This window comes from Anastrepha obliqua, chromosome 2, assembly GCF_027943255.1.
Source record: "Anastrepha obliqua isolate idAnaObli1 chromosome 2, idAnaObli1_1.0, whole genome shotgun sequence".
Lineage (NCBI taxonomy): Eukaryota > Metazoa > Arthropoda > Insecta > Diptera > Tephritidae > Anastrepha > Anastrepha obliqua.
The window spans coordinates 104,148,563-104,436,920 of record NC_072893.1 but is presented as its reverse complement, the minus strand read 5'-3'; the positions used below and the strand labels follow the sequence as shown (position 1 = coordinate 104,436,920).

The following is a 288,358-nucleotide window of genomic DNA, read 5'->3' as shown; positions in this document are numbered from 1 at the left end:
TTATTGATTGCTTATCAGTTTCCAAAAATTTTGTTAAATGACAAAAATATTAAAGAAAATTAATGGAATTAATGGAACTTATGCGTTTTGATTACTAAACGTAGTCTAAATTTAATATGTGCTCAGAATAATCATTTGCCCGTGTACAATTTGTCTTAAAGTGCGTTCACATATGCAGTAATTAGCAATAAATCCACAAAACCTAATCTATCCGTTCACATATGGCACATTAGCTTCAAAATTGACAATCAGATGTCAAGGCTCTTTTGAGAGGTTTTTCTTCATAGAAATTAGGTTTGGTGGAATATTTTATTGTTTTTGGTTTGTTTAATTATTATTAACGATATGAAGAAAATACAAGAAGAAGGAGTAGCTAATTTAATTGCGCAATTGCCTGCTAATAATAAACAGTTGGAGGAAAGCCGTAGTCGACGTTTACTGAAATTGCAAAAAATTGTGGCAGCAATACGCATGCGAAATTCGATATTACGTTTTATAATAAGCAATAACAGGCCAAAGCGTCTACGCAGACATGCTTTTTCTGTGATATGAATGGATAATTAATAAAATCTAACGAAATTGTGTAGAATTATGTCTAATACCTCTTTTCTTTGCCGGCGTCTATTTTATTATTTAGTTTTTACTCCGACGTTTCTCCTTGAAATTGAAATTTGAAAAGGTCGAGCCAAGGAGCACCAGGAGATTTGGTGGCTCCTAAAACACTCAGACTAAAGAGCCCATTGTATTTAAAGCTCTGGAAAGGGGGTAGATAGTCAAGGAGGGAAGGAGAAAAGTATCAGAGAAAGAGATAGAAAAGAATAGAGACAGAGATAGAGATAGTTAGTCCTGCGAGAATTTTCCAGATTCTTTGGCAAGTCTGTAAATATCCTCCAGTTTTAGAGAACGAATATTACTCATTCTCATGACATGCGGCCGCCGTAGTCGAATGGGTTGGTGCGTGATTACCATTCGGAATTCACAGAGAGGTCGTTGGTTCGAATCTCGGTGAAAGCAAAATTAATAAAAAAAAAAAAAACATTTTTCTAATAGCGGTCGCCCCTCGGCAGGCAATGGCATCCCTCCGAGTGTATTTCTGCCATGAAAAAGCTTCTCATAAAAATATCTGCCGTTCGGAGTCGGCTTGAAACTGTAGGTCCCTCCATTTGTGGAACAACATCAAGACGCACACCACAAATAGGAGGAGGAGCTCGGCCAAACACCCAAAAAGGGTGTACGCGCCAATTATTTATTTTTTTTATGACAAAACAAGTTATTTTTCAAAATACGCAATTTTTATTATTAAATATACCGCTAAAATATCTTATGAATAGGTATATCTTATAATAGTTCACTTATTTTCTGGAGAATTAATGTAAAACTAAATAATTCTTCTTTAATTTAGAAGTGGAAGTAATTTTACAGATTGAATGTATCTGATTCGAATTAATTGTGATATTCTAGAAGAAAGTGAAAATAAATTATCCCATTAATCCGATATTTCCCAGAAATTCGTTTGCCTTACTTTTTATTGAAAAGATTTATATTTGCATATTTTGACCTCTTGAGCAGGAAAATGAAGTCCATTTTCAAATACACTATTACACATTTCCGGAAAATGCGAAAAACTAACCCATATGCTAACCTTGAGTCGCTTTGGGCATGCTTTAAAAAACTCTCAAAAAAAGATGTTTTGAAATATTTTTATTAAAATTGTAACCAATGAAAAAATGAATTTACGAAATTATAAGAGTTTTGGCATGCTACTTTACGCAAACTTTGCAAGCGCTCACCGGCACAATACCTACAATTGGATGTTACTACAAAATGTCCAGTCTGCTCATAATAGAGAGCATTGAGAGCATTGAACTCCACCTGGCCTTTGCGTATATCTGTGGGAGGGCATTGGATCAGATGAGCTAGTTTTTATACCTTCCAGTAGTTTACCGCTAATTGTCATTAAAACTTTGAGGCATAGTCGGTTGCACTTTTCGATGAAGCTGCCAAGCATTTTGAATACAAGCATCCATCAGCGAGGACAATATGCGGAACCACTATCTTTTTTTTTTGTTGAATCGGTCTACTCCACACATAGTATATGTCGAGCCATAACCGCCGAAAAAATGTATCCCACAAACTCGAAATTTAACAGGGGAAAGTTTTTTTTTTTAATTAAATCAGTTTGAATAAAGCCATTATTTTTAAATTTATAATGTAAATATTTTTTTGTGTAAAACATTTAATTTTAATAATTTTAAATAGATATTTACATCATAAGGGTTGTTTTTGTGGGATATATTTTTTTTGCTTTCCTTCTGGCAACCTATTATTAAAAAAGTGTGTGGGTTACACAAAAATTTATTTTAAGGAAGTGGCTTCCCGTTTTTTTTTTATTTAATTTTTTTACTTAATCCTTCAAATTAAATTACATTTGATTTAAAAAATAAATAAATGTATACATTTCTTAGTATATTCGATAAAACAAAAATAAAGTAATGTAATTCATATATTTAAAGTTTTCTGTTAACAAAGTAATGTTATTCATATTAAAATCTTGTAAACTTGAATAACGATAGATAAAAATATATAAAGAACGCTAAATACTATCTTCCTGGTCGGTTTCAGGTAGCAAATCTTTAACAGATCCATCCCATTTTAAATTTAAATACTCGTGTTGGAATTTTATGGGTAAAGTTTTTCTATCGCAAAGCGTTTTCAAATCCTTATATTTAGCAGAAGAAATGTTTAATATATCATCATATAATTGAGTAGGTCCCTCGCAAACTATTTCGGAGTTTCGCCTGGATCGTGGAATTGAATCTAGACCATAATTTATGGTTTCAGATTCATCAAAGTAGCCATATTTAAGAGTAATATTTGGAATATTTTTTTCCAATGTAACAGAGCGTAATTTTGTAAATTGAATTTTCACTGAATTTGGAAGTAACGCCTGTGAAAATGTCTTCCAGTCTTTAAAATCACTGTTAGTTAATTCAATACAATTATATTTCCTTGGGTTAGTTCTTGCATTTGATATTATGGTGTGCCACTCACTTGGAGCCCAAATAGTCCTATTCCGAATAAACGATTCAATTGTAAAGGGTGATCAATTAAGAGGAGTTTTTTTCATTTGCGTTTTTTTTACAGATCGCGCGCGAGTTGTGGCAAACTGTCATCGTGGATTTGTTGAACAGCGTTTGGCATTTCATCATGGAAAGACTCACACCGCAACAACGTCTATAAATTGTTCAACTGTATTATGAAAATCAGCGTTCTGTGACAAATGTTTTTCGTGCGCTTAGACCGCATTATGGTCAACATAATCGGCCTGCCTTAAACACTATTCGACATACCATCAACAAATTGGAATCCGAATATTCATTGGTGGATAATTCTCGACCGAATAGACCACGTCCAGCAAGAAGCATTGAGAATATAGCGGTTATAGTGTTATTCACGACATACCAGTCGAAATGCTCGAACGAGTGATTGAAAATTGGACCTTCAGAATGGACCACCTTAAGCGTAGTTGCGGCCAACATTTGAATGAAGTCATATTCAAAAAGTAAATGTAAAAGAATGTCCTTTCAAATGATAAATAAAGGTTTTGAACATAATTTACATTTTTTTTTTTTTTAACTATTGAAAAAAGCACCTCATGATTGATCACCCTAAGATTAATGTCGCAAGCATAGCTCTGTTTTTGTTCTGTCCTGCGCAGCTATCACAATAAAGATGGACTATCGACTGGATTTTTCTTTCATCGACTAATTTAAGGCATTGGAAACAGTTGTGCAAATTTCATTACACCCTCGTTTACCATCCTTTTCTCCCCATAAAAAACAAAACCTATCTCTTGTACCACTCTCATAAAAACTTTCATTGTAGAATGAATATTTTCTAGAATAGAACAAAGTAACACTTTTTCCATAGGGAGTATTTAAGACCTTTTGCAAGTCGAAACTTGTACATAAATAAGCCGGACTCTCTTTGCATAGCTTTTGGTCCTCCAAAAATATTTGTTTACATTTCTCTTTGTCCTTTAGATGAATTTGATACTCTTCTGATGAATGCAATTGCTTTTTGGATTCTGTGTCTAAATTATTGTAATTCTCGCATAAGATACATTTATCTTTTTTAGGTAAATGAAAGCCTAAATTGAAACTGTTTCTAAAAATATTACGGAATACTCTTAACGATAACTGACTATTTACTTTATTAATAGTTTTCAAATGTTCTACATAATGCTGATATATAGTTTTTATGTTTCGAAATTCTTGAGGTAGATATAATTTTTTACTTTTATTCCTGCAATAATGTGAATGAACCGCTGGTAATTGTTCTATAAAGGATTTTACTAGCGATATGCTTGCTTCCTCAGATTTGTTGTGTGCAGTTGGCTTTTTTATATTTTCAAGGCAAATTTTATACGAACTTCTATTTTTATTACCATATTATTTATATACAGGGTTGGCCATATTAAACTGACCCATTGAGTAACCCTATAACTTTTTACTGTAATTTGAAATCTAAGGTTTACGTCAACAAGCCAAAGACACTAGGCGCACTTAAGGCCAATATCCGACGGGAAATAGCCGCCATATCGGCCGAGACGCTGGCCAAAACTATGGAAAACGCCGAAAAACGGGCACATTACGCTATACGAGCTAAGGGCGACCACTTGCGCGATATCATATTCAAAAAGTGATGTAAACGAATCTCCTTGAACTATATTAAATGTTTTTCACAATGAAACACAAAAAAATGTTTCTTTTTCCATATTTTTTTAATAATCACATGGGTCAGTTTAAGATGGCCAACCCTGTACATATCCAAATACGTGCTAAGGGCGACCACTTGCGCGATATCATATTCAAAAAGTGATATAAACGAATCTCCTTGAACTAAATTAAATGTTTTTCACAATGAAACACAAAAAAATGTTTCTTTTTCCATATTTTTTTAATAATCACATGGGTCAGTTTAATATGGCCAACCCTGTATATATTACCATATCGCCTTTTAATATCGACTTGTTTAACACAAGAAGACAGCCAATCTTTCTGTCTAATTTTGTTGCCGATTCCCCAAAAATGTTCATTTATTCTTATTCTTTCATCTTCAGAAATTTTATCATGACACGAATTTGGACATTTTTTCTTTAAGGGGGTGGTAGGGTTTAGCGCTAAAAAACAACACTTTTTTTGAATTTTTTACAGAAATATGGCTTAAGATACTTTAATAAAATCAGTTGCATGTTATTGTACATCTTTTCAATAAGTTTTTAAAAAATATTAATAATAAAATATTGACAAATAAGCCCATGACAGAGTTTTTTTGGAGATATGTTTTTCGAGAGGTCCTCTGCGGTGCCAATCGCCATTCGTCGTAGAATCATCTGAAAATAAAACAGTCGAATTTTTCAGTTAAAGTATGACGTAATGCTCCCCCCCCCCCATTAATAAAATTTTTTTTTTTCATTTTTGTAATATAGTTTTGGTGGCAAAAAAACGTAAAACGAGCATTTTTGGCGAAAAATTTCGCCATATTTGTAAGTGAAAAATAACCTTAAAAAAAAAATTTAAAAAAAAACAGTGGGGGGGGGAGGTATTTTTGATTTAAAAAACGTGTGCCAAATTTGAAAAGAATCGGTTGAATAGTTTCGGAGTTGTGATTGGCACCGACTTTTAAGAAGTCGTTTCGGGAAAAACGCGTTTGAAAAAATGACTCTGAAAAATTATCGATGCTCCGCATTCGAGGTAGAGTGCCTATAAAGGCTATAACTTTGAGAGTTCTGCTCCGATCCACTTAAAATTTTGACACAGCATTCTTGAAATGATTTACTATAAGATGAGTGAAGAAAAAAAATTTCGATTTCGATGGGCTACAAAGAACCTGTCACTTTCTTGTATTATATACTCAACCATTCCGACTTTCAGTTCGGCCTCATTGTAATGAAAGATAAATGCAGTTTCAAGGTAGACTGGGCCTGGATCTTTCCGGCTCCCTCCATCCAATTCTTCTTCTCTTCTTAATTGGCGCGATAACCGCTTACGCGATTTTGGCCGAGCTTAACAAGGCGCGCCAGTCGTTTCTTTCCCGTGCTAACCGGCGCCAATTGGACACACCAAGTGAAGCCAAGTCCTTCTCCACCTGATCTTTCCAACGCAGAGGAGGCCTTCCTCTTATTCTGCTACCACCAGCTGGTACCGCATCGAATACTTTCAAAGCCGGAGCGTTTGTATCCATTCGGACGACATGACCCAGCCAACGAAGCCGCTGGATCTTTATTCGCCCTCCATCCAATTGCATCACACAAAAAAAACATCGCACACAATCACCGTGAGGAACAACGGAAGCTTTAAGGTAGACTGAGAACTAAGCCTTTCGAACTCCCAGCTACGAAAAATCGGAGATTGGAAACTCGCCCTTTCTGTCGCCCTCCATTTATTCTCTTCCATCACATTTATAGTACATCCGATTTAGTATAAATATGAACAAATAATTAGTTTCATAGCTCTAGTAGAGAAACATAATACTCTAGCACATACGACTTGGAAACTTATTGTTAGTTTCTCATACAGGAGAGATTAAATAAATAAAGGAAATGAGAAAAAAATATGTTATCGAACATTCTTAAGTAATTTTGTCGTTAAAAAGAAGCTCCGTAACTTGGCCTCCCTAAGTCTTTCGCGTCCAGCGGTCTGCGCGCTCAAATCAGGCTGATATGATGGTGTTTAGCGATAATCTAAAAAGAGAAGAGTATTTAGATTGAATAAGAATATGAGTTGATAAGTTATTTATTTATTCTCCCAATCATTATGTACCCAATCATTATTCTCGCCAAATTTGTGTACCACCGCAAGGCAGCTATAGAAGGAGTCGCATGCTATGAACCTATTTCGTACAACCATTTCCGGCGAGATTCCCAACTTCTAGACAATGCAAGTTTTAATGAATTTGAATAACATTTCTAACTTCACAACAATTCAGCTTTTAATTTTGTTGCCACAAGGAATCAACAAATTACCGTATTTCCATACGCCTGGGCGTACATGAAGAAAATGAAAAACTTGTTATTTACTTTTTTCTTTCTTATTTACTATACAACAATAGAAGTCTCATTGACCAGAGCCACTGACATTTAAGTAAATATTTGCTTAGTAAATTTTGTGAGGTAATGCACGTACTCGTACATATATTACATACTTGAATTTTGGTAATTCGTAATCGCAAAGGACCAGTAACATTTCAAGAATTAATGAGCGAGGTTTGAATTAGCGAAAGTTACAATTCATTGGCCTTTTTTCAATTGTTTACTACTCGAAGGTGCTTGCACTTCAAACTCTCCTTTTCTGGAATTGAAGTGAGTGTTGATGAAGCAATATAAAATTCTGCAGCCACTTCAGGTTTTTGCAGAAATGATGCATTGTTTTTCAAAGCACGATGAAGTTTACATATGTCTACGCTTCTTTGCCTTTTCACTACGGACCTAACTAGTGCTATGTATATTATGATTTATTTTTCTGAAATACAAAGGGATAGAGTTTTGTGGCCAAAAAAAAAAAACAAACGAATTAGCGATTAGCGACCGCCATTTTTTCAAGAGGCCAACGGATTGAGATTTTGAGATTAACGAATTATCGCAAGTCGGTATTTTTTTGTTGGCGATACCTGACTTTTTTTCAGTGACACTTCAGTGAAAAAAAATTGCCAAATCAACATTTTTTTGGTGTTTGAAATGGTTGAGTATTTCCATTGAAATAATCCTAATTAGAAACTAACGCCGTTTTACTAAAACTTTTGTCCTCCTGCGCCTGTCCTGTGGTTTTTTTGTTTGTTGCAGGGGATCATGTCTACTAGGCCGGGTCGATTTGTGGGGAGGCAAAAAAATCGCCCATTGTTCTGTGAAAATCATATTCTAGAGATCAAAATAAGAAACTTTGTCGCAGGAACCATACCTCTAAAACGAATTCTGATGTCCCCCAATTTGGGTCGAACTTTTTAGTTTCTTTTCTCATGTAAAGGCCAAAAATGGTGCTATTTTGAAATGATTGTATGGGGAACCCCCCAAGGGAGTTCCAGGGGGTGTGCCACTGGCATGGGTGGATCGGTCGTCCAAAGTTATTGGGGGTCGGTCATACATTTGGACTCGATTGGAGCACTCTAAATGGGTCAAAGTGAGATTTTTCGTTCGACCCAAGTTGGGGGACATCAGAATTCGTTTTAGAGGTATGGTTCCTTCGGCAAAGTTTCTTATTTTGATCCCTAGAATACGATTTTCACAGAGCAATGACCGATTTTTAAATCGACCCGCCCTAATGTCTACCTTTCTGTGCCCTCTAAATATTTCAGTGATATTTGGGATGCTTGGGCAAGCGCATCCTAACAGGTAATTCGTCCTCTGGATGTTGTACGATGACCTTGTTTTTCTTGTTGTAGTGCATGTAGTTAATTGCTTCCATCTTCTTTCGGCTAAAGTATGGTAGTGAGAAGCAATAGATGTTTTTGTTGTGTTGAATGGGTTAGCAACTGCCTCTGTTGTGTCTAATGCCGATCTTTTTCTTGGTAGCTCACCTGCTATCTCATTACCCTCTATATTCAAATGAGTGGAAACTGATGTTAGAATAATTTGAAGCCAATAACCAAGCAATTCTAGTTCCTCTCTGCACTGTAACTCTGGTTAAGAAGTTTAAAGTTTTGATGAAATTTTAAAAATTTGTTCACAAAGTTTGAAATTTTGCGTTATATAGTGTTTCTTTGTAGTATGAATTATATTTTTACAAAAAAAATACTGGTGTGCTTACGATTTTCCTACGGGGCGTATGTGAGAAGAAATCGTAAGCGTACGAATTAATAGTGGTTAGGGCAACTACATATATATTTTTTAACAGCATAGAAATTGTAAAAAATGAGTATTACTGTTGAAAATGTAAAATTTTAGACAAAGACCCAAAGCACAGCGCACATATTGCGGAAACTGAATAAAAAAGCAAAAAATTTTGTTAGTACTAACCTTAAAAAGACAGTCGTTAAAATTTCATAATATTTTATTCATTATTTCGTGAGTTATTGCGCGAAGAGTGACGCTACTTTTGTTATTCTCAAAAGAATGGATCAACAAGAATTTCGTGTTCTAATTTTACACTGATTCTTGAAGGAAAAAATACCGTTCAAGCAAAGTAATGCCTCGAAAAATGTTATGGAGAGTTCGCTCCATCAGAAAGAACAATAAAACGATGTTTTGCTGACTTTAAACGTGGTCGTACTGATATCGATGATGCACAACCCAACAACGCAGTGGGCGTCCAAATGAGGCGGTAACACCAGAAAACATCATAAAAATCAAAAAAATTGCTTCGAATAGTCGAAAAGAGAATTTGCGTGAGTTAACTGACATCAAAGGAACTTGTTGGCTTTATATTGCATGAGCATTTGACTATGAGAAAGATCTGTTCAAAGTGGATGCCGCGTTTGCTCATCATTTTGTTTCATCAAGACAACGCACTGTGTCACAAGTCAATCAAAACAATGGCAAAACTACATGAGTTGAACTTCGGATTCCCCAAATTTGGCTCCCAGCGACTACTGGCTGTTTGCAGACCTAAAAAAATGTTCGCCGGTAAGTAAATTAGTAAAATACGGTTTTGATGGTAAAAGTAAAGTAGAAAAGAAAAAAGTAGTTATTAGAGAGAATGAAGAGAAAAATATACTATAATGTCCTAATTTTATGCAATCAAGCACCCATAGTAATTATACGGCTTTTGCCTTGTAGTTAAATCTATTAAGTGCAGTCCTCAGTAATTTGGGTAATGAATTCTACACTAAATAGCTTTAATGAAAAATAATGCATGTGATGTTAGGGAATTAAGGAGGCCAATATGTCATGGAGAGAAGAAAATACGTGTGTGCTAATTTGACCGCAAATAGATAAGAAATGGTGAGGAGAATTGCTTAACCTCTCAAGAGAGAACTTCTCGAAGACCGTTGACACTCTTCCAAGCTAGGAGTATTTTCGCATGAACACTGCAGAAACAACCAAACACAAGGGATTATACGCACTCACATACGAGGGGTGCCTTTTATATTTCGGGATTAGAGAACAAACACAAACTTTAATCATCGAAAATCACTTTATTGTTTTTCAAAATATTCTCCATGAAGATCTATACACTTTTGCATGCGTTTGAACCAATTGTCGAAGCACTTTTGCCACTCTGAATGAGGTACCTCCAAAACATGCATTCTGAATGCCGCAACCGCTTTTTCAGGTGTCGAAAAACGTTGACCTCTCAGTTTGTTTTTTACGTACGGGAATAAGAAGAAATCATTCGGTGCCAAGTCACGACTATACGGGGGATGACCCATTAATTCGATGTTTTGGGTGCTCAAAAATGCAGTTGTTTGAGCCGATGTGTGAGAGCTCGAATTGTCCTGGTGAAAAGTGATCCGTCTTTGGCGATTGGTTTTCCTAATTTCTTGGAAGACAACTGGCAAACAAATGGTTGTGTACCACTCAGAATTTACGACAGTTGCGACATGTCCAGTTTTTCCGAAAAAACAGGCGATCATTTGCTTGGAAGTGCTTCGTGCGCCAACAACTTTTGTTGGATTTGGCTCATCTTGAAGCACCCATACAGTCGCCTTCTGTTTACTTTCGGGCTCATACGCATAAACCCATGATTCATCACCTGTCACGATGTCCGATGTCATAGACGTGTTTCGAAGCCCCGCGATCGTATTTTTTGAGCATTTCCTTCGACCAATCGACACGAGCCTTTTTTTGAGCGATTGACAAATTGTGTGGGATCCAACGCAAACAAATTTTTTTGACAGTCAAATGTTTATGCAATATAATATTGAATGTATGCTGGTCCCACTAATGCCTAAGATTGTCTCAATCTCACGATAGGTCACATGACGATCTTGCAATATCAGTTCGCGCACAGCATCAATGGTTTTCGGAACAACAACTGATTTTGGACGACCTTCACGAAACTCGTCTTGGAGTGAACTACGACCACGACTGAATTCACCATACCATCGATAAACACTGGTCCTTGATGGAGCTTCATCGCCAAAAAGTGAATTAAGTTCATCCATGCAATGTTTCTGAGTCCATCCACGTCGAAAGTTGTAAAAAATAATCGCACGAAAATGTTCACGATTTAATTCCATTTTTGGACCGAGATGAATCTTTTAAGTTACTGTAAACAACACAAATAGCGCTGGTATTTCAAAACGTTCTGAGTACGTAAAAGCCAAAAAATGTCAAACTTTGCGATACAGCTGTCTGTTGCCAGATTGCAACACCAGGGCTGCCAAATCCCGACGTATAAAAGGCACCCCTCGTATTCAACCACTCCAACAACAAGAACAGAACACTTCCTCTGTAATTGTGCAGTCTTAGCCAGGAGTAGAGCAAGTTTGTTAGGAAAATACCATTTTTACTCTCTTACGGAACTATTCAGTGTTAGGATAAAACCTTTGTTACGCCTCATAAGAGCATCTAAATGGTTCCATGATGAATAAACACTGAGGTTCCCGTGCTACCACAACGGGCCTACATAGTTTACCTGAATTGGCTACTCTAAGCCGACTGCCACAAACCAAACTAATGATATCACAAAAATCGATTCTTTTATGGCCACTTGTTAAACTTTACCTAAGTATAGCTAATGCTAAAATTCGTATTTTTATTCTATTCTTTAATCAAATACTCGTATCTATTTGTTTTCATATATATCTTACATATTTTCTAGACATATTCGATATACAATAAAAAAAGGGGGTAATATTTTTTCGAAAATCATTTTCTTATATATTTTTTAGAATATACCATTAATCGAAAATTTGTATACTTTTGTGAAAAAAAATTTTAAACTTTGCAAATACAGTGAAAACGTTTGATTTTAATGAAAAGGGAATCAGTAAATGAAACATAACAAATTTAATTGCTTTGATTAATTTTTCGAAATTGTCGCCAATTATAAATACTTTATAAAACCATTATTTGGCGATAACTCGAATTCCAAATGACAAAAAAAAAATTAACCTAGGAATTAGATTGCCCGATTCTTGGGTAAAAAATTCACAATTTCTAACCAGTGCAATCGGCCAGGACCAAGTGTGTTGTGTCCAACGAACCATTTTATTGACTTCGTGTTTCATGTTCACAATTTATATTAGTTTTTCAACATCATAAATGTGGACTCATTTTCCTACGTTCCCAACTCTTTTATTCTTATTAAGATATGGTAGTCTTTCAAACAGCATGTGGCAACACTGTTGTAAGCATTTCTTTTTATAGTTCAAATTAAAAACTCGCACTGACATTAAAAATTTGCAAAATAAATCATTTATTACGTTATTCACAAATAATATTATACTTTCTAAGCTTGTTATTCCGTCCGAAAATGATAAGGAAATACTTTGAAATCAAGTTCACTTAATTCGAATGGTATTGCGAATTAAACTATCAACGCATAATAATAAACATATTCCAAGATTATTTTTCGGAGGTTTAAAAACATGTATTTAACATGACTAAATAAAATACACGCGAGCTCAAAATATTATTAGGAAGTAGTTTTATTTTTAATAACTTTAACAAATCGGTCAATAAGTCCCGAGCCTGACCTCAAATGGCGCTACTAATAGCATATCGGTTTTGTTATTTAATAGTGCTAACCTCTAAAGGTGGACAAAAAGTAAGGTGAATTGGTGGTAAAATGAAAAATCTTTATTTATTCTTGTAAATCAATTTCATCCCCTTCAAAATAATCCCCTCTCGATGAAATACACTTATGCCAACGATTTTTCCAATCCCCGAAACATGCAAAATAGTCCATTTCCGGTATAGCCATCAGCACCTTCTTCGATTTAGCTTTTATCTCCTCAATCGACTCGAAACGCGTTCCCCGGAGTGGTCTCTTGAGTTTTGGGAATAGCCAGAAGTCACACGGAGCCAAATCAGGTGAATACGGTGGTTGCGGAACGATATGCGTGGAATTTTTGGCGAAATGGTCACGAAGAACGAGTGCAGTGTGAGACGGTGCATTATCGTGATGCAAAAACCAAGAGTTGTTGGCCCATAATTCTGGTCTTTTTAGACGAATTGCTTCACATAAACGACGCATAACGCTCAAATAATATTCCTTATTAACAGTTTGGCCAGGTGGAAGGAATTCATAGTGCACCACACCACGAAAATCGAAAAAAACTGTCATCATGACCTTTATTTTTGAACGACTTTGACGTGCTCTTTTCGGTCTGGCCTCGCCTTTAGCACGATATTCGCTTGATTGGTCGGTTGTTTCAGGGTCGTAAGCATAAATCCAAGTCTCATCTTCCGTAATGATGCATTTGAGCTTGTCCAGATAGTCTGAAAGCATCGTTTCACACACATCAACGCGACGACTTTTTTCGAAGAAATTGAGAGTTTTCGGTACCAAAAGAGATTTGACTTTTCGTAGGCCCAAATGGTCTTTCAAATTGGTTTTCACAGATCCTTCTGATATTCCGATCATATCAGTAAGGTCTTTAACAGTCAACCGACGATTTTTGGGCACTAACTCCTTCACTTTATTGACGTGTTGGTCATTTGTTGACGCCGATGGTCGTCCGGAGCGCTCCAAGTCATCAACACGTTCTCGACCCTCTTTGAAGTCTTTGTACCACTTATAAACATTTTTCTGCGACATGGTCGAATCACCAAATGCCTTCTGCAACATGCTTAACGTTTCCGCAGCCGAAATTTCATTCCGCAAACAAAATTTGATGGCAATTCTCTGCTCAATCAAATCAGACATTGTAAAAATCGAAAAATGCACTCTTGGTCGTTTGGTAAACACAAGCGTAAATATATTACTGATAATGACATTCACATGAAAGTTGGCCCAGATGTTATTAACAGTGCTGCCAACTCATGAAAAGAATAACTAGAGCGAAACTTTAATGCCGCGAAGTTTGACAAATAAATTCACCTTACTTTTTGCCCACAGTATATGCTGTCAAAATTTCACGACATTCGGTTTATTATTTACCAAGTTACAGTGCTCTAAGTGACGCTAGTTTTGCTATTTTTAAAAGCAATGAATTTAAAGCAATTTTGTGTGTTGATTCATCATTGGAAGTAGTACAAAGGTTTTAATTTTAAGAGCTTTATAATGTTGTTGCTGCTGTTTCAGATTCTTTATTTCATATTAAATTCAAATAATTACAACTATAATATGCTCGTAAGTTGTCAGTCGGGGTTATAAGAAATAAAAAGATTATTTTGGCACATAGTTATTGTTTTTTCTTGTTCTTCAACATTTCATTTGTTGCCCATAATCATTTTAACATAGGAGTTTAGAAAGTTATGATAAAATTAGATTGTTTAGCATTATCCTAACATACATTTGTATTTATCTAGGCGTTTAAAACTTATTTTTCTCTTGATTATACAATAGGTTATGATTATTATTTAAAAGCTAAGCCCAAAATGAAAATATAAATTAGTCATTACACAAAAAATAACAAGCAGATTATGAGAATTCATTAAGAGTAAGCTCCCTGTATTTGAGGCAGCTAGATAAGAATTTGTACAGAGCTTTATAATCAGCACCGTTTAAAATCATGTTTATACTCGTATTTGAGAGATCCAATGTCTTTTCACCAAAATGTTCTCAACGAAAATTTGTATAGAGAGGACAGGTACCAATGAGGGGCTGAATAGTTTCTGGGACATCCATGTTACATAACAAGCTGGTTCAGCGGTAGAAGTTACTTTTTTACAAGATTAAGATGCATTTAGATTAAGGAGGCCTCCCCTTACACGAACAATTGAACTTTGTGACAGACCAGGATGCAAATCGTGAGGCGTAGATTAAAGATACCGAGAATTCTTTGACATTTAGTTTTTCGCTAAACTGCGGAAAATATGCCCTCTGGGAAGCAGAAAAAAGACATTTAGAGGCTCCATATTCAAAGTTTGCGATAAAAGTTTCCATTTTTTAACCCAGTGTACACCAAGTTGCACTGTCTATTTAGCGAGGATATGCGAAAGTCTGTTATTTGGCAGAGAAACATAATACAATTTATATGAGCTCTGAGAGTATGAAAATATTGCGGAGGCAGATTGGTTTCAATGTGGATCATGCCGTTCGCCATGTTTGCCGGCAAAAATATCAGTTTTTCAATAAAGAAACGCAAAAGTCTCTCGTCTGGCGCATATTTTTCTACACCCCAAACCTGTGCACCATATAACATAATCGATCTTGAGCACTCATCAAAGATTTTTAAATTTTTAGAAATGGAAATTTGAAGGTTATTTATATATAAATTTAAGCCATACCGAGTTTATTGCTGCTTTAGAGTTGGCAAGCTTTAAATCCAAATGTTTGGTGTAGGACAGTTTGTAGTTAATCAAAATACATATATAATATATATATATAATTGGCGCGTACACCCTTTTTGGGTGTTTGGCCGAGCTCATCCTTCTATTTCCACAAATGGAGAGAACTACAGTTTCAAGCCGACTCCGAACGGCAGATATTTTCATGAGGAGCTTTTTCACGGCAGAAATACACTCGGAGGTTTGCCATTGCCTGCCGAGGGGCGACCGCTATTATATTAGAAAAATGTTTTTCTTAATTTTGGTGTTTTCACCAAATTTCCAATTGTATGAAGCAGAAATATAATAGCTTTATAGGTTTGAAATGAAGAAGAAGAAGTACAGTAGAAGCCCGATAAGTACAATTGGAAAATTTCAGCAATGATTGCACTTAGCGAAAAATTGCACTTTTGCGAATTTCTCCTGTGGATCGAGGAATACCTAGGGAAAAATATTTTAACTCTATTCAATGCAATTAATGAACTCAAAATATCGATATTCAAGAAAAATGAACACATATTTATTGAAATTAATACAAAGAGATCAATGCGGAAGGACATATGAGTGTGTGCTCCAAAATTAAATTATTTTTTTTGGAAAAACTTTGTTATTTTCGATTGCGTTTTCTCGTAACACTTTTCAAGTGCTTTTGATCGGATATCATGCAAACAAGCGATCTGATTGAATGACACTACATCGTTCCGTTCACCCCATTTCACAATTGTATTGACACAGCCAAAAATCGATGCATGCGGGACTTTACGCTTTTCCAGCATTTAGCGGACGTTTCAGGGAGCAATTTCCCCCATGCTTGGCTCAACATGATCACGCCGGTCTTCAAATCAACTTTCTTCAATAGTTCATGTAATGAAGAATCTTTTTCACTAATTATGGTTTTCATTAGCAATGTTTTGTATTGAATTTTTGTCAAGTTAATAACACCTTGATCCATTGGCTGTAAAATCGCTGTGCAATTGGCCGGAAAATACATCACTTCGATCTCACCACAAACTAATTCTTCTTCGGGCGGATGAGATGGGGCTTGATCCAGCAGGAGTAATGCTTTGGGTGGAACATCATTTTCTTTGGCGAATTTTTTCACTTCTTCGACAAAATTATCAAAGAACCACTTTTTGAAAATATCAAGCGTCATCCAAGCAGTCTTGTTGCTAGCATAATTCACCGGTAGACGAAAATTTTTAAAACTACGCGGATTCATAGATTTGCCGATCGTTAATGGTTTTATTTTGTGGCTGCCATCACCATTTGCACACAAAAGAACACTGATTCGATCTTTTGAAACTTTGTTGCCTGGAGCACTCTTTTCATCTTTCGAAACGTAGGTTACATTTGGCAAAAGTTTGCAAAAGAGCCCCGTTTCATCAGCATTATATATTTGTGATGTTACATATCCTTTTTCAGCGATTTTCGCCGTCAATTTTTCCTTAAATGGCTCAATGGCTTCTGGATCACAAGATAATGATTCACCAGTCACAGTCAAATAGCGAAGTCCGAAGCGCTTCTTGAATCGCGAAAACCATCCATCACTTGCATTGAATTGTTCTCCATCCTTTTTTATTTCATCAAATATTTTTAATGCTTTGCTTTTCAATATCAAGCTAGAAACAGGAGCATTTCGTCGCCGCTGATTCATGAAAAACTGGTACAAACGCTTCTCGAGCTCTGGATGATTGCCAAACCGCAAAGTTTTCCGTTTATTTCCAAGTGAAAATGATGTGTATGCATTTTCTTTTAATGAACGGGATTGTTTTTTTATTCGGCAAATCGTTGCGCAATCAACTTTGTATTCGAATGCAAGATCTCGTTCTTTAACGCCTTTTTCAATTTTGTGGAGAATCTCATCTCTTTCGTTCAATGTAACAAAATGTAGATTCTTTTTCACTTTTCCCATGATTTTATTTGATGAAAGCAAAAAAAAATGATTCAAACTCCGAACGATTGTTTTACTCTCAAGAACCAGCTTGAAACTAACGCGTGTTGAATGTCACAAACGATTCGATGCCATATTTTATGATATCAGCGCTACCATTTTACAGTTATTTGTAAAAATCAAAAATCACAAAGCGTGAGAACAGTGTTTTTGGTCGCAATAATTCCGAGAACCATAACTGTGCATAGCTATAAAGCTGTGTCTTCGCGCGTGATGAACGCAAATATAGTATATTGCCGTATTAAGCAAAAAATTTCTTCGAACAAGAATTCTTTTGCGCCCGAAAATTGCAATTTTTTATTGCTCTTTTCGAGTTTTCTATGGACTCAAAATTGAATTGTACTTTCCGCGAAATTGCAGTTATCGGTATTGCAGTTATCGGGCTTCTACTGTATTCATATTTACGAGCAAAATGTAGTTCATGGAAATTTTAAGAGAATTACAGAAATATTACAATAGAATGCTTTTTATTGCCATATGCCTAAATATATATTTTTTTGTATCTTGCTTACTATTCTAATATATCAGGGTTTCTGTACAAACTCCCTCTGTAGTAGCAGTAATAATATATATTTATTTTACAGAAATTGAAAAAAAAATGTACAACTCATTTTGTTTATAAAATAAATATATACAATGTACATAAGACATGACAATTTGTCATCTGTCGTTTTTCTTACATAAATATAAATAAAATAATCAATGATTTAAGCTCCGCTAGCGAATAATTTCTGTAGCATAAAGTGGAATACAAAAAACATAACATTTTTCCCCAATTCTCATCGTTCTCTCCATTTAATGCGCCTATAATTTCTTTTTCTGTTAATTCTGCTTTTTTTAAATAACTATTTTTAAACTCAGCGAGTACAGGACATTTTCCGATAAAATGCTTCACATTTTCTTTTTAATTCAGATTGCAATGGCTGCACATTTTTGACACTCTACCGAATGCGTTGGGATTTAACATAAATTCATAGAGACATCTTCACTCCTCATTCCTTCTTTTATGTAGGTTGAACCCTTTGTGTGGTCAAGTATTTGTATAATCGTATGCGTAATGCACTTGCAAGTACCTTTTCGCTATGTTCTCTGATGTGTTCAGCCTTTAATTCTGTCAGCAACTGCATGGAAAAGCTGTGCTACTGCGTACTACTGATTCGTCGAAAGTTAATCCGAATTCTGTGCCCATTTCATATACCTATGTAGATGTTTATACCAGAAAATGTTTTTTCGTATCACTTACTGCGACAATTCATGCGGAAGTCTGCTTTCATATAAAGTTTTAAAAATATTACCTATTGGATTTCTTCAGCTGCTGTTTCCAGCAAAATTGCATAGTTTGGCGTGAAGTCTGATATCCTTAGGATCACTATTATGAACTATCTTTACAGTTTGTCGAACTCATCTGATAATGTATAACCGCACACTTTGGCAGCATAAGATTGTGTGGATCTACAGACAGCTTGGAAAAAATTCCATTTATTTTTTAACGATACTGATCATTTATCAGGAAAGTCCTTCCAGGTGCAATTAATGCTTGCCTTGCCTGCGTTGTTTCTGGCTTCCAAATGTCTTTTTTGCCGTAAGTATGACACCCAAAAAAGTGAAAAAATTCCGCCACAACCCTTACATTTTTGCCATTGTACCACCACTTTTCTAACTGCGATGTCCGGCTGGCTTTTCTAAAAATCATAATTTCCAACTTCATTTCCATTCGGTGCAATATTTTTGCAGTCTATGTAGGTATAATAGCTTGCATGATCTTTGGATTATATCCATATGGACTCAGTCAACAATATACTTTAGGACTTAATCATTTTATTCTACTGTTTTATTTAAAGGGTCATAAATGCAGTGCATTTTACTTAGCATTTTTATAACGTGTTGTTTGATTGTTTTTGTTATTGTTAAAATCCGCATTACTGCTAATTAATAAACATATGTGCATATGAAATGTGCGTATAGCGAAATATTTCGGTTAGTTATACTTACATTAATGAGGTTTGTGTCTTCGGTAACCCTAATTGACAAATATTTTAGTCCTTAAATATTCACCTATACTCTAAAACCGAAGTACGCTACGTGTAAATTACTAAAAACCGGTAAACGACTGGTAAAAGGACCGTTAGTTGATTCATATAAAACATAATGCAGTATTCTATTTATATTTCTGGCCTTAGGAACTTCAATAGTCAAACTAATATGGATATACGGAGAATAGCTGGGTGATAACGACAGTTTGCAGCCAAAAATATCCCAAGAACCATCCAAAACAATGTAAAAACTAGTCTATGCCATATAAAAATGAAAGAAGCCCTAATTAATTATTTTAATTTAATTAATTAAAAACTGTTTTTTTTTTCAATTCATTAACACTAAGAAACGCAGTCAAAATTAATATTGGGTAGTCGAAAAAGTCTTTTCGTATTTCTAATCAAACTTCAACTTATTTTTTTTTATATTTATAATGAACTTTATTAAACCAAATATGTACCATTTTGGTCGACCACCTTTTGCCATTTTTCCTAGAGACATTATTCCATCAGTGTAAAACTTTTGTGGTTTCTCGGCGAAAAACTGCGACAAGTAATTTTCACAGGCTTCTCTTGAAGCCAACTTTACTCCATTAAGGGACCGAAACAAATGGTAGTCCGATGGTGCAAGGTCAGGGCTATATGGTGGATGCATCAAAACTTCCCAGCCAAGCTCTCCCAATTTTTGCCGAGTCATCAAAGATGTGTGTAGCCTAGCGTTGTCCTGATGGAAGACGACGCCCTTTCTGCTGATCAGTTCTGGCCGTTTTTTTTCGATTGCTTGCTTAAATCTTATCAGTTGTTGACAGTAAAGGATAGAATCAATCGTTCGAGCAGGCTGGAGCAGCTCATAGTGGATGATTCCTTTCCAATCCCACCAAACACAGAGCATAACCTTTCGAGGCGTCAATCCTGGCTTTGCGACCATTTGTTGAGCTTCACCACCCTTGCACCATGATCTTCTTTGCACATTATTGACGTATTTGATCCACTTTTCATCTCCTGTTACCATTCGCTTGAAAAATGGTTCGATTTCATTTCGTTTTGGCAAAGAATAGCAGATGTTAATTCGGTCAATTAAATTTTTCACAGACACTTCATGTGGTACCCAAACATCGAGCTTCTTTTTGTAACCAGCCTTTTTTAAATGGTTCAAAACCGTTTGATGATGAATGTGTAGTGCCTTGGCGATGTCATGCCAGCTTATATGACGGTTCTGGTCAATCTTTTCCATAATTTCATCGAGTTTTTCAACGATAGGTCGACCGGAGCGAGGTGCATCTTTCACATCGAAATTCCCAGAACGGAAGCGAGCGAACCATTGTTGTGCTACACGAACTGATACAGCATCGTCTCCGTAAACTTCACAGATTTCATTGGTGGCTTGCGGGGCATTCTTCCCTTTTTTATACAAAAATTTCAAAATATAGCGAATTTCTTCATTATTTTCACTCATTTTTGAACAGCTATAACTTTTTTTCAACTTCTCCGAATTTAATTTTTTTTGGTTAAATGAAGCTTAAAATGTCACCTTTCTAACACCATATGATGTGACACAATGTGATTGGTAGCAGTGGAGACAGACGACTCCAACGACATCTATTGACAAAATACGAAAAGACTTTTTCGACTACCCAATATTATTAAGAAATAATATAGAAATGTTCACACTTAAACACAAAACTACCCAGCCCCATTTTTGCAGTACTAATACAGTTCTAGTCACAGTACTAAAGCTTCTCATTATAGTAGGGGTATTCACTGTTTCTAGCAAGCGTTGCTAGATTAGCCAATATTTGCAACAAAGAGTGCGTTGCTCAGCTTAATACTTAGCAAATGGTTCTAGACGGAGGCCGTGAAAATAAACCGTGTTTATAAAGCCGTGTTAAAAATAAAAAATTAGTTTTTTGAATGGCCAGGTAAAGCTTTTATTCGGTCAAAGCGCAGATTGTATACGACTGTAGATTACGAATCCGTAACGCTGTAGTAGCGCGCCCTAATTTTTCGAAACTGTGCTCTGCAGAGGGAAAGAAAAATATTTCGCTGGTAACCAATGGATAGCGGCAGACTCGGCCTATCCATTAAGTCAACGAGGTATCACTCCATTTGAAAACAACTCACAGCAGATGAACAATTCAAGATGAAAAAAAATACGCGTCTAACGGTTAGACGCGATAGAAGTGAAACCTTCCGTAAAACAAACTGAGAGAGAATGAGACGAAAGCAGCATTAGGAGCGGGATAATTATAGGTTCATTATAATATTGCTATAAAGTTCATATTTTATTTTCTTCATTTTATTATTATTCATCCTCAATGTTTTCAATTTCAACAAATGATACGAGTGGCTTATGATAGATAAAATATGATACAAATGCTTTGGTTTCGATGCTGTCAAAAAAAATACCCAAACGGACCAAAGAAACAGACTTACAAATTTCTTCCATTTTCGTCTACTTGTATTCATATAAAAATTTATGTCTCTTCCCACCAAAGCTAAATGTATTTGTATATTTCTTCTTGTATTTATTCAAGGCCGAAATCCCGGCGGTACTGCAATACCGGGTCAACCCGTGGCAGAGGTGGAGCAAGCCCCTAAAACACTCCGCCCATTTCCAAAAATCAGTTTAACATTTGTTGTCCTCCGACGGAGGATCTATCAGATGTTAAGCTGATACGAACAAATACCACAACTACCTACTTCAATAGATTTTCTAATAAACCTTTTGAGAATTACACGCTCACAAAAATTAATGTACGAAATATTTATACCGATTCACTTAAACTGACTTTCAGTATCTAAACCAAAAAGTATTTTCAATAAATAATCAGAAATGTCCTACAATGCAAATTTAAAAAAAAAAAAAAAACAAATTCCATTTTCGTCTACATGTATTCATATAAAAATTTATGGCTCTTCCCGCCAAACCTAAATGTATTAGTATGTTTCTTCTTCTATTTATTCAAGGCCGAAATCCCGGCGGTACTGCAATACGTTTATATCAACATATATATTAATATAACGCTTCGTAGCCAAGAGGGTCGCTTTTTCGTTTCACTTTTCCTCAAATCACTCCCAACGATTCTAAAGAAGTTTTCACTTCAAAAAATTTAATTGCGGCTCAGTAGTTATAGAGCGAGGTTGAGCATTGTTTCGGCAGCTTAAAATACAAGTTTGGTAGCCTAAAGGATCTTAGATTGCGCTTTAAAAGCAAAAAAATCGAGCGTTCGCTTGTAATTAGTTCCTGGTTTGTTGCATACTTCACAACACCTTGACATATTTCAAACGAAAACTAAAAGTTTTCGTCAATTGCCCAAGACAGCAATAGGTAAGGTAAAATAAAGCGACCTGCAATATTTCCTTGATGTTTTCTAGAAACAAAATAAAGATACAAATATATTTGTGTATGTGTATGTATGTATATGCATACTTATGTACAATACAATTTTTGGATTTGTATTTCATTTCAATTTTAAACTGCATCCATTTTTTTCCTATTTCTAATCGGCGGCCGCCGTAGCCGAATGAGTTGGTGCGTGACTGCCATTCGCAATCCACAGAGAGAACGTCGCACAGTGGTTCCGCCATAGGACATTGGATGAAAATAGTCATGTTAAAATTATGCAACAATATTTAGCTAAATGTTAGTTCATTAGTCATAGTAACTTAGAGTACAGAAAAAATTTCAACTGCACAAACAATTCACTTATAATTGTGCCTCCAAAGTAAGAGAATTTGAAAAGTGATACTTAGCGTGGTCTCCGCTCCGTACTTACGCAGTTCCGGGAAGTGCTATTTTTCTAAGCATTACTGTGTTTATGACCTGTTGCACAATGAAAATTTAAGTTGAAGGTATGTACGACATGTTAAACGTTTTTTCTTTCTTAATTATTATTTAATAGGTTTTCAGACCGTACGAAATACGTACTTTAAAATTTGCCGTTAATTTTTTAATTTATAAGAAGTTTGTAAAGTTTTAACTAAGTTTGCCCGAATCTGCACAAATGAAACATACATTAAAATATTCTTACGTATGTCCTCTTTAAGGAAAAATATTTTTCAGCTGCGATGACCTGCGATTGCGCTTGATATAGGGTCTAATCTGTACCTATGTGTAGGATTTTGAAAAATGTGATTCTACCAAGATTGCTAAAAAAGATTTTTTTTGTTTTAGGTGTAAATTTGAAGTGTTCATTTACGCGCATGCATATTCTGGGCACGTGGTTATGTTACAATAGCATTAAAAATGATGTTGATAGATGTCGCCACGTACTGAAGAACATAATTCAAGCTTTACCAAACTCCGAGAATTTAACGTTAGAAGACGTTGAAAATCGTGTTTCTTGGATCTGTTCACGGATTTCTCGATACTGGAAAAAAGTGCAAAGATCAAAAACAAGGCTGATTGCCAAGTACAGTAATTGGAATAGGCAAACACGTTATAGACAGATGTAGTTATCTCCTACAATGTCTTTCATCTGGTTTTAAAATTAATTTGAATAAGTTCAAATTATACGCACTAGACACTGCTAAAATTCTAGTTAGTAAATATTCATGCTATAATTTATCTGCATCAGTTCATAAAGTGCTCATTCATGGGTCGGAGGTGATCGATCATTGTTTATTATCAATTGGAGAATTATCAGAGGAGGCAGCTGAATCATGTAATAAATTAGTAAACAATTCAGACGTGACAATACCAGAAAGCACTCAAGAACTGTAACTAACACGGATCTTTTGCACAGGCTTCTTCTTAATTCCGATCCATTTATATCTAGTCTACGAAAATTACCATGTAAAAAGAAATCTATGATGTCAAGAGAAGTGTTAGATTTATTGAGTTAAAAGTTTTGTATTTCTAATAGGACTATGAATAAGTTCGTGCGGTTTTTTTCGAAATTTGAAACTTTATTGACGTAAAATGGTTACAAATTTAATATTCAAAGTATTGTCCATCGCTTACTACTACTTTTTCCCATCTTTCTGGCAATTCACGGATTCCCTTTGTGAAAAATTCGGTCGGTTTTGCCGCAATCCACGAATCGATCCATTTTTTGACTTCATCGTAATTACGGAAGTGCTGGTCAGCCAGGCCATGTTGCATTGATCGGAAGAGATAGTAATCGGATGGCGCAAGGTCTGGACTATACGGCGGGTGGGGTAGGACATCCCATTTGAGCGTTTCTAAGTATGTTTTGACCACTTGTGCAACATGTGGCCGAGCATTGTCATGTTGCAAAATAACTTTGTCGTGTCTATCGGCGTATTGCGGCCGTTTTTCTCGCAGTGCTCGGCTCAAACGCATCAATTGTCGTCGGTAGACATCCCCCGTAATCGTTTCATTCGGTTTCAGTAGCTCATAATACACAACACCCAGCTGGTCCCACCAGATACACAGCATAACCTTCAGGCCATGAATATTCTGCGCCGACGTCGATGTTGAAGCATGGCCAGGGTATCCATACGTTGCCCGACGTTTTGGATTGTCGTAATGGACCCACTTTTCATCGCCAGTCACAATTCGATGCAAAAAACCCTTTCTTTTGTGCCGTTGAAGCAGTTGTTCGCATGCCATAAAACGGCGTTCAACGTCTCTTGGCTTCAATTCATACGGCACCCAATGGCCTACCTTTCGGATCATTCCCATGGCTTTTAAACGTTTGGAAATGGTTGATTGATCAACTCCCAAAGTTTTTGCAACCTCTTCTTGCGTTTGAGCCAGATCTTGATCGAGCAATTCCTCCAATTCGGTATCCATGAACTTTGGCGGCGCACCCTCGCGTTCTTCGTCTTCCAAGCCAAAATCACCACTTTTAAAGCGTGCAAACCACTTCTGGCACGTTCGCTCAGCTAGAGCATGCTCACCATAAACTTCCACCAAGATACGATGACTTTCGGCTGCTTTTTTCTTCATATTAAAATAATGAAGAAGAATTCCCCGCAAAAACACATTATTTGGCACGAAATTCGACATTTTCAAGTGTGGTAAAAATATTGTTGTTTACGCTTCAAATAAAAAACTTATACTGACGTTTGTGCCTTACGACAGTAGCTCTCCAATGAATGTTTGGAAATGTGGATCGATGGAATAATAATCAAGTTACGCCATCTGTTGTAAAACCGCACGAACTTATTCATAGTCCTATTAAGTACATTAACTTTTTTGGAAGTGAATATTTTATTGTTTTCATAAATAAGAATAAGTTAACTGGCATCAAAGTATACTTTATTCTCATTCATTTCGGAATTTAATGTTTTTTTTCTATTATTGCTTATAATTTAAGATTTATGCAAAACTTTAAACGAAACAAAAAAAGTTATAAAAAATGTGTGTACCTAATTTTCCTTTGACTTTTTATATTAATTATATATTACTTTACTATATATTATTATTATTATATCTTATATACATATATTCTTATTATATATATATTACTTTTTATATGTCTTAATGTTTTTTTAACAAATAAAAACATTTCTCAACTTAAAAACGTACTAAAAAGTCATTTATCACGCCAAAGATTCTTATGACCGCTCTTCCTACGCGGCGGGACCACTGTGCGTCGGTTCGAATCTCGGTGAAACAGCAAAATTAAGAAAGACATTTTTCTTCTTTTCCATTTGTGGAACATCAAGACCTACGCCACAAATAGGAGGAGGAGCTCGGCCAAACACCCAAAAAGGGTGTACGCGCCAATTATATATATATATATATAATCGTTTTAGCTCGATTTCCTGTTTCGCCATTCTTGCTCTTTTTTTTCCTGACGCTTTAGTTGTATTTCTTTGAATCCCTTTCGGCTCCAAATTTTTCCCTTTCGAAGTCGTACTGTAATTTTTGCATTGTAAAGCGCTCTAGCTGAATTTTAGTTAATTCAGAGATTGATGTTATAGCATTTCGTAATATAGTAATTTCATTTGCCGGTTAAAAGGAGCTATCGAAAAATAAAGAAACATCTTCGTCTGCCTCCTCTTATTTCGAGAAGCTTTCTTCCAAGGTGTCCACAACGTTTGCACCCTTTTCTGAGACAGCAACGCTAAGATTTTATCGACGTCGCTTCCCGTCCACTTTTTATTCCGGTTTTCTCGTTTAAGCTTTTTTTGGTCAGTTTTTCAGATTCCATGGCAATAATTTGTTTTTAGCGCCAAATCAAATGGCAATTCGATTTGACATTTGGTTTTTTACACCATCACTGAGCATGATTCAATTATACAATATAATTCATCATGATCACTGAGAATATTTACAATAGGGTTTCAGTGTAACAAATTTTGTCAAGATTTTAAAATATCTAACAGGCATTTTGTTGTTGGAAACACAGTTATATGCTACATAGCGGCTTTACACGTAAAAATCTACAAAGAGTGAGTACCCCTAGTATTTTATCCAATATCCTTTAGCTTTTTTTAGCGGCTTTATGCGATTGAACATTGAATAGCACAATTCAGATATGTACGGTGATGGTTTGCCATTCATCTTGCACTTCCTCTAAAAGTTGATTTTTTCCTTGAGGAAGTCGAGCATAGTTAGAGGCCCAACAATTTGCAATTGAATTTAAATCCGTACTCTCTGCTGGCCACTTCATAGTTTCAAATTCTTGATAGTGAATATATTCCTCTACAATTTTCGCCATATGCTCGTTGTGTTGTAATATGACCCCGCGATGATACTAACCCATTTTTTTCCAAATTTTCAACAAGAATATGCAAATAATTGTTTTACGCATCTATCTCCGTTTGACGTAATACACCCAAAAACTACAAAAGAACCGTCAACTTGCTTTACTGTAGGTTGTACGTGCGCTAGGTTTGAACGATCCTGTTCCTTTACTCAACACCATGACGGCCCAACGGATTGAATTACCTAAAAACCAGCAAATAGATCCCGATCTGTGTAAAAATAATTCAAGAAAAGTTTCAACTCGCCGAATTCTAATCGCAAGTAGTTGAAAACTCAGTATTTTTTAAAATTCACGCCGTTCTTTAAATTGGGTGAAATAAATTATTTTTTTTATTGCGAAGCTAAAAGCCTTTATTGTAACTAAATAATGTTGTAGAGCCTAACACATTTTCGAGCAATGGCTAAAATACAGGGTGGCTGATGAATTTTGCTACATTAAGAAACTCAAATAACTTTTTTTTTAGTGTATGGAATTCATTTATTTTTTTTTTCAAGTTGAAGGTCATTAAATTTTATTAAATGTAGCTTAACTAATAGTTTTAAAAATAATTGAATTTAAATGCCCCCATGCTCGTTGACACAAGTGCGGCATCTTAGTAAAAAGTTGTTCATTGCTGCTTTGAGAGTTGCGAGAGGAATAGCCGCAAGTGTTGCCCGAATGGATTGTTTTAGTTCATCCAAATTTGTTGGCTTGTTTACATAAACCCCTCAAGAAAAAGTCAGGTGCAGTAAGGTCAGGCGACCTGGGGGGCCAACGAAATTCGGAGTTTCTTGAAATCAGTTTATTGGGAAATTTTCGTCGCAACTCTGTCATAACAGTCTGGGCTATGTGAGACGTTGCCCCATCTTGTTGAAACCACACAGAGTTGAAAGGAATTCTCTTTCGGCGTAGTTCTGGATAGAAAAATTCTTTCAGCATTTTCAAATAACGGTCTCCAGTAACAATAACGGTGTGACCATTTTCTTCAAAAAAATAAGGCCCGACAATACAGCGTGAAGAAACCGCACACCACACTGTCACGCGAAGAGGATGCAATTCGAATTAGAAGTACTCCATATTCGACAATTTTGTTTGTTCACATTGCCGTTTAAATCGAAATGGGCCTCATCAGACATGAAAAGGCAGTTTAACATGTTTTGGTCTTCTTCCACCATTTGCAGGATCTTCTGGCAAAATTCCAAGCGAATCGGCAAGTCTGCTGCATTCAGTTTGTTAACCATTTGAATTTTGTAGGGAAATAAGTCTAAATCTGTGTGCATTATTGTTTGCAAAGACTGTCGGCTGACACCAAGTTGAGCAGATAAGCTTCTTGTTGAAACCCTTGGATTGCTTTGTATAGCTGCAGCTACAGCAGCGATCGTTTCCTCCGTCCAAACTGGTGGGTTTCGATGATAAGGCCTTCTTGCGACTGTTCCTTGCTCAGCAAAATTATTCACCAGTCTCATTATGGTCCATCTGCTCGGGGGATCGCCGCCAAACATCCGCCTGTACTCTCTCTGTACCAAAACTACGGACTCCAGTGCGTGATAGCGGCGGACTATCCAAATTGTTGTTTGCGTGTCCCAGTTATCCATTTTAATACATTTTAAAGATCAATCTGCAAATTAAAACAAAAATGGAACAGATAACTTAAAAAGAAAAAAAGTTATTCAAGTTTTTTTTGGTAGCGGCTTTCATCAGCCACCCTGTAGTTTATTCCCCATTACAGCAGAGACAGAAAAATAAAATAGTGTTATAAAACTGTTTTGGTATTGGTGCAAAATTGAGTCAATTCAGTACAGGTGCTCTCTTTATAAAAGAAGGTAATATAGAAGAAAGAAAGACCTAGGCTAGGTTGGGTTGGATTTGTTAGATCGCACATAAGAAACTGTATAGTAATACCTAGTGTTTGTATGGAAAGTTTAAGAACTTTATATTTTGTCTTTAATACACAGTTTAGAAATTTAAATAGGCTGGTAATTTTTGATCTGCCACACTTTCTATGGTTGAAAATTATGCAGAACCTAAGCGGTTTATTCGTGTTTGGTAAGTGCGGGCCAGTGGCAGAGTAGGTGTTTCAGAGTTCCTCTCGCGTTGACTTCATTACATATTGTGAATGTATCGTTCCGCACTAGCTGCAGTTGGCCGCGTGCTATGGAGTGAGGCAGTGTCCCGTCAGTATCCCCACTCAAGTTTGTTGTGCTAGTATATCCACTGTCTCGTTTAATTCAATTTCCTTGTGCTCTGGAACCCAGTAGATGGTGGCTTGTTTTTCAGTTCCTAGATCATCCATCCTGTGGGAGTTTGTCATTACAGCTATTATTGCTTCGATGGCTGCTACTTGTAAAAGGAAGAGGCTGAATTACTTGCACATTCCAGAACATGACAATAAATAATTTCTTTGGCTAACTTTAGGCTACAATGGGGCGATCTTAATATTATTAACCAGCATTGACTCGTGTTTGTACCATACTAATATATATAAGATGTAAAATGACAAAATATTTCAGGATAATGTACCAATTGTTCAATTATTAATTTTATTGATTCAACGGGTAAACTGATGGAAATTAATTACAATTTTTGCACGATTGCGTTTCAAAAAGTGTTAATATTCAATATCATATCATTGCGTGTCTGTACCAAGCTGGCGAAAGTGAGCTACACCCACTTTCAATTTAAGTTGTTTTAAATTGCTTAAGTTTTATAGTTTTTGGTAGTATTTAGTTATATATTTTGAACAAATTACACAGGTCTACATGGTTTTCTTTTTACATGAGAATAGTGCCCGTTGTGCTTTTGTGTGCTGGGCACGATCCTGGGACTCAAGTGTCAATCACGTCAGCGTTTTAACCCTTTCAATACTAACGGGACACATATGTCCCAATGAGTGTTTTCGTTTTACTAAATGCCAAATATTTCTTTGCATCGCTGTGTATTTTCTTCCCATCAGTTTTTTACGAGATATACCATCAATTATGCTTCGTATGACCCATTATACTTTGTATTTTTCTCTACACATGTTTTGCAGTCGTAGTTAAATCGTAGCACGTGCTAGGTCAGTAAGTGGAAAAACGACAATTATAGATCTACTGAGTGTTCATTACGGGTGGGACAATGTTTTCCCAGGACATTTTCTTAATTCCTAGAAATAATTTCTTTATTTATACAAGAGGACATACTATTTAGATCACTAGTAATAACTTTTCATGGTTGATGCTTTCCATTTAAATTCAACCGGGCTATTCGGGTCATGTTCTTCGATTTCGATGTAACTTAAATATGTTGCTCTCTGGTCAAAATAATGAGACACGTATTTTTTTGTTCGCCCGAAAAAATTTTTTTTCAAGAGTTATCGGCAATTTTGTTTTTCGCCTCAAACTCGATTTTTTTTAATTATATAAGAAATTTTTTTTTTTAAATGCCCATAACTTAGTCAAAAATGAACCGATTTTAATAATTTTGGGTTCAAAATGATCGTAATTACATACACAAGCGACTTCATGTAGAAACAATTGCACAAAAGTAGTTGAAATTTTTTTATTTAGCAAAAAAGAAAAAAAATTGAAATTTTTTCGAAATTCAATATTTCGAAAAGTGTATTTTTTTTTTTTTATAACTTTTTCCAAATCAAAAGGACATCTCAAACTTTAATTGAGCTGCATGCCTAGTAGCTAAAATTAGTTGTTTTTGAGTAATGAATTTTTGAGTAAACACCCTGTTTCGCACTTTTTGTTTTTCGCAAAATAAAAAATTTTCAACTACTTTTTTGCAACTATTTCTATATGAAATCGCTCGTGTAAGTAATGACGATCATTTTGAATCCAAAATTATTAAAATCGGTTCATTTTTGACTAAGTTATGAGCATTTAAAAAAAAAAATCTTATATTATTAAAAAAAATCGATTTTGAGCCGAAAAACAAAATTGCCGATAAAGCTAGAAAAAAATTTTTTTTGGGCGAAAAAAAAAATACGTGTCTCATTATTTTGACCAGAGAGCAACATATTTAAGTTACATCGAAATCGAAGAACATGACCCGAATAGCCCGGTTGAATTTAAATGGAAAGCATCGGTTAAATATTTTTCCCCCTTAAAAAACATTGAAGAGGATGACATGGGTTAAGAAAGTCCGTATTGAAAGGGTTAAGAAAGTCAGAGGTAAAAATCCATAAAAACATGTTTTTGGGCGTTTTTTTTTCTCACAATCTCACTTGCTAGAGACTTCAACCTGTACACAAACTATATCTTCCCCTTAAAATGTGTTTAATTTTAACTAAACGAAAAAACTCGCACTTGAAAGGCGCTGTATGCTTACACATATATAGGGTGGGCCACGCAAAATTTGCTTTTTGAATCGGCTATAAAAAAAACCTAATCAATACTTTTAAAAACTTTTTTTTTTTATTTTGAAGATTTATGAATGAAAAATAATATCGTTCAAATGACTGCCACGACTGGCTTTACAGTAGGCCATTCGATCAACCCAACTTTTAAGCACATTTTCGATTGTTTGGGCTCCAATTTCATGAATGGCAACTTCGATTTCGTGTTTTAAAGCATCAATCGTTTCTGGATGGTTCGCATAACATTTGTTCTTAACGGCTCAACACAAAAAATAGTACAACGGGCTTAAATCACAGCTCCGAGGCGGCCAATGTATATCGGAATTTCGGCTGATTGTTCGGTTTTCAAAAACGGTAGCCAAAAGTTCGAGTGCAACTTTGGCAGTGTGACAAGTTGCACCGTCCTGTTGAAACCAAATGTCGTCCATGTCATCCTCTTCAATGTTTAGAAACAACTCGTTGAGCATGTCACAGTAACGCTCGCCATTTACTGTAACCGCGACTCCTCGCTCATTTTCGAAAAAAAATGGCCCAATGATGCCGCCAGACCAAAAACCGCACCAAACAATGACTCGTTGTGGATGAATTTGCTTCTCTACAGTAACGTGTGGATTTTTTGAGCCCCAAATCCGAAAATTTTGCTTATTGACCTAGCCACCGATGTGAAAATCAAAAAAGAAGAAGAAGACTCACCACTTTGGAAATAGGTTTTCAATATTTCCCAATTTTGTTCAAGCGCATAGCGTCCCATTTCGTAAATGTCAAACCTTTAAGTAAATTATGAACACATTTGACATCTCATTTGTGTTACCATTCTCCAAAAAATAGGTGGTTCAAAAAGCAAACGCTATATGGCCCACCCTGTATATATAGATATATTTTGTTACAGATTTCAAAATAGCTAACATTTATGATATATAATATATATATAACTGCCGCGTATACCCTTCTTGGGTGTTTGGCCGAGCTCCTCCTCCTATTTGTGGCATGCGTCTTGACATCCTGGAAATATTACAGAAAAGGTTTTTTACTAGTATCGCTAAAAACATATCGCCGAAATTAACCAAGTAAACTCCCTTTACCTACACTCGTATACGAGGGGTGCCTTTTATTTGTCGGGATTAGAGAACAAACACAAATTTTAATCATCGAAAATCACTTTATTGTTTTTCAAAATATTCTCCATGAAGATCTATACACTTTTGCATGCGTTTGAACCAATTGTCGAAGCACTTTTGCCACTCTGAATGAGGTACCTCCAAAACATGCATTCTGAATGCCGCAACCGCTTCTTCAGGTGTCAAAAACGTTGACCTCTCAGTTTGTTTTTTACGTACGGGAATAAAAAGAAGTCATTCGGTGCCAAGTCAGGACTATACAGCGGATGACCCATTAATTCGATGTTTTGGGTGCTCAAAAATGCTGTTGTTTGAGCCGATGTGTGAGAGCTCGCATTGTCCTGGTGAAGAGTGATCCTTTTTTGGCGATTGGTTTTCCTAATTTCTTGGAAGACAACTGGCAAACAAATGGTTGAGTACCACTCAGAATTTACTGTTCTGCGTTGTTCTAGTGGTACTGTTGCGACATGTCCAGTTTTTCCGAAAAAACAAGAGACCATTTGCTTGGAAGTGCTTCATGCGCGAACAACTTTTGTTGGATTTGGCTCATCTTGAAAACCCATACAGTCGACTGCTGTTTACTTTCGGGCTCATACGCGTAAATCCATGATTCATCACCTGTCACGATGTCATAGACGTGTTTCGAAGCCGCGCGATCGTATTTTTGAGCATTTCCTTCGACCAATCAACACGAGCCGTTTTTGAGCGATTGACAAATTGTGTGGGATCCAACGCGAAAAAATTTTTTTGACAGTCAAACGTTTATGCAATATTGAATGTATGATTGTCTCAATCTCACGATAGGTCACATGACGATCTTGCAATATCAGTTCGCGCAGAGCATCAATGGTTTTCGGAACAACAACTGATTTTGGACGACCTTCACGAAATTCGTCTTGGAGTGAACTACGACCACGATTGAATTCACCATACCATCGATAAACACTGGTCCTTGATGGAGCTTCATCGCCAAAAAATGAATTAAGTTCATCCATGCAATGTTGCTGAGTTAATCCACGTCGAAAGTTGTAAAAAATAATCGCACGAAAATGTTCACGATTTAATTCCATTATTGGACCGAGATGAATCTTTTAAGTTACTGTAAACAACACAACTAGCGCTGGTATTTCAAAACGTTCTGAGTACGTAAAAGCCAAAAACTGTCAAACTTTGCGATACAGCTGTCAGTTGCCAGATTGCAACACCAGGGTTGCCAATCCCCCCTCGTATTCAAATGACATTCCAACATATCACAGATTAAGTGTGCGAAATTTCTTTAAATACTCGTAGTACTCGTAACTAAGTTCTTGTAAATCTTAGAGTTCGCTTTTTACTATAATGAAGATCAAAAGTATACTCATGATACAATAACATGAATGCTGCTTCGTACGAATGTCCACCAAAACTATTGCAGTATTTTATTCCACATAGTGACGAGATCCGCGAACCGCTATTTCGCTCTGGGTGAACTTCACAGAATCAGTTATTTAGCTGACGTACTCGTTGTGCATTTATTTTTAGAAGCATTGAACAAATTCACACAGAGATTGTTTAAGCCAGATATTAACGAATGAATACGCTCTCTATCTCTTATTTGTCCAATTGTTATGTCACAGCCAAAAATAGTCTTTTCATTTCCATCTTTTACTTGACTTATTTTGTTTAAATTGTAAATCATATTTCTGGTGCTAGCATCAGAGGAACGTCTTGAACGTCTCTTCACAGTCGACCACAAACGCAATCGTGTAACAACTTCACAGGAAGGTTTGGCGTTGTTTAATCGCAATATGGAGGAGTTTTTGCGCCGTTTTGTAACCGTGAATGAAACATGGATCCATCACCACACACCAGAGACCAAACAAAAGTCGAAACAGTGGGTTTCTAAGGGTGAATCGGCTTAATAAGCACACGAAATTCAGTTTTTTCCATTTTTTCCTCAAATTACTGGGTAGTCTGATAAAGGTAGCTGTAAAACACAAACTAACTGACGCAGCACGTTCAAATTTTGACAGGAGTCAACTGACAGATGCCTGTTGACAGGAGCAGTATTTCTTTTTCAGTAAAGAGGTCAGAAATATAAAAAGTCACGGACTTATTGACTCGCCCTCGTAATTAGCTTTTATTTTGAACAAAATTTAATAAAACTTCTCAAATTTTTTTCACAACATTAATTTATTGCATATCTATACAATATCCATATGATATATACATTAGCTGCAATAACTTCCTCGCTCTGGGTGCGGAAACGATTGCATGCCCTTATTAATTTTGAAGAGTCCTCGTCAATGATCGCTGGCACTTGTTAAAAAAATTCTGCAGTTCCTCAGAAAGTTCGTCGTGATTTTTGCGTTTTGCAACAGATTCTTCCAATTCATGGCGAACCTTATTAACGAATGAGCGGAAGCACTTAAGAAAATTAGAGATTTATAATTCGGTGAGATTTGTATATTTAGCGACAATAACAGCATATCCCTTCATTTCTTGAGTTAAGTTGTGGTTCTCCATGTCTTATCTGAAGAGCAAAACGAAAAATAATGCTTTCAGTTGAAGGCATCGTATCGCACCCTGCACTTCCCTTTATGACCTAATTCATATAAAGGCATTAATTGAAAAGTGTTGTGGCGCAAAGGTGATTTTTTAATACAATTTTTATTTCTACAATATTTTTTTATTCTCCCAAATCTGTTACGGGCTCTTCAAAGTAATCCCACAAAAACCACTTATACCAAACTTTCTTTAAGTTTTTGAAACTCTTGCTCAGCTCGAATACCGAAACGGCTCTCAGTTCCATTAGCAATTTATGTTGAATCTCTACTATGGCAACGGAGAGATATTCCCGAAATGGTATTTTCAAACGACGCATAACAAACAGATTATATTATATAAGGGCGTATTAAATTAGAATATCATCTTTCACGGTAAAGCGCGTAAAAACGTTAGTTACAGGTTTCGTGCTTATTCAGGGTGATTTACAAAGTCGTTTTTTTTTTCAAAAACTAAAGAAAATCAACTTTTCATTGAAAAGGGCAAAAACCAATCGCCTTAAGGGGTAACACCACTGTAGAAATTTCAAAAAATTGATTTTTTTTTTATAAGCTTAAAAAATTCTTTGAACCTTTTAAAATAGAGAACAAAAAGTTTTGTACGTTACCGAAGTTTATTTCATAAATATTTTAAGCTTTTAACCAAGCGTTAGTGACTGCTACCTAACGACTTCTCCAAATTTCCAAACTTTAAACGCGTTTTTCTCAAAACACGTTTTCTGAAACTGGCACGCAGCATAACTCAAACAATTTTAAATATTTTTAATCAGGTTTTTCACTACGTCTGTATAATAACCTTCTTAAGAGAAGAGCGTAGGGGATTTTCGATAGATTAATTTAAACGATTGTTATAATTATTTAAGTGCCGTTTTTTTAGTCCAAAATAGGGTTTTTTCCTTCAAATGCTTGCTAATTCCACAAAAATAAATATTTTTTAAATCCCCTACGTGTTTCTCTAGCTATTCTTATCTAGATTAAGAAAAAAAATGTTTCTTTGTTCCAGATTAAAATTTGCACCCTCTGTGCTGCGTGCCGCGGAGCTCTTTCAAGAGAAACCACATTACAAAAATGTCTCCTATGCCGCCATTTCGTAAAATTTTTCGATCAAACTTTGTAGTTTTGTATTTTAGTATATAAATAATAACTTCCCAAATCAGAGTGATTGTTTTCCCTTTCCTTCTATACAAAAAAATTCTTTAAAAATCGTGTTTATTTTACGCGTGTGCAGTGGTGTTACCCCTTAATTAAGGGAAGACGATTTCATTCATATGACTGCCTTGGCTAGCTTCGCAGTAGCTCGTTCTGTTAACAAAATTTTCCACGATCTTGGTGACGACTACTGGCTCTATCTCACCAATGATTTGTTCGATATTCGCCTTAAGGACCTACCTAAATCATTAATGGATTGTTCACATAATATCGTTCCTTTACGGCACCCCACAAAAACGTCTAACGGTGTCTAATCGCTCCTCCTAGGTGGCTTATTGACATCACCGAGATGGCTGTGTGGCATGGCGCGCCATCCTGCAGAGACCAAAGATCGTCCAGGTCCACGTCTACAATTTTGACCCACAATAAATTGTTTATCATTCCTTTGAAGCGCCATTGATCGAAATGGTGTAGCCAGCAGCATTTTGAAAGAAAAATTAGCCAATAATGTCGGCTCAAAAATCTGCACCAAACAATACCTCTCTTAGGTTGAATTGACTTCTCACTAATCACAAACGATTTTTCCGATCCCCTGATGTGGCAGTTTTGCTTGTTAACATAGCCGCCGAGATGAAATTGTGATTTGGACTTCATTTCAATAAACGCACCTTGTGGGCTACACCACATTCACTTTCGGAATAAGTTTGCAATATTTGGCGACTGACTTTCTGTCAAGAGCTATCAGTGTCAAAATATCATATGATTAGAAAAATCTCACTGCATGGACTAAGCGTTGAAACTGCCCAACTAACTCTAAATTTCTACCTTTGGTATGTGCTAAGCAAAATTAATCACGCTATTGTAAGATTTATAATTTTTGTAAATAACGTCGTACGTCAATAATATACTTGTGAACAAGTCAGTTAGGTTAGGCAAGGTTATGGTGGTAGTCGGTGCGCACGAATACGAGGGGTGCCTTTTATGTGTCGGGATTTGGCAACCCTGGTGTTGCAATCTGGCAACTGACAGCTGTATCGCAAAGTTTGACATTTTTTGGCTTTTACGTATTCAGAACGTCTTGAAATACCAGCGCTATTTGTGTTGTTTACAGTAACTTAAAAGATTCATCTCGGTCCAAAAATGGAATTAAATCGTGAACATTTTCGTGCGATTATTTTTTACAACTTTCGACGTGGATTAACTCAGCAACATTGCATGGATGAACTTAATTCATTTTTTGGCGATGAAGCTCCATCAAGGAGCAGTGTTTATCGATGGTATGGTGAATTCAATCGTGGTCGTAGTTCACTCCAAGACGAATTTCGTGAAGGTCGTCCAAAATCAGTTGTTGTTCCGAAAACCATTGATGCTGTGCGCGAATTGATATTGCAAGATCGTCATGTGACCTATCGTGAGATTGAGACAATCTTAGGCATTAGTGGGACCAGTATACATTCAATATTGCATAAACATTAGACTGTCAAAAAAATTTGTTCGCGTTGGATCCCACACAATTTGTCAATCGCTCAAAAAAAGGCTCGTGTCGATTGGTCGAAGGAAATGCTCAAAACATACGATCGCGGGGCTTCGAAACACGTCTATGACATCGTGACAGGTGATGAATCATGGATTTACGCGTATGAGCCCGAAAGTAAACAGCAGTCGACTGTATGGATGTTTCAAGATGAGCCAAATCCAACAAAAATTGTTGGCGCACGAAGCACTTCCAAGCAAATGGTCGCCTGTTTTTTCGGAAAAAATGGACATGTCGCAACCGTACCACTAGAACAACACAGAACAGTAAATTCTGAGTGGTACTCAACCATTTGTTTGCCAGTTGTCTTCCAAGAAATTAGGAAAACCAATCGCCAAAGACGGATCACTCTTCACCAGGACAATGCGAGCTCTCACACATCGGCTCAAACAACTGCAATTTTGAGCACCCAAAACATCGAATTAATGGGTCATCCGCCGTATAGTCCTGACTTGGCACCGAATGACTTCTTTTTATTCCCGTACGTAAAAAACAAACTGAGAGGTCAACGTTTTTCGACACCTGAAGAAGCGGTTGCGGCATTCAGAATGCATGTTTTGGAGGTACCTCATTCAGAGTAGCAAAAGTGCTTCGACAATTGGTTCAAACACATGCAAAAGTGTATAGAACCTCATTTATTTATCTTAATGAAACCATTTTATGGTTCTTATGAAGTGCAGGTTTGGTTCAATCTCCACGCCAGACAGTTCTGTAAGAGAATTGAAAAAGTGTTTACTTAGACAACCTCTTCTGATTTTAGCTAAGGCTGAACAATTGCAAGGCAAATGCTCAACTGGTCCTTCCTCTTCCTCATCTCTAAAACTTCTGCAATATTCATGAAAGAAAACTCCTAGTCTCAAGGAATGATTTCCAAATAGCCAATGACCGGTTATACAAGCCACGACCTTCGAGATATCCTCTCTTGAGAGGCTAAGCAGTTCCTTTGTCTTTTTCTTGTTTATTTGCGGTCATCCATCCATGCCCTATTGGCCTCTTAGGTAATGTTACTCTTAATTATTAATTTGCTCGTGCCCATAGGTAACTCAATGGTACTTGAACTTGAGCAGTTGAAGAGTAGTTCATTTCCTGGCTAACTCATCGGCCTTACAATATCCTTCAATATCTCTGTACCCCGGAACCCAATCAAGGCTTACCTTGAATATGACACTAATAGCCTGGCATTCCTGTGCAACCTGTGATCTTAGTATAGCCTGCGTATTTACTATAGATATGTAACCCCTTCGTTTATAGCTTTGTAGAACTTCTGCCTAATAGACGCTGCAGTAGTCTGGTAGTCGAACGAATGGTTCCAGTCCTAGTTCCTTCGAAAATACTCCATAGACAGCCTTATCGTCTAGCTTGGAACCATCTGTATAAACATTTAATTGCCCTCTTCTTCATGGCCTTGGTGTCTGCCACTCCCTTCTTGACGGTATGCTCGTCTTGAAGAGTTTGGCGAAGGTGAGTCTAGGAATAGAGTAGTCTATTTCTTATTTGTGACTATTCAAAGTGTGCAAAATAGAAGCGTGGCCAAGCCAACGGTCTTTTTATAGCGCCATACTTTTGAGTCTATGCGCCGAGGCGGATACCATGTGTTTCCCTACGAGATTTAATGCAGGCGAATTGATTAGCACTTCCAGCGTTTGGCGTAGTCCTTAGTGCACCAAAAAGTTGTTCTTTCGATCTTACTCATGATTTTAGCGTAACTCGCCTTTGGAGCAGATGGCCATCATACAAGTATTCCATATATTAAGACTATAGAGTTACAAATCAAACAAATGGATGATTAATTTTGCGCCACCTGTATATACATTAGACCGCCTCTCTTCAACACATTAGCTTTTAATGGTGATCTAATTCATCAACAATAACCCAACCCGCAAATAAGCAAAAGTGTTAATAATAGCAAACGCGATGCGCGTCACGCTTTTTTTGATCAGCCACCTAGCGTAGTGTAGCTGTGTGGGCCAGCGTGAACTTTATATTGTACACCTATTTAGAATAGATAGGCCGATAAAGAAAGCTGAAAGTATTTTTATTCCAGATAAGAGAATAGAATTGAGTATTTAATAATACGACTGCCACTAGAACACACTTTTCATTACATGGATGCATTCACGGCGATGTACATATACACATACATACTTATATTCATACCATATGTAAATATTTTCAATAGAAAACGACTAAAATTAGCGACGAAATCGCAGTAGAAAGTCAATTTAAACACAAATGTTATGGCTTGAAATGCACTTTATTACTCAGTGTAGTCTCCCGACGCGATTCCAATTTATGAACTCCATCCCTGCAGTGATGAGAATCTGGATGGGCTACAAAATGCGCTCTCACTACTGTTATTACCTCAACACGCTTGACCGCTTTCCACGAATGCATTTTTGGGAAGTCACTAGGGGCTAAATCTGGTAAAAACGGTGGATTTTCCAACAGTTCGAACTTGAATTCATGGATTTTAGCCAGTGTCAAAATGTTCTTGTGACAAGATGCATTGCTCTGATGAAAAAGCATTTTTTCTTTTACAAACTGAGTATTTTTCACGAATTTTTTCCTTCAGCTGATCTTAAAGATTACCAGTTTGCACGTAACCTACAAGCAAAATTTCTTTCGCTTCCCAAAAAAATTATGTTAACACTTGCTTGGCCAATTTCTGGGCACGAACTCGTTACGAAGCCGAAGAACCACACTGAAGCCGTGCTTATTAAAAACTTTTTCATTCATTTTCTTATCTGCGAAAACAATATTCCATGGCCGTTGAGCACATGCCACCGAAGAAGTTGCTTGCATCTGTTAAGTCTATTTTTTTTTTCAAGTGCGTTGTAAAAAGATGACCAGTTGAACGACGGAAAGCTTTAATGGGGAGATCATCTCTAATTAGTTTTGACATGGATCTGGTCGATACATACATACATTTCTCTGGGCATGATTTTCTGCTTTTTAAGTGCTCTGGTTCGAACCACGCGAGGACGACCACTTCTTTTTCTGTCTGGTACTTCAGACTTTTGGGAAAAACGATTTATTGTGCGGTAAATAAACATTCTCGAAATATTAAGATTTTTCAGCAATTCCTAAATCTCACTTGCACTTTTGCCCCACTTATATAATGCAATCCTTGCAATGCTTAGATCTCCACTCCAATTTTAACAAGCGAAATTTGCCACAAAACTAAGTGAATTTATGAGTAGACAATGTATACGAACAAAAGCAAAAATAATGGCAATTTTTTCTGCGAATTTGTTCTCCCCGTATGCATTGTAAAATTTGTCACAGTATTTATGGCAGGACTAAATAAGTTCATGAAGTTCACGAGCACTTCGTCCATTTTATGTGCGGATCACACGCAGGCCGCATCATCGGTTCGTATATTAGATTAGATTAGATTTGTGGGGGGGTTGGACAAGTCCAAGCACTCAGTCAGTAGACCATTGTACTACACCCGGATAAAAATCAGTAGAAAAAATAGAGATAGGAAAGATAGAAGGTGGATGGTAAAAACGGATAGATTAGTTTGAGGTCACTCTTCCACAAATCTCTTGGATTCATTGAAGAATTTTAAGAGATCCGGATGAGGAAGAGTATGATCTTTGTCCATACTCAGTGTATCGCAACTCAATATCCTAAGTCTGATTCTGGCAAATGCAGGACAGCTACAGAGAAAATGCTCTGCAGTGTCGTCATTCTCAAGGCAGGATAGGCACATTGGACTGTCCACGACCCCCATGGTAGCCATATGCTGACCACAGACGCTGTGCCCTGTGATTACACCCACCAGTACCCTCAGGTCCTTTCTGCTGAGTTTTAGGAGGAAGGTCGCTGCTTTCCTGTTTGGTTCTTTCACAAAGCACTTGGCTACTCTGCACGAGTTCAACTCAGAGCAACGACCTCTGTGAGTAGACCTCATGAAGTCGTCAATCCATAGTTGAATCGATGCGGAATTGACACCTAGAAAGGGTTCAGGGCCTAGTGACATACTTGCAGAGCCTTCATTAGCCAATTTATCAGCCAACTCGTTCCCTGCAATACCACAATGTCCAGGCACCCAAATAAGACTAACTTTGTTGTGTTTTGCAACATTGTTCAGTTTTGTCTTACATTCACCGACCAACTTCGAAGAGCAGCGTGGGTTAGCAAGGGCTTTCAGTGCAGCTTGACTGTCACTATAAATTCCAATACTGTTGCCCCGCCACTTTTTCTCAATTAGCCAGTACGCCACATTCAAGATGGCATAGACTTCCGTAAGGAATACCGTGGCCATCTGTCTTGTGGCATTGGAGTACTTAGTGTCTTCGTCTAAGTACTATCCAGATCCGTTCCATCGCTGGTTTTGGATCCGTCGGTGTAGAAAGTGTGCTGGTATCCCGTTAATAGGTTCTCTGGACTTAACCATTGTGTATGTCTAACCAGTATTTAGAAAAGAAAACCCATTACGATAGAATGATGGACTCGACTTCCGATTGAATTGGTTTACTGCACGCATTAAAATTTGCCAATTGATTATGTTGAGTGTATCTCGTTATTTCCCCTGTAAGTCATTATGTGCCTATAAATTATGCACAGAGCCAAAATCAACTAAGAAAATAGAACACAAATGATATAATATCTCTATGGATTTTCTTCAAGAAGAAGCTCTTCATATATTTGTAGAGAAAAACTTCTTAAATTCTTCAAAAAAATATCTTCGAAAAATTATCATAATTATAGATAATTATGTACTATTTTCTTGTTTAATATTTTCAATATTTTTAATTATATATTCTTCTTGAAAAAAACCGTTTTTCAATAAATAATTTGCGAAGCTCAGCGAAGATTTAATAGCCAGAGTTAGTGAAATGTTTGTTCTAGACGAAATGTTTCTGGCATATTATTTATGCAGTTGGTGTGCAGCCTCGAATCTAAATGATCATAAGTATTTCAAAGGCCCTAGCTTTTTAATTATAGATGGGTAATGCACCAGATTGTGGTATTTTGGCTTTAAATGTTGTTTAAATATGCTTTGATATGCGTCATTATGCTGTTTAATTAAGGACCGGAGGTCACTTAAAGAATTATCGTTGTAATTCGGTAAAAGTAATTTATCAATTAAAGTTACAAACAATATAAGGAATTTATAAACTAAAATATAAAACTAAACGATTGGAGAATTGTGTTTAAGTCCACCGAATTCATCATTAATTTTACTTTTGGTATGCAATTTTAAGATGTTTCTGAAATCTATACACATTATTAAAAATTTGATTGCATTTTTCTTCTTTACAAATAAATTCATAAATTGTTGGAGTGCCATGGCTCCATGTTTAATTAAGTCAATCGGTGCTCAATGACTTTTAGTGCAAATGAAGCAAGCGAATAGGGGAATTTTTCGTTAAAAAGATTGTATAGCACGTGAAAATACAAGGTGGCGCAAAAGTAACCTTGCGATGTTTTTTGGCTGTAACTAAAAAAAAAATGAAAAACTTTGATTCTTCCTGTGGATTATTTTTATTTGGTCTTTTAATTTTTTTTACATCAAGTCGAGAATATGATGTCATGTAAATGGCCGCCGCCACAGTTGATTGCCATTTGAGCCCTTTTTATGGCATTTTCCATCACATTGGCCAAAACTTCCGGCGATAGGTCTTCACATTCTTGACGGATATTGTCTTTAAGAGTTGCAAGAGTCTGAGGCTTGTTGACATAAACCCGCGACTTCAAAAAGCCCCACAAAAAGAAGTCTGGAGCGGTCAAATTAGGCGATCTTGCTGGTCAGTGCAAATCGCCAAAACGGGAGATTAGGCGCCCGGGAAATGCATCCTTCAGCATATCGGTTGTGGCACGTGCAGTGTGTTCCGTTGCACCGTCCTGTTGGAATCCTCATGTTTTCCAATCCCAATTCATCAAGTTGCGGCAAAAAGAACTCGTTGATCATTGCTTTGTAGCGCTCACCATTCACAGTAACCGTTTGGCCCGCGACGTCTTCGAAGAAAAAAGGTCCGATGACTCCTCCAGCGAAAACAGCACACCATACTGTGACTTTGAGCGGGTGTAATGGCTCGTCGTGGGTTACACGCGGACTTCCAGTGCCCCAGAAGCGTAAATTTTGCTTATTTACGTACCCGCTAAGATGGAAATGGGCCTCATCACTCATGATTATTTTTAATGAAAAATCATCTTCCTCTTGGTGGTGATTAAGGATGGCTTGAGCGTATGTTAGACGCGATTGGCAGTCAGCAACTAACAGATGATGCACCGTCTAGACTTTGTACGGAAACATCTTCAAATCCTGTACGAAAATTCGCTGTAAAGACCGTCGACTGATACCCATTTGCGTGGCACGTCGTCTGGTCGATGTCGACGGCGCTTCCATGACATCCTCGGCTACAGCAGCAATATTCCCGGCAGAACGGCTACTCCGGGGTCTGCCACGCCTGGCAGCATCTCGTGTTGTGCCAGTCTCTTCGAGGCGAGCGGCTAAACGTTGCAGTGTTTCACCAGTAGGCGTTAGACGGCGAGGAAATCTGCGACGAAATTCACGTTGTGCCAAAGTCACCGACCGATTATTGGTCAAATAAATAGTCAGCAATATTCCGCGTTCTGGAGCAGTGTAGCGTAACATAGTTTATTAACGTGTATTTCGCATGTGTTTACTACACAAGTGTCAAAACAGAACTGACATTAGGGGCCAATCGCAAAATTTATAGCATTTTCTGATAGGAGGATTACTTTAGCGCCACCTGTTATAAATATAAAAAAATACTTAGTAGCAGATACTTACAAGATCATAACCACTATAGTCACTATACCGTGGCCAATCCTTAAAGATGGCATCTAAGGAAACGCTTTTTCTAATTTCTGCAACTCTAGTCTTCGATGTGTCTTTCCAGTACGTTATCACCTGTTCCCAGGGACTGCAATTGTGATGTAGCCAACACTTTCGTTCATAATATTTTTCTTAATATTTTAAGTTAGTAAATTTTATGGTCTTAAAACTTGTTACACATACCGGACGAAACTGAAGCAATTAGCTTAGGGTCCTCTGGAAGAGTTTTTGGTAGCAAGTTTTTGTACATTTTTTTTCTAAAATAAGGAAAGTGGTAATCCCATGCACTTTTAAAAGTCAACACAAATCATCACTTAGGCCCCACATTTTAAATAATGAAAACCTTTCACCAAATGGCTCTACCAAGTGGGTTGCCTCGTCCATTATATGTATGTATATAGTTTTCCGATCTATAGTTTCCGAATTACACTGGAAAATTAGCACTTTGGTCCACACTCTTTGCTTGTTAAACTGAAACTGAAAATATAATAAACATTTTCTACTTTCATAGAAATAAAAAAGGAATGCCAGGAACCGTAATGTTGTGCTTCATAAGTAAGCATTTCACTGACATGAATATATGTATTTACATACGCACATATCGTCCCCTTAGTATAACAATAGCCTATGTGCTCATAGGCTATTATTTTTTTATTGAATTTTTGGATTCTCCATCGTCGATTTTATATGTGGTCAAAATTTTGTCAAATTCTAGTTCCACAAAGTGGGTCAAAACGTCAGTCAAAAAATAATAAATATTTACAGACATAACGAGATTTGAGTGAGAGCTACTTTCGACAAAAAGTTTGAAATTCATTTTCTCAAAACATCAAAAAATTTATAGGCTATTTTAATACTAAGGGGACGATATGTACATATGTACATGGATTCATGTATACGAATTACAAGAAATTACGAAACAAAACATGTTGAGTTTTGCAAACCGACAGTTAAGTTTTAAAAATCTTATTAATAAGTGATTTCTTATTAATATTTACAAAGAGATTTCTTGCAAAATTTGACGTCTCTGTTTGAAAAAAACGGAAAGAACCGTTATAATTTACTTCTCAAATACTTCACGCAGACACACAAACGTATGTATAGTATGTATGTAAGCATGTATAGTATTCCAATAATGAGTGAAAAAGAAACAAAATTTTTTGGTTTTCTGAATTGACAGTTTCGCTGTAAAATTCAAATTGATAAGTTTTCTTTATAAAAATATTCATAAAGATACCTTCAAAAATTAAGAAGTTTTCTCTCTTTTCATTTTTGTCACATTTTTTCTCAGAAATGTTGAAAGGAAATGAGAAGATTTCCATATAAATAACACGTTCAAAAAGAATTGCTACAAAATTAAGAATAAATTGCACTTAATAATATCAATAAGAATTTCTTAATCAAAGCAAAGAGAATTTCACATACAATGCACTCGCGATAATATGAACTAATTAAAACCAGGCCTGTTCAGTTTTGCGAGATTGTTCATATTTACGAAAGACAACTAAATTAAAAAATATTCTATTTAATTAGTTTTGGGAGACGTTTGTTTTATTTAAAACCGCAAAAGAAACGTTGTTTATTCATTTTTTCACATTTAACAAAGAAAAAATTAATTATTATTATTAATAATTATTCATGCTTTGTTTAATTTTTAAAAAAATTGAGTTCATGACGAAGAAAGTACCTGACTTACTTGACTTTTTTATCATGAAATCAATTAATCCAAACGTACTGACAATTGAATCTTGTCTTGAGCTCTCCTCTGATCACTCGCCAATTATACTAAGAACCCAACAACCACCGCAACAAAACTTAAATCCACCATTTTACAATCATCGTACAGACTGGATTGCGTTTACTGAGCTTTTGGAATCATATTTAGACGCAAAAGTATCTTTGAAAACAGGCGATGAAATTGAGACAGCTATAGCTTTTTTTAACGACAAAACTATTAAGGCAGTTAGTAAATCTACACCCTCTTCACCAGCTAAAGTAAAGAATGACTACATACCTGATACGATAAAAAAGAAACTAAAACAAAAAAGAAAGCTAAGGAAGAAATGGCAGACAACAAGATTTCCAGACGACAAGAAAAAGCTAAACAAATTGGGAAAAGAAATAAGAGACCTACTTCAAAAGGAAAAAGACAAAAAACTTAGCAATTATCTCAAAAATATTGACGCAACAAAATCCTCAAACTACACACTTTGGAAGGCGACGAAAAAAGTGGTGGGCGCCACAATACATTTACCACCAATAAAAACAACTAAAGGGAAATGGGCCCGAACCACTTCAGAAAAAGCAACGGTCTTAGCTCAACATTTTAAAGATACTTTTGAAAATAATAATAACGACATAAATCTCACTTATGCAGCAAACGAGAATAAGAAGCAAATTAAAAAATCACACTTACGGAGATAAAACAATTAATAAAAACTCTAAAGAACAATAAATCGCCTGGATACGATAAAATTTCGGGAACAATTATGAAGCATATGCCTGATAAGGCAATAATTTATCTAAGAAATATTTTCAACACTGCTATAAGTCTCAAATATTTCCCTAGTATCTGGAAAGTAGCTGAAGTTATAGCGATCCCGAAACCTAATAAAAACGCTACACTAGCGACATCATATCGACCAATCAGCCTACTACCTACAATATCAAAAATTTTCGAAAAAATATTATTTGACCAGATAAATCCGATTATAACAAGCATGAATCTGATACCCCAACACCAATTTGGATTTAGGAAAAACCATTCAACAATCCAAGAAATTCATAGAGTAGTTCACAAAATTAATGATGACCTGAATAAAAAAAGAGTGTGCATGTCCATATACCTCGACGTAGCTTTTGACAAAGTGTGGCACCCTGGGTTACTCCATAAATTAAAAACACAACTACCTAATGACTTTTACCTTATGCTTAAGAGTTACATCCAAGACAGGAAATTCTATGTTAAATATAATGAGGCATGTTCAGGCATTCAACCTATGAACGCAGGCATTCCCCAAGGCAGTGTCTTAGGACCAACATTGTATCTATTGTACACGGCTGATCTACCGGAACCGAAGTCAGAAAACAGCATGATTGCAACATTTGCGTATGACACAGCCCTCATGGTATCTCATAAAGATACAAAAGTCGCAAAACAAAAGTTACAAAACGAATTAAATGTGACATTAAACTGGTTCAAAAAATGGAACATCGAAATTAACGCTGACAAAACAATATAAGTAAACACAAACCGAAGGACAACCATTGAACCAGTTAGCGTTGGTAATTCTGACGTGCATATTGACACCAAAGCGAAATACCTGGGTATTACGATCGGCTCGAAATTAAACTGGCAGGAGCATATAAAGAAAAAGCGAAATGATGTTAAAAATCGTTTTAAGATTTTGTACTGGCTATTTGGACCTCAGTCCAATCTATCATTGCAAAATAAAGTACTTATTTATCGAACGATAATTGCTCCGATCTGGAAATATGGAATTGAGATTTGAGGCACTGCTGCAAAAGGTAATCTAAGTATACTTCAACGAGTCCAGTCTAAAATACTTAGGACCTTAACTAATGCACGTTGGTACATACCTAACGCAGATATTCATCGCGACCTTGATATTGATACTATTGATGAAACAATACAAAGCGCTAGCAGAAGACACATAAATAGATTATTAACGCACACAAATCCTATGATGAGAAGACTACCAAATAAAGAAAAATCTACCCAAATTCGGCTTAACCGTCAAACACCAACAGATCTTGGAAAATCCATGTAATCAATTGTCAACTAATCGTATATGTCATTATCATTGTTTGTTAACAACTTGTTTTTAAATAATATGTACATATATTTCTTCTATATGAGCTTGCGGGCATTGGCCCTTCAATATCACTCTCATTCCATCTTTTTGTAAATCAAATTTTATGGAAGACATAAAAAAAAAAAACAAAAAAAAGAGGTTGTTGGTAAGGTCGGTTTACTGACGATAGTTTAACGTGACAACGTCATAAGAAAATATTGATGGAATGGTTGCAATTTTCAAAACAAAATTTTAATTTTATTTGTTATTGATAGATATTTTGTATGGATATAGAGTAGGAGGTAAATAGAATTGCAATGGAATAGGTCAAGAAATTACATTTAAACAAACGTGAAAAATGACGAAACATTTATCAAATTCATGAAAGATATCTTCAATTTCGATTGTGCATCAGACGTTAATAAGTCAACAACACTAAGAGGCATCATCACCGATTTGGCTTTCTCAAGACACATTACACTTGAAACACTCCCTTTCATTTCCTATTTTTCCTATCATCGTTTATTCTCAACAGAGAAATGGTTCATTACCATGCACACAGGAAGAAGGCATATGCAAATACAAGTATGTGAATTTATATACAAATGCGCATATACATACATATACATACATATCTATGCTCACTCAAGTAGGACAGAGCCAGATGTCGAACGTTGCCGAATGCGGGGGCCGATTGTGCTCTTTGTCGTTCGTTCCGCGCTCTCGCTTGCAGTTCAAGCACATTAGCTTACATTTGCTTACGTACGGAATAGATTCGTATATTTGATATGTCCATATGACTTGTATGCATCTTTACATATAGATTTGTTCTTTTTGAAAATTGCGCGAAATTGTATATGTATATGTATGTTTATATACATATATTAGTATACAACATATCTTATAAGTTATGTGGTAAATATTACTATAAATTTTTTCCTTCATATATAATACAAAAATTAATAATAATAACATTAAAACAACAGGTATTATTAACAAACTTGGTTTTATTTTAAATTCTTCAAGTAAATCAAATTAATAATAATCAATAAGAAGGCATATGCAAATACAAATACGTGAATTTATATATGTACATATGCGCATATACATACATATATACTCTCACTTAAGTAGGAGAGAGCAAGATGTCGAACGTTGCCTTTCGTTTGCTTTGTTTGCTTTGTCGTTCGTTCCGCGCTTTCGCTTGCAGTTGATTCAAGGTAACGGCAATCAGCAAGGTAACGACAAATGAGCAAGGTAACGACAAATGAGCAAGGTAACGACAAAGGAGCAAGGTAACACTAATGAGCAAGGTAACGACACATTTTTTCGTGCGTGCAGCCGGCTAAATCGAATAATAAGACGTTATCACGTCAAAAAAATTCATGCTTTGTTTAATTTAAAAAAAAATTGAGTTCATGACGAAAAAAAATCAGTAATCCGCTTTTGTTGTTTCTTTTGTTCAAACGTCTTAAAAACTGTCTTTTCCCTTAGCTTCTTCAACACATTTAAATCCCATTTATCAACCATTTCAATCTCAGCCCATTTCAAAGTTTTAGTAAGTATGTCAATAGCTTCCTTTGATGTAATCGTCTTTTCGGCTTCGGTAACAGTCATCATCATCGTAGGAAATTTTCTGTATTTCATTGTCATTGCATTCAATAGCATCATCGTTCCATTCTCTAACGTTGAAAGCAGTGAATTCAACCTAAAGTGAAATTAAAAAAAATAAAAAACAAACTTCTCTGACTAACGGTTCTATATAAAACACAAACCTCAGGTCTCAAGTGTGACAAAAGATTGGCTGCACCTTCCTCCAAATCCCTTACATTCATAATTAAGTTGCTTCGAAGAACACTCAAAGGAACGTCATCTTCGGGATCTTCTTGATTTTCTACCACACTTAAGACATTGCTCCAGCATTTGGATAGCACAACAGCATCTACGTTACTCCATGCAGATTATAAGGTAACAATCGCTTCTTTAAACGTAAATTGCTATAGAGCCCCAAGCAAATCAAACCCCTGTGCAGGAACAGAAGCCAAAAGAGTGTTTCTGTAGTAAAGTTTCGTAATCCTGATGGCATTTTGAGCCATAGGTTGTATAAGAGGGGGGACATTTGGTGGCATAAACATTGTTAATAGCAGCCGTCTTCAGTTATTAGTTCATTATCGGGTGGATGCGATGGAGCGTTATCAATTGAAAGGAAAGCTTTTATTGGTAATCCCTTTTCCATCAAAAACTTTGTAACCCAAACAAGTCATCCATGCGGATTTCGAATGTTGATAATACAGTGGGCAGTCAGAACCTTTAAAACAACGGTGATTTTTGGCCTTCCGAACACAAGAAGCTTGAGTTGATGAGATCCTTACGCCTTTGAACAACACATATGTACATCTTTTGTGGCAAAAGTTTCCAGTATAAACCGGATTCATCGGCGTTGTATAGTTGCTCACGACTTAATCATGTACATATGTATGTACAGTGAAACCTCCCACAAGCGGACACTCACGGTTCCACAATTTTCGTCCGCTTATGGGGACTCTAACTCTAAGTCTAAACTCTAAGTTAAAATTACTATCCCACCTCTTTAAATAATTTTTTTATGTTCTTTTATGGTACGTTCAGTTTTTTTCATATTTATTGAAAAATATATATGTATGTATGTACATTTTTATATTGGGAACAATGAGTATATTTACACATTTGAATATACATATTTGATTGAACATATTTATATTTTAGGCTTCAAAAATTCATATACCGTAGTCTGTCGTAGATTTTCCTGTTTATGTTTCAGAAAAAGGTTTTCAAGATGACATTCTAAGGTCTTGGCGTATTGGAATCCAGTCGTCTCTTAAAAATTGTTTAATGCGACGCAGTTGTTCTAATGCTTCAGGATATGACTTGATCTGACATTCATCCTGGACACATACATGATTTGAGTCTTCGCTTTCTCCGTCAGATAATTCCTCAGTATTAATTTCGTCAATGACAACGTCAATATTATTGTCTTCTGTCGATTAACAAAAACTCTTCTGTATACTGACCTTGCTGATTTTCATTTAAAATCTTTATCAAAGCCGCTAGTGTCGATATGGGAATATCATCCTCTGCCTCGAAGTCAGAACATTCAAGCGCAGCTTTTTGAAACCCGGCTTTCGAAAAACAATTCTTAATTGTTTCTGCCGTTACGTTGTCCCATGAAGATTTAACAAAAAAAACAGCCTCCAAAATGTCAAGAGTTTTTGAAAGTCTGTCCATTGGAATGTCTCCTAATTTTGTCAAAATATGTTTGATTATATGGCATCTGTAATGACACTTAAAATTTTGTATTATACCCTGATCGAGGGGCTGACAAACGGATGTTGTATTAGGTGAGTTGTAGCATTGTCCAAAAATAATAAAATTTGTCTCTTCTGGCAGCCCATTTTTTTATCAAGCTTTTCTAGCCACTCAAGCTTTCCGGTTTGACTTCCATTCCACTGACAAACTTCCTGTATTGCCTCTTTTAAAGGCGCGTGGGTATGCTGCTTTTCCGATAACCAATGGCTTTTCTTTATCTCCAACCACATTGGCACACAATCCTCGCAATTAACCTCGGAAGATTCCCCACATATTCTATTGAAAGTCACATTATGACGCCTACGCCATTTCTCCAACTATCCATTTGACGCAGAAAAATTTTGAATACCTAATCGGCCAACGATTTCTTTTGCTTTTCCTTTATAATAATACCCGATATTGGTATATTTTGGCTTCTGGCCTTAACGAACCATTCGAAACTCAAATGGTCAATTTTTGAGCCATCCGCGTTTAAGAACTTTTTCTTTTTGTTGACGTTATCACCGCCCATCCATATCCTTTTAATATCTTTTATTTCAACTATTGTCTATCTATTATCTTTGTTGTCCGTGGATTAGAGTATCGCGTCTGCTTATGAGAGGTTTTTATTGTTTTCTTTACACATTTGTCCGTTACCGAGAGGTCCGCGTCCGCTTTCGAGAGGTGATTAGAACAAAAAAAATGAGAAAAAGTGTCCGCGTCCGGTTATTAGAGTGTCCGATTATTAGAGTGGAATTCGTTCTAAAAACACAACATAAAGCTTGGTTCCTCAGTTTTTGTCCGGTTATGGGGAGTGTCCGCTTATTGGAGGTGTCCGCAATGGGAGGTTTCACTGTATATGTAAGCATGTGCATGTGTATGCGAGTGTTTACGCCCAAACGCCCGAAAACACCCGCCCGAATCCACACGCCCGAATGTATATTTCCCCGAATTGACAGTTTCCCGAATTTTTTTGCCCGAACGTCTTCGCCCGAACCCATTTGCCCGAATCCTTTTACCCGAAAAGAAAAAAAAATTTAAAATAATTAAGAATTAGTATACACTTGAAGTACATGCAAGAAAAGAACAAAAGAGTGCTATTCCTTTATTTATTCATAACAAATGTTGTCAAAATTCTTGTGTCAAATTCATCAGTCAGTCATTCGTTCTTAATTATTCATAAAAATGGAAGAAATTGAGGAAGTGGGACAACTTGTCGGAAAAAAATTAATAATCGGAGGATACATTTATGTCAGATCCAAACCGTCGAAAAATAATCAATTCTATTGGGACTGTCAATTGGTTCGAAGAAAAGAATGCAAAGCGCGGGCAATTACATTGCAGACAGTTTCTGAGTTAATAGTTTTAAAAGGCCCTAAAAAATCTCCTCATGAACATCCGCCCAAGTTAGAGCGACACCACGTCAAACCTGGATATCACTCCAAAAACGATTACGCACAATAACGGAAGAATACCAAAGATATAAAGAAGAAAACAAAATTTTGGAATACTTAACTAATTTAGCATACAACATTCAAATATCCTAAATTCACACAATTCAATTTCTTTCACACCATGCCATATAATTAAAACTTGTTTACAAAATTTTGAATTTTAATTATTTATTAACATTTTTATATAAAATTTATTTTTATTTTTTCGGGCATTTTTCGGGCATTTTTCGGGAAAATTAATAAGATTCGGGTATTCGTATTCGGGCAAATTTATTCGGGTAAATTATTTTCGGGTGATTGGGTTTCGGGTGAATGTCCATTCGGGCATGTGTTTTCGGGATTTTGACCTGGAATCGTATGCGAGTGAAGGTAAGCATTTCTCAGCGACGGTTTTGTTCATTTTATATTTTATTAAATAGGGGATTCCCCGATTTATTAGGCTCATGAAATTCGATAGAAATTTGAAAATCAATAATGTTCATATTTTAGCCCTTTTTCCAAAAGTTCATATTTTAGAACCCTCAATGGAAGCGAAAAAGTGTTTATATTTTGTTCATTAATTAGGGTGTTAATATTATCGCCGGTTTATCGACGGTTTTGTTCATTTTATATTTTATTAAATAGGGGATTCCCCGATTTATTAGGCTCATGAAATTCGATAGAAATTTGAAAATCAATAATGTTCATATTTTAGCCCTTTTTCCAAAAGTTCATATTTTAGAACCCTCAATGGAAGCGAAAAAGTGTTTATATTTTGTTCATTAATTAGGGTGTTAATATTATCGCGAGTGCACTGTAATTTTTTTTTTCGTTTCACACGTTTTGACTACCCTTGAGTCCAAAAACTGCTCATGAAGACAATCTTATTAATTATATTAGGTACTTTTTGCTCTGTGTTAGTGTCTTAAGTTGATAACACTAGTTTAAAATTTTTCACTTTCAAAAATGGTCCTCGACCAAAAAGCGTTTTTTAAACTAATTTGAGGTCGCTGAAACCAAAAATGAATTTTATTTTTTTTTCAAAGAACGATTTCCGAGATATTCCCAAAAAACCTGTTTTTTGGGCAATCGTGCAGTTTTTACCTGCAATCTCGAAAACAGTGCGTGCCATTTCTTTGAAGTGCATAAATTTCGAAAGGCACACATATAACCTACATGGCAATATATAATTCGTGTCAATGGAAGTCGTAGTTTTCGCAAAACAGCTGTTGAAAGTTAAAAAAAGGCATTTTTGACGTTTTTTACTAAATTATTAAAGTTTATTAACTTTTTTCTGGAACAAAAATTTTTTTATATCGACATAAGATAGGTTTTCTGAAAGACAATTTTGTCACCTACATTTTAAGCCTAAGTTTGTCTGAATCGACGAAAAATTGTAGAAGTTATAACGTATTATATGAATGAAGACAATTTCATCGTATATACATATGTAGGTATGTATGTATGTAATATACTTTTGATGTATTCAATACGGTTTCGAACAAAAGTAAATCATGCCAGCCTGCGCATTGAGTCACGCAACATAACTGTTCTCAGGTTCACTATAATTAAAAACAATATTTATTTTATACAAAAAGACATATATACCTATTTATATATATATATATATATATATATATGTATATATTGCTACCAATTCCAGCTAAATAAGAGGTATGGCCTTGTAGGTATGACCATTGTACGTCTGTATATATTTTTCGGTGGCGCCATATTTCTGCAAGTATAAATTTGTGCACGACGACAGAGGAAAAGAGACGGACTCTGTTGTCGAGTAAGGTCTGGTGCTAAGGCGCGGAATACATAAGTGAAAGAAAGAGAGCAATAGAATAATGAGATGATGAAATTATACAGGCTCCCTTTCGTAAGTCCGTCACGCGGTCGGGCAGTTGAGATTTCCCCTTGCACTAGAGCAGAACTTACTTTGTTTTTCTGTGTTTATATCTGTGTTATAAGAAAATACCCTGAAATGTGCAAGCACGTACCAGATAAATTCTGTTTTATTTGTGGTTTATATATCTTCAAAGAAAGTGCTCGAAAAAAGCCGACCACGCATATATTAGCAGCTTACGAGCAATATTTTGGTTTACGAGCAAAAAACTCTGCCTGCACTACATATTCTGCACGTTTGAACGAATTTACCAAAGGCTCACGGTCATACTTATCTTTTGGTAAGCCATTTGAGTGGAGGAATCCTATTGATCATGTGAGTGATTGCTATTTTTGCCTGACTAAACTTCGAGGAGGAAAATATAGCAAAGCTACGTATCCCGACGTATCATCAGTGACAAAAACCGCACCACATTCTACCCAATATCCAAAACGTGAACCACCAACATCAAAAGCAGAGTCCCTCAGTTCTCAAGGAATGACAGCTTCGATTTCAAATGTCAGCAGTTCCCCAAGCACATCGAGTCAGAAGGCAGAGCCAATTAATCAGAGAGCATTAAACGATTTATGTCTACGAATGTCAAAGAAACTTATGAGACAATGAAAGAGCTACTTCAATTGATTGACTACAGTTCGTATAACTGGAAAATATGCTGTGACTTGAAAGTTGTCGCTCCACTGACTGGTCTGCAGGGTGGCTATACCAAATACAGTGGTTTTTTGTGTCTTTGGGATAGCAGGGCGGATGACAAACATTTCACTCAACAAGTTTGGCCGAAGCGTGTGGAGCATGTCGTGGGAAAAAACAACGTTACCAAAAAAGCACTTGTCGAGAAAAAAAAATTATTTCCCCCCCTTTGCATATAAAACTTGGTCTAATGAAGAATTTTGTGAAAGCTTTGGCAAAAAAACCGGAAAACACAGTCCTTAAATACTTGAAAACCAAGTTCCCATGATTGTCAACAGAAAAAATCAAAACGGGTATATTCGTCGGTCCACAGATAAAGAAATTGTTTACGGACACAGAATTTCAACAATGCCTTGACAGTTCCGAAGCTAAAGCTTGGAAAGCTTTCCAAAAAGTTGTTCATGGATTCTTGGGAAACAACAGGAGCAACAACGACCGTCAATTGATGCATACAATGATGAAATACTTTAAAACTATTGGTTAGTATTGTAAAACGTACATACTCCAAAATATATTTATCATATAAATTGATTGGAAAATTATTGGAAAATTTACAATTAACTTTGTTTTTCTTAAGAGGTGCTCGCATGTCGTTAAAAATGCACCTACTTCACAGTCATTTGGATTTTTTTCTTCCGAATTTGGGGGCTGAAAGTGATGAACAAGGCGAGCGATTTCATCAAGATATTGCTACGATTGAAAAGCGTTATGAGGGCTTTTGGGATCAAGGAATGATGAGCGACTACTGCTGGATGCAACTTCGTGAAGATTCCGTGCACATAAAAGAAGAAGTTTGAGAGTAAAAGCGTATTTTTGACCTCAAACATAGCCAAGACAAAAGCTGCAAAATCACACGTGTTGACTTTATGAGTCATAACTTCTACAATTTTTCGTCGATTCAGACAAACTTAGGCTCAAAATGTAGGGGAGAAAATTGTCTTTCAGAAAACCTATCTTATGTCGATATAAAAAAATTTTTTGTTCCAGAAAAAAGTTAATAAACTTTGATAATTTAGTAAAAAGCGTCAAAAATGCCTTTTTTTACTTTCAACAGCTGTTTTGCGAAAACTACGACTTTCATTGACACGACTAATATATTGCCATGTAGGTTATATTAATATATTAATAATTTATGCACTTCAAAGAAATGGCGCGCACTGTTTTCAAGATTGCAGGTAAAAACTGCACTATTGCCCAAAAAACAGGTTTTTCGGGAATATCTCGGAAACCGTTCTTTGAAAAAAAAAAATTCATTTTTGGTTTCAGCGACCTCAAATTAGTTTAAAAAGCGCCTTTTCGCCGAGGACCATTTTTGGTGTAAACTAGTGTAATTCGCCTTATCTAAGAATATTAAACCAATTTACGCCAATTGGTATTTTGCCGGCGTATAGACCGTACAAAATTGAATACAATATTGAGTCTTAAATTAGCAGAATCCTTCTTCCGAATTCCGAATTGTACTCATTACAACACAGCACTTTTCAGATACTTCATTATAATATTTAATTGGAAAATTAGCAGCTGAGCGTTAGATAAGAAGAAGCATTACCATTGCGCTCGGGTGAGGATTTCATTACATAATTTCAATTAACGAATGGAAATATTAAAAGAAAAGCACAACCGCAACTTTTAACACACCAGAAAGACCACATTTGAGTTTCTACCAATTTAAAATTTTTGGTTTTCCAACAAATACATGAAAGAAATCAATTTTGGATATAACTCACACTAATCCTAATATTGTAGTTTTACCACCAGGAATTCTTAATGCCTTTTTTGAAAGATGATCGCCGTCCTTATATGACGCTAATTATATAAATTGGCTCAAGAATTCCAGTTGATTGCAGAAAAATTCTTGTTATTGCAAAATATTTAATGATTTCAAGTCATTGTGGAAAAACTTTTTTTATTGTAAAATTTTTGAAGATTTTAAATTCTTTTTTTGTTATTCGTCTTTCAGCGACCAGAAAAATTGATTGCAGAAAATAAATGTTCTTGGGAACTGCCTTTGTTAATTGGTTTTTAAAATATCTTTGGAAATTTTTAAATATAAATGTTTTGCAAGAATTTTATAATTAGTTTATTTTATGATTATGTTTTGATCGTTTTAGAGAAAATTTTGTTCTGGAAAATAAAATTATTTTCATTTCAAAGACCCATAAAAATTCCATTTTTATTCTTTTATAAGAGAGTAATTCTGTAACATCGCCATGAGGCTAACATTAATCATCTACTCATATATTAGACACAACATAGGAGCCAAAACCAAGCTTTGCCATATCCCCGTGGGCACTTCAAATACATCTGATATTGCTGCGTTTATTACTGTTCGCTGCCTGCTCTGCTTCAATTAGCTGCGATACGACTTCAGTTGTATGAATTACACCTAAAATCTAGGTTAGTTTTCTAGACTTGATGTACATGTTAACCGACTTGCCTTAAGGTCTCAATTGTGATTCACAACTCGGTTGTTAGTTGAGTTGTAGTTGTCAAATCCGTGTAAAGGTTCGTAACTCGCCTCAACCTTTCATTACGATCCACAACTTAGTGCAGTTCAGTTGTGCCACGTGAGCCAAGTAGCCAAAACAAAATATATAAACATGTATATTTCACTATTCGTTTAAATGTATAGGTTGAACATTTTCATTAAGTGTCCTTAGTTTTAATCCGAACGAAATTAAATGGAAAAAATATATTTTGTGCAATATAAAGCAAAAAATAAAAAAAATTGGTAATTTCGTGAGCTGGCACTGATTGCATTAAGTGAGCTGATGACTCGATTTTTTTATTATTATTATTAGTGTTGAAAACTTAGTATTGGCCGATCTCACATTTCGAACGAGATTGGATGGTCATTAGGCCGGGTCGATTTGTGGGGAGGCAAAAAAATCGCCCGTTGCTCTGTGAAAATCATATTCTAGGGATCAAAATAAGAAACTTTGCCGAAGGAACCATACCTCTAAAACGAATTCTGATGTCCCCCAATTTGGGTCGAACTTTTTAGTTTCTTTTCTCATGTAAAGGCCAAAAATGGTGCTATTTTGAAACGATTGTATGGGGAACCCCCCAGGGGAGTTCCAGGGGGTGTGCCACTGGCATGGGTGGATCGGCCGTCCAAAGTTAGTGGGGGTCGGTCATACATTTGGACTCGATTGGAGCACTCTAAATGGGTCAAAGTGGGATTTTTCGTTCGACCCAAATTGGGGGACATCAGAATTCGTTTTAGAGGTATGGTTCCTTCGGCAAAGTTTCTTATTTTGATCCCTAAAATACGATTTTCACAGAGCAATGAGCGATTTTTAAATCGACCCGCCCTAATGGTCATGGATAGACAAAAAGAGGACAATTTTTAGAAATGAACGGAAATAGCATTACCAGTAAAAATATGTATGTGATGTATCATATTATTGGAAAAATGCAGCAATATCGCAATTGTAATAGGTTGTTTTTCAAAAGCAGGATTCATTTCAAACATTTAAACATAGTTTTGAAGCAATACAAAAAACGGTTACTATAAACCGATTACTATAAATAAAAAACTTTATAAAATAGATACGTAAGCTTGTGAGTTTTATTTAAACGTATTTTTATATTATTTCAGAAAATTTTGTTTGAAATATCGTATGAAATTCGTAGGCACTTTTACCTAATTCGCTTCCTATGGGGTAATGAAGGTCAAGTCACCAAGGCACCAAAGGTATTTGGGACCGATTCGCCATTGTATTTGAACAGTCTTGAGCCGCCATTAAGAACAGGATCAGAATGGCACGGTTAAGTCGTTAGCAAAACGAAAGTAAAAGTAAAAGTACGAGGGCGGTTTAATAAGTACCCGTGTTTGATGACATAGGGCGTTGCTGAGGGAAATTGGTGTGTTAGCATCGTGTATTGCCATCTATCAAACGACGGAAAAACAAATTTCAGTCTGATTTATAAGTTAGTTTGGATTTGGCAACTATTCGAGTAAGACGTGTTTCGTGATTTTCGCTAAGATGGAAAAAGAGCAGTATCGTTCGATAATTCGCTTTTTGTTTTTGGATAAAGCAAAGTTGTATGCTGTCTGTGGGGACGCTACGCCATCTATGTTACAGTTAGATATTGGTTCAACGAATTTAAATGTCAAATACAATCAAAACAATGGAGTTCTCCCGGTGAATCTGCTCCAAAGAAAGGTCATACCGACGATTTTTTGGGGCGCGAACGGCGTCATCCTCATGGATTCTTTAGAAAAAGGAACAACGATCACTGGACAATACTGCAGTGAGTTATTGGACCACTTTCACAAAAAATTGAAGGAGACACGATCGCATTTGGCGAAAAAGAAGGTACTGTTTGACCACGATAACGCACCAGCACATTCATCCGGAGTTGTCACCGCCAAACTGCATGAATTGCGTTGTGAACAGCTGCCGCACCATCCGTATTCACCCGATTTGGCTTCCAGGGACTTTTTTGTTCCCTAACATGAAGAAATGTCTCGCGGGGAAAAAATTTAGTTCAAACGATGAAGTTTTCGCCAAGACAAGGGCGTATTTTCGAGAGTTCGACAAATAGTATTTTTTTGAAGGGTTTAAAAATGGAGGACAATTAGGAAACAGAAAATTTTTAATAAATTGTGTATTCATTTCTAATACGGGTACTCGTAAATCACTTTAAGCATGCACGTCTCCATTTGAACTTTGGATTTCTTCATTGGTAATCGCTGCTTTTATCCACCATGCACAGAAATACTGCCCGCAAATATTCAAAACTTCTTCGTGAACATACAGTAAAATTAATACCGTCATATTTTTGACAACTGCCATCAGCGAAAAAACGTAAAGCGCCACACAACCTAATGGTAGGAGGCATAGCAGAAGTTAGCTTTGACTGCCTAGATAAGCCCTCAATCTCATTGAGCAAAAATTTTACTGCTTATTTATTGAGCCTAAAATAACTAATGAATCTGTAAAAAAATACTCTTAATGACCAAATTTGATTTAATTAGTAAAATTACGTACTTGGCGCTTTATAGTTGTAAGTTATTTACCTCGTTTCTTTTGTTTCGATGAAATATTTCGACGTATATATCGATTATAAATATATATGTAAATCCATTTTAAAATACTAAAATATGTAAATTTTTAGACAAATATTTGAATATTTTTAACTATTAATTAATTTCGCGCTTGTAAAAACAGCTGATCCGAACTACTATAAGGTTGGCAGCAACTCATCCAAGATTGGTGGAATAAAAAGATGCGTGCGTCTTGATGTCGTTCGACAAATGGAGGAACCTACAGTTTTAAGCCGCCTCCGAACGGCAGATATTTGTTTTTTGTTTATGAGGAGCTTTATCATGGCAGAAATACACTCGGAGGTTTGCCATTGCCTGGTGTTTCACGGAGATTCGAACCTACGTGCTCCGAATGGTAGTCACGCAGAAACCCGTTCGTCTACGGCGGCCGGGAAAAAATAGAAACTACCAAATAGAATATCTTGCCACGGTGACATCCCCAGCAAAGAAAAAAAAATGCTTTTCGAGATATTTTTATAATTCGTGCTTTCACAATTTAACTCGGGGCACTTCGTTTTCGTTAGTTTTTTAGTTTAAATATCAAACATCAGAATATTTCCAAGTCATTCATTGAATTTTCACAAACATGTAATTTCTCCTCTGTTTGTTTGTTTTGTTCGTTTGTTTTGTATAATTTTGTAACCTTTATAATGGTTTACAACTTGGTTCAACCCGTCACTCATAGGCCTGTCATAACGGGTCCGTTCCGTCCTTTGCTGCAAAAAATTTGACTGACCTCAAAATAGGTTACGTGCATTTGAGTCGAAGGCACCACCTAAGCGCCGTACGCCGTGCCAGAAATAAAAAACTGGCAACTTTCTAATTTTGCCGTACGGCGAGTGTGGCGAAATTGACAACTGAGACAACAAAGAAGAACAATTTTGTATCGCACAAATTTTTATCGATGGTGTTTTTTATTATATCAAATTAAATGTAGAAAATAAATGGAGTTTAAATGAATTGAGTCAATTCAAATACACCCTTATATTTTCGATAAAATTTTGAAAATAGAGGAAAGGCTAGGCTTAACCAAGCTGTCCTGCAAAATGAATGTGTGTCCCGATCACGAAGTTATGATCGCACCTCCCGCCTACAACTACCATAAATTCTATTAAAACCTTCTTTTGCTTCAATAAGCATTAATTTTATAATATAACTCACAACTCACAACAATTTCCACGAAAAGAGCATATGTTGCTTTTTTGTTTATGTGCGGCAATACTTTCATTGTGGCACCACTGTATGTTTTACACGTCACGTCAGTCAAATGCGTTGCCGCAACGGGCAAAAGGACCCATTGTGGCAGCCCTATATAATGCATTGTGTTTCATAACGCAAAAAATATGTTGAGTTGAGGTGTCACAATTACAACTCAACTTAGCCTGGTCTCAGTTTGGTTTTGAATCCTAATAGGGACGTAAATAATGATGTGTAGTTCGAATACTGATTAGCTTCAATAATTCATTCTAATATATATTCGAGTTTATAAAATTACACAAAAATAGTACCGAAAAATGAATTCGTCTCACTTCGAGGCTCTGCAGACTATAAATAGCCCAGCGCAACTTATACAAAGCATACTTCTTATAGACTTTTTGGACTTATCAAAGGGGGTACACTTTTTTTGGGTCTAATTCATTCAAAAAACAACATAATTTAGTGCAATATCTTTAGTTGCAATGTTAAGATTCTAAGGGTATCGACGGGATGTTGTTGCTGTTATGAAAAAGCACGGCTTTAAGACTTGTTTTTGACGAGCCTATAACCCGGTCCGTTTCGGTAACAAAACTCAGCTAAGAAATTCACAATTCACCGAATGTATTTCTGCCATGTAAAAGCTTCTCATAAAATATCTGCCATTCGGAGTCGGCTTGAAACTGTAGGTCCCCCCATTTGTGGAACAACATCAAGACGCACACCACAAATAGGAGGAGGAGTTCGGCCAAACACCCAAAATGGGTGTACGCGCCAATTATATATGTATATATACAGGGCCCGCCATCTATCGTTACGGATTTGAACTAGGTATTATTTGAAGAATGGTAACACTTAGCTGTCATCTGATTTGATAGAAAATTAGTTTTATTCTTCCGCTGAACGAAAATGGTTGTGTATACGCTCAAAGAACGCTGGGAAATATTGCGACATTACTTTGAAAATCATGGTAATGTTGCAGAATGTGTACGAATGTGTACTTGAAGAAGATGAAGACTTTTACCGAAAAATCATCTTTTCGGATGAAGCTCATTTCCATCTCGGCGGGTATGTTAACAAGCAAAATTCCCGCATTTGGGGCTCAGAAAACCCGCACGCACTCGAAGAAAAGCCAATGCGTTCACAACGAGTCACTGTTTGGTGCGGATTTTGGTCGAGAGTCATCATTGATCCATTTTTCTTCGAAAATGAGCGAGGAGTGGCCGTAACCGTCAATGGAGAGCGTTGAACGAATTTTTGTTCCGAGAAATTGAAGAGGAGGATATTGGTGGCATTTGGTTCCAACAAGATGGCGCTACTTGCCACACAGCGAAGCTACGACCAATCTTTTGCGCACTGTCTTCGAAGATCACATTATCAGCCGAAATTCTGATATCGTTTGGCCGCCTCGGAGCTGCGATTTGACGCCGTTGCATTATTATCTTTGGGGTGCCGTTAAAGACCAGTGTTATGCCAACAAACCAGCAACAATTGATGCACTGAAGACCAACATACGCGATGTCATAGCTGAAATACAGCCGCATACAATCATTGAGAAATCGTTGTGTTGAAAAATTGGACCGATCGTATGGGATGGTGTATGGCTAGCCGAGGCAGCCATATGAATGAAGTTGTGTTCCATCATTAACCGGAAGGATTGTACTTCAAAACGAAAAAAACAGTTTGGAAAAATATTGAGTAGTTTCTTTTTTATAGCATTTTTAATTCCGTACAGTTATATGGCGGACCCAGTATATATACCTATATCTGAAATTACCGTTACTGGAAATATCAGTTTTCGGTACGAAATTACCTTGGCTAAAAAGTACGAGTATATGTAAAGGGTGATCAATTTGGAGGTATCGAATTTTAAATTGAAATAGAAAAATTCAAATTGGATGGGTAATCTTAATTATTTTTGCGTAGAACCGTTCATGACAATTGTTTGTTAAAGATGTTACCTTTCAAATGTTGGGCGCAACTGCACCGTAATTCTACCATCCGTAAACACTAATTTTGAATGACTCGCTGGACGACTTCGGTCGGTGTCTCGTGAATAAGTTAAGTAATGTTGGCTTTCACTGCCTCAATAGAAGCTGGTTAATCCACAAACCATTTGGACTTCACATAACCCCACAAATAAAAGTCCAAAAGTGTGATATCACACGATCTTGGTGTCCAATCCACTCGTCCGAAACGAGATATAAATTGGTCACCGAAACGACGATGCAGTAAATCCATTGTTTCACGGGCTGTATGGCAAATAGCGTCGTCTTGTTGGAACCAAATGTTGTGGAGATCATGGGCTTCAATTTGCGGCATCAAAAAGTCGTTTATCATAGCGCGATAGCGTTTGCTATTAACCGTTACGTTGCCGCCATACTCGTCTTTGATTGATTCCTCCAACCTATAAACTGCACCAAAGGGTTGTTTTCAAAGGATGTAATGGCTTCGGGTTACTCTTCAGCCCAAATACGGCAATTATGCTTACTGGCATAACCATTAAGTCAAAAATGGGTCTATCGCTGAACACCCTAAGCAAATATTGAAAAAGTAGCTATAAAGTACGGTTATTCGAAAATTTCAGTTGATAAATCGTCGCTCTTATTACATACAAACTTACTCGTACATGTGATAATTCATAAGAATCTGTATGAAAATAAAAAGCGAACCGGTCGCCCAAAGAAGCTGTCCACCAGAGATGTGAGCTCCATTTTAAGGGAAATCGACCACAATTAGTGCTCCGAAATTGGCCCAACATATCGCCGAGACATCCGAAAAAAGTTTTCATTCTAGAACTATTAAGAGATATCTTAATAAGAGCGGGTATTTCAGCAAGACACCACGTAAAAAGCCTCTGATTTCGCCTTCGGCTTCGGTTAGCGCAAGCACATGTTGGCAAGGGAATGGATTTCTGGTCTAAAGGAGTATTTACGGACGAATAGCAGTTCAATATACAGTATGTCAATTAATTGTTTGCAACATAATAAAAACTTCTTAAATACATTTTCGAATGAATAAGGTTGTTCAAGTCGTAAATCTCTGGTATTTTGTACCATTCATTCAGGCTATTTTTGCCCACTTTCTTCTTTAAAAAAGTCCATAAATTCTCTATTGGGTTTAATTCAGCATTCTGGGCAGGCGTATCAATGATTTTACTGCAATTATAAAGTAGCCAGATCCTGCAAAGCAACGACTTGTGTTTGGAGTCGTTATCCTGATATAAAGGGTGATTTTTTAAGAGCTATAGAAAAGTGTTTCAAAAAAACACACGTAAAATTCAGAAAAATGCATGCAATTTTTATTTAAATCGATAGTACAGTCCATATAATTTAATGTTTGAAGATTATTTCATGAAAATGTTGACCGCGACTGCGCTTCAAATGGTCCATCCGCTTAGTCCAATGTTGGCGTACTCTTTTCAATATTTCGGCCGGTATCTCACATATAAATGCTTTAATGTTGTCTTCCAATGCGTTAATTGAAGCAGGCTTGTCTGAATAGACATGAGCTTTAACATAGCCCCACAAAAAATAATCTAAAGACGTTATATCGCCCGATCTGGGTGGCCAATTGACAGGTCCCAAACGTGAAATAAAACGTTCACCGAACTCGTCTCTCAACAAGTCCATTGTTACGCGTGCTGTGTGGCATGTGGCACCATCTTGCTGAAACCACATGTCATGCAAGTCAAGCTCTTGCAGTTGGATATCATTTCATGGTAGCGCTCACCATTCACAGTTACGTTACGATTCGCAGCATTTTTGAAGAAGTACGGTCCAATGATACCTCCAGCCCATAAACCGCACCAAACTGTGACCTTTTCTGGATACATTGGTAGCTCTTGCAGTTCTTCTGGCTGATCTTCACTCCAAGATCGACAATTCTGCTTATTTACGTACCCATTGATTCGACTTTAAACTTTCTTAACAGAACACACATTTTTATAATAAAATTCAATGATTTGCAAGCGTTGTTCGTTTGTAAGACGATTCATGGTTAAATTATAGACCAAACTGAAGATGTTTGACAGTGAAACAAAACACGAAACGTGCTTAATGTCAAGGTAGTACTCCTTTGTCATTGTATCATTAAAAAATCACAACTCACCCACACCATTGGACGAGACGCAATCCCATAGAATCACTGAAATTTGGCAAATTTTACTGTTGATATTCTATTTTTTTTGTTGCAGAGCTGTGCGGGGCTTTCTCCAAACTTCACTGGGTCCATCATGGCTATACAGCATAATTTTTGTCTCGTCACAAAAAATTACGTCATCCCAATATTCCACTAGCCTATTAAAATTGGCAATAGAAAAACTAAGCCGTTTTTCCATATTAACTGCAGACAGTAATGACCTTTTTCTGGCTATTTGCGAAGAATATTTGTGCAGTCTTAAAACTTTCCGGACAGTCTCATGACTTACTGGTTTTCCGCAATCATTTTTTATATCAGCTGTTAACTGCCACGTAGTGGGGATCGGCTGATCCTTTTTAAAATTTTTGAATGATCGCGTCTAGAGAGCTTTGGCGGTCTGCCTCCTGAGCGGTTTAATTAAAGCCTGTTTTCTCTTTCTGCGCGTTGCATAATATTTTAAATAGTTCTAAACTTAATTGAAAACATTTCCGCCAACTCGTTAGCCGACTTACCCTTGTGATAATTAAAATAAAATAACTGAATCAAAATTTCATTAATTTGTTTGCCCGGCATTGCTAAACTGATTAAAATGTTCACTCTTAAAAGCATCAGCCATACTGAATGTGTGCCAGAAACGTACGATCATAACACGCGTTTATTTGCGTTCAAATTTGCGGACCTTCAGTTTTACTTCAAGTTGTGTTTGCATTTTGCAAAGCATTAATTGACAACGCAATATATGTCGAATTGTAGTGTTGCTTGTTTGTATGTATGTGGAAGCGATCTCCGGGCTAAAATATGAAGGTGAAGAAATGCGGATATGCAAAGGAAAAATTTGATACCTACTGTCAAGCAAGGCGGTGGTAGCGTAATGGTTTGGAAAGACGTTGGAAAAATGCAAGGTTGGGTTTTCCAACAAGAGAACTGCACTAATTGCCAAAGAATGGCTCTTATATTACGTATCCAGACAACTAAATACACCGCCGCAGAAGCAGAAAAAGAAGAAGAGAAAAATTCGACGAAGTATGGTAACTAATGCAAACTCGATAAAGAAAGATTTGATGGAGGCATGGAACCAAATAACGCAGGAAGAGCTTACTCTACTAGTTGGATCAATGCCACGACGCCTTCAAGCAGCGGACCTATTAAATACTAAAAGTAGATGCTTTCCATTTCAATTCAACCGGGCTATTCGGGTCATGTTCTTCGATTTCGATGAAACTTAAATATGTTGCTCTCTGGTCAAAATAATGAGACACGTATTTTTTTGTTCGCCCGAAAAAAAATTTTTTCAAGAGTTATCGGCAATTTTGTTGTTCGGCTCAAACTCGAATTTTTTTAATTGTATAAGAAAAAATTTTTTTTATACGCCCATAACTTAGTCAAATATGAACCGATTTTAATAATTTTGGGTTCAAAATGATCGTAATTACTTACACGAGCGACTTCATGTAGAAACAATTGCAAAACAGTAGTTGAAAATTTTTTATTTAGCAAAAAAGAAAAAAAAATGAAAATTTTTTCGAAATTCAATATTTCAAAAAGTGTATTTTTTTTTTTATAACTTTTTCCAAATCAAGAGGACACCTCAAACTTCAATTAAGCTGAATGCCCAGTAGCTAAAATGAGTTGTTATTGAGTAATGAATTTTTGAGTAAAAACCCTGTTTTGCACTTTTTGTTTTTTGCAAAATAAAAAATTTTCAACTACTTTTTTGCAATTGTTTCTGCATAAAGTCGCTCGTGTTAGTAATTACAATTATTTTGAACCCAGAACCATTCAAATCGGCTTATTTTTGACTAAGTTATGAGTAATTAAAAAAAAATTTCTTATATAGATTCTTTCCATTTCAATTCAAAAGGGCTATTCGGGACATGTTCTTCGATTTCGATGTAACTCAAATATGTTGCTCTCTGGTCAAAATAATGAGACCCGTATTTTTTTGTTCGCCCGAAAAAAAAATTTTTCAAGCTTTATCGGCAATTTTGTTTTTCGGCTCAAAATCGATTTTTTTTTAATAATATAAGAATTTTTTTTTAAATGCTAAAAACTTAGTCAAAAATAAACCGATTTTAATAATTTTGGGTTCAAAATGATTGTCATTACTTACACGAGCGATTTCATGTAGAAAAAATTGCAAAAAAGTAGCTGAAAATTTTTTAGTTTGCAAAAAACAAAAAGTGCGAAACAGGTTTTTTACTCAAAAATTCATTACTCAATAACAACCCATTTTAGCTACTGGGCATTCAGCTTAATTGAAGTTTGAGGTGTCCTCTTGATTTGGAAAACGTTATAAAAAAAAAAAATACACTTTTTGAAATATTGAATTTCGAAAAAATTTCAATTTTTTTTCTTTTTTGCTAAATAAAAAATTTTCAACTACTTTTTTGCAATTGTTTCTACATGAAGTCGCTCGTGTAAGTAATGACAATCATTTTGAACCCAAAATTATTAAAATCGGTTTATATTTGACTAAGTTATTGGCGTTTAAAAAAAATTTTTTCTTATACAATTAAAAAAAATCGAGTTTGAGCCGAACAACAAAATTGCCGATAACTCTTGAAAAAATTTTTTTTCGGGCGAACAAAAAAATACGTATCTCATTATTTTGACCAGAGAGCAACATATTTAAGTTTCATCGAAATCGAAGAACATGACCCGAATAGCCCGGTTGAATTGAAATGGAAAGCATCAGTATTCAGTTTCAAATTAATATATAACTTTTTTTTGTTATAAAGCAATTGAAATAATATATTTTTGGTAAATTTATGAATATTTATGAATTCATAAAAACCTACATCAACAGTTTTTTCAATTATTGTATACCTTCTGGGAAACAAGAAAAATGCTGCTGCTTGTAGACTCAAGTCCTTCACTGTATATAAAATTTTATTGAAAAATATTAAATTTTGCTCGATTAATCGCGTGCACGGACGGATGATATTATATTACAAGCTATAACTCTCTTGTACTAAGAGTGACACTACTTTTGTTATTTTAAAAACAAAGGATCAAAAAGACTTTCGTGTTTTAATTTTGCACTGCTTCTTGATGGGGGAAAATACCGTTCCAGCAAAGTGCTATGGAGAATCTGCTCCATCAGAAACAACAATAAAACGATGGTTTGCTGACTTCAAACGTGCTCGTAGAGACACCGATGATGCACAACGTAGTGGACGTCCAAATGGGTCAGTAACACCAGAAAACATCAAAATAATTCACAAAATCTGGAATTTATCTATAAGTACTTTTTGCTTGAACATCCCTAAAATTAGATTTCAGAGGTCCAGACAGGCTTTAAAATTTGTTCGTAAATAAGTAATTTGTTGATATGTTGATAATTTAGAGCGCTGTCCAATTAGATAATGTGGTTTTTCGATTTCAAATCGGGTTCGTCACATTTCTTTTTTACGTGCGCTTTCCAGCGTATCTTTGCATCGAATGTAATATTTTAGTATTTGGCGACATTGACGTATAGGATTGTCGATTCATCCGAAGATTGGTTTGGTTGCTGTATTTTTCAGAGAAAAAACTATGTAGGTTGATTTGCTCTTGTTTAGTTTAATCCTCCAATTTTTGGTCCAGCCCAAAATCTTGAAGCTTAGTAGCAGCACCTTCAATTGGTATGTCTTGTGTGTAGAGGAGATACAGCAGAGGCCCCAAGATGACCGCTTGCGGTACTCCAGCGTTTTTGTTTTTTAAGCACAATAGGCATTTTTGTACTTAACGCAAAAGTACCTGTGACGGAAGCAACCCGCGGAAATGGGCTGGTAGCATAGAATTAAACTTTCGGAGAAGCCCTAGAAGTTTGGAGTAGCTCAAGAAAAACGGCGGAACATACCTTAGCGTGTTTGATGGTGCTTACAACGCAATGAATTTGGTCGATTGTTGAGTGGTGGAATCAAGTGATTCGATAAGTGGCGGTAGTCGCGCCAATAGCATTTTTTTTTCAAATAATTTTCACATTACTGGAAGCAACGACATTGGCTTTTATGAGAAGACATCGTTAGGAGATTTTCCACGCTTGGGTATCATTATAATTTATGAAACTACGGCGAAGTGCATGTTTCATACCATTTGTTTATGATAAAATATTATTAAAATAAAAAATTTTGAAAAAATCTCTTTCGATAACTTTAGTTAAAGCTTAGAAGATGCATTATGAATTTTTTCTAATATTTATAAAGGGTGAATATTTATAAAGGGTGATTTTTTAGCTATTATCTTTTTAAACAATTGGTTTAAACAGCTGACGCACGTTTCGTGTTTTGTTTCACTGTCAAACATCTTCAGTTTGGTCTATAATTTAGCCATGAATCGTCTTACAAACGAACAACGCTTGCAAATCATTGAGTTTTATTATAAAAATGCGTGTTCTGTTAAGAAAGTTTAAGATCCACTTTTTTATCGAAAAATTGTGTTCAGCGACGAAGCTCATTTTTGGATCAACGGATACGTAAATAAGTAGAATTGTCGATTTTGGAGTGAAGATCAGCCAGAAGAAATTGCAAGAGCTACCAATGTATCCAGAAAAGGTCACAGACGGTGCCACATGCCACACAGCACGCGTAACAATGGACTTGTTGAGAGGCGAGTTCGGTGAACAATTTATTTCACGTTCGGGACCTGTCAATTGGCCACCCAGATCGTGCGATATAACGCCTTTAGATTTTTTTTTGTGGGGCTATGTTAAAGCTCATGTCTACTATTCAGACAAGCCTACTTCAATTAACGCATTGGAAGACAACATCAAAGCATTTATATGTGAGATACCGGCCGAAACATTGGAAAGAGTATGCCAAAATTGGACTAAGCGGATGGACCATTTGAAGCGCAGTCGCGATCATCATTTGCATGAAATAATCTTCAAGCATTAAATTATATGGGCTGTACTATCGATTTAAATAAAAATTGCATGCATTTTTCTGAATTTTACGTGCGTTTTTTGAAAAATTTTCCTATAGCTCTTAAAAAATCACCCTTTATATGTAGTAGAAATAAACGCCGGACGCAAACGTCCTATCGACATGGGATTAAGGAGCCAAATGGGATTAGGGTTAAGTAAGGATGGGAGATTTCGCAGCATAAAATTAAATAACGAAAAGCCGCTCCAATCGCACCATCGTCGTATGCGTCGGCTGTCCAACGTAATTTATCCTTTTATTTTTCTTTCTTTCTTTTATCGCTACATTCTAATGCATAAAACGTTGTTCTTGTTCTGGTGCTACCACCTTTAATGAATTTGCTTAGCTTTATTAAAAGGCTTAGTTAGTAGGTATAAGAAAGATAGCTCTAGCACAGTAATATTGTAATCTAATTTTTTTTACAAAAAATAATAAATATTATTGCTAAAACATTCGTGTTCTTATTACTTGTGCTATGTATAAAGATAAGACATAAGGCTTAACTTCCTGCCAACCATTTTTTAACTGCTTTTAATCCTCTAGAGATTCCAGGATTTCCTTGATTAATAAGACATTGTTTTTGGATGCCAGGTTATTGAGTGCCTTGTGGCATTCTAAGAGAGTTTTTGAGTTGTAGGTATAGCTATCTAAAGCTTTTAGAACTGATTGGCTGTCCGAGAGTATTCTAATCTTTACTCTCTTATGGTTTCTACGTTGCATGATGTTTGCTGGAAGATGGTGGTGTCCCTGGTGAGAGTGAATGATTTGTGGATTCTGGGCCCCACTACTCCTGCTCCTACACCATAAGGTGTTTTTGATCCATCAGTGTACCATTTTTGTGAATCATCATTCATCCATTTTGGGTTTGTTTTCCACTCGATCCTCTCCGGAAAGGTAACTGTGTATCCTTTTGTGAAACAGAGGGTTGGGTCAATGTGGTCTGAAACTTGAGCCATGCTTATGGTGTTTTTGACTTTATTTAGGATACTTAGGTGACCGGTGAGGTTGCCTAATTTGAAATTTTCTTTCATGTGTAGCATGAGTGCTTGCGTAGCTGCTTCCTCTTGGATTGCTATATGAAGTGGTGGGAGATTAAGGAGTGCTTCCATGCCAGCTGTTGAGGTAGTTCTCATAGCCCCTGTGATGCATAGGCAAGCAAGTCATTGTACTTTGCCCAGTATGGTTACCGCTGTTTGTTGGATAGATTTGCTCCACCATACTAGTGCCCCATACAGTATGATTGGTCTAACCAATTGCGTGTATGTCCAGAAGGCCATACTAGGGCTGAGGCCGCAGGATCTCCCTAGTAATTGTTTGGTTGCCCACAAAAATTTCGTGGTTGTTTTTGTTACATTATTTATATGTGACTCCCAAGTGAGTTTTTTATCTAAGGTTAAACCTAGATACTTGACCGCTTCCTTTGGTTCTATCACTGTTTCATTTATTTTCAATATAGGAAACTCCAACTTTCTTTTTCTTGTGAAGAAGATAGTTGTGGTTTTGTTAGGGTTGATCGACAGCCCCTCCTTTTTACACCATTCCCATGTTGTGTTCAATGCATTTTGCATTAAGTCTGTTAGTGTCCTTTCATGGTTGCCTTTTATTATAACAGATATGTCATCTGCATAACCAATGGTTATAAATTCCTTAGCAGTGGAGAAAGAACTCCTCCTTGCGGACATCCCTTTACTGTTGTTACATTAAGTTCAGCTTGGCCTAACGAGGCTTTAATAATCCTCTGATTAAGCATTTGGCTTATCCTATGTGTTAATATAGGGTTTGCACCTCTTTTCTCGAGTGTTGTTTCCATGGATTTGTAATTTGCGTTGTCGAAGACTCCCTCTATATCTGAAAGCGGAGAAATATTACTAACAGATCAAGAGATTTTAGAAAGATGGTGTAAACATTTTAACGACCTTTTAAATAAGAAACACCCGGACGTGAATTCATCTTGGGAACATATAGCTACGGCTGAAAACAGTATTCTGCCACCAACATTTGACGAAGTCGTTGTGGCTCTTAAGAAACTCCAAAACGGTAAAGCAAGCGGTGAAGACTCTATAGCGGCTGAGCTCTTAAAAGAAGGAGGTGAACAACTGCATAAATATAATATTTGTACCACTTAGTGATAGACGCATGGGAAAGAGAATCTGTACCCTCTGATTGGCTGGGATGCATAATCTTCCCAGTGTACAAAAAAGGAGACAAGAGAGTATGTGAAAATTATCGTGGTATTTCACTACTTAACTCTGCTTATAAGGATTTTACTAATGTCTTCTATCATTGTATCAATGAATATGCAGAGACCATTATTGAAGACTATCAGTGTGGATTCCGCAAGGGAAAATCCACAATCGACCAGTGCTTTGTCCTCAGTCAAATCTTTGAAAACCACCTCGAATATGAAAAGGATATTCACTGCCTTTTTATAGATTTCAAACAAGCCTTTGTTGATAGCGTCAGGAGAGATACAATTTTTTACGTACTGCTTAGCCTAGGAATTCCAGCAAAGTATATAAGGCTAATCATCGTTACGCTCACGGATACAAAAGCAAAAGTAATCATCCAAGGGAAGCTCACAGAGTCATTCGCAATTGAATCTGGTGTCAAACAAGGCGATGCACTATCCTCTGCCATATTCAATTTGATGCTGCATTTTGTTATAAAAGAAGTCAACAAAGGTGGTACATTACTGATTAAATCAACGCAAATATGTGCCTATGCAGACGATATCGCCATTCGTTCGAGGAACACGAACGACTTTGTTGAAATAATTTGTATATTTTAGTTACAAGGCAACTTTATTTCGTTCTCTTTAGACCTTCTGTCCTTCAGTCTTTTCTCAAGCTTTTGCATGCAAGTAGGCTTTGCATATCATTCTTGCGTTTTGCTGTTACAAAGAAATACTGAATTGTTCTTTCACACGAAATAACGCGTTTTATTCAAAAGACTTAAATGAAACGTTTTTAAAAATTGACAAAATTGCCAACGATATTGGCCTCTTCGTTAAGGAGTGTAAAACGAAATACATGCTGAAATCAAGACGGTACACAATGAACGACGAAAAGCGTGTCGGACGCCCGAGCACTTCAACAACAGACGAAAAAATTGATGGAAGTCAAGAAAATGGTATAGACATATCGATTGGCTCGTGCCATTCGATTTTTTTCAATGATTTGTTCATGAGACGGGTCGTCGCAAATTCGTACCAAAACTGCTCAATTTCGACCAAAAGCAGATGTTGAACTCTGTCCGCGACGACCCAAATTTGCTCCAGAGAGTCATAATTGGTGACGAATCGTGGGTGTATGGTTATGACGTGGAAACCAAAGCTCAATCATCTCAATGGAAGCTGCCGCACGAATCAAGACCGAAAAAAGCGCGCCCAGTTCGGTCGAATGTAATAGTTTTGCTTACCGTTTTCTTCAATTGCAGGGGCGTGGAGCATCATGAGTTCTTGCCACAGGGTAAAACGGTCAATAAGGAATATTACCTGCAAGTTATGCGCAATTTGCGCGAAGCAATCCGCCAGAAATGCCCGGATTTGTGGAAGAACAAAAATTTGCTCTTGCACCACATTAACGCCCGTGCTCACACATTGTTGCTTGTGCGCGACTTTTTGGCCAAAAACAACACACCAATGATGCCACAGCCACCGTATTCCCCAGATCTGGCCCCCTGTGACTTTTTCTTGTTCCCGAAACTGAAGAGGGCCATGAAAGAACGACGCTACGCTACGATTGACGAGATAAAGACGGCATCGAAGGAGGAGCTGAACAAGATAAAAAAATGATTTTTTGAAGTGCTTCGAAGATTGGAAAAAACGTTGGCACAAGTGCATAATATCTCATGGGGATTATTTTGAAGGGGACAAAATAGATATTAATGAATGAATAAATAATTTTTGAAAAAAAAAACAAAAAATTCGCGATACTTTTTAGACATACCCCCTATGTAATATACATACCTACATCTTATTTATATTTTACAAAACATTTAGTGTTTAAAAAGATTATTTCTGCGGATCTATAACAAAGAAATATTATATGTATTGGTTTAATATTATTTCTCAGTGAAGCTTTAAGTTACTAAAGATCGTGTATTTTAGTGCCACATCCGCAGTTATGGTTTTAGGATTAATAAGAATAGAAGAATTAAATATTTTAAAATGTACAAAACTTTATTTTCAATCCCATTTGTATTGCTCTGAAAACAAAACCCCTTAAGGGTTTGAAGTAGACACTTCATAAATAGGGTAAAGAGGAGTAAGTAAGTAACCTCAAACTAGGAACTTTACAAAATTGAATTGGAAATCTATAAATTCAAGAAAAGAAAAGCCAACTAAGACCCATATAGCCTCTTCCGTGGAATCATTGAAAGCTACTTTGAATCCTTTACACTTAGATGTAATCTCGTAAAGAAACACTGTGCCCTTGGGATGCTTAAGGGAGGGCTGAGCAATGAGCAATGAGGAGACGATAAAGACTATTTTGCTTTCCAATTTCTCTACAAATATCAGGCTGCGTAAGTCTTACGCGAAAAGGGGATGCCTGTTTTGAGGGAATAACTCATTCTAAGCTTTCTAGCCTATTAGTCTTGATTGACTTGCATATGGGCTTCCTCAAAAGCGGTTTGCCCTCAGCTCATTTGAGATGGTATATATTTTCAATCGCGTCCGCCGTTGCCGAACGGCTTGACGAGATCTGTAGGTTCCAATATCCGTGCATGAAACGCAATAGATAGAAACATTTCTTTCTAGTAGCTGTCGCCTCTCGGCAGGCAATGGCAAACCTCCAAGTGTATTTCTGCCATGGAAAAGTCCCTCATAAAAAACCATCTACCGTTCGAACTCGACAGTCGGTCTCACCATTTGTGGGAAAACATCGAGACGCACGCAAACAAATAGCTCCTCCTCCTCAACCCAAAAAAGCGTGTAAGCGCCAATGATACATATGTACCTATATTTGTATATTCAATCGCAGTCTCCTAACTAACGGAATAAATAGTGACAACTTGTAAGTGAATTTTCTTTTATTGCTGTAAGAACGATTGGAAATTTTTTCTCAATTCCTACCAGGGATTCCTAAAGAAATACCACTTCCTCAAACAAAATGGAAATTTAAGGTGGGACACAAAAAATATGTTTGTTTCTGTAAAATTTTTGGATTAGAAATCGACTAAAATCAATTTACCGAGGTGGTACTTCTAATATTATTTCAAAGGTAGATAGAAGTGGCAGTCGGTCTTTAAACCATCTCACTTAGACCATTGCCGATACCAACTACTAATTTTATTGAGAAATGAGCTTCCCGTTAGCAAATCTAATTTTTGCACTTTACACAACAATATGTGTTTGTTGGTTTCTATTCCTTCTGAATTGTCACCAAGAACGGAAAAAGGCTTGCATTAAAATTGAGCATTTAGGGGCATGGTTTGAATACTTGAATGCGTCTAACAAGGCAGATACATGAAGCAATAATTAAAGGTGATGTAAGTAGCCTAATTTTCACCCTGTGTTAGCCATCTTGAAGCTACTTAATAAATCCGTGTTGTCCTCTTGGAAAAGCTACTTTTTATTTCAGAGCAAATTACAAAGAAAAAGTACTCAAAAGCGTAGAAATTAAAACTTTTGCTGAAAAAGTTAGCAGGCAATACTGATTTGCCTATTCCATTTTGCTTAGACTTTCGCATCCTTCAATTCTATTGAAAGTTCTGTGAAAATCATTGTGAAAATTACATTGCATTAATTGCATTTTGCATTAATTGCATTGTTTTGGGCCTTTTGATAAATAGCTGCCACATAGCCACATTTAGGTACGTCTTTCGTTGCAGATTATCAATCTGATTTTTTGTTAATAACTGCTTAAAATTTATATACATACACAGGTGTGATGAGAGCCCGTTGCTGCCACCAATACTTTGCGTTTCATCAAAAAAAAATGAACCCAGTTTTAAATAACAGGCATTTATCCACGTAAGCATGATTTCTGTGGCAAAAAATAACTTTGACATTTAGCATCTTTTGACCACAGAAACATATGAGGGTTGCTATTAATATTTCTGGTCTACAAAGTTTTTAGCAGTTTGACATTTCAAAAAAAAAAAATTGCTTTATCGGCTTAATATATTTAGTAATCATTTAAGTAAATTATAAGAAAAAAAATGCCAAAGAATAAGAAAATAAACGGAAAAAAAGATTTCTTGAAGAGCTTTATTTTTAATAGCTTAATATTTTTCGTGAAATAACATTTTAAGTAATTTAATAAAATTGAGATTTTTAGAATACTTTGTTTATATTTAAAGTACACTCAAAACACTACATTTTTCTTAACAATTTTCGGGGAAGATTTTAAAAAAATGCCTGTGTTTTCTTTACTATTAATTTTTTGATTGAATCTTTTAACAGATGAAATATGCCAAAACCAAGCTGTGTTTTGTGCCACAAAACGTGGACAAAAGAGAAAGTTAAGTTTGTTCATGTTCCCAAAGACGAAGTGAAAAGAAAAAATTGGGCAAAATCATGCAGCGCTTCGTTGAAGCCTGGCGAAAAAATTTGCATGTATCACTTTTCGGCAAAGGATTTCGAGATCGGACCAGGTTGGAAAGGGAAATAAAAGTGGGTTTTCCTCGTTAAGAGTTTCCACTATTCTCAAGTTGTTTTATTTAGTACTTCAGTGTAGGTTTACAAGTGACACATATAGATTCCTATCCGATGCATGGCCAAAATACATATATATGTATATATGACACAAATCCATGGGAATAGTTAAGTTAAAAATATAAATAATTAAATACCACTTATAAAATAACATAAAATTATTCTATGGCTTACAACGACCTTTTTCAATTTTTTACTACATTTTCAGAAAGGTGATAAACTTATGCCTTTTTTTCCCTTGCTTCCAAATTGCATCAATGGATTAAGTAGCATCCGAAATCAGTTGTCAAACTTTACTTAACCTTGTATAATTGAATCATGAGGCAGATAGTGCCAGTAGAGCAAAATGAATAAGAGCAATGAATTTGTTTTTGCTTTTGGTCCCTAGAACGTCAAAATCTATGAGCAAATATTGACAGTTTTGAGTAACTTAAACAAAATTTTACCAATAGAAAAAGTCAAATAAATAGAAAAAGTCAGATCGGCTGTAATAATTAAATTATTGTTAATTGAAAGCGCTAATAATTAAAAAATAATTATATTAAATTCGATATTTCCATTCCTGTATCTTAACGTTTGTTTAGCAATTCAGAATCATGGGCCATTTCAATATGCTACGAAAATGGGTCAGTGATCTGCATCTCTACTGGCTGCATCACCTTGCATTGTAAGCACTCGTATTTTGTATGCTCAGCATTTTATTATTATTCGTACATATGTATGTAGTTAAATACTTACTACCATGTACTATATATCTATATGTAAATATGTATGTATGTATGTATGTATATGCATGCACTTATGTACATTGGGTCGTTGATTTTCACGCGAGTGCTTAATTTCCAAAAAAAAGTTAAAATCTTGATAAATTTCAAGGATACAAGCTGCATAAGCTAAGTAAGGAAGAACTTGCACGCATATATGTACATACAAGCGTGCATATGTATACATACACACATGGTAGTGTGAATTGATACTTAAAAAGATACATAAAATATTTATACAAATATTTCTATTTAGTATTTCTCAAAGACAATAGGTACATTTTAACAAAATAGGCTTACATATACTATGTACATGCACATACATATGTATGCATACTACATGCTCATCACCCCAACTATTTATAAAATATACACACCCGTAGCAGCACATAAAAGGAGTTAAATTTGGTAAGTATTCGCACATGTATAAGTACACCCAAAATTCAGTTGCATTCATACCGGCCATTTTCCTGTGATGCAGTGCTGCTTGTTGCTGCATTACGTGCGTATGTATGTACATACATAGATATCTTCCATTCGAAGCCAACGACTACCAACAACGGCAGCGACGTCGACAGCACGCGCTAACGTTAGTTTCGTCGTCGATGGTAGGTAGCGAACAGCTGGCTGTGTTTTTCAATGAATAGAAAGAGCAAAGAGCGGAATGCTTGCCGAAGCAACAACAAATATATGTATGCTTAGAGAGCGCCTGGCGAGTGACGTGGAGAGCAGACACACCAGTATGGCGGCAGCACATTGCTGGTGCTGGTTCACTAATCGTTCGCTTCATAGCGAATGAGCAGCGTAGCAAGCGTTTAGTTTTATTTTCTACCCCCAACGAGTCAGTTCATATGATCAATATAGTCAATACAATCCTTTGGACTATGTCGCGCAAAGTAGTAAAAGCGTTATACTTAGTAAATAAATAAATCGAAATGAACCACTACATTGACATTGGCAGAGCTTAGAAGAACAGATTAAAGAAGAAACAGAACTGCCAGTGAACGAGTAAAATTGGGAGAAAAACGTAAGGAAACAATCATACTTCAACAAACATAGGCGAATGCAGGAAAACTCAAATCAGACGAATACGAACGAACACGATGTTATGGTAAAGCGAAGTTAACTTGACTAAAGGCGGTATTGTATTGAAGCGTAAGCAGCGACGTTGTTGTGTTGTATTCGGCAGGAAAATTTATGCTGTCTACTGTGGCAGAGGTGCTGCTTCTAGTTACGTTTGACTTTTATGGCAAATAGTGAGTGTAGTTGATTGGTTTGCGCTTGCTTTGACGCCGCGATCTCACGTGCGCTTTGGACCTCACGCTCTTTATACGTTTGTCATTTATTTAATTCCGTTTTTGCCGTGCTCTTCGTTTGATGGTTCCATTTTATTTTCTTTCGTATTCTTGCTCAGTTTTCATGTCATGTCCGCTGTTCGCTCATAATATTCAAGTTTATCAATTTATCTGTATTTGCGGCAATACGTCGTGTGTGCATTTTGTGTTATGTGCGTGTGTAGAAAGACGTAGAGAAGAAAAATAAACGGCAGGCGAGGAAAAGTTTAACAAATACTACATCATTTTGTATTGCATGTGCGAATAAATGCAATGCAATAAGTTGAAAAAGTGGAAAATTAAAGTGAAAATCGGTAGTTAAATTTGCATTGTATTTTGCGAAAGGGCAAAGAAGAAATTTGCACATTAAGTTCGTACGTTCCATAGAGTGTTGTTCGGCTCGGATGGCCTCGGCTCACTCGTCGCGAGTTAGCGTTGCAAGAAAAAGCAAAAGCATTGGTGTGTGCGCGTGTGAATAATGTGCTGAGCGTTGTTATTCAGTGAGTTTTGGAACGGTAGGTCATTAATTTTAAATGCAGTTATGGTTGCATGAAATGTTATTCGAGAGAAATTTAAATTAAATGGTTGAAAATTAAGTAAAAAAAAGAAGTTAAATGTGAAAAGAACATATTTCGGCAGAAATATTATATGGGTACGACATCAATGCGTTATTGTGTGTGTAGTGCAAAATTTTACTAGGACAAAAACGGTGAAGAAAATCGTCAAATGCAATTTATTTGTATGAAGAGAAGAGAGCAGAGGTTGGAAGAGAAGATTGAAAGTGGTACGAGAAAAATGGCGAACACAAAGTCGCAGCTGCCATCGAAAGACTTGGACTGCGAAGAAGAATATTTGACGTTCGGCAATTTCCGCTTTTAGATTTTGCTATGTTTCCTCTTCTCCGCTTTTTAACTTTGTTTGTTCTCTTTTATTGTTTTATCGTGCGTGGTTTTTTACGTATCATTTGGTGTACGTTTAGCCCGAATGTGATAATGGCGGACGTTAAAACAAAATCGGCGATTGAAAAGTCGTATATCAGCAAACAGCAATTGCTGGGTTATTGTGGCGAAGTACGATGACGGTGACAACACCGGCGAACATAGGAAGAAAATGGCGTTCTCTGCAATTACGCTAGCCTTTTTTTTTATCGCGCTCCTTTTCGCTACTGTTTATTTCTTTCTATTTTTTTCCTTCTTGTTTATAGATACTTATGTACAGGAGTATGGTTCCTAACAATACTAATCTACTAATGAACTCTAATGACTTCTGAATCCTTATATTGAAATTATTATTCATATGCACGGAAAGGTGCAGTGTTAATGTTGTGTATTTTATACTATTGGCGATGAGCACTTGCTCGTATCTGAATATACAAACACAGCTGACAATTTGGCAGTTATGTTCTGTAAGCTGATATGAATCGGAGCTGTGCCAATAGTTTAAAGCTTGTTTTTTACTACTAATAATGAAGTGCGCTAGTGGGAAAATGTTTTTACAAAATGATTTCCCGTTCATACGCTTTCATCGAAGACACTTTGTCGTAATGCCAAGAACTTTAACAAATTCATGCTGGCGGGCTTTGATAAGTTTGGCTGTCAGTTTTAAGTTGTTCAAGCGTAAAGAGTTTTTTAAGGATAGAGTTTTAATAATTTAGGAAAGAAAGTTTAATATCTTACTATGCAATTTCTTTGTAGTGGGAGCAGAAGGTAAGGGCGGAATGGTAAGCTGACTTCAGAATGAGAACCTCCGATTTTGGTAGGAACTTATACCACTCGCTTCTCAACTATATTGTTTTATAATAGGGGCGGTCCGATGTTGACAGGCTATCATTCGGTTTATTACTCAAGAGTTCTATTGTTGTTTTTTTTTTTTTTTCATTTAAATCAAAAGTACATCCAAAGTACATTAAAATCACAGTAGTAATAAAAAAGCAGTAATAGTAAAAAAGTTGAAGTCGTAGAAAGTATTAAATAAAGAAGTAGTAGTAGAGGTAAGCATTGATTGAAGTTAAAGAATGAATTATTGTAAATCTATTATTTGAGGTAAGAGTTATCTCTTGTGGCGGTAAAGTTAAGTGCCTACCCAGATAGTTGAATTAGACATTGCTGTACATTTTAGTGTTCAGTAGTCTCAGTTATATCCTGAGCAGCCATAATCGTAAGCATAGAAACAGGCCATTGGTGGAATTTAACCGCATATATTCAGTAGAGTAATTGAAAGGTGTAACAGGATAAAACATTTGCTATGAGTTTTTGACCAATAGTGCTAAGTGGATGTCATTGTATCTCTGACTTATAGATGACTGACTTGGAAATATAGTGCGGATGAGAAACTACATATAATTGTAAATATATTTTGTTTGATTTAATAATTACTAAAATAAAAATTTCATGAAAAATCAAACAAATCATAATTTACTCCCTTAAGTAACATTCTGTGGTAATTTTCAATCCCACGCTCATAAAAAAAAAATAAGTTTACAGTAGATTCTGTTTTTATGCGCTAGATACGTTCCGCAAGAAACAGCATAAAACTAGCTACCAGTTCTATAGTAAAACTAGATACGTTTCAAAAGTGCTAAGAACCACATAAATCTGAATTAGTGTAATAAAATCGCATAAAAAAGGGTACTAGTCCCATATTATAACTATAGATGCGTTCCATAGACCGCTTGAATCTGAAATAATTAAATAAAATGACATAAACAAAAAATTGTATTTTTGAAAATTATATCTTTATTTAAGAAACGTCAGAATCGAAAAATAAATTTACATCGTCAGAAATAGAATCACACAATACCCGCATGTTGCGCATTCGTTTAGGATTTGGCGTAAATTCACTTTCGTCACTTGAGGATATGTACACGTCTGATCAGATAGTGATGCAGGCGGTTCCATATTTGTAGGGTTAGCATTTCTGGTGTAATCTGTGATGAGTTTTTGCTTAGCTGGCTTAGAATCTTGTTTATATGTACAATTCCCGATAGGTTGACATGCATTTTTTAATTTTTTTTAAAAACCGCACTATTTCAAACCCGCATAAAAACAGAATCTACTGTATATTTAAATTTTTTTTTTTTAGAAATGATGCCGGCATCCCATATAAAAAGCTTTTACCTAATGCAACATTTTTTTCAATCAAAGTGTAAATTAGTAATTTCCCTAACACACAAATTCTTCAAATTTGTTTTCGCTTGCTTTTGGTTGGCCTTCCTTTTTTTCGTTTGTTTTCGGCACGTTCTGTTTTTTTTTTTTACCCCTTTATCAAAAATTAATGGGACAGTTAAAGATAATAACACATAAATTCTACAAATATGAAAAACAAGTAAATGAGTGGAAAGTAAGAAAAACAACGCAGGATTTATTATCACACAAAGCAATTCATTTAATTCATTTGTTTAACTTAGAAACCAAAATATTCACTGATTGACTCACTAAGCAAGTAACTTTGCACACAATCGATTGTTTATTTTCTGTGCTGGCGTTCCTCAAAACAGCCGATTCGGTAAATTTCACCAAAAAATAAAATAGGATAGGGGTACTAAAATGACAGCACCTTTGTATCCTTTAAGTCGTGTTTGTGGCCCATTTTTACTTTGTAGTGATAGCAAACACAATGTGGAAAATACAAAAGGTGGCGCCATCTCGCTACCGCTTATTCGTTCTCAATTTGAGAAACATCAACACTGAAAATAAACTAACTTTTATAGGCAAATGTATTGACGTGCAGGTGGATGTGTGTACGATTTATTCTACATTATTAGGTTCATTTTGTTTGTTTATTGTCTGAACTCACGTCACGACTCATTAGGAGGGGCAATTTTGTATTCTAGCATTCTTGGCTAGTAACCCACATGTGATAAATAAAAGTAAAGTTGCTAAAAACGTAGTAACGCAGGCTAAAGCGTTCTCTCGATAAAAAGCATTCTCCCGCCCGGCACACATATTTGCGTAGATACTTACCTACAGGGACATTAGCAACATGTACCCAAAAATACGGGTGACCTCTGCCCGAAGGTAACGAATTTGTATCCGGTCAAGGGATGTCCCTACAATACCATTCACCAATAATTTATGTGTAATGTTTTGTGCTGTGACTCAACAACAGCAAGGAAATATTTACGTGGTAAATTACCGCACAACTGAGCGGCGTATACGCAACATTATGTTTCCCCTCCTAATTGTAAGAAGAAAAATTAACAGACGCAAGTATGCAAGCACGCGAATATGTCTGCAATACATACATGCATATTATAACTCCTGGTGACGCTCAAGCATGCAGGTCCAGCAGGCTTATATATATGTGCGTGTGTCGGGTGACACTCGTACTTGCTTCGTGTCACACATAATTGTTGTCGGCTTTTGAATGATGAAAATCAAAAATTTTAGATATTAGCGTCAAGCACCCAACACGCACACATATAAGCTGCACGACATGTATGCTTAAGCGTCACCAGGAGCTATTAGAGCCTTGCACGAGCAATTAAAACAGTAACCTGCTAGTTAACAACCACGCCGATGCGCCGAGTACGCGCTACATAGAGATACATTCGGCATCGTGACATTGCCGATTACTAACAAGTACTGATAAAGTCGAGGCCTGTTAATTTCATCGTTGTTTTTATTTAATTCTTTTTTTTTGGAGCCGCGTGCACTTGCGCACAAGGGTAATATAATTTTGTTCACATAATTGATATATACCAAAATGCTTAGAATGATGAGAGGAGCCTTACTAGTCATACCTATCAACAACCACGCCCATTTCCCTTATAATAGTAGTGATATTTGCGTTATAATTGAAGAAAAATTACTCAAGTTTTGAGGTATCGTTTCACAATATTATTGATCGATTATTATTACTGAGATCGGTTTGATGCCAAAAATTACCTGAATTACAAAATTAAATTTTAGAAAAATTTCCAAACAAAATTTTATTGAAATATGCGCGGGTATATAAAAATCAATGCGAACCTTATTTAGCACTTTTTGGTTTTTTGTTTGCTTTTACTTTTGTTATTTTCGAAAAAGTTAGGTCATGTTTACGTAATGAATTCTGTTAAGTATTATTAAAGGTACTCTCACTAATTTCATTACATTGGCGGTCTGTTGGTAGGTAGTTCGAGAAATGTGTTTTACTATGAACAATCTTTTTGACTTATTTCTACATAGTTTGGTAATGCTCTTGCGCACCATCTGTATTACTTGCGAATTAGCTTTGTTTCATCCTTTAAAAATATAATATTTGTGACTGTAAAAATAATTAACTTACTTTTATCTTCACTTTTTGTTATTTTAAATGTAAACTTACCGACCGAGCATCAAATGCCAATTATCAAACAGCTGATTGGTAATTTGACAACTAGCGGTCGAACGTAAAATTGCCTAATAACGAAGCAACGGCATCGGTGATTTAGTGAAAGTACACTGCAGACTCTTAATAAGATAAATTTTAACACTACCTTCAGTATTAGAAACTGACCAGTTACCATTGTGTTCCCAAGACAGTCATATTAAGTAATCAGAACAAGCTGCCATTGTTGTTTTTTTTTTTTTTTTTGTTTTTAGGGATTTTGGTTTCCAAATTCATGTGACTGCCATTGTTAGTAAATATTATAAATTTTATAATATTTATATTTTCGTCATACTAACAATATCTACCTTTATTTTTCGTTAACTTTTGAGGGATTGAAAATGAAAGAATAGTAAATAATTATAATAAGATTATTGGGTATCTTCGAGTGTATTTCTGCCACGAAAAGTCTCGTCATACATATCATCTACCGATAAGAAACCTTTGAAATGTGGTGCTTTACAAAATGATGAGAATAAACTGGTACTGACAATGTATCAAATAGGATGTAAAACTCAAGAGACATGCTAACGGACATAAAAAGAAGAAAAGTCCGTTATTTCGAACTTGATACCAGAGGCAACTACTGCAATATTTTACAACGCGTGATACATGGAAAAAATGAGGGACAAAGAGGAATTGGCAAGAAAAAAATTTAAATTGGTGAACTCGAATTTAAATCACATAAAGACGATAATCTCACGTTGATTTTTTAAACGCTTGTGCCTCAAATTCCTCATTTGCCTCCAGTTCTTTGGTTCTGACTAGAGGGTATTTGTAATTTAATAACAGTAATTTTCAACACATTGCTATAATCTGGCGTAGTTATTAATGATTAGAAACTAATTGTAACCACGCCAATGCACAAAAATGGTAATAAAAGCAGTGTTAGGAATTATAGGCCCATATGAAAGAAAGAAAGGTCCTAAGTTGCTAGAATGCATCTTCAAAAATAAACCGTTTTTTAACCTTAAGCAATTAATTTGTATTAATCAGCATTGTTTAATAACTGGTAACATTGTTTAGTAACTCGTAACTCATCTCGCTATTTTTCGTGATAATTGCTTTCCTGATACAGGATATCATAAAATTCTCTTAATTTTCGAAGGCAATTGCAAACCTCCGAGTGTATTTCTGCCATGAAAAAGATCCTCAAACTTAAAACTGTAAACAAGACGCACACCACAAATAGCAGGAGAAGTTCGGCCAAACACCTAACAGGAGTGTACGCGCCAATTATTTATTCTTTTTCTTTCTCATAGAGGTACTCAAGTGGTGTTAACCAATTAGCCGACAAAACCAAAAATAAATGCATGTCAGTTTTGTTTTTGTACCTTCGCTATCACTTTATATGAATTCGATTTGATTATGATTATTCTTCTGTAGTTCCAATTTCTTGTTTGGCTCAGTAAAACTGCCATGACAAAAGTTTGATTAAACGTGAAAATACAATTCAATAAAAAACTTATCTTTTTGGGCTAAAATTTTGAATTACGTACATATTTCACACAACCTGTTTTTTAAGCTGTTAACAAAACCCATCTCCGCTTTAGAAAATTCACTAAAAAATAACAATGTATAATAACAAAATAAGTTGTTTGCGTTTTCCTCATAATTAATAATAATTTTAATTTTTCTCTACAAGTTTGTAATACTACATAGTTCTATTAACTTTTTTCGGTATTTGATCATTTTGTAATTCAATCCCAGTTTCCTAATTAAATTATGAATAAAATACTCAAATCTATTGTACCATATGCCCATGTTCAATTTATCAAATTGTACTTAACTCGGCTTAACTTGTGGTAGGTGCGCTAGTCCTGTCGCAACGTCAAGTGTGTTTTTACCATGCGGCAAGAAGATGCAAATATCTAGAAAACTGAAGGTACTTAACAAGTATGAGTATGTTTAAACGCATGTTTGCATGTATGTTTGTATGTAGTGTAAAAGTGTTAACAATAAGTGCTCTCCCCCACATTTCGATTCATATTAATCATACGCTTGTATGGCAATATTTGTCTCCCTTAACATTTTCGGTGGTTGATTTTTTCGTCTTCTCTGCAGACTCACTGTAAGTTCAACAGAATTATGTTAAGATTCTTGACCCAGCTAACTAAAATCTCATTCGTTGCTTACTTGCTTGTTACTCGTATAAACGTTTAAGTAGTAAAGAAGGGTAATATCGCGCCTTATACGACTTATGAACGTACGTGCCTACTGCGTATACATACATACATATTTTTATGTGTGGTATGTATAATTGTATTTCCATTGCATCTCTGCATGTACGCGTCTGTTATGTTGGTGTACATGCCTACGAGCAATCTGCTTAGCTTTTGCCAACAGATACAGAATTTGATCTTACACTCTGATTTTGTTGTACAACCAATTAAATGGACCTTCAAGCACATTAATTTCGTTGCAGCTTCGTAACCGGTTTTCAGGAGCAAATATGTGTGAACAAGTGTTTAACGAGTTCCTTTTACTCGTTATTATTTTTAACTTTCGCAATGTCTATTCTTTCTTCGTTCTGCAGGATTAACATTAACAAACTTGTTGCTTGCTGTTATTTATGCAGTGAGTAAGCCGAACCTAACCAGCATCCGATGGTAATCGTTAAGTGAACGAAACCACAGTCGTAAAATTTGCGTCTGTTAAGTTTTATTATCTTGTTTGCTGATGTTTCGTTTCGTGCGGATGTATGAATGTGCATGAACGTATGACTGAACTTATCAACTTTTATTTGCGTGTGCGTGTATTGTTGCAAACCGAATTCTCTGTCATCTCCTGCAAACCCTTTATTTATTTATTTGATTTCTTTTAAGGTCTATAATTTAGTAAGGAAATTACAATATTCGTACCTTTGACATATGTAGTTTTGGTATAATTTGATATATTTTTAATATATATAAAATGTAGATGGAGCGCTTTGTCTTGATTTTAATAAAATTGATACCTAAAACATGAAAATTGATAGAGTATCAAATAAGCTAATGGGGAGGGTGTAATAAACGCTGATAGTGTTACAAAGAGAAACTAAAAGCAGCTTTAGCAAACAATCTCAATATGCATCTTTATTAATATCACAGAAGCGAAAATGAATAATCTCAAAATGTTGGTAAGTCTTATAAACGCTGAGTTAGGTAATAAATAAAATTCAAAATCAAAATAGCTTCCTAAATGCTGCAAACTTAAGATGCATTAAAGTATTAGACCGAAAAGCAATAAGGAGGCATTCAATACGACAATTGAAATCAGGCACACATTTTTCCGACAGGTCGTAGATTAAAAATATGCTACAAGTGTTTGGGTTTCAACCATGGCCTTAGCAAAAGTTAAGGTGTGGCAAATGTAATCCAAAACAAAGGCTGAATCTAGACACTAAATACAACTCATTTAAGCATGGAAAGCAAAGCTTAGGATGTTAGTAACTAAAATCAAAAAGAAGGCAACGCTTAATTTTATGCTTTACACCTAATTACGCAATATATACGTTCCCAAAAAATTTTTGTAAAAAGAGAATTAGGTGAAAACAATATTAAAAAATTCCTTTTAGAGTTCACTTAAGAATTGTCTTCGTGCTTACACATTTTAATTTATTAAATATATTACAAGAAAAAAATTATTAAACGGCGAGAGCAAAATCTACTGAGTCTCAGGGACTTTTCGCGAGACTAATTTAAACGCTTTGTACATACGTCAAAATTTCTCACTCAAAAAATTCATAAATATTGAAAATCGTGTTAAAACAAAACAATTCATGTAAAAAAAGATTTTTTTATTTTTAACTCGTGTTAAATCAAATTCGTGTAAAAAGAGCATTAGGTGTATATGTGTTTTGTGGTGGTAAAGTTTACTTTTAAATTTTTGTAAGCTGTAAAAAGCTCCATTCTTATATCTGCTGCCAGTTCGTTGTACTTTTTTTTATTGATAGCGTTGAACACATCTTTTAATTAATAATGTTATTGAGTTAATTTGCAAATAAAATGAATGTAGAGTTGTGATTAAATATTATATAGCCGAGTGGGTTTAGGTGTCATTATCACTTTGATTATGAACCGCCAACTGATAGAAAAAATTTGTTTTGTAGCGGTCGACCCTCGAACGAAAATTGTATATCTCTTCATTTGTATGTTAACATCAACTGGCAAAACTTTTCTTTGAATAAATCGCTGAATGCCGTGTTCAAAATTGGCTTTATTCATCAACGTAATTTCCATCAAGAACAACGCAATCCTTCCAGCACCGCTCTAACATTACAATACCACTTTAGTAGAAGGATTTATCTTTTTCCTCAAAATAGGCCTCGGTTTCAGCGATAACCTCTTCATTCGAGCGTAATTTCTTATCGGCGAGCCTTTTCTTCAGGTCTGCGAACAGCCACTAGTCGCTAGAAGCCAAATCTGGTGAATACGGTGGATATGGTAGCTATTCGAAGTCCGATTCATGCAGTTTTGTCAATTTTTTTTTATTGATTTGTGACACGGTGCGTTGCCTTGAAAGTGAGCAAACGCGGCATCTCCTTTGAACAGCCCTTTCCCATAGTCAAATTATCATGCAATATAAAGCCAACTGGTTCTTTTGATATCTTAACGACGTCAACTAACTCCTGCAAATTCACTTTTTGATCATTCAAAACGATTTTTTGTTTGATTTTTTTTTATGTTTTCTGGTGTTACTGACCCATTTGTACGTCCACTACGTTGTGCATCATCGGTGTCTCTACGACCACGTTTGAAGTCAGCAAACCATCGTTTTATTGTTGTTTCTGATGGAGCAGATTCTCCATAGCACTTCGCTGGAACGGTATTTTTCTCCATTAAGAAGCAGTGCAAAATTAAAACTCGAAAGTTTTCTTGATCCTTTGTTTTTAAAATAACAAAAATAGTGTCGCTCTTTGCACAATAACTCACGAACTAATGAATAGAATATCATAAAATTTTAACAGCTGTCTTTTTAAGGTTAGTACTAATTCTTAAAAACTTTGAGTTCATCCCTATGGTGCTGGACCACTGTACACCCACGCTAGGTCCGAGCGGACTTTTTTTACTCACATTCCCTCAAGGGATGAATGGGCGGGGTGCAACATTCGGCGGCAAGGCATGGCAAACATGTTCACGGATGGCTCGAAGTTGGACGGAAGGGTTGGTGGGGGAGTATTCTGTAAGGAGCCTCCCATCAAACTTAAATTTGGGCTCCCGGACCACTGTAGTGTTTTCCAAGCGAAGGTATCCGCAATTAAGGAAGCGGTAGACTGGTTGCTTAATTCGGTAATTACCGTTAAGGAAGGAAATATTTACTCCGATAGCCAATCGGCAATTAGGGCCTTGGGCTCGCTGTTTGTGCGTTCGAGATTGGTCGGGGAATGTCTGGCTTCTCTCTCGATTGCATCCGAATACTTCATCATCAGGCTCATTTGGGTTCCCGGGCACAGCGGCATAGAGGGAAACTGCTGGGCTGATGAGCTGGCTAGACAGGAAACTTTGGAGACGGTTTCGTCACGAAATGAGAGAATTGGGGTTCCCCTGAGAACCTGTGGTCTGCTCCTGGAAAGATGGGCCTCGAGTCAACTCAGCGAGCGCTGGGCTAGTGCGCAAACGTGCAAGGTCGCGAGGTTCTTCTGGCCACGGGTAGATCGGGGACGCTCAAGGGAACTCCTAAGGCTAACAAAGCCCCAGCTCTCAAATTTGGTGGGCATCCTTACCGGACATTGTCCGTTAGGTGTTCACGCCGTGAGACTTGGGATTGCCTCAAGTCCGTTCTGCAGAAACTGTCTGGAGGACGAGGTTGAATCATCTCAACACCTTCTTCTCAGCTGCCCTGCTCTCGTCTGGCAAATACTTAGACATCTGGGCTCTGACTTTTTCGCTACGCCTGCGGATATAGCCGGTGTAAATATCATAAATTTGGTGAAGTTCATTAGTAGCTTGTTACGGCTAACTACGAACGCAAATCAGCCCCCGTCGGCGCCGTCGTAAAAGGTATGGTCATCATCGTATCTAATCCCAAGGCTCCTTCTTCCTTCCCATCTCCTTTCTCCTCTCCCATGTATGGCACCACAACGGACGAATTTCTTAATATTTGTCCAAGTAAGCCCTTAGCTAGGGCAGTCATTTAACCTAACCTAACCTAAGTTTAGTACTAACTGAAAAAGAGATGAATGCAATAAATAAAACTAGTGCCATCTATGTGTTAGGTTCGAGACTTTTCAGCACATGTGTTATTATATAATATATTGTTCCCTCTACTCCTCACAATACCTTATTCATATCCATATTTTTTTTATCCATTATTATTATTATTTTTTTTCAATTAACCTGATATGATAGCGGGCAGGTCTGAAGTATGTATGCGCGCCTTATCCGACCGTACTTACTAGAGACAAATCCAGAAAAAGTGGTGGCACATCATTTCTGTCTTTATAAAACGACATTTAATGGATTAAAACTATCAAGTTTATTGTAAAGTAAGTGCAAATCTGTATACCAATCATTATTATGTTTGTAGGAAACAAATAGTGAGGGGTTTCTCAATAGGGGCGGGTCCCTGTTGATAAGCCACGGCAACGTCTGTCAAATCGGTTGTTCATTAATCGGTCACTGAGATCAAATCAAGGGCATGCTGTTCGAGGTGATAATACTTATGAACAATTGAATTGCACGGTTATCTCTCGCGGAGGTTGAGGGAATTGGCTGGCCACCAAGATTGTGTTCTGTGGTTATATGGCCTGTCGGCCCAGAAAGATATTAATTTATATTTTCAACACCGTACGAGTACCATATGAAAGGTATACAACTGCTGTGTTGGCCTTCCGTTAAACCCAGGGAAATGGTGAATAGTTCAATTTACTTGGGTATGATAGAAGTAGCCCACTCTCCGTCTTTTATCTCGCGTGCGCGCGTTTTTGATCATAAGTAATTACAAACAAAACTTAACTGGTTACGAAAGCCATAACGCGTTCGTTTCGAATTAGCCTATACTTTTCCATAGCTTTTGATTCTGTCATAAGAAAACAGAATACAAGTAAAAACATTTCTGGATATCTTTTGCATCAATTCACAAACTAACAAATTGTTTATTCTTTTTATTTACAGCGGTTAAACTAAATGCTGGAGGTGAGTTCCAAAAGCAAAGCAGAAAACGCAGCATTGTTTGTGTTAAGGCACAAACGCTTTGAGCGGGAGCCTTTTCGCCGCTCAATATAAACGCATATCCACGTATGTGCGTAAAGTGAGGAATCACTCAGAAAAGATTAAAGAACACACACAGTTTGCTAATATTGCCAGCAGTCTTTAGAGCTCTGAAAAAATTGAAGCTTTAGCTGCGAATAGCAAAAATATAATGTCGACACGTAAAACGTCGGCAGCAACGACAACAGCGGCTGCAACAACGCCACAAGCTGCAACATCAAGTGCAAAGTCGGAAAATGCGACAGCAAAAGGAGCGTCGCCAACAACTACAACAGCAAAGACAATAGCAGTGGCATCCACAAAGACTACTTCATCCACAACAAACACAAGTGCTGAGGAGAAAGCCGAAATGGGGTCGAATGCATCCACTGTCACTTGTGTTGATGTTGAAATGAGTGAAGTGACAGAATCAGTTAATACAAACAAAGAAACAACAAAGACAGACATTAAACGCGCCAGTAGCGAGCCAAAGCGTATAACGAGAAATTCTCCGTTACTACTGGCATCTCCAACACCTTCTAGTGGCGCCAGAAAGGAGTCGCGTAGTAACGAAACTTGTGATTCGGAATTGACAAATAGTGAGAGCGAAGACGGCGGTGGTGCTCCGCGACGATCATTGCCAATAAAAGGGCGCAAATCACTAAAAGAATGTAGAGAGACCAAAATATCTGCCGAAAAGGATAAAACGGAGACTGATAATGCGGCAGAAGTCAATGAATGTCATAAGACGGGAAAGGATGTCAAAGAGAAAGAAGTTAAGGGATCTAAAGAAATTAAAGATTGTAAAAAGAAAGAAGATGGTGAAACAGATGAAAGCACGAAAGACAATAGCCTGGCAAATACACATGTTAATGATAGCACTCATATTCAAGCATCAGCAACAAACAGGCTAACTAGAAAGTCTGTGGCACAGGAATTGGCGGCTAATACCCGAGTAACTCGTAACCGCCAATCGAACACATATCGTCCTGAAACTCCTCCAAACGCCACAACTTCTACATCGACACGTCCTCGTCGTTCCACAGCCGGGAAGAAAAATTCATTTTCATCGGGTGAGCCAGCTTCAAAACGTAAACGTGCCGATGACGAAGGTCCTACAAGTGGAACTACAGAATCCCATGTTATGAAATCTATCAAAATTGAACCGAAAGATGACTTCGAGGTTGCAGAGGATGAGTTGCCTCCACCAAACCATTCGACCGCCAGCAGTAGTAATGAAACTGAGGCTTTGAAAATAAAATCAGAGCCTGTTGAAAGTGACGAATCTGCAACAGATGTGTGCATAACAAGCTCCAGTGTGACGCGAAGTCGTAGCCGTTGGAGTGCACGCAAACCACATCCAACAAGCCTGCAAAATTCCCCAAGCACTCGTGCAACGCGGCACTCGAAAACCGCCTCGCCATCGCCAACTCCTCTAAGCGGTAATACAGTAACGGAAACGAAGCGCAAACGTATCAACGCTCAATCGAATGCACTAACGCGTAGCTCATCACTGACGCTTCTAAAGACTGCAGCAATAACAGGCGTCACCAATCCTGCCACCACACCACTTCATGTACCTGACGACGACTCTAAAGATAGCATGGCATCTTCATCCATAGATGACTTGTTAACGGATATAAAGATGGAAAAGTTGACACCCGATTTGGCTGATGAAATAAATTTGGACAATGAGGTGGATGAAAAACATGTCGGCGCTAGCAGTGCCGTCGCTGTGCCACTCACAGTTGAAACGGAAATGAGAATAGAATCAAAGGATATGAATGTACCCAATGCAATTGATGGCATAAAGGATGTTTTGCCAAAAGCACAGCCAAGCACGTCATTGGCCACTACCAGTAATTCCTCAGCAGCCAATGAAGAAACTGTTAAGGCAGCTTCACTTAGTCCAGAAATGGTGAGTGAAGGGGTGAGTGAAATCAGTGTCAAACAATTCTACAAAAAACCGAAATTCTTGGAAAATAATTTGGGAATTGAAGAAGATCCAAAACTAGGGGAGATTGTCCAAAAAGTGTCTACAGAGAAGGAAAAAGAGCAAACAAGCACATATGAAAAAGATATAATTGATGCAGTGGATAGTGATGGTACTTCAATACCACCTAAGCACAAGGCAGCGAATGATGAGAGTGATGCAATATCGATTGAGAGCGATGAAATAAAAGAAGGTGATTTACGAGTAGATGAAACTCTTGAAGATAAGAAAAATTCATTCACTGAAGATGCCAATAGCTTAAGCACAGAAATTTTGTCACCACTAGTAATCGAGGAAGATGATGAAGTGGATGCTATTGCCGAGGATGTTATAGAAATAACGGAATGTGCGGAAAGTGAAGCATCCAATGGCGACAAAGAAGGCACGAAAAAAGATCTTGAAGACCTGAAAAACGTGGAGGAAATAGATGGCGAGGATGATGTCATAATGGAGGAATGCGAGACAATTTCAATAGATAATCCCACAGTGCATGAAAATATAGTGGACGAGACACACGTTGACGGAGATTTAGAAAATGACTCTGATCATTTGGAGAATACAATTGATTTCGGGGTATCAAATGGGAAAGATAAAAAAATCAAAGAAAAGACTAAAACTGAATGTGATAGTATACAAGCCAAGCTTACAGTTGAAAATGAAAATAATATTGATACGAAAGATGAACTCACTGAGGGTGAAAAGGATGCAAAGGTAAAATGCTTAGTTGAGGAGGAGAAAGTGATAACAAAATACTCAGAAGACAAGCCTCTCCAAATGGACATTGATGGGGATGAATGCATAGACCTAGCGGAGGCCATGGATACTGTTCATTCAGATGAGGAGGATGAAACCAAATTATGTATTGATATGCAGGAAGAAGACAGCCCAGCTGCTAATATGGAGATTATAGAAAACATTGAAGACGATGAGGTTGTTGCAAAAATTGATGCCGAGTTAAAAAAATATGACGATTTAGAGAAGAGCAAAGTCCGAGAAAAAGTAGTACTTGCTAATTCGGCTAACTCCGAAAATAATTTCGAACATAAAGAAATTAAGTTGCCCCTTCTTGGTGATTTAATTATATCAGATTGTATTCTGAAAGACGAAAAAGAATCTATTAGCACAACTGAGAGGCTCGAACAAAATGAGAGCAACCCTGTTGAGATAGCATTGCTTGAATCTGTAGAGGGTGTTGAAATAAAGGTTGGTATATTCGTTGAGTATAGATGAGTTTGTCTTATTTTTATCCATTCTAATTTAAATTTGCACATTTTAGGAATCAAACGATACAGATAATACAGAAAAGGAGACGACACCATTTTCTTCTACAGCAAATTCGCCAGCTAAACCATTAGTTGGTCAAAAGGAGGACGATTCAACATCCATGAAGTCCGGCCAATCGACCGACAGTAGCTCCTGGGTGACGCTTGATTTGGAGCACGATGAGGAGGCATTGCGTCAAAAGGAGCAGCACTTGCAAAATCTAGGACTTTTAACACATAAGGCTGCCGAAAAGCAACGTCAAGAATACATAAAAAGCTCCGCAGCTGCAGAAGCTTCACGTGCCCAGCACCAAAACAGCAGCAGCACTGGAAGTAAACGCAATGGCAAATCGTCAAGCACTGCTGTAGCGCAGGAGTACACCGGTACGTTAAAAACAGTCATTAAAATAAATCGCAATACAAGCGGTGGAAGTCATGCTTCGACCTCGGGGGCTAGTAATGGCCGCAAAAGCAACGGTAATGGCAGTCAACATTCAACGGCTTGCGCTGGTACCTCAAAAGACGCGACAAATGGCGGCACGGTGCGTAGACAATCACTAAAAATGACATTCCAAAAGGGCCGGGGACGCGGTCAGGGACATGCAGACCGCGCTGCTGATCAGCACAGTAATGTGGAGGATGCCTATTACACTATACAAAACGAGGTATTATTTTTAACAATATTCAATTACGTTAAACCTTTTTTAACAAATGTTTTTTATTTGCAGAACGAAGGTGGGCTAAAAGCAGGCAACGCCGGTTCTACGGCGGAGCATTCAAATGTTCAAACGCATGGTAGAAAATCATACAATCGATCTAACACTACTAGCCATTCTACAAATACCGCTACCATTGGTGTGTGTTTTGGATTTAACCATTTACAAAACGCTTTTGCAGTAGTTCAATTTAGTTTTAATTGCTGCAGTCAGTTAGTTATAAATGTATAACCGATATTAACCGCTCCTTAAGTGGGCAAAATAGGGCTTGCTTTTCGCTTCCAGAAATAGGAAAGTGCACTTGCGCTCACATAATTAAGTCTTTATCTTTTCACAATTTTTTTCATGTTTTGGTTATGAAATTCCAAAAAAAGACATGCGACATATAAAAAAAGTTATAAAATCCAAAGCAGATCGTGGATCGCACAGAAATCAATATATTTTACTTTCAACCCGCTTTCTAATAAAGTATTTCTTGGTCTGCGGTGGAGATTTTCGTCAAATTCGCTTGGCACTCAATGTCTTAATTATGGGAGCACAAGTGGATATGCACGGGATTTTATTATTTTCATTTATTATATTGGCTTGATTTTTTCTATTGTTGGGATAGTCACAACCTTAAGAGCCTTTGTCAAAAGTCAGTATGAGACAAGAATATTTCGGTAACTGCGGCGAATTTTTTAGCCAAGTTCAATCCTGTAGTATTGGGCATTTAAACTTAGTTGAGCAGAAGGTTTGTAATTAGAAATAAAAATTAACTGAAAAGCACACACGCTAACAACCGCTATTGCTGGCTTTGCTTTTCTAATAGCATCCACCATAATTTTTTTTAATTCGAAATCTTGCTAAAACACCAGTCCTTGGTTGGTTATAAAACTGGATTTTCCTGTCGGGTAGACCCAACTGTTGAGGAAAAGTTGCCCTTCTTGTTGAAACAGCATAAAACATCCCCAATAAACTTAAAAAAATGTTACCAAAGTGATACAACTTAGCCGATAGCATAGACCGGACTCTCGTGGCAAGGTCGACGTGTATGCTGCTTCACAGCTGTCTAAAGAACGTGTACTATACACGTAGGTGTAAATAAAACAATCGTATTGCGGACAATTTCTAATAGTGTTCAAAGCTCGAAAAAAGTGTGGGCACAAATGTATTCATGATAAAAACAGCAGCGGCTATGGTTCTTAATTTAAAGAAAAAATATTTCCCATTCGGCGTTTTAACGATAAACAGCTCTGACGTCGTCCAGAAGTAGGATTCAGCATTTTTTTAATTGATAAAATCCCAAATATATGCACTTTCATGTATTGCTTTGATGTATTATAGTTGACTATCGCCGACTGTCTCGCACAAATGTCTAACTACTGTGCTTTAGAAATATTTCAACTGTTGTTTCACATTTTTGCATGCACCATAAACAACTCTAAAGTTATTTGCATTTTTAAGTATTTCATAAAATATTACTTTAAACACTTGCATTGGCCTTGGACAACCCATATTATCGCATCTTATTACTCCGTAGTTGCACACACCGAAAATTTTAAGTTGAGCCTATTTGCTATTTTGGTGCTTTTTATGTTAATCTGACCTAAAAAGTGCATAAATACCTACAATTAAATTTAATGTTTTAAACCATTTACTATTTTTACAGACTCCTCACATTCGGAGAGTTACGACGCAATACATCACCATCCCATAGCAAGTACTTCACACAAAAAGGACGAAAAAGAGGAAATACTCATACCTGAAAAGGCGTCGTCATTCAAATTTCACCCTGAACGCATATGCGATGATCAGTGTTTTTACTGTAGCGGCAAATTTGGGCTTTATGATACTCCTTGCCATGTAGGCCAATTAAAATCAGCAGAACGACAGCAAAAGATACTTGCAAGTAAGTAATAGTTTACAATTAAATAGTTTATTTATTTATTTCTTAATTAATTGACATTTTTCACACAGACGAAGAGAAAATAACAGTCGATAGCTGCTTGTGTGATGCTTGTTTCCGACATGTTGATAGGCGTGCGAATGTTCCATCCTACAAAAAACGTGTGTCTGTAACAGGCGGTCTCGTTAATCGCGCTGGCCCATCATCTTCATTAAGTGTTAGGGAGATTGGCGATGCCCCATTGGAAGTCGATGATGATCCCCAGTTTCACAAGTGCTTAGTGCCAAACTGTGCCAATCCAGCTGCACGTTCGCTGCGCCGCAAATGCATACGGAAAAGTGTGAAAAAATTCCTGTTAAAATTTGACATGCCAACCGGTTCAACTTGCGTATGGCTATGTCAGACCCACTATGGCACCGTTATGCAGTGCACAGGATGTGTGCTATGCAAACGACGGCTAGGCAAAAACCACATGTACCACATAACATCGGTAAGTCTACAATTCATTTTACAAAACGAAAAATCTGTGTTAAACTAATACAAAAGCAAAGATCTTTAACTCTCCGTTGGACACCTTTTTTTAAATTTTCGACTAGCCGCCCGGTTCTGGCCTTTTTTCATCCTGTTCGAAGATCTTTTTTAAAAAGTTATATCCATAAATCGATAGAAAATTTATTTTAGGAAGCCATCTGGAAGCTCAAGTCGTTAGCCATAAAGAAATGTGTTAAATTCATATCCAAAATCGAAAAGTGTGGTCAAACCTGGGTGACCAACGGAGGGTTAATGTTCGTTCAACTAAAAGAGTTTGAATTGAATTGACCCTTAAGTATAAAGGTTCTTTGATTAACTGGTTAGCATTTTGATGTAATATCTAAACTGTTGCTTTAGATGATGAAAGCTTGTCAAAGAATATTAAAAACTTGTTGGAATAATCATAATAATTAAAGTATAGAAATATGTCTTAAAAATTACAATGCCCTGTTTTTAGAGTTGTGACTTTAGGATAGGTTAGGTTGTAGCGGTTGTCCACTATGCGACATCCTCACCCTCATGTGATTCCGCATTGGGAACTTGTCCTGTGACTTAAACGATATAAAACATTTTCCATAAAGTAGTAGATGCCGAAATATATAAAAATTAAAATTATGCACTATGGCCTATAGACGATGTTATGAGCCAATTGACGCTGCACAAAAGAGGCATCGTTTGGAATTTCACCAAAAATCTCGAGGACCTGGACTTCACCGATGACACGCACTGTCGAATTGGAAGCCAACATCGCCAAGACGAAGGCTCTGAGGGTCAACCACAATAAAGCAAGACATATAAAGGTTGACGGGTGCCCGGTGGGATTTGTCGAAAGCATCGGCTGCATTCACAACAGACGGCGGAGCAAACGAAGATGTCAACTCCAGGCTAAACAAAGCAAGGTGGGCGTTCGGGTGAATGCATACAGTAGGGGCAAGTTTGCAAATCTCCAGGCGCACTAAACTGCGAATATTCAGTTCATATGTGAAGTCAGTATTGTTATACGGAGTGAAACATGGTTGGTATCCAACACCATCACAGAGACTACAATCTTTCGTCAACAAATACCTCCGCATCATCTGTAGAATTTTCTGGCCCAACACCGTCAGCAACAACGCGCTGTGGAGATCAACGAATGAGAAACCCATCCTATGGCATATCGAATGCAGAAAGTGGCGATGAATAGGTCACATGCTTAGATAGCATCACGAGAATAGCACTGGACTGGAAGCCGCAAGGGCAAAATGTCAAATAAGCACTTCTTTGGTGTTATATGAGTCCACTATAAAGATAAGTTCAAGTCAATGTGTTTGTTCCATTTCCCTGCCTCTGGATTAGAATGGTATGCAGATATGCAGCAAAGGTATTGAGTATATCTATCAACTCTTTAGGGCCAATGAGAATTTTATTTCATTTAAAGACTGACCGTAATTTCTGAAACTACTGAGATGGTTAAAGTTTTTGATGTTTTTCATCTTTTCAAACAAAATCTTGTATATCATAATTTAATAGACTTAGATTTTTTGGAGGTTTGCACTTTGACCTCATGGTCTTTTGTGCTCTCTACTCATCACAGTACTGCATCCAGACCCAGTTCTCTTAATAAACTTAAGATAAAGCTGGGTTGAACTGAGCGTATGTGCCTTTCTTCTTGCTGCAACTGGCTTAGATGTCTCAACCTTCTCTATCAGCGCTATATCACTGCATTCAAAGGGAAGGTGCATTGGAGCCTCCTATTTTAATAACATCATATATTGGTCATTGATACCAACGAAGAAGAACCGATAGCAAACAAATAATTTTCAAATAAAATTTTAATAATAATGGGGAAATTGAGGAAAGGATTTATACTTGTAGATGATATAGAAAAAAACAGAAATGTTATGGAAAACAATTTTCTGGCAAGGGTGTTAAGTTGACAATTCATTTCTAGACATAATTTTATCACAGAACACAAATATCAAGGGTTTCAAAGGCCGTGTGACTATCGGCAGACCGTATTAAAATTCTGTGCAGACCAATAAATCGTTGAATATGAATATAAATCGTCCATTCTGTTCGTGTATCAAAAAGAATGCCTCGAATTTGAAATGCATTTTCCATATTCCAACAAATTTTCATGAAAACACGCAGTTTAAAATACAGTAATTGAAAAAACTTCATTGTTTTTAGTATTTTCTTATCTTTTTATTGCAGTTTCATTGTTTATTTCTAAGCCTTTTAAAAGTTGATTGTAAATATCTTTTATATTTTTAGGACACTGATCGCCTCGAAAAAGCATTGTCGAAGATGGGCATCCCGGTGAAGTTGGGCATAGGCACCGCTGTCTGCAAATTATGCCGTTATTTTGCAAATTTACTAATGAAGCCGCCAGAGACCAACAAGGAACAGAAGGATGAGTTCGTAAGAAACTATCGCAAACGGTGAGCTTCTTAATATAGCACGAGAATTTTAAAGATGGTGGTATCGATCGTAAATCGTCCCCAACGAAGATTGCTGGAAGTGTAAAAGATATTAATGCTATTCGCAATCGCCAGTTAAATCATTAAATGAAAAAAAAAAACTTAACAAATATGCAAATTGTTAAAAGGAATATTCGAAAATAGCTGTAGCAGGGAGGGTATTCGAATAACCGCTAAAAATCCCTATGTCGTTGGAGGAAAATGTACTATATATAATATTAATTGGAACGAATGTTCTCCTCAACCTTTCGACTTTTTTTTTTTTTTTGTAAAATCAACTGATCTTCCGGTGAAAGCCGAATAGTATAACCTCCAAAAAAATTCTATTTTACTTTTGGTATTAAGCGTTGCATTTGTGGAACAACATCAAGACGCACACCACAAATAGGAGGAGGAGCTCGGCCAAACACCCAAAACGGGTGTACGCGCCAATTATATATATATTAGGGCAGGGCGGGTCGATTTAAAAATCGCTCATTGCTCTGAGAAAATCGTATTCTAGGGATCAAAATAAGAAACTTTGCCGAAGGAACCAATCCCCCCAAAAACGAATTCTGATGTCCCCCAATTTAAAAATATCACCATTTTTGGCCTTTACATGAAAAAATCAGCTAAATGGCTATGTTTTTTCTTTATTTTTATTTATTTATAATAATACTTACTATTTATTTATAATATCTATTTTTTCTCTTAAGAAATTTGTTTAGTCAGAACATATGTAAATGAAAAAATTAATTTAAGTGAGTTATAGAAAAGAAACTAAAAAGTTCGACCCAAATTGGGGGTCATCAGAATTCGTTTTAGAGGTATGGTTCCTTCGGCGAAGTTTCTTATTTTGATCCCTAGAATATGATTTTCACAGAGCAATGGGCGATTTTCTTGCCTCCCCACAAATCGACCCGGCCTAATATATATACCTATATGTATATATTAAGCGTTGCTTGCATATTACCGATAAACTATTGATTTTTCTTATTTCAGCCTACTACAATTCCACAATATTCACGATGGAAGTAACGACGCTTCCGAAGCAGATGATGAAAGTCGCAATGGCAACAATTTTATAGATGACGCAGAAAAGCCACACTGTTCTAAGAGCAAAACGCAAAAAAAATTGAACAAAACCGATAGTAGCATAGTACTTGAAGTGACGCCCGTAAAGAATTTACCTTCACCAACTGCAGACTCCAACGGATCTTCGATTGAATGTTTGGGCGAGACAACACCAATGGAAGTCAGTGCTAGCGAGAATAATGATTCTGAAAAACAGTCCCAACCAAAACCTCACCTAATGATTGCAAGCGATGTTTTAGTAGACTATGATCCACCTACAACACTGTCCACCGATTCAAATTCGTCTAGTGCTCCGATGTCTCCAACAAATAGTGGAGCTCCTGAGAAACAACAAATGTCTAAACTTAAGGCGATCTTGCAAAGTAGCAGTGGCAGTTCCAGTGCCAGTGCGTCGGCCGTGAAATCTTCATCATCCTCAACGGCTGGCACTGCTGCCAATGATATATCGAATGTTCTGCGTGCCAATCCCAACATTTCTATGCGTGAACTCTTTCCAGGCGAGGAGGATCTCGGTTTGAATTTCAAGGTGCCTTTTGGTAGCAGCACCAGCCAGCGTACACCTGAAGGTTGGACCAGAGTACAAACATTTTTACAATACGATGAGGCAACACGACGCTTATGGGAGGAGTTACAAAAGCCTTATGGCAATCAAAGTTCTTTCTTACGTCATCTCATACTATTAGAAAAATACTATCGCAATGGTGATTTGGTGCTTTCACCCAACGCCTCATCAAATGCTAATGTTTATACACAAACGGTGCGACAACGTCTCACCTCATATGATCAGGGTCACTGCGGTGGACTAGTCAGTGCCAAACCCAGTCCGCCAACTAGCAAGCGAAGCAGTACCGACATTCCGACAGTAGAAATCAATGAAGATGACGAGGAGCCAAAGCGCACTGGTTCGGCCCAAAATAACGTCCAACAAATGGAAGTAGAGGGCGTGGCACGAGAGTCTCCCAATTCAATTCGTGCAAAGCGCTCTCGCAGTGATTCTGTGGACAAGCTCACCAAACAGTTGAGCTCTAATGCTGTAACCATAATAGCGCGTCCAAAACCACACACTCAACCAGCGGGAGATCCTTCTCCCCAGAAGTCACTATTGAAGGACAAGTCTATAGATAACAGTGTAATAGCTTCAACTACGCTCACTGTTTTGAGCGGTAACAACGCTAGCGGAGGTGGCAATAATACTAATAACAGTAATACATCAAGCAATAGCCGCAGCATTTTGAAAACGAATCTGCTCGGTATGAATAAGGCTGTTGAAATCGTACCAATATCAGCTGCCAGTAGCTCAGGTGCTGGTGGCTCCAATGCAGCGAATACTTCCGGTAAAACACAAAGTGAGAGTAAACATCAAAAAATACTGGATCTTGCAAATAAGCTCTTGGACAATCGAATCGAAGCAGCGGCTGCTGCAGCAGCAGAGCAAACGAAAACTGGCACTGGCTCATCATTGCTAACATCTCCACCGGAACTAGTAAGCTTACAGCGTCGTTCAGTTAGCGTTGCGAGCGGGAACTCCACTAATACTGTTAGCACTAATGCAGCGCCCTCAACTAGCATTACAACTGTATCATCTCTCACAGCCAGTCTTATAAACAACAAGCGTCCGCAGAGCGCTGCCAAAGGAGTAGGTGGCACCGGCGAAAATAATACAGCACCGCATCGCGTGCCTCCACCAAATGTGGTCCTATTACCGGACACCCTCACAGTGCGAGAGCGACAGCAACGCAGTTGGCGTCCAACTTTGATGCCTGTTGAGGAGAATTTGCATTTAATTGACAAGGGAGGACCGCTTTATCAAACTGCAGACGGGCGCCGGTTGCCAGCGCTGGTGCAAGTGCTGTCGGGTGGTAAGCCATTCCTCATCTCTATTTTCGATTACAATCGGATGTGTATCCTGAGACGTGAAAAGTTGTTGCGCGATCAGATGTTAAAGACTGGCAAGAATCCACACGACCCCAAGCAGCAGCACGCGCAGCAACAACAACAACAACATCAGCAGCAGAATGCAGGAAAAGTAGTGTCAGCGCCAAACCCACAAGCGGCGAACTTCAACAAGCACGTCGGCAAACAACAGCAGCAGCAGCAGCAGCAACAACAACAACAACAACGGCAGCATCAAGTAGCTCAAGAAGAACTGTTTCATTTGCAAATGATGCAAATCCAAAAACAAGCTATCTTAAAACCACCCGGTCGCTATCCACCCATCGCACCTAAAACCACAGCAACCATTAGCCACAATGGCGGTGGGGGTGGAGGCGTTAACGGACCTGCCACTTCTCAAGCGCCAGCTACGAACGTTAATGTGCCAATTTCGAGCAGTAGCGTTTTTTCCTCACCGATGATGCCATTGCTCACCAATGCATTCTCAAATCCGAATTCAAACCCTCTTGCCGTCGCGGCTGCAGCAGCAGCGGCTACAGCTAAACTCAATACCAATGCTTGGATCTGGAATTTCCCTGAACCGAATCATATGATTAACGGCAACATGGTAGCTGGCCAGGGTGCACCCAAACTGCCACAGCTGCTGCACAAAGGTCCGCCAGTCGGCATCGGTGGTAATATTTCTGCAACGATCACATCGAAGCAGCAACAACAACAACAGCAGCAACACCAGCAAATGCTTATTAATAATACGTTGATGTCGAAAATTCCAAAGACTCTAACTGTAATACCGCAGCACAAGCTAATGGGCACCAGCGGCAACACGGCGTCTAATATAAGCCACAAGGAGTGATGACGACTTAATTGTTACGCGAGTGTGAAGGGTAGAAGAGAACGCAGACAGAGTAGACTGTACGGAGCATGGCTGAGTAGTTGAGCAGTTAGTGATTAGATGAGGACGACGAGGAGATAAACATGTAAGATTGCCTTTCGCCAAGAGCTTACACATAAATACAGGTAAACTTCCAGCTTTCGCTTCAGTGCAGATCACATAGCGATCGTATCGACTTAAGCGAAAGCATAAGTATGTAAAGAAACCATTTTAGATAGTTAAGTTGTTGCCAGTACCCTAAGCATTCAACAGAGTAAATAAGTGGACTAAAAACTAAGTATTGTTATTTGGCTGGTGCTTTTACAAACCTAAACCGAGTTCAGCATTTAACGCCATATCAGTTAAAAAGAAATGAGATTAGCGTATGCCATGCAGAAGATTTAATTATTTGCTGATGGAAAGATTTAAAGAAAAACAAAATTTCGGCATTTTTGCACGACAGTCTCAAATAAAATGTAATCTTGGCCTAAGCAACAGTTGATGATTTTTTTGCTATAACACCATTTACACTGTTATTTGCGATGATTGTAACATTTCACAAAACTTGCTTCAGAGTTCCATACTATTTTTGTGTCTTTGACTTTTATAACAATTAACAGTTCCATTTAAAGTAGATTTAAATATATGCTGCTATGTGAGTGCAATTGCATATTTTTCATGCATAAAAACACACAAACACAAAATAGATTAAATGGTTTCAAGAAACACACTATGCAACATACACATGCAACTCCTTTGGATGATATGAAATTAAACATTGCAGACAATCATAGAATTCAAGCGGTTATGTGCTGAATTGCAAAATTTAAAAAAATGCTGCCAAACAACGGTCGATTGATTTTCAGTTTCAGAACATAGAACGACGTGAAAAATCAGTTCATCATCAGAAATAAAATTAGATTAGGAAGGAAACACCAAATTATTATAAAACATATAAATGAATGCTAGCTGGTATGGCTTGCTGTTGTGTGGTTGAGCTCGGCGAAAGTGATGTGATTGCACAGAATGTAAATAAATATGTTAAAGCGTTTGTTAAAACTACTACAACAAATTATATATAGATCTGATAAACAATTGTTAAATATGTAGAGCTCAAACAACTGCACATTTTTACGTAAAGGCGGTAACAGACCAGACTCTGTGCTTAGTTAATGTGTAAACGCGCATATTATCACACTTTATCACTACGTGAATTATTCTTTCATAATAGCAGATATTTTGCCGCAATGTTTTAAAAAGTATGTTGGCGGTTATTTATCAGGGAGAATTTTATGCATAATAATTATTACATGTTTCACCATCCCAACTCTGCAATCTCAGCGCGGAAAATGTAAAGTAAGTAAAAAACAAAAATGATTTACTTGCATACAAACGCCCACACATTACATTGCAAAACGTATATAAAACAAGAAAACACATCTACATATATAAAAAATATCAAAAAAAAAATTTTAGTTATAGATCTATATTTATTAATAAATAAACTAAAAATGAAAAAAAAATAGGATTAAAACGTATTTTAGTATAGCAGCGGATGAAAAAATACCGCATCCTTTTTAGGCAATAATAACAATAACAAAGTAATATAGTAGTATGTAAAAGCAAAGCGTACAGCGCATGAAATGAAATCTAACCTCAAAATTGCCCTTACAAAATTAAAACCTTAGATTAGTGAATAAAAAGCATCAAAACAAATCAACAAAACTTTTATGAAAATTTAAGGAAAACAGTGCCTAAAATAAAATACAGACAAAATGAAACCGAAACAACAAGCGAAATTCTGCAGGAATTAAAGTTTAAATTTATTGTATGATACAATATACATATGTATTTATATTTATGTTCATAAACATTTAAAATGGTTTAAAGCAAGACTCTAAGCACAACAAAAACGTTGGCTGGAGTGTTACCAATGTGAAACTGAACTTCACGTTGAATTAATATTTTCATTTATTCAAATTGATTATATAAAAAAAAAACATTGTTGTTAATTATATACACATATACATATACATATATATATTCATAATCATTCAGACAAAAACACTCATAAATATATTTACATAAAAAATCAGGCATTTACTATTGTACAATGCGAGCAAATGTATAGAAAGTGAGTAAAATGAATGGAGAATTGCATTAATCATTACTTATATGCTTATACTTTAATTATACGATTGGATTACTTGTTAATTTAGCTTAAGCTAAACTACCACATAATTAGGTATGTATATCTTAGCGATAAGTTCCATACTAAATTATTTAATTTGACTTTGTTTAATTTAATCATGCATTAATCAAATGATTACTTACATTTCAAATATTATAAAATATTATAGCACTAGCTGAAAAGTCTTTAGTTTACTTCAAGCATTAAAATGTCAAAAAGAACTTAGTATTGGCATAAATAAAAAGTTTAAGATTCCTATTGCATTGATTTTCTGCTGCATACAATTACTCTATGTAATTACGGACATAAATATGGTATATACTATACACGCATACAAACATATATGAATGCTTAAGCTGCGTAATGTAATCACTTACAAATATCGCGCACTCTATTATCAAATTTGTTTATGCCTGTAGTATAATTATAATTTTAAAGAAATATCATTTCCATGCTTTTACTTAAGTTTCAAAGGCAATTACATAATCTGGAAATGTAATAAAAAGATACATATATAAAATACATGAACTCTTATTTCTCCCATATACATATTGTGTTTTATTATTTTTAGCGACAAGTAGTTTTTAGTGCACTTAAAACCTGTTTGGAAGCCGATTTTTGAAGAAGGAAACTTTTATCGGGTCATCTTGGATTTTGCGGCTTCCTAACAGGGCGGCCGCCGTAGCCGAATGTTTTGGTGCGTGGCCACCATTCGGGAGTGCGTACGTTCGAATCTTCATGCGTGAACATCAAATACGAGGGGTGCCTTTTATATGTCGTGATTAGAGAACAAAAACAAATTTTAATCATCGAAAATCACTTTATTGTTTTTCAAAATATTCTCCATGAAGATCTATACACTTTTGCATGCGTTTGAACCAATTATCGAAGCACTTTTACCACTCTGAATGAGGTACCTCCAAAACATGCATTCTGAATGCCGCAACCGCTTCTTCAGGTGTCGAAAAACGTTGACCTCTCAGTTTGTTTTTTACGTACGGGAATAAAAAGAAGTCATTCGGTGTCAGGACTATACAGCGGATGACCCATTAATTCGATGTTTTGGGTGCTCAAAAATGCTGTTGTTTGAGCCGATGTGTAAGAGCTCGTATTGTCCTGGTGAAGAGTGATCCATCTTTGGCGATTGGTTTTCCTAATTTCTTGGAAGACAACTGGCAAACAAATGGTTGTGTACCACTCAGAATTTACGACAGTTGCGACATGTCCAGTTTTTCCGAAAAAACAGGCGACCATTTGCTTGGAAGTGCTTCGTGCGCCAAAACTTTTGTTGGATTTGGCTCATCTTGAAACACCCATACAGTCGACTGCTGTTTACTTTCGGGCTCATACGCGTAAATCCATGATTCATCACCTGTCACGATGTCCGATGTCATAGACGTGTTTCGAGGCCCCGCGATCGTATTTTTTGAGCATTTCCTTCGACCAATCGACACGAGCCTTTGACAAATTTTGAGCGATTGACAAATTGTGTGGGATCCAACGCGAACAAATTTTTTTGACAGTCAAATGTTTATGCAATATAATATTGAATGTATGCTGGTCCCACTAATGCCTAAGATTGCCTCAATCTCACGATAGGTCACATGACGATCTTGCAATATCAGTTCGCGCACAGCATCAATGATTTTCGGAACAACAACTGATTTTGGACGACCTTCACGAAATTCGTCTTGGGGTGAACTACGACCACGATTGAATTCACCAGACCATCGATAAACACTGGTCCTTGATGGAGCTTCATCGCCAAAAAGTGAATTAAGTTCATCCATGCAATGTTTCTGAGTTAATCCACGTCGAAAGTTGTAAAAAATAATCGCACGAAAATGTTCACGATTTAATTCCATTTTTGGACCGAGATGAATCTTTTAAGCTATTTGTACTGTAAACAACACAAATAGCGCTGGTATTTCAAAACGTTCTGAGTACGTAAAAGCCAAAAAATGTCAAACTTTGCGATACAGCTGTCAGTTGCCAGATTGCAACACCAGGGCTGCCAAATCCCGAGGCACCCCTCGTAATAGAAACAGTTTTTTCTAAGAGCGGTCGGCCCTCGGCAGGCAATGGCAAACCTCCGAGTGTATTTCTGCCATGAAAAAGCTCCTCATAAAGACGCACACCACAAATAGGTGGAAGAGCTCGGCCAAACATCTAACAGAATTGTGCGCGCCAATTATTATTATTATTTTTTTAACAGTACACAGCACTTAGGACCAGTTTTTTGCGAATTTAACTCGGCTTTCCAGCTAAACTAAATGTCATCGCTCAGTTTTGCAGGGTTAAGTTTGAGACCTCTTTTCGCCAAGCGTTAGCAAGTGGCGAATAGATGAAGCAACTGGTATAAATGAACATATCTTGGCAGCGCTGGAATAGAGCTCTGGCTAAAATTACATTTGTTTGTAAGGCAGTGAGTTATACCAGTTTAATAAGGTATAACCAAACCCGCTAGCGGCGAATTTTGCGCGATAAGTTTGTTGTTGCTTTCCCATGCAAATTCTTCGTCAAGTCAATTGATCATAAAGATAATGAGCAACGAAGTGGCGAATAGAAGAGGCCTAGTATTAGTTCAGCTTTTGCAACATGGTTGCAAACGTTAATGGTGCTACAATGGCTATGTTCAGAAACGTATTATAATGCGCAGTACTTGCAGCGCTGGCAGCACTGTCAATGTGACAATTCATGCAACTGATAGATTTGTTGAAAAATTGCAAATAGATTTGTTGCATTTATGAACGCGCTGTGCAGTAAAATGGAATTGTTACTAAGTTTGGTCATGGACGATGTATGTGAGGAAAAAACCGATAGTCTTTTATTAAATTTAAGAAAAAAAAACCGTGTAAAGCTTAAAAGAAGGACATATCTTGTCAAAAGTTTAATATCGAAATGGAAAATACCCAAAAATAAGTCTTTTTTTGAAGCCATGATGTTGATTCTCTACCGGATGTATTGTTTCTTTTTTTTATTCGCTTATATGTGATGAGTAAATTAGAAAATTTTCGCTGGGCGATGTTTCTATCTATTTTTAAATCTTTATTAACTTTTTTTACTTCATCTACGACCTTAGCCCAGAGCACGTTCTTTTTCCTCCTTCCCGACGTGAACTCGTTCTCCATGCTCAGTCGGACTCTGAGCAGTAATTTCATCTCCGATGTACTAAAGTAATCACTAAAACCAAGAAAAGTATAATAAAATAAAGCTTAAATATCGTATTTTTCATCAATTTTTGTATTAAAAGCTAAAATAAATAATTAAATACCCACTTTTCATCAGACATTGTACTAGCGTATTTATTGACAGTGTGAAAAGTTTTGCTGCAAATAATGCACGACTTTTGATGCAAAAATGACGTTTAAGAACGCGTTGCATTTGCAGTACTGCCATATTTGCATTTTTGAACGCACTGCTCACTCTGAAATGGTATGTTGCGCATTATAATGCATTGTTGAACATACCCAATACTGTCGTTTCTATTACGTGCCTCGACCTATTACTGCTCTAAATTTACTAGCATCTTTGCTTCGGTCAACACCGCAATTTAGTGTGCATCGAATTCACAAATTTAAATTGAAGCTAATACTAACCGACAGTTTTCGTGTGAATTCATTTCACAGAACGTACAAATTCACTTGGAATTCGTTTAAAAAAAGTGGAAAGTATTAACCTTTTCGTTCCCCAAAAACGTGGATTTGTGTGATGAAAATTTGATCTAAAAAAAGTATATTCAACAATCTCAAGATTTGAATCGGCTAGTCCAAGGCTGTTCGGAAATCAACAAATGCCGGCATCCGGCATTGACATTCCTAATGCGTAGTAACTCCAAAAGGTTCAAATATTAAAAATTAGTGGCGTGAATAGATCGAAAATGAAATGTTGTGTATTTTATAAGGAAACAGCAAAACCACAAATCTACATCCATACATATGGATGTGTGCGTGTGTGTTGAGTATTTTAAATGTTACTCATACGCTCCGTTTAACTGCAATGGTGTAATTACATACATATGTATGAATGTATGTATGTAGGTACGCATTTAAGTAAGCGCTTGTAAATTTGTAAATTGAATTTTCTTATTATTATGATAATAAATTTAATTGGGTTTTTAATTGTATAAATTAAAAAAAATATTGCAAGCAAACAGTTTTAATAGCAATGAATTAGAGACTAATCATTTTTTAGCCCTACGGCTAGCGTTGTGGTCTGACAAAGCATTTTGAGAAATTTCATAAAAAATTTGTGTGTTCCTGTACATTTTTCGCCAAATTGTTTCATGACTTACAAGTTCCACGAGGGGTTGTCATTAGAGTAAAATATGATAGAGTTAACTTCGTTTTAAGATTAAACAAGCATATTCCAGCTTGTGATGCCCTTATATGTACACATATGGTCATTAAAATAGATACGCTGCCTTTATCTATCGATTTCCTTGTGCCGCTCGGAAAAATTTAAGCTACAGCGCACGCTCGATAACGTGAACTAATTCAAATCAAGGCAGTTCACGTTAACAAAAGTGTTCACGTTTTGGAATGCCCCAAAAGACTAAGTAAATATATTTTTTCACATTTAAATTCACATTTTATTCTTGTTTTCGTTACATATTAATTGAAAATTAAGTCATACGATGGTTTTATTTAAAAAAAATCAGTCATCTTTTTTTGTATCTTCTGTTTTTCTAAAACTTGAAGCACAGCTTTCCCCTTAACCGTCTTAGCACACTCATATCATTTTCATCGACGTCTTATTATTACGCCTTGTTGAAAATTTCAACTGCTTCAGTCGGCTTAATTTTCTCCAGTTGCTCTGATACGCTGTCATCATCGGATTCGTCCTCTTGTTGATGATCGTCATCTGCATTGCCCTGCTCGATATCTTCTTTCCATACATGAATGGCTGGTAACGTGAATGCAATCTGAAATTTTTAATAAAAAAAAGTTTAAACTACTAAGGAGATCGACGGTGTTGCTCATCAAGGTGGGAAGTTCAGCTTCCCATTTTTCTTTTAAAACCGCCAACGGAACATTATCATCGGGATCATCATTGTTTACCGCAAAATTTGAAATACTGTTCCAGCACTAAGCTAATGTTGCTTCACCAACACAAAACCAAGCCGCATCCCAAAGATTTATAGCTGTTTTAAGTTCATTTTTTTCAACTACTTGATCAAATCAGACTTTTTCGCTGCTATTGAAGCTAGAAAGCTGTTTCTGTAATGCAACTTAGTGATTTTTATTGCATTCTGTTCCATCAGTGGAATGAGGGGAGTAACGTTTGGTGGCATAAACATTGCCGAAATTTGCCCATTCTCCGTTGTCAGTTCAGCTTCATTTGGGTGAGAAGGAGCGTTGTCGATTAGGAGGAGAGCATTAATTGGTAAGGCTTTCTCCTTTAAAAACGATGTAACCTTAAAAAACAACCAGTTAACCTTAAACATCGGACAAAACTTAAAAGGAATATTCACCTGTGGAACAAATGACTCATGAAACCATTGCTTGAAAATAGCCGACGTCATCCAATCGGATTACGAGCTCTTATAGTCGGTGGGACACTGAAAGTTTTTAAAGCAACGTGGATTCTTCGCCTTTCCAATTACCAAAAGCTTAAGCTTTTGGGATCCATTAGCGTTTGAACAGCATAAAAACGTGATTCGCTGCTTCTCGGATTTTACCCCTGGGGCTCTTGACGCGTACGTTTTCTCTGGCAAAAGCCTCCAGAATAACCCCGACTCATCAGCATTATATAACTGATCGTTGCACAACTCCAATTCGGCCATTTAAGCTTTAAGTTTTGTCAAGCACACGGGTTTTTTAGAACTCATTTTCACCAGAAAACAAAAGACGAGACACTCTTTGCAAAACCAAAACCGCGACTGAAATATTTTACTCCTTACACGCAATTACGAATAAAATGCCTATTTTATATTGTAATTAGGGGATTGCCCAATTTCAGAATTACTTGAGATCAATGTAAACTACATTCAAATAATTGTAACGTTTATTGTTCATGTTATAGAGCTTTTCGGGTTTGTTCACGTTTTAGAGAAGTCAATGCACAAAAATTTTTGGGGTGTTCACGCTTGAGAGCGTTCACGTTATCGAGCGTGCGCTGTATTTCGCTTTTTTTACAAATGGCATCACTGCTGCGTTGTGAATTTCAAATATCCGTTATATTAAAATGCTTTATTATTTGCACATTTCAGATTCGGTTATTTTCAAAAAGTATAATTTTGTGTGGCCACTCAAATAAGTAATATACTTTGCGGATAACTCTCGCATTTAAACGAATTAAGTGAAAAATATAGATTGCAATGTAAGTAGCGAACTAAATAATTCCTTTCATAAATAATAATTAATAAGAATTTCTTTCAAAAATGGACCGTGTGCAACATTGTACAGTTGAGGAGCGGAGGCTTGTTGTCAATCTTCGGAAACCCTCTTTCCTTCAGCACAAAAAATCCACAGAACATGTTTCACCCTAATTCAGGGTTGTTTTCCCCGATGTCAAGGCTATTGATTACCTTGGAATAAGGCCAGATGGATATAGAGGGATAAACCTCAGAAGGACAAACAGAGCGAATTCGGCCTCAGCAATACCAAAGACGTACATTTTTTCAGATGAATTTTCTGTATTTACAATCGCAAAAACATTTGTAAATTTTTCCGATGAATATTCTGTGTTTGACCTTGAACTGACCTTCAATTTGGCCCCGCAAGGAGAAACTGACAACGAATTCAGGCTCAGCAACCCAAAAACATTTTTAAACTTTTGTTTTTTAATTTTTCCGATGAATATTCTGTGTTTTTTACCTTGAACTGGCCTTCAATTTGACCCCGCAATGGCAAATGGATAACTAATTCAGACTCTCAGTAGCCCCAAAAACGTATTATATATATCAACTTTTTTTTTTTAATTTTCCACTCAATATTCTAGGTTTGTCCTTGAAAAAAATTAGTTTCCAAGTTTTTAGGTAATTAGGGGAGGATTTCACCTCTTAAGAGGAGTTAGAAATTTTCGTACTTGCTGGGATGTATAGAGTGGGCCATGTACAATTTACTTTTTAAATCAGCTATAAAAAAAAAATAACCAATATTTTTTCAAACTTTTTTTTTATTTTGAATATTGCATATTGTCATTTATGAATGAAAAATAATATCGTTCAAATGAATGCCACGACTGGCTTTACAGTAGGCCATTCGATCAACCCAATTTTTAAGCACATTTTCGATTGTTTCGGCTCCAATTTCATGAATTGCAACTTCGATTTCGTGTTTTAAAGCATCAATCGTCTCTGGATGGTTCGCATAGCATTTGTCCTTAACGGCTCCCCACAAAAAATAGTACAACGGGCTTAAATCACAGCTCCGAGGCGGCCAATTGATATCGGAATTGCGACTGATTATTCGGTTTGCAAAAACGGTAGTCAAAAGTTCGAGTGTAACTTTGGCAGTGTGACAAGTTGTACCATCCTGTTGAAACCAAATGTCGTCCATGTCATGATCTTCAATTTTTGGAAACAACTCGTTGAGCATGTCACGGTAACGCTCGCCATTTACTGTAACCGCAGCTCCTCGCTCATTTTAGAAAAAAAAAGGTCCAATGATGCCGCCAGACCTAAAACCGCACCAAACAGTGACTCGTTGTGGATGCATTTGCTTCTCTACAGTAACGTGTGGATTTTCTGAGCCCCAAATCCGACAATTTTGCTTATTGACGTAGCCACCGATGTGAAAATCAGAAAAGAAGAAGAAGAATCACCACTTTGGCAATAGGTTTTCAATATTTCCCAATTTTGTTCAAGCATATAGCGTCCCATTTCGTAAATGTCAAACCTTTAAGTAAATTATGAACACATTTGACGTGCCATTTGTGTTACCATTCTCAAAAAATAGGTGGTGCAAATATCGAACGCTATATGACCCACCCTGTAAGAGCGTTGACTATAATTTGAATGCATACATTTTTTTATTTTTAAAGTTTCGCGAAATTCTCCATACAAATACTCCTATTCAAGAGTGTGTGTTTGATATAATAAGAAAAAATTTAAATTCGTGCCCAGAAAATCTCTTCCAAAATCATTACGAACATTTTAAGAAAAAAAAAAATTATTAAAAGCGGTCAAAATTGCCTTCGTTATGATTTATGAACAAAATTTGTCGAAAAATCCGCATTGTGCGACGGTGGCAAAAAAAAAAACGACTTGCATTAGATAATTTAGTTGTTATTATTACCAGGTGGAATCTCTTTGTCATCAAAGGCCACTGCAGCTGAAATCCACAACGTGTTATCAGCGAGAAATGAACCTACCAGGCAGAATAGATCGTAAAGTTCCTCTGTCGGAACAAGCAAATTTATGGAAGCGGAAAATTGTTGCTCAAAGCGCAAGTTATGGTGTGGGCTAGAGGATATGGAAAAATGGTCTAAGATACTTTGGAGCGATGAAACAAAAATAAATTTATTTGGAAATGATGCTGGGAGAAATATGAGGACAAGAGTTCTCACCGCGGCTCAAGACAAAACAGTCAAGCACAACATAATGATTTGGTGATGTCTCTCTTGGTATGGATCGGGAGCTGTTCACCTCATAACCAATAAAATATTCAAACAAATGCCGAGAAAGAGCAGACTGATTTTTTTACGGATGAAGACGAACATGAAAAAGAAACGGGTTGTGTACTCAACAGAACGAAAAAACTAATAGGAAAAGAATGTTCCCAGAATTTAATACCACTGATCCAAAAGAGCAGAACAAAAAAACATAATTAAAACCTCTCATAATAATACTCTCTGGCGCGGAGCTACTTCAAGAAGTATTGCAACCAGTTGCTGAAGAAAATATGCCACTTCGGTGGCTTTTTGTATCAAAGATAATGACCCAAACACTCTTCAATGCTAAAACATGAATGTTTTTTTTACAAAATAATGTTAAAGCTATGGATTGGCCAAACCAGCCCCGCGATCAAACCCCCATTGAAAAAGTTTGGAGAGATTTAACCTGTTAAGCGATTAGTTTTTCTTAGACAGCTCGATTTACTGTGCTGAATTAATTTCAAGCGAAGACTGCCGATGCAAAACCGGTTTTCAGCCAAATATTGGATTCACCGTGCGCGTTGGCTGAACGATTATGATTACGATTATCAGGAAATTTAGTGTTCATGCTTACTTTATAATGTCAAAATAACAGGGAAGTTTTTGTTTTTTGCTTTACTTTAAATTTCATAGCAAATGCAATTTCCTTTTTCGGCATGACGCACATATACGACATTAACTAAAAAATGAACTTTTGAAATTGACGCATATATACGACATAATCACTTAACAGGTTAAAGAAGCGAATTGGGAAGGAAACATTAAAAAATAAGAAGGATTTATGGAATTCCACTTCCGCAGAAACCTGCCGTAGGAGTATCAAATCTATGCCAAATCGAATACAAAAAGTCATTAGCAACCAATAACCACAATCAACACTGATTAAACTTCGCTAATAAGTAAACTGCATTTTTAATAAAACCAATAAGTTCTTTTTGTACGGTATCTATTTCTACTTCGTACCTATTTTAATGACCATTTGAATATTTCCTTTTTGCTCCTATTGGCACTAGTTTAAGTTTTAAAAGATCCTTGAATTATTGTTTATATTTGTTATATTAGTCTATGAAATAAAACCACTCTGCTTAGCGGCCGAATGGGTTGGGGCGTGGCTACCATTCGGAATTCAAAGAGAGAACGACGGTTCGGATCTCGGGGAAAGATTAAAATAAAGAAAAAGTTGTTTCTAATAGCGGCTGCCCCTCGGCAGGCAATGGCACACCTCCGAGTGTATTTCTGCCATGAAAAAAGCTCCTCATGAAAATATCTGCCGTTCGGAGTCGGCTTGAAACTGTAGGTCCCTCCATTTGTGGAACAACATCAAGACGCACACCAAAAATAGGAGGAGGAGCTCGGCCAAACACCCAAAAAGGGTGTATGCGCCAATTATATATATATATATACGCGCTATTTTCGCGTCAGATACGTAGGTGAGTTCTCGGAACTGAAAGAGATAAAAGCTGGTGTGCTTGGCCCCCTTCCTTATCAACTTTTTACTTACGACCTGCCGAACAGCAACAACAAAGTCTGTACACTTCAACTTTACAAACAAAAAGACCAACTACCTGCCATATACCAAGTACCATACTCTAATACAGCAAAGTATTTATGTATGACGCTCGACACGAAGCTTAGGTGAAGTGCGCACGTGAAAAAGGAAAGAGAAGAATTGGACCTAAAATTCCAAAATATGCGTTGGCTAATGGGTGAAAAATCAGCTTTATCCACACACAATAAGATACGGCTTTACAAACAAGTTCTCAAACCTATCTGGACCTATGGGATTCAGCAATGGGGATGCACCAGCTATAGCAAATACAAAGATTTCAGTCTAATGCGCTCAAGCATGCTGTTCATGCTCGCTGGTATATTAGGACGCAAGGTCTAGAACGTGAGCTCAATATTCATTCAGTTACTAAACAAGCATGTGAACAATGAAGCTTTGATTCCCGAAATGGATGAAAAACCGACAACTTTGTCAAAATGATTGCTCTTTCCACTCATACACCCTTTTGCGAAAAGTGCAACGTGTTCTTGTGCTACAACGACAAAAGGAACTGTTTTACAATTTTCCACACCCAATAACTTTTTTTCCCAAAAATAACCCTAAACGCATATAAGGCCATATATGGCTTCATTTTTTTTTCTTCCAAACCGCCAAGTGAATTTTTTAATTTTTGTTGAATACGCAATAAATTACCCTCAATCAACATAAATTTACGGTGTTTTATTTATTTTCATTATTTTAAACATTTCCATGCAGTAGAGGGTTAACGATAATACAAAAGGGAAATGAAGGCTGAAACGAAAAGAACCTCTAGATTTAAACTAATAAATAAACAGAAATCAGTTAAAAATATGAATTGTATTTTGCTGAGGATTAACATAAATTATTTGTTGTAACAAAACTCGACAAAAATTGCTCGTTAGTATAGGTATGTTGCAATGAAAGCACTAATAATAAAAAACACACAAAAAAAAATGTATAGCGCCGTCCTGTTGAAACCAAATGTTAACGATATCATTCACCATTCGCTGTTACATTAGCGCCTGCCTCGTCTTTGAACAAATACGGGCCGATGATTCCTAAAGCCCATAGGCCGCACCAAACGGTTATTCTTAACGGATGTAATGGCTGTACTTGAATGGCTTTGGATTGCTCTTCAAGTATGGCATTTTGCTTATTGACGTTGCTTATTGAAGTTGGGCTGAGCGCGAGATGAACACTTTTCATAGAGCGTCGATTTTTATAATGTATTTGTGCGATTAAATGTCAATGAATACTGAAAAAATTATGTATTTAGTTAACGTAGACACGCGTGATCTCTCAAAAAACCCCTATTGGAAAAAGTACCTCCAATCGGATCACCCTTTATATATATACATATCGTTCCCCTTATGCCACAAACATGAATGTGTAAAGATGAAAGTGTTGGGTGATCAAGTCCGAAAGTTTATTACGCTATGAAACTTAGAAGGTTTGGTTTCCGATAAAACAATTATTTGTAGTTTCCTTGTACGCATGGCATTCTGCGTTTTGATATAACACAGAGCATCCAAAGGCTAATCACACATCTGGCATCATGACTTAAACAATCTAAAAGAGTGGAGTATCAAAAGTAAGTTATCGCTTAATAAATGTTTTCATATGTCACTCAAAATCGTATCGTCACAAATTATTCGATATTCGACTTTCTAATGTTGAAGAATTCTTAGATCTAGAGGTCCGTCTTGACTCCGATTTTACTTTCGTTAACCATATAAATTATGTTATTCCCAAGGCTTACTCCACTCTAGCTTTTTTACAGAGTTATACAAGAGATTTTAAGGAGCCTTTTACTATAAAATCGCTGTTTAACTCTCTAGTCCGATCATAGTCGGTATTTGCTTCTAATATCTGGCATCGATTTTATGTCTCACTCTCTGATAGAATTTAATAAGTAAAACGTACTAGTCTTATAAGTAGACGAAACATTCAGTCTTTAATTCTCAAATCTCATTATTTTTATTTTGCCCCAATTGCTAGAGCGGTTAATGAAATTAATAAAATCTATAGAAAACTAAACCTTGACTTTCCTATGCCAAGATCTCATTTTGTAGCTAAGGTTGTGTATTAAGGGAGGGGTAACGTTAATTCATGGAAAAAAAGGCACATTTTTATGATTTTTTTTTTGATGACACAGTTAAAATTTATTCGTCAAATCTTTTACTACATAAAACTATAGCATTTGAAATATATTTTGTGAAATTTTTATCCAAAAATATTTAAAAATACGGCAATGGCAGAAATTATTCGGACGCATCTCAAAAAAAGTAGTTTTGCGGTGCCCCTCATAACTCGGTGTTAAATCATCTGAAATCAAAAAACCAAAGTTATTTCGTTAGATAATCGTTTTCTCCGGGTAACGCGGAGAGGGTTTTTTTTTTGGGAACACGTTAAAGTCAAAAACACGATTTTCGCGTAAAAAATCGGTGAATTAGTTACCGTAAAAACAAAAGTATCAACAAATTCGAAAAAAACTCTTCGGCGTTACCTTGTAAAACATTTACAGAAAAAGTTTTCAAAATTTCAAAAGGATCGGTGCAGTAGCTTCAAAGTTATGAGGGGCACCGACTTTGAAAACGTAAGTAACGGAAAAACGCTTTAACGCTAACGCTAAACGCGGTTGAGCCAGGTAGGTAGCAACACTTACATGGCTGTATCTTTGTAAGTTTTGCTCCGATTCATCTAAAATTTTCACAGAATATTCTTGAAAGGTTCTTCATTTAAAAAACCAAATAAAAAAAAATGCAAAAAAAAAATTTAAAAACGTTACCCCCCTTAAGTTGTAGAAAAAGAAATCCATTTTTTCTCGGTAGATGGCTGTAGTGATCGATATCTCGTAAAGTATCGAAACAAAACAAAGAAACAATTTGAAGTTTATACTCGTTGTGAAGGTATCATTTCACATTAAAAATATTCTTTTACTGTTATCGTTTGTCCCATTCAGTTGTGAGTTACAGGGTGTTAACAATGGAAGTCAATAAAGAGAAAATTCGGTACATTTTACTGTTTTTCTTTGATAAAAGCGAAAATGCAAGCCAGGCCGCTGAAATTGTGAATGGTGTTTAGGGTGCCGATACTTTAACTGCTAATTGGGTGCAATTTTGGTTTCGTACATTCCGTTCAGGATTTTTGATGTTAATGAAAATGGCGATAAAACCACAAGAATAATGGAAGTTGATCTGCATGTTAGTGGTTGTAACATCGCTCAGGAGGTAGGGATCAACCATAAAACAATTTTAAGCCAGTTGCGCAAAAATTTTACCCAAAAATAATTGATTTCTTTTTCTCCAAACTAATAAATAATTTCCCATGGCTCCGCGATGGAGCAAACCTACCTAATATTCATAAAAAAATCTTTTTGCACTGATCCATTAACAAACTAACATTAAGAACTTTCTGTAAGATTTTTGTAATCATTGACTTAATAAAGAAATGAATATGAAATTTCAATATACTCTCTTTCCACTACACTAAAATACGATTTTTTATTCAAATAAATTACAATATAACGATCCAAACTCAACCCGATTTTTATTTTATTTGGAATCGGTCATACATTGCCCACCTGTGGGGGGTATGGTTTTTTAAGAGTTTGAGAACTTAAAATGAGACTGCAAAACAGAAATATTGTTGGAATGCATTTTTTCATTTAAATCTGATAGATGATTTCCCGGCATTTATTTTTTTAATATATCCGGTTATGATGTCCGCCGTGGCTACGAGTTACATCAGTCCAATTTCCATCCAGCTCGATCAGTCCAATTTTTGACAATTTTTTCCAATACATCTGGTCGTATGGCATAAATGATGGCTTGAATATCGCAATAAATCAATTGTTATGCGATCTGAAAGTCACGCCGTCTTGCTGGAATCAAATGTGTTTAGAAACAGAAATGCAGTCATCATGGTTCACATTAGTAAAATTTTTATAGTTAAAGATGTTGGAACTACATGGTCGTCATGTTAAGAACTCCACCGGTACTTAACTCAGCATAACCACAACAAAAAAATGTGACCCGCAGAAAATACTTGTCATGCCTCCCCAAAGTCCAAAAAGGAGAACCAGGTCATCGGGCAACACAATGCGTCGCATCAACCGCTATCCTCGATTTAAGCTAGTAATAAGTAAGTATTATGAATTGAAAACAAGCAGATACGAGTTAAAAGTATTTTTTTTTATTTTAATTTTTTCTTTTGTATTTCATTGAGTTTATTTCTTTTTAATTTTTTTTACTCTTTGCTCTTTAATTATTTTTTATTATTTTATGTATATTAATTTTAGTAAGTATGAGTAATTGATGTTGTTAAGGTATTCATAATACCTGAGTGCGTACCACCGTTTCAATATTAATATTTAATAAAGCTATTAAATCGAGTACCTTTGTTGGCTCTGAACTTTGGTACTTGCAAAGACGTCAAGCGGAAAATTATTAGTTTCAATATTAAATTGAATAATTAGTAACTTGAGTGTCAGTTTTGCTATTGACTCATATTAAAGTGGAACGATACTACAGGGTGGGCCATGTAAAATTTGCTTTTTGAATCGGCTATAAAAAAAAAACTAATCAATATTTTTTCATACTTTTTTTTTTATTTTGAAGATTGAACATTGTCATTTATGAATGAAAAATAATATCGTTCAAATGACTGCCACGACTGGCTTTACAGTAGGCCATGCGATCAACCCAATTTTTAAGCACATTTTCGATTGTTTGGCTCCAATTTCATGAATGGCAACTTCGATTGCGTGTTTTAAAGCATCAATCGTCTCTGGATGGTTCGCATAGCATTTGTCCTTAACATCTCCCCACAAAATATAGTCCAACGGGCTTAAATCACAGCTCCGAGGCGGCTAATTGATATCGGAATTCAAAAACGGTAGTCAAAAGTTCGAGTGTAACTATGGCAGTGTGACAAGTTGCACCATCCTGTTGAATCCAAATGTCGTTCATGTCATCCTCCTCAATTTTTAGAAACATCACGGTAACGCTCGCCATTTACTGTAACCCCAGCTCCTCGCTCATTTTCGAAAAAAAATGGCTCGATGATGCCGCCAGACCAAAAACCGCACCAAACAGTGACTCGTTGTGGATGCATTTGCTTCTCTACAGTAACGTGTGGATTTTCTGAGCCCCAAATCCGACAATTTTGCTTATTGACGTAGCCACCGATGTGAAAATCAGAAAAGAGGAAGAAGACTCCCCACTTTAGAAATAGGTTTTCAATATTTTCCAATTTTGTTCAAGCGTATAGCGTCCATTTCGTAAATGTCAAACCTTTAAGTAAATTATGAACACATTTGACATGTCATTTGTGTTACCATTCTCAAAAAAATAGGAGGTGCAAAAAGCAAACGCTATATGGCTCACCCTATATATGTATATAATAATAATATATATACATATATGTATCCACATACGTACATACATATGTAAATTCTAAATGTCTTATGAGTATCGATGAGGTTTGCAATATTTGTTATCATGATTTATGGTCCATATATAGATAGGTAATAATGGTAATGGTAATGGTTGTACGGGTTAGGCTAAGGCCTTTATGCACTGCGACCAGATTGATCTATTGTGCACACTAATTACCTAACTATGATTATTTAGAATACCGAGGAATCGAACCAGCCCCTTAGGAGGGAGAAATTGTAGGTCTTCCTCCTCTAGTAGGTACGAGCCTCGGATTCTGTGTCTCCTGTGGCCTAATGCCTCACAGTTGTGCGGCCCTTTTTATTTAGGGTAAGAGCAAATTTTGCTCTGTTGGCATTGAAGCGTGGTCAATATATTACTTTAATATCGCTAAATTAAAGTGCTCAGTATTTTTAGAGCTGTAAAGTAGACCATTTTTATATTTCTCTCAATTATGGGTATGCTTTTACTATTGATGGCTTTTGTTTATTCAGTAACAGTCAACGAAATTTTCTGAAAAATACTTTCGTAGAATATTTTAGTCCTGAGATGTCTGATTTCAAAGAATTTTTTTAATTTTCTGAAAGGGGTCCAACTGATCCGTAGACTCTTCAGTTCTACTTGAGCGGATGAGCGTTATTGTTCCCCAAAGAAGTATTCGTAATTTGTACTCTTTTTATGCGGAAAAATTTTAGAATAAAGTTGCGAGTAATGCACCTATTGGTCGCGTACTTCGAGACTATCATTGTTGATCCAATTCCAGTCTGATTGATTTCCTTTTATCTAGATCTAATTTTGTAAAAATTTTAAATTTAGTTGGTTAATATTGGTTATAAAATATAGATTGGTTGCTAATATTTTAGCTGCCTATACATTTTTTTTTTTATTTATTTAAGGTACTTTGTACTGTAGATATATATGTACATATATACGACAGATATTTTTTTGAGGAGCTTTTTCATGGCAGAAATACACTCGGAGGTTTGCTATTGCCTGCTGAGGGGCGACCGCTTTTAAAAAAAATATTTTTCTTCATTTTGGTCTTTCACCGAGATTCGAACCTACGTTCTCTTGGCCATCCATTATATTATTAGAAATAATATAAATAAATAAAATGAAAGCTATGAGCAACATTTCGAAACTCTGATCCACTGTAAAGAGGACAAGTGAGAAATGCTGGACTGCAAATTTGTTCTACAAAAACGTTGAACTCATAATGTACTTTCTGGATTATATGGTCGCTTTTCGGCTCCAATAAAAAGTCTAAATTTATAGTACTGCGTAATTCTTCAAATGAAAGTGATAAAAAATGAAATACATTTTAACTTAATATTTTGTTTCTGCCATTTTTGAAATTTTTCTTTTACAGTTCACATTATACATATTATATAAGTGCTGAATATATGTATGTACTAGGGTGAAGTGAATTTTCTTTTTAAATCGCTTTCGGCAGACGTGCAAAAACTTAGCTTTGTATTCCAGAAAAGTGCAAGATTTTATTTGCCCGTATGTTAAGAGCTGCGCTCCACACCATTAATTTTGAAAAACAAAAAAAATAAACACTCAATTTACCAGACTGGGTGTTAAATGACTGGTCTTGCAATTTCAATTCAAAATTCTTGCTGCATGTAACATTTTCTTACCGTAATGATATCATGACTTTTGCAGCTAAAACTAAAGAATCCCTTTTATATTATATTATTTTATAAATATATGTACCTATATTCGTAAAAAATATATTTTTTGGTATTGACTCTTATGCCAGTACTCGTCGAAATGTCTGGTGCAAGTTTCTCTGTGAAGAAACAATAATTGATAGTACTGCCACATTTTTTCGGAATAAAATGTTTATATGAAAACATGATTCTGATGCAGGACGTGTGGCGGCTCCTTGCATCAACTTAACATATTTTTTATATTATAGTTATCACCAGGCTCTGAAAATGGCAAAATGAATGAAACGAATGAAACCTTCAGCGTATTTGGAAAATCGAATTTGTATACCTCTGGAATGTATTATTATTATTGTTATTATGTTAATTGATAAAGTTCATAAATCTATTTATGTGTTCCAATGAATATTATCAACTTATTTTGTTACTTTTACAGGTAAATACTCGTAAATGGTTTAAACCTCGCTCAGCACTTATTATAAAGATCAGTCATTTTGACCGGTTTTGGTAGAAATAGGTATATTCAAACAGCTAGTAAATTTAGTGTTAAGTTCAACATTTTCATTTTTACTTCCCAGAATTATTTACGTAATGCGTGCATACATTTATACATACACTAGCATTCAGTTGCTAGTTTTAGATTGATTTTATAACATTTTAGTGTAACTTATGATGCCATTTAATGTTATTGATGAATTTCGTGACATCAAAAGGCTTCAGTGACGTGCTTGCTTTGTGAGTGATAAGCTGTGTCGGTTTTTATTAATTATTATTGAAATTATTATTACTGGTGTACTTTAGTATTTGTAGAAAACATCAAGCCGCACAGCATAAATTGGAGGAGAAGATTTGGCCAACATTAAATAAAGGGCCTAAGCGCCAATTATATAAAGGGTTTTTCAATAAGGGCGGAAAGATGTTGAAATGGAATAAAATGGCGTTTGCTGTGTGGCACGTAGCGCCGTCCAGCTGGAACCACATGTCGTCTAGGTCCATATGGTTCAATATGGGCCATAAGATATTGGAAGGGCCACCACGTCTACCGAAAAATGGGCGCAATGCGCGCAACGTTTGCGTTAATGAACACTCATTTTGATAATAAAGTTTTATCATTTGAACGTGCTGTTCAATCGTGTAACTTGCCATGATGATTTGGCATAAACAACTGAATAATAAACAAAAGATTTGACAGATGTCACCAAAACAAAATGGCTGCCACAGGGCGCCAAAATCGACCCGCGCCAATTGAAAAACCCTTATATAAATGTATAAAATTTATTAAAAAAATTATGAGAATTAATTTTGCGCCACCTTGTATAAAGATAATTAATAGCTGTATGGAATTTTTTTTCTATTTTTCCAAGTTTCATTAGGCTGATGCCTTCTAGAAAGCTTACATTTTGTGATTTTTATTAATTATTATATTCGTAAAGACAGCATTGCATTGCTATGCTATTAAAAAAATATTTAAAAAAAGTTCCATATACAGGGTGGGTCATATAGCGTTTGCCTTTTGAACAACCTATTTTTTTGAGAATGGTAACACAAATGACATGTCAAATGTGTTCATAATTTACTTAAAGGTTTGACATTTACGAAATGGGACGCTATATGCTTGTACAAAATTGGGAAATATTGAAAACCTATTTCCAAAGTGGTGAGTCTTCTTCTTCTTTTCTGATTTTCACATCGCTGGCTACGTCAATAAGCTAAATTGTCGGATTTGGGGCTCAGAAAATCCACACGTTACTGTAGAGAAGCAAATGCATCCACAACGAGTCACTGTTTGGTGCGGTTTTGGGTCTGACGTCATCATCGAGCCATTTTTTTCGAAAATGAGCGAGGAGCTGCGGTTACAGTAAATGGCGAGTGTTACCGTGACATGCTCAACGAGTTTTTGATTCCAAAAATTGAAGAGGATAACATCGACGATATTTGGTTTCAACAGGACGGTGCAACTTGTCACACTGCCAAAGTTACACTCGAACTTTTAGCTACCATTTTTGAATTCCGATATCAATTGGCCGCCTCGGAGCTGTGATTTAAGCCCGTTGGACTATTTTTTGTGGGGAGCCGTTAAGGACAAATGCTATGCGAACCATCCAGAGACGATTGAAAATGTGCTTAAAAATTGGGTTGATCGAATGGCCTACTGTAAAGCCATTCGTGGCAATCATTTGAACGATATTATTTTTCATTCATAAATGACAATATGCAATATTCAAAATAAAAAAAAAAAGTTTGAAAAAATATTGATTAGTTTTTTTTTTTATAGCCAATTCAAAAAGCAAATTTTACATGGCCCACCATATATGTATATAAAAATGAATGTTTGTCTGTATGCAGTGATGGTAAATGTAGGGAAAATTCCCTACATGTAAGGATTTTTGTCGAAAAATGTGGGTGTAGGGAAAAGGACAGATTTTTTTAAATTCTGTAAATGTAGGGAATTTTCAAAAAAGGCAAAAACAATTTTAAAATAGCGGGAAAAATTAAAAAAAGTTCATTTAAAATAATATAAAAGTCCGCAGTAAGATATCATGCCAGACTTTTATTTCTTATGGCAGCATACTTTTAAAAGCGTTAATACGCCAACATTGCCATTTTTTTCTTCGTTAACGCAAACGAAGTAAATTTGCAATTATATTAGTTTTAGTTTTTTTATATTTAAAATGCATATATTTTACAGAAATGAGCTCCTCCTCTGCGACTGACCCTTCGGAGGAACACCAGGAAAAACAATGCAAGTATCGGAAACAACAGTTCAATAACAAGTGGCTTGACGACGACAATTTCAGTGGCTGGTTGGAAGCTGTGACTAACGATGCATTTAAATGCAATTGCGCTGCGTGCGACAAAGTTTTGAACTGCGACAAGTCTGATTTGCAAAAGCACGCCGAAACGAAAATGCACCAAAAAAATATGAACGCAATAAAAAAAAAACCTAAAATAAACAGTTTTTTCAAGAAAAAGCCGATCATAATGTCGAGCTGCAAGTAGTGGACCATTAAATTCCACTTTTAAAAGAAATCGTGCCAGAGCTGAATGTAATGAACAAATCTAATTTTTAATCTTTTTGCTGAATTTTTCTTTATATATGTGTTTATAATATAATAAAAAGGTGTATATTTGGAATAAAACTTGTTTTTGTTATAAAGTGCCAAGTCCAAAACTTAAGCAAATAATTCAATTTTAACGTTGCAAGTGTCTCATTATAGTGTAAACAGAGGAGAAAAAAATGTAGGGAATTTTGTAGGGAAAAGGAGGGAATTTTTTTGGGCCGTTTAGGGATTTTTCCAAAAATCATTTACCATCACTGTCTGTATGTCATGGATGAACTCAAAAACCACCGCTTTCGCAATGACTATTAACAAAGCACAAGGACAATCGTTACAAGCGTGTGGATTAAATTTGGAGAATCCATGATCCTTACATGGACAGCTCTATGTGGCTTGCTCACGTGTCGGAAAAACTTCTGATTTATTCGTCTACGAACCAGATGGAAAAACAAGAAATATTGTGTATCCCACAGCACTTCAATAAACATCGAATTGAAACTAAACTTTGTAATGTCACAATTTTTTCGAAATAAACAAAATCAATAAAATGGTTTAGAATGAATTAAATATTTGTGTACTGATTTTTCTTTAAAGTTAGTTTTCTTAAATTTATTATTTGTTCCTTCATTTTTTCTTTATGAATTTTCATTATTTTTGACATTTTAGCCAACATTTCTGTAATATTCAACATTAATTCGCAAACAATATTAAAGCTCAATGCCAATAAACGGCGTGACAGCAATTTCCAAAAAAAAAGAAAAACTTATTAAAACAACGCAAATTTTCTTTTCAAAATATTTTATTGAAAAATTCAAAAGGAACTTTCTCAAACAAAAAAATTCTTTACTATTCATCTCTAATCATACCCTTAGGTTGCTGAAAATCAATTGAAAAGAAAAAACCATATCAGTGCACCATTAAAATATGTTATCTTTTTCTGAATTTAAGTAGTCTGAAATGGAAGTTATCTATTTATTATAGAGCAGGAGAAGAAATGACTTGGAAAGAAAATTTTGTTTTGTTTAGTACACATATTTCGAAAAGGATTGCTTTTAAAAACAAGGCATATTTCCTTTCGTTTTATCTCGCAACGCTGTGGTGAATTTCATAAGCAGTAATCTGATGTTTATGGCTGGAAAATCAGTGGCCATTCTCATAACGCAGGTGAAAGATTTAATTGTGTGGCCGATATCATACCGTTATTCGTGCTGAATTTGGCTTGCGAATCACTCCCGTGGCGTGCCAGCCGAAGTCCTCAAGATTTTATTTTTCATCATAGCTAAATAGGAAACCTGGTAATCTATCATCCTTGAGGAAGAAAAAAATTGTGGGGGAACTTTGGCTGGCGCGTCACTTGGGAATTCGGCAGCCGAATTCCGCACGATCATTTCACATGTATTCACACACTCGCCCAAGTAGTCGTTGCTCAGATAACAACGAAGCAACACGAGTGAAGGTTGTGTTCATTTGTTTTCGTACATCACTAAGGCGTAGTAGCCCAATCACATACTCGCCCAATCAGTCGTTGTTCAGACGGCAACGAAGTTTCATTGGTTGATTTTCGACGTATATCAAGAACCAGTCTCAGTTTTTATGTAAACACTCCTCAAGTGACGTCAGCCCATCAAATTCGCTCAGACCCCAATAACGGTCTGTTAAAGAGCTCACCTTTGAAATATTTTACCAATGCACATAACGAATGTTGCTATATAATTTGTATTGCAACATCAATAAAATAATCTTGTCGTCAATGTAGACAAATTACACAAATTCAACTAATTCCTATGTGCTCACCACGATTTAATGTTTTGTGTCTCATTGACCAATTCCCAGTACTTTTTTCATAGAAAATTATGTGTAGAATATACGGGATTCCAGCTAAGTTTTAAGGTCTTTTTAGCCATAGCTGGTCAAGACAAAAACGAATGCTTGGAAAACGAATATCCCTAATGTTTTCGGCCTAGTGTTGTCAAAAAAAATAAAAACTATTCAACCGAATCGTCTGAAATTTTAATATAGTATTCACAACATCAATGGCTATCGTCCGTACTAGAATCATATTATTATTTCAACTATTTCGTATTTTTTTTATGAAAAACTGAAAAACCCCGATTTTTAGAGTGTCAAATTCAAAAGCGCGAAATTTTGTAAATTTTGTTTTCTAGTACAGTCATACTGATTAATAATTTCATAACTCAAATTATTAAAATTAAAAAAAAAAATCAAATTATTAAAATTAAAAAAAGTTATTTTTTCATATTTGTATGTAAAAGAAGTTAAATAAAAAGCTTAAAAAATTTAAATAACGTTTTTCATTTTTTTATTGTACAAAAATTTCTGAAAATACCCTACATTTTCGAGCTCTAGACCACCGGGACCCCTTTAGGACGTGTTTAATTTCAGCAAGGCTATTTGATTTTTTAATAGCGCTTAACTTTTGATTTCCCGAACATCTCTAGCGTTAAGTTTTGGTTTTCTACCACTTCTCTTGGAGCATCCGTACTTCTCTTTCAAATTGATAAATTCATAGATTAAAAATCGTTTGAAACAATTTTTAATTTTCTTAGTACTGCTACTGTATTCGTGTTCGCAACTGTTTATCACCAAAACAAAATTTAAAAACATGTGTTTGATATGTACAATTGGCGCTTACACCCGTTTTAGGAGTTTGGCCGAGCTCCTGACCCTATTTGTGGCGTGCGTCTTGTTATTGTTCCACAATTGGAGAGACCAACAATTTTGAGCCGACTCCGAACGGCAGATAGTTTTTATGAGGAGCTTTTTAATGGCAGAAATACACTCGGAGGTTTGCCATTGCCTGCCGAGGGGCGAGCGCTATTAGAAAAAACTTTTTCTTAATTTCACAGAGATTCGAACCTACGTTCTCTCTGAACTCCAATGGTAGTCACGCACCAACCCATTCGGCTACGGCAATCGTTTTTTTCTTTTTTTTTTTTTTTTGTTGGGACAACTAGCAAGTGCAGCACTCAGACATTAATTAAGTCCATTGTACTACACTTGGATTCCCTTTTAATTTTCTTTAAATCTACCCGATCTCCGAAGAAATCTGAGTAGATCTTGTGGTGCCAAGGAGCCAAGATGGTCGCTTCTTAGCACATCAGTGCCAAAGACCTCAAACCTGATTCGAGCGAAGGCGGGGCAGACACACAGGAAGTGGTCCGCCGTCTCATCCTCCTCTTCACAAGCTGGGCAGAGTACACTGTCTGAGATGCCCAACCTTTCCATGTGCTTTGCCCACAGAAAGTGGCCCGTCATCAGTCCAACCAGCCGTCTGCACTCCCCTCTGCTTAATGACAGAAGGGTTTGCGACAGTCGATCGGACATGACAGGTAACATCAGTTTTGTCCATCTGCAGCCTCTCTGCCTGCCAAGCTCGCTTGTGGATAGTAGTTATCCATTTGCTGACCGTGGCCGTGATGGCCGCAGAGGGGTGGACGGCAACCGCTTATTTGACACTTATGCCTTAATATTTAAGTAAAGCTTTGATAAGTTGATATTTTTCAATAACGTTGTAAAAACATTGTTTTGGTATAGTTTTCAGTCAAAACATTTGCCCAGATACTCACGCTTTAATACTCATGCAAATCTTTTAATGAATTACTTTTTTAATACAAACATATATAGAGCAACACCCTGCTAATGGGGCAAACCATTTATGATCCATAGATTTTTTAACGGTAAAAAAATGTTGACATCGGGGCAATAGTTTTTAAGTGATGCTATTTCGAAGAAATTTTCTACGATTTTATACATATGTATGTACGTATGTAGAGATGTAGAGGTATGACTGAATATTAATTACTTATATATACATATGTATGTGTGTGTGCACATCTACTGTAAATATTTAAGTACAAAAGCGTGAGCACTTTATTTTCTAATCGAGCCTTTGATGTTTTGTTTGCGATTTTTCGAAAACGCGGGAGCAACAATGTATGTACGGCTGCGCCCACATGTGTGTGTAAATGTGTATCGCGTCAACCCTCTACCCAATGACCAAGCGTAAAACAATTGGACGGCAACGGATACGGTATTTTGTATGTATAGACGTCAAAGTATCTGATGCAGAGGTAACTTATAATTTCACAGCTGAGAGATTTAATTTCAACAACGAATAACAATAATAGATAGTTAATAATAATTCAATTATAAACAATTTGAAAGCCCAAAAACAGCAAACACACATATTCTTACACATATTGCAACAATAGATTTGCACCTTTGTAAATAAATACAGACACATGCATTTAATTGTTCGTATGTATGTGCATGCTAATGTAAGTATGCTAAATATATCGGAAGTAGAGATGCTCGTATATAAATAGCCCAGCCAACTTGAAGAGAGCAGCAATAAAACTTTTGAAGTCGGCTAGCTCAAATCAAATCAAAGTTTAGTTTTTACAATTTATTGTATTTACACATTTACAATGGCCAAACTCATCCTGATAGCTATATTTTGCGTCTTGAGCGGAACACTCTCCGAAGCCTTCAACAGAGAGGAGGCAATTAAGAAGTTCATGACCAGATTGGGGGAATGCCGCCAGGAAGTTGGTGCTGCTCCCTGTAAGTATGGAGTTTTATTATAAAAACAAAATGTATTGCTTAGTTTCTGCAATACCTAACGGTCAATATTCCACAGCCGATATTGAGGAATTGATCAAAAAACTTCCTGCCGCGGGCAAAGAAGGCAAATGCTTACGCGCTTGCATGATGAAGAAATACGGGGTGGTAAGTGTTTCTCAGCAAATATTAGATTTTCTTCAAGAGTTTGCCATTTTATCTAAATATCATTTTATTTTACTATATAAAAATTTAGATGAACGATGATGGCAAATTCATTAAGGCGGTTGCCTTAGAACATGCCGCGACATACTCAGACGGCGATGAGACAAAAATGAAGACGGCCAATGAAATCATAGACGCTTGTGGGGGTACCGCAGTACCGGATGATCCTTGTGAGGCAGCAGCAGTCTACAGCCATTGTTTCATAGAGCAAGCAATAGCTCACGGCTTAGAAAAATTTGAGTTTTAAATAATCGAATCCCACAGTTAGAACCAAGTTCCAAGCAAATTTATCTTCTTTAACCGACCTGTACTATTCTAAATATTTGATTTAATTTTTTGTGCGTTAAAGCAATTGAATATACATATACATATATATGAACATGAACCAAATGCGTTAAATTTTAATCATTCTTGAAATTGACTATGGCTTTGTGATGAATTTGATAATACATGAACAGAGCCAGTAAGCTATTATTGAATAACATAAGAGCAGAACGACACTCACAGAACAACTTATGGGTGTCGAAAAGAACTTCATATCAAAGAAATTTGCGGACTTCCTAATGAGGACAAAAAGTGAGCCACATTCCTAACAATTAAGGGCTCTACTATACGTACAACTAAACGTTGCGTTTAAATTCTCAAAAATTTTTGAAAGTAAAAATAAGGAACGCTACTGACATTGAACCAAAAACGGCGTAATGGGCGTCCAGAAACGATTCATTGATCTTCCACAGGTTGCGCCATCCGTTAAAACATATTTTGGAACTAGCGGACGGAAATCTTACTACACTCGCCGTATAGCCCCGACATTGCCCTGCCTGACTACCACTTGATTCAATCAATACAACATGCCTTGTCCGGAATACGTTTCACTGGTGTTAAAGGTGTCAAAAATTGGGTCGATACGTTTTTGGCCTCAAGAGGTCAGCGGTTCTATTGGAACGGAATTTATGCGCTACCTCAAATATGTGAAAGAGTTGTAGCTGCTGAAGGAAATTTCTTTGAATAAATTATGTTGTAGCAGTTCCTCAAAGTCAAGAAGAAAAAATCTTCAAAATATACTTGCGCTACCAAAAATATACTCGCAATAAAAAATGGCGCATTTAAAAATTTTCAAATAAAAAAAACAAAGAATGCGTCCTAAAAATATTGAAATGATGTAATATATCGAAAAGTTCCATCAATATTTCCATGTTATGTACTTCAGTATTTCCATAGTGTAATTGCGAATACAAAGTTAAAGTTTAGTCAATTTGTTCAAATTATGAGTCAGTCCAACTTGAAATACACCTATCCCCCGATTTACACGGTACTTGTTTTACACGTTTTCGCTTTTACACGGTTTTCCAAATAAGTTTTTTTTTTTTTTTTTTTTTTTTTTTTTTTTTTTTTTTTTTTTTTTTTTTTTTTTTTATCGCACTATTTTAAATGCTACTGTGATTGAACACGTGCGCTGTGTACACATCTCACGGGGAATCCCGAGCTTATATGCTGGCTTGCATAAAATTAAAGTTTTATCTAGGAAATTTGTATTAGAGTGAAAGTTTCACAGTTTCAGAAAGATTTAATTTTCCATAGTCGTACATTACAAGTGAGTGCATAATTTAGATTATTATAAATTAACGGCTGGGATTAAAGTAAAATTTAGAGGGAAGAAATGCGGGAAATTTTGGAGGGAAATGATGGCAATTTACCAAATAGGTTTAATTAAAATAAAAAAATTAAAACATTTTAATTTGAATAAAGATTAATTATTAAACTTTTGTTAAAATTTTGTTCTGGCGCTTAGTACTTGTTAATTAATGAAAAAAAAAAACAATTTTTATAATATATATTTAATTTCTTGATTTTCTTTAGTTAACCAATAAATATTAGGTAGAATTCTCTTATGCTTTGATAAAGGTTTATTCAGAATATAATAAAGAAATAAATATTTAATAAAAAATAAAAGTTTTTAATTTTCCGTCAAAAATTTCCCGCATTTTTCCCCTCTGAATTTTACTTAATCACAGCGAAATTAACATACATTAAAAAAAATTATATAAATAAAAATTATAAATTAAAATTAAGTTAAAAGAAAAGTTATTTCTTTAGAAACTAAAATCTAAATTTCGTATCGCTTACGAAATGGAGATAGAGAAGTGATGTTGCAAAATCATATAGCATGAACGAAGCTACAATAAGAACTATAGGGTTTTTCAGTAAGAGCGCTTCAACTTTTGAACTTTTTTGAATAAAACACAAACGGTTTGACTTTTTTAACTAATTTTTTTTTTTTATTATCGAGTTTGAACATATACATTTAAGTATGAAATTCGATTTCTTTTGCATGACCACCGCGTGCACGTTTTACGAAGTCCAATCGTTGAACCCAATTTTCGACCACTCTTTTGCATAAATCGGCCGAAATTCTAGCAATTTCGCGTCCAATATAGGCTCTGAGCTCACAAATCGTCGCCGGCGTGTTACTGTAGACCAATGACTTCACATAACCCCAAAACGGGACGGCTTGTTAAATGGACCGTAAAATGGCCGTAATGCTCTTAAAGTAGCAGCAACAGAACGATTATTTTCATAAAAAATTTGCACGATTTACAATCGTTGCTCAAGTGTGTAGGGTTCCATGATGAAATGTATACTAATGAAGTTTACAAATGACAAGCGAAAAATAAAAAATATTGCGTCGTTCGCCCTCCCTATCGGAAAAAAGTTGAAGCGCACCTATTGAATAACCCTATATAAGAACAAATGAAAACACTATTAAAAAGAGTGTTGCAGCTGGCAAAACCACGAGTATGGGCACAACATCATACACCAGAAATATCGCAATGGAAAAAATGGAGAAAGCGTTAATGCTTTGGATAGAAGATCAAACACAAAAAAAAAAATACCCATTGATACGGGCGCTATAACAAATAACGCTATAACAAATAAAAATAGCGCTATAACATTACGAATTTACGAAAAAATTGTAGAGCAATTACCATCTTCTTCTTCAACTGAAAAGAAGCCAAATTTTTTGGCAAGTCATGGCTGGTTTGAAAGATTTAAAATAGGACATTCTTTACACAGCTTAAAATTAAAAGGTGAACTGGCTTCTGGCGACGCACACTGGGGATTTAGCGGAAAAAAGTCAAATTTGCAACATACCACCTACGCAATGTTTAATGGTATTAATAAATTCCAGAATAGAACCAACAATAAAATCAAAAATAATTACTAAACTCCGACTTACAGTTTTTTTTTATAGATATGTCAAAAGTATAATTTTTTTATGGTTTGAACTGACTAAGAAAAAACTTCAAAGCTCAAGGTGGTTTTTTTTCCTTTTGCTTGAGCCGACTTCCAATTTTTTATTTTTCATTTAGGGTACGATATTTTTATATATTTTAGCCGGAAGAACAAAGGCTGTGAAACATTTGATTATCTATTTATAATTAATTTTACGAAAAAAAAAAATCATATTCCTTCATATTCTTGGATCTGCAAGTTGAGCTACATTTACCTACGGTCAGAAACTAGTATATACGTGTTGCTTAATAGCGTCTCTTTCAGTTTTAATCAATTGCAGGTGCCACCAGGCGCCACTGATTATTTTTTGGCAATGATAATAACTAAACGCTTTCTAGTGTGTGCATAATGATAACGAAACACTTTTAATTTTGTTTTGACATTTTGAGGGTAATTCAGAATTATGAACTTACATGTATCCTGTGCGTAAATATTTGTTGGCTTATATTAATAAAAAAAAAAAAAAATTTATGAATTTTAAAAAACATTGTTTTTTAAATTTTTTTTTTAAAATAGTTTTTAAACATGTTCTTTTCATACACAAATATATACAACTTCGTTAGTAGTAAAAATATAAATATTTTTTGGGATGTATACTTTTTTCCGCATCTCTGTAGAAAAATCCCCAGTGTGCGACGTAGATGCAGCCCAAGAATATTCATACGAGTACACCCCTGATCAGGTTTTCAATGCTGATGAGTCAGGGTTGTTCTGGAAAAAAATGCCTGAAAGGACTTACATATGTCTCAAAATTTTATAAATCGGCTAGTGGTCATAAAGCAGCAAAAGATCGCATAACAATGCTTTTCTGTAGCAATGCTTCAGGAGAATTGGTCTCTATGGTTATGACTACGGAATTATGGCATGGCACCTCTAATCGACTACAGTGCTGCCCATATGTTGGTTCGATCAGCAAATTTATGGCGTTATGGTTATGGCATCTCTACTCTGGGCTTTATTCAGTACAAGTATTAATGATATTCAATTTCAAAAAGTTTGGTCCGAAAGCGGTTATGCTAATTTTGGCTGGCCATTGATTGCTACCACCATAAATTTGCTTATAAAGCTAAATACACACCAGGCAACCGTTGCAGCAACTCGGCCATGTTGAAGCAACCGTTGCCTCGTGTGTAGCTGTGGTGCCAAATGATTTTCGTGTTGCTGCAACCGTTGCCTGAAATGTCAAATAAATTTGATTTTTGGGATAGGTTGCTGCAACCGTTGCTTCGTGTGTATCATTGTTTACTGCTTTTACTCGTTCAGTTGGTTGAACACAAGCAAAGAAGAAGGTTCGTGCGGAGTAAAATAAAGTGAAAAAGGAAAAAATGGCAATTGAAAATAATGAAAATTATGTTAACTTTATTAACGAATATAAAAATTTGAGAGATCTGTGGGATGGAAGTAGTGAAAAATATAAAAATAAAAATTTTAGAAAAAAAGCATACGAACAATTAAAAAATGAATACAATAAAATTGATAAAAATTTCAAGTCCGCAAAAGCGTTTCCCGTTTGCAAGATACCGCAAAGTTATTGCCAGTCTAATTTCTGCTGATATTGCCTTTCTCGTTATTTTGGGCTTTACGAAGTCCAACAATTTTCTAAACAGGGCTTCGTCCATCCTCATGTAATTTTTATAGTCCGCTGGCTCATTTTCCTTCAGTTCTTTCAGCAGCCTCTCGTTCGAAAATTCAATTTTTTTAAAAGCCAATTTTTGGACCAGATTTTTTTCTCTTCTTTTGTTGCATCTCTTCTTCCTCATTTTCGTACAAAAGTTCGTCAATTATAATAAGAGAAGTAATTTTACGCATTTCGTCGATCATTTAAAAAATTTAATTTTACGTATCTTCCGCTTGTACCTTTCCTGCACCGCAGTTATACACAATACTGAGATTGAAGCAACGGTTGCAACGTGTTTCTTAAACAAAGGCAACACGTTGCTGCAACAGTTGCTTCAACGGTTGCCTGGTGTGTATTTAGCTTAATGTCTAAGTCCGTTGACCGAATTTAAAAATTATAACACGCAAATGTAGTCACTATATTAGCCTTTTGATTTGTAGTACTTTTTATAAATTACAATTAAGAATCAATAGCAATATTTAACGTTAAAAACACTTCTTTTTTCATAAGCCTGAAAATATGCCCTATTACAGACGCTTATTTCACTTAAATACAAACACAGAAAAGTCACAATATTCACTTATAAACATAAACATTTATATTTTTAATAAATAATACTCCAAATTCTATTAAAATTCTATTATTCTATTATTACAAATGTTCTTCTAAACGTTTTTAATACCGTGCAGAATAAATGTGAGGAGCGAACTGTCAAATGAACGGTGAGAGAGAGAAGAACAAAGCGAAATAAGAATAATCCAAATTTTCGCCTACGCCTGTTTTCAAATATACATACATACATCTTACAAAACAAAAAAATATATTTTTACAAACACTGAAAATTTGGAATAAAAATCGCGCGATTTTTAATCCAAATTTTAACCTGCGGCGTTTTTTTGTTGTCAAATATACATATAAACATCTTACAAAAAAATTGTTTATAAATAGTGAAATAGCGGCTCTTGTGCATACATTTTACGATAAAAAACATTTTCATAAATAGTATGAATTATAAAACCTAAATTAAATGCTTGCTGGGTTGACGATTGCTGTATGCACTTCTCTTCAACTGTATTTCAGTACAAACTGCAAATGCGGTCGTAAAAAACCTAATTTTTAAACTTCTCCTGGGGCTTCTATAGGGACCCTAGAAGATTGGGACTTTCACAGTTATAATGGTGTGACCTTACTCTTTCTAATGGGCGTGGTGGGTGGTGCCACGCTCCCTCTCCCTCCGCGCCCGATTCAAATAAATCGTGGTAGTAATGGAAAGTTTTGCCCTAATTTTTTACGTCGATATCAAGTTCCGTCGACTTATCGATATTTGGCAAAGTCGGTGATTCTCTTACATTCTTATATCAATACCAAAAAGTCTTTGGCAATTCGTCGAACATATCTGTCAAAGTGAAAAGCAGCTCATTTTTCTCAAGTCGCATTGTGCTGGCTGCATTTGATTCTAATATTCTTGATTTTTTCTCCGATAAAAGTTCGTGTATTTAATTGCAATGGATGATGAAGCGGAAACTTACAAGCTATGGCGCATCCGAAAAACAATTATGCAGCTAAGCCACGACCGTGGTTATCTTGTAACACAGGATGAATTGGATCAAACGTTGGAGCAGTTTAAAGAAATGTTTGGTGACAAACCAAGCGAGAAGCGGCCAGCACGTTCTGATCTCATTGTTTTGGTCGCACATAATGATGATCCAACTGATCAGATGTTTGTTTTCTTTCCGGACGAACCAAAAATCGGTATAAAAACCATCAAAACTTATTGCACAAGAATGCAAGAGGAGAACATACATCGTGCGATTGTAGTAGTACAGGCAGGCATGACACCATCAGCCAAACAATCTCTAGTTGACATGGCGCCTAAGTATATTCTAGAACAATTCCTTGAGTCTGAATTACTGATCAATATAACCGAACATGAATTAGTGCCTGAACATGTGGTGATGACACCGGAAGAGAAACAAGAATTGTTAGCACGTTATAAACTGAAAGAGAATATGTTAATGCGCATACAAGCGGGTGATCCTGTGGCGCGTTATTTCGGTCTGAAACGCGGTCAAGTGGTTAAAATTATACGTTCATCCGAAACGGCTGGGCGATACATATCTTACCGACTTGTTTGCTAAAGGCAATTATAATTTAAGTTGTAGCATTAATCAAATAAATTTAAAATAAAAAGTATGCCTAAATTGCATGGCATAATTTTCGCATTTTGCAAATATTAGCATGATGTTTTCTTTATTGAGAAGAGGAATTGTTATTGTAACTGCATTGAGCACATGGTTAGTTAACTATGATTTAATTATCTCCTACAGAATATAGTATTAAGGTTAATGTAGCATCATTAACACTCCGCATACTTGTACGGGGAATGCTGCTGGAGTGACAGTCCTTGGCCGGATATAAATCCGCTTCGCTCCGGTAACATAGAACCGACTGTCGTGGGACCGACATAGTATCGAATTGATCTTCTTTGATAGTATTTACCCATTGTGAATTTTATTAAATGAGGGGTGAGGTTCAACGTAGTAGACAAGGATAGATTACTGGGGCGCCAACATTTGTTCGGGAAAAAATCGTGTTATACCGATATGTAGCACCGGCTACCGTGCGAACAAATCATTTTATTATTAACTAGCGTACCCTAGCCCGCTTCGCTAGGCGAAAAATTCAATGATTTGCTGAAAGAGAATAAAATTAATACGAAACAAAGCAAATTCTTTGATACAAATTCATTCGAACTTTATTGTAACACTTTTTGGTAGACAACGTTTTTGGTTTTTTCATCTTTCGCGTAAATGAATAATGACGATGGTTTGCCAACTCGTGAGCAAGCTACATACAATTGTCCATGAGAAAAAATTGGGTATTCTAAATTAATACCGCACATTTGTAGAGACTGTCCTTGCGCCTTATGAATTGTCATAGCGAAGGCAAGGCGAATAGGGAACTGCAAACGTTTGAAATCGAATGGTGAATCCGTCTGAATCAGTGGAATTCTGGGTATCAAAACGTCTTCTCCTTCTTTGTACTTCCCTTTCAAAGTCTGGTACCGTTGCAAAGTCGTGGGAAAAGTGCAGAAATTGTTAGGCAATGTTATCATTCCTGTTGTTTTTGAAAAAAGGTTTATTTTTTTGGTTAAAAACTGTTTTTTTAAGTTTTGAAAAACACTTCGCTCTAACAAATTTCTTCTTCTAAAAAAGATTTTTTTCCGCTTTGAAAAACACCCCCTCGAAAAAATGTATTCTCTATTAATAGTGGAATATGAAATGCTTTGAAAACACCATTTTTTTTTTTAATTTTGTTTGGTTTTCAGAAAATTTTGTTTTGAAAAAATTTCATACCCTTGAAAAAGTTTTATTTTATTTTTTTTGTTTAAAATTTTTGAAATTTCTTTTTTTTTTTGTAATTTTAGAAAAACACCTCTTCGAAGAAATTTCTTTTATCTTTTTGAGGAAAATGTGGTTTTGAAAAAATTTTATTCTTTCGAAATTTTTTTATTTTACTTTATTTCTTCAAAATTTTTGAAAACAATTTTTTTTATAATTTTTGAAAAACACCCCTTTGAAAAAATGTTGTCTATTATGTGTCATAGTGGTATTCCATTAACGTTTAAATACTTACAAATATCTACGCCTTCACAAATAGGAACAATAAACAAATTTCCTCAAAACCAAAAAATTTACTTTTTTTCTAAAAAAATACTAAACAAACAACGTAATAAATCTAGAATTTTGTGTTCACTTGTGTTCACGAAAAAACAGTATTGTTTTTATTGTATTAACTGAAAACCAAAATGTTGCAAAAAATCAAAACAAAACTAAATTATTTTTTTGTCTTCATTTGGTCCATATGTTCCATAAAAAGTTGATATGGTAAATAATATGCAGGGTCTGATACATGAAAATTTCCATTGACCATTATAGTGACAAAATTATCGATCACCAATTCCAACAGGATTTCAAAATCAGAGTTCGAATGAGTTGTTGTGTGGTGTACTTCTGAAAAAATGAGAAATAAACAAAATAAATCTAAAAATTCGAATTCTAACTTTATCTTGTGTATGTTCTTATTACCTTTGAATTTTTCCAATGAAGCACCATTCATTTTAAATTTTCCAAGAATTTTTTTTATCATTTCGCGTTTCTTTCCTTTTTCATTCGATTCCAACATTTGCTCATAGCCGAAAACATCGTTTGCAATCATTCATTTCCATATAGAATTGGTCAAGGAAAGCATTGCTCAATTGAATTGAAACATTATTTTCATTCGAATCATTTGAAATTTCTGTATTCGACTCTTTAATTACAACACGACACAAATCGTTTCACAATAACGAAAAATTCAAAAAAAGTTGTACACATAAAATGAATGTCGATTCGAAACTTACTATAATCTAAGAATCGAGCAAGTTTTGTTTTGTACAATATTTTGATTTTTTCTTTTTTTATATGAAGAAAATATTAAAAAAAATTTTTTTTTGCTAAAAACATTCCCCTAGTGGATCCCTATAATATGAAAAAAAGAACGAATAAAATTGGCCTCGTTTCGGCCCAAAAAAGTGCGTACAAACGAACATCATTTCATTTTTATATATATAGATTAAGCGTTAGAATTAGAATTATTAAGTGTTTTCGATGCAACAAAAGTATGAATTACCTTTTATTGAGATTGGCTTTCAATTACAAAAAAATTAAATGGACTTAAATTATTTTAATAGTAAATTTAGTAAAAAAAAATATATTAATCAAGAAGGTCTTTAGTTGTGCTATTGGTTAACGTTGTCCCATGCGATTTCATATGTCCACTAAGACCTGCATATTGTGCGAAGCGTTTACCACAAATTTTACATAAATATTTCTTTTCTGCTGCATGGATCTGTTTATGTTGGTTTAGGTGTTTAGTACTTGTGAATCCTTTGTTGCACACATTACAAATTTTGTCTCGAATTTTTGTGTGTACATTCATGTGCTCCTTTATTAATTTTCTTGTATAGAAAGTTTTTGAGCATACTTCACACTTGTGGCGTGGTCGATTCTCATGCCGTCGCATATGCGTACTGAATAGTGATGCGGTTTGAAGTTTTTTACCGCAAATATCACAAAAGTATGGTTTTTCACCAGTGTGGGAACGTATATGAATTTTTAAATCTGTAGATGTAGCAAAAGCTTTGTCGCATATCTCACATATATACGTGTAGTCTTGGACATGTCTTCGTAAATGGACGGTTAAATTAGCGGCCACCTGAAAACCATGTCCGCAGAGATGGCATTTAAATGGCAGCGAACCATCGTGAGATGCTAAGTGAACTTTGTACTGTCCCAATCCCGCCAGTAATTTTTCACATATAGAGCATTCATATGGGCCAACATCGACTTCGAGGAATGAAATGTGATCATAATACGGGCAAGTTGGAATATACATAGATTGAGTTTTTTTGTACTTTATTTTTTGTCTCTTTTCTTTTGAACAAATTTTCCGCAGCCTTGCAATTTCTCTTTCCAAATCTTGTTCGGTTATATTTAGGCCAGATTTCATGTTAAATTCTGTATGTATAAGTGTCAATGCTTCCCGGCGTCGATTACTAAATCTATAGGTAATATCTTTTTCATTCCACAGGCATGGTAAACCTTTGTAAAGTGCAGCTAAAATCATACATTGCGCATCGGTAATAGATGTGGAAGGAAGATCGGTACTTTTTCTTGCTTCTACTTTGGGCTGAAAAGAATTTATTTTTTTTAAAATGACAATTACAAAATTTCTTACGTTTAAAATTTAGAAAGTTATTAATGACTCACCTCTTTTGGTGGACCAGGCCTTTGTTTCAAAAAAGAGTTCGGATCTGTATACCAAGTAGGTGTATACAAACGGCCTTTTGATTCATAAATCCTTTTGCGTATAATCTCTGTTTGAATTTTAAAGCGTAGTTTCTTAATTAGCTTTCGAATGTTTTCCCATTCATCTGGCATGCCTACTTCTGCAGCTATAATCTTGAACAATTCGGTTTTCTCTTTATAACATATTGAAGTTCTAATTTCTTTATCCCATAGCGCAGGATGAGCTACGTAACTTGAAAAAATTAACTGCATCTTCGCGATAGGGAACATTTTCTTCAGATCGATCGACTGTAGAGGAATATTAATTAATATTAAATAATAAAAATATGCATTTCTACGAACCTCTCGTTCAGCAATCGCTTCTACGTCATCATTATTCTCACAAACTTTATATGACCCTTCAGTATCATTGGATTCATCATAGCTATTCATATCCTGGCAAGTGGAATTAATATTTATTTGGGTATGAATAGTAGACAGGATTTAAACTATTTCAATCTTACATAACTGCATTCGTCCATTGCGTTTCCTGACATCTCGTCTTCACTGTTATCTAGTGTCTCCCTTGTATCGACTGAATCCAATTCTATTTCAACTCTTTCAAAATCTCTTGAACAACTATCGTAATCCTCGACGACCTGTAAAACATTTTTTAGATAAAAATTTTTAATAAACCTTTTGAATTCATCCAAATTTACCTCTATCCTTTCTAGCTTCACCAAAGATTTCACATTTTCGTTATCCTCATATATTTGCACATTTTCTTCATCAGATTTTAGCTCTGGAAATTCGGACAGATGGTCTTCGTACATATGACACACGAAGTTTTCCAACTGTAGGAAAGAACATTCGCAAAAATCGCAATTCAGTAAAAAATCTTTCTTTCCTATAGAGAACAATGCTGTTATTTCCCCACATTTTTTCGTATTTGACAATTTAATTTCTTCCTTAATATCGAGTGCCATTATTATGTATAGTTGCAAAGTAGTTTATGGTTATTTTGAGCTTGAAGTGCCTTCAAAAATCACTGTTTGTGTACTTCCAAATCTTTAAAGTTGTTTTGCTGCCTTTGTTTGGGGATTTATCAATTATCAGTTGAGACAAAACTATAAAGTTACTTGTTTATGTTAGATTTCAAACTTTTCGGTTTATTTCGATTGGTATCAGTATATAAATTGGCCTTAATACTTTTGGGCAAATACAGACGATTGAACTACAGTGTAAATATACAGTGAGCCAAATAGCCAAAACAGAAAACTTATCCATGATTATTTGACAGTTCGCTTGAATCAATTGGTTACAAGGCGAATAGAGTATCTAAGGACGCGCCATTAAACAACAGTTACTTTATTTGATTTTGACAAGTCTGACATCAACTCAGTTCGCAATACAAAACAAACGAACAAAACAAACAAAAATAGAAAAAACTACGTGTTCATTTCATGTTCATTTTCACATTCCGTGAATGGCTTGGTAATATTGTGATTTGTGAGATTTAAACTAATAAAACTAATGAAAACGAAGCACCGGGTGTTAAATTCTTAAAGCACAAATGAATGTAAAGCCTCGAAATTCAGTTTGTTTGCGTTGTTATGCGGAAGCGCCGTGTGTAGAAAGTATGTGTCTGTGTGAATAAAATCTTGCGTTTGGTTGTTTTCATTGCTTTCGTCTACTCTTGCTCTTCAAAAACAAGTAATTCTCCTTCCTTTTGCATGTTAATTCATCCAATCTAACGACACACCGTATTCTGATAGCGCAATTTCTTCTCTAACATTCTTGGATTGGTTAAAAAATCCATTTTATGTAACAAGGCGAATTAAGTACTTCCCAAAACAGTTACTTTATTCTTCGCGATTTTGATAAGTCTGACGTCCCTTGCCAACACAAAACAAACCAAAGGAGGAGAACATACATGTTTGTGAAAATTTAGTAAATGGCTTGGTAATATTATGCTTTGTGAGATTTAGGGTCTCCGCACACGGGTCGTATCCTCATCGAAGCGTACGCGAGGCATACGCTTCATTGTCGCACACTTGTGTTCAAATGGCGAACCGCGCACGGATCGTCAGCTGCTCGTACTCGTCACAGCAAGCATGCAGCATGACGCCTATCGTACAGCAGAGCCGTCAAATATCCTGTACGCTAATAAATTGTTTTATTTCGTTTCTGAATAGCCAGCTTCAAAATTTCTATAAGCTTTCTAAAAGCATTTTTAAACATTTTGTAAAATGTCTGAAATTGATAATCATTGCAATCATACGTGTGAGCAAAAGTCTGAAATTTGTAATCATCCTCTTGTAACTCCATTGTGGCAATGCATAATCTGTTGTTTGAGTTATTCCTAAAGTACGGATGAACCCAGTACCTCCTTTTTCTTTTATTTCTCCTCCGATGGAGAAGATAATACAATGAAATGAATTCTTCTTCATCGCTCGACATATTGACAACTAGCACTTGTACGATAGCTAGCTATTTTGTGTGTAAACAAGCACGCGTATCGTCATCGTCGCTACATTAAAAAAATAATGGAGTGCTGCTGACGATATGGTAACGATACGACCCGTGTACGGAGCCCCTTAATTTACACAAACTAATGAAAACGAAGTATCTTGAGGTGAATTGTGAAGACACAAATTAACAGGTATAATGCCTCGAAATGCAGTTTGTTTGCGTTTTTATGTGACAAGAAGGTGTGTGTGTGTGTGCATTGCTTTCTCATACTCTTCCTCATCATAATTCCCCTCCCTTTTATTTGTTTATGCATGGAGTCTTACGACACAGCGAATTCGGAAAGCGCAAAAATGTATTCTATCTTTCTTGTATATGTAATAAAAAACCAAGGCGAATCTAGTCAAGGTGGTGGCATTCGAGCAATAACAACATTTTTTAAACTAGAACTGTCAACGTAAAGAGAATCAACGAATGGAATGAATGAACTACAAATAGATAACATTAGTTCTGCATTTCTAAATTTAAGGCAAGTTGAAGAAGAATAAATTATCTAATCGAATCACACCACCTTATATAGATAACCCTTGTAGAACCATTTCTTTAATGGTGGCACACTACTAATGCATATAACCCTTTGAACAGAATTGCAGCGGACATTGGGTAACGGGTTGATTACCCACTGGCAAAAGTAGAACATATTTAGTAGCACGGAATTGCACAGAATTGCAGCTTGGACGGATTTGTTGCCGTCGGTTAGTTTTACGGCGACAAAATAATAAGATTTATTTTTATTTTCTCCACACTTGAAGTGTGCATATGGGCGGAAAAATGAGCTTGAGTCAAAAATGAATACCGCATTTAATTAAAGGCCTGAGAAACGAGCTAGCATTATGACCATTTGCAAATGAGATATATAAACAAATAGATTTTGGTAGAATCAGCTGATTTGCTAACGCAACGGGGAACATAAAAGCGGTTCTTTCCCCAAAAAAACTGAAATTGCGTTAATGATATGCGTTAAAATCACAGCCTTCGTCCATGTTAACATAGCCAAAAATCTTCAAATACCCATGGTCGATGAGGATATGAAAAATAGTAGAGAAACACATCCTAAGAAATAGCAGACCCACGTGCACGGTCTTGCAACTACTCGCACATGCAATCGGCATCCCGTGTTCGTATCCACAAAAATTATAACAATGATGTCCATTGCTTTAAATGCCTGTTATGATTACGAACTTCGTATTTTTTCGAACATTAAGTTGTACCCTATTTGGACGCATTCAAAACTTAGTTGACAACTATTTGGAACCGCTTAAAAAGAAGAAATAAATGTAAAAACATAAATCCAAATTAAAAACGAACGTTCACCTGCTCGTGAACATGTCTCACTTGCAGAAATGACTTGCTACATTATAAACATGATATTTAAGACTTTGATTAATTGAATTCATCGAAAAATTTGGTTCTGTTTTATAATAGGTTCACATATCAGCCGGGTATATACTTTTTCGTGCTTAACTTCCAATCCGTAATTAAAAAGCGAGATTATTCGTACACAATTTCTCTGCCGAAATTAGAGATTACAAAAAATCTTTGATTATAGCCATACTGTTCCCTATACAACTAAGTATTTTCTGTGTTATGGATAATTTTTATTACTAATGTAAGGGGAACGTAAAGTGGACGCCGGCAAAGAAAAGAGGTGTGGAAATAATTCTAAAAAATGTTTGTTAGATTCTATTACTTATGTGTTCATATTACAAAAAAAGAATGTGTATATTTCATCCAGCTGCCTATTACTAGCAGCCAATTGCGCAATTAAGTTAACTATTCCGTCGCCTTGTATTTTCTTTATATCGTTGAAAATAATTACACTAAAATATTCGACGAAACCAATTTCTATGAAGAAAAAGCTTTCAAAACAGTCTTAGCCGCTGATTGTCAATTTTGCAGCTAAACCGCCATATGTGAACGGGTAGATTAATTTTTTCGGTTGTATTGCTAATTACTGCGTATGTCAACGTATCTTTACTGGGCGAAGTTCGGCGACTGCGACATCAATTCGTGAATACCACGAGTTTGTTATCGAATATTTTTTACAGCTACCATTTCTTGATTTATTGGAGAATGGTTATAAGTGCTTCATTAGGCGATTTGTTTATAAATTGTTTGCCTTTTTACTATTGTTAAATTCAAGATTTGTGTTTGCTAAAGTGTATGGTACAGGACGGTATAATGGAGCTGCATATTAAAAACGTTAAAATTGAGTGTAGTGATTTAAAAACATGCGGGGAAATTGCTATATTGTTGTCACCGGAGAAGTCAGAATTTTTCCTAAACTGCGGTTTTTGTGAATATACATTTCTTCAAATGGAAAACTTCATCCAACATATGTACGAGGACCACATTTGTGAGTTTTCTCCACCTGAACTAAAGCAGGAACCATGCGAAGTGAAAGAATATGTGGACGAAGAGGATGCTGCTCAGGTTGGTCGAACCGTGCCTCAAATTGTTCCTTTATTAAAAAACATATTTTTACAGGAAAATTACGAAGATGAATTCGTGTTAAAAGACTTTGAAAGAGTTGAAATTGAATTGGATACAGCCGAAATAGGCACTTCGCTTGATATTAAAGAAGATATATCAGAGGAGTTTTTCGACGAAGAAATCCAAGTAAGTGGGGTAATATTATTTTCTGATATGGGAAATGTTTGATACAATGCCGCTGTGTTTGTAAACGTGGTAGGCGAGTAAGGATAGGGCGCTAGCTTCTCCAAACACTCAATACTCTCTAATGTTTGTATAGGTAATAAAGGTCACACTGTTTCTGGGTACATATCAGGTCGGAGCTTTAGCTTCTAGCCTTCTTTCTTTCAAGTTCATAACATAGAATTGGAAATATTTAGTATAATGCAACACGCTTTGAAAAAAGGATGTAAGGTGGTATAGATGGTGTATACCCATCATAAAAAGGAAAACGCCACCCTCCAGAGGCATATAATTTTTAGTAATTTATTGCTAAAGTTTTGTAATTTAACGAAAAGTTGGTATTGCCAGATACCTCAAATAAGAACGAAGTACGTATTCAGAGACGTTCACTGGACGGATGTTTATAAATCCGCAGTATTTTTTGCTTTAGTTTAAAATTGAAAAACATTTTTGAAAATTTGAATATTGACTTTTATTGAAAAATCGTCGCAGGAGGAAATTTGGAATAAAAACCGCGCGATTGTCTGGATTATGTTATACAACTGTAGAAATCTTCGAAATTTGAAAAGATGATATATAGGCAATCATAGAAAGTAGTAAAGTAATTAAGAACCAAAAAGCACTTTTATAAGTGTATTGTATTGCTTCAATAAGCTTTGCAAAGGAGTCCTCGTGTTCGTTTTTTTTTTTTTGTTAGAACTCTTTTCCGCGTGTGCGTCGTTCGGCCGCGCTTCAAAAAAATGGCTCTCATCAGTCCATCTCCGGCTATGTCATCCGCAGCATTTTTGTGTAGAACTCCTTTCCGCGTTAAAACCATGACACCAAAAATTGTCAGACGTTATATGCGTGTGTGTAGACACAATAGCCCCCATCCCCATCATCAACACTGCACTGAAATACCTCATTTACTGTTAACAAACAAACAAACAAACTTCATTTTAGTTCATATTGTGCAACAAAATACTCTTGTTAATTCCAATAAATTGTTATTTGATATATTGTTCACATTGATAAATGCATTTCCATTTAATTTTCATTTAAATATTTCGAATACAGGTATAATAACAAGTCAAATCACCCTTGTGACTGTATATTTTGTGAATTGAAGTGAAATTTAGAAAAAAATATATTATAATGTGCCATAATATAGTGAAGCTCCCGAAGGCTCTTTGAAGGCAAATAATTGTAAAATTCTTATTTCTGGAATATTGGGGTTATAAATATTGTTCCTCAACCACTCTGATACAGCTACACCAATTTTCATTAAATAAATCATACTTTGCCTAAAATTGTCCATGTCGCATTATACTAAACCTGACTTGATAGAAAGCTTTGAAAACCTTTAATGGACATTTTCTTTAAATAGTTCCTGTGGGGGAAAACTACTGATTGTACTTCGCCTTTTAACCCTTAACTGGTCCGGTACTCCATGAGTAACATAACTGGTCCGGCGTAGTCTGTGAGACGAGTACGTTTTGAAGCTCAATAATAAAACACAACATAAAGTTATTATTATTTTTTAATAAACATCGATATTATGAACATAAATGAACTATATTTAGTAAAAATACATGCAATTGGGGCAAAGTCTAACAAATTATAAACACAAGAAGGAATAATGTACCACACATCTACAAAAAAAATGCTTATTCTTTCCGAAAATCATAAAAAAGTGAGAACAAGCTAGTTAACTATTTTTTTTTTTAAGAATTGATTTATAAATCATTATATAACCATAAAACTCATAAAGATATGGAAAGTTGAAGGTGGTTTTGTATCCAGCAAGGCCCAAAGTTCACAAGTTTTAGATACAGTTTTTGCAGATTGGATCTGTGCACCCTAAGCAGACTGGATTCTTGCAATAAACGCATAGGTATTTGGTCATCCTGTGTTTGTTGCTAGGACATATATGGCAAATCTTACGTTTTTGCAGAATAAGATTTGTTTCATCATTAGTTGGTTGTTCTTCTGGAACTCTAAGTATCCTTCTAATCATGGTTCGTATTTCACGTGGTATATTCATCATTGTTATGCGCCGTTTCATATGATCTTCCACCAATTGCTTAGCTAGCTGTTTTCCAAAAACATTTTTTTCTTTTATTATTGAATTGTTTTTGTAACACTGATGAAGAATATAAGAATTTACCGCAGAAATATCCAAGACACGGAAAAAGATTGTCAATGGCCACCTTCGACTACGACGACTGGATGTACTTTTTGAACACTTTTCGTCAATGGAATCAACTCCTCCTTTATTTTCGTTATAAAAGGTGATTATTTCTGGTTTATTAGTTAATTGGTCAGTGTATTCTCTGTCGTGAATAGAAGATATCAGAATTGTGGCTTTTCCAACGTGGGAAATTATTGTGCATTCATCCCTAAATCCATAGAATGTTGATCCAGCAGCTCTTTTGCGATTGGGTAGGAAGGTCTGTGGTATTTCGAGTTTATTTTTTTTTAGGGTGCCTACATACGTTAAATTTTTCTTTAGAAGGGCGTCCACTAACTTTATTGAAGAATACCAGTTATCAGCTGTTATGTTGCGATTGCTGTTGAAGAGCGGCGTTGCTAGGCGTAATACTGCTTGCGTAGGTTTTAAAAGTTTCTTATCTTCGTCACTGATACCAAAACCATCCGAGTCCTTTCCGCAATAGATATAAGCATTATAAAGATAGCTGTTTCTCGCGTCTGTTAAGCACTGAATTTTAAGGCCATATTTTGCTGGCTTGTTTGGCATCTACATCTTAAAGCGGCATCTCCCACGGAAACTCACCAGCATTTCGTCTACAGTAGCAGATTGCCCTAATCCATATAAACTTTGGCAATTATCTATAAAACTGTTAAACACGAAGGATATAGCTGCAGTAGGGTCATCCTTTTTGCGTTCTTCTCTATCTTCTCGATTATCAAATCTTATCGCAGCCAAAAGGACAGCAAATCTTTTCTTACTGAGAACTGCTCTGAATATGTCCCTTCCAGTTCCATCTGTTGCAAATAGGTGGTGTTTTGAAACAGCAGAATATTTTTCACTCATCGAATTTAGCTTTTTGTTAGTGCACTGCATAATATGTTCAAATATATTGTCACTAAAAAGTAAGCCCCAAATAGCTAGCGGATCTGCAGACTCACCAAGCATCCTTGCCTTTGATTTCAGTATGGGAACTTTCATCACAATGTTATGTTTTCGGACTTTAGATGATGGATGAACTTCTGATACCGATTTTTGCCATATATATATTTCTTTTCACTTTCCGTTGAGTCCACTTCATCACTGTCATTGTCCTCCTCATATTCAGATAATTCCGAGTTAGTGTCATGCTCTGACTCAATATTATAGTCGTCTGACACATCGTCTATATCGCTACCACTATCAGTGTCTTCGTTATTCCACTTAGAGAGAGTTTCTTCATAATCACAATCGCAGAAACGCACCCGTTTAGATGGCCCAGCCATAACTCACTATATTTGAAACACGCACTAAAGTAACGTAAAGGGTCCGGCGTAGTCTGACAGACTACCGCGCAAATATAATCGTTCCTAACTTAGAGTATAACTGAACAAAATCGACAGAAATGTGACTATTTTTTAATGACCAATAGGGGAAGGAATAGGCGGAGCGACCCGTATGTAGGTGGTTCCAGTAGCAAATAAACAGGATTTGTTTATATGACGTAGTCTCTCAGACGACGCCGGACCAGTTAAGGGTTAAGTATAATTTATAATTTCTGCTACAAATTGATTAGTTAACATATTGCTATTGAATTATTGTGTATTACTATTTTAAAGTACAAAGAATCTTTGTTTGCTATTTTCAGCAATCCAGTAAAGTAGATGCTTCGAAAAAAGTTAGTGGAACGAATTTGCGCCATAGAAAGAAATGTGAAATAAAAGAGGAAAAGGTAAGTTAATTTAGTTAATGAAAATAACAATAAATGGTTTAATAAATATTTCATACTGTGCTCATCCATATTTTTAGTTTTATCAGTTTTAAAATTTATTATCTTAACTTTGCTTTCGATATTATTTTGTGTATTAACAGAAATTTGACAATAGAGATGGTCCCGGTGACTCTGATCTTCTTATTGAAATTGGGGAGACAAAAAGGATTTCAGAAACTGCTTACGATAGACAGCGCGCACATAGAAGCAGTTATAATCTAGATGAGAATCAGGTAACTTTTTTATAATATTAATAACGCAATACCACGCTTGGTTTTTTTTTGTTTGCCAAGAAGGTTTGATATATTTATTAAATCAAAAATCAGGGCTATGAAATAAAAAGTTAAGTATTCCGGTTCGTTAACAAGGACAACTGCTTTTGACATTTTTACTTAAGTGTGGCCACCGCCGTAGCCGAATGGGATGTTGCTTGATTACCTTTCAGCAGTGCATGGGATTAAAACCCACTGTTTGCACGATACACAAGTGAAAGAAAAGGGGTTTGGTTTTTCTAAAAAGCGATAGCTCCTTGGCAAACAATGGCGAACTTCTGAGCGTATATACATTCTGTCAAAAAAGTACCGAAAATCGTTCAATAAAACGCGAAATAATTGTTTAATCATAAAAATTTATTTTGGCGCCTTCAAAATAAGCTCCATTCGAGGCAATACAAATATGCCAACGATTACTCCAGTCATCAAAGCGCCTTTTAAACGCGTTTGAGGAGATCTTCTTCAGCTCCTTCAGCGAATTATCTTTAATGGTCTCTATCGAATTAAAGCTGCGTCCGCGGAGTGGCAATTTAAGTTTTTGTGCCAGATCCATGAGTTTACTGTTATGATGCGCTGGATAAACATTGGGTCCGAATTCACTTACTCAACCATGTCTTCTGATGAATTTTTTGAAAATAATCCAACTCTCTTGGAATTAGTCGAGCAGCCTTGCGTCTCATGCCCAATTGATGGTGAAAAATGTTGCATATTGATTCGTGAGACACGCTAAGGTCACGAAACTTAAATGATGGTTTTCTAGCACCATTTCCTTGGCTTTGGCGACGTTTTCATCCGTTGAAGACGTTGATGGGCGACCAGATCGGGGAAAATCTTCCACAACTTCTCGGCCCTCTGCAAAAGTCTTATACCACTCGTAGACCCGTGTTTTTGATGAAGCACACTCGTCATAGGCTTTATGCATCATTTTCAACGATTTGGTACAAGAAATCACGTTCAAACACAAAATTTAAGACAAATTCTTTGTTCGTTTCCACGACAGTCGGTTCTACGTTACCGAAACGACCCGGATTTATATGCGGCCAAGCACTGTCAATCCAGCAGCATTACCCGTATGTAAGTACGAGGAATGTTTATGCTGCTACAACAACAACAACAAATTCTTTGTTTGATATTTTATCCATAGTGAAAATCGCAGAGCACCCCTGCGGTTGACTGATATAATTAAATGTCAAAAACAAGCTAATTAACAGATCACGCTCAAACGCGACACTATAGGCCAACATTCCAATAAAAAAAAAAAAAAATTCAGGCATATGTGTAACGCGCGCTTTTTAAATGAACAATTATCCCGATATTTTTTTGACAGAATTGCATGCCATGAAAAAGCTCCTCATACAAAATTCTATCGCCGTCGGGGGGCAGCAGAAAATATTTGTCTCCATTTGTGCAACAAAATCGAATCATATTACGAATAGTTATGTTATAGTTTGTTATATATGTTTGCTTTTTAAACAAAACTTCGAGTACTTTTAATTCTTTCTGCATGTCTTCACAGTTTTACAGCTTTAGCCAACGGTTGCTTGCATTTGTAAGGCTTGTTACTTTGCATTTCGCATTTCTGCGAGCTTCTTCCGACTTTGCCTCTTACGTATGCGCTCATACAGTCTTTTCTTTTCAATCATTTCATTATTTCCTTCGGTCAACGCTTTCCACTTTTGCCTAGCATTTCGCATTCTTTCCCTGTTTTTTAATTTATTGTTTTGGAATTTGATTTGATCTTCCTTTAGCTTTTCTCTCCACCGTTTGCAACTCTCTTTACTTTTTTCGCTGCTCTTTTTCCTCATCTAGATTTAAATAACACGTTTAAATAAATCATTTATGTAAAAAAAAAGTTTTCAAATATTTAAATTTCGCACGTGACCCACTTTATATAAGTACCAAGATCACAAATCTTCTTATCTTTCAGTAAGATTTCTTTTATTTTATTGTGTAAAATATCATAATAAAATAAATAACACTGTGCGACAGTGAAATTATACTTTTACGAGTACAACTTGTAGGTATAGTAAAACTAAGAAACATGGTATAGGAGAAATTTCCTACACTACACTACTGTTATAGTAAATTTAATTTTGCGTCGAATGAGCTATATTCGACTGTAATTGAACTAAAATTAATAGAGTTGTGTGGGTTTTAAGATTTTATTTTTTTTATTTTACTAATTTGGTATGTAGGTATAACTTACGCTAAATGGGAATAAGGACGTGTTTTGATGCGTTATCATAGATACGTAATATTTATTGGAGTGTATATGTATACATAAGAGTACACTGTACTGCATACAACAGAACTGGTCAGAACTTACGAAAATATCTGACATATTATAGCACATTTTTTTTCAATAGAAATATGAAAAAGCTCCCAAGTGTACCAAAGTTCACACTGTACATTGATTAACAAAAGAAGTTTGTTATTATAATTTAACCTTATTAAAACATCAACGTTTTATTGTTTGTTTCATTGAAATTCAAGAGATATAAATCAAAACGTTGCCAGAAAAGTCGAATTTCTCAATATTCTCCGATGATGTGGCATCATCAGCCTTATCATAAACCAGATGATTGTTATTTTTGTAAAACGGACGTAAACGGTCATCATTATAAAACTCGAAAGCACATAAAGTATGCTGATGTTGCAATTGTTAAGAACCCCGTAGTCTTGGACGATATGATTGACTCAACTGCAGGTCATGAACTGAAGGAAGTTCAACTCATTGCTGATGATGATCAAACTGATAACAATAAACCTGATGATGAAGAGTACTTTCCGTCTGGTTCTAAGTCTTCAGAACGACACATTGTATCAAATTCAGATTTTCAGGATCTTTCTCGTGATTTACTTCTATCGGGAAGACAATCTGAAACGCTCGCTTCTCGATTTAAACAATGGAATTTAGTTGATGACGACTTCAGATGAATGATGATGATCGAATTTCTTACAGAGAAGTATTCAAAACTGATGAAGAGAATGACAAATGTACCGTACCATACTAAACTCGAAAGGGCCGTTTCCAATGCATTTTTAAGTTTGGAACCAGTTCCGTTGTGTACTGCACCGTACCGCACCGTACCATACCGTACAATGCTGCACTGCACAATACTCCAATAAATATTATGGGTTTATAATGACACTTGTTATCATTTTCATGCTTCGAAACGCATACCAAATCTCGTAGTAAAAAAAAAGAAAAAATCTTAAAACCCACACAACTCTATTAATTTTAATTCATTTACAGTCAAATATAGCTCATTCGACGCAAAATTAAATTTACTATAACAGTAGTGTACTAAAAAAAATCCTCAATATCGGATAATATCGAAAAAATTATGTCAAAGTCGAAAAAATAGAGAAAAAATAAAAAAATTCCAAATACTTCCGTCTACAGTCTCGTCAGTTGTCATTTCAGAAAAATTGTCAACACACTGTCAAAAAGGTTGGTTTTTGTTCTTTCGAACTAAAAAAGCAAATTCGAAATCGGATGGAAATTGGCGAAGTTAGGAGTGATTGTTCACGTCAACCTACTGAAAAACGGTTTTATGGCCATAAAATGAGATTTTGGGGGTGTATTGGAAATTTCTCCTATACCATTTTGTTTAGTTTTTCTATAGCCACAAGTTGCGCTAGGTCTCCATAAAAGTATATTTAATTTTTTTTTGTCACACAGTGTAATGAGTATGTTTTCATTTGAAAATTTCAATTATTTTTACTTTTTTCAATGAATAAATGTTATACCATTGTTTTCTTTTTGGCTTTAACCGATATGAGCGCCCTGAGACTTTTTCTTTTTTCTGTCTAAAAGCTAATTTAATTCGGAAGAATTTTTAACGTCATACGTCTATAATTTTATTAAAAAAAATGTATTTACTATTAATTTCTCGATCGCAAAGATTTACACGTTTGAGGGATTTATTAATACTACATATGCTAATTAATAAAAATAAAATACTTTCAACTCATACATGTCTGCTTACGTATATTTACAGGACACCAATAATTATGAGGATTCTGATGAGGCTTATATGCAAAAAGATGATGAGATCGATGGTGTCTCAAAAATAGATTCACAGGTGAGTTTACGAATATGTATTATATAAGAAATTGGTCATATGGACTTCCATTAAAGGGCTTAAAAAAATTATTATTTCAAAAGTAGTCGGCTGCCCCGAGTAATTAAAAAAATTGTTTCATGTTTCAAAATCAGAAGTTCAACCCACACACGAGAATGCACGGCTACGACAACTGTACACGATTATAAAGACCAACTTAAAACGATCAATGATTGGAGAGATATATTCAAAATATTAAGGGTTAGATTTAGTCAGAAGCGCGAAAAAATGATGATTTTCAATTTTTTTTTTTGCTAGTCAATTGCTTTATTTTACAAAAATGAAAACATAGCATTAATACATCATGTTTCGCCTTGACTTTAGCAAAACTTCAAAAAAAAAAAAAAATAATAATAATTAATAATTGTAAAAGTTATCGATATTTGTGTGGAGCCCGTTTCTCCAGAATTCCCTTGCGGTGATAATCACAAGTCCTTGGAGATTCATTTAACACAATCGGCCAAGAGAAATTAGTTTTATTAATAGATAATCTTGTGCCTGACCGAAGCTTTTTTTTCAAAATTAACAATATACCGGATTCAGGAAATATATTTCAGATTTTCATGAAAAAACCCGACAATTAATTAATTGTTTAAAAAATCGAAATTTTTGAAAAAAAAGATCCTTCGATCAGGTACGATTTTTTTATGTTTTTCAAAAGCAGTAAAAATTTTATTGACATCTACCAAGCGGTTTTTAAGTTCAAAAAACAAAGTTTTGAGAAAAACGCATTTACAATTTTGCTATCGATTTATGTTCGAGTTATACAAATTATTTAATTACTTACACTGTGTCATCTATTCCTGGGTCATATAATAGTTATTCAGCCGTCATAGCAGCTTCCAAGTTATCGATTTGCTGTTGCCTACGTAGCATTCTACCTTTTCGAGTGTTATCGTTAGCGCGCTTATCTGCCACTTTCATACGGCGGTTGCTTGCAACTGCTGCTAGGTACTTGCTCCTAGGAACGCTCCAGAGCGCCCGAGCGCCATTTGTTAATTGTTGAATAACTCGAAAAGTATTTGTCGAATTCACTTCAAATTTTCACACAATATTTTTAAGATATTAGAAAATGCAAAAAAATCCAATTTTTTGAAAATTCTGACTACCCCTAACCCCTTAAGCAAACACACCCTTTCGAAATAAAGTTTCATGGCAAATGCAAGGCACACAATTAAATGCTGATGCTATATACAGCGAACCAAAAATAATCTGGGACACTTGGTCGTTCTGACTTCAATATTTTATAACTTGGGAACGGTTCAACCAATTTTCAAAAGGCAAAATCCAATATATAAAGTATTGAATTCAGTATTTTATTATAAAAAACGAAATTAATAACACAGAAGAAGAGGAAACCATCAGACACCTCCTATGTGAGTGTTATTAATTCTTGGTACTGCATTCTTAAGAGATGTAGCGGATATAGCACTCTAAAACTAACGAATCTTTGCTCGTTTATAAAAGCTACAGAATGGTTTAAAAAGGAACCCATAGTGTAAGGATAAGTTCCAGTGGTATCACAATGGATCTACGACTGGTTTCAGTGTGCCATTGCGATAGCCACCCTACTTACCTCCCATCCTTTTGCACTAATTACTGCTTGTAAACGTCGTTGCGCGAAGCCTACTAGAGTTTTGGTGACATCTCTTGGAATATTTGCCAATATATCTTCAATGGGTGATTTAAGGAAATTTTTACCACTAATCTTGCGTTTGCGCAATTCTCTTTCAATGTGGGTCCACAAGCGCTCAATTGTAAAACTTTTTTTACATTGTAAAACAACCATTCCCTTATAATCAGCGCGGTATGCTTGGGGTCGTGGTTGTGCATGTATATGAACTGTAATTTTTCGACAGTTTTGGGAATTTCCTCCTTCAACATTTCTATATAATTTATTTTATTAGTCGTAGTGTCTTCAACAAAACCAAAGGAGTCCGCTCAATTTGCCGTCATTACTTCCCAAATCATAACATGACCGCCACCATGTTTCACAGTACCAACTATCATACATTAGACGGCTTGAGCGCTGTCCAAACAAAACTGCGGCTATTGGACTCAAATATGTTGAATTTCGACTCGTCGGTGAAAATAACGCTGCTCCAAAATTCGTTTAGATTGCTAACGTATTCTTAGCATAGTGCAACCTTTTACTCACATCAATCCTTGAAAGAAAGGGACCTTTTATAGGAGTGTACGCTCTGTATTCGTTACTGTGCAGACAATTTCTGACAGTTTGTGGGTGTACGTCCACAAGTAACGAAATTTTAAGCGATAGGACAATATTAACTGCAGAAATTTTCCACGATATACCTGTAGCCAAAAGGACTTCACCACATAAAGGAGCAGACCAGAGGTTCTCAAGCAACCCCAAATCCTCGCCCTCAGCGACGGGGAAACCGTCGCGGGAGTCCACTGTCTAATTAACTCATCAGCCCCAAATGAGCCCAATATCGAGGCATTCCTATGCTCGATTACAGAAAAGTCAAGTATTCTTCGAATAATTTCAAACGCACCAACAACAAGCCTATGTCCGTAATTGCCACTTGGTTGTCGGAGTAAATATTTACCTACTTTACAGTAGTTACAGAAGTGAGCGACCCATCCATTGCTTCTTTGATTATAGCTACCTCCACTTGGAAAACAAAGTGGTAGCTTGATGGAAAGCTCCTCTCGGATTACTACTCCACCAACCCTTCCGTTCAAATTCGAGCCATTCGTAAACATGTTTGCTATACCCTGTCTCCAAATACTGCTCCCCGCTGACTCTTCCATTGAGGGTATATGAATGGAAAAAGTATCGCTCGGACCCAGTTAGGATGTGCATTGATCAAGCACCGTACATTGGTGAATCAAAAATTCGAACTGCATTTAGAAATGATGGACCTAAGTTGCATACATTTAGCGCGTTGCATTTATTATTGTTGATTGGTTAGAGTGGTGATTCATCCAGAATCCGACTAGCGCTTCCGCACCATTTTGTTGCCACATCCTCGTTACCAACTTGTTGTAACAGTTATTTACAGCAAGACTATATTCAGTCTGTGCGGTTTAGGAACCTTATTAGGTTGTTGACGTCTAAGCCAGACAGTTGCTCGAGACTCTCGATTCGCGATTCGGAGGTATTTTAGGGAAATTGCATTCTTGACCGCACCTAATGGTGTGAATACCGGTACTGCAAGAACGCTATTCATGGCAGATCCCCCTCTTGCCAGTTCATTAGCTTTTTCGTTACCTTCTATGTACCGGTGTCCCGGGACCCAAATTAAGGTTACTTTATGGTTTTCACTCAAGGTGGTGAGGATTTATTATTGTACTTCAGAGAAAAATATTTATTGTGAACACTCTTTCATCGCCGGTTAAGTGAACCTGACTTCTACATCCGTTAATATAAAACTGCAAACTATCGAAAGACTTAAGTAGGCAAGACTTAAGACAGCCACACACAACTGCCTATTCAACAAATTTTCAAACTCTTCAAACGCTGTTCTTGTGGTGTATTTACGGGAATTAAGCCGAAACTACAAAATTACAATTTGATAATTTGCTCTTATTTGGTAGCTTAAGTTTTCACTTCTGCCAGTGGTTTTCAGATATAAACCAATTGAATAAGATCACGTATTCAGATTAGAAAGAAAACAGTCGCGCTTTTGACACCAAGTTTGTTGTTGTGAAATGTTACAAAGAATGAAAACAAGAAAAGTGCTAAGTAATAATCGGAAAATATGTATATATATAGAAATTCATTGAAAATTGACAAAAAGTGTTTATAAAATATGATTTTCATATATAAAGTGGTTTACGATCGCAGAGGAAGATAACGGAAGGTTTTTTATTTTTTACTGCCTTCTTTTTTCATTAATTTAATTTAATTTACAGTAATATATTACTATTTCGATCACCCTATACATAGTTTAAGTCTGCAGCCGATAATCTTTGAAGAAGTCTGTGTAAATTCAGAGATATGCCACTATTGGCGCATACAGTGTTATGTTTAGTTAGTAGCATCTCTTGGAGGAACACACATCAAGTTTCTGCTAGATTAGTCTATTTCTTTGTGTTTGGCATTCGTTGGAGTCGAAGGGATCGAGTGATTTTCCTTTTCTATTACGACAATGCACCAGCTCACGCCTCAGCAGTTGTGGTCGCAAAATTAATGGAAATAGGGTTTCAACTCGTTTCACATCGCTTCTATTCTACAGACTTTGCTCCCTCGGACTACTATGTATTTGTTCCTCAATTTGAAGAAATGGCTGGTGGGAAAAATATTTTATTCATACATTCGCGTTTTCAAACGAGAAGGTGATTGCAGAAATTAACGCCTATTTTTCAGACTTGGACAAACTTGAACAGCATTGGACGAAGTATATAAGCCTAAAAGGAGATTACGTGGAGAAATAAAAAAAGTTTACCCCAGATTGAGGGCAATACTATATATCTCGAAATACTAGTATATTTCTTACAACCGTGATGAAAAAAGAAAGTAGTTTCATTATTACCATTTTTTATTATAAAATTTATTTTTACATTATACGGAATTTTTTGAGTATGGAGATTTTTTTATGAAATATTTGGAATTCAATTCAAGAATAAAATTTACATACCAAAAATAGCAATTTTATGAGATCAGTAACAAGTTTTAAATTTTATCACATGGGCTTAGAAGAACCTTCGAAACCAGTTTGAAGGCGAATTTATCCTCTTAAAAATAAAAAAATATATAACTGGCGTGTACACTTCTTTGAGGTGTTCGGCCGGGCTCCTCCTCCTCTTTTGTGGCGTGCGTCTTCTTGTTGTGCCACAAATGGAGGAACCTACAGTTTTAAGCCGACTCCGAACGGCAGAAATACACTCGGAGGCTTGCTATCGCTGCAGAGGGGCGAGCACTTTTAGAAAAAACTGTTTCTATTTTGGTGTTTTATGCACGGAGATTCGAACATACGCTTTCCAGAACAGAACATTCGTCTAACAGTTCGAACTAAACCGGCCGGCTACTCTCGCAAACATGCGTAAAAACGACTAAATTTTTATATATCGAAGTTTTCCAAACCAAGTTTTGTACAGGTAGAGAATTAATTTGATTTAAAAATGCCTTGCGCTCTTGCTGATATGTAAGCTAAAAAATAAAGTACATTCTGTCAAAAAAGTACCGGAAATTGTTCAATAAAACGCAAAATAAATGTTTAATCATCAAAATTTATTTTGTCGCGTCCAAAATAGGCTCCATTCGACGATATGCCAACGATTAGTCCAGTTATCAAAACACCTTTCGAAGGCGTTTGAGGAGATCTTCTTCAGCTTCTTCAGGGAATTCTCCTTAATGGCCCCTATCGACTCAAAACGGAGGCAATTTAAGTTTTGGGGAAAGGAAAAAGTCACAGGGGGCTAAATTCGGTGAGTACGGTGGTTGTTCGACGATATTTGTCGAGTTTTTTCGCAATATGAGACTTTTGAGACGGTGCGTTATCATGGTGCGAGATCCATGAGTTTTTTTCCACAAATTGGGCCGTTTCCTACGCACATTCTCTCTCAAACGCCACATAACTTCCAAATAATATTCTTTATTTACCGTAGAGCCATTTGAAGCGAATTCCGAGTGCACAACAGCAAGATAATCAAAGAAAACGAGTAACATAACTTTCACTTTTGACCGACCTTGACGTGGTTTTTTGGGTGCCGGCTCATGTGGATAGAGCCATTCAGCCGCCTGTTGACTGGTATGCTTGTCAAACTCATATGCCCACGTCTCATCGCCTGTTATGCTGCGCTGGATAAACGTTGGGTCCGAATTCACTTGCTCAAGCATGTCATCAGCCATCTACTTCCGATGAATTTTTTTAAAGAAATTCAACTCTCTTAGAACGAGTCGAGTAACCACGCGCCATGCCCAATTGATGGTGTAAAATGTTGCGAACTGATTCGTGAGACACGCTAAGGTCACGAGCTATCTCCCTCAAACTTAAATGATGGTTTTCCAGCACCATTTCCTTGACTTTGTCGACGTTTTCATCCGTCGAAGACGTTGATGGGCGACCAGATCGGGGAAAATCTTCCACAACTTCTCGGCCCTCTGCAAAATTCTTATACCACCCGTAGACCCGTGTTTTTGATAAAGCACACTCGCCATAGGCTTTCTGCAACATTTTCAATGATTCGGCGCACGAAATCACGTTAAAAACACAAAATTTAAGACGACAAATTCTTTGTTCGATATTTTTATCCATAGCGGAAATCGCAGAGCACACCTGCGATTGACTGATATGATTAAATGCCAAAAACAAGCTAAAAGATCACGCTCAAACTCTGCGACACTACAGACGACAGTTGTACCAACATTCCATGAAAAAATTTAAACATATGTGTAATGCGCGCTTTTTAAATGAACAATTCCCTATATTTTTTGACAGAATTTTTATATGTTTTTTTATAATGAAAAATTATCAAAATGTTCTGTTTAAATTTTTTGGGCGGTTTTTTGCTTCCTTGGAACAGTAGATGGTTTTTATGAGAAGCTTTTCCATAGCAGAAATATGCATTCGGCGGTTTGCTATTGCCTGCCAAGTGGGCCCGATATTACAAATAAACCATTTATATAATTTGAGGTTTCAAGTAAGCGGCGAACCGAGATCTACCGAATGGTAATTACGCTCAAAACCGTTAGGCTGTAGCTGCCGCCATTTCAAAAAATGATCATCTTACCCAAGAAGTGTTCGTTTTTTTAACAGCCGATATTAGACGTACATTTGAATTCGAAGCTGTATTAAATTATACGAAGTATTCCAATCTAAACTTCATGACTGATGAATGATGGGTAAAATTTACTCCAGTCACGTTCACAATTGAAAACTATTTTTTTATTATATTATTCATTCGTGGGCGGCGTGCAAATTTTAGTAACAATTAAAATGGTTTTTTTCAGGCAAAATCAAAGTTGAAGACTAAAGAAGTGACAACAACACCAGATATCATTTTAGATGATGCACAATGTAAAATGCTGGCTAAAATGTACAAGACGTACCCTTGCCTTTGGAATGAAGAGGATATTGCGTATAGGTTCAAGAATAGGCGTGAAGAAGCGCTAAAATCCATGCTGGAGGAATTTAATGCCAAATCTGGATTCAGCTTGACACAACTGGATTTGGAAAGTGAAATCACACGACTTCGAAAAACTTGTTCATTCGAAAAGAAACAAAAAATAACATGTAAACGAAACAATTTGCGATATCAACCAACCTGCTCATATTACGATTACATTGCATTTCTCGAGGTAGATGTTCCCCCCTTTGAGTGTTCAGTATGTGAAAAATTACTAAACCAGATAGGTCAGTACAAAGTGCATTTAGCATCTCATGATGGTTCGTTGCCATTTAAATGTCACCTCTGCGGTCATGGCTTTCAAGTGGCGGCTAATTTAACCGTCCATTTACGAAGACATGTTCAAGACTACACCTATAATTGCGAAGTGTGTAATAAGCCATGCGCTACGACAACTGAAAGGAAAGTCCATATGCGTTCACACACAGGCGAAAAACCGTTTGTTTGTTATATTTGTGGTCAGAAGACACGAACGTCATCGTCACTTTTAGTGCACACTATGCGTCACGACAATCAACGTCGTTACAAGTGTAAAATTTGTGCGAAAAGCTTCTTTGAAAGGGGAACATTGAACGTACACATGAAAGTTCACTCAAAAGTGCGAGACAAAATTTGTAATGTATGCGGCAAAGGATTTAAGAGTACAAAACATCTACACCAGCATAAACTTATTCATAACGCAGAAAAGAAATATTTGTGTAAAATTTGTGGAAAACGTTTCGCCCAAGCTGCAGGCCTTAGTGGGCATATGAAGACGCACGGTACAAAGTTATCTGCGAACATCTCCGAATTAGTTAATTCAGAATAAAAATCAATATATTTAAAATTTATTTAAGATTGACTCTAATTAAAATAAGTTTTACAATGTATGTACCTACGTAAGTTTTTTTTTTTTGTAAATCGTTACTTAAATTATTAAAAAAGCGGTAATATTAACAAAAAATTGACGGCTTTAAAATGCACGATAGTGTTTTTTCCCCTCCGAACGGCAGATTCGAACCGACATATTCCGAATTTCGAATGGTAGTCACGCACCAACCACTCGGCTAGGGTGGTCGCCTTCTTCCTATACCCCCGATTAATTTTCGTTTCCTTTTAAAAATTACTGTTATATGGAAAATGGCGCACTTTTTGTCCGATTTGGAGCTTTATAATAACAACTACTTTGTAATTTTTTTGTATTTTTTTATTTTATGTGAAATAAATTGACGTCCGAATTGTTTGTGCGAGACTACCATTCAGATGGTACCGCATTAATGGATATCGAACAAGAAACATCAAAAGAGCGAATGAGATGAAAGCGCATCTTTCCAAATGGATCAGTATCCTCCACCGTTTATCAAAAATTGCGTATTCAGCTACATTTTCTCAACAATCATGCAAGTTTTTTAAAATTCACACTGAGGGGCGTTAACAAAGGGGTTAGGTTAGGTTGGGTTTTATGATTGCCCTTGATAAAACCCACTTGGACGAGAAATTAAATTATTCCACCATTGCAATAGCAGACGATCGATTGTCTTTAATTGCTGAGTCTACAATGGCTTCTAAACGTGTTTGATGTATTAAATCTTGATTTGTTGCGTAGGCTAGCGAGTTGATATTCCTTGACTCAGTTGTACACTTGGACGCAGTAGCCACATTGTCGTTATCGCGAGTTATTCACTATTAGGCCAATCTCACGAACTTTTTGCTCAAAGTTAGGTACAGTAGATAGGTCTGCGCTTCTTTTTAATAAACGCACAATTTGCACAACGCAGCATTCGCTTTGCCAACTTTGCTCAAGGATACAGAGATTAACTTTTTTAGCAGTTACAGTTTACAGTTACAGTTACTCCGCCGTATTCAATACTCGAGGGAAGTGTTCTCTTTAAGAGGTCACAAGGTCCAAAGCTTTTGTTTCTTTAGAGATTGCAACTACTTGCGTTTTTTTATTTCATTTTTGATAACATTCTCGATACTGAATGAAATACATATTGTGTTTTTATTTTTTCAGACTAAATTAAAGTCAACAATTCAGAAAGAGACAACCACACCAAATATATTTTTAACTGACTCGGAATGCATAGTTTTGGCTGAACTTTATAAGACGTACACTTGTCTTTGGGATGAAAAGGACATCGCGTATAGGTTTAGGAATAGACGTGAAGAAGCTTTAAAATCTTTACAGGAGGAATTTAATAACAAAACTGCATTACACTTGTCGCGACTTGAATTGGAAAGTGTAATTTTACGACTGCGAAAATCGTGTTCTATCGAAAAGAAAGAAAAAATAACATGCAAAAGAAACGAAATACGACATCGGCCAAACTGTTCATATTACGATTACATTGCATTTCTCGAGGTAGATGTTCCCCCCTTTGAGTGTTCAGTATGTGAAAAATTGTTACCTGGTTTAGGTCAGTACAAAGTGCATTTAGCATCTCACGATGGTTCGTTGCCATTTAAATGTCATGTTTGCGGTCATGGCTTTCAGTTGGCATCCAATTTAACAGTACATTTGCGAAGGCACGTACATGACTACACCTACAGATGTGAGGTGTGCAATAAGCCCTGCGCAACAACTACAGAAATAAAAATCCATATGCGTTCGCACACAGGCGAAAAGCCATTTGTTTGTTCCATTTGTGGTCAGAAATCTCGAACATCATCTCACCTTTTGGTACACACATTGCGTCACCAGAAAAGGCCTCGACACAAGTGCAAGCTTTGTTCGAAAATGTTCTATGAAACAGGAACGTTGAACGAACACATGAGCGTTCACAGGAATGTGCGAGACAAAATATGCGATGTATGCAACAAAGGTTTTACAAGTAATAAGCAATTGCGCCAACATCAACTTATCCATAGCGCCGAAAAGAAATATTTATGCAAGCTTTGCGGAAAGCGGTTTGCGCAATTCGCCGGCCTTAGTGGGCACATGAAGTCGCACGGTACAAAGTTGTCTGCGAACGCCGCCGCAAATACGAATTCAGAATAAAGAGCACTACTTCGTTTCCAATAAAAATAAGTATTACTTTATTTTTATATCCTTGTAAGTAAAAATGAATTGTCTTAAATAATTATCATTATAATGAATTTGTAAATAAAAGAAAGAACATTGAAAAAATCTATTTCGTTATTTTTGTTTTGTCGTAGAATTTTTGCGCTTATGTTTGTTTGAATTTGACAGAAGTCTTTTGGTTTTACTGCCGATTGTCTGCCCTGCACAGGAATTTTAAGCCTCCGAGTGCACCAAAATCATCTCATAAAAACCATCTGTTCCCCGGGAGTCGAAATAAAACTGTAAGAACATTCAGTTTCAGAACTACACAAAAACATAAGCATAAGAACTAGGGTTATAATTTTTTTGGATCTTAATAGATTCTTGGTTTTCGGGATCTTATGTTGGCCAAGTCCCCAGATCCCGTGCGTGGCCTGAAATTAATAGGGTTTTGAGCAACTATCTATATAAAATTATTTCAAATCGGTGTTTTTGGTTGAAATTAATAAATTTTAATAAAAGGAAGTGAATGCGTTTATGGAAAAACAGAAGTTTCAACCGAATGATTTAAATATTGTTATCATATATCACAGTTTATCAAAAGTATGACTCATTAAACCAAGTGTGGATTTTATAATACAGGGTGGCTGATGAATTTTGCTACATTAAGAAACTCAAATAACTTTTCTTTTAGTGTATGAAATTCATTTATTTTTTTTTTTCAAGTTGAAGGTCATTAAATTTTATTAAATGTAGCTTAACTAGTTTTAAAAATAATTGAATTTAAATGCCCCCCATGCTCGTTGACACAAGTGCGGCATCTTAGTAAAAAGTTGTTCATTGCTGCTTTGAGAGTTGCGACAGGAATAGCCGCGATTGTTGCCCGAATGGATTGTTTTAGTTCATCCAAATTTGTTGGTTTTGTTTTATAAACTTCTTGTTTACATAAACCCCACAAGAAAAAGTCAGGTGCAGTAAGGTCAGGCGACCTGGGGGGCCAACGAAATTCGGAGTTTCTTGAAATCAGTTTATGGGGAAATTTTCGTCGCAACTCTGTCATAACAGTCTGGGCTATGTGAGACGTTGCCCCATCTTGTTGAAACCACACAGAGTTGAAAGGAATTCTCTTTCGGCGTAGTTCTGGATAGAAAAATTCTTTCAGCATTTTCAAATAACGGTCTCCAGTAACCGTAACGGTGTGACCATTTTCTTCAAAAAAATAAAGCCCGACAATACAGCGTGAAGAAACCGCACACCACACTGTCACGCGAAGAGGATGCAATTCCGTCTCGTGGAGTATCTGTGGGTTAGAAGTACTCCATATTCGACAATTTTGTTTGTTCACATTGCCGTTTAAATCGAAATGGGTCTCATCAGACATGAAAAGGCAGTTTAACATGTTTTGGTCTTCTTCCACCATTTGCAGGATCTTCTGGCAAAATTCCAAGCGAATCGGCAAGTCTGCTGCATTCAGTTTGTTAACCATTTGAATTTTGTAGGGAAATAACTCTAAATCTTTGTGCATTATTGTTTGCAAAGACTGTCGGCTGACACCAAGTTGAGCAGATAAGCTTCTTGTTGAAACCTTTGGATTGCTTTGTATAGCTGCAGCTACAGCAGCGATCATTTCCTCCGTCCGAACTGGTGGGTTTCGATGATAAGGCCTTCTTGCGACTGTTCCTTGCTCAGCAAAATTATTCTCCAGTCTCATTATGGTCCATCTGCTCGGGGGATCGCCGCCAAACATCCGCCTGTACTCTCTCTGTACCAAAACTACGGACTCCAGTGCGTGATAGCGGCGGACTATCCAAACTCTTGTTTGCGTGTCCCAGTTATCCATTTTAATAAATTTTAAAGATCAATCTGCAAATTAAAACAAAAATGGAACAGATAACTTAAAAAGAAAAAAAGTTATTCAATTTTTTTTTGGTAGCGGCTTTCATCAGCCACCCTGTATATAAAATATGTAGATCAGCGAATTACTTTTTGAGATTCAATTTTATCTGTTTTGATTAAAGTGTGATTATAAACGAAATAAAGCATTGACCTAAGCTAGCAGAAGTACCGTTTGGCTTTAACACTTTGTGGCTGGATAGTTGATAGAAATTGAGATTTTTTTCGACCGGCTTTTATCACTACCATTGAAAAAATATCAATTTCAAAATTAAAACCACTGACAGATACGCATTTCTATTCAATGAAGTTTTCGAGCTGCTATTTAAGGCCCTATGCAATTTATCCTTGGCTTGAATTCCTGCTGTGAGTGACTGAATTACTGAATTTTTAGCTGTTCTTCTTCGCATCCGAAAAACAAAATTCTCCGCCAAGCACAAGCTCATCTGTTTGATAAAGGAAAGACGTTGCAAACGCTTAAAAATATTCCCAGCAATCCCATGATTAAGATCTGTTGTTCTCGAGGTTTTTGGAACGATGATTTTACAGGGCTATCTAGCGTTTATTTATTAGAAACTTTCTTTTACATAACTAGGAAATTTGCACATATGTTATTAAAGTACATTTTTTAATATTTTTTAAGAGTAGGGTAAGCTGTGAAGCAAGCATCTTGGTTTAGGGGAACGTGGCACTGATTTCACTGCTTAATCTTTTCGAGCAGCAAAGTTTGCGCCTCATTTAGGCTCTTTTTTGCTCCTTTCGCAATTATTTTCTCCAGGTTATGTTCACTTATTTTACTGCTTAGTCGGCAACGAAGATTATGCTGAGAGTCTAGCAGAATAAGTCGAATCAGTTACGTGACTACATTCAGCAGAATGGTCTTTTAGTCATTCTCTAGCAACTCCTAACAAACATTTTTCATATCTTTTTTTATTCTGTGGATGGAAGGTACAATTTTAAACACATTTATAATCGGCAGTTAATCAGGTAGAAATCCACTTCTTATACCATTTTCAGGTTTTATATTGAATCGCAATATATTGAATAAGGGCAAATATTGATCTGAGAGGTCAACTCCTTTCATATATTTGTTATACACTAATACACAAGTTGGCTTAATTATATCATGACTAGTCTTCTTGTTTTTTCCCCCTTATTGATGCCATGGAGGCGTCTTTAATAGTTGACACCATTCAGACAAGCCAGCCCTTCCAAATAAGAAGATTGACCTCTTCCTTCCGTAACCCCAATTTTCCCTTTTTGTTCCACAGATTCTTATTTTATTTTTCAACAATATTTCAGCCGTAGACACTATTGTAGTAATTATCTTCATAAATGTGGTACCACGAACCAAAGTATGTACACAAGCCTACAAAATTGACAGGATTGTTGCGTGTAATTTTTTCTCCTCACCTGAATAAATTTTAAGGTAGCATATAAAGTCAGTCTCGCTTTAGCTAACCATCCTGACTGAAATTCCATACTTTGTAAGTTTTTGAGAATTTTACGTTCTGAATTTTAGACATCTTCTCCAAGGAATCATTGCCTGATCACGGGACAACTGCTGTCTGGGTGTATAAATCGATTGAAATTTTGGTAAAAAATAATCCAAAAGGGGTTTCAGTTGTGAAAGTCTGTTGCTAGAAACTGGATTTTGCAAATTGTCTTTAAAATGGAGAAACGTAAATATTTCTTCGAAGTACTTTCTTGACATAATCTTTGAAAATATAGGGGCTTCTAGTAACGGATCGGTTGACCTACATTCCCTCCAGTGTGTCTTTCGTGTTTCTCCCATTATAATTATTATTCCCAGAAACGGTTTTATGTCAGTCCATTTTAAACATTTACCACAACTTTCAGATAATTTTTCAGTCTGTTGATGATACAGATTTGTTTGCACCGCAAGCAAATCGAAAAAGTCGTTACCGATGATTAACTTTGTCACTTCACTAATACTTTGTGGATTACTACATTCAGCAGTTACACCTGGCACATTCTTCTGAAGAAATAGAGGAATTTTCTCCAATATCATAACCGTTATCTTTATTTTCAGAGTGGCACTCAATAATTACGGTTTTCCGTCGTTTTGTTGGTCTGATATTTCTATCATCTGAATCAGAACTATGTTCTGAAAAACTAGCATTTGATAAATTACAAAATTTTTTTTTCAAAAAGTTCGCAATGGACCATTTCTAAAAATTTAAGAATAACGATTTATACATCGCCTCCTAACTGAAAAAATGTAAAACAACTTGATCTTACCACGTTCCCTTATAATCTGAGACTTTCTCCATAATATATTTACAGTTTGATTGTAAATGTAACGAATACAAATCGTAAACATTAACCTCAACGATTCCGGTCAACAAGTTAAAATATTATATTATATATCTTTCGTATTGTCATTTCGTAGTTTAGCATATCAATCATATCAATTTTATGCTCTTTATTCATATTGACCATCACGATATTAATTGCGGCCTTCAGAGAATGAGAATGAGGATATTCATTAGTTTCACGCTGAACTATACCCCAAAAATTTTCAGCCATCCAAACTTGTGTCGCCATGAGTTTATGTGAAGGAGCAGTGTCTTGCTGAAAGATGTATGGGCTGTCACCGCGTACACTATTAACACTGGCTTTTACTACGGTCTCTAGAACCTCGCGATGTGTATATAGCAGAATTCACTCGAAATCCTTGCGTGAAGAAGGTGTGGTGTGGCATGTCCTTTGTTGCTCGCTGCACCTAAAACCATAACAGTGGGTGAAAACTTAGCATGTAAAAACTTAACATAGCCATCTATATTAACATTTCTGTCGTCGGCTTTTGGTTTTGGTCAACATTTTTTTCGTCAGAGCATCTCAGGCGCTTCAGGGTGTTTAATTTTGCTTAGAAGCTGTTTTGATCGGGTAGCAAGTTGTTCTCGTGTTTGCTCCGCCATAAACTGTCTTCTACGCATATCGTAGAATTTATACTGGAGATCTTCATGGACAATTCGACGGATAAGACTCTCAGAAACATAAATCTCCCTCACAAGAGCCTTTATTTATTTTGCAGGGTCCTCGTCAATGATCGGTTGTACTTGTTGAATACATTCCGCGAATCGGACAGTGTTAGAACGTTCCTGATGCTTCCATTTCACGGCGAACCTTATGAACGAGTGAAAGGGCGCACTTAAGAAAATTAGATATTTTCAATTCGGTTTTATTTGTACATATAGCGACGATAACTGCATGTCTCTTCATTTCGGGAATTAAATTGTGGTCCTCCATGTCTTATTTCAAAAATAATGGATTCTGAAAGTTATTGCCACATACATACATATATGCATGTGCTCAAATAGCGTATGCATCCTGTATATTTGTAAATATGTATTTACAGGACGTCGAAGTCTATGGTGATTTAAAAGAGTTAGAAATAGAAATGCGTACGAGCGAAAAGGATAGTTCCCTACGTACCATATATCTTTCGAGAGACTTAATGAACGAAGACATTTTCTTAGTTGTTATTTGGGAGGCATTTCTGAACTCTGCATAGATTACCATTGTTGTAGTTGTGAACGAATAAAACATTTGACTATAATTTTTACATAATACTGCGAAAGTGAAAATAGCAGTACCTACATTAAGGGGGGAGATACATGTAAATGCTTAAATTTTCCTTGATGTTTGTGATTTATTTTTTTTATTAAAGAGTCATTATATGTTTTTAAAAATTGGCATGTATTTTGTTTAAATATTAAAATAATACAAAAAAAATGTTTTGATTATAATAATTTAAAATGGCGGGTATACGTGAAATTCTTCCTATGAAGGTCGGAGCGAGGCTTTTTAATCGGCGGGCATTCTAGCATCGTTTCTAGTGATCTGAAAACGAAAAAACAAACATTTTTGTGTTTATTAATGTCATAATTTGTCGGTGAACCTAAAAAAATTAAAAATTCACGAAATACAATGCTTAAAAAAAATAAAATGAATTTTGGCCCTAATTTTTCATGTTGTTTTGCTCTAAAAAAATTATTTTCTCAAAAAATTTTTGGAAACTTGTAGGTTCACATAGAAAGTAATATCATTAGAAAGATGTGTGCAAAATTTCAGGAAGATCGGTCAATAACTTTTTGAGTTATCGTGTACGCCGATTTAAAAAATGTAGTTTTGAGAAAAAGGCATTAAAGTTTAAGTGCATGAAAATTCAATGATTATAGTGGCTTACCGACTAATCAGCAATTCCAGCGCCATATAACAATCCTTCTGAAGCTTCGTACAACTCATTTTGTTCAATTAGTTGCTGTTGATGTGCTTGACGAGATTCTTTAGAGGCTAATGAGCTGCGGGGATTTTCTCGGGTCACTCTCTGTTCGTCCATTTTTTTGGCGTATGATTTGCATTGCCGGCCTACTATAATATCTGAGCAGTTCATTATTTGTAGTATTGATGTGTATCCTTCATTGAATAATCCAGCAGCAATGTATGAGACCATTTCAATGATTTTTGACCCCGAATGTAGGTGTTTTGGAGCGAGACGCCAAACGGTAGAGTTGAAACTCTCATTTGCATTTTGCGTATGACCACCCAAACATCTTTTAAGCAAGTCATCTCGCGATAAATCTAAAAATATTGGCTCTACATGCTTCTGGATATCTGGATGTAGTGGTGCAGGATGTTTAAAATCTTCTTTAGAAGCTTGGGCTTTTTGCCATTTGCACCAGCTGTCGGGACCAGGTGGACAGTACTCATGTTTTGGTTCGTAATCCGTAGAGCACATATGATAGTAGGTGGCCATTACAGCCTTTTTCATATCCTCGAGGTTGTTTACATTCCTACGAATAGCAAGCCCGTAGTATACTGATAATTTATTGATGAGAGCTTGCGTCAACTTGCCTTTTCCTCCGAGTTTATAATCTTTCGTAACTTTTCGGAGGCGAGTACCCATCCTCTTTTGCACGTGGCCAATACACTCACTTTTTACTACCGGAAAATCGTCGCCATATGGATTTACATCGAGAATTCCTTTAAATGTCTTTGAATCTCCATCTCCTATGTAATTGCCGTACTTCACGCCAAAAAGTTTTTCCGATCTCACAAACATTTCTTTGATCGATTCGACTTCCATTACCCCCGCAGAACCTTGGTGATTCTCTTGACAGTCTGGCTGGTGTTCTTCATACCATTCATTATGTTCTGCAGTACCTTCTCTATTTTTCCATAATGTACACCCTAAACAATAGCTAGATTTCACTATTAGATCAATAACCTTACCACTGTAGTACCCAATGAGCGTTGTTACACCGTATAAAGATTTGAAACCACGTTTTTTCCATGAGCCATCCCCTGATACTTTTAAATCTGTAGCTGGCCTGTCATGTTTTCTATTTTCTACTTTTTCTTCCTCTACAGCTTTTTTACAGCACGATTGAAACACGGATTGTGAGGCGTTATGTAAATGCACAACAATGTTATTATATGCAGTTTCACTCAAGCCGTCACACATGTCCATAAAATTACAAAAGATATTAATCCCCTCTCTGGCGACGCCCAAAAGACGCATGACAAATACAATCCTACGGTTAATTTCAAATCCATTATTAATAAATGGCCCTGAGTTGATATCTCTACGACCGCAACGACATAATAAAACAATTTTAAAACCCAATCCGCGATTGCCAGCTTCCTCAAATTTCACTGTCTGATTACACTCGCGACACACAACAAGTTCTGATAACGCAGTAAACACCGTAAAAAACTCAATAAACTTATAACAATGCGTATTGTTGTAATGAATATCCTCACTAGTAGAACTAGATAATTTTCTGGCACTAGCACTCGATTGATCGGCTTCAGCACGTTTAGAATACTGATTTCCCTGAAATTTACGTTTTGACGGGCGTCCTGACCGCTTTGATGAATCTTTATCTCCTTTAGGATACGAACTCATTTTTATATTTATTTGATTTCAAAATCGTTACGTACAGGATGAGGTCCAAAACTTGACTGAACAAAACTAACAGAAACACAGACTCTAAGAGCAACACCGGTTTTGGCCGGAACTAATATACGCTTCAGCAGCTTCGAAAATGTCTAATGCTTGTAATTTGTTAATGAAAGTATTTTGAAACATTTGCCTAGTCACATTTTTACCAATAGAAAGGTTAAAAGGAAACGGAATTTAAGAGACAGGTAAAAGAGTCGGCCGCTGAAGTATAACCCTCCCAGCGCTCGAAGGCAAAGAATAGAGTTGTCACGGTTTACGCTCTATAATATGAGAAATACTGAAAATTATGTTCAAAAAATTTGGTAACATATTCTGAAAGGTCTATACTAACATATTACATGTATCTCCCCCCTTAAATACTTGACCGACTAATATCGGAACGAACGCTATGTAGGACTGTGATATCATCCGCAAGGGGACACTCATGAAATAACAGTACATTAGAAAGTTTTTGACACTCGCAGAGCTCTAAGGAGAACCCTTAAGGCGTGGTCAACACACCAAGTCACTTTTCGTTTCATAAGCACAACGAAATTTTTAAATAAAGGATAGTCATGCAAAAATTATACTACATATAAAAATCAGGTCTTAAGAGGGAAAACGTTATGCTGTGCAATTCAATATACCTTAAGCTGCGTCGATATTTGATAATCGTCAAGAGGCTGAGACTTGTATGCTTGCAGCTATAGGAAATAATAAGCACAATTCGCTAAAGCTGAAATGATTGTACCTAACCGCTGAGCAATTCGAATGATGCAATAGCATTCTTGTCACTTTTTGAACTTGATGCATTCCCCGATCAGCAGAATATGCACCAATCTTGCTTCAAGGTAGTAATCCAATCATGTGCCAATCTTCATAATCAGTTGACATTACATTGTTCAATTTAATCCATAATAGTAGAGTTTAGTAGAATTTATGAATGTGCCACAGTTTTTTTTTACAAGCGTTACATCAGTCAAAATGGCTTAAGTTCTATTATCTTTTTATTGACAGCGCACTAACAGTAATCGTGAGGCTCTAAAAGAAGCTGGCGAGACAGAAATTATCTCAGGAATCGGTCGCATTGTGCCACATGCACCGCATAGGAATTCAAATCAGTTCAATGAGAAGGAAGTAAGTTTGGATATAATAATAATTTAATGTGTGCTTAGTACTCACTTTATTAGTTTTATAGTCTTAATTTTATATAAATTGTTATAATCGAAAGTACTTTTGTGTTGACAGCAGACCAACAATTTTGAGGGACCTAATGACGACGATGTGAGAAAAGAAGTTCTTGAAACCGAAAGTGCCCCCGCATTTGCTGCTCTTAATAAGACTCAAGTAAGCCTTTTTTTGTATCAATATAATGCTAAAAGTTCATTAAAAATTCAGTAAAGGTTAACATTGAAAAGTAGTTCGTAACAATTGTTACAAATTATCACATTTTGGTGTTCATGTAACCAAAAAACTTGCCATTTTGAGGTAAAGTTGCACGTTTTTACTGGATAAACTTTTACTTGCAAAAATTCGCAAGTGGGAAAAACTGCTGTTCGCAAAGTAAAAACTAACACGAATTAAAATTCGCGAATTGCAATTGCTAATGGAATGTTCGTCATCTGACAGCGATGATGATGAAATCATATGATGATACCGAAGCTCGTTATTTTGCTTCTATTGGCTTTATTTTTTTTTTTTTTTTTTTTAATTAATACGATTTAATAATTTTAATACAAGTGAAAAAATTTAAGTTTTTGTCATTTTTCGTGCCAACAATTTAATAAGCTGTTCGCAAGTTGTTACTGATTAAGCGTTCATGTACTTTTTTTGATATTTTCCTTTTTGAGAGAGAATTCTCAGAAATTCAAAAATTTTTTTTTTTTTGCTTATAAATTTCTGCAACATCTCAGGAATATTATCCTAAATTTTCAAGTCGATCCGAATAAAAGTTTCGGAGACACAGCCTTCGGAATGTGTGCGCTCCAAGCCACTTTTATTGTTACTCAAAACTTTAACACTAAACCTACCGGTATTTTATGTATTCCTATTCCTACCAATGTGGGTCAAATGACCCGTCTTTAAAGTATTATATATATTATTGTATTAAGATCACATATATTTCTCGGTAAAACCATTAGCAAGAGAAGAGTAAATCTTGAAAACTACATTCGATGTATTTTTTAATAAAAGTCGTGAAGGCAAACGACGATTTAATAATGTTATTTCTAAGAACTTCTGACAAAAAGTTTAAACTGGGTCATTTGACCCGTCCATGGTAGGATTAGTGTTAAACGCGTTTTTTTGGAACCGTGTTTTCAAAGTCGGTTGTCAAATGTTCTCGGAAACTACTCAACCGATTGATGAAATTTTACACAGGTGTTGGAAATACAATTTACTCGTGCTTGAACGAAGGATTTTGTTTTTTTTGAAGTGAAAACTTCTTTAGAATCGTTGGGAGTGATTTGAGACTCGATGGAACGAAAAAGCGACACTCTTGGCTACGAAGCGTTATATGTTGTTATACGTATATGTGTGTGGCTGCGTACTGCTGAGCCACGCTAGTATAGTGAGTATTGTAGTATGTATACTACACTGCCTATTACTTGCTTTGGTGTTTAGTTCAAGCGTCATACGTATGTATGTTTGTATGTATGCTAGTACGTATGTGTACGCGCCTGCGTATTACGGAGCCATGGTGAGCGAGAAGGCATTATGTATACCTATACTACACTACCTAATACTTGCTTAGACCAAGCGTCCTACGAATGTTTGTGTGTATGTTAGTACGTCCGAGTAATATACGCGTTACGACGCTCATAACAGCAACCGCGTGTGCTGTATTGCGTCCGTATTTTTATGTTCGTAAATATTTTCATTTTTAAATATTTACCGCAATTATGCCGAAAAATAATGCAGAAAAGTGTCGTGAATATCGACAGAAAAAATAAAGTATACACCAGAAGTATCGCGGATACTTAGAAAAGATTACGATAAAGTTCCAATGATTTTAAGTGGCGATTTTAACGTAAATTTTGCATTGGACACAGCGGTTCCTTTAATTGACTTTCTCAATACAACATTCAATTTAAAAATGTGTAACAATCGCACTGAATCGACAACACGATCAAAAACAACAATTGACGCGGTATTTCAAAGATATGTTGACAACATCGAAACCAAAGCATTTGTATCATATTTTAGCTATCATAAGCCACTCATATCATTTGTTGAAATTGAAAACATTGAGGATGAATAAAATATGAACTTTATAGCAATATTATAATGAACCTATAATTATCCCGCTCCTAATGCTGCTTTCGTCTCATTCTCTCTCAGTTTGTTTTACGGAAGGTTTCACTTCTATCGCGTCTAACCGTTAGACTGTTATTATTATTTTTTTTTAATTACAACTATTTAAAGAAAAACAAAATGTCAGGCAAATTTGACCGAAATTTTAATTTTTTTGGAAAAATGTCTGCCAAAATTCCCATTTTTTCTTTTTTTTCTTTCCTTCGTTCAAGCACGAGTTTATGGTCTTAACTAAAACACTTATTTTTGTTTTTTCATTTTTGATGAGCCTGTCAGGAGTTATGCTGACAACGCGTACGCACCTTTTTTCGAGGGATCACCGGAAATGACGTCACAATGGAGGAGTTTTAATTTTTTTTTTTTTAAAATTTCAGAAATTATTCTTTAAATATGTATCTATAAGACAGAAAAAAGTTTGAATTAAATAAATAATTTTTTACATAGAAAAAAAAAATATATTGAAAATAGGCCTGTTTTTACCCGACGAAACCCATGTAACCCCTTAAGTTAACGGACCTAATCTAAGATAGGCAATTGAATAACAAATTAATATTTTTTTTTTCTCGCAGGGCAAATCCAAACCGGAAAACAAGAAAGTCACAACAACGGACAGTCTGTTGGATGATAGGCAATGCATAATTTTGGCTGAAATTTATAAGTCGCATCCTTGCCTTTGGAATGAAAATGACATCGCGTATAGGTTCGGAAATAGACGCAACGAAGCATTAGAAGCTGTTTACACGGAATTCAATGCCAAAACTGGATTAAACCTGGCACATCTTGATTTGGAGAAGGAAGTTTTTCGTTTGCGAAAAATCTGTTCAAATGAGAAGAAAATGAAAATCGCAAGCAAACTGAATAAATTAGTTTATAAAACAGCTTGTACTTATTATGATGACATTGCATTCCTCGAGGTCGACGTTCCGCCTTTTGAGTGCTCAATATGTGAAAAATTGTTACCTGGTTTAGGTCAACTTAAAGTGCATTTAGCTTCTCACGATGGTTCGCTACCATTTAAGTGCCCTATCTGTGGACATGGATTCCAGATAGGGTCCAATTTAACAGTTCATTTACGAAGGCACGCTCAAGACTACATGTATAATTGCGAAGTGTGTAATAAACCTTGCGCTACATCAACTGAGAGAAAAATCCATATGCGTTCACACACAGGCGAAAAACCTTTTGTTTGTTATATGTGTGGTAAAAAGTTTTTAACATCATCTCATTTGTTATTACACACAATGCGACATGAAAAACGGACACGTCATAAGTGTAAATTTTGTTCGAAAACGTTCTATGAAACAGGAACCTTAAAAGAACACCTTTTGGTACACAACAAATTGCGAGACAATATCTGCAATGTTTGCGGCAAAGGATTTAAAAGTAAAAAGCAACTGGGACAACACAAACTTATTCATGATGCAGACAAAAAATATGTATGTAAAGTATGTGGAAAACGTTTTGCGCAATCCGCCGGCCTTTGTGGACACATGAAATCACACGGTCCCAAGTAGTCTACGTAAAGCACCGAAAGCACAAGTAAAAGTAAAATTCCTACTGAAGATAAGGGTTGGATACACTCTTAAGTATTTTTGAATGCTTAACTCAATTTATGTGTACAATAAATAAATTTTATAAGTTTATCATAGCTTATTCATATTAGGCAAAGTGTCGATAAGGCACTTTTCTTATTAAGCCGTAAGAAATAAATTGCTTACAAACGTACTACATAAAACCTTGACTTTCTCCGATCATAGCTAGTGGTTTTTGTTGTTGTAGCAGCTTGCTAATTCCTGTAAGAGCAATGTAGTTTCCGGTTGTCTTCGTCTAGTTGATCTAACGGTAGGCCCAGGTAACTGGCTGTTTCGACAGGTTGGGTCCAGAGGGAGAGGTATGTTAGGTGAACAAGTGAAAAGGTAGTTAGTGCGGGGTGCTTCACATACTGGACATATGTTTTTTGGTATGAACGTAGTTACGCGGGTATCCCGTGGTAGCTGGCGCTCTTCAGCTGCTGTGAATGGTAATTGGAAGAAGAAGATGGTAAGTGTCTCTCGATGAATGCCATTCAGCGTATGTCTAAACGCTGTTTGGTCCAGTAGTTGTCAGTTCGTTTTATCCTGGATGTCTCCCCAGTAAACTAGCCCTGTCTAGAGCATAGATAGCACTTGTTTATCAACGAATTTCGTGATTTGACAAATAAACGCAAATTTATTGCGTTGAAGAATAAGTTTAATAGTGGTTTTGATTTTGTACATATACAGGCAAGAACGATTTTTGCGACTAAATCAAAATACAAAATATAATGAATTTAAAATGTATTGATTAATAATAAAATAATTTTGATTTCATAACTAAACTAAACCCTTTTTAATTAAAAAACAAAAAAAAAAAACAAAAAAAAAACGATAACTATTTCTATCATATATTTAAAAAAAAAAATTGGAAAAGTAATGAATTACAATCACAATGAATAAAAAGCATTAGCGGCTAGGCCATCAGCTTTACCTAACATAAGTATTTATATAATAATATTCGTGTATAATTTAGATTTCAAAATACAAATTAATTTTGTAAATAAAGTGTATAAAACTTTTAATGTTTTCTGCGTTTACTTCGGACAGAAGTTCTTCTATTGTGTGGCTTGATATTGATTGTCTTATTGAATGTAATGCTTCACAATTTGTAACGATGTGTTGGATAGAAAGTGTCTCTTCGTTGCAGAATTGACAAACGTGGTTTTGTGGGTTGTTGTTTTGAAAGAGGTTGCTGTGGGTCAGGCGTGTATGTACAAGCCGAAAACGGGTATAAATAATCGTGTTTCGCCTTGTGGTTGTTGCTGGGAAGATTGGAGGGTTGAAGCTTGGATTAATGCATTTATAATAATGGTTTATGTTTTGCCATCGTTGTAACATTTGTTGTCGATTTGTTTTGTTAGTTGCGTTTTTTAGGTAGACCTTGTTAAAACTGTATATTGTGTGTAACGGCGGCTTAATGGCAAGTTTTGCTGCTGCGTCACCTTAGCAGACGCGTATTTCAATAAGGCTAGGGATCCAAAACAACTTGATTTTTTCAGGGTTTGATAGTAGCGTATCTCTGATTTTAGATATCAATATATCGTTGATATATCATGTAATCAAACATTTTATTTCTATTGCACAATCAAAACTTATACATACACATAGTAGAAAAAGTCTGCGTTCACCTATGCAAATATTCTTTGCATTAGAAAAAGTTCAAAACAATAAATATTTCAGAAATTTTTTTTAATGAGTTTTATTTAGTTCACTTAAACGTAACTATCACACATATTTCGCTACCAATAACAAAATCAAATTTAAAATGAGATCACATAAAATTAAAAAGGCCATTCAAACTAAACGGAAAAAGTTTGCGTTCACTTCAATAATAATAAAATAAAAGGCTTAAGATCATAGAAATGTTTTAAAATTTATAGCTAGTTGGATATCCACACCTTTTTATGACTTCTAGAAGGCGTCTTTGCATTGATCCAACTAGTTTGGCTGTTATTTCTGGACTTATGGCTTCCCATTCCTCTTTAAGCGCGTTCTTAAGCATTTCCTTGCTAGTTATTGCAGGCTCTCGTATTTTTTTTTCTAGAACGTCCCATAAGTGCTCAATGGGGTTAAGGTCAGGTGATTACGGGGGTGTGCGAAGTTGTTTTGGAACATTATCCAACAACCACAACCTAACAATCTCTGCTGTGTGTTTCGGGTCGTGGTCCTGTTGGAAAACAAATATTTCACCGAGTCCCAGTTTGATTGCACTTTCTCTCAAATTCGTTTTTAAAATATCGAGATAATCATGTCTGTTCATTATCGACTCAATAAACTGTATATTTCCAACGCCCGAACTAGCCATCACCCCCATATCATGGCACCTCCTCCCCCATGCTTTACCGTAGGTACCAGATTTTGCTTTCCAAGTGCCGTTCCGTTTTTCCTCCAAATAGTTTTACGACCTTTTATCCCGAAAATGCAAAACTTGCTCTCATCTGAAAAAATCACACTATTCGAAAACTCAGGTGGCTTGTTTACGTATTCCTTGGCGAAAGCCATCCGCTTAAGTCGATTTACTCGCGATACGAAGGGTTTTTTTTGGGCCACTCTGCCGTGAAATCCGATTCTTTTTAGAATTTTTCTTACTGTATCTGGATGTACTTTCTTTTGGTATTTTACCTCTATGTCTTTTGAAATTTGGCTTGCTTTTAGTCGTGGATTAGACTTCACAAGCATAGTTATGTTGCGTTCTTCTCTTTCCATCAGTTTTTTGGACGCCCAGAACGAGGCTTAGACTCCAAACAATTCGTTTGCTTGAAGTTGTTTATCACTCTTTGGACCGAGGAGTATTGCGTCCCAACAATTTTCGCGATTTCTCGATAGCTCTTACTTTTTGCTACAAACTTACAATGATTTTCCTTTCACCAATATCTATTTCTTTTCGCCTGTGGTCCATAGTAACAAAAATTGTATTTCTAATATCAATTTTTCCCTCTTTAGATTTGTTCTTAACCGCGTCAACTACTTGAATGATTTAAAATTAAATTTAACGTAATTGCCATGCAAATAATCGTCACTATTCGAAATGAACGCACACTTTTTCTGCTCAGCCTATTTAAGTAACTCATACCCTCTACGAATAATTTTCTATGAAATAAGTGAAAAGAAATAACTGAGAGTTTTAAGATAAACACGTTAAATTATTTTAATACTTTATAACAGTGGGTGAACGCAGACTTTTTCTACCATGTGTAAGTGTGCGTAATAGCTCTTTCCTAGCGCTAAATTGTAAGGAGTAGTCCATATGTAGAAGTCCATGCGAGTGGGGAAAGTTACTGATCGCCATTCACTTGGGAGTGGTGAGGACGATTCTTCTGCATATGGTTCGAGCAGCCCACAACTCCCGGGATTAGTCCAAGTATCCTCTGGGTAGCTTCCGAACACCCGTTCGGGAGTGAGCTAACGTGAAAAGGCGAAACATTCCAGGTAGTTGGTTGTGCGCTGGGTTTGGGACCCGCCACTGGGAAGGCCTCCTCTGCGTTGGAAGGATCAGGTAGAGAAGGACTTGGCTTCACTTGGTGTGTCCAATTGGCGCCGGTTAGCACGAGAAAAAACGACTGGCGCACTTTGTTAAACTCGGCCAAAATAGCGTAAGCGGTTATCGCGCCAATTAAGAAGAAACAGTCTTTCCAACAAATAAACGAACCAATAAATAAAAAAAATGTTCCTCTTATTTTTAAATATATTTGTACTTACCCGAAGGTGTGAAAATAATTTAATATTAATTTTTAAACTTATTAAAAATATAGGTTTATTTTTGTAGCAGAAGCTTTCCAAATTTTGAAAATAGTTACATAATTTGCATAATGCACGCATATTGTAGTCAACTTTTGCAGAAAATAGTCGAAAAGAAGTTAACATTTCCAAAACAATTAACTAATTGGGCAAGAATTTTGTAAATAAATGTATAAAGCCTTTTTTATTTGAACTTGTAATATTATTAATATAAAGCTTTCGAATGCAGAACTTAAGAACTGATTTGAGTTTCGAATGTGGTTACTCAGTTAACAGACCTTCTAAGAACTGAAAGCTTCTGATTTTGTACAATAAATACTGCATCATAGTTTTTTTCGCCCTTTATCAATCGCTGAGTTATCGCTTAAGAAAATTTCAGCCAAGCTGTCCGCCTCAGAGGAAGTTTTCTTTGCACTTAATTTTGTGCCATGTGACTTCATATGTCCGCTAAGACCCGCATATTGTGCAAACCGTTTCCCACATATCTTACACAAGTATTTTTTTTCTACGTCATGGATACGTTTGTGCTGCCTTAATTGCATTGGACTTTTGAATCCTTTATTGCATATTTCGCATATCTGGTCTCTGATAATTCGGTGAACACTCATGTGTTCTCTATATAATCCCTTAGTATAGAAACCTTTAGCGCACACTTCGCACTTATGTCGCGGTCGATTTTCATGACGTCGCATATGGGTATTGAATTTAGACGCAGTTTGAAATTTGTTACCACATATATCACAAACGTATGGCCTTTCTCCTGTATGATAACGCATATGGACTTTTAATTCGGTTGTCGTTGCGCAGGGCTTATTACACACCTTACAACTGTACGTATAATCATGTACATGCCTTCGTAAATGCACTGTTAAATTAGTCGCCAACTTAAAGCCATGCCCACATATATGACATTTAAATGGCAGCGAACCATCATGAGATGCTAAATGAATTTTGTAGAGACCTGAACCAGTGATTACTTTTCTACATACCGTACATTCAAACGGGTTAACATCGACTTCGAGGAATGTTATGTGTTTGTAATAAGGGCAAGTTGGCTTATAGGCGATTTTTTTTTGCTTACACATAATTTTTTCTTTCTTTTCGATAGAACACGATTTTCGCAACCGTAAAATTTCTCTTTCCAAATCCTGTTGCTCTAAATTTAATCCAGATTCGTTGTTAAATTCTTCACATACAGATTTTAATGCCTCCCGACGTCTATTACTGAACCGATAGGCAATGTCTGTTTCATCCCAAAGGCTGGGATATCTCTGGTATATATTGGCAAGAATGATAAACTGGTCATCATTTAAAAGAGCTTCGGGCGGTGGCGTCTTCTTATAAATAAATCTGGAACTTTCCTGTAGAAAAAGAGAAAACACCACAACTATTACTTTCCTTTCCGAATGGTCTAAATAAAATATAAATATATAGTATTGGTCAATCAATGTGTACAATGCTTTGAACAGAAACGTTAGTCATAATGAACAAGAGACTTCTAGTAAAAGACAACAAGAACAATATCCGAAATTCCGACAGATTTAGGAAAACATAAATCCACAAATATGATTTAGAGTCCCAAAATTGCCTTGAACAAGGACAATTGATCGGAACGTCTTTTTTTTAATCATATCGGAAATAGAAATAGAGAAAATGTTTATGAACTTTTTTCAAGAGCTTGTATGAGCTCATGAATACAATTTTTAACATCCACAACTAAATTTTGATAACCAGGAAATATATCGCACCCTAAATACAAAAGGGTCACAACTCAAAATTTTCCACACTCGAGCTTGACTTGTTTACAGTAGCACAGAAAACAAACTATGTGACATATCACGCTGAAATTTGCCATGTAAGCTTATAACAGTCCTACCAAAAAACAAAAAATTTATTTTTGCCATATGTCATTCGCGGACCGTTTTATTGATAACGTCTCGTTCATATTTGAGCAGAAGGAACATTTTGAGTTGTGACCCTTTTGTATTTAGGGTGCGATATAATTTCAACTAGCTTACCGGTATTTGCTTTAAGTGTCGCTTTGCGCTACGTATTTCTTTTCGCTTTTCATTATCCAATAGAAAGCTCATTGCATCAAAATAGTACAGAGTTGATTTTTCAAATGCCGATATACGTTTTGATTCTCTTCGAAAAGTAGTTCGTAGTCTATATATTTTTTGCCTCACATCATCTTTTGTGGCACTTGGATACTTTTCTCTATACTTGGCAAGTAAAGTTTCATACTGTTGGTCTCTTGTCAACCTATCAGTATAATCGGGACACTTTGGGTCCCACAGTGCCGTTAATGAACCGTAGGTTTCGATAAGTTCGATGACAAATTTCCGTTTGGCACTATTCTTTCTAATCTCTTTTCTATTTTCTGTTTCATCTTCCACGTCTAGTGCGTCCTCTTCCAAGTCCGATTCGCTATCGCTTATAAAAACTTCTTCTGTTACCTGGGGCTCTTCTGGGGGTGCTAAAGTTTGCTACATATAAAAACTATTAAGTCTGACGAACAAATAAAAATTTAATTAGAATTTACACTTGCATCGCTGTCTTCACTCATATATTCTTTTTTATTTGCGGAGCTATCCATTTCGGTTCCATCCAATTCAATTTCAACTCTTTCAAAGCCTCTTAAAACATATTCGGAGCCATCGATTCCCTGTAAATGTTTTTTTCTTTAGCGCAATCTCCAAACAATTTTCATCTTACCTCCACTGCTCTTTCTGAATGCAGATTAGACTCCCGGTCTTCTATTTCTTTGTTTACTAAATCTTGAAGACCTTCCTTTGTGTCTTCTTCCTCTAAATTTGGCTCACTTATTTCGGAAAAATGGTCCGTGTACATGTGTTGCATAAAATTATCTAAATCTAAAAATGAATAGTCGCAAAATTCGCAGTTCAGGTAAAATTCTTTCTTTCCCACTGACAAAATTGTGCTAATTTCGCCACATTTTTTTAAAGAACTGCATTCCAAAACTTGCTTATCGAATCCTAAAGCCATTTTAAGCTTAGAATAGTGAAATATGAAATTGAATTTCCTTTTAAGCCGCTTAATTATTACTTAGTGATTCCTCAATACTTGTACTTGAAAATAAATACTCGATACTTTTTTCCTGAAGCATGTTTGTTTTTACTCGAGCCATTTCGAGTGTGGTACTTAGTGTCGATACTTTTTTGCAATATTTGCATATGGCAACGCTGTAACTATCAGTCATAATGCATTCATTCATAATCAGTTTTTCGTTTATTTTGCTTGTAACTGTTGCGGGTAATTGATTTTCGAAAGTTAAGATTTTGCAATAGAAAATTATGACTTTTAGGGAAACCAAGAGAAACTTGTGCTAGACAAAGTTAATCCAAAGGGGTTAATCATAATATTGAAGAAAGGAGTCGCGAACAATTATGTGAAACACCTAATTTAAAGAAATCCATTTGAGAAGTCGGAAAAAATAAAACTTTCTTTTCCGACACAATACAATTTCAAGTGCGTATTTAGTTTGTGGTGGCTGCTCTTGCGATATATAATTAGACAGAAAAGGAGCTTCTTATTGTAATAAATATACTCAGAGGTTTGCCATGCCACATAAATGCATGGACGTATTTTGTCACTGAATTTACAAATTTGTTTTTCAAAGTCAAGTTGATTGTAAGCTCCAACCCTAGGCGCAATCAATAAACGTGGTAGCACTAGACCAACAACAATGCTTTGTACGTTTGATTGTCAAAGCAAAGTATTGGCAAAGTAAAAAACAAAGTATGAATTCGCCTTGTTTCATTCTAGGCTGACAGCCACATGGACACGGCGAAAGAAAAAAATAAATCAGCTGATTTACAGATACCACATTTAATAGATTCGCCTTGCTTCAACCGGAGCTAAACGAAATTACATAATATGTATATGCAATATCTCATTATAGCACTGAACATATACATCTGTATTGCGCCGCTTGCATGCCTCAATGGTGTTGAAACTGCAAAAGGTTCAATTTTTATTTACAGAAATACCCAGTTAATATTTCTTCTGGTGTGGCATAATCCAAGCGCGTTCAGTAAATATGGTGGCACCAAACCAAAAACAATGTTTTGCATGTTTGATTGTCACAGCAAAATAGAAAATAATATGAATGAATCTGTGCTGACAGTCGCATGGACACGGGGCAAGAAAAAAAAAAAACTGATTTAACGATACACCCAAGAATAATAGAGAAAGAGATTGCACCTTCCGAATTCGCCGCACACACACATACATTCTAGCCACGTTGTCTTCCGTATAAAAACGCAAAAAAAGTGCATTCGGATACATATATTCATATCTGCTTTAACAATTTAACACACGGTATTTCGTTTGCATTAGCGTATTTCGCTTTAATCTCACAAAACACAAATCACCAAGCCATTCACTGAATTCACACAAACATGTAATTTCTCCTACTTTTGTTTGTTTTGTATTTCAAAGGGAGCTGACGTCAGAGTAACGTAACTGTTGCTTAATGGCGTCACCTAAGATACTCAATTCGCCTTGTTGGTAATCCAAATTTAATCTGAAATCAATTGCTAATAAACTGTCTTATAGTTCCGCTTTAATCTGCCGGCTTCTTATTGGCCCATCTCAATGGGTCGGTTTCCTCCATTGCTGTAACGAATTTGACTGGCAGCAAAATAGGTTATTTAATCGGAGTTCAAGGCGAATTGAGTATCTAAGGTGACGCCATTGAAAAGCAGCAACCTTATTTTTCACGATTTTGACAAGTCTGACGTCAGTTCCCTTCGCAATACAAAACAAACAAAAGTAGGAGAATTGAGATGTTTGTGAAAATTCCGTGAATGGCTTGGTAGTATTGTGATTTGTGAAACTAAAACTATACAAACTAATACAAACAAATCGCCGCGTGTTTAATTGTGAAAGCACAAATGAATATAAGGCCTCCAAATGCATTTTTTGAGTATTTAGGCGGAAGACACTGTGACAAGAAAGTGTGTGTGTGCGTACAATTTCTTGGGTTTGTTCTTTCCATTGCTTTCGCTTACTCTTCTTCTTCTCAAACAAGTAATTCCCCTTTCATTTGCTTGATTATTCATGGGGTCTTACGACACGGCGAATTCGGAAGGCGTAATTTGTTTCTACTCTTCTTCTTCACAAACAAGAAATTCCCTTTCCTTTTGCTTGTTTATTCATGGGGTCTTACGACACGGCGAATTCGGAAGGCGTAATCTGTATTCTATCATTCTTGATTGGAGACGAAGGCGCCAAAGACTTGCCGGAACGTACAAAAACTTGCAACTTTCTACTTTTCCAGTACAGCAGGTGCGGCGAAAATGACAACTCTTTAAAGAAGAACATTTTTGTATCGCTCAAATTTGTATCTATGGTGTTTTTTATTATATCAAATTAAATGCAGTAAATACATGGAATTTAAATTAATTGAGACATTAGAATTGACCCTTCTTTCTAAAAGAAAGAAAGAATAGAGAAAGGGCTAAGCTTAACTAAGTTGTCCCCAAAATTTAATGTACATTATGGTCGAATCTATGGTCGCACCCACCGTCTATAACAACCATAAATTCTATTAAAACCCTCTTTTGCTTCAATAAACATTAATTTTATGATATATTTCACAACCCACAACAACCTATTTATACACAACGTTTTTTTTTTCTGTGTATATATTCGGCAATACTTTCATGTGGCAGTTAGTTAGTTGTTGTTGTTGTTGCATCAGCATAAACATTCCCCATACTTACATACAGTGAATGCTGCTGGAGTGACAGTCCGGGTCGTTTCGGTAACGTAGAACCAAGGTGGATTTATTAAGGTGACAGCATTCACCCAGCTGAATTTTTCGCCGTAGGTATGGCTTACGTCAAAATGATATGCTTTGTTTGTATGTATTGGTATGTTTACATTCGTATGTTTACATTTGATTACTGATTTTGACGTGATGCTTGGACCAAATGCAACAACAAATACATGTAGGGTTTTACTTATATGTGTTTGCTGTCACCTGTAATAAATTCGCCTTGCGTAGAACCGACTGTCGTGGAAACGACGTCACGTTAGTCAAATGCGTTGCCGCATCGGACGGAATGATCCAATTGTGACAGGTCTGTTATTCAGGCGGGTATTTCATTCAAACTAGCCAAATGGGTTGTTGCATGACTACCATTCGGAATCTAGAGAGAACGTAGGTTCGAATCTCGGTGAAATGAAGAAAAAGTCTTTTATAATAGCGGTTGCCCTTGGCAGGCAATAACAAACCTCTCCTCATAAAAAATGTCTGATGGTCGGAGTCGGCTTAAAACTGTAGGTCACTCTATTTATGGAACATCAAGACGCACGCCATAATTAGGAGGAGGAGATCGGCCAAACACCCAAAAGGTGTACGCGCCAATTAAGAAAAAAAAAATATATATATACATATATATAGTTTATATATATATATATAGTATATATATATATATACATATATATATATATATATAGATATATATATATACATATATATATATATATATATATATAGTATATATATATATATATACTTTTCCGTTTTGAAGAGGCCGACAGGAAATCCTTTTTTTTCACAATATTCAAAGTTTTTTTTTCTGGGTTTAAAATTACTAGTATATTTTCGGGAGCTATGCTTTTGTTCTTGCTTTGGCTTTGGTACGAAAGTAGTACGGCCCAAGCACTACGTTGGAGCTTTGCTGTTGCTTGGACTGAAAAATAGAGAAAAAAGAATAGAAGAAGTGATAGCAAACTTTGGTTGCTGAAGCTAACATTTTGAAAGGAAAAATTCCTTTTCTGGGCAAATAAACATCATACCTTATGTCTCTTACCACGCCGGTCTTAATGAAGGACGACCACCACCCTTAAAGAAATCGGGAGAGTTTCTAAGGAGTATTTATGGAATTTTGCATGTAGGCGACGTCGAATTTCACAGACGTCGAACAACATAGACATAGTACAGCGAATAAAGATCCGATGAAGCAAACCCCTCAGCCTTGAAAGTTTTTGATGCAGTACCTTATGGAGAAAGAAATAACTGGTACACAAGAAGATTATTTTGCCGAATTCGGCCAGCACTTTATTTCATTCGAACGTATTGAATTGCTTATGTAGCTTACATTTGTATATTTATACAATTATTCTTGCTCTAAATTAAAGTTTCTCAATGGCATCGCAGATAACTTTGTACCATGAGATTTCATATGTGAATTAAGACCCGCACATTGCGCGAATCGTTTTCCACAAAGCTTACATACAAATTTTTTTTCTATATCATGAATTAGTTTATGCTGTCTTAAGAGTTTAACACTTGTAAATCCTTTGTTACACACATCACATATATCGTTCCGGACTTTTAAGTGAACATTCATGTGCTCCTTTAATTTTCGTTTTTCATAGAATGACTTGGAGCAAATTTCACACTTATGTCGCGGTAGTTTTGCGTGACGTTCCATATGCCTACTGAATTCAGCCCATGATCGCATTGCTTTGCCACAAATATCGCAAACATACGGTCTCTCACCGGTATGCAAACGTAAATGCGTTTTTAATTCTGTGGTCGTTGCGCAGGGCTTATTACACACCTTACAACTGTATGTATAATCATGTACATGTCTCCGTAAATGAACTGTTAAATTTGTGACCAACCTAAAGCCATGCCCACAAACATGACATTTGAATGGTAGTGAACCATCGTGAGACGATAAATGGATTTTGAACTGACATGGACCAGAAACTACTAGACCACATATTAAACATTCATAAGGGGTTACATCGACTTCAAGGAATGAAATGTGGTCATAATAAGGGCATCTTGGTTTAAACACTAAGTTATTACGTTTACATGCTATTTTTTGTTTCTTCTCGTTTGAACATATTTTCCGTAGTCGCGCAGTTTCTTTTTCGAAATCATTTTTCACTAGGTTCAGCTTACATTTTTCATTCAACTCTTTAAGTACGTTATTCAACGCTTCACGACGCCTATTAGCGAATCTATACGCAATGTCCTTTTCATCCCAGAGGCAAGGATACTTCTTGTATATTTTAGCTAATTGAATGAATTGTGCATCATCTAAAAGGCTCTCCGATACAGTAAACTTTTTGAGAATTGGTTCCAAAGCATCCTGTAAAATACAAAAGATTTTTTTTTAAATGAGCATCACGTATCATCTATAATTTTAAAGTGGAAGTAAATAAGAAAAATATATATATTACGGTGGAATTGATTAATTAATATTATGATTTGTTACGTAAAACGACTGTCACGATTTTCCGCAGGCGTTTGTAGTCTACCTCGGAATTTTCGGGTTTAGCACAAGCATATATATACATATATAATTGCCGCTTACAACCTTTTTGGGTGTTTAGCCGAGCTCTTCCTTCTATTTGTAGCTTGCGTCTTGATGATGTTCCATAAATGGAGAGACCTACAGCAGTCTTAAGCTGACTCCGAACGGCAGATATTTTTTATGAGGAGCTTTTCATGACAAAAATACACTCGGAGGTTTGCAATTGCCTGCCGAAAAGGCCGATCGCTATTAGAAAAAAATTTCCTTCATTTTGGTGCTTCACGGAGATATGAACCTACGTACTCCGAATTCCGAATGGTAGTCACGCACCAACCTATTCGGCTACGGCGGCCACCGTGTAAATATCTGTTTGTTTGATTGTTAACAGTAATAGTAGCCCCGCCAGTGTCGGGCATATCACCGGTCGTCTTCGTCTAGCTCATCTAGGTAGGTCCAGGAAACATCCTGTTTCGACGGGATGGGTTCAGAGGGAGGGGTGTTAGATGAGTCGGTTTTAGGGGGCATGTGAAAAGGTGGTTAGTGTCGTGCCTTCACATGCCGGACATATGTTTGGTATGTCGGGGTCGATTCTGGATAAGTAGGAGTTTAATCTGCTACAATATCCAGAACGTAATTGTTCCAGTGTTATACGTGTCTCACGCGGAAGCTGGAGCTCTTCATCTGCTATAGGTGGTGGTTGGACTCCGAATACGGCATTCACAGGACGGGAGCTTAAGAAGGTGGTGACGGTCTCCCGGTGAATGTCGTTTATTGACTATCCAAACACTGTCAGGTCCAGTAGATTTCGGTCAGTTTTGTCCTGGATTTCGTCAGCGTAGTTTTAGAGATGTCTCCTGACGTGCCTGGGAGGCGACTCAAGCTCAAGCAGGTGTCTGCAGGGGTGAAACCTGCGGTAACATCCCAGCACGATCTGCTTGCTGGAACATTCCCATGGCAGCCGGTTCTACGTTACCGGAATGACTTGGGTTTTTTCCGACCAAGGGCTGCCGCCTCAGTAAATTAGCCCTGTCTAGTGTACATATTTGTATATGACTTTGCTTTAAATTCCCAGTTAGAGCGATTAGCTAATGACGTCTGAAAACAATTTCGACCTTACGACTATCCCAATTGTGAAAAATTTTAAAAGATGTGCAAACATCAGCAGAAGTTTCTATACCTTTTCTGCATAAATAACATATAACAACAGCTCACAGACCAACATGACAGCTGTTGTAGCTGCATTAAAGGAAGCGAAATTTCAGAGAACACATCATTTCTAAAATGAAACTGTACAAATAATTACGCCATCAAAACGTCCAGTCCAGACGAACAAAATTAAAAAAAATATGACATTTTTGTACAAAATACGCTTGCCGTTGCCGTGTTGTTAAAAAAAAAATTCCACATTTTTTACATCTTTTTTGTTATGATTTCATTGGTATTGGAAAATGTGTAAATATTCCGCATTTTTGCCTATATTTTACTCATTTAGTCGAATATCGTTTACTACCAAAGCTCCCTACACGAGACTTGATATTGGCCACATCATCGTTACAGATTCACATCTATTGGATGGTGGTTATCTTATTCAGTCAACCCTTTTCAGAGACAACTGTCAATGCGACACACCTACCATTCTTTTTATTCTGTACTGGAAAATCGTACAATTTCAAAAATTATATTTCTTGCATTTTTGGGACTTGCTGCCGAAGTGACAGCCCTTGGTCGAATATAAGTCAGGGTCATTCCAGTAACTTATAACCGACTGTGGGATTAACGGCCACTTTATATTAATTTATTTTGAAGCAAAATATTTAGTGTGTGTGTCCAAATGAGAAGGGTGTCCAATGTAACACATTTTACTTTGCCTACAAAAACTTTTACAAAGATTCTTTCAATTCATCGCCATATCAAACTTACGCTTTCTGATAAAACGTGTGGAATGTACTAGACAGGTCTGCCCAAGACATCTCATTACGTTTTAGAATAAATTTCATTGTTGCTAATTGCATTAAGGAATAATCTGTATACTTTGGAATACAAGCCCACGATTCCTTAATATGCGAATTTTCAAAACAAAATGAGTTTACCTGAATTTACCTGTGACTCATCATATCCATGAATATTTTTACGTGATTCAGAAAGTGGTATGATGTTTCGTAGAAAATTCATTGCGTCGAAATAGTAGAGAGTGGTTATACCAAATGGGTCCATTCGTCTCAATTCCCGCCTAAAATTTGAGCGAAGTCGCTGTATTTTTTGCTTAACGTCCTCCATCGTAGCTTCTGGATATTCCTCTTTATATTTTTTAAGCAAAATTTCATACTGTTCATTTTTTAGTACTCGGTTTTGATAGGCCTTTAAATTTGTGTTCCATAATGATTGCAACGAGCGGTATACCTCAATGAATTCGATGATGAATTTTTTTTTATCGTCCTTTTCGTCTTTATTTTTGCAATGTTCCGTCAAATCAAGTTGTGCGTCACAGAGATCATGTTGAGCATAAGGGATCAAATCTGCATTCCCATGAGTTTCATTTATTTCTTCTGAGAACTCACCTAATTCGTTTGTTACTAAGGATTGCTGTAAAAAATTGATTAATTGAAAAATTTATTGGGTAATTCAAATTAAAAAAGTTCATTCTTACTAGGCTTTCTGTATCCGTTATTTCTTCTAAAGCTGCACTTTCGGAATCTAATGAATTATTAATTCCATTTGAGTCTAATTCGATTTCAATTTTTTCAAAAGCTCTCAAATCATATTGTGTGTCATCATTTTCCTGTAAGATTTAAATTGAAAATCGGTTGTTTTCAACTTATTTCAATTTACCTCAGAAAAGCTTTCTGATTGCATGCATATTTCCACGTCTCCTATTTCTTCTTCAGATTGAAGTGGGCACGATGTTAAATTCTGCTTCAAATTTAGTCCCATAAATTTGCTCAAATGCTCTTCGGAAATGTGTTGTATGAAGTCGTCTAATTTTAAAAATGAGGCGTCGCAAAACTCGCAGTTCAAGAAAAACTCTTTCTTTCCAATCGACATCAGTGTGGTAATTTCGCCACATATTTTCAAATCCTCATATTCAACTCTTTCATGTTCGATTCCAAGTGCCATTGTATTGTATTTCATTGAAAATTTAGAATAAATAATGGTTCCTTAAAGCAAACTACCTTGTTTTGACAGCAGAAAATAAACAAACACAATTGTAAACAAATCGTCGATAAAAATGTTAAGCTAGGATACACTACTCAAGCGCGTTTCCAAAACAGACAAATACAGAATTGCTTTAAATTGGAGTAGTACATGGGGGTATTTTCGTGTTTGACTAATCGAGTGACGCTCGTTTGAAGTAAAATTAAAATTTTTGGATTTTCTAACAGCTGGTTGAAATTTGATCAATCCGCTTGTACAGCAAGAATGATAGAATAAGAGATTGCGGCGTCTGAATTCGCTGTGGCGTCAAGCTCCGAAAATATACAAACAAAAAAGGGTAATTACGAAAAAAACGATCTAGAACTGTGGAGAATACCAAATGAAAAGTATAAAGAAAAAGTTGAAAAAAAAAAACAAAGAATGGGATAGGTTTAAATGGCTTTAGTGCAGAAATAATTGCTGAACATGTTCCTACTACTATTAAGCTGGGACTAGGGTGAAATATTTGTCAAGAATTTGAAGTCTTCGTAGCTTTGTCCTGAGACAAGGAATCTTAACGTTGCGGATAACCTTTAGCGATAATTGTCTCGCATTAACAATTGCAGGCGTTACCAATTTGAGAATGTAGTGAAAAGTCATATATATATACATATTTTTGCGCTATTAGTCATCATCCGCGTCTTTGCTATTTATCTTAACGCTATCAGTACAAAATCACATATAAAGTCACAAATTTTCAAATCACAATATAATCACTGAATATTTACGAACATGCAAGTTCTCTTCTTTTTGTTTGTTTTGTAATGTTAAACAGCCTGACATCACAAAATATATTTAATTCGCCTTGCTCGTGTAGCTTGTTTGTAAACAAAGGTGGTAGCACCAGACCACGACATTGCAGAGAACGTTAATGTATGTGAATTGTCAAAAATGAAGTCTAACCGCCGCTGTGGTGTGGTGAAACTTTTAATAGAGCTAAGTGAATTCTCTCTTTAGTATATTGGCTCTGGTCAATTTTTGGCTTCTATAGGAAATCAAATTGACGAATGGCCGACGACATTTTTCACGACATTTGAATGAGATTATTTCTATCTTCCCTTGATAAACGAAATTTTATTCATTTTATATTTTCAGAAAACTTAAATGTACATTCAAAGCTACATATAGGTATTTGAATTATAAGCACCAAAATTTAAAATCAAAGTAACTTTAATGTTCTCTGATTTTATTTAAAAGGAAGATTCCAAGATAAACAAAATACATTGTAAAACGACCTCACATTTTGGTGCGTGCGTTTTAGTAAAATTAAAACGTTATACAAATTACTTTACTAATTTTTTTAGTTGAAACAAATTTTAGACAAGAATGCTTATACGCTCTTCGAACTCCCAGCAAAACAATGCTTATTAATATACACAATGCGGGTACATACAACCGCACACACATACCAATCACTTTATTCCTCTAAATGCTAAAATTCTCCTTTACTCCTCTCAGAGAACGTCAATGTATAGAGCAGTCTCACGAGGTACGATTAGTGTGAATTGTCAAAAATGAAGTGAAACTGCGAAGACTTTTTCACCTCGCTCAACTCGACAGCGGGGAACTTCTTAACAGAGCTAATTACAGTGAATTATGTACAAGTACATTGGCTCTGCTCAGGTTTTGGTTTCTGTATGAAATCAAATTGACGAATGCCGACGGCATTTCGCAAGGGATTTGGTTGTGCATTTCTAAGTTCCCTTAGGTTAGGTTAGGTTTGGTAGCCGCATCGCACATAGAGACAACGATGCCACTTAGACCACGAAATGGGTCCGTTGTGAGCCGCAGGGGCTGGGCTACATTTCCCTCTCCATATTGAATCATCCTGAACTTTTGACAAAGCGTAAAAGGTTGTAGATACCTAAAGTGTATAGATTATCTATATTCCTTAAGAAGTAGGATTTTAAAAATCGGTTCCTGCTTCTGGCTAGAGCTGGGCATGTGCAAAAAAGGTGTTGAATTGTTTCCAACTCCTCCTCATTTCTGCAGCTACGACAAAAATCATGCGTGTAAACGCCTAATCTCCTTGCATGATTTCCTATGAGACAATGTCCTATGAGGGCCCCTACTTAGGTCCTGATTTGAAGTCTACTCAGTTTTATAATACTCTTGGCCAGACGCAATTTTAGCCTTGGCCATGTTTGCCAAGCAATTTCACAGGTGTTAGCGCTAATCCATCTTTGATTTGCAGAACTGATTAGTGCGTCCTTAATGAAAAGCTTACAAGTTGCGAGAGATATCTCCATAAAATTACTTATCTCTTGCAAGTTGGTCTGCCCTACAGTTCCCTGGTATATCTCTGTGGCTTGGAACCCAGCAAAAGATTATACGGTATTGTTTGGCCATCTCATTTAGAGATTGGCGACAACGTAAGACACTCCTTGATGTTGTTTGGAATGCATCCAGGGCTCGTAGAGCAGCTTGGCTGTCCGATAGAATACAGATATCCGTTGATGATATTCTGTTTATCTTTAACCATTTTAAGGCTTCATGAATAGCGTTTATTTCCGCTTGAAAAACACTACAGTGATCCGGTAGTTTATAGGATTCACTAATAGAAAGCTCTTCGCAAAATAACCCTGATCCTACACCGGTGTCCATTTTAGATCCGTCCGTGTAGATCTTAACGGGTGTGTTGGGTGTTGGATCTACTTGAAGCCATTCCAGTCTAGAAGGGATTTTCATTAGGAAATTCTTTTCGAAGCAAAGAGTAGGAGAGTGATAATCACAGTCACTGGGTATATCCGTGTAGGAGTCTAAGATGGTTGAATGTCCATGTGTGACGGTCGGACGGACGGAGCAGGCCGCTGAGTATTTGCAGAAGAGGTCTAGGGGTGGCAGATGTAGCATGATGACCAAAGCCATGGATGGCGTGGTTTTCATGACGCCACATATTGCTAATTCCGCTGATCTCTGCACCTTGTTCAATGAATTAGAATTAGGATCTGACGACAACAGTCTAAAGCCAATGAGCAACCTTAGGTTTGATTCCCCAGGTCTTACCTAAAGCTCTCTTACAGGCATAAAAAGCTAGGTTCGCTTTCCTAACTCTTTCTAAGATGTTTGACTTCCAAGTCAGTTTCCTATCTATGTTTAGTCCCAAGTACTTGGTTTCTTCCAAAATCACAAGAGCTTCCCCCTTGAGCGTAATTAGACTTAGTTGAGGGATTCTGTGCTTCCTCGTGAACAATATGAGTTGTGTTTTGCCTGGGTTGACTCCTAGACCACACTTTTCTGCCCACCTAGAAAGTATATCTAGAGTATTTTGTATTAGGTCTCTTTATGTGGATACAAATTTACCAGAGACAGCAATAACAACATCATCGGCGTAAGCTATCACTTTACAGCCCACCGATTCCAGTATTAACAGAAGTTTATTCACAACTGCGTTCCATGAAAACGGTGAGAGGACTCAACCTTGCGGTGTACCTCTACTTACCAATCTCCTGAGCACCGATTCTCCTAGTTTCGCTTCAATGATTCTGCTTTTTAGCATTTTGCCAATGAAACCTACCAAGCCCGGTTCTACCCCACGATCAGTGAGTGCCCCCCTTCGACATTGTTAAAGGCCCCTTCAATATCAAGGAAAGCGGCTAAAGAAAATTCCTGTTTGTGCAGTGAACTCTCTGCCGTGTAAATAAGGTTATGTAGAGCTGTCTCTACCGATTTCCCTTTCGTGTAGGCATGTTGTGACGTAGAGATAAGATTTTTATCTATAGTTAGGCTTAAATGAAATTCTATCAACCTCTCCAAAATTTTCAATAGTTTCTACCAGCTTTTGGAATGAAAACAATTTTGACTTGTCTCCACTTAAGAGGTATATGACCGTAAAGAAAGCAACCTTTGAAGATTGCTAGTAGCCAGTGTGCTAGATATCCGGCGGCCTTTTGCAGTTCCACCGGGTAAATGCCATCTGGACCCGGTGATTTAAAAGGTTTAAAACTTTCAATCGCCCATAAGAGCCGATCTTCAGATATAGCGTCTATTCTGACTTCACGACATTGTATTGTATCTTCCATGTCATGCCCAGTAATGTCTGAGCAGCCTGGAAAATGAGTGTCGAGTAAAAGTTCTAAAGACTATTTACTGGTTGTAGTAAAAGTACCATCACTTTTCTGTAGCAATTCCCAATTTTGAGGACTTCCCGCTAAAATCTAACGAAGTCTGGAGGTCTCAGTTGCCCCCTCAGTGAGTGCTGCAGTAATTGCATAAAATAATATTCTTTATTGACTGTCTGCCTCGATGGAAGGTGCTCATGGTGCCTACGCCTTGGCAATCGAAGAAAACAGTCAACATCAGCTTCCCGGTACTTTTTGATCATAGGGTATATTCGGCACAGACGCGTGTTTTGAGATCGTCATGTCATCATCCTCATTACCAGTACAGTTAGCCTTATGCAGACCATTGCTTTTGCAACTAAAGCTCTCCACTTCGATCGATCCTCTACTACGACTTTCCAGTCTGTGATTCGCAATTTCCGCAGGTGAGCTTTAACCTCATCAGTCCAGCGATTACTTTGTCTCCCTCATTCTCTCCGTCCAACCGATAGTCTATGGAACGCTACACTGGCAGCTCTTGAGCGTTCTATAGAAATGCTCTAACCATCTTATTCTTTGACTTATAAGGCAACCTATAGAATTTTCATGTTGTATCAATGCATCGGGCTCGTATTTTTATCTAATTTGATTGATTCCGACATTCAGTCGCAGGGAACCATAAATCTTTCGTAGTGCCTCTCTTTCAAATCCCAGTATTTGGGCGGTGTTTACTGCCTTAAGTACGAAACAGTCATCCCGCTCATCCTCCAAAAATTTAAACCTGGCATGGACGCTTGCTGAAAATCGTCTGGTATTTGATATTAAAGTTAATGATTTTCAAATTTATGATCATCAGAGTCCTTGAAGACATATCTTTCAAATATCATTTAAAACCCTCAGTAATAGTTCAATGCCCCATTATTCTTCTTTTTCTTGATTGGCGCGTTAACCGCTTACGCGATTTTAGCCGAGTTTAACAAAGCGCATCGGTCGATTCTTTCTCGTGCTAACCAGCGCCGATTGGACACAACAAGTGAAGCCAAGACCTTCTCCACCTCATCTTTCCAATGCACAGGAGACCTTGCTTTTCTTCTGCTAGCACCAGCTGGTACCGCATCGGATACTTTCAGAGCCGGAACTTTTGAATCCATTCGGACGACATGACCTAGCCAACGAATCCGCTGGATCTTTATTCGTGCACTCTGTCTATGTCATCGTAAAGCTCATCAGCTAATTGTTTCATCGCCTGCGGTATTCGCCGTCGCCAACGTGCAAGAATCCAAAAATCTTCTGCAGCATCTTTCTCAGAATACTTCAAGTGATACCTCATCGGATATTGTCATCGTCCAAGCTTCTGCGCACCATACGTTAAGACGGGCATAATGGTAAGAGAGGTTCTACGTTGGATTTCAAGGCTGGCATTGTTATCGGTGCTGCTTCCTAGATAAACAAAGTCTCTTACAGCCTCGAAATCATAACAGTCCACAGTGAGGTTAACCACATTTATTTGAGCAACAGTTTTTAATAGGTATTTGGCTAAGTTCCTCCTCTTATTTGTGGTGAGCGTCTTGATGTTTTTCGACAAATGTAGGCACCTACATTTTTATAGCGATTTACCACATATGCTATTTGACGTCGCTAGATTTTTTTTTTGAAGGACCAAAGGTATGCGAACAATTCATTAACGATTCGGGCTCGTAAGACGAAAAACAAGCAAGCTATTCGTGAGATAGAGCCAGAAACCGTCACCAAGTTCTTGCAAACTGGGTTAATAGAATGCATTACTCTGAAGCCAGCCAAGTCAGTCACTTCAATACAATCGAGTACTGAGACAAATATGATAAATTTTTCGGAATTTTTTTCTTTTTTAAATAAACCACTATATAGACTACCCTGTATATGTGAATAACAGTTTGACGGTAGTCATGCACAAGTCACTTCAGCAGCGAAAGCTCACGATGCGGGCGTTTGCACAGGTTGGTTTCTTGTTGGCCGTGAAAATGCTAAAGCTTCAAAGCAATATACACACACGTACAGATTCCAGCGCTTACATGTGTGTGAGTGTGATAAGTGCACACACAAGAATGGCGAGAGCAAAACAAAACGCATTAAACGAAAGTGAAACCAAAAGTGGAAGTGGAAAAGCTCTGTGTAGCGCTGCGTACAGCTGTTTACTGTGATTAGTTACATGGCTGAGAAAACTTGGTAAAAAGTATTTATGATGGGATGCCTTAAAGACAACTCAAGCGGCTTTAGCCATCCGTCCGCAACCAAACAGCATAAACATCGACAACAGCTGCTGGTAAAAGCGCAACTTTTTACATACTTTTGAATGTTTGAATGTATGAGTGTGTCCCTGTGCCCTTGTGTGTACGATTAGCGGCAGCTATCAGCCATTGAGAGACCTACATATCTACATATATGGGAATTGTTCGCTGATATCCGCGGCCGAGTGCTCAGTTGCGTGTCGACGCACCACGAAAATGGACGTAAATTTAAATGGTGACGTTTAAAAGTCGCAACGACGGCGATTCTTACTTCTGCTCTTGCTCTTGTCTTGTATACGTGCATATTCTTTGAAAAGTGAAATTGAAGGATGTTTTTATGGGATGAAAAAATTATTTTCGCTGAAAATAAAAGTGAGCGCGTTGGTGGATTGGTGCAGCTGAAGTGTGTGGAGTGAATTTAAAAAACCAAAAAGATGTGCATTAAAAAATAAAATGAATGAAAATGATAAATGACACCAATAAAATAAAATTTATAAAAAATAAAAATTTTGTGTTGAATAAATGGTGATTTTTTAAGAGCTATAGGAAAGTTTTTCAAAAAAACATACGTAAAATTCAGAAAAAAGGCATGCAATTTTTATTTAAATCGATAGTACAGTCTATATAACTTAATGTTTGAAGATTATTTTATGCAAATGTTGACCGTGACTGCGCTTTAAATGGTCCATCCGCTTAGTCCAATTTTGGCATACTCTTTCCAATGCTTCGGCCGGTATCTCACATATAAATGCTTTGATGTTGTCTTCCAATGCGTTAATTGAAACAGGCTTGTCTGAATAGACATGAGCTTTAACAAAGCCCCACAAAAAATAATCTAAAGGCGTTCGCACGATCTGGGTGGCCAATTGCCAGGTCCCGAACGTGAAATAAAATGTTCACCGAACTCGCCTCTCAACAAGTCCATTGTTACGCGTGCTGTGTGGCATGTGGCACGGTCTTGCTGGAACCACACGTCATGCAAGTCAAGCTCTCGCATTTTGATGGTTTGATGTCCAATAATGCAAACTTGGTTCTAAATTTAGTCACAACAGCTCGAATAGCCGCTTCAGTGGGTCGATTAAACTGACCATAAAATGGAAGAAGCGCGCGATACACTTTCTTAATATATAGAACACGCATTTTTATAATAAAATTCAATGATTTGCAAGCGTTGTTCGTTTGTAAGACGATTCATGGTTAAATTATAGACCAAACTGAAGATGTTTGACAGTGAAACAAAACACGAAACGTGCGTCAGCTGTTTAAACTAACTGTTTAAAAAGATAATAGCTAAAAAATCACCCTTTATTTACCAAAATATATTTTGGTTTTAAAGTGTTACTTTATATGCTTTAGATTAAATCACTACGAAATTCTAGAAAATACTTAATTGGCTGTAAAGAAGAAAGTAGCAAATACCCTCAGTTCCTAACTCACACATCCCACCTCCAAAGCTGCTTGTAAAGCTACCAAATACCTACCGATAACTACAACTAAAACTTATCAAAAGGCGTCATCACAATCGCGTCAGCAGGTGAGTGTCCTTGAAGCTTCGCTTATTTATTACATACACGCATTCATACATTCATACATACATACAAGTGCCTCCACCCGGCTATACGGGAAACCACTTACTACGAGCAGAGTTTTGCAAACGATTTGCCTGATTCAGTGCGGACCAAAACATATTTTTAAAGTTAAATATGAAGGTCATCTGCTCATATATGTTGCATATGTTCATGTACCGCCGATATGTATTTGTGCCTATATAAGTATAGACATACAATTTTTTTACCATATAAAAGTAATGAAAATCTTTATTTTGACCTTTACGTGCTCCACTGCTTGTCTGTTTGTTCTTGTTGGTGGTGGTTTTTGTTTTTTTCTTTGTTTTTATCGAAGGGGGTATAATGCGGTAAGCCCTGGACAGTAGAAAATTATATGTTCCGCGTCTTTTTCAATGTTGGTGCACACAAGGCAGTAAGGGCTATCATCGTGCCCAATCCTATATAGGTATTTTCTAAAGCTTCCGTGTCCAGAGAGGAACTGTGTCACGTGATAGGTTGCATCAACAAAACTCCGATTGAGCCATGGTCGTAAATCAGGAACCAGTTTATAAGTCCTTTACTGGAGGTTTTCCATCGGTCTTGCCACCTTGCAAGTGAGACAAGTCGTTCCTCTTCTCTCACCTATTTTTTATGTATTATTCAGTCGTAGACTCGTTTCATCTCACTCGCGAGTATATTCGCTGGCGTCATGCCAGCTATGACAAACGCCGCATCACCCGATATGGTTCTGTAGCCGCAACGTGCCCTTAGGAAGCTTGGTCTATATACAGACAGTAACTTTCTTTTGTGTCTCTTCAGTTTAGTCGCATTTGCCCAGACAGGGCTGTATACAAAAGGACTGAAATAGTTTTCGCTTAGTTTACTTTAGGCCAAATATGCTAGATAAGATCCTTGAGAGTGCCGTTTGAATGGCCGTCTAGGTGTTTCAGTGCGGAATGAGAATGTATAGTTTGCTCTCCCACTCTGATTCTCATATCCTCAACTTTTTTGCGGCTTGTTATCAGAACCGCCTCCGCATGTGCTTAGCCACCGTCACTATTGCTATGCCATCCGCAAAATCTATTATTTTTACTTCACTGGGTACTGCTAAGCGAAGAAACTTGTCGTACATGGTGTTCCATAAAAGAGAACCTAGGGCCGATCCCTATGGCACGCCAGCTTTGTAAATTTTTGTTGTAGCACTGATTTCATGCCTAAGTTCTCTATCAGAGAAATAATTTCTGAGTATCCTGAAAAGCTATGACGGGATGCCAATTTCGGAAAGGCTATCCAAGATGTGCGATCAACTGACCGAATTATTGCAGGTGTCTAGTCAAATCATACGTCAATCATATTTCCCATTTGCAACAATTATAAATCTTCCGATAGGGTGATTCATATTGTACCACCTTGTACATACATGGAGATATGTATTGGCATAATATTTTTCTTCCAAACGAGTACAGACTATAAATCTCCCTCAAATCAACTCTTCTTACTCCCTTCTTCTCCTCTCCCTTTGTTGGGCCTACCGGTAGATGTTCTCGATGACAAGACCATAAACCATATTAAATAGTACTTTAGTCTGTAATTTCCCCAACAACCTGAGTTGCAACTCATTAAATGCGAAATTGACGCGCTACATGATCTCCTCCTGTAATCAAAAGTTTTGTTCTAAAATGTTATAGAATCTTAACGATATGATATTTTTTCAAGTAATAGTTCTTCATGCCACACAAAGTAAAGCAGTAAGTTTAAATACTTTTGTTATTTATCATAATTTGTAACACTAAAGATGAGTGATTCTCTCAACAAATTTTTATACAGAATACTGCTTTAGAAAAATACTGAATTCGGTTATTTGTAGAACAGCCTACTAACGTGAAATGGTATATCTAACAAAACGAATTCATTTCGAGCAACACGATAAAGAAATGAGGTAGTTTCTATGGGGTTTGGAACCAACACACCTCACCAATTATTCCCTGTGGAAAGTCAGCAAAAAAGTAAGTACCACAAAAGAGCACCGTCCTCCATTTCGTAAAAAAGATGGTTCATGGGCGAAGACCGCAATCGGCAAATCTGAGCTTTTTTCTAAATATCTAAAAGATATTTTTACACCAAACGATACTGAAGGTGATCTTTGTTTTGACAGCACTGTTGCTGCCTTTTTAAACGAACCCTACCAAATGGAGTTACCGATGAAGAAGTTCACCAAAAGTGAATTAGTTACCACTATTAAAAAGCTAAAAGATCACAAGGCACCAGGATATGATCGCATCACGGCCGAAATTCTCAAAAAACTACCTCCTGAACCCTATAATTTCATTACCCATTTGTTTAATGCGTGCTTAACCAGAAACATTTTCCCAGCTCAATGGAAAGTAGCAGAAATTAAAATGGTGCTCAAGACAGGAAAACCAGGCGATGAAGTGAAATCCTATCGCCCTATCAGTCTTCTACTAATACTGTCAAAAGTTTTTGAAAAGATCTTCCTTAAACGTTTAATGGTTTTTATCGAACGCAAACAAATAATTCCGAAACATCAGTTTGGTTTCAGGAATGAGCAAGTCCATAGACTTGTCGAAAAAATACAAACAGCGCTCGACCGAAAATAAATCTGTTCATATCACAAGCCTTCGACCGAGTGTGGCACCAAGACCTACTCTTTAAAATAAAAAAGAAATTACCACTAAATACCTATTTGCTCCTTAAATCATATCTAAACCAACGAATGTTCTACGTAAATTACGAAAATGAAATTTCCAATTTCCAACAAATTAAAGCTGGAGTCCCACAAGGCAGTATATTAGGTCCAATCCTGTACTTAATTTTTACATACGATCTGCCAACCACAAAAGGTGTACTAACTGGCACTTTTGCCGATGACACCGCTATTATGGCGGCAGCAGTGGATCCCGTAGAAGCCTCTTATATGCTCCAAATGGCTCCGGAGCTGGCGGTTGAAAGTAAACGAACATAAATCTCAACACGTAACCTTTATCACAAAAAGAACCACCTGCCCACAAATCAACTTAAACCGTATTCCAATTCCGCAATGTGATAGTGCTAAATATCTAGGCATTCATTTGGATAAACGGCTTACGTGGAAAACGCATATCTTTACAAAAAGGAAAGCTCTAGGTTTAATATTTCGTAATATGTACTGGCTGCTAAACCGCAACTCCACCCTCTCAATGGACAACAAACTTATCCTCTACATATCTGTGATAAAACCAGTCTGGACTTACGGAACCCAACTGTGGGGTACTGCGTCAAATTCAAACTTGGAAATCCTGCAGCGTTTCCAGTCCAAGACTTTACGCACCCTAGTCAACGCTCCGTGGTACGTGACAAATGCCCAAATTCATCGGGACTTAGACATCCCTTCAATAAAAGAGGAAATACAAAATGTAACCAGTAAATACCGAAATCGACTTCAATCGCACCCAAATGAACTGGCCTCTACTCTCATGTCACCATCATGTGTCTTTTTAAGGTTGAAAAGAAAAACACCAATTCAGCTCGTCCAAGAGCCATCTATAAAATATTGAATTATTTATTGGAAAGGATATTTCACTGGAAATATTCCTTTAATACTAAAATCAAAGCCACTCTTAAATGTAACCAAATATTTGTAAAATGTCTTCTAAGAATTGTAAGTATAGACAGAATACAAAATAAAGTTTTAAAAAAAGTTTTAGATAATGAGTGCTATGGTTCTGAATCGGGTGAGAAATGATCTTCTGGTTGCATCAATGTGAGCCTACGGAATCTTTCCCGTTTTTTAAAGACGAACTTTATAGATCTAACAACACTACTGTTTTTTTAGTGCTGACCTTCTTCCTGCCCTAAGATCCCAGCCGAGTTGTGTGGAGTTACATATATCTGATGTTAATCTACTCTGCTGTTAAAATAAAATGTGGCACATTGTCTCAGCAATTTTTGGATGGCACGCCGCGGCCATTGCAGCTGAATGGCTTGGTGAGTGACTACCATTCGGAAGTGTTGGAAGGTTCGAATCTAGAAATATTAAAATAAAGAAAAAGTTTTTTCTAATAGCGGTCGCCTCTCTGCAGGTAATAGAAAACGTCTGAGCGTATTTCTACTATAAAAAGGTCATCTTAAAAAATAATATGCCGTTTGGAGTTGTCTTAGAACTGCATATTTTCATAGGGACTCATTAAGAAAACTTTTGTTTTTTTACGAATTTTCCACTTGTGGAAAAAAGATAGTAAGGCAATTGCCGGCTTTCGTCTAAACACAAGAGCTCTTTCTCTCTGCAATATCAAGTACGATATTAAGGAACTAGTAGGTAGGTAGGTAGTATTCGAGAGTTGTCGTTGCAAGATTATTTTCCACACAAGTTTGTTCTGCCGAACAGCTTTTTTGGGTTATATTTAAGAGTGTACATTTGGAGGTATCTGATAAGGCTATAGCGGAGATGCTCTTATTGTTTTGCTTCTTTTTCGCCGCAAAGAAGGTTGTGGTCAACTTCCAATTTGGCTCCGATTAGTCTAGATACGTCTTTCCATTGTCCATTTTCAAAACAGCCGCTGGACATTTCCCAAGCTGTTGTAAATTTTTTAAAAATATTTTAATCCTACTTTGCCGAACGTCATATAATATTAAACATTTCCTGAATTCTAATGTTTTCCATATTTCGAAATACAGGTAAAAAAAGCAGGGTAGATCCGATCATAACTTATTTTTATCTAACTTTTTTGAAGCCAAGGACTCCTTAGGCTCCCAGGCTAATGACAAGAGCATCAGACTGAAAAACAGGCGCCGACAATAGCAGTCGGGTAGACTTCCCAATATGTGGACTCACATCCAATCCTTAGTACAAACTAATATGGAGACATTGAATATATTGTTTGAGAAATTTTTAAGAAAAGCGAATGAAAGATGGCGTAACGAACCCACCAGCAGAATTGCCTGACAATTGAGCCTACTCTCAATGCTAAATGTATAACATCCCTGCTGAGCCAAAATAAGTATAGCCTTATCACACCTATTTCTGTTATAACGAGACACTGTCTTATAGGCAGAAACGCTCAGAGACTAGGCGTGCTAACACATGACCTCTGCAGAAGTCCTCTGAACGAAAAAGAAGAAGATACGATCACGCATCTACATATCTAGACGAAGATTCATCACTTTAGGTAGACATTTTTTAAATGAGTTGGAAGATCTCACATTAGTTTTAAGAAGAATAGGACAAGTTCCCCATGCGGTATCACAATGGGTTATGAGCCTGAAGGTGTCTCATACTGGGCAACTACAGGGTGGGCCATATAGCGTTTGCTTTTTGAACCACCTATTTTTTTGAGAATGGTAACACAAATGACATGTCAAATGTGTTCATAATTTACTTAAAGGTTTGATATTTACGAAATGGGACGCTATACGCTTGAACAAAATTGGAAAATATTGAAAAGCTATTGCCAAAGTAATGAGTCTACTTCTTCTTTTCTGATTTTCACATCGGTGGCTACGTCAATCAGCAAAATTGTCGGAATTGGGGCTCAGAAAATCCACACGTTACTGTAGAGAAGCAAATGCATCCACAACGAGTCACTGTTTGGTGCGGTTTTTGGTCTGGCGGCATCATCGGGCCATTTTTTTTCGAAAATGCGCGAAGAGCCGCGGTTACAGTAAATGGCGAGCATTACCGTGACATGCTCAACGAGTGTTTGTTTCCAAAAATTGAAGAGGATGACATGGACGATATTTGGTTTCAACAGGACGGTGCAACTTGTCACACCGCCAAAGTTACACTCGAACTTTTGGCTACCGTTTTTGAAAACCGAATAATCAGCCGAAATTCCGATATCAATTTTGCCGCGTCGGAGCTGTGATTTAAGCCCGTTGTACTATTTTTTGTGGGGAGACATTAAGGACAAATGCTATGCGAACCATTCAGAGACGATTGATGCTTCAAAACACGAAATCGAAGTTGCCATTCATGAAATTGGAGCCCAAACAATCGAAAATGTGCTTAAAAATTGGGTTGATCGAATGGGCTACTGTAAAGCCAGTCGTGGCAGTCATTTGAACGATATTATTTTTCATTCATAAATGACAATGTTCAATCTTCAAAATAATAAAAAAGTTTGAAAAAATATTGATTCATTTTTTTTATAGCCGATTCAAAAAGCAAATTTTACATGGGCCACCCTATACTACACCTAGCCTAGTCTAATGCATTGTTAAATTTAATTATATGTACGAGGATCGTTTGAAAAGTGCCTGCAAAAATAAAAAACTACTTAATTGTTTGGGGTAAATCCTTATTTATTATTCGACATAGTCTTTTTTACACTTACACAATTCGTCCCACGCTGTTCTAGTTTGTTGACCCCTTCCGAATAATAGAATTTTTCCAAGTCTGAAAAATAATCGCCATTCGTTTGAGCAATCACCTCCTAATTTGAATAAAACCTATTTGCCATCAGCCGTTTCTTCAAACCAAAATAGGGGGACCAAATAGTAGTCCGTGGGAGTCAACTCTGGAGAAGAGGAGGAAAGTGAAATGAGGTGGAACTCTATATCCATTTCTTTTGCAGCCACAATTGCTGCAGCGTGAGCAGGTGCGTTGTCGTGATGGAAAAGAAAATCACTCGACTACCTCGATTCAAACGGATGCCAAACACAAAAAATAGATGGATCTAGATCGGCCGCCGTAGCCGAATGGGTTGGTGCGTGATCACCATTCGGAATTCACTGAGAGGTCGTTGGTTCGAATCTCGGTGAAAGCAAAATTAATAAAAACATTTTTCTAATAGCGGTCGCCCCTCGGCAGGCAATGGCAAACCTCCGAGTGTATTTCTGCCATGAAAAGCTCCTCATAAAAATATCTGCCGTTCGGAGTCGGCTTGAAACTGTAGGTCCCTCCATTTGTGGAACAACATCAAGACGCACACCACAAATAGGAGGAGGAGCTCGGCCAAACACCTAACAGAAGTGTACGCGCCAATTATTTTATTTTTTTTAGATGAAACTTGGTGTGTGTTCTTCCAAGAGATACTACTAACTAAACATAACCTCGATTTATGCAAGAAGTGCCATTTCTCTGTCTTTGCATGGGCCTTTCAAACGATCCTCGTTTCTCTCCACTTCATGAAAAATCTTGAAGAAGGCTTTGGGGGAAATAAAATACACATACTTTGCTTTGCACATTTGTTAAGGAAATCTAAAATAGAGGCACATCCCTACATTTGTTCATTTCATCATTTCATAGTTTCCTTAGCCTCAGAGCATTTTGAAGCGGAGTCAATTGCCTTGCGTTAGCTTGTGACAGACCGCTTTCTGTTTGCCCTAGCAATCGCTGCAAAGTAATAACCATGAACGATCTTCCACCATACCAACGAATCGAATGAAGAAATAAGAGGTCGGTGTACAATATGGTACAGTCTGGTACAACCCTGCCCACTGTTGTTTTCCCTGCAGGGTATCTTTCATTTGTAAGTGCGCGAAACCAAGCGAGGTCGTCGCTGTTATTAGCGTACGAATTATAATCGGCACCTCTAATCGATCAAATTCCGCTATCATTATAACTGTAGCAGTCATTATAACAGTAATATTCAAGCCCAACACTGGCAGTTACAGACATTTTTAATCCGTGTTAAACAAATATTGCGATTATTTACGCATATTGGCAAAATGCCAAAATTGAGCGGATTATTTTTTGACGTGCATTTATTTTTTTAGTAATTTTTACAATAACAGTGTGTTGGCGTTGTTATTGGAATACAAAGTATTTTACTTTTGAACTGGCATACCTATTTATAGTATACATACATATAAATCTGCATAAATCACAGCAAATTTCAAGTTCAAGTTTAATTGGTGATTCGTAGTTTTCTTCCCTTTCGATATTAATTTTTGAAATTATTTTAGATTGTACTGGTGATTAATATATTATAGACCTTTTAATGCAATTCTTTGTATGTGCATTTTATTTTATTAAATATTACTCATCAAATATTGGCCGGCTTGCTTAGAAACCATTAGACGCCGTAAGCTAAAGCTGTTTGAAAAGTTATTCAAATGCAAGCGGCGAGGAACAGCAAAACAAAACTGAACCTTATTACTCTTTATTGGCTACTTCTCTTGTGCGCTTGCGCGCCCTCTCTTGAGCTGCAGTGAACTACCTGCCTCTGTGTAGATGGCCCGCTGGGCTATGATGAAAGAATACATGGGCAGGGTGGTCATCAATCTGGAGCAGTATGAAACTCAATTCATCGACTTCATCGATCGTTCCGGGTGGCTATTGTTGTTTACTCCTGTGAAGGCTTGGCAGGGTGGTAACGAAATTCTTCCTCAGACAGAGAAGGTGTGAGCTGCGAGCTCTAATAGCACTAATAACGGAGCACAATCCATGTCAACGAAATATGATAACCATAACCAATCAGACACTGGATCTAAAGAGCGGCGGCACTTATTAAAGTGGTTAGTGTGTTGAATGGTGGTGGTGGTGGAGGTGTTGTTGTCTGAGTGACCAAGCCCAGACCCAATTAGCACGAAAATGCCATTTTCATACATCACTTGTAGAACCATCTTGATTTTACCATGAATCAGCCTTTGCCGTCTATTTTCTTTTCTGCAATTAATTTTATGTTAACTCCTGAGAATTGGCCCAACATTCTATGTCATAGAGCACCTAGACTTGGGCACTCATACAGGTAGTGAAATACTATTTCTTTATATTCTTCTTGATTACAGCTTCTCCATTTAAATGTTGCACGGCCACCCCATCTTCCTGGCATAACCTCCCAAGGACCCTTGGCCGGTTATTGCAAGCGTATTGTCTGCTCGTGGCTTTCTTAACAACTCATCAGTTTTGGATTTATTGAAATTGGGCCATGTTTGTTTAGTTATGTTGCAGGTATTCGTGTTAGTCCATCTGTCGACGCCCTGCTTCTGGAATAGCAAGAAAATCTGCCTTTTGTGTTAAATGGTACAGAAAAAGTTACTGTTTTCAGCTTCTTTAGTTTCCTTAATTTTCGTATTCCAAAGTCCTGTGAAACTGTGAAACAAAGAAATAAAACTGTCTACGCTTGTGTGAAGTGAGCGCTAAGGTTTCGTAGATAATTCACTTAAAAGGCAGAACTTTTGTGTAAATAATAATACAGCGGATATTTCCCCCTCGGAATGAGCTGCTTTTTAGTCTGATTTAATCCTCTTGTGGTTATTGAGTGCTTATATTTATTGCTTTATATCCTTTCTTTATAAATAAAATAAAATATATCTTCTCAGGCTTATTTTTTTGGCACTCACTTCAGCTTGAAAGACTGAAGGTAAACGTACATCCTCTTCATTATCGCTTCCAAGATCTTTTTGTATCGAACGTCGAATTTGGGCGAACAAACATCATACAAAATACCCATTTTCATCTTGGCTGCTATATTACAAAAAAAATTGCTGCATCTGGGAATCGCCAATTTATCCGACAATTTGATCGGAGTTTAGGGTGACCTAGTTGCTAAGGATTACGTACTTTTATCCACTGAAATCCAAGACGGGCCCTGATCAAAATATTAATTTGATTCGCTACGCTTTCGAGCGCTATGCGATCAGACCATCGTCACCTGGTAACCATGTAAAATACACTGAATGCTGTCTCTGCGTGAACTGTTAGCGATACGTATCTCTTTTTGTTGTTGTAGTAGCTTACAAAACTCGGCTCAGTGCAGTGAAGTCATCAGTCGACATCTATCTCATTTAACAATAGGCTGCTTCAACAGGGTGGCACCTAGGGTTGCCAGATGATCTGGACTTGGCTGGATTGTTCAGATATTTCGCTTCATGTCCAGATTCCAGATTTTTAAAATCATGTCCAGACGAAATCAATATACAGAAAAAACAAAAAATGTGGATTTTGGATTTTAAAATACTAAAAACAAATCTTTTTTTGTCAAAAAATTAAAATTTTACAGTTTTGGAATTTGTTTTTGACATGAAAAATCATACAAATTTTGGACCTTTTTCTAAGGAAAAAAATTAATATAGAAAATATAAAGTCGATATTTTTGGTTTTTCTGTGTAGGCACATTGAGGCAAAAAACTTTATAAAAATTGCCAGTGAATTAACAAGACTCTCAAAATACACCACTGGATATCAGCTGACGTCTGTTTATATTGAAAGAAAAGAAAAGCGAAAAATTAGCGCGTACATGTTAGCAGAGTTTTGCATTTAATTTATTTTTTAAATTACCTAATTGACCCGTTTAGTTTTTGAAACGTTAAATGTCGGGCGTTAATCAATGTACTGGTCCTTCGAAAAAAAGGAGAGATAGCCTATATTCAAAGAGGTGGGAAAATATAAGCGAATATTCAGCTTGGATCAAAAAAAGAGATGAATACACTGCACTGTGCAAATACTGTCAAGTGGGCATTTCAGTAAGGTATGAAGGTGCTCGCCCCAGAAAATTCAGATGTCTCAAAAGAAGGCTGGCTGCCTGGATAAATTTATTGTGAAGGACAAAGAAAGTACAGACGCAGTATCAACATCACAAGCTGAACTCATATTGGTATTTCACAACGTTATTCATGGCTTAAGTTATAATAGCACGGATTGTCACATTAAGCTTTGCCGAAATATTTTTTTTATAGTAAAATAGCAGCGAATATTTCATGTGGTCGCTCAAAAGCTGCGGCAATTGCACGAAACGTTTTAGCTCCATACGCTCAAGAAAAAATAGTGGCCGATATCCAAAACAGTTATTACTTTTCGATCGGTAATGATGCAGCCAGCATTGGAAACCAAAAGTTTTATGTATACACAGTTTAGTCCTTTAATCCTAAGGTTGGGATTCGTAAAATACTACAAGATTTCTATGAAGGTTTTAACGGTTCATCTAAAGATATTTTTGGAAATATTAAACGCATCACAGAATACAATAATCTGCATCTGAAACAGGTTTCGTCGTTTAGCGTAGATAACGCGACAGTCAATTACGGTGTGCACAATTCCGTTTTTCAAGAGCTCAATAATAATGTTTTAAAAGCAAACTGCAACTGACATGTAATTAATAATTGCTTAAAGCACGCTCTTAATTCTTTATCTGTCGATATTGAAAACATACGCCATGTGCCCATTCGTTGGCTTTCATTGTCACCGGCTTTAGAACGGTTAATTTATAACTTTATAACCTTATTAAAAGGAGAACAAAACACTCGAAAGGAATTACGGGATTTTGTTACCAGCGGACAAGTGATGGATGGCACAAGCCAAGAAAATGAAGAATGTTTTGAAGAAAGCATTTCAGAGGCTTATTTATTTTGTTCACAATGTAATCCAAGCGTTTCAGACAGCAGTATTAATGTTGATGAATGCACTGTAGTTGACGTTGACCGTGCAATGCGAAAACTATTAGACAGTTTGAAAGCAGAATCAAAGATAAATTTTATAGAAACAGAGCTAGATCTATTTTAAAAAATCTTCCAGAACAAGATGGCAAAGATTTTAAAGCCGAAGTTGAAAATTTTTTAAAGAGTGCTGTGAAATATTTTCAATCACACTATGATTATAATGACAACTCTATCAAAATGTTATTGTCATCTTTTTGTCTTAAATACAAGTTATTGTCATGGGAGGAACTATGAATAGCTGTAAAACGATTCGATTTAGAAGGAAATATCAACATGGATGATATCTATTCAGAATATTGTTGCTTACGTTCAGTGTATGATCAATTACCAAAAACCCTATCAAATGATAAAATATGGTCAATTTTTTTCAAAAAATCAAACGACGAGATGACAAATTAAAAAAAAAGTAGTGTCTTTTGTCTTTTCGATACCAATAAGTAATGCTTATTGCGAGAAGGTATGTATTTAGCTTATGTCTTTAGATCTCATAAAAGCAGAACTTGTTATAAGGCTTAATTTTGATAAAGATTGTAGCTCCTATATTGATCTATTAAATACCCCAAGTGGTAAAAACATGGTGCAAGCTGTCAGTAACAATAACAAATATATGCGGAATTAAAGTAAGCTCTTGGTATAATTAATATTTAATTCTTCAAATGTCTTATCCTCTAAGAACGTCGAAAAACTTTATCCGTTTCTTAGACGGGCTTATTTGAAATTATTTAAACTTTTGTTAATGTCAAATTTGTGAGAGAAGCTGAAAGCAGAAACCCAAGGAACTTTTGAAAATCCTGTATATTTAAAATAAATATAAAAACAACTAATTTTAAAAAATCGAAAACTGGAGAAATATTTAAAAAAATGATTTACTAAAGCTTTGAAATGGTTGTATGTTTTTATTTATTCTTTATTTGTTTATATTTACATGTATATTATTTTTTGCTTTATATGTTACAGAAAAAATTTTATCAAAAAAGAAACTAACTGTTGTACGCAACATATTTAAAGCAGAATAAATTTAAATTTTTGTACAGATAAATCAAGCGATTTTAATTAACTTTGTCCATATGTATTGTTCATATGTCCAGGCTCAGGCAAATTTATATCTGGCAACCCTAGTGACACCCCATTAAGGGGTTGTCAGATGAGTGAGATTGAGTGGGCGAGTGAAAAGGTGGTTAGTGTCGTGCGAGGTACCTTGACATGCTGGACATACACATGCCCCACAAAGTATGCGTTCACCCTACAATAACTTTTTAGTGAATAAAACACACAACCTGATTTTATAATGTTTATAAATTTGTATATATTTATATGTTTAAGTTTCAAAAACAAAAATAAATTTCAAGATTCCTCACATAAGTTTTTAGATAACGGTGAATAATGGCTGTAACAAGTAAATAAAGCGACCATAAAGTCTGCGTTCAGTCTTAAAGTCTAATACAAAAACATTATATGCTATATGCAAAAATTAAATCGAATATTTAGTTGGATATCCACGTTGCTTCAGGACTTCACTCAGCATCGGCATTGAACTTACTAGTTTCTCTGTTTCCTCTGCTGTTATCTTCCTCTTGCTGACGAATTCTTTTTTCCAATAGATCCCACAGATGCTCGATGAGGTTAAGATCTGGGGACTATGCCGGTGTTTTAAGCTGTTTCGGGACGTTATACAAGAGCCAAAGCTTAACGATATCGGTTGTGTGCTTCGGGTCGTTATCTGGTTGAAACCAAAATGTTCTTGATAAGCCGAGATTTTCTGCACTTTGCTTTAAATTCCGTTTTAATATGCTCAAGTATCCCCATTTATCCATCGTCGAATCAATAAATTCTAACTGACCCACCCCATTTGCGGCCATGCAGCTCCAAACCATAACCCCGCCACCTCCGTGCTTAACCGTGCCAACAAGATTTTGCTTTTCGAGGGCAGTTCCAGGTTTTCGCCAAACAATTTGACGGCCTTTTATTCGGAATATACAAAATTTACTTTCGTCTGAAAATACTACTTTTTTTAACTCGGGAGGCTTATTTATGTACTCAATAGCAAACTGAATTCGTTTACGTCTGTTCACAAGAGAAATGAAAGGCTTTCTTCGGGCGACTATACCATGGTGGTATCCAGCTTGACGTAGAACTTTTCTGGCAGTTTCAGCGCAAATACGTTTTTTAAATGTTTGCTTTATGTTTTCAACTAATTTTGAGGATGTAATCCGGGGGTTAACCTTTGCCAAGTTGATTATAGAACGCTCTTCCCGGGTCGATAATTTTTTCGGACGTGCTGACCTGGGCTGAGATATAAAAATTCCAGTTTGCTGAAAATTTGTTACAACTCGCTGAATAGAGGAATACGTTCTCCCAATAGATTTTCCAATATTTCGGAAACTTTTTCCATCTTTCCACATTTTTATAATTATTTTCCACTCAGAAACCCTTATTTCTTTTCCCTTTCCTTCCATGTTCTTTAATTATCTCCAGTTATAAATAAAATGTTCAACTAAGCTTTGTTAACATTCAGTCGAAGCAATGCGCAATCAAAAATTAATATAAACAAGGAAAAATATCTTAAAATTAAGGGTATCACTAAAATAAACAGGCTGAACGCAGACTTTTTGGTGCCACATTTACATGCTGCTGAAATTATTTTTCCGTTATCTAAAAAGTGAAGTGAGGAATCTTGTTTTTGTTTTTTGCCCTTAAAAGCTGGGAATGTAGTGAATAAACAAATTGTAAAGATTTCAATTTAATCATAATATTCTATTTTGTATTTAATAAATTTAAGAAGGCTATTCGGGTGAACGCAGACTTTGTGGGGCATGTGTATGTTAAGTAAGTCTGTGTCAATTCTGGATAAGTAGAAGTTTAACTTGAGTTTGAACCATATCCAGAACGTACTTGTGCAGAATAATGTGTGTCTAACGAGGCAGTTGCAGCTCTTCATCTGTGATAACGACATTCGAGTGAGAGTTCGTAAATATAGTTAGGAATTCTAAGTGAATGTTATTGATAGCTCGTCTGTATACTGTGAGGAGCGAAATGCAATGAAGTGATCTCTAAGAATGCAAAAAAGCCGCTTTACATACCGCATATTCTTGCCTATTCGGTGGGGCGGAAATGTGACGGAAAAAGGTGAACTGCTTCCCAACGAAAAATACCGCTGCATCTCTTTTAAACATACTTACAAAATATATTATATCTTTACTCAAATGGTGAGATGACATTAATTCATTACCCCACTCCTTTTCTCATCTCTAATAAATAACTGACATTGCCCATGAGTTTGTATGTATTTTCCGGCAGAAGTGCAAAAAAAAACCATAGTCGGTATTTGGCAAAAAATGACGAACAGTCATTCGACGCTTTTTATTCTGAAAAGTTATAGGCAAGTATTTATGTAAAAATGTATAGCCAGTTGAGCACTCAAACCCAAGTACAACAATCTATAATTCGTTTTATTGGCCACTCGAGTGCACAAAGCATCTAAATATGTGGGTCAAGTTCTGTCTTTTCGGTGGCAATAACTTGTTTCTTAAACGAAAATACTCGTATATTTTTGTAAATATATGAGTGCATACAAACATACTTTTATTACATTTAAATCGGTGTAGTTAGTACACGTTTGTATGTAGGTACTCTTTTATGATTGTGACTTGCAAAAAGAATTGAAGCGATGGAGTGACATTCATAAATTGCATCTGTAAAACTTACCCATATGTATGTGTCTACTCGTATGTGCATTTGCTTGACCTTAGATTATTTGTGGACAGCCACTTCTGCCAAAAATCCTGTTTTTCAACGTGTAACAGTATTGTATCATACATATATATAAATGTATTCAGTGACAGTAATCGTGTGACTGTGTGTGAGCATCCATCATCGACTATCTACATCTACAGCTAAATATTTTGCTTGTTCGCTTGATTTCATTGAAAAACTTGGGTACTTACAATATCTACTTACTTATACAACGCTTTGCGTGCATACCCACATACATACGCACATCTTCGATTACATCTGCGGTCATACAGAAGAGTAGAGTAAGTCGATATAAGAAAGAAATGGAACCATTCTAGGCCGCGAGACGCTCATGGGTATTTACACGGAATAAAAATTAAATTTTCAACCATTCAATTTACAAATTTCGAATGCTGCAGTTTTAGCGAGAAATATCTGAGTATGCAAAGCTATTGCCCACTATGAGACACACTCATGCTTATAATATAACTCACTGTCATACCGCAGGAGGAACTTGTCTTGATTTTAATAAACCCAAAGTGAACGTTTCAAAAATTTTAGAAGATCCACGATGCTGAGATCTTCTAACTCATTCCAAAATTCTGATATGCTTGCACGGTCTCGCTCGGTTTTCTTTTTTTTGCTCAGCTTAGTCTTGAATAATATGTATTCTTGCAGAATCGGTATTCACTTCACTGGGTGGAATCAAAAATGCAATCTCCTCCAAAGTCGCGTCTCTCGAATTTGGTGGGTATCCTTACCGGATATTGTCCGTTAGGTGTCCATGCGGTGAAACTTGGGATTGCCTCAAGTCCGTTCTGCAGAAGCTGTCTTGAGGACGAGGTAGAATCATATCAACACCTTCTTTTCAGCTGCCCTGCTCTCGTCTGGCAAAGATTTAGACATCTGGACTCTCACTTTTTCGCTACACCTGCGGATATAGCGGGCTTAAATATCATACGTCTGGTCAAGTCCATCAGTAGCTTGAAGTTCATAACCGTCGACGTCGTCGTAAGTGCATAGTCATCAAGCCCTAATCCCAAAGCCCCTTTTTTCATCCCTTTTCCTATCTCCTTTCCCCTGTATAGTATCACAACGGTCGAATTTTGAATATTTGCCCAAGCGGGCCCCAAGCAAGGGCAGCAGTTTAACCTAAACCTAGGGATGCCTGGAGATTCACGGCAGTGATAACTGGTTTCTGGTCTATAGGAGAGCAGGCAGCTAAAATGGGTATCCCTTACAACGTACAAGTACACTATAACATCTTCCACTTCATCTATGAATGCCCAAAATTATGGAAGGCGACGATGTTAACCCTTGGCAAACCGCTTTTTGAAAACCTCGAAGAGCTGACTGATATAGACGTAAGCAACCTTATGAAATTTCTTAATCGCACAGACTAGGTCGTGAAAGAATAACTTGTTGGTAGCGAGGATGGGGCAATAAAATGGTGCGGAAGCACTAATTATTTGGTTTCCTGGTGAATCACCACTTAAACGTACCAATCAACCAGTCTTCAAACGTTTGACTAAACTGTACATCGATATCGGCATGAGCCCATCGTATTGAGATCTCAGGGTTTAGTTCAGCAAGAATATCTAACTTCCTGCGATTTTGACGAATGTCTGAACCAATGTTAGCTTTGGTTGTTCTTAGGATAGTCCTTCTCGCTTGGGATTGGATATGAATGTGAAGCGGTGTGAGTTCTAGAAGAACCTTCATGCAAGTATTTGTAGTCTTATTAGTGTGTTTGTGCAATTCCTGTGCAATTCTCACAGACTACTGCCCCGTAGGAGATCGTAGGTCTGACTATAGCCTTGTATGCCCATCTAAGGATGATGGATTATTAGGTTTGGCCAACTGGGGACTCTTTTCGTAAAAAAACCGCTGTCATGATCCCCGTCTGATGTTGGTCTCACCTTTTGGCATACATCCCCAACTTTTTCCTGCAATCGATTTACACGGCATGAATACTCTAATGGCATTTCTTCTCCCTTCTACGTGTGCCTTCAGTAGTAATTTTGGGTCAAATGTTATAATATATGCAAACATTTTACTTCCCTTTGCATTTTTCCCTCAATTTAGTCTAAAAAAATTGGTTTCAGATGCTTTAGTTCGTATTTCATTGTGAAAATTACTATAGTCGTTGCAGCAAGTTTTAATCTGAATACCGAATTATATTACATAGAGTCTCTCCGAGTATACATATGTACACATTTTTTAACGATATACTCAAAAGTGTCTTATTCAAATAAAGGTTGTCAAAAAAGTCTTGCGGCATTTCCGCAAGCTTGTCTTTGCAAGCGCGTAGTTCTAGTTGTATTCGTCGCATCGGTTCACGCTAGAGCTTTTTGGAAAGCTCTTTTCACGTGCTAACACGTGTTTGATTAATTGTTGTTTGCTTTTAGTCGTTCGTGAGTTATAGCGTCGCAAACATGGAGCAAAATAAAGAGAAAATACGGCATATTTTACAGTACTACTACGATAAAGGCAAAAATGCATCTCATGCTGCCAATAAAATTTGTACAGTTTATGGACCCGATACAGTTTCCATTTCCATCGCACAACGATGGTTTCAACGTTTTCGTTCTGGTGCAGAGGTGATCGAAGATGCGCCACGGTCCGGAAGGCTTGTTTACGAAAATTGCGATAAAATCGCTGAATTGATCGAAAGAGACCGGCATAGTAGCAGCCGTAGCATCGGCCAAGAGCTGGGCATGAGTCATCAAACCGTTATAAACCATTTGAAGAAGCTTGGATTCAAAAAGAAGCTCGATGTATGGGTGCCACACGACTTGACGCAAAAAAACATTTTTGCCCGTATGGATGCATGCGAATCGCTTCTGAATCGCAACAAAATCGACCCGTTTTTGAAGCGGATGGTGACTGGCGATGAAAAGTGGGTCACTTACGACAACGTGAAGCGCAAACGGTCGTGGTCGAAAAGCGGTGAAGCTGCCCAGAAGGTGGCCAAGCCTGGATTGACGACCAGGAAGGTTCTTCTGTGTGTTTGGTGGGATTGGCAGAGAATCATCCACTATGAGCTGCTCCCCTAAGGCCAAACGCTCAATTCGGACCTGTACTGCCAACAACTGGACCGCTTGAATGCAGTACTCATGCAGAAGAGGCCATCTTTGATCAACAGAGGCCGAATTGTCTTCCATCAGGACAACGCCAGGCCACACACATCTTTGGTGACGCGCCAGAAGATCCGGGAGCTCGGATGGGAGGTTCTTTTGCATCCACCGTATAGTCCGGTTCTCGCACCAAGTGATTACCACCTATTTCTGTCCATGGCGAACGAGCTTGGTAGTCGGAAGTTGTCCACAAGAGAGTCCTGTGAAAATTGGCTCTCCGAGTTTTTTGACAATAGGGAAGCGAGCTTCTATAAGAGGGGCATTATGAAGTTGGCATCTCGTTGGGAACTCGTCATCGAACAAAACGGCGCATATTTGACTTAAATCGCATTATTATAACCAATTTTATGAACATTTGAAGATTCAATAAAAATACCGCAAGACTTTTTTGACAACCTTTATTAAATCCATCGAAAAATTCAAAATTTATGAAATAAATTATCTTCCCTTAAGCGGGCACTCCTTTGGCGTTGAATGAGTAGGTGCCCGCCCAAAGAAGGTTCCACAGTAGTGAAATGAGTGATGCTGCACCGCTCGTCAGTAGTCGTGCACATAACACTTCAGCAGCGAAAGCTCACGATGCGGGCGTTTGCACAGGTTGGTTTCTTGTTGGCCGTGAAAATGCTAAAGCTGCAAAGCAATACACACACACATACAGATTCCAGCGCTTACATGTGGATGAGTGTGATAAGTGCACACACAAGAATGGCGAGAGCAAAACAAAACGCATTAAACGAAAGTGAAACCAAAAGTGGAAGTGGAAAAGCTCTGTGTAGCGCTGCGTACAGCTGTTTACTGTGATTAGTTACATGGCTGAGAAAACTTGGTAAAAAGTATTTATGATGGGATGCCTTAAAGACAACTCAAGCGGCTTTAGCCATCCGTCCGCAACCAAACAGCATAAACATCGACAACAGCTGCTGGTAAAAGCGCAACTTTTTGCATACTTTTGAATGTTTGAATGCATGAGTGTGTCCCTGTGCCCTTGTGTGTACGATTAGCGGCAGCTATCAGCCATCGTGAGACCTACATGCCTACATATATGGGAATTGTTCGCTGATATCCGCCGCCGAGTGCTCAGTTGCGTGCAGACGCACCACGAAAATGGACGTGAATTTAAACGGTGACGTTTAAATGTCGTAACGACGGCGATTCTTACTTTTGCTCTTGCTCTTGTCTTGTGTATGTGTTTGTTTTGCATATTCTTTGAAAAGTGAAATTGAAGGATGTTTTTATGGGATAAAAAAATTATTTTCACTGAAAATAAAAGTGAGCGCGTTGGTGGATTGGTGCAGCTGAAGTGTGTGGAGTGAATTAAAAAAAACAAAAAGATGTGCAATAAAAATAAAATGAATGAAAAAGATAAATGACACCAATAAAACAAAATTTATAAAAAATTTAAATTTTGTTTTAAATATTTACTAAAATATATTTTTTATTTTAAATTGTCAATTCCTTTATGTGCTTTAGATTAAATCACTACAAAATTCTAGAAAATACTTAAATGGCCGTAAAGAATAAAGTAGCAAATACCCTCAGTTCCTAACTCACACATCCCACCTCCAAAGCTGCTTGTAAAGCTACCAAATACCTATCGATAACTACAACTAAAACTTATCAAAAGGCGTCATCACAATCGCGTCAGCAGGTGAGTGTCCTTGAAGCTTCGCTTATTTATTACATGCACGCATTCATACATTCATACATATATACAAGTGCCTCCACCCGGCTACACGGGAAACCACTCACTACAAGAAAAACTTTTACAAACGATTTACCTGAATGGGTGCGGACCAATACATACAAGTTAAATATGAAGGTCACTTCTGATATATGTATATGAACGTGTATATACTAGTAGGTTGATTAATTTTGCGCCACTTTGTATCATATTTTTTTTTTTTTATTAATACTTTTATTTGCAATCTATTTAAGAACAATAAGCAAATTATATAACATTGTGGTTATTTGACATGTATTATTGATCTCCAGTGAAAACAATAATAATATACTTATATGTAATACATATATTTATACCAAGTTAAGGCTATACGTGTGATAACGTTATATGAATATGCTGTAAACTTATTAATAAATAGTGATTAGGTACGAAATGGGAGGTCTAAAACATGTTGTCTTTTCAGTCTTATTATTTCATTGGTTTCATCTAAGAGAGTTATTGCAAGCGGGTTTTCATAATAGCTGATCCTTTGCAAATATGCTGTACTGAATCTTTTAATCTCAGTTTTTATGAAAGGAATATGTAAGTCTGAATGAATGGCTTTATTGGTAATGAACCAGGGTGCACTCGTTATCAATCGAAGGGTTTTCGACTGATATCTTTGTAAGATTTCTATATTAGAATTAGAGGCTGTTCCCCAAAGTTGTACGCCATATGTCCATACTGGCTTCAATAAGGCTTTGTATAATAATAATTTGGTTTCAAGGTAAAGTGGTGACTTAGGTCCAAGTAACCAATAAAGTTTTCTTGTTTTAATTTTTAATTGGTTAGCTTTAGCTTGTATATGACACTTCCATGTTAATCGCTTGTCTAGGTGTAAGCCTAAATATTTTACACTGTTACATTTAGGAATAATGTTTCCATTGATCTGCAAGTCAGGACAGTCAAATCGCCGTAGTGTAAATAAAACATGTACAGATTTGTTGGTATTAACTTTAATCTTCCAGCAGTCTAACCAGACCTGCAAGTAATTCAATGCAATTTGTACTAGTGAGGTAGATTCGGTTGGAGAATAACTTGATGCAAGAAAAGCGGTATCATCAGCATATGTTGCAATAAGTATATTTTCAGTTACTGGCATATCTGATGTGAAAATAGTATAAAGAACTGGACCGAGTACGCTTCCTTGAGGTACCCCAGCTTTGATGTATGCAATGCTAGATGTTTCATCTTTCACTTTCACGTAAAATGATCTTTCAGTAAGATACGATTTTAGAATTAAATATATCTGTGAGGGGAAAATTTTTTTCAATTTGTATAAAAGACCATGATGCCACACTTTGTCAAATGCTTGTTGGATATCCAAAAAGACAGCTGAACAATACTCTTTTCTCTCGAAAGAATCAACAATGAAGTTAACCACTCGGTGGCATTGTTCGGGAGTTCCATGGTCACGGCGGAAACCAAATTGATATTCAGGTATTATATTATGTTGTTTTAAAGTTGGCGATATTCTCCGTAAAAATATTCTCTCAAATATTTTAGAGAAAAGTGTCAGTAAACTTATTGGTCTGTAAGACGTTACTTCATATATATCATATATGAACATATTTTTATGTTTTTTTTTCATGTTTAAATATTTCCCAGTAGAAAAAAGAAGGAGTGAAAAGCGATTACAGAAGCTCTTCTTTGGAATCGGGAGGGCCTTACCATCTCCATGATTTCCTTAATTATTTTTTATATGAAATGAGCCAAAACGCAAGGCATTGCATTTTCGCTTGCGACGGAACATCTTATAGAAGGTGTTATTGCAAGACATTATGCCACCGCTTGTACGAGAATGCTTTTGAGAAGGAGCTGTCTTCAAGCGCTTCACAAACGCCTGGCAGTATGCCCTTCTTGCTCGCTTACTTTGTAAGGGCTGCAGGAAGCCGTCTTTGTCATGTGATATTATCTTACTTCCAAACAGCAACGATAATTTCAAAAAATTATTTTAATTTTAATAATTATAAGTATTTTAATAGATGATTTATTTATTTTTTATAAATATGAATTTTAAACAAAAAAGATAAATAAATGTAATTATAATTTTTATAACATTTAAATGATTCTTTTCCTTGTATTCCGTCGTAATTGAAATTGAGGAATACGTCTTTTCCAAATAAATTGTGGATATTTTTGGAAATGCCACCCCTTTCACATATTTTTGTTATGGTATTAATCTGTAAGTAAAAGACAATTTATAAGTTCATCTATTACATGGAGATCTGAATGAAGTATTTATTTACAGTCATGGAGTAACGATCAAGAAAATTTTTTAAAATATTTTTAGTGTGGTTTTCTTACTCGTTATCTGTTTCATATAAATATATGTCGTAAAAAAGTAATTAGGCTTTTTATTTACCAATTCATACTCTGCAAGGTTTGGTATTTCTTCCTCAAGTCGCTTCAATTCATCGATGTTTTTTATTGGAAACATTTGAATTATGTGGGAGTTTTGTTGATTTTTGGCTGCTAGCTGTTCGTATGACTTTGTAACGCCTAAGTTGCCAGTCATTCGCCGGAAAACATTCGTGTTTTCTGCCAGTTTTGCCTTAAAATTATGTCAAAGTTTAATTCGAATTTTTTTAACTGCATACAGCTGTGTAGTAGAGGAATAAGCACGTGAGTATTTTCATATGGCAAGCACATTATTTTGCAAACAATTTCATTGACATTACATCACTTTCTTGTAAAACTATACTTCTGATTTTTTCTGCATTACACTTTTTTTGAGGCTTCTACTTTTTCATTCTTTCTTTCACATAGCTTAAGTTTGCATATTAAATTATTTCGTTCCTTTAAAATTTTTCTTTTAATAGAACTCGCGCTCATTCCTCTTCTACCCATCTTTTGATTTATTTAATTTACACTCACTCTTTTTATATTATTATAAATTTTACTTTCCGAAGCACGTCTTTTCATCACAAAAATACGCTTTTAATAAATTTACAGAAATGAACGCGTCACTTTTTTTGTTTGTACCGCCTACTGTAAATTTCGACAATTGTGTATAGGTACAAACGTTAGCTCGACAGTTTATTTTGTACACCTTGCCTACTCACTTCTCGAGAAGGAGCACTGGAAGCCCTCTGTGAGCAGTGCTGTTGACATAAGCATTTCACTTGCTTAGGAGCTGTTCTGTAATAGCTTATGAAGGCAAGATATTGCACCATTTCCTTCTGGGTTATTTTCATTTTGAAGAAATACGTTTGTGTGTGCGTGTATCTACTGAAGCTTGCATTTGTTAATCAACTTACATTCTATCAAAAAAGTACTGGGAACGAAAACGCAGACCAACAGTTTTTACTGAACACAAACAAACGCTAATAATTATGGAAGAGAATGTCTCTCAGGTATGTAGGGCCGGACTTTTTTTCATGACGGGTTAAAGTTTCGGCCGAACGTGCAATAATTTATCAAAAATATTATGTATAGAATGACTTCCAATAAAATTTCTGTCTTCAGACGTCTTTGGAAGACGAAGAAATTGTTGTGGGTAAAATGTTTCACGAAAATTTTAAACAGACAATTTTATGTGTTAATATTTGCACTTATGCGGTTATGGGTAGTCAGAGGCCCGAAAAAATTATGATTTTCAATAATGTTTTTTGTTAGTCAATTGCTTTATTTTACAAAAATAAAAACATAGCATTAATACATCATGTTTCGACTTGACTTTAACAAAATTTAAAAAAAAATAATAATAATTAATAATTGTAAAAGTTATCGCTATTTGTGTGGAGCCCGTTTCTCCAGAAGTCCCGTGCGGTGATCATCACAAGTCCTTGGAGATTCATCTAAAACAATCGGTCAAATTAGTTTTGTTAATAGATAATCTTGTGCCTGATCGAAGCTTTTTTTTCAAAATTAACAATATAGCAGCCTTTTCGGATTTTCGAGAAAAAGCTCACAATTAATTGTTTAAAAAAATCGAAATTTGTGAAAAAAAGCTCCTTTGATCAGGCACGAGGTTTTATATTTTTCAAAAGCAGTATACATTTTATTCAAATCTACCAAGCGATTTTTAAGTTACAGTGATCACCAGTTCAAAAAACATAGTTTTGAGAAAAACGCATTTAAAGTTTTGCTATCGATTTATGTTCGAGTTATACGAATTATTTAATTACTTACTCTGTGCCATCTATTCCTGGGCCATAAATAGTTCTTCAGTCGTCATAGCAGCTTCCAAATATCGATTTGCTGTTGCCTACGTAGCATTTTACCTTCTCGAGTATTCTCGTTTGCGCGCTTATCTGCCACTTTCATACGTGCAGCAGCCATTTTTCTTTTTAGCTACTTGCTCTCGAACGCTCCGAAGCGCCCGCGCGCCCTTTGTTGAATAACTCGAAAAGTATTTGTCGGATTCATTTATTTATATAATTTATTTATTTATTTAATATAATGAAATATACTTATAAATAAATATATTACATATTTGTGGCAGCACTAGCAACAATGCCTTCAGCTGCTTAGTGTATATAATAGATGCTACTATATTAGTATTAGTATAAATAATTATAATTTATATAACCAAAATTAAATTTGATAGTTTAAGTTCATTAAATTTTGTTACTTAATTTAGCTTTGCTGATATATTTGTATATTATTGAAATATTTTTTGCAGTAGGAGCTTTTAAAAGCTCTGCTGGCGTGTTCGATGGAAACATAATATTTCTCCCCTGATCTTGCTGAGTGCTGGGCATGTATCCAGGATGTGTAGCGTAGATGTTGATGTTCTTTTACAATAAACGCAACCTGGATCGTAGCTTCTATTGAGAAGATGTTGGTGTGAAAGTGCACAATGAAGAAAACTTTGAGCGCTGGAATACTACATGTTGTAGGGTAGATTGTTTTAGTTTTGTTAGGATTAATAAGGCGATACCGGTTATTGTAAGTGCTCCATAACTCTTTTTGTTGATTTTCTTTCATTTTGTAAATATAGCGTAATATATCATTTTTCTCGTTTGTCTCTACGTAGTAGCAGGGCATATGTGGTACCTTTTTAGCTTCCTTATCGGCTACTTCGTTGCCGTGGATACCGCAGTGGCTCGGTACCCACATTAATTTTATTTTAGTCTTATATGCAATCAGGGTATCTCGAATACATGCAATTAGCGGGCTTACGTTATTTGGGTTCTGAATCGCCATTATTGTTGAGAGGCTATCGGTGCATATGGTATATTTTCCTTTTGACGTTACCACCCATTTTGCTGCTGATTTCACAGCACACGGTAGGCAGGAAGCATCGATAGGTTGCACAAAAATGTCAGGTTGTATTTGTTGATGATTATAGGTGCAAAATCCGTTGGAATTGAAATCCTACCTGCTCCTTTTCAAAAGTTATTCATATTTTTATATTTCATGTTGGGAAAATTTGGAATCAATATCAAAAGTATAATCTCGTTTGAATTTGTATTATGCAAGAGAATAATAAAGAATCTTACGTAAGTTTTTAGCCGATTTTAATCGTTTCCAAGGTACACCACGTGGAGGTAACTTACTTTGTAGCATAGCTTCAGCTGAGAAAATGGAGCAGTAGGGTAATAGCAACCCTTTGCTTATACGCATGCAAAAGGGTATAGATCTTCATGGAGAATATTTTGAAAAACAATAAAGTGATTTTCGATGATTAAAATTTGTTTTTGTTCTCTAATCCCGACATATAAAAGGTACCCCTCGTAATGCAAGAATCGTCAGAAACGACTGCATACGCGGTATTAGCATAATCTTTTGATCCGTCGGTGTATACGAAAATCCAACCGTTGGAGTGAAGTTGGCGTTTTCGACTCGTAAAAACTTGTCTGAAAGTATCTGCACAGGTGTTGTGCTTTGGAAAGCACATTAATTCGTCTACCAAAAAAGAGGAATGTAGAGCCCATGGGGGATGTTTGCTGATTTTTAAGCATCTTGGATCCCGATGGATATCTGATTGCTTTTTTATATGCCGCTTTCGCGTAACCGCTTGTTTTACTTTGTTGTGTAATATAGGATTATGGGTATAAAAAAGTTTAGGTATCAGTCATAATGTGCTCAATTCGAGTCTTTCTTGGATATGTGGCATGCCAGTTTCTGCAAGTATATTCTTTGAATTCGTCGTGGGAAAAGCTCTGATGCTGCGTCTGATAACCGAATGGTATGGCGCGTAAAGTTTTTTAAGTGAGTTTCCAGCGTGGTGCCCATATATTGGAAGGCCGCACAGTGCGGCCGATTCCCGAAAAGCTGGCCAAAACTCAAAAAATTAAGTAATTGATTCAAAATTTCTTACTCGGGGGTTGTCGGGGTCGCTGATTACGAATTTGATCTTAAAATTTTGAAAATCCACCCCCTTCCACCCCTATTGGCCACCCCCTCACGTGAAATAGCGTATATTCTAGAACATAATCAAGATGCATGTAAATTTATATGTTTTCGGGGTCGCAAGGTAGCAAGTGGTAGCAGCTGAATCTTGTTTTATTCAGTAACCATTACTTTTTTGAGTAATCTTTAATAGGTTTCAAAGCAGCATATGACGGCGTTGTATTACTATACAGTTTGAAAACTCAAATTTTATAAAAAAATTGCAAAAAATGTATCTACGTATTGCTGCAGCTAAAAATTTTGTGTCGAGGTATTGATATGTACTAAAGATTTCTCGTATTTTACTAACCTTCCGAAGATGATTCCATTTGGTTTTGTTCAATTTACTCTATTACAAAATCTTTCAAATGTGTACAACTTTCACTATTCATCGACAGTAATGATGCTTAAACGAAGGCCACGTTGCGACTGAAAATTCAGAGGATACTTAGGGTACAGGACGTTGCTATGAACGGTTTTCACTACTCAAGGCATTACTGTAGCCAACCCAAAGACAAAAAAACTCTATCTAGAAACTTTTTTTTCGACTTTTGGCCAGCTTTTTGGGAATCGGCCGCACTGTGGGCCGTAATCAATGGCTGATAGGAGTAGAGCCTTAGTTGTGTTGATTAGGATATTCGGATGAATATTTGATTTTTGCGATGAGACGAATTTAATAATACTTAGTTTATCAAATAACTTTTTTTTAAAACTAAGCAATGCTCCTTAAAGTTAAATTTGGGGTCAAAAATGATACCTAAAATCTTAAGTGTATTTACATTTGGTATTTGAGTATTGTATCTTAAATTAAATCCATCACATGTTTTTTTGTGGCAAATATGTAAAGTGTTACATTTTTGAAATGATATGTTGACTCCCGATGTGATAGACCATTCACAAATTTTGTTTAAGATTTCTGTAAAAGTATTTTGACTTGCGTCAAATCGAATCTTCTTGAAAAAATCATAATATTTTTAAGATATTATACTTTAGGAAAATTAAAAAAAAAATTAAATTTTTTGAAAATTCTGACTACCCCTAATCAAAATAGAGGTGGTATACCATAATGCAATAAGCTTAACCGTAGTATTAACCACAACGATATTTATGTCATCAATTATGAGTGCTATAGCCATAAGCAACTGCTATTTACATATATTTATTTTTTCATTTATTTGTGCATTTCGAAGTGCAGAAACTAAAGAAAACATAACAATATGAGCAGAGAAAGCTGGATATTAATAATTTATTCATTAATATAGTGGCATTATATACCACAATGCAGCAAATCAACAAACAGCTGGTTATGGTTACAGTGAAAAACCAAAATTCAATTGCTCTGCACGGTTATGGTTATGACGACGACATTATGGTATGTCACCCCTAATCGATTACTGTGTTGCTCATCGGTTTGTTCGATCTGCAGATTTATATGACTATGGTTATGGCACCTCTACTTTGAGCTTTAAAAATGAATTCGATGTAATTTTACTAAATAAATAAAATGAAAATTTAAAAATGGCTCTAGTTTGGAAAATTACTTTTATTCAATTCAAAGTAAAAATGTGCGAAAATAATAAAAAATTAGGATTCAACTCATACTCGATATGACCACCTTTTGCCTTGACTATGGCCTTGAGCCGGTCCAGAAACGAATCGCAAGCTGTTCGAATGTGACTTGCAGGTATTTTGGTCCACTCGCGTGCAATGGCTTTTTTCGATGCCTCGAGACTGGTGAATCTTTTAGTTCGGTCTTTACTCTCTAAAATGGCCCAAACAGAATAATCCATCGGATTCGCGTGAAGTTTAGAACAGTTTTTTAGCCATTCTTGTTTCACTTGAGCTTTGTGAGACGGTGCCGAGTACTGTTGAAACGTCCATGGTCTGCCACCGAAATGTTTGTCTGCTCACGGCTTCAAAGCAACCTCCAGAATACTCTTCCAATAATATTTCGCATTTACCTTAACGCCAGGCTCGATGAAAACGATTGGAGAGCGCCCATCTGCGGTTACAGGGGCCCAAACCATTACCCGTGGCGGTTGCTGCCTCCTGGTGGCCAATCGATGACTCAAATTCTCGTGTGAACGGTCGGTACAATAAACTCTATCGTTTTGGCAGTTTACGAGTTGCTCAATTTGAGAAATTTTCTCGTCAGAAAGCACAATGTTCGGAAATTAACCATGCTGCTTTGGGGTGAGATCATGCGCCTTTTGGATCTTGTAAGGCTTGACTTTGAGATCATTTTTCAGTAGGCGACGGATGCTATGGACAGATATTTCCAGTTCTTTCGCCATTTGATTGGCACTTCGTCGGTGATGTCGCTCAAGTCGCTTCTTTACCTTTTAAACCCTTTCCGTGACGTTGCAGTCTTTTGATGACCACCTTCCTGAGGTTTCGCGATGCTACCAGTATTATTGTAATGAGTAATGGGGCGATAAACAAAAACTTTATTTAATTTAAGGTGCTCGAGCTCACGAAGAATCGCTGGTTGTGATTTTCCCGCCAAATATAATGCAATCACAAATCAATTACGTTTGAAATCCCTTACTGATTTTCTTTTTTCGCGTTTACTCTGGGCAAAATGCTTCCGCGCGGTTTTAAACAATACTCTGGACTGTCATTTAGCCAAATGATAGACAGTTGATGCCCGTGCATCAGCTGAGCGAGCGGTCTGAAGTTGGTTACACTACGAGTGTCGGACCCTGTACATACCATAGTAATTAGAGTTTGTGTGGCGACTAGAATATACTGCAAACGTGCGTGATTTGGGAACAGGTGACACAAAGCACCTGTGTTTTCTGTGAACATAGAATACTCGAGTAATTTTCTGCATACTTTTCCAAAGCTTAGCTACAAATTTTATTTAAAATTTCAAAATGCGACGGCGGTTTTGTTTACGATAAAACTTAGATGGCATTGTTGATATACGAAAAAAATAGCGCCTCCACTGTTCATGTTACTGATTTGCCGTCTGAACAACGATTTATTGGACGAGCGCAAGAACACATTTGAAATTAGTGGGCAGGATTCTGCTTCCGGCCTGCTTGCGCCCGTCGTAGCCGAATGGATTGGTGCGTGACTACCATTCGGCATTCAGAGAAAACGTAGGTTCGAATCTCGATGAAACACCAAAATGAAGAAAAAGTTTTTTTCTAATAGCGGTCGCCCCTCGGCAGAGAATGCCAAACCTCTGAATGTATTTTTGCCATGAAAAAGCTAATCATAAAAAATATCTGCCGTTCGGAGTCGGCTTGAAACTGTAGGTCCCTCCATTTGTGGAACAACATCGGCCCAACACCCAAAAAGGGTGTAAGCACCAATTATATATATATATTCTACTTTCGAATATCCTAAGACGTAGCACCCGAAATTACTTTCACATTTTTGCTTCGGATGTCCAAACCTTGTAATCTATTGTCCTTTATTTCTCTCACTGTTCCGCATTTTGTCGATTAATGCTTACAGAAATACTTTTTGTCGGCCAATCGAGCAATTTGGAACGAATCGATGTGATGCCATTGTAATCGAAAATTTTGTGGATAGCCCAACTGAAGCCGGTTATATCAACTGAAGTAGGATATTGTACGCGTACTAATGTTCTTTTAGAGGTCGAATGCAAAAAGAATTTAGCTATTCTTCGTATTCCATCCTAAGATGAGTCTTGTGCCAGGTAGGTAGGTAGGTAGGTAAGATGGCAAGAGTACCCCAGGTACACTACAAGTAGCACTTACGTGCCGTTTTGATACCATAATATGGACCACTACCTGTGAAAGGATTAAGGGAGGAGATAAAACCGTCTACAGCCATCCAGTGCTGTTGGTGTAGGGGAGAAGGGAGGGATCTAGGCTGGAGAATTTCATCAAGTCATCAGGGGACGCTGAGGAATCTCAAGTGCCTAGCCGCCAGAGCCGGACATCTGCAGAGAAAGTGTTCTACAGTCTCTTTCTCTGCAGGATCCCCACAGCTTCTGCAATGGGGGATGTGCGGAATTCCACGCTTCTCCGCATAAGTGCCGATCACCCAGTGGCCAGTGATCACCGCAATGAGTTTGGAAATTGAATGGCGGGGGGTTCCCATCACCTTAAGCGTCCTGTTTATATCGTATTGAGGCCATAGTGCTTTTGAAATGGCACACGATGAGACAGACCTCCATCTGTCTTGCGCTTTTCTTAGAAAGAAGTTGTGTAGTTTCCCTTTAACGACGGCCAAGGGGATACCGATGTCTGAGAAGGGGGTAGCTGGATCCGGTTCTGCCGCCCCCTTCCTGGCAAGCTCATCGGCAATTTCATTTCCCTCTATATTCCTGTGCCCAGGAACCCAGATGAGGGAAATGTTTCCTGCACGTTCGAGACGTTTAAGTTCTTCCTTACAGGAGTTCACGAGAAGAGAGCTGCAATACGGTGACGGCAGTGCCTTGATTGCAGCTTGGCTATCGGAAAAAATATTAATGTCTCCCTCCCAACAGTGATCCCGAAGCATTTTGCATGCCTGCAGGATCGCGAAGACCTCTGCTTGAAAGACGCTGCTTGTCTCCGGCAGTTTAAAGGAGACCGAAATGTTGGCTGATTTAGAGTAGACCCCCGCTCCCAATCCAGACTCCATTTTGGATCCGTCAGTGAAAACAGAGGCATCTATATCCGCACAAACTCTCCCCTCTTTCCAATCTTGCCTGCTCGGAAAGATAGCCCTGGCACAACCCTCAAAGCACAGTTTGCGGATGGAGATTTCCCCCCGAATATCAGAGAAGGAAGGGGAGATCTGCTTCAAGATGCTGCTATGTCCTACAGGAAGTTGTCTCCAAAGGCCAAACTCCTTCAGCCTAATAGCACTCTGAGCAGCAATGGATTTAATCTGCAGATCCACAGGAATTAAGTGGAGAATAACGTTGAGCGCAGCGGTGGGACATGTTCTACAGGCACCAGTGATGCCCACACATGCAGTTCTCTGCACTCTTTCTAATTTAGTGAAGTTGTAGCCCTTCTGAAGAGCTACCCACCAAACTAGGCAACCGTATGTCAAAATTGGCAGAACCACTAAGTTGTACATCCAAAGTACGACACGTGGCTTGAGACCCCATTTTTTGCCGAACATAGATTTACAGGCGTAGAAGGCTATATTGGCCTTCTTAACTCGATTTTCTATGTGCAGCTTCCAGTGGAGCTTGGGGTCAAGTATTACACCAAGATACTTGACTTCCGATGAAAGTGTAAGACACTGGTTGTTAAGTCTAGCAAGCTTAAAAGGTGGAGGCTTGAATTTTTTGGTGAATAGCATCAACTCCGTTTTGTCAGAGTTGACTCTGAGACCGCTACTGGCGGCCCATCTGCTGAGTGTAGCCAGGGCACCTTCCAAAATTTCAGCCATTACTGATGGGAGGGAACCTGAGACCATCAGGACCAAGTCATCGGCATATGCTACCACCTGGGGAGTTGCCCTTGTTCCAGATAAGTAAATTACGGCTTAGTATAAAATCAAACAGAGACTCACCCCGTTCATTGATCTCGCTGCTACCCCAAATGGTGTGTCTGGCATTTGCATCGCATCCGATCAGGATGTTCTTCTTCTTGGGCTGGAGAGTTTCCACTAAATGTTGCAACTCCTCTGGAGGCGCCGATCTGACGTGGACCATGTAGGCAGACACCAAGCAGAAGCAACTGCCACTGGATGGTTCCACCCTGACCGCAGTCACATCCGGTGAACTGAAATTAGATAGCAAAAAGGCATTAATTGTGTTCCTAACTAGGATACAGGCCCTTGTCTTGTGCCAAATGCACAGTTATTATTATTAATATTATTATTACAAAAGTTTTTTAATGACACTTTTGGATAACAGATAAATATAATGCATATTTTAGTCTTTCTCTACATATTTCGCATCCCAAATTAACACTAACAGAAATGAAGTCCAATACAAACATAACAAAAAGTCTCAAATGTTTGTAGATTCAATAGTTAAAAGTTGTTACAAAAAGTTGTTAGCGCTTCTAGAAAATTCATTAGAATCGATTTGGTTACGTACAAATAAATTACCAGATTGTGCTAATCTTTCAGGTAAACGACCAAGGCACAAACTCAATACCAGCAATATTTAGAAAATCATTGCTTTGTGTGTAATTTATTTATTCTTAAGTTTATATTGTTGGGCTTAGATTAAAGTGTAAATATTGTGGCGCAGACAACCTTGGTGGCTTTAGTTGGCGTTTTCGTACAAGTTGAGGTGTGTGTGTCTATGCTGTCGTATGGAATGTTTCACATTGCTATGTCGCTATCGATTAGCAAATACTCTTTATTAGATACTTTTCATGATTGAATATACGCTCGGATATAGCCTGCATCAATAAAATTCCATACACCAACAATCTTTTGCGTTCTTACCAAAGCCGACGTAGAGAAAGTTAGCAACAATTGAAATTGCACTGGATAGAAAGTTCATGACTGAGCCAGACAAAACTCTTTATTCCATCATTCTAAAAGGGCATCAAGTAGGCTCCCCAATTTGGATAGAGAGAACTTACGAAATTTAGGAAACTAGTATTCACAGATATGAGTGTCTGCCGTGTTTGTGAGACACTAGAGCAGATCCTTTGCGAATGCCTCGCAAAACGAAAACTCACACACATCCTGTGTGGTGGGACTCTAAGTCCATTGGTAATATGGAACAAAACACAAAAAGAAGTGCTCAAACTCATTATAATTGTAGGCTAGTGGTCAAGCGCAATATACCAATAGAAGTTGCACTATGGCCCACTACAAATGAAGTGTTACCAACTTCACACTGCTCGTATCTGTAAAACAGCTCATGACATCAACGTCAAAATTGTTCTAATGGCAGTTCAATATATTGTTTACTAGCAAACCTGGCCCCCTTCGCTGGGCACACTAAAATAGAATAGATATGGTTTAGAACAGAAAATATATGATTTTCATATTATTTATTTCTTTATTCTTTATTTAAGCGCTTTGGCATAAACAATATTTTTTGTTTTTCTATTTGTTTTTGAGTAAATATAAAATATAAATTGAAAATCAGGAAAAAAGAAGATTGTTTTTAAATTTCAAATCAACGCATATGAATAACTAAGAAACAATCGTCTTTTTTCCTGATCATCCATGAATTTTTCGTTTCAATTTATATGTTTAAGCATTGGAGCTTTTTTAACCATTATCCATTTATATTTTTCAAAAAAAAAAAAAAACGAAAAAAAAATTTTTTTCCACGAACACATAATTTCATTCGGATTTCACATTAAATTCTCAAATTTCGTAAGAAATTATTCACTGTTCCAAAATCCACTCCAAAAAAATTCACAAACAATTTTTACATGTTGCACTTACGTTTTTTCCTTATGGCATCCAAATCAGAAAGAAATATTGACACATTGTAACTCACACTGTCAATTTGACAGTTCAGTTCCGCCCCAAGCGTTAAAAAAGTAAACGACATTATGGCTGGTTCAAAAGAACGCTGTACCCGTTGCCACTGCTCCGAATTACAACCAAACTTTACGAAAATCATCTTCAATACCTACTTAACAATGTGCGTAAGTTTGGTTTACTTCGGTTCAAAGACACGGCGGGTCCACGTTTTGGCATATATTTCGAGACCCTAGTCATCAATAGGTATGAAAATTACCCCGTGTTAAAGCACTTATCAACAGCTTTCATTTGATACCCATATTGTACATACACATCCGAAGGTTACCCGGGTGCACGTTTTGACCTATATCTCCAGACCCCAGTCACGGAGCGGCATGAAAAATACTCTGTACTAAAGCATTCACCAACAGCTTCCATTTGATACCCATATTGTACATACACAACCAAAGGTTACCCGGGTCCACGTTTTGACCTATATCTCGAGACCCCAGTCACGGAGCGGCATGAAAAATACTCTGTACTAAAGCATTCACCAACAGCTTTCATTTGATACCCATATTGTACATACACAACCAAAGGTTACCCGGGTCCACGTTTTGACCTATATCTCCAGACCCCAGTCACGGAGCGGCATGAAAAATACTCTGGACTAAAGCATTCACCAACAGCTTCCATTTGATACCCATATTGTACATACACATCCGAAGGTTACCCGGGTCCACGTTTTGACCTATATCTCGAGCCCTATTTCCAAAATAAAATATAATCCATGTTACTCGTGGATGATGTAGCTTTCGAATGGTGAAAGAAGTTTTAAAATCGGTCCAGTAGTTTTTGAGCCTATTCATTACAAACAAACAAACAAAGTTTTCCTCTTTATAATATTAGTATAGATAAGCCATCAAAAGCATTTGCGTCTCAGTTTTGTTGAATTTTTTTTTCTGTGATGGAATTCAAACCTAATAGTGTGATTGCGTTATATTTGGCTGGAAAATCACAATCAGCCATTGTTCGTGAGCTCAGTCACCTCAAAGTGAATAAAATGTTTGTGTATCGCCCTATAAAACGTTACAATGATACTGGTAGCATTGCAAAACGCTATGGAGGTGGACCAAAAAAACTGCAAAAACGCCAGAAATGGTTCGGAAAGTGAAGGCTCGACTTGAACGAAATTCACGTCGAAGTGAAAGAAAAATGGCCAAAGAACTGAAAATATCGCAAGACAGCATTCGACGCATATTGAAAAATGAGCTCAAGGTCAAGGCTTACAAGTTCCAAAAAGCACACGATCTTTCACCCCAGCAAAAAAAAGTTCGGTGCGAAAGAGCAAAGGAGTTGTTGCCCTTACACGAACGTGGCGAATTTCCTAACACTGTGTTTTCTGATGAAAAAAAATTTCCCAATTGAGCAGTTCATAAACACTCAAAACAGTCGTGTTTACTTGACCGAACGCTCATACGAGAATTTGAGCCTACGTATGACCACTCGAAGTAATTTCCCATCGCAAGCCATGGTTTGGGCCGCAGTGACCGCTGATGGACGCTCTCCAATCGTTTTTATCAAGCCTGGTGTTAAAGTGAATGCGATTTATTATCGGGAAAATATTTTAGAAGCTGCTTTAGGGCCGTGGACACGTAAACATTTCGGTCGTAGACTATGGACGTTCCAACAGGACTCGGAACCGTTTCATAAAGCTCGTGTGAACCAAGAATGATTAAAAAATTCCACACTTTAATTTAATTAATTAATTTTAATTAAAATGTTCCGCACTTTATTTCGTCCACACAATGGCCTTCGAATTCGCCAAACGCAAATCCGATGGACTATTCCATCTGGTCCATTTTGGAGAGCAAGGTGAAGACTACAAAATATGCCAGTATGGATGCGCTGAAAAAAAGCGATTATACGAGAATGGGTCAAAATACCTCAAGATCACATTCGTGCAGCATGCAACTCATTTTTTGAACGCTTGAAGGCTATAGTCAAGGCAAAAGGTGGTCATATCGAGCTAAAGTGAATATATGTTAAAATTGTAACACTTCATATCGTTCACGCTGTAGCTACCGCTAGAAACCCTCAGCTATCGCTAGAAAAACGATCGATGCCTGAAAAATTGGTATTGACCTCACAAGCCAAGGATTACACCATCGATATGTTACACACAAGCACATGGATATCATTATTTACTCGACAAGCCTGATTAAGAGTGTTTTCTGCAGAGGAGGAAGGATCGAAGTATGGAACTTTAATTGCACTACATCACAGGTGTTCCGAGGTAAGCATCGTTTTGACGAGATTTCGTGAGCACAGCAGTGCTCTAGTCAAGGCAGCTACTCCAGAATTCGAGATAGTGAAATGCGGTTACATAAAAATAGCATAATGGGCAACTTTCGGGATGTTGTAAATAGGGCTAAACTGTGAATAGTCGTGCACTGGGGGCGGTATAGGTAGCTTTTACACCATGACTTTTCAGGAACCCCTGCAGCTGAAAGTTAACATTGATATGTTAGCGGTTCAACATGTTTCAATATCAGAGTTTAGGACGTGAGTCCGTCTACCGTTCACCCCTTTATTTCATATTGTTTGTCACTTTCGGAATGATGCAACTTTTTGATCCCCACTAATGGTGCCATTCACCACTAGGCAGTATTTCTTTCTTTGCATAATTCACGAATATTCTTGGCATAATACAAGCGACCAACATTGTAGCATCCTTCTCTTCTGAAGTAGTCTTGTAGATTTGACCGCTTTTAGCATTTGTGATTACTCCGCAGAGTTAAGAGCGTTTCTATCAGCTAGTGAAATTTTAGCGCAATACTTTTTTCTTTCGCCTTTGCCGTGTTTTCCTGCAATTGCCTCCTTTGCTTTTGAAAGATTTTTTCTTTATAACCAAACTGTATTTACGATAACCAGGCGCCTTTCTCGGTGAACTGAATAAGTTGATTATGGACCCCTTTGGTGGTGTTCAAAAGACAAGTAGGACGGATGGATTCTGGTAGCCCAAGAGGCCTGCCTAGTTTAGGTAGTAGCAGTTGCCTTTGAATATTCCAATGGGAGCCTCTCTATTACACTCATTTAACTGCAAAATAAATAAATAAGTAAATAATTTATTCATGAAAAGATCCGCGCCCTTCAAAATTGTTTCTTATTTATTTATTTATTGACTAGCGTAAATTAAGAATGGTCTAGCCTTAGATTGTTCTAAATACCTTTCTTTCAAATCTGTGTATATAAAAAATAAATAAATAATTGGCGCGTACACTTCTGTTAGGTGTTTGGCCGAGCTCCTCCTCCTATTTGTGGTGTGCGTCTTGATGTTGTTCCACAAATGGAGGGACCTACAGTTTCAAGCCGACTCCGAACGGCAGATATTTTTATGAGGAGCTTTTTCATGGCAGAAATACACTCGGAGGTTTGCCATTGCCTGCCGAGGGGCGACCACTATTAGAAACATGTTTTTATTAATTTTGCTTTCACCGAGTTTCGAACCAATGACCTTTCTGTGAATTCCGAATGGTAATCACGCACCAACCCATTCGGCTACGGCGGCCGGCTGTGTATATGAACATGGCAGAAAATCGCTTGGCTCATGAGTTGGCATGACGGGGAGCTCATGAGGGGGTTTCTTTATACGAAGAGAATGTAGTTCCTTATAGTCTGCTCTAGAATAGATAGGCATCAAGTCAACTTATTTTGCAAGATCATGAGTTAGAATCATTTCAGCGCTTATCTTCCACTGTTCTGCTTGTGCGAGGCTCAGGTGCAAGAATCTTGGTTTTCACTTTCTAACTAGATTTAAAATTATCACTCTTTTAAACACCACTCTACCTTCTTTACAGCTACCTTAGACGTGTTCCTCATACGGAGGTAACTATTGACCCCGACATAAACCTGAACTAGACTATTGAAATTTCACAATGGACTAAGATTTAAGAGCATTTTCTTAAGCGTTAATAGTATAGAGTGACCAGATGGCAATAAACAAGTAGCCGTAAAATTTATATCCATACGTCAATATATAATATTAAGTAAGGTTTGCTTGCCGCATGTGTAGAAATTATTAAAAAAATATTATTGGAATTTCGGCTCAGTCGTAAATACGCAAAGTAGATTTCGTCGTGAGGTCAGTCGTCATCAGACGAGACACTTTTTTAGCTCAGAAGTTATGTCAACAAGCAAAATTACCATTATTAGACCAAACACAGTCTACAAGTATGGGCGCAAGCATCAATGCTCACACAAAGATCAGCTATTTGGTGCGGTTTATAGTATGGTGACATCAGCGGATCTTATTTCTTTCGAGAAGAGGTAGAATACGAGGGGTGACTTTTATATGTCGTGATTAGAGAACAAAAACAAATTTTAATCATCGAAAATCACTTTATTGTTTTTCAAAATATTCTCCATGAAGATCTATACACTTTTGCATGCGTTTGAACCAATTGTCGAAGCACTTTTGCCACTCTGAATGAGGTACCTCCGAAACATGCATTCTGAATGCCGCAACCGCTTCTTCAGTTGTCGAAAAACGTTGACCTCTCAGTTTGTTTTTTACGTACGGGAATAAAAAGAAGTCATTCGGTGCCAAGTCAGGACTATACGGCGGATGACCCATTAATTCGATGTTTTGGGTGCTCAAAAATGCAGTTGTTTGAGCCGATGTGTGAGAGTTCGCATTGTCCTGCGATTGGTTTTCCTAATTTCTTGGAAGACAACTGGCAAACAAATGGTTGTGTACCACTCAGAATTTACTGTTCTGCGTTGTTCTAGTGGTACGGTTGCGACATGTCTAGTTTTTCCGAAAAAACAGGCGACCATTTGCTTGGAAGTGCTTCGTGCGCGAACAACTTTTGTTGGATTTGGCTCATCTTGAAACACCCATACAGTCGACTGCTGTTTACTTTCGGGCTCATACGCGTAAATCCATGATTCATCACCTGTCACGATGTCCGATGTCATAGACGTGTTTCGAAGCCCCGCGGTCGTACTTTTTGAGCATTTCCTTCGACCAATCGACACGAGCCTTTTTTGAGCGATTGACAAATTGTGTGGGATCCAATGCGAACAAATTTTTTTGACAGTCAAATGTTTATGCAATATTGCATGTATGCTGGTCGCACTAATACCTAAGATTGTCTCAATCTCACGATAGGTCACATGACGATCTTGCAATATCAGTTCGCGCACAGCATCAATGGTTTTCGGAACAACAACTGATTTTGGACGACCTTCACGAAATTCGTCTTGGAGTGACCCTCGACCACGATTGAATTCACCATAACACTGGTCCTTGATGGAGCTTCATCGCCAAAAAATGAATTAAGTTCATCCATGCAACGTTGCTGAGTTAATCCACGTCGAAAGTTGTAAAAAATAATCCCACGAAAATGTTCAGGATTTAATTCCATTTTTGGACCGAGATGAATCTTTTAAGTTACTGTAAACAACACAAATAGCGCTGGTATTTCAAAACGTTCTGAGTACGTAAAAGCCAAAAAATGTCAAACTTTGCGATACAGCTGTCAGTTGCCAGATTGCATCACCAGGGTTGCCAAATCCCTACATATGAAAGGCACCCCTCGTACACCTTTACCGTCAATGGTTCTCGGCATAAAACGATGCTTATTGACTTTCTGTGGCCAGAGCACAACAACATCGATACATTTGAGTTTTGTTTTCAACAAAACGACGCTACAGGCTATAGAAACGACACGACTCTCGAATTTGTGAGGAAGAAATCTGTCAATTGGGTCATCTCACGGCTAGCGTTTATCATCATCTGTGGCTACGTCAGATTCTCAGTCTGCGCTTAAAAGGCAAAACGACTTTGGACGAGCGCTAAACACTCAGCGCGCTTATTCCGGTATACTCTGCACATATTGGATCGAGTTATCAAAAATTGTACCGACCACCTGAAGCACTGCTAGTGAAGCCGAGGCATCCATTTGAATGAAGTCTCATTCTAAACATAAGCGTATGAATGTAGTTTCAAAACAAGGGCAGATATACTCCAATGTTGTTGTCTCATTTAAAATTATGTTCCTATTGTTCTTGTCTGGTCATCCCATACATGGGAGAGAGACCTTTCATATGGCAAGGTATTGTGTGCTGCCTCTAGTATTTTACTAAAACTGCTGCTTGCATTTTGTTCACTGTATAGCAGCTTGAAGGAATAGTCATATTGATCCAACGCTTTTCTAATCAAGCTCAATTTTTTCTTGATTTTTCAACAAAGGATGCTCGTAGGACCCTGAAAAGGTATACACACCTACACAATACTTTCCTCGCTTCTTTCCAGTTTTTTTTTGTTTTGTTTAGAAAATTGTGAGTTGAGTATGCCATCGGTTAGGCCTTTGAGTGGTGACAACAAATGCTTCGCATACAATTTTCGCCCAAATGGTGAACGAATATTTTTACCTGATTATCTAAACCTATTGACTGAATCCGCCAAAGTGATAAATCGTAAAAATCGTATTTTGACATTTTAACAAAAAAATGTGAAACGTAAATATGTATTTACACAAATTCACACGCATTTATTTACTCCCACAGTCTGAATAAAAAAACTTGCAAACAATGAACTTTTGTTTTGTTATTTTCTTCACAACGCAGGGGCGTAGTAGGTGTCAATCAAGGTGTCGAAGTAATTACATACTTTGAAGGCAAGGGGTCGGGTCGCGCTTACCTTTGTATGTAAAAAAGTACATAAGTAAGTAGGTGCATTGCATATATGAACGTGCACTTGAACACAAATTTGGTAACATTTAAATGGCAACTTTGGTACCATCAAACGATCGCCGACGTTTAACTGGCGGCCAATTACAACGGATTAACAGCGAAGTTGGCGATTTGTGGTTTCAGAGAATAGCGATGGCTAAATGGCTGGGAACAAAAAAAACTACACAAAAACTTATTGACTTAAGATGGCTCGTCAATATCTACATATGGATATTTTTTTTTTTTCACATAGTGCGATGACATGAAATGAGGAGTGCGCATCGAAATGTCTTTGAGTATTGCTTTGGTTTCTCTCTTTTGAAATCGTTTTCAGTTACTCAAGCAATAGAAAATATATTTATGCAAGTACATATTTATAAGAATTGTGAATTTTTTTAACTTTAATGTAAATTAGACTTAAAAAACTATTTTCAAATGTAAAATAATGCAAGTCTCGAACTGATATTTTAATTTCTTGCCACCGAGAATGTATAAGTGTACTTAAGTAAGCGGAAAGAATACGAGCATACACCGTTTAGAAGAGAGTGGCAAACACCAAGATCATGGAGAAGAGGGAATTAAGTCTCTATACAGATGGTTTCAAGTTGGACGATAGGGTTGGCTGTGGAGTTGTTCGAAGGAATTAGGACTTGAATTATCCATTCGATAGGTTGCACAGGAATTCCCTAAATGATATTAGTGTCGCATTCAAGGTTGGCCTTATTTGGGTTCCGGGGCACAAAGATATTGAGGAAAATTGTAAAGTCGAAGAGCTAGCCAGGAAGGGTACAAGTACCCGTGCTTGATGACAGAGGGCGTTCCTGAGGCAAATTGGTGTTAGCATCGTGTGCTGCCACCTACCAAACGACGCCAAAACAAATTCCACAGTAATTGATAGGTTAGTTTGGACTTGGCAGCTATTCGAGTAAGACGTGTTTCGTGATTTTCACTAAGATGACAAAAAAGAGAAGTATCTTTCGGTAACTCGTTTTTTGTTTTTGGATTGGAAAAAATGCGAGTAGATAAACGCAAAGTTGGGTTCTGCCTATGGGGACGCTTCGCTATATATGTCCACAGTTAGATATTGGTTCAACGAATTTACCAGACGTGGCTACTGAGGAAATCATTCAAAAAGTCCACGACATGATTCTCGCTGATCGACGAACGAAAGTTGCATTGGGAGTGGGAGCAATTTAAGCGGGATTTGATGGAATTTTTTCGTCGAGTTGTCACCGAGTTTGCCGATGATACTGCAATACTTTGCACTCACACAGACCCAAAAGTAGCAACGTCCATATTACAAAGGCATATACTTGAAACAGAAGTATGGCTTAAAAACTGGAGAATAAAGGTTAATGAAACCAAATGCGTGCATATTACTTTTACTCTAAGAAAAGAAACTTGCCCTGCAGTTACAATAAATGGTCAGAATATACCACAGCAAAACGAAATAAAATATCTTGGAATTCACTTAGATAGAAAACTCACATGGCGGAATCATATTGAAAAGAAAGTGTCGAATATCAAGCTTAAAATGAAAAGCCTATATTGGATGCTTAATTCGAAATCAGCATTACCTCTAGAGTACAAAGTGCTACTATATAAAGCCATGCTAAAACCAATATGGACATATGGTATAGAAATGTGGGGAACGGCTACGCCCTCAAATATCGAAAAACTTCAGAGAGTGCAATCTAAAGCCTTGCGGATAATCACAGGAGCTCCATGGTATATAAAGAACGCGAACATTTACAGAGATATCTGCATCCCTCGTGTAGCCGATGAAATAGTACGGTTGAGCAAAAAATACCTACAACAGCTAGAAGACCATCCCAATAAACTAGCGCGAAATCTACTTTTAGATGAAGGTCACACACGATTGAAAAAAAGAGACATCTTCAAGTCTGCACTATCTTAATTATCTCATCTCACACGAGAGTCCGTCCATAACTTCCTCCAACCACACCTATCACATTCGAAAAAAAACAAAAAACAACAACATTTTCACAATCGACATGAGGGACAACCGAAGCTCTAAGGGAGACCGGAAACTAGGCCTTTCCGGCTCCCAGCTACGAAGAATTGGAGACTGGAAACCCGTCCTTTCCAGCTCCTAACTATAAAGAATTGGAGATTCACAACCGATTTAATCATATATGTAAATATCTATATATTCATTTGAGCAAATAATTCGTTTCTTAGCACTGGCAAGGAAACATATTACTCTAGTATATAAGATTTGTAAACTTATTGTTAGTTTCTTATACAAGAAAGATTCAATAAATAAAGAAAACTGGAAAAAAAAGTTGTCACCGTTGATGAAACCTGGATTCATCATTATACACTAGAAACTAGGCAACAATCAAAACAGTGGACTTCTCCCGGTGAATCTGCTCTAAAAGAAGGCGAAGACTGGAAGACAGTCCCATCGGCCGGAAAGGTCATGGCGACGATTTCTTGGGATGCGTACGGTGTCATCGTCATGGATTTTTGAAAAAAGGAAGAACGATCACTGGACAATACTACAGTGAGTTATTGGACTGCTTTCATACAAAAATGAAGGAGACACGGCCGCATTTGGCGAAAAAGAAGGTGCTGTTTCACCACAATGACGCACCAACGTAATCATCCTTAGTTGTCGCCGCCAAACTGCACGAATTGCGTTATAAATTGTTGCCGCACTACCCGTATTCACCCGATCTGGCTCTCTGTGACTTTTTTTATTCTCTAACATGAAGAAATGGCTCGCGGGGAAAAAAATTCAGTTCAAACGAGGAAGTCATCGCCGAGAGAGAGGCGTATTTTGCAGAGTTCTTGTCCAATTTTTTGAGGGGTTAAAAAAATGGCCGGAGCGTTGGGAGAAGTGTATCTTTCTAAAAGGGGACTATGTTGAAAAATAAGAAAAAATGTTGAAATAATGGTGCCCTCATTTCTAACACGGGTACTTATTGAACCCCCTTGGACTACTTTTCAACTGCTTAATAATAGAATTACCATTGGGATACATATGGCCATGAGCAAAATAGTAATTAAAAACAACATTATCCAAGAGGTCAATAGGTCATGGAGAGATGAAGATACTAGGGTTTGCAGCCCCGGGATCCCGGGATCCCGAAATCCCGGGATTGAAATAACTAATCCCGGGATATAATTTTTGTCTGAATTATATTTTGAAATTTTTTTCTCATCAAAATTTTCTAAGAATTTAATTCTCAGAAAATTTATTTTTTTTTTATGAAATATGTACGTAGAATTTTTTGTTTTGGAAACGGAATGACAATCTGTTTACAGCAGACATAGCCATTAATTTTATGCTAAAGAAGCTTAAAGATGCAAACAGTGCTATAAGTAAAAAATTATATGCAGCTCTCATTCTTCGTATGGAAGAACGCCGCACAGATCTAAGCGGTTTACTGCAATACTTACACAATGGTATAAGCAACGTCTCAGGAATAGATTTTGTCACAGTTCCTTCTTCAATTAAATGCCGTAAATTAATAGTGGACTTGCTTGAAAGACTAGACGCTTCAAATCCCACTGCATTACTAACAGCTCATGCAACTGGATCTTCTATTTCAAATGAGGTAAACCTTGAAATTGATTCAGAATTTGATTCAATAACTGAATCAATTTGTACACAAAAACCATTGAGTGTAGCAGAAGAACTAGATAAAGTTATTAAAGAGGGATATGCACCAATGCAGCCTATTAGATTTGAGACACTGTCATCAAAAATTCAAAAAGAAATGTCTCTTTTTGAAAATGGAGGGAGACGTGGTGACTACCTGGAAAGAACATACTCCTATTTAATGACGATAAAACCTACTAGTGTAGAGTCTGAACGAGCATTTTCTTCGGCAGGACAATTTGCAACAAAAATAAGAAGCCGTTTGAACGATGAAACGCTGGACGAGTTGTGTTTTCTAAAAGCTTATTTACAACAACACAAGAAATGTTAATTTCATTATGTATTATACTATTTTTTATTTGTTTTTTATGATGAATTAAGTTTTGTTTTGTTTTGTTTCAATAAATAATAATATTAAACCAATTTTTTAATTATGTTTTCAGTTTTTTTGTACTTTCAACTATGATAATGTGTAAGTATTTTTCATAAATAGTCCAATCCTAATCCCGGTACCAATCCCGGGATCCCGGGATGTGGATAATGTAATCCCGAAATCCCGGGATTGAAAATATAACACGGGATTGCAAACCCTAGAAGATACATGTGTAACAGCTAGGCTACTATGGCCGCAAATAGACAGGAAAAGAACAAAGGAATTACTTAGTTTCTCAAGAGATGATATCTCGGAAGTCGTGGCTTGTATAACCGGTCACTGGCTATTTGGCAGTCATTCCCCGAGACTAGGCGTTTTCTGCCATGAATATTGCAAAAGATCTAGAGGTGAGGAAGAGGAAGAAACAGTTGAGCACCTTCTTTGCAATTGTCCAGCCCTAGCTAAAATTAGAACAGGTTGTCTACAGAGCCACGTTTCATAAGAGCCACGAAGGAAAGTAAATGGAGTTCTCGCGCAGCACAGTGGTATCGGTAACGGACCTGTAAGGTCTAAGTAGGTCGTGCAGACCGACTACCACCATAACCTAACCTAACCTAGAACGTGGACGTAACGACTGGTGCGCTTTATTGAACTCGTCCAAAATCGATACAGCAAAATGATAGAAACAGTTTTTTCTAATAGCGGTCGCCCCTCGGCAGGCATTGGCAAACTCCCGACTATATTTCTGCCATGAAAAAGCTCCTCATAAAAAATATATGCCGTACGGAGTCGGCTTGAAACTGTAGAACCTCCATTTACGGAACAACATCAAGACGCATACCACAAAAAGGAAGAGCTCGTCCAAGCACCTAACATTATTTATTTATTTATTTATTTTTAATCGCCAATCAAGAAGAAGAATGCTGAGCGATAGTAAAATTGACGCGAACAGAAGCTCCACGGTCCGAAATCGTCTTTTTATGAATATTAAAAAAAAAATATTATAAATTATTTATTATTTACTTAGTTATAACAACGATTCAGAATCTTTTATTTGAAACAAGCCATATCAGAACTCTCCGTATGATCTTCTAGAGCTCACTTTGTGTTTGATAGGTAGGTAGGTAGGTAGGTAAGATGGCAAGAGTACCCCAGGTACGCTACAAGTAGCACTTACGTGCCGTTTTGATACCATAAAGTGGACCACTACCTGTGAAAGGATTAAGGGAGGAGATAAAACCGTCTACAGCCATCCAGTGCTGTTGATGTAGCGGAGGAGAGAAAAGGGATCTAGGCTGGAGAATTTCATCAAGTCATCCCCAAAGGGGACGCTGAGGAATCTCAAGCGCCTAGCCGCCAGAGCCGGACATTTGCAGAGAAAGTGTTCCACAGTCTCTTTCTCTGCAGGATCCCCACAGCTTCTGCAGTGGGGGTTGTACGGAATTCCAAGCTTCTCCGCATGAGTGCCGATCACCCAGTGACCAGTGATCACCGCAATGAGTTTGGAAATTGAATGGCGGGGGGTTCCCATCACCTTAAGCGTCCTGTTTATATCGTATTGAGGCCATAGTGCTTTTGAAATGGCACACGATGAGACAGACCAGTCTTGCGCTTTTCTTAGAAAGAAGTTGTGTAGTTTCCCTTTAACGACGACCAAGGGGATACCGATGTCTGAGAAGGGGGCAGCTGGATCCGGTTCTGCCGCCCCCTTCCTGGCAAGCTCATCGGCAATTTCATTTCCCTCTATATTCCTGTGCCAGGAACCCAGATGAGGGAAATGTTTCCTGCACGTTCGAGGCGTTTAAGGTCCTCCTTACAGGAGTTCACGAGAAGAGAGCTGCAATACGGCGACGACAGTGCCTTGATTGCAGCTTGGCTATCGGAAAAAATATTAATGTCTCCCTCCCAACAGCGATCCCGAAGCATTTTGCATGCCTGCAGGATCGCGAAGACCTCTGCTTGAAAGACGCTGCTTGTCTCCGGCAGTTTATAGGAAACCGAAATGCTGGCTGATTTAGAGTAGACCCCCGTGTTTGATAAATGAAGCTGAAAATCTGTAAATTAGCATTTAAAAAATTATTGTTTTAATAAATACCTGTAGCACAACTAATTGGCAACTTGCGAACATGACAGACAACAACTGGAAAAATCATGAAAAAAAATAGCCGCATGCCAAAGGCCTCTTGATCTGAAGGTATGTGTGCAGATGTGTTTCACCAACACACACCTCCAGTTCCACCCAGCAATTATTTTTTCGATTTTTGTTTTGCTCACTAAATTTATTACACGTTTCAATACCAAATACAAAAACACAAATTTAACTCAATCAAGCGAAATGAAGTTCACTGCTGCGCAAAAAATTGACTTGGATACAAAACAAAAACAAAAATAAGAGGAACGGCTTCGGTCAAATTTAAATTATGCAAATATTCACTAAAAAAGAGAGTCAAAAAAATTCCATAGTAAAGGACAAATAATAAATTCTTCATCTTTTTTGTTGGTTGTACGACAGACTGAAAAATTCAATATACTCTTAATTAGGCGAAAATTTGCCTAACTCACAGTGCGTTTTCGAAAACCTTGGTAATACCATTCGATAGAGTTTATTTTCCTGTCTAACTACATTTTGGTTTACAGTAAAAAAGCGCAAACAACTTGGGTAGTGGGTGCAGCACTTCAATCTCAAGTTATGTACAGATGTACATGAAGTTTATAGCACTGAGCTGAAAAAGTAGGAAAATAAGAGAGGTATTCAAGGAGAGAGCATAGCTGGTTGCATGGAGTAGATGAGAAATGGAAATGTTTTTGTGTTAGTGCAAGTTATACAGAATGCAGAAGTGTGGCCAACATCTCTCAGCCGATTTGAAGGAATTAGCTGATTTGCTGACATAATCGGGGCTATGACAGCGGTTTGTTTACTAAAAAACTAAGATTGGGTCGGTGATATACGAAAAAAATCAACGCAGCTTTCACTTCTTTCCGTCTGAACAACCACTGAAATAAAGTCAATTACTGTAAAAAAATTCAAAAATATTATTTTTCGTATATGTGGCTACCCCATGGTTGGAGTAAGAGATATCACTTCTCATAAACCCTCCTAGTGACACGGGGAATGCTTACAGGCATCTTCACTGGTCACTGCAGACTACGTAGCCATTTATTCAGACTCAAAATGTGGTCCACTGGTGGTTTTTGCTATCTATTACTCTATTACCATCACTACATTTGCTTCTCGAATGCAAAGCCTGGAGTGCATATTTTAGCTCGAAATGGCCAGAAGAAACATGTTACAAAGATTTCAGAGGTCTGGCCAAGATCAGGTCATTAATCGGCTCCCCGCGGATTTGAAAGAATCAACTGATGACCTACATAATTGGGGCCATTACAATGCTTTGCCTATGAAAAAACTCAATACAGCCTCCGCTCTTGCTGCTTCTTTTGATTGCATGAGTGTGCGAATACTTGTGAAATGAGTGGGAAGTATTCTGCTGTCGAATCCTCGTTGACGTGGTAGCCGAAGTTACATTCACAATTTTGTTTCGGATGACCAAACCTAGTAATCTATCATCCTTGAAGCTGCTGCTAGAAATTGCGATCTCCTCTCTGATAGAACGGATCCGTCTGCATCTCCGTAATTTCAAGAACGGATCAAGTAAGGTACAACATGTGTAACTAAGGTCCAGTAAGTTGTTTAAAAGGTTATCAGAGCAATACCTTCTGTTTTCAAATCTGGTATGAATCAATGAAGGCGGTGTACAGACTCACGTCAAACGGAGTATGGGGAAACGAAGAAAACACTGACCACTGTCAGATTTGCCACCAGTTGTCGGAGCGTAGCACACTGTTCTCTATGCCAGCGGAAAATCGGGTGCCTTACGTTAGCTTCGTTAGGAAGTGTGACGTTTTGATCCCAGATGGAGATCAGTGGATAAATCCAGAGAACATACAAATCAGCGACGGTAGTGGATCTCCTAAAATTTAGTAGAAAGGATCTGAGAGTACTGGTAGGTGTAATCACAGGACACAACGCCTGTGGCCAGCATATGTCTACCGTGGAATTCATAGACAATCCAACATGCCTGTCTTTTCGTGAAAATGAGGACACTGCAGAGCATTTTCTCTGTAGCTGTCCGACGTTCTCCAGAATCAAACTTAGGTTATTGGGGTGCGATGTTCTGAGCATGGATAAAGTTCATAATCTTCCTCTGTCGGATCTCTTAAGATTTATCAATGAATACAGAAGATTCGAGGAAGAGTGATGTCCAACCAGTTTCTTCGTCTTATTACCCATACTGTATCTATCCTGTCTTTCTATTCCTTCCACTATAACCTACCCATGTGTAGTACTACGGTCTTCCTGACAGACTACTTGGACTTGTCCAACCACGCTAAAAATCTAATCTAATCTAATCTAACCTTCTGTTTTTGACGCTTAATAACAAACTGATACCTGGAGTCTATTTCGTAAGAAAATATTTCGTGAGCTTTCGCACAAACTAAAAATGGTACTGGGTGGTATTTGTATAATAACTGCAGATGCTTTACTGCTTCAAGCATAACGACAAGAGTCTTTTATTCGAGAGCCTTTTCACTCGAAACTACAATAAATCAGATGCTGGAGAGATTGATGAGACTAAGGAGCATCAATTCTCTAATACTATCTCTCTTCTTATACACACCAGATTGTCCAGAGGTTATCGGGGCTGGAATTATTTGTAAAAGGTGAACAGATTGGAGGAACTTTTTCCTAAAAAAAGTTTCTTTGATCACGCATGACTACTGTCAAATTAAATATGTACATAATTTCTTTCAGTATTCATTGACATTTCATCTTGGAAAGACTTACGCGTCAACTCGAATATCGACGCTCTGTGAAAAAAGTTCATCGCCATGATTAGTCTATGTTTGTACATTGATATATTTAGATACCTTATGGATTGCTAGCCCTTAGGTTAGTGTCTCTATTAAATTGTTACTAGTAATGCGCGGGATATAAATATGACAAATTGAAGAAACAGAAGCGAATGTCAATACATTCATTTATTTAAAATATACAAATGGTATGACTACCGCATCATTAAAAAAATAAAAAGGAAATAAATTGAATGGCGTTGTTGTCGTCATGAAAACCGATTATTCGCGCCTTCTGTTTTGATCGCATTTTTCATGTAGAGCAATGTTATCTAGTGGAAGCCGCTTAACATGCATGCACACTTACACACACACACACACACACATATGAGGATTTGCGATCGAAGTAACCGGCAGAAGAGAAATAATATATACTTTTGCACGCATTGAAATTTCAAATCGGACGTTGCTGTAAAGCGCAATTTCATGGTTCTACTTGCTACACACATACATATGCATATTGTAAAGCGCTCTACTTCATTGCAAATACTAAGGAGCCTCTAAGTTTGGTATTTGAATGCGCTTAAAACAATTATAACGTATTTCTTACATATACAAGCGTAAAGATTTTAATGATAGTGCGCATACTCGCACGAATATATGGTGTGTGTACGAGCTATACATTAAGCTGTGAGCTGTGCCTAGCAAAATATCTTCTTGTTAGACCAACCCCAAGCACATTAAAATCAGTGTAGCTTTTCAGTTATCTGCTAAGGCTGAACGGAAACGGACGTGGGTTGTTATTTCAGTAGAATTCAACGAACATAAGACTCCGTTAGGCGAAAAGAAATATTGTTCAAGAAAGAAGTGATGTTATTTAAATTGGAGTAGATTTGAAAGTGAGTGTTTCAATATCAGGTATTGGAAAATATAGTGAATGATTAATTAAAATAACACAAATTGATATACAATAAAATTAGATGGAATAATAATAAATAAATTTAAATAAAATAAAAATGAAATGAAATAAAATTTAATTAAATAAAATGAAAGTAAAGGAATAAATAAATTTAAATAAAATAAAAGTAAAATGAAATAAAATAAAATGGGAAAGAAAAGAATTAAATAAGCTTAAATAAAATTAAATGGAAAAAAAATTAAATAAAATTAAGTAGAAAATGAATAAATAAATTTAATTAAATGAAAATGTAATGAAAGAAATTAAATTAAAAAATTAAAATAAAGTAATTATATCTTCCACTGGATTAGTGCCTAAGCATCTAATCAAAAATTTGAAGAAGTGTGACTGCCAACACCTTCTAGAAGACATGCAGAAGTCGACCATACTGGACACATGTGCAAGAGTTCGTAGATTTTTAAATATTTAAGCAATAGCAATCACATGGGCGTAGAAATTGGACTGCGCTCTACCAGAGCACAATACCTTGAAAATTTTATCCGGGATGTGTAAACTCCGGCAGTAGCCGAGATAAATTAAGCTCAAGTAAAAAAAAAAACTCAATAAAAAGAGATTAACTGAAATAAAACACAGTAAAATAATTTACTACCATTCGCAATGCACAGAGAGAACGTCGGTTCGAATCTCGGTGAAACACCAAAATTAAGAAAAACATTTTTCTAATAGCGGTCGCCCCTCGGCAGGCAATGGCAAAACTCCGAGTGTATTTCTGCCATGAAAAAGCTTCTCATATATTAAAAATATTTGCCGTTCGGAGTCGGCTTAAAACTGTAGGTCCCTCCATTTGTGGAACAACATCAAGACGCACACCACAAATAGGAGGAGGAACTCGGCCAAACACCCAAAAAGGGTGTACGCGCCAATTATATATATGGGGCATTCTTCGCCAACCGGACACCCCCATCTGCCCAGAACAGTTTTTATAAAAAAAATTTTTCCCTATGCCGAAATAAAAGCTTATGTCATGTACTTTAATTTGTCATGTTGCACTTTTTAAATATTCAAGATGGACGACGAATATTGACAAATATGTTGGAAAACACCAAAAAAAAATGAAGTAGTTTGTTAAGAAAAGTAGAGAGAGAGATTCTGGTGCAACGTTCGACTGTTTCATTAACAGCACTAGTTCTTGATGTATTTCACATGTCAAACGGTTCAGAAATAATTTGAACAAATTATAGAAAAGTCTAAACGAATAAACTATTAAAAATAAATCTGTCAAACAGTTCTTTTTAGAACTATTATCGCCTAAAAAATGTCGGGAAAATCGAGGAAGAGATCGATGCATTAATCCCTTTAGAAAAGTAGGTCCATCTTGAATATTTAAAAAGTGCCACATGACATAAGCTTTTATTTCGGCATAGGGAAAAATTTTTTTTATAAAAACTGTTCTGGGCAGATGGGGGTGTCCGGTTGGCGAAGAATGCCCCATATATATATATATATATATATATGGGGCATTCTTTCTGAACGTGAGACCCCCTGCCCCCAGAATAGATTTTGACGAAAAGAGGTCTATGAGGGCTTAAAATGTAGGTAATTATGTTTACTTTCGAAAGCAAAGTGGCACTTCTTGAAATTCAAAATGGCGGATCCAATATGGCGGATTCAATATGGCGCAATTTTGCAGTTCGTGCATCAGATTTATGCTATGAACTGATGATAAAAAATGTGATGAATAATCAGTGACCAATAAAAATAAATAATTAACTTGGAAATATGTAAAATTAAATCCAATGCAACAATTTTACTTAAAAATAAATAAAGAAAACACGAAATAGCATAAATCTGATGCACGAACTGCAAAATTGCGCCATATTGAATCCGCCATATTGGATCCGCCATTTTGAATTTCAGGAAGTGCCACTTTGCTTTCGAAAGTAAACATAATTACCTACATTTTAAGCCCTCATAGACCTCTTTTCGTCAAAATCTATTCTGGGGGCAGGGGGTCTCACGTTCAGAAAGAATGCCCCATATATAAAATAATTTATATGAAAAAAACCTAAAAAAATAAAAAGGAAATGAAATAGAATAAAATTAAAATAAATTAGTTCGGTAATATAAAATTAAAACAAATATACTATAAAATAGAATAAAAATAATTTTATTAAAAAATTAAATGAAGTAAACAAAAAATTAAATGAGATGAGTAATAAAATGTGGAATAATATTAAGTCAATTGAATTTAGATAAAATCGTATGAAAATAAGCATAAAATAAGATAATAAAATTAAAGAAAATGAAATGGAATTTCCTCCTTTTGTACTACCGTCCTGATCTTCTCGTGAAGCATTGGGACAGTGAAGATGAAATAATGATAAATAAATAAGTAAATAATAAATTAAATTAAATTAACTTTAATTTAAAAAATTAAAATAAAATAAAATTAATTCAGTTAAAATAAATGAAATGAAAACAAACGTCATGTATGACAATAACCGGAACAAAATAAAAATATAAAACAAAGTACATAAGACAAATGAGAATAAGAAAAAATTAAATAAAGTCAGATGTAATAATGATTACCAAATGAATAAATACATAATAAATTAAAATAAAATAAAATTTAAATTATAAATATTAAACATTTAATGAAACAAATAAAATAAAATAAAATTAAATCAAATTAAATTAAACAAAAAAAATTTAATAAAATAAAGTTTAATGGAATTGAGTAAAATTAAATTAAACTAAATAAAATAAATATAAAATCAAATGCAATACAATAAATTAAAATTAAACTAATTCCAATCAAAATAAATCTAATTGAATTGCAACGAATTACTAAAATATGGTGGAATACATAAAAGGCGGTACATAAAAAAGGCGGTAAAGCAAACTGTCAAAATTACAGAGGCATATCGCTACTGAACTCAGGGTGCAATGTCTTCACAAATTTATTATATAATATTTAAGGCTAAGCCAATATGCTGAAGTAATACTACGAGTAGATGTTGGCAATCATCAGCAGGCTTTAAAGCCAACTGGTCGACGATCGATCAGTGCTTCATAGTCATACAAACCTTTGAAAAACTATATGAATACGACATTGATATTCCCTGTCTATTTATCGATTATCAGCAGGCTGCGTTCAAAAAGCTGGAGGAAATAATATATCTAGCTGGACTGATAATCAATGCAGAAAAAACTAAATATATGGTCCGATCAAGATCAAACAGTGTATCCAATGATCTGGAGTGTGGGGCATACACATTCCAATGTGTAAATGAGTTCACCTACTTGGGCATTCCATTATCAGCCAACCAAGGCATGTCGATAGTAATCAATCACAGATTACGGGCAGCCAACAAAGCGAATAATGCTAATCTAAAATTGGTCAGATCTAAAACATTAAGAATGTATAAAGCACGGATACGACCTGTGCTGACATATAACTGTGAACTATGGGCGCTGAAAGCTAACGAGACAAAACAGCTAATATGCTTTGAAAGAAGAGTGCTCCGAAAGATCTATGGTCCGCTTAGACTGGCAGATAGCACTTATCACATTAGGCACTATGGCGAACTGGAATACATAGCTAAGAAAGAAACTATAAAAATATTTATTAAGTCCCAACGAGTTAGATGGCTGGGACATGTGGCTAGAATGCCAAGGGAGCGATCAACGAGAAAGGCGCTAGATCGTCCCCCAATTGGAGAAAGAAAAAGGGGACGCCCGAGGAAAAGGTGGCTAGAAAATGTGGAAGCTGATCTTAGAAAAATGCGTGTGCAATGTTGGAGGGAAGTGGCTGTAAATCGAGAACGATGGCAAGAAGATGTGAAGGAAGCAATGGTTCACCAAGGAATGTGACGCTAAGAAAAAAAAGAAGAATTGCAACAAATAAAATAAAATTAATTAAATAAAACAGAATAATAGTATCAAATAAAAATTAATTGTGATTAATTGATTTAAATAAGTCAATTTAAATACGGCGAAATATAAAAAAATATTAAATTAATTAATGTAAAATGAGAATGAGTAAATTAAAAGTACACTATATTTAAAAAAATTGTGTTCTAATTACGGTTGCCCCTCCGCAAGCAATAGCAAGCTCCCGAATGTATTTCTGCCTTGAAAACGCTCCTCATAAAAAATATCTGCCGTTCGGAGTCAGCTTACAACTGTAAGACCTCCATTTGTGGAACGACATCAAGACGCATGCCGACGAGGAGGAGCTCGGCTAAGCACCTAAGAGAAATGTACGCGCCAACTTTTTATTTATTTTTAAATAAAAAAATACACTAAGTATAAAATAAAATTATATAAAATAAAATAAAGTACAATTAAATTATTTAATTAGAATTAAAATAAACATCATTAAGTTGAAATAAAAAAGTAAATAAAATAAAATACAAAAACGTAATAAATAGAAATAAAATTTATTTATAATTCATTAATTTAATTTAGTTATATTAAATTAAATCATGTGAAAATAAAGTAAAACAAAATAAAATAACTAAGATCAATTCATATCAATTAAATTAAGTGAAATAAAAATAAATTGAATATAATGAAATGACTGTTCATTAGGGCGGGTCGATTTAAAAATCGCTCATTGCTCTGTGAAAATCGTATTTTAGGGATCAAAATAAGAAACTTTGCCGAAGGAACCATACCTCTAAAACGAATTCTGATGTCCCCCAATTTGGGTTTAACGAAAAATCCCACTTTGACCCATTTAGAGTGCTCCAATCGAGTCCAAATGTATGACAGACCCCCACTTTGGACGGCCGATCCACCCATACCAGTGGCACACCCCCTGGAACTCCCCTGGGGGGTTCCCCATACAATCATTTCAAAATATCACCATTTTTTGCCTTTACATGAGAAAAGAAACTAAAAAGTTCGACCCAAATTGGGGGACATCAGAATTCGTTTTAGAGGTATGGTTCACTTCGGCAAAGTTTCTTATTTTGATCCCTAGAATATGATTTTCACAGAGCAATGGGCGATTTTTTTGCCTCCCCACAAATCGACCCGGCCTACTGTTCATGCTGATTTTGTTGTGATTTTCGTTTTATATGTTTTTTTTCTTTTGGAGACCATATCACAGTAATTCTATTAAGCGGTTATATACAGTCAGAATTTTCAAAAAATCGTTTTCTTTTTCTTGATGTACATATATTTAAGAATACACACAGAAAATCCAATATCGCTCCGGTAAATATTTTCAAAGTTACACGCAAATTTGAGAAGGCGTTTCAGAGTGCTTTTATCCTATGTAAAGTGCTTTTCAAACTTTAATCGTATCGAACGTGTTCAGAAAATCTCTCTTCAATTTGTTTTGCGATCATTGAATTTTTCTGAGCCTACTCATGACTCTCGCTTGCTTCTCTTAAGACCTTAGAAGCTATTTAGATAAACTGTACTATCACTGTCCTTTTTGATTAATGTTTTTAATGGCTCATTAGATTGTACTTCTTTATTGGATCGTATCAATTTTAATATTCTGCAAAAAACCTACGTGTATTAACACCCTTTTTATGTTGCTAGTTGGAAGGCTGAGTACCCAGGTAATACAGTTAGTGAATTAAATAAGATTACGAGTTCTGCATCAATTAATTTTTTTGAGCGAAATATGAGTTTGTTAAAAATTTGAACTCTTACTTTCATAAGTTTTTGTAAATAATTTTTAGTGCTTTTAGTTATAAACTTTTTATTTGCTTATGGTTTGTAAGAAACTTGAAAGTTCGACTAAATTTATATGAATAAACTGGATGCGTACGAACAATAAATATTGCAAGAATTCTAAAATTTTTAATAAAAAAGTAAGCTCTATTATTGGATAACTTAAAGACAAACACACGCAGAATTTCATACCCTGTTTATTTTCTGCGTTTTTCTTCTCTAGCAATCGTAGGTCAGCGTGTCACAGCGCGTGTATTTGCAGTAGTTCCTCAGATCAATATCCGCTGCGAAAATAGTGAAAAAAAGAAATACAATGTGAAGACCAAAATAAACAAGACTGAGCTAAAATAGAAACGACAGGAGCTTTGTTCTGATAACTTCTAGTTTATTTATTCATAATATTCCCCTCTGGCCTCGATACACTGTTTTGCGCGATCTAAGAGCTTTTCGAAAGAGTGTTTTAGGTCATTGATCGGAATGTCCTTCAGGTTGTCGGTACAAGTCTTTTGGATGTCCTCTAGGGACTCGTTTTCCTTTCATAGCCAAATGCAATTTTTCGAATAGGTAGAAGTCACAGGGAGCCATATCAGGCAAATACCGTGAGTGATTGATGGTTAAAATGCGATTTCTAGTCAAAAAAACCGTCTCAACAGTGGATCGATGAGATGGTGCACCTTAGCACGAACTCCTTGTGGACAATTCCCATGCAATCGTAAAAACAAATGAGCATCGACTTGATTTTTGACTTCTCTAAACGCAATTTTTTGGGTGGTGGCTCGTCTGGGGCCATTCATTCGGCACTTTGACGCTTAGTTTCAGGTTCATGTTGTAAACACCACGTTTCATAATCAATTACAAAGTTGTAAAGGGAGTTCTCGTCTTTTCTCGCCTCTATAATGAGGTCTTTCGAATGTTGAATTCTGAGCAATTTTTGGTCCTCAGTTAACTTGTGGGGAATGAAATGTGCACAGACCTGAAAGAACGATGTTTTCGGTTAATTTTAGATAAATTTACGAACAATTTCGATGAAGTTTTCGATTATTACTGATTTTAAAGTTATGGGCCGCATGTTCATCGTCATTTATATCCTCACAACCATTTCTGAAACGTGGCACGAAATAGACAATCATCGTCATAAACTTTTTTCATGAATTTGAATGTTTCGGTGAACATTTTACCGATTTTAAAACAAAATTTGATATTAGCTCTTTGTTCGAAACTCATTTTTGTACCGATGACACAAACATACTGACACTTTAGACGCAATAACTTCGCTTCCACTGAACCGAATGTCACCATGCTTTCACTGAAAGTCACTTAGGGATATAACTTCCAACGCACTAACTCATTAAAAAGATGGCGCCATCAAAAACATTTTTATGATGCCAGTCTTGTTTATTTTGGGCTTCACCTTGTATAGCAAACTTTTTTCTAATAGATGCTAGTCTCCAGGTATATTTTCGTCATAATCATAAAAACCTAATTTTCCATTTGAAGATGAGGTTATGAGATTTCCCAGTTACGAAAATGAGTGATATGTGAATACAGTTCTTAATCATGGTGAAATAAATTAAAAAAACTGTTTTTTTTTTAAGAAAAAGACTATAAACTACTCGAATTTCTAATAGAGTATTTTAATATAAAAAAATCTTATTTTATAATATAAATTTCAATTAAAAGTTTTAAATTTATTAATTAAACATTTTTAGTTTTTTTTATTTAAAATTACTAAAATTAAAATTCGATATGGTTTTTATTATATGTTTGTATGTATTTAACACATTACATTACTCACAAATATTTGCAGTGAAATCTTCGTAATTACTACGCATAATTTAAATTTAGTTGCCTGCAGCTGAAGAAGCTTTAAAGGCAAAATAATGACCAATTAAAAAACCAGTTATCATTTAAGTTGGTTTTAGCGAATTTCAATGCCACTGCCGGCAACGTGGTGCGGTTACTTTTAGTGTTCTTTTATTGCTTCAAATACTTCGAGTACCACTAAAAATGTGAAAGGTGTTGAAGGCAAGAAGCGATTGAGGTTATTATGCTGAGAAAGATAAATTAATTAAATTTAATGAGCTGTAGAAGTACGAAAGTGTGTGCAAAAAGATATACAATACATTTTTGTATATCCTTCTAATTTATTTATTTATACACATTTTTTTCTTCAGATTACTTTTTAGAGCTTTACAACATTTTTTAGTCACTCTTTGCTTAATTTATACGCAGTATTCTTTAAGACTTTTTAAAAATCTTTAGACATACTGTTTTATATGTATTCATAAAAGAGTACGAAATGAATTTGAATTTCCAGTGTCTCTGTGTAATTGCAGCGCATAACTTTTGGCTGAGAGTGAAATTGAAAAATAGTCAAAAAAAGAATTACATCAAGCGAAGAAACTACAAAAATTTTGCAAAATATGCCATATAAATCACAGTGAAATTTCAATAGCTTGAAGTGATTTAGCTAGTTGTGTTCCTCTTTCATCCATACAAACCTCTGGGTGCACATTTTCTTAAGTGACTATTCACTTCTCCGTAGCAAGTGTAATCCTTTTTGGACTTTATTTGATTCGGTCACTTGCTGCCACATTGGACATTCCTTCGAATGAGGAGGAGGAGGAGGAGACTATACAACACCCTCCCTGCCACTGTCTGGCACTGTTTGGGTGAAGAGCTCAAATGTTCGTAGACATTTATTAAAGGAAGGACTGAAGATCTCAGTTGCATTATTACCCATCAGGAATCTCGGTAATTTTTTTTTGGTACAAAAATGGTTTTAGAAATCCCTCTGCGGCCTTGGAGCCTCAGAACGTTTCCTTAGTGACGACCCTAGTCTATCACAGAATAAGCCATCGGTGCTTTTGTGCTTAATACAAAAACAACTTACAATATTGACGTGATAACGTCTTATAATTGATTTAACAGGCTGCACGCACGAAAAAATGTGTCGTTACCTTGCTCATTAGTGTTACCTTGCTCATTGCCGTTACCTTGCTCATATGTCGTTACCTTGCTCATTGCCGTTACCTTGAATGAACTGCAAGCGAAAGCGCGGACCGAACGACAAAGCAAACGAACGGCAACGTTCGACATCTTGCTCTCTCCTACTTAAGTGAGCGTATATGTGTATGTATATGCGCATATGTACATATATAAATTCACGTATTTGTATTTGCATATGCCTTCTTATTGATTATTATTAATTTGATTTACATGAAGAATTTAAAATAAAACCAAGTTTGTTAATAATACCTGTTGTTTTAATGTTATTATTATTTTTTGACGTGATAACGTCTTATAATTCTATGTAGCCGGCTGCACGCACCAAAAAATGCGTCGTTATCTTGCTCATGCGTCGTTACCTTGCTTGAACAGCATGCTATGTTATGTTATGTTATGTTATGTTATGTTATGTTATGTTATGTTATGTTATGTTATGTTATGTTATGTTATGTTATGTTAAAGTATATTATGTTATGTTAATGTTAACTCATTCTCTATATCCATACAAAATATCTATCAAACAAATAAAATTAAAATTTTCTTTTGAAAAATGCAACCATTCAATTAGTATTTTCTTATGACGTTATCACGTTAAACTATCGTCAGTAAACCGACTTTACAGACAACCTCTTTTTTTTTAATTACTTTTGTTTTGTTAGAAGAAGTAAATTTAATTTCAATTCTTTTGTCAAGTATTTGGCCGATATTTCCCTCCAATAAATAGTATACGCCTTGACATGATTCCACCTGATTTGTTTTTATTTTAATTTTTTTTTGTTTTTTAAGCCGCTTCTGACCGGCAGCTAGTTTTTATGAGAAGTTTTTCGATGACAGAAATATACAGGATGGATTAGCTTTGCCTGCCTAGGCGTGACCACTATAAGAAATTACTTTTTCTATCATTTAAGTTGAAAGTTCTTAGTCGCTTTCGTCCGCGCAGCATGCTGAATGGGAATCTTATACAAAACCTCCAGGATTAGTTGTGAAGTGTAGCTGCAGTCAAATGACTTAGTTTTCTGGTCGTGGTATTTTCCTGAATGCCAAGCTTAAATGGAAGAGGCATGCTGACGCAACTTTGTCTAAAGCACGAAAGGCTCTTATGATCTCCAAAAGTCTTGCAGGAAAATCCTGGGACTGCAGCTCCAGAATCCTGAGATGGATGTACATCACGGTAATAAGACCAATAATATTATATGAAGCGGGTGGTTGGGTATCGAGAGCCGCTCTCTCGACAGTACGGACAACACTAACTAAGCTTCAGCACTTACCACGCGTGTACATCTCGGGGGCGATGCGGACCTGCCCTAAAGCTGCGATGGAGTGCTGCTCGAGTTGACACCGCTGGGTATAGTTATTCAGTAATCAGCTAAGCGTACCCTGTTGAATATTAATAGGGAAGGTTTCGGCAGAGGAAAATGAAAACACGGAATTGCTGACTCTGCAGCCCCCATTTACCAAGCTACTCAAGAGATGCTATTACCAAAGTCATCAGATTCAAACAAAAGTTCAGCATTGAACTGAATTGAACGACAAGGTAAATTGGAGTACACCATCATCTGAAAGGAAACTCCAGAAGTGTAGCCTGCACTGGTGCACAGATAGCTTGAAGACATCAGAAGGCATAGGCGCTAGAATAATAGCTCCGCAACCAAGCGTTTTATGCCGATGGGTAATTTTCCAAGCACCTTCAATGCGGAGGTATATGCCGTCTATCTGTGTATAGAGATAAACTTAGGCAGGAATTTCCGGAATGAGCGAATTGCCATTCTGAGCGACAGTCAGGCGGCACTCAAGGCACTGTCATCCTGGTAAATTAAGTCCTCGGTGATCCTTGAGAGTATTGAGAAACTGCATCCGTTAGGAACGCACTATCACATTTGGCTAATTTAGATCCCAGGACATAAGGGTATAACTAGGGGGTACGCCCAAAAGAGGTTTAGAAAATTCATAACTCCCCCCAAGAATAAACTGAGAAGGCTCACAGCCATTCTGCAACCAATTCCAGAAGACTCCAATGTCCTTCTCCTTGAATGCAGCGCTATAGCGCGGAGAATCTTGAGACATCTCGGGTAATTGCAGCCAGTAAAAAGGCACATACGCTCAATCCAACCCAGCTCTATCATGAATTTAATAAAGGGTGATTTTTTAAGAGCTATAGAAAAGTTTTTGAAAAAAAACACACGTAAAATTCAGAAAAAGGCATGTCATTTTTATTTCAATCGATAGTACAATCCATATAATTTAATGTTTGAAGATTATTTCATGCAAATGTTGACCGCGAATGTGCTTCAAATGGTCCATCCGCTTAGTCCAATTTTGGCATACTCTTTCCAATGTTTCGGCCGTTATCTCACATATAAATGCTTTGATGTTGTCTTCCAATGCGTTTATTGAAGCAGGCTTGTCTGAATAGACATGAGCTTTAACATAGCCCCATAAAAAATAATCTAAAGGTGTTATATCGCACGATCTGGGTGGCCAATTGACAGGTCCCAAACGTGAAATAAACTGTTCACCGAACTCGCCTCTCAACAAGTCCATTGTTACGCATGCTGTGTGGCATGTGGCACCGTCTTGCTAAAAACACATGTCATGCAAGTCAAGCTCTTGCATTTTGGGCAAATAAAAGTTGGATTTCACGGTAGCGCTCACCACTCACAGTTACGTTACGATTCGCAGCATTTTTGAAGAAGTGCGGTCCTATGATACCTCCAGCCCATAAACAGCACCAAACTGTGACCTTTTCTGGATACATTGGTAGCTCTTGCAATTCTTCTGGCTGATCTTCACTCCAAAATCGACAATTCTGCTTATTTACGTACCCAGAGCCTCGTCGCTGAACACAATTTTTCGATAAAAAAGTGGATCTTCGACCAACTTTCCAAGAGCCCATTCATCAAAAATTCTGCATTGCGGTAGGTCGTTCGGCTTCAATTCTTACACCAGCTGTATTTTGAAAGGCTTCACACCTAAATCCTTTCGCAAAATTTTCCACGTTGTTGAGTAACAGAGGCCCAATTGCTGCGAACGGCGACGAATCGATAATTGATGGTCATCATTAACACTGGCCGATACAGCTGCGATATTTTCTTCAGTTCGCACTCTACGTAAGCGTGTTGGTGGTTTGATGTCCAATAATGTAAATTTGGTTCTATATTTAGTCACAATAGCTCGAATAGCCGCTTCAGTGGTCGATTAAACTGGCTATAAAATGGAAGAAGCGCGCGATAAACTTTTTTAACAGAACACGCATTTTTATAATAAAATTCAATGACTTGCAAGCATTGTTCGTTTGTAAGACGATTCATGGTTAAATTATAGACCAAACTGAAGATGTTTGACAATGAAATGAAATACGAAACGTACATCAGCTGTTTAAACCAACTGTTTAAAAAGATAATAGCTAAAAAATCGCCCGTTATGAGAACTGGGTCTGGATGAGATACTGTGACGAGTAGAGAACACAAAAGGCCATGACGTCGAAGTGCAAACATCAAGTCAATATATGTCTCTACTTTTCTGGTTCTGGTGTAACGCATCCCATCTAAAAAACGAGCGCATTGCCGATATATGGGCCCCTACAGCTGTTAAATGAACTGTCACTTTCCCGCAAAAGAAGCAAAGAGATTTCCAAAATGGCAATTTTTAGATCTTAGGATTCGCTGATCACGAAATTCAGGTCAAATTTAAATATTTATTCCTAACAGCTGTCAAATGAACTGTCACTTTCTCTAAAGAAAAAAATAATTTCCCAAAAGTGGCAATTATTAGGTTTTAGAATTTCAGGTCAAATTTAAGTTTTTATTGTTGTTAGCTGTCAAATAAACTGTCACTTTCTGTAAAAGCAAAAAAAGAGATTCCCAAAAGTGACAATTACTAGATTTTAGAATTCCCTGACCACGAATTTCAGGTCAAATTTATGCTTTATTTTTTTGGTATGTATTTGGTAATGTAGGGCAAAATAACTTAGACTCCTTATATGCGGGTATTCTTAAAGTTTTCTATGAAAAAAAGCACTAAATGTGTGAAATTTTCAGTTTACCCTCCACTGTGCGCCGTTTCATCCTAAGAGAAGGTTAAGTTTTACTCTCTAAAACACTTCCATGTAAACTAAATACATATAAAAAATGTAGTGCAGATATTATGAACCCTTTACAACGTTTCGTTGGTGGAATTTTGTTATTTTCAAAAAACAATAAATAAATAGAAAAACAGTAAAAGGAAAATAAAAAAATATTTGGATTTTATTGTAAGGTTTAATGAGCTTGAAATTAAATATGTGGTAGCCATAAGTATTTAATTTTTTTTAGTTTTTCTAAGACAAATCTTCTTAAGTAAGCCGCTTAATGTGTTAACACCCGCTTAGCAGCCTCAAGATTTGTGTGAGCGTTGAAATTGTTGAGCAGCAGTAAATAGATCACGTACGTAAGTGAACTTGACTCAATTGCTATTGTAAATCGATTAAAATTTTGTTTTTCGTAATAAAAAGTGTCATAAGGAAGTAATTCACTTGTCTACATACTTTGGGCATGGCATTCCCTCATATAAACCGACTTTTACACGTTCGTACTGCATTGTAAAAATGTCATTAAAAGCCGAATAAAGTAAAGCAGGCAATTATGTACAATAAACGACCTACAGACAAAACAATAAACCTAAAACTTTTACCGCCCTCGTCGTCAAAAAACAAACAAACATTAAGACCGATGTAAAATCATATGAAAGAGCAATCAAAAATAAAATAACTGTGACGTCCAACGTATAGGCCAATAAATTAATTAGTAAGTGGAAATAAATATGTATTTAAAACAAAGCCACAAATTCACAAATGCGGTCAATAGTCGACGCCACAACAAACGAACCAAAACCGAACGGTCAATGGACTTGAAAAAGAGCTATTGACCCTGAACCGGAACAGTGCAAAACAGCTAGCCTAAATATTGACCTTTTTTCTGAAAAAAGAAAAAGATAAAGGCAAAAAAACATACACACGCACACACGATCAAATGATCGAATGGTCAACCCACACTTTGAAAGCAATTTCGCTGCGCCATGGTGTGGATGATGATGTGAACGAATAAACAACCAGCGTAGTTTGTTGGAGTTTGTTGTTGTATTTCAAGTTTAGCTGTGGCCAGGCATGCGATAATAGTTAAAAAGCGGGCGTATCAATAAGTCTCTAAAGTGCGAAATGCGGTAAACTAAAAAACGTTTTCTCCACCAACATACAGTCCACGACAAATGATAAGTTAAATTAAGTTAAGTTAAATTATTAAGTTATTAGCTTATTGAGTTAAGTTAAGCTAAATTATTAAGTTAAGTTAAATTAAATTATTAAGTTACGTTAAGTTAATTTGGCTTATTGAGTTAAGTTAAGTTAAATTAGTTTATGGAGTTAAGTTAAATTATTAAGTTACGTTAAGTTAGTTTGGCTTATTGAGTTAAGTTAAGTTAAATTAGCTTATGGAGTTAAGTTAAATTATTAAGTTACGTAAAGTTAATTTAGCTTATGGAGTTAATTTAAATTATTAAGTTGCGTAAAGTTAATTTAGCTTATGAAGTTAAGTTAAATTATTAAGTTACGTAAAGTTAATTTAGCTTATGGGGTTAAGTTAAATTATTAAGTTAAGTTATTGAGTTAAGTTAAGTTAAATTATTAAGTTACGTTAAGTTATTTAGCTTATTGAGTTACGTTAAGTTATTTAGCTTATTGAGTTAAGTTAAGTTAAATTATCAAGTTACGTTGAGTTAATTTAGCTTATTTAGTTAAGTTAAATTATTAAGTTAAGTGAAAGTAAATGGGTTGGTGCGTGACTAACATTCGGATTTCAGAGAGAGAACGTTGGTGTTGGTTCGAATCTCGGTGAAAGCACAAAATGCAGGAAAAATTTTTTCTAATAGCGGTCGCCCCTCGGCAGGCAATGGCAAACCTCCGAGTGTATTTCTGCCATGAAAAAGCTCCTCATAAAAATATGTGCCGTTCGGAATCGGCTTGAACTGTAGGCCCCTCCATTTGTGGAACAACATCAAGACGCACACCACAAATAGGAGGAGGAGCTTAGGCCAAACACGCAAAAAGGGTGTAAGCGCCAATTATATATATATATATATATATATATATATATATAAGTGAAATTAAATTATTAAGTTATGTTAAGTTAATTTAGCTTATTGAGTTAAGTTAATTCAAATTATTAAGTTACGTTGAGTTAATTTAGCTTATTGAGTTAATTTAAGTTATTAACTTAAGTTGAATTAAGTTATTGTAGTTTAACTTACTTAACTTAAGTTAAATTATTAAGTTACGTTAAGTTAAATTAACTTAATTATGTTTAGTTAAATTAGCTTAATTAGGTTTAATTATTACTTATTATGTTAATATTAACTTATTAAGTTAAGTTAAATTATTTAGATAAGTTAAGATAAATTATTGAGTTAAGTAGAGTTAAATTAAGTTAGATTAACTTACTAAGCTAAGTTAAGTTAAATTATCAAGCTAAGTTAAGTTAAATTATTAAGTTAAGTTAAGTAAAATTTTTAAGTTACGTTAAGTTAAGTTAAGTCAAGTTAATTTATTAAGTTAAGTTAAGTTAAATTAAGTTAGTTTAACTTTTAAGTTAAGCTAAGTTGAATTATTAAGTTAAGTTAAATTAAGTTAGTTTAATTTAGTAAGTTAAGTTAAACTATTAAACTAAGCTAAGTTAAATTAATTTTTAAGTAAAGTTAAGTCTAGACTAACTAACATTTAACAGTCGAGTCGTTTCTACGGTTGAGAGCATATTGAAGAAATTCAATTTTTATGTACGAGCCCACGTTCCCCCGACAGTCGGTTGCACATTACTCGAACAAAATGGATTTAAGTCCGACCAAGGGCTGTCACTTCAACAGCTATCTCCTAAAATTTATGGGAATGTTTTATGATTTAAACTGTTTTAGCGGTCTTCACCTGCATAGTATTCATATTTTTATTTTGTGAGCTCAAGACCTTTTTCTTTTTGATTGTCATCTAAGGGATTTTGGCTGGGTTTAATAAAGCGGCACAGTACTTTCTTTCTCTCCACGACACCAAGTGAATCTAAGTCCTTTTCCATCAGATATTTTCAATCCAAAGGAGGCATTCTTCTTTCTCTGTTACCACCGCGGCTGCTACCGCATCAATGCTTTCTCTATAGTTCTCTCACACAGCTCATCCTACATTCACATCACAGCGAAATTACGTCCTTTTTCACTTCAATCTACGCAATTATATATTATTCTTCAGTCATTTATTAAAATTTGAATACAGAAAATAGTCGCAGCGTGCTTAATCTGTAGAATATGCTACCATAGCGACTGCGAACTTGTCTACCGATGCGTGAGTCTGGTGGATGAGAATATTTTACCTCGCAATACGCAATAATTTTAGCCTCAAATCGGTCTCTTATACAATCAAACAGCTCTGCTCAGTATGCAGCAGTGATCATCGTTTTACGCTTCTCAAGGGAGACCGCACCCACCCAAAAATAAATAGTATTCGATGTTCTTGCTGGCCAACAGACTCGACATTTTCAGCACCGATGAGAAGCCCCGATTTACCACGAGAAGCCCACTGTGTCGACTGTTGCTTAGCTTTTGATGTGTTGTGCTAAAGCCACGTCTCGTTCACGGCTGGAATTCAAAATGGTTAAATGCTCCTTTGAAGTTGTCAAACGATGGCGTTTATTGTCAATTGTGCAAAAATGCGAGGTCCTTCTTCCGAATAGATTTTTCATATCCAAATATTTTTGCCAAACTGAAATGACTAACATATTGAAGTTCGTGCATCTTTACTCGCCGCTCATCCCGTGGTACATCGCGGATATTTTGGACCTTTTCTGTCACATGTTTGAGTAAACGAAAAGTTTGTGACCAATGAAAATTCCATAATTTTCCATGATAATTTTTTCAGTTTGCGTGAAGATGTTTTCGCTCAAAAACAATTCACAATTAAATGAAAACCGCCTGGTATTCTGGCATTTGTAAATTATGTTGGCGAATATGTAAATTTTGTTGCTGTGTTGGGATCTTAATTTGGAAATGCCATGATGCCAAGCTAGTTGCACTTAATTCGCGAACTGGCCTAGTGGTTAATGAGCAAATGAGTTCACTTTTTTTCATTTTAACGAAAATGCTGATGGTTCCCCTACTTCAAATGGGTGCCACAACAAAATTATTTAACAGATCGGCGAGAAATTTAGTATGCGTTCTTTTGAAAGCTGCTTCTTAATGTGTGAGATTTTAAATGGCAATACCATCAATTCTAATTTCCAGGCACTTATTGATCCGCCCTGGTAATAAGAAAATATCACTTACAATGGCTTAAGGACTCGCATTATTGTAGTAAACAGTTAGCAGTACGTGATTTTCAGCTTCTGTTTGCACTTATGTACTCGTAACTCATTTGACGTGGAGTAGCACTCATACATATGCATTTTTGGCTTAAGTTCATTTGTTTGGTTTATTAAATATTGTTTGATCTTCTGTTAGTTTCAGTAGCTTTTTAGCGCAATAGACGCTTATTGAATATGTAAATATTTGTAGGGCACTCGAATGTTTGGTTCATTATTGAATTAACCTGTCGATTGCGTTAAAGAATGTGAATTGTGCAAATTGAAGAGACCACTGGCAAGCTGCTTTAACTAAGCGACAAGTGCTTTAAACAAGCCCTGCAGGGCAATGTATTCTAGTAGTGTCGAACTGGTGCGTTTCTGTTGAATTACTTTAGAACCATTACTAATTGGCATTCTTTTAATATTTCATATATATTTATATATACATATCTATAGATTAAAAGGTATATTTGAACTTAAAAGTGGGGATATGAAAGGACATTTAAAGATCTTGGAAGACTTCCTAGATAGTCCCATTCTTCATAGAATCCAATCCAATACTCTTCAGGAACTTCCAAGTTATAATTAATGAACGAACAGACTGGAGAACTAACTCTATAACTTTCAAACCTGGCTCCCAGCTATGGTTTACTGATGGGTCCAAATTGGAAAATGGTAGAACAGGGGCAGGAATCAATGGGCCCAAATTCAAAAAATCGATTCCGATGGGATCCTAGCCAACAACATTCCAGGCAGAAATACATGCCATTGAAATATGTGTGAGAGAATGCCTTAGCAGGAAAATGAGAGGTACTCACATCTACATACTTTCAGATAGACAAGCGGCTCTAAAAGCCCTTCTATCAACAACTATCACCTCTAAATTGGTAAATGATTACCTAAACCTTCTAAACACGTTAGGAAACCTCAACATAGTAACACTAGGCTGCATTCCGGGACATGAAGGACATGAGGGAAATGAAATGGCTGATGACCGTGCAAAACAAGGAGCAAATATGCAACTTACTGGTCCTGAGCCTTTCTATGGACTGACAAAAGGCCACATTAAAGAATTCCTTAGGAGATGGGAAGAAAGAAAACTTGCCGCACACTGGCTAAACTGTGCCGGTCAGCGTCTAGCCAAACTATTCCTAAGTCCCAACAAAGGAATATCTGACAAACTTCTCTCACTAAACAGAGTAGATCTGCGTCTTTTAACAGGATACCTTACAGGTCACTGCAGCCTGAGGTACCATCTAAATAATATTGGTCTATCCGAGACCAATGTCTGCCGCTTTTGCGAAATGGGCATAGAAAGCTCAGAACATGTGCTTTGTGAATGTCCTGCGTTGGGCAGACAGAGACTTCACCACCTTGGTGGTATCGTAGTCTCTCCATGCAATCTTTGGAACAACAAACCCGAAATTGTGCTAAAATTTTTAAAAAGCCTAAAACTCTAGGGTTACAAAATAGGCCTTTCACAATAGATCAGCTCTGGTCGTAGTGCGTAATGGCCTTCTAATAATAATAATAATAACTATATAATTGGCGCTTACACGCGCGCGTTTGGCCGAGCTCCTCCTCCTATTTGTGGTGTGCGTCTTGATGTTGTTCCACAAATGTAGGGACCTACAGTTTCAAGCCGACCCCGAACGGCAGATATTTTTTATGAAGAGCTGTTTCATGGCAGAAATACACTCGCAGGTTTGCCATTGCCTGCCGAAGGGCGACCGCTATTAGAAAAAACTTTTTCTTCATTTTCATCTTTCACAGAAATTCGAACCTATGTTCTCCCTGAACTCCGAATCGTGGTCACACACCAACCCATTCGGCTATGACGACCGCATATACCCCTGTAAAAAATTGAGCGACTAATCTCTAAAAAGAACTAGTCTCCATAATGTACAATTGGGTATTAATTCGATAATTTCGATCACTTCTTCAAAATTTGAATGCAAAGAGGCTGTGAAGAAAACATAAATAACCGCTGCACTCCTACTTGACGGCAATGGCAATATGTAAAGATGATAGCTGGAGATTCTGAAGGCCCTGGTTCGAACCAACTCTTGGGCATAAGAATTATAAACAGTCAAACTGTTTATAAAGTTTACATGTAATATTTGAATTGAAAAGAAAAACTTAAATATTAAAATTTACAAAGCATTTGGAATATGGAATATGGTTCGATAGTCTGGCTGCTGCATAGTTTTTACTTCTTGCCTTAAGATATTTTCTGAGATGCTCGCTACATCGTCTATCATTCACCCCCGCTAGTTGTCAAAAATGCTGAGAATAATAAGTATAGACAAACCATTTCTTCAGGTGGGAGTTAACCTGAATATTTCCTCTGAAGTATGAAGGCACTTTGCCCTTTTTTTTAACTATTAAAACAAATTACGAGCTTCATGAACAATTTCCATCCTTACGCCAAGATTTTAACTTTCACTCTAAAAGTTTTAACATATCGGACCCACTTTCTATAGTTAACAAAACGATACAATCTTCTCTCAATAAAAGATAGGAAATGATCAACAATTTCCCGGAACAACCGCCAGGTGACGCTCTAAGTCAACAGATTTGAGTTCTTTTTTTTCTGTGATTAATATTCTACCACTGTACGGGTCCTCGATTTTCACAGTTTTAAAAATGGATTTGAATTTAAAACAACAAGTTTGTATTAAATTTTGGTTAAACATTTATTCAGTGTTCCGAAAACGTTAGGCATGTTGGGACACTTCGGTAGGGATATTTGAAAGAAAGCAAGCGTTTACGAGTGACGCGAACGCTTCAGAAGAGATCGTGAGTCCATCGAGAATAACGAACGTAATGGCAGACCGTCGACATCGAAAAGTGATGAAAACATCAATAAATTGAAAGAAAAGTTGATCAAAAACCGCAAATTAACAATTAGAGAACTGGCAGAGGACATGAGCATTGCTTATGGATCCGTTCGAAACATTGTAGTTGGATTGCGCCGTGTTGTTACAAAGTTTATCCCAAAGGACTTGAATTGCATGCAAAAAAGAACCAAGTTGATATCGAATATTGCTAAAGATATTATTTCGAAGTCTGAATCCGAACCAATATTCATCAAGTGCATCATTACTGGCGACGAGACAGGGGTTTATGAGTACGACACGCAATCTAGACATCAGATCAAGCGAGTGAGTTGAGAACTCCGCATGCACCAAGACTAAAAAAACCACGTCGATTTCAATCAAAAAAGAAAGCGATGCTCACGGTTTTTATGGATGGCAACCGTATTGCGTTGACACGAATTTTTGGCAGAATGTCAGACAGTTTATATCGACTATTATTTCTACGTTATGCGACGTTTATGGTTTATATTAAGCAAAAATTTGTGGAAGTTTGGATTTTGCACCATGACAACGCGCCGTAGCATAGTTCGCTTACTATCTGTGACCATTTTTTTTTTTTGACCAAGAACAAAGACAAGAAACGACCAAGAAATACCATCCAAATTCCATTCTGTTCTATCGAGTTAAAAAACCATCACGAGGAACGCGTTCTAACAGCCGGAAGGAAGTAATGGAAACATCAAAGATGGCTCTGATGTCAATACCGAAAATAGAGTAATGTTTCGAAAGCTGGAACGAACGCTAGCATAAGTACGTTGCAGTTTATGTGAAGTACTTTGAAGGCGGTAACATCACTTTTGAAGAATAAATTTGTGTTGCGAATTTTTTGAATATATTCCGGGAACTTTTTGTGCAAGGTAGTATTCCCAAAGTTTCATTCGGCTGACGAATTCTTTCTTTAGCTGTACCAATCCCTCGTGTCGGTTCAATGGGACGATGGCAATCGTTGGGATTATTATTAATTTATTGCGCCTTGTAGTGGACTCTTATAATAAAATTACGTTTTATTTGAGAAGAAATTGTTGGAATGCATGGCTTCAGTACGCCCCCGTATGCGCTTTAAATTTTTCATTTCGTAAGCCATCTGAGAGAGGCAGCTATTTGCTTAACAAGTAATATGATAAATGAAAGGCGCAAAATGGCGAGGAGGAAGTTTTGCGCAAGTCATTTGATCGCTGGATAATTAAACCTAAATTTATCTTCAATCCTATCTAAGCTTCACTTATCTTATCGCACTGGGTGTGCTCTCAGGCATATCCCTGCTTCCTATTTTAATTGAAATAGAAGCTCGTTTGAGCACTTTAGATTAGAGGGCATATCCGATCTAAAAAATGGGGATATGAAAGAATATTTAAAGATCGACATACTCCTATTATTTTTATGGGGTTGATACATTATTTATTTTTATTTATTTATTTTATTTTATTTAAGTCAAATATACAACCATAGGTTATTTTTACAATGATTGACCTTAGGAATAGATTACATATTTAACAACTACATAATTAACGACTACAAAAATTAATAATATAACTAAAATTAAAATTACAGTTGTGGTAAAAAATAATAATTCTATCACCTCCAAACCTGGCTGCCAGATAAGGTTTGCCAGATAATAAAGATGGATCGAAATTGGAAGAGGGTAGAAAAGGGGCGAGAATCAATGGGCTTAAGATAAAAAAAAATCGATTCCAATGGGTTCGTACCCAACAATCTTCCAGGCAGAAACACATGCCATCGAGATATGTTATGTGCGAGGAAAATGAGAGGAGCCCTCATTTACAAACTCTACTTTCAGATAGTCGGGCGGCTTTGAAAGCACTTCTTCTTTCTTAAAATGTTAGGGAATTTCAACACAGTGTTAATAGGTTGGGTTCTTGGCCATGAGGGATATGAGGGAAATGAAATGGCTGATAATCTAGCCAAAAAAGCGCCAAGCATGTCTCTAATTTGTTTTGAGCCTTTCTTTGCACTTGCAAAAGACACTATTAACGAATTTCTCAGAAATTGGGAGAAGAAGAAATTCGTTGAACACTGGTAAAATTCTATTGGTTAGCGACAAGCGAAACAATTCCTAACGCCGGGCAGAGGAATTTCTGATAAGCCACTTTCCTTCAGCAGAGTAAGCTTAGATTTTTAACCGGTTACTTTATAGGCCACTGTAGCCTTTATAGGCCAATTTTTGTTAAACGAAATTGGTCTCTTTGATACCATCATCTGTCGATTCTGTGAAATGGGCACTGAAAATTCAGAACACATTCTTTGTAAATGTCCTGCACTAGGCAGAAAAAAGCTATACCACCTCAGTGGTATTGACGTGCATTCATTATAAATTATGGAATAATAAACCACAAATGTGTTAAAATTCTTAAAAGCCTCTACTTATATGGCACCTGCTCGCAGTGCGCAGTAGCCTAATAATAATACTAATCTTATCTTCAAGGTTCAATTCAACCAAGCTTTACTGTATACACTTGTACTTGTTTAGAGGTGTGAATTTTCTGCGCTCGCTTGCTTTTGGTTTATGATTTTTTTTTATGTAAGATTTTCTGTGACGACTATTGACCTTCACCCCTCTAAAGCGTACATGCCTTTGTATATTTAATTTATAAGTGGATATACACTTAGAAAGATTAGTTGGATCAGCTTCTCGTATGCCCTTAAATAATAATAATTAATTGGATTGTGCAACAAGTTAAGTAGTTACTTTGGTCAGATATGTTTGTACACATTTATTTGGATATTAGCTTTGAGATGGATTAACTTAGAAGCTAAACTGCTCTACAAAAATTATAATATATGAACTGCGTTTATACAAGTGTAATAAGTACCAACACACAAGTAAATGTGTTGCTCATAAAAAAAGAAATAAAACTACACAAAAATAACGGTAATGGCCTCTAACAAAATTGGATAGAAACTTAATGCTCTATAAACAAACCGATAGATATAGCACCAACACACATAATTACATGCATACCAATGTACAATATATTTACATACATACCGAGTAGGGAAGTCTACTCGTTCGGAACTGGTGCCCTATTGAATAGTATTTCTATGGTTTTTATGCACACAAGAAATCAGCGAATTTTACGCTTTATACTACTTTGCATGTATGTGTGAGGAAACCATAATTGTAATGTTGTAATCTGTCTGTTTTCAAACTGGAAGATAACTTCACATTTGCCTAGACGCCTGGTATTAGAAATTCTCAATTTTGTAATACTTCACTGATAATTTCTGGCACTAGCTCGAGTCATCCACAGGATACTGAACCATATCCAACGTTTTCGCATTACATCCAACTACGTAAAAACTTTAACGGTCTCAAATCGCAATCCAATGTGGCCAAGACTATGTAATTGAACTTACTGCTATTCTGATCTCTGATAGTGGAGTATAGGGCTTGAGTAAACTCATTGTTTGATGGGGCTAGATGATAAGGTTCGTGTCTTCAATTATCCCATATGTTTATGTAATTGGCGCGTACACCTTTTCCTGAGTGTTTGGTCGACCTCCTGCTCCGATTTCTACTGTGTGAATTCATGCTATTCTGCAAGAGGAGACCGCGGTTATAGCGGGTCTTCAATTGCACTGCGCATGTTTTCAATTGCACTGCTTAAAAAGACGGCCACCGTATCTCTCTAGCGCTCACTATTGGCTGAAATGGTCTTTCGAGCTGACCTGCTGGTTTTTCGATCTGCAGATGCGTGTATTTATGTACATAAATTTTTAATAAATATTATAAAGGGTGGTTAAGTTTCAAGGGCCGGTGTTGATTTTGAATAAAATACCATTTTTTAAGAAATTATTGTCATTTCTCTTTATTATGATAATATTGGTATGGCTCAATTACGTATTGAATAAAATATCGGCCAAATGACCGCCGCGGCCTCGGCGGCACACCTCCAAAGACCACCAAATGCAAATAGTTCCTTATCTGAAGGGTGGTTAAGTTTTAAGGGCCGGTGTTGATTTTGAATAAAATACCATTTTTTCAAGAAATTATTGTCATTTTTCTTTATTATGATAATATTGATATGGCTCAATTACGTATTGAATAAAATATCGGCCAAATGATCGCCGCGGCCACGGCGGCACACCTCCAAAGACCACCAAATGCAAATAGTTCCTTATCTGAAGGGTGGTTAAGTTTTACAGGCCGGTGTTGATTTTGAGTAAAATACAATTTTTTTTAAATTATTGTCATTTCTCTTTATTATGATAATATTGATATGGCTCAATTACGTATAGAACAAAATATCGGCAAAATGGCCTCGGCGGCACACCTCTATCCGATGGTCCGAATTTTCGATGACGCTGAGGCATAATTGAGGTTCGATGCCGTTAATTTGCCGAATTATCTCATCCTTTAGCTCTTGAATTGTTGCTGGCTTATCGACGTACACCTTTTCTTTTAAATAACCCCAAAGAAAGAAGTCGCACGGTGTCGTTGACGTTTACGTGTGGTTCACATTCAACATCGGCCCTTGAAATTTAACCACCCTTTATTGCCATCCTCAGGATATGCGACATTTCGGTAGAATATGGCGTTCAATTTGAGCTGTTTTAAAGTTCAAGCCCCGAAAAGATAACGAAGCAGATGGTCGATTGCTGCACAATTTGGACGTAGTAAGTGAATAAACTGCAATGGAAAATTCTCTTTCACCTGCTGCGTGAACCTTTGGTTGTTGTAGTCCACAGCGGTTCGATGCTGATAGAATGCGTAGGTCACTTCTTCATCGATATGCCTCTTATTAATAGTAATCTTTGCTAAAAAATTCGCTTCCAGAGCACCGCCTATAGAATGATCTGTAATATCACAGTTTCTGACTAATTTCAAATGCATCGACAATCAATATAAATTCTGTCGCATAGCTATTGGAATAAGTTTGAGCCTTCTTAAAGGATATCCCAGGAAATGAGCGGCTTCCCCAACCCATTTTGTGGCCTAAGAAAGGGCAACTTATCCTCTTCTAATCGGAAAGTAGAGGAAAGGTAAAGAAGATCATGCTAGGACCATCTACCGCGTCTATCGCAAATAAAATCAATGATAGATAGCTTTAACCTAAACCGATTTAATAATTGTATGGAATTAAATAGGAATAATTTAAGAATCATTGCAGAAATGCCGGGTACGCATACATTTTTCATCTTTGCTTTGTCTGCTTCTTCCCGAAGTATCTAAACTTAGTGACATGGCACGCAGAGATGGACAGAGATGGACAGTGACAGAGATGATGTCTGAAAGACTCTTTCTCCTCCTAATTCTTGCCGCTTCTGCAATAGGCGAAATGAGGGACATTTAATATTTGAGCATGTCGACCTAGGAGAGATGTTTTCCCTTGAACGATTAAGTTGCTCCTTTGAATGCCTGACGTCCCATTCTGGCCATAAAAAATAAAATAAATAATTGGCGCGTGCACTTCTGTTAGGTGTTTGGCCGAGCTCCTCCTCCTATTTGTGGTGTGCGTCTTGATGTTGTTCCACAAATCGAGGGACCTACAGTTTCAAGCCGACTCCGAACGACAGATATTTTTATGAGGAGCTTTTTCATGGCAGAAATACACTCGGGGGCTTGCCATTGCCTGCCGAGCGGCGACCGCTATTAGAAAAATGTTTTTATTAATTTTGCTTCCACCGAGATTCGAACCAACGACCTCTCTGTGAATTCCGAATGGTAATCACGCACCAACCTATTCGGCTACGACGGCCGACCAATAGGCCATAGGTAACAAACATTTTGTAGCGTTACCAGTCAGACTATCTACCCATCTCGTTTTGGCTGCAGTGACAATGCTACTTCTGCCACGCAGTTTGTAGGTTGAGAGGAGTATACCTGCAATCTCCATACCACGAGGGAGGCGAGTGGTATGTCTCTCTCTCGCTAATTTGTCAGCCTTACAATCGCGTGTGTCTCACCATGCTCTAGCACCCATATCAAGTGGATTCGGAAATATTCCGACATTTCATTTAGAGATGCTCGGCAGTTGTGAGCAATGATGGAATTAGTGACAACCCCATCAAGAGATTTAATGGCCGCTTGGCTGACAGACAGATGCCTCATGAATGGCTATAATTTCTGCCGAAAATACACTACAGTGTTTAGGAAGACGATCCGAAACGCTTACATTTGGCTTCTTACAGTAGACGCCATAGCTAACTTTATCGTCAAGCTTGAAGCCATCAGTCAAGCCACTCACGTCTAGCTGGAATTCTAGCACTAAATAATCGATTAAAATATGCTACATCCAAACAATAGTCAACAGGATTAATTGGGTCCAGACCGAGTGTGTTGGCCGAGTGTCCATTAATTAAGTGAAAAAGTGTGAAAATCAGCTGATTAACTTTCCACCAAAAACCACGAGTTTCAAATAGAACGAGAAAACGAATATTCTTGGCATTCACCCCGCCAAAAGGAAAGAGAAAAAAAACCAATCAGCTGTTACCGGAAATAAGGTGATATCGCCAGATTTGGCTAATGAAGTCTTTTCCACTAGATAGTCACAAATCGTGTACTAAAGACCAGGTAGGAGCTTGCGATGTTTTGGTCCTGTTGTAAAATCAGACCCCATTTGTGGCAGTAGTTTCTCTTTCATTAGGCTCGAAGGATTTTTAGAGAGATGCAAGTCAAAGCACAAGCATTGGCACGGACAGTCTGTAGCTGAGTAGCTGAAATACTACTCAAAACAATGTATCTCACGAACTGCTTATTTTACACTAGATCGAACTTCTTCAAAGTAAAATTTCCTAAATAACATCGACTATATTTACTATCCTTTGCAGCATGTCAAGCCGGCTCTTCATACTCGTACTTACAGTGGCACTAATTGTGGCAGTATTTATAAACGGTGGTAATGGTTCGGCGGTATTGATCTCGGACAATACCATGTCAGTGATGGTGGAACTTTCATCGCGTCATCCATTCTGTAAAATGCACACGGATCGGTAAATTGATACTATAAAAGTTCGAATACTTAAAAGCTCACTCCCATCCCATTATCTAGCGGTGATATTCAACGCATGCTGCTGCAATCGGATCCCAGACGCATCCGACAGGTGCCACGTGAATCGGTTATGGAGCTGAAGGAAGTATGCTTGAAGTCCGGTTCGTATGGACGAGAGTTTAGAGGTGGCTTGGGTTTCATCTATCCTGGCACGAAATGGTGTGGACCAGGTAGTAAGCAGCTTTGAGACTTACATGAACACAAACTTTTGTTTTAACTTTTCCACTTTGATACACTTTTAAGGTACCGCCGCTGTCGACTACAATGACTTAGGGCCACATGTAGCCGAGGATCGGTGCTGTCGCGAACACGATCACTGTCCGAATGTGTTGAATGTGGGCGAGTGTCGTCGTGGTCTCTGCAATACGGGCACTTTTACGCGTTCGCATTGTGATTGTGATGCGCGGCTACGCAAGTGCTTGCAGTCACTTAATACAGGTAAGTGACGTCATCAAGTCTTCATTGAATTTCTATTCACTTTTTACTCTTCCACAGAAACCGCCAACACACTGGGCGCCATCTTTTACAACGTCGTGCAAGTGACTTGTTTTCAAGAGCGCAGCCCCTGCTCGGCGCACCAAAGGTTCGAAGATTTCTATTATCGTACAAATCGTTGTGATATTATGTTTCGTCAAGCCGATCTTTATGTGCCGCCCAATGCGGGCAATGTCATTGAGAAAATTTTGTCACACCCCTATGGTTTGCCACAGAATTTTCTCGACTACCCTGAAGCACCTCAAGATAATGGATACTACGGTCGTTCGTTACGCTCAGACCCAAGCCCGAGCCTAAAAGACAACTTCAATACGTTCACGCGCCGTTTGGGCGTAAAAGTTGCGTCAGTGGGTCTGGCAGCGGTGAATATTTTTCGTGAAATCGTGCAGAGTCCGCGTGGGGTTTGGAACACTTTGAATTCGCGCGTGAGTGCCGATTTGCCAAATGGCAATGGAGGTGGTTCAGGGAGAGAGGGTTACTACTATGGCAGACCGAATAGAGGGCCGCCACAGGGACCCGGGTATTATTATAATCAAAGGAACGAGGTGTCGAGAAATAATTTTTGGGATTATTGAATGAGCGCTAAAGACTGACTAAAGTTGAGGGAATTAGTTTATGATGACTTTAAGATAGACTTTTTTGTTAATTTATTATTTTACGTTTTCGCTTGCTTAAATTCTTAAGTTGTTCTGTTTTTAAGTTAGTTTAAGTGTTTAATTGTGCCAATTAAATTGGAATTTTTTGTAATTCGTGATGGCATTATTTTAATTTATCATATAAGTTTTTAAGTTAAAACAACGTCAGTATTAATAAATTTTATTTTTTGTCTTGATTTTCTTATTTAATAAATTTTTAATTTAAAAAATCAATTTTATTTATTTCTTTCTCTACAATTCATTTCTTCTTCCTTTTGATTGTCTCGATAACCGCTTAAGCGGTTCTGGCAGTTTTTTCCTCGTATCAACCGACGCCAGTTGGACACATCAAGTGAAGCCAAGTCCTTCTCCGCCTGATCTTTCCAACGCACAGGAGGACTTGCTCTTTCTCTGCTACTACCAACGGGTACCGCATCGAATACTTTCACAACCGGAGCGTTTGTAACCATTCGGATGACAAGATCCAGCCAACGAAGTCGCTGGATCTTTATTCGCTGCGCTATGTCTATGTCGTCATAAAGGTCATACAGCTCATCGTTCCATCGCCTGCGATATTCGCCGTCGCCAACGTGCAAAGGTCCAAAAACCTTCCGCAGAATTTATCTCTCAAACACTCCAAGGGACGCCTCATCGGATGTTGCCATCGTCCAAGCTTCTACGCCATACGTTAGGACGGGCATGATGAGAGCCTTGTAGAGTGTTAGTTTTGTTCGTCGAGAGAGGACTTTAGAACTCAATTGCCTACTTAGTCCAAAGTGGCACTTATTAGCAAAAGAGATTCTACGTTGGATTTCAAGGCGTTATCGGTGTTAAAGCTGGTTCCTAGATAAAGGAAGTCTCTAACAACCTCGAAATCAAAACTGTCAACAGTGACGAGGGTGCCGATACGTGAGTTTGTTTGATGACAGGAGGTACTCCGTTTTGTTATCGATCACCATTAGACCTATTCCACCATATTTTTCATAGGAGCTGACGCATGCAGCCGGCATTCAGTCGGTTCCCGCAGTTTTATTGCTCTTTAGCCCCATTATCGCTATTCTCCCCTCATTGTGGTTGGGCAGCGGAACGACAGTCCCGTCGTCATCGATTGGGGGATCGAAATCTGTGACATGCACAGTTGTCACTATTTAGCAAGTTCGAGAAGTGCTCTCTCCATAATTTAAGTATTCTCTGAATATCGTCACGAGATCGCCGTCTTTTTCTTACAGAAAAAAAAAACTATTTACTAAAGAAATTAAATACGCAATTTTATTTAGTGCGAGAAATCGATATTTGATTTCAAGTTAATTCGTAGACGAATGTCGAGAAGAGAGCGAGGCGAGGCTTCTTAACCTCCTACACCTGCAAGAGTGACATATGGAAAATCTAGGGATGACAGTTCTCATCAGATCGAAGAAAATCTATGGAGCGCTGGTCTAACAGGAAGCGCTTGACCAAAAACAGAAACGATTAATCCTTCTGCAGCCATCAATTCGAACTTTTTGATTTTTGGTTAGATTGGTGATAAACTACCGGGTTCATATCATCATCAAAAAAGTACATTTTTTACTACAAATCTGGAATCCTGCAGAACATTTTTGTACCGCTTAGTTGAACTACCTAGGGTTTGGCCAGACCATGGCATGTTTTCGTATAAATTTAACGATTCATTTGATTTGTGTTTTTGAAATATTTGTCAAATTATTTTTGAATTTAGAAATTTAAAATATATTATTTACTTTCATTTTATTTATTATTTTTTTTTAAATAAAATAAAATAAAATTAAAAAAATTTTATTACGTTGTATGACAAAATCAAACTTTTTCCACACTAACCATATCCCAGCAATGGATTCTGGTAGAGAGGACAAAAAAAAATAAATAGCTTTGAAAAAAACATTCCGAAATTTTTTGGCGTAAGTTTTAAAATATCAGAAATTTTATAATTCCAATGGAAATACAAACATTTTTTGGTGAGCCTCCCTTTCAATAACTGGAATGTCTCTGTGCCAGTGAACCAATGCACGGTTCGCGATCTACCTAAACTATTGCAGCCTCAAGCGCTTCATAAAGGAAGAAAATAAGACCTCAAGAAGGGAATCCTATTAATCATTTGAAACGACGAAACTAATCCAATTTGACAACCAAGCTACTGCTTCCTTAATCCCGGCTACATACGCTTCGAAGAACTACAGTGATCCGGAAGCCTAAATTTGAGCTTGATGGGGAGCTCCTCCCAGAATACTCCCTCACTCGTCCAACCTCGAACCATCCGTAATCAAGTTTTCCATGTTCCGCTAGAGCCCAGAGAGGGTGTATATTGATCGAACACCATGGGGATGACCTCAAAGTTTTTAGGAATACTAGAGTGTCCGTAGCTTAAGTCTAGCTTATGGCCCGAACACCAATTTAATTAATAAGATAGCGCGCAATGCTTCCACTTTTAAAGAGAATTACGAATGTGTAATTATTTTTCCAATGAAGTACGCTTTTTTCGAATAGAAGCTAAGAGATAAAATATTATATGCAAACAAATTTAAAATTTTACTTTATATTGGCTATGTAGATTTGCGGGATATTCATTTAATTTTATTGCTAAAAACTTCTATTGCTGTTATTTGCCGTGCAGCACTTTTTACTGCTGGGTAAGTGCTAGTCCTTTTTCTTTTCAAATCTAGCTGCAGAAATCGAGGTGCGCTGTTGCCTTGTCACGCGCAGTCGCTTCTGCTATTCGATTTGTTTAAAGTCAAAGTGGTGGTGCTGTCGCTATTTTCTTTTTGAAGCCAAAACAAAGGCAAAAGCAAAAGATTAGAATGTTGGACTTCAAATCCTGGAAAGTGATTTTTGAGCAAACAAATCGCGTGCAATCCTTTCTGTACATAATTCATATGTATATGGTAAATGGTTTTCTTCTCGCACTGAGAGAGATAAGAAGGATAAAAGAATGACGTAAACATGAAATAGACAACCAAGGCATCTCAATAACCGATTTTAGAATGCGATTAGAGATTTAGATGCCTGACCGCCTTAATTTATGTTCCTAATAAAAATTCTACCTGCACAGCTACGTGCATAGGTTCATTATCCTGTTGGAATGTTCCTGCGTCACCGAAGAAATCCACTCCAAATCAATTATAAGCAAATATAACAGTCTGCATACCTTTCGCTGAGGAGTATATCGTGACAGCAGGGGTTCCTCAAGGATCAGTTCTGGGGCCACTGCTATGGAGCTTAATGTATGACGGGTTTCTAAGACTGGATATGCTCCCTAGAACTAAAGTCATTGGATTCGCGGATGACATCGCGGTGGTAATGGTGGCAAAACAAATCCACGAAATTCCACGAAATTGAGAGGATCGCCAGTAATTCTGTTAGCAGGATCAAGGCTTGGCTAAGGTTGGCTCTATGAAGTTGGAATTAGCTGAGCATAAGACCGGTAGTCCTAATAAGCAGCAGAAAGCTAGTAGAAACTATAAATGTAAATGTTGAGACTTTAACTATTAGTTCAAAACCCGCTATTAAATACCTGGGAGTGATGATTGACAGTCGTTTAAACTACAAAACTAACTTGGAATATGCTGTGAAGAACGCATGGAGTGTGCAGTCCTGTCTGTCAGGAATAATGTCGTTTATTGACTGTCTAAATACTGTTCGGTCCAGTAGGTTGCGGTCAGTTTTGTCCTGGATTTCGTCAGCGTAGTCTAGGAGGTGTCTCCTGACGTGCCTGGGAGGCGGCTCGGGCTCAAGCAGGTGTCTGCAGGGGTGAAACCTACGGTAACATCCAAGCAGGAACTGCTTGCTGAGCAGTTTGTTGTGCTCCACTACTGGGAGCATTTGTGCCTCGTTATGTAGGCGTTGGATGGGTGACATCAGGAGGCACCCGGTCGCTGTCCGAATGGCGGTATTTTGACAAGTCTGTAGCTTTGTCCACTGCGAATCACTAGTTCCAGGCAATCAGACAGGCGCAGCATAGTTTAGAACCGGCCGGCCAATTGCCTTAAATGTCGAAAGCAACAGTTCTTTGTCTTTGCCCCAAGTGCTGCTGGCCAGCGATTTGAGGACCTTGTTGCGATTTTGGACTTTAGTGGCAATTGCGGTTGTGTGCGCTGAGAAGGAGAGCAAACTGTCAAAGGTTACACCCAAAATTTTGGGGTTGTTTACTGTCGGTATTGGTGTGTCATCGACTTTTACCTTAAGGGACAGTTTGACCTCCTTTGTCCAGGTGGTGAAGAGGGTCGCCGTGGATTTAGTGGGGGGAAAGTTGGAGATTGCTCGCAGTGAAAAAGCGAGAAAGGTCGGTGAAGTAGTTGTTCACTTTGGAACACAGGCCATCGATGTCATTGCCCGACCCATTATCGTGCAGTCGTCAGCGTATGAGATCAGGGAAACTAACGCTGGTGGTTGGGGGAGCTTCAAGATGTAGAAATTGAACAGCAAGGGAGAAAGGACACCACCCTGCGGTACACCTTGCTTAATCTTTCTCTGCTTTGACGTTTGATCTCGAAATATCACTGACGAGTGCCGACCGCTCAGATAGTTCGCGGACCACCTCTTCAGCCCTGGCGGGAGTGTCGACTGATAAATGTCATCTAGTAGCGTGGAGTGGCTGACTGTATCGAAAGCCTTCTTCAAGTCCAACGCTACTAGGACAGTCCTCTCGCAGGGGCGGTTTTAGTTAAGCCCGCGATTTATCTGGGCGTTTATGGCGGTGAGTGCAGTGGTGGTGCTGTGCACTCGTCGGAAACCGTGCTGATGTGGGGCTGGAGCCAGGTGTTTCGTGTAGACTGAGAGTAGGAGGGCTTCAAGTGTCTTCACTACTGGGGAAAGGAGAGTTATCGGCCGATAAGACTCCCCTTGGTTGACGGGTTTCCCAGGTTTCAGTAGTGGGACCACTCTCCCTACTTTCCACTTGTCAGGGATGATGAGAGTGGCCAGGGACAGATTGAAAACCCTTGTGAGGAATCCTACTCGCAGGGGTCCCAGATGCTTCAGATGCTTCATTTAGGAAAAAAACAAAACATACTTTTCGGAGTTCATTTTGCAGCCTAAATTTAAATATTTGAAGTCATTTTTCTCTACTTTTTGAGTTATGTCATTCTTCTAAACGAGTAGTTTATTGTGTAAATTCCCACTTTACATGCAAATTGCAGCTGATTTGTTCTGCTGTGAAATTTCTTTGATTTGTATGCTAATCTCGTTTCTCTCTAATATCTGTCTCTCTTTCGCTCTTAGGGCTGGTTATAACAAAACGGAACAGGATACCATCTGCGCTCAATGGCAATATCAACCATCTGAAAAATATGTACCTAGTGCACCCGGCCGAACTTAAAGCTGCATAAGAGTGTGTATGTGCATACATACATATACAAATCCATACATATGCAGGGGAACAGCGGCGATAGACAAATAAGAAGCAACTGAACAACGAAAACTTGAACAATTACCCACACACGCACACACGCGCACGCCATTACCTGCATGCATTTAAATATAAATTTATGCTAGCCACTACTTTATGTCTGCAATTGAGCTAAATACCAAACGTCACACACACACATATATGTATATACAACTAAACGCAAGCACTTGCTATAATTACATATCATAATTTGATAATTGAGTAGTGAAGATCAAGTAGCCGAAATACTTGGCTTATAAAGTAGAAATTTGCACAAATCAAAAAACAAAACAAATACACATACATATACAATCGTAGAGTTGTATGTGCGCATATTGAAATGTATGGTGGAAATAGTAGTACAAAGCAATGGAATGTGAAAATCGTACAAATGAAAATGAAAATGGTGAAAATGTGCAGGACCTAATAGCAAATATTGATATTTTTAGATGCGTATACAAGAATTTGTATCTGGCTTGCTGAGGATTTATGAACAGCCTTGTAATGTGAATTAATTGGGTAGGAATTTCGATGTGATAATCTAAGCGCAGAAGCGAAAAACTTATTTCCCACTTTTGAGATACAGAAAAAGGTGTAGCAAAAGTTGGTTCAAGTCATTAGAACAATATTTATTCATAAGCGAAACAAAAAATAAATAAAAAGCAAAAATAAAATATGAAGCAAATGGAAAGTCGTGGTTTCACTTGTTGTTTAAAGTAGTGTGTGTCTACTCATTTTATTTTAATTTACTCTATTTTTATATATTTCAATACAATTTGTAATAATTTATCTTTTGTTGGCTGTTTGGCCGAGCTCCTTCTCCAATTTGTGGTGTGCGTCTTGATGTTCTTCCACATATTGAAGAACCTACAGTTTTATGCCGGCTCCGAATGTCTGATGGATTTTTATGAGCAACATTTTCATCATTTGCATGGCAGATCTGCCATGACTCGGAGGTCTGGCATTGTCTGTCGAGGAGCGTCCACTATTAGAAAAAACTTTTTCCATTTATTTATTTATTTATTATGAATATAGTGAAACTCACAGTCAGTCAGCTTTTGTTCGTCCAAAAGAAGTGTCTACTAAAAAGAGGCTAGCTTCTTCCGATACAAAAGATTTGGTATAGAAAAAAATGTCTGTTGAATGGAAGTGGCCGGCTAAAAGAGATGTCCGTTAGGAGAGGTTACACTGTATTTGACTAGTTTATATAAAAACATTTGCTGTATTTTGTCCACAGTGGGTTTCGGACCTGAGCCTTGGTATTCACGCACCAGCCATTTGGCGTAGGTGTCCGCAATTATATATAATTTTTCTATAATAATTTTTTTTTGTTTGTTTTATTTTAAAATTTTTAGGAAACTTATTTTTATTTAAATTAGCGTATGTGACCGCTATATCTAATTTTTTTATTCTTTTATAATTTTTTTTGTTTTGTTTTATTTTATTATTTTTATGAAACTTATTTTTAGTTAAATTAGTCAGTTTAGTTTGGCTTAATTTAATTTAACTTTATTTTTTTTCATTTTATTTTTATTTTAAAATTTACTTTATATCATTTTGTTTTATTTTATTTTACTATATTTCCTTTTACATATTTTACTTTACTTCCTTAGTTTTTTTAATTTTCTTCTTTTATTCCATTTTATTTTATTTTAGTTTACTTTGCTTTACTTTACTTTATTTAATTTTCTTTTCCTCGTTTTCATTTTATTTTTTTTATTAATTTTGATCTTTTCTTATTTTCATTTTACTTTTTTTAATGTCTTTTATTCTTTTTTTTTGTTGTTGCCACTTTATTTTTTTCATTTTCGAATTTCTATTTAATTCTTTTTATTAATTTTTCCTTCTTTATTTTCTTTTTATACATACTTTAGTTACTTCATTAATTTTCTTCTCTTATTTTACTTAGTTTAATTTATTTGTAGGTATTTTTTGTTTTCACTTTATTATCATTTTTTATTTTAATTTTATTTTATTAATTGTTTCCCTTTAATTTTTTATTTTAGATTTAATTTTCCTATTTTTACTTAATTTTTTATTTAATTTGCATTTCATTTTTTATTTATATTTAATTTATTTATTTTGCCTTTGGTTGGTTGGTTGGTTTAAGGGTGACCCCGCATCGGAGTGCCACATAGACCGCAAGTTGGGTCCGTTGTGTTGCCCTAGAGCTCATTATTTTATATGATTTCCCCACCTAACCGAGATTTTTATTGTAGATTTTGGTCAAAGTTATTAATTCGTTTCGAGAATTTGATGAGAGATTCGATTTTCAGGTTCGAGAGTACTGAAAGATTGTCAATTGTTGGAGAGCCTAGAAGAGCGA

At 36.5% G+C, this 288,358-nt stretch overlaps 7 protein-coding genes and 1 pseudogene across 19 annotated transcripts; 5 read left to right on the top strand and 3 right to left on the bottom strand.

Annotated features, from left to right (window-relative positions):
* Positions 1 to 21,882: 21,882 nt before the first annotated feature.
* Positions 21,883 to 22,069, bottom strand: LOC129239854 (U2 spliceosomal RNA; annotated as a pseudogene).
* A 57,175-nt stretch (positions 22,070 to 79,244) lies between these two features.
* LOC129239498 (uncharacterized) lies at positions 79,245 to 107,663 on the top strand. Of its 4 annotated transcripts, none has more exons than XM_054875016.1 (8): positions 79,245 to 79,426; positions 92,177 to 95,447; positions 95,521 to 96,171; positions 96,235 to 96,301; positions 97,874 to 98,113; positions 98,182 to 98,600; positions 100,895 to 101,061; positions 102,082 to 107,663. In XM_054875016.1, exons 2-8 carry the CDS (start codon positions 92,424 to 92,426, stop codon positions 104,918 to 104,920), a joined length of 7,407 nt encoding a protein of 2,468 aa, XP_054730991.1. In that variant the 5' UTR covers positions 79,245 to 79,426; positions 92,177 to 92,423; the 3' UTR covers positions 104,921 to 107,663. The 4 variants fall into 4 exon arrangements, with proteins under 4 accessions (XP_054730991.1, XP_054730988.1, XP_054730989.1 ...); XM_054875013.1 differs by having other exon boundaries at positions 96,235 to 96,361; XM_054875014.1 differs by lacking the exon at positions 79,245 to 79,426 and adding an exon at positions 79,682 to 80,248 and having other exon boundaries at positions 96,235 to 96,361.
* Positions 107,664 to 131,799: 24,136 nt separating this feature from the next.
* Positions 131,800 to 132,618, top strand: LOC129238474 (general odorant-binding protein 28a-like). The gene is made up of 3 exons (XM_054873501.1): positions 131,800 to 132,006; positions 132,083 to 132,171; positions 132,260 to 132,618. The coding sequence occupies exons 1-3, from the start codon at positions 131,871 to 131,873 to the stop codon at positions 132,473 to 132,475; spliced, it is 441 nt and encodes a 146-aa protein (XP_054729476.1). The 5' UTR covers positions 131,800 to 131,870; the 3' UTR covers positions 132,476 to 132,618.
* Positions 132,619 to 138,523: 5,905 nt separating this feature from the next.
* LOC129237649 (DNA-directed RNA polymerases I, II, and III subunit RPABC1) lies at positions 138,524 to 139,376 on the top strand. The gene has a single exon (XM_054872522.1). The coding sequence runs from the start codon at positions 138,646 to 138,648 to the stop codon at positions 139,276 to 139,278; it is 633 nt and encodes a 210-aa protein (XP_054728497.1). The 5' UTR covers positions 138,524 to 138,645; the 3' UTR covers positions 139,279 to 139,376.
* Positions 139,377 to 141,773: 2,397 nt separating this feature from the next.
* LOC129238300 (uncharacterized) lies at positions 141,774 to 186,186 on the bottom strand. Its single transcript, XM_054873343.1, has 10 exons — positions 185,768 to 186,186; positions 185,595 to 185,717; positions 185,071 to 185,538; positions 183,377 to 184,413; positions 172,675 to 174,018; positions 143,688 to 143,973; positions 143,493 to 143,627; positions 143,332 to 143,424; positions 142,951 to 143,277; positions 141,774 to 142,870 (listed from the first exon to the last, which is right to left on the bottom strand). Exons 1-10 carry the CDS (start codon positions 186,056 to 186,058, stop codon positions 141,896 to 141,898), a joined length of 5,079 nt encoding a protein of 1,692 aa, XP_054729318.1. The 5' UTR covers positions 186,059 to 186,186; the 3' UTR covers positions 141,774 to 141,895.
* LOC129239668 (zinc finger protein 761-like) lies at positions 147,561 to 179,465 on the top strand. 6 transcript variants are annotated; one of them, XM_054875350.1, is made up of 8 exons: positions 147,561 to 147,930; positions 147,985 to 148,116; positions 151,968 to 152,051; positions 152,192 to 152,323; positions 156,367 to 156,450; positions 175,446 to 175,565; positions 175,677 to 175,775; positions 178,310 to 179,465. In XM_054875350.1, the coding sequence occupies exons 1-8, from the start codon at positions 147,661 to 147,663 to the stop codon at positions 179,252 to 179,254; spliced, it is 1,866 nt and encodes a 621-aa protein (XP_054731325.1). In that variant the 5' UTR covers positions 147,561 to 147,660; the 3' UTR covers positions 179,255 to 179,465. The 6 variants fall into 6 exon arrangements, with proteins under 6 accessions (XP_054731325.1, XP_054731324.1, XP_054731323.1 ...); XM_054875349.1 differs by having other exon boundaries at positions 147,985 to 148,125; positions 175,680 to 175,775; XM_054875348.1 differs by having other exon boundaries at positions 147,985 to 148,125.
* A 3,930-nt stretch (positions 186,187 to 190,116) lies between the features above and the next one.
* LOC129239078 (zinc finger protein 2-like) lies at positions 190,117 to 194,557 on the bottom strand. The gene is made up of 4 exons (XM_054874364.1): positions 194,182 to 194,557; positions 194,000 to 194,131; positions 193,453 to 193,935; positions 190,117 to 191,187 (listed from the first exon to the last, which is right to left on the bottom strand). The coding sequence occupies exons 1-4, from the start codon at positions 194,479 to 194,481 to the stop codon at positions 190,201 to 190,203; spliced, it is 1,902 nt and encodes a 633-aa protein (XP_054730339.1). The 5' UTR covers positions 194,482 to 194,557; the 3' UTR covers positions 190,117 to 190,200.
* Positions 194,558 to 201,155: 6,598 nt separating this feature from the next.
* LOC129239243 (acidic phospholipase A2 PA4) lies at positions 201,156 to 286,723 on the top strand. Of its 5 annotated transcripts, XM_054874597.1 has the most exons (8): positions 201,156 to 201,256; positions 202,208 to 202,385; positions 222,114 to 222,291; positions 279,284 to 279,445; positions 279,505 to 279,674; positions 279,748 to 279,942; positions 280,000 to 280,087; positions 285,867 to 286,723. In XM_054874597.1, the coding sequence occupies exons 4-8, from the start codon at positions 279,285 to 279,287 to the stop codon at positions 285,961 to 285,963; spliced, it is 711 nt and encodes a 236-aa protein (XP_054730572.1). In that variant the 5' UTR covers positions 201,156 to 201,256; positions 202,208 to 202,385; positions 222,114 to 222,291; position 279,284; the 3' UTR covers positions 285,964 to 286,723. The 5 variants fall into 5 exon arrangements, with proteins under 5 accessions (XP_054730572.1, XP_054730575.1, XP_054730573.1 ...); XM_054874600.1 differs by lacking the exon at positions 202,208 to 202,385 and having other exon boundaries at positions 201,208 to 201,223; XM_054874598.1 differs by lacking the exons at positions 201,156 to 201,256; positions 202,208 to 202,385 and adding an exon at positions 221,739 to 221,945.
* The last annotated feature ends 1,635 nt before the right edge of the window (positions 286,724 to 288,358 follow it).

Coding starts and splice junctions, on each gene's coding strand:
- LOC129239498 (XM_054875013.1), top strand. CDS start 92,424: ATGTCGACACGTAAAACGTCGGCAGCAACGACAACAGCGGCTGCAACA. Junction 95,448..95,520: donor TAGAGGGTGTTGAAATAAAG/GTTGGTATATTC, acceptor TGCACATTTTAG/GAATCAAACGATACAGATAA. Junction 98,601..100,894: donor ACATGTACCACATAACATCG/GTAAGTCTACAA, acceptor TTATATTTTTAG/GACACTGATCGCCTCGAAAA.
- LOC129238474 (XM_054873501.1), top strand. CDS start 131,871: ATGGCCAAACTCATCCTGATAGCTATATTTTGCGTCTTGAGCGGAACA. Junction 132,007..132,082: donor GGAAGTTGGTGCTGCTCCCT/GTAAGTATGGAG, acceptor AATATTCCACAG/CCGATATTGAGGAATTGATC. Junction 132,172..132,259: donor TGATGAAGAAATACGGGGTG/GTAAGTGTTTCT, acceptor ATAAAAATTTAG/ATGAACGATGATGGCAAATT.
- LOC129237649 (XM_054872522.1), top strand. CDS start 138,646: ATGGATGATGAAGCGGAAACTTACAAGCTATGGCGCATCCGAAAAACA.
- LOC129239668 (XM_054875348.1), top strand. CDS start 147,661: ATGGTACAGGACGGTATAATGGAGCTGCATATTAAAAACGTTAAAATT. Junction 148,126..151,967: donor AAGAAATCCAAGTAAGTGGG/GTAATATTATTT, acceptor TGCTATTTTCAG/CAATCCAGTAAAGTAGATGC. Junction 175,566..175,676: donor ATCAGTTCAATGAGAAGGAA/GTAAGTTTGGAT, acceptor TTGTGTTGACAG/CAGACCAACAATTTTGAGGG.
- LOC129238300 (XM_054873343.1), bottom strand. CDS start 186,058: ATGGCTTTAGGATTCGATAAGCAAGTTTTGGAATGCAGTTCTTTAAAA. Junction 185,539..185,594: donor GTGAAGACAGCGATGCAAGT/GTAAATTCTAAT, acceptor TTTTATATGTAG/CAAACTTTAGCACCCCCAGA. Junction 143,974..172,674: donor GGCGCTGGAATTGCTGATTA/GTCGGTAAGCCA, acceptor ACCATAAACTAC/TTTGCAACTATACATAATAA.
- LOC129239078 (XM_054874364.1), bottom strand. CDS start 194,481: ATGAAATACAATACAATGGCACTTGGAATCGAACATGAAAGAGTTGAA. Junction 194,132..194,181: donor AATCAGAAAGCTTTTCTGAG/GTAAATTGAAAT, acceptor TAAATCTTACAG/GAAAATGATGACACACAATA. Junction 193,936..193,999: donor TAACGGATACAGAAAGCCTA/GTAAGAATGAAC, acceptor AATTTTTTACAG/CAATCCTTAGTAACAAACGA.
- LOC129239243 (XM_054874597.1), top strand. CDS start 279,285: ATGTCAAGCCGGCTCTTCATACTCGTACTTACAGTGGCACTAATTGTG. Junction 279,446..279,504: donor TGTAAAATGCACACGGATCG/GTAAATTGATAC, acceptor CCCATTATCTAG/CGGTGATATTCAACGCATGC. Junction 280,088..285,866: donor CCCTGCTCGGCGCACCAAAG/GTTCGAAGATTT, acceptor TTTCGCTCTTAG/GGCTGGTTATAACAAAACGG.